General features: G+C 58.4%; 3 protein-coding genes and 1 long non-coding RNA gene across 6 annotated transcripts; 2 read left to right on the top strand and 2 right to left on the bottom strand.

The window, feature by feature from the left end:
* Window positions 1–4,233: 4,233 nt before the first annotated feature.
* On the bottom strand, window positions 4,234–11,506 carry DDX51 (DEAD-box helicase 51). Its single transcript, XM_025988242.2, has 14 exons — window positions 11,056–11,506; window positions 9,872–10,022; window positions 9,429–9,574; window positions 9,267–9,338; window positions 9,070–9,176; window positions 8,842–8,950; window positions 8,611–8,756; window positions 8,215–8,407; window positions 8,016–8,131; window positions 7,813–7,929; window positions 7,560–7,661; window positions 7,394–7,457; window positions 7,165–7,299; window positions 4,234–6,964 (listed from the first exon to the last, which is right to left on the bottom strand). The coding sequence occupies exons 1-14, from the start codon at window positions 11,464–11,466 to the stop codon at window positions 6,938–6,940; spliced, it is 1,896 nt and encodes a 631-aa protein (XP_025844027.2). The 5' UTR covers window positions 11,467–11,506; the 3' UTR covers window positions 4,234–6,937.
* Window positions 11,507–11,789: 283 nt separating this feature from the next.
* On the top strand, window positions 11,790–18,639 carry NOC4L (nucleolar complex associated 4 homolog). 3 transcript variants are annotated; one of them, XM_072722557.1, is made up of 15 exons: window positions 11,790–12,007; window positions 12,120–12,240; window positions 12,849–12,955; window positions 13,252–13,359; window positions 13,494–13,643; window positions 13,722–13,821; window positions 13,905–13,939; window positions 14,291–14,341; window positions 14,454–14,565; window positions 14,668–14,728; window positions 14,922–15,032; window positions 15,121–15,281; window positions 15,366–15,448; window positions 15,556–15,669; window positions 15,749–18,639. In XM_072722557.1, exons 1-15 carry the CDS (start codon window positions 11,891–11,893, stop codon window positions 15,866–15,868), a joined length of 1,551 nt encoding a protein of 516 aa, XP_072578658.1. In that variant the 5' UTR covers window positions 11,790–11,890; the 3' UTR covers window positions 15,869–18,639. The 3 variants fall into 3 exon arrangements, with proteins under 3 accessions (XP_072578658.1, XP_072578657.1, XP_025844028.2); XM_072722556.1 differs by having other exon boundaries at window positions 11,810–11,866; XM_025988243.2 differs by lacking the exons at window positions 11,790–12,007; window positions 12,120–12,240 and adding an exon at window positions 12,476–12,562.
* Window positions 18,640–34,759: 16,120 nt separating this feature from the next.
* On the bottom strand, window positions 34,760–110,927 carry GALNT9 (polypeptide N-acetylgalactosaminyltransferase 9). Its single transcript, XM_025988237.2, has 11 exons — window positions 110,485–110,927; window positions 84,105–84,285; window positions 70,128–70,294; window positions 68,303–68,477; window positions 64,295–64,492; window positions 57,955–58,072; window positions 43,234–43,419; window positions 40,724–40,861; window positions 39,747–39,842; window positions 37,649–37,816; window positions 34,760–35,707 (listed from the first exon to the last, which is right to left on the bottom strand). Exons 1-11 carry the CDS (start codon window positions 110,720–110,722, stop codon window positions 35,561–35,563), a joined length of 1,812 nt encoding a protein of 603 aa, XP_025844022.1. The 5' UTR covers window positions 110,723–110,927; the 3' UTR covers window positions 34,760–35,560.
* A 65,533-nt stretch (window positions 110,928–176,460) lies between these two features.
* On the top strand, window positions 176,461–179,110 carry LOC140594121 (uncharacterized). Its single transcript, XR_011994614.1, has 3 exons — window positions 176,461–176,519; window positions 176,912–178,615; window positions 178,878–179,110. It is a non-coding gene; the product is annotated as an uncharacterized lncRNA (long non-coding RNA).
* Window positions 179,111–204,490: the final 25,380 nt, after the last annotated feature.

Raw genomic sequence — 204,490 nt, 5'->3', positions numbered from 1 at the left:
TTTTATTTATTCATGAGAGACACACAGAGAGGCAGAGACACAGGCAGAGGGCGGAGCAGGCTCCCTGTGGGGAGCCCGATGCGGGACTCGATCCCAGGACCCTGGGATCATGACCTGAGCCGAAGGCAGATGCTCAACCACTGAGCCCCCCGGGCGTCCCTGCCCTGTTACTTTGTTTAGAACATTCCTGTGTACTTCTGCTTTTCCCTTTATGGGGTCTGGGTTTCCTGCCGTGTCCATCCAGAAAGTTTAGCCCTTTATTCCATCAGAAATTGTGTGTGGTAGGAGGCTAGGTTTTTTTTTCTGGTTGCCACTATCATTTTGTGAATAAAGCACTCTTTTTTCTCATTCAAAGTCAGTTCTATTCGCTATATATCTCTGGACCTATTTTCAGGACTTTATTCTTTTCCTTCTTCCTTTTTTTTGGGGGGGGGGTGTATTTCTCTGCCAGAACAACACTAATTTTTTATTACAAAAGCTCTAGAATAAACACAAATATTTTGCAAGTCAAGAACTCCCTTCTTTGATATTATTCTTTTATTCCATGTATAGACTATGTTACTTTTTTTTTTTTTTTAGGATTTTTATTTACTTATTTGACAGAGCGAGCAGGGCAGAGGCACAAGGACAGCAGATTCCTTGCAGAGCAGGGAGCCCCCTGAGCCCCAACACAGGACTCAACCCCAGGACCCTGAGGTCATGACCTGAGCTGAAGGCCGTGCTTTACTGACTGAGCCACCCATGCACCCGTTTTTCTTTTCAAAAGAGTGATGCCTCTTCTCAGACACGTACTGTTCACACAAGGTTTAAACACGTCTGCCTGTCTCTCAAGCAAATCCAAGGCCGAAGTCGTTGCAGTCCTGGGAATTACAGCTCATACACTGACAGGCGTACAAACGTAGAGCATGCAAATAATGGTAATTTCAGTCCCCTGTCATTTGGGTTTTTTTTTTCTTTTTTGTTGTTGTTGAAGTGTCTGTTGAATGAAAGTGTGCTATCTGGCACTCCTGTTGTGTTCCCAACGTAATGGAATTAGTTTCTGAGGGTCAACAGTCACGCATTTGCTGTTGAGCTTTGGCAGCTAGTTTGTCTAAAGCACCATGTTTTGTTTTGTTTTGTTTTTAAAGATTTTATTTATCCATTAGAGACTCACACACAGAGAGAGGCAGAGACACAGGCAGAGGGAGGAGCAGGCTCCATGCAGGGAGCCCGACGTGGGACTTGATCTGGGGTCTCCAGGATCACGCCCTGGGCCAAAGGCAGACGCTCAACCGTTGAGCCACCCGGGGGTCCCAAGCACCAGGTTTAAATCAAGTTTGTTGATAGGGGATCCCTGGTGGCTCAGCGGTTTAGCCCCTGCCTTTGGCCCAGGGCATGATCCTGGAGACCCCGGGGTGGAGTCCCACGTGGGGCTCCCTGCATGGAGCCTGCCTCTCCCTCTGCCTGTGTCTCTGCCTCTCTCTCTCTCTGTGTGTGTGTGTCTCTCATGAATAATTTAAAAATCTTTTAAAATTTTTTAAAAAATAAATCAAGTTTGTTGATAAATGTTTGACTGAATTTTTATTAGGAATAGCTACTAATTTGGGGGGAGCCCAGGTGGCTCAGCAGTTTAGCGCCACCTTCAGCTCAGGGCATGATCCTGGAGTCCTGGGATCGAGTCCCACATCGGGCTCCCTGCATGGAGCCTGCTTCTCCCTCTGCCTGTGTCCCTGCCTCTCTCTCTCTCTGTGTCTCTCATGAATAAATACAATCTTTAAAAAAAAAAAGAATGGCTACTAATTTTATAAATTATCATTTTGTCATCTTGTGGTTTTTAACTTTAAATTGATGATAAAGTGCGTTTCCTGACATGCAAGTGTCTTAAATTTGGGTCTACCTCGCCTTTGGGGACAGTGTAACAATTCTATCAGTATATGCTGGGCTCTATTTACCAATTTTTTAAAATTAGATTTTATTTATTTTGAGAGGGAGAGAGTGGGGGAGGGGCAGAGGAGAGAGAATCTCAGGCTGACTCCCCACTCAGCGTCAAGCCCGCAAGGGGGCTCGATCCCAAGACCCTGAGATTCTGACCTGAGCCAAAACCAAGTCAGGCCCTCGACCTACTGAACCCCCAGGTGCCCCAGACATTTTATGTGCTGATCACAGTTACAGCGATGGGCAGGGTGTGGAGAGGTGCAGAGGCCTCCCCACTTTGTGGATGGTGGTCGGGACCCCACACAGAGTACAGGCCGCTTGCACCACGTGCGGGGGTGGGGTTGGCTGCCCCCGCCCCTCTTACTGTCCCTGTGGTCTGTGCCCCCTGCTGCTGGAGGGGGCCGTGCAGGGTGGCGGGTGACCGAAGCATCCAAGCCCCGTGTCAGATGGAGCTCTGGCTGGCTCTAGGTGGGTGCGGCACCGGAGACAGAAGCCCTGCGGACGTCCTTAAGTCCACAAATGACAGGGCTTTGGCAGGTCTCTCAGAAAATGATGGATCGAGGAAGTAAAACACAGGATGTGGAATGTGTGAACAACACAGATGACCCTATTTCACCACATTGTACACATAAAACAGTGTGTGTGTCTGTAAAAACCTTCACAGAGTGAGAGGATTCTTTGAAAGTAAACATAGAAAGTGTAAATTGTCCCCAAAGGAACCATCGGCAAAATTAACGTCAGCTCCACATGGACCATTCTCTGTATACAATAAATAAAATGAGAAACCAGTTATTTTACATTTTTAGTTGTTTGGAAACTGAGAAACTTACTTCCAAGAAATTTATGGGTTAAAGACAAGGTCCTGGGAGCAAGAGACTCAATGTCGGGGTCCTGAGTTCGAGCCTCATGAGGGATGTAAAGACGACTTGAAAACAAATGTGAGGAAGAGAAAACCCAGGGGAGATCGTGAATGGTTCTGGACTCGGCACCTGGAGTCGTGTGTCCTTAGGGCCCGTGTCCACGGAGGAAGCAGTGGTGTCAGAGGCAGGACCAGGAAGGCAGGTGTTCCCTTCACAGGAAGAGACGGTTCAGACCCTGACTCATGTCCTAGGAGCTCCTGTCTCACCTACCGTCCTGTCCCACGGGGACGCTGGGCTTTACACTCGCTGATGTCCAGGGTCTAGATGCGCGTGTTGCTCCGGGTCCCACTCTCCTCCTGCCAGGGCTGCCCCAGCCATGCCCACTCTGCCGCTGAATCTGCCAGAGACAGAGTACTTGGGGATTAGCAGGTGTTGATTTCGTCCACACTGAGATCAAACAGATTTGTTCATGGGCTATTTTCTTGGAGAATTGGTGCATGTGAAAACACGCTTTTTCAAACTTTGAGCAAGTGATGTTTATATATATATATAAATATATATATATATAAATATATAAATCTTAAAAAATAAAAATACTCAATATTTTTAAAAGTCCAGGAGCAAAAAATAAAAATAAAAAAAAAATAAAAGTCCAGGAGCATTTTTTAAATTTTTTATTAATTTTTAAAAAGATTTTATTTATTTATTCATGAGAGACACAAAGAGAGAGGCAGAAACATAGGCAGAAGAAGCAGGCTCCATGCAGGGAGCCCAATGCAGGACTTGATCCCAGGACTCCAGGATCACACCCTGAGCCAAAGCCCGACACTCAACCGCTGAGCCACCCAGGCATCCCTATTTTTAATTTTTTTTAAAGATTTTATTTTTTATTTATTCATGATAGAGAGAGAGAGGCAGAGACACAGGCAGAGAGAGAAGCAGGCTCCATGGCAGGAGCCTGATGCGGGACTCGATCCTGGGTCTCCGGGATCTCGCCCTGGGCCAAAGGCAGGCGCTAAACCGCTGAGCCACCCAGGGATCCCCCCTATTTTATTTTTTAAAACAGATAAATTGGAGAGGGAGCCTGAGAGGGGGAGGGGCAGAGGGAGAAGCAGATGTCCCCCTGAGCAGGGGGACTTAAGAGTCTCATGAGCATTGTATTTGCCTGCACCAGTAGTGCTAAGCGCCACTCAGAGGATGTCCTTGGGAGCACCTGTTTCCCGAAGTCATGTGGGGCTAGAACAGTGTTGACTCAACATGAGCAAACCTACAATTTTTTTTTATTTTTTTTAAGTTCTTTGTTTATTTATTCATGAGAGACACAGAGTTAGAGACACAGGCAGAGGGAGAAGCAGGCTCCATGCAGGGAGCCCAACGTCGGACTTGATCCCGGGTCTTCAGGATCACAGCCCGAGCCGAAGGCGGCGCTAAGCCACTGAGCCACCTGGGCTGCCCCAAACCTACAATTTCTTAAAGACAACGGAAGAGCACTCATCAGAGCCCAGGTGAGGACCACTGCCCAGGATGCATCACTTTCGCAGAGAAGAGCTGAGGCAGGGATGTTTAATAGGGGCTGTGTGTGCTTCTGTGGCTTCAGGAGTCACAGTGTGGGGACCAAGGACATTCCAGAATATAACAAACTTGACCTTGTGCTTTTAGCGCAGGCAAGTTTGCAGGCCTCGGAGGGATGGGAGCTTCAGCAGATTTTTACTCCACTTTGACGTGTTTCTTGGGGGTTATTCATTCATGATTTAGATGTACAGCGAGTGCTCGGGACAGAAATGGAGCCCCTGCTCTGAAGGGTGGGAAGCCCTTCTGACCTGGGAGCACAGGCACGGGGCCCAGCAGCCTGTGGTAGAAACATGGAAGGTTTCCTTCCTCATGAGCAGTGCCCACCCATGCAAACCCTGTGCTCAAAGGCTCCTGGGACAGGGAAGCCTGGGCTGGCCAGTGCCACACGGACCAGGAGACGGCCATCAGTGGCTGCCCCGGACAACCCAGGCCCTGCCCAACATACTCAGGGAGTGGCAGACTGCAGTGCACTTGCTCACACCAGGGGCTCTCCAGGCCCTCTCTGGGCTTCCTGGTGGAAGTGGCCATGAGAACCAGGACTCCTGCCAGACTTGTAGTTTGTGGCTCTCTCCCCAAGGTCTTGAGGGGACCTTATGCTACCTACGGTCACTGGGTCACTCACACTGTGCACTGATCTCCCCAAAGTCTGCTAGTATCTGTTCACCTTCCCCCATCACTAAATAGTTGGCCACAGCTGAAAGAGGAGAAGACAGGGCTTTCTTCCTGTTTTGCTCGCTGGCACTGCGGTCCCCTGGGTCAGTGTCCACATGTCCAAGAAACCCGCATGTGCCAAACTTAAGCTGTCATAGGTGTCCTTTATGTACTTCCCGTGGGGACATTTGATGGCAAGACATGGTCTCACAAGGACCAAAGGACATCCCACATAGACACTGGATGGGTGTTTTCTGGTGTGGGAGGGGTATGTGGAGACGCCCCTCTTGGGAGAATGCTGGTGCGGGCCTGCAGGGAGGAGTGGTAGTGATGGGGGCAGTGTGGTGAAGCCCACAGTGAAGTGACGGAGAACACTCATGCCTGTAGGCCTGTGCTGTGCCATGACTGATGGAGGAACTCACGGTTGTTCTTACACCACAGTGAGGTAAAAAAAAAGTCCACGAATTTTCATTATATCATTGGAAATATAACAGGTCCCAGACTGACAGCAAACATCATCGTCCTCAGATGACACAACCACTTGTTTTATAGAAATCCAAACGTAACACTGACAAGCAGGTGACTGAGAAACTTGGACGTATCACAATGGCATCCTTCCACCGTCGGGCCTCGGAGGAAGACATGGTAACACTTGAGAACACCTGCTGGGTCAGTGATGTGGTCCTTTGGTCCTCAACTTGGAAAGTACGAATGTGTCTGTTCGTGTCCATTACCCGTAAACACTAAGATTGCACTTGAGGACTGCCCGCTTGAGGAGGTAAAGCGACTCTGTCATCTGATGAGCAGGTTATTTAAAACAATGAAACATACCCGAAGAACGCAAACATTGTGGTCCAAAGGGGCACCTGCTCCCCAATGTTCACAGCAGCAGTGTCGGCAATAACCAAACTGTGGACGGAGCCCAGATGTCCATCGAGAGATAATGGATGAAGAAGATGTGGTGTGTAGATACGATGGATATGCCTCAGCCATCAGAAAAATGAAATCTTGCCATTTGGCAACGATGTACATGGAATTAGGGAGTATTACGCTGAGTGAAGTAAGTCAGAAGTCAGAAGACAGTGATAGTATGGGCTCCCCTTATATGGGGAATTTACGAATCAAAACAGAGGATCGGGATCCCTGGGTGGCGCAGCGGTTTGGCGCCTGCCTTTGGCCCAGGGCGCGATCCCGGAGACCCGGGATCGAATCCCACGTCAGGCTCCCGGTGCATGGAGCCTGCTTCTCCCTCTGCCTGTGTCTCTGCCTCTCTCTCTCTGTGACTATCATAAATAAATAAAAAAATAAAATAAATAAAAAAAATAGAACAAAACAGAGGATCATAGAGGAAGGAAGCAAAAAATAAAAGAAGATGAAATCAGAGAGGGAGACAAACTGTAAGAGACTCTTCACTCTAGGAAACGAACTGAGGGTCACTAGAGGGGAGGGGGACGGGGGATAAGGTGACTCGGTGATGGGCATGAAGGAAGGCACCTGATGGAATGAGCACTGGGTGTACGTAAGACAGATAAATCACTGAACTTTACCTCTGAAACTAATAATATGCTATTATGTTAATTAACTGAAAAAAAAAAAACCTGCATAGAATTTTAAAGAACTTCCTGAAACCTTAATATATAGAACAAAGGAAAAAAGAGTGTATTAATGACATTTGATATACGAGTCACGTTGAACAGGATTGTTATTTCCCACACTAAGAGATATAGGTACGATTGTGTTTCTGCCTCTGGCCAGCTGTGCCAAGCACGGCCCCACATCCCCAGCTCCCTCTGAAATCAGAGGAATCTGTCTTTTGCTCACATATCCAGCAGCCACCATTCAGTATTGTCTCAGAAAGGATGTGGCTAAGCCCTGGAAGAGGCACAGGATGGGAAGAGCCTGCTCTGCAGTGGGCTCAGCCTGCAGTCCTCCGAGCCTGTCTAGGCCACCTTCTGCCTTCGCTCTTCCTGCGGAGGGGAGAAGCAGAGGCTTGAGTGGTGCCACCTGCGCACCCCCACCCCCACTCCCCGCAAGCAGCAGCACCCGGCACTCGCTCAGAAAGTGCGGTTCTGACCCCAACACCCCTCCCAGGGCCATGTACTCCCTTCCCACACGTCAGGTCTCTTCCGACACGAGACGTGTGTCATAGGACCCCTTGGCCCCTCACCTTGACAGCTTGCTCCAGCTGAGACAGGGCCTCCTCGTACCGAGGGACGAGCGGCTGCAGGAGCTCACTAGGGATGTCGTGCCGTGCCATCTTGGGCACGCCGGCTTCAGCCAGCATCCGGAGGAATCTCCTCTCCTGCAGGGAAATGGGTAGAAAGGGATCCCGTTTTCCCCGAGCAGAGCTGCCAGCAGGGGACCCCTGACCCCTACAGAGACTCAAGCAGACTGACCTGCACTTTGAGGAGCAGAGTGAAGGCCTGTCCGGTTCTTCCAGCACGGGCAGTTCTTCCCACCCTGAAACCAAGCACAACGACCAGGTTGGGGGCCTCCAGGGGTCCTCTGGGACAGTGGTTTCCTTCCAGGAAATCTCCCTCCACAACCCCGGGGCAGACTCACCGGTGCACGTAGGTCCGCAGATACTGGGGGGCGTCATAATTGATTACCAGCTGCACACCCTGCACGTCAATACCTCGAGCCATGGCATCTGTGCTGATGAGGCTGGAGAACAGCAGGGGCTATGGGCCCTGCTTGAGACCAGGAGCACCCCACCCCCACCAGCCAGGAGACTGGTTTCCCACAGAGGGAAACTACCTCCCCTTCAGAGGGCCCTGAGGTGAGATTCCACTGCCCTCTTTTTCCAGGTACTCACAGCTGAATCTTGCCCTGCTCAAACTGCTTCAAAACCACCTTCCTCTGGCCAGGCCTGCAGCGGGAGGAAAACTCAGCCACAGCCACACCTCCGAAAGCCTGGACTAGCAGGAAGAGCCTGGGTGGGAAAAGCCGCAAGGAGCTAAGTGGGTAGGGCCTGGAACCTGCATCCCTCTGCTCCCCCTGCGCCTCCTAAGGCCTCACCTGTGAGAGTTCTCGCGGGAGTTGGTAAAACAAAGGACTCTTGAGAAATTCCTCTCCAAAATCAGGTGCAGGATGGCCAGGGGCTTAGTGCGGAGGCTGCAGGGCACGTAGTGGTGCTGTGGGGATAGCACAGGGTTGGCCAGGCCCCACGTGCCTAAGCACACACACCCCCCATCCCCCCGCCGTGCACCCTACTCACAGACAGCCCTGTAGGAAAGGTGTACTTCCCGCCTGAGTCCCCGTCCCCGTCAGTGTCTCTGGGGCCCCTGCCTGCTAGCCCTGTGGAGAAGAGCCGGGGCTGGTAGAGGCCTAGCTGCTGCAGCTTCTCAGGATTCTGTGTCAGGGTAGCGGAGAAGAGCAGCTTCTGGAGCGGCATCTGAGGACAAGAGATACTGACAGGGGAGCGAGGGGTGGGACAGCAGTCTTGGCCTGGCCAGCAGACCTGCAGAGCCCTAGTTGTTCTCCTTGAGCCTTGCCGCCCCAGAACAAACCCGATCAGACTGGTGAAAGGGGTCTTAGAGACAGACGGCCGTGAGAAGGGGGCCTCGGTGGAAAAGGCTATGCCAAGTGCAGAGCAGAGCTCAGCATTAGGTACCTGGCAGCAGTGGTGGCCTTGAGTTGTCTCCTCTGGAGCAGAGCAAAGGGGTCATTGGCAACATCACTCGGGAAGGCTGCCTCCACCACCCGGGGCAGCCAGGACTGGTGCATGCTGTCTATCATCCGGTCGGCCTCGTCGATGATCTAAAGGAAGCAAGAGATCTAGTGTCTGGTGGTCAGAGTCAACACTGGTTCCAAACCCCAGTCTTCTTCCAGGTGTGCAACGTACCAGGAAGCGGAGATGCTGGAGGCTGAATCCTGGGGTCTGGTCAATGTGGTCCACCAGGCGGCCAGGGGTGGCCACCACCACGTCAGCCAAGCAGCGGAAGCCGTCTACTCTGAGGAGCAGAGTGGCTCAACACTGAGCCCATGCCGACCCCCCAACCACAAAGAGGCCGGGAGAGGGGTTCGTGCCACTCCCTGTTCCCTGAGGAGTCCCCAACGTAGCAGGACCTACGTCTTCTGGACGAGACTCTCCTGCTCCTTGACCAGTGACTTCTGCCCAGTGATCAGGGCGACACGCAGAGGAGTGGCATCTGTGTAGATGTTAAACACTTTGCTCACCTGGAGAAGGAATGGCCATCAGCAGCCTGGTAGGAAGCACCACAGTGTCGAAATCCCTAATTCTGACTTCTAGGCACGGGCTGCACATACCTGCTGGGCCAGCTCCTTGGTGGGCAGCACAACCAAGGCTCGGACCTGGCAAACAGCTCGACATAGCAAGGCCTGGGGGAGGAGGCGACAGCCACTTGTGTAAGCAGAGCCGGCTCCCTGCCTGCTGAGCCTGCCTGCAGAGTGGGGGGTCCTTACACTCACCTGTACCACAGGGATGACAAAGGCCAAGGTCTTCCCACTGCCCGTCGGGGCAGAAACACAAAGGTCACTGGGCCGGTAGCCGCCTCTGGCCACCAGGAACCCGTTGGCGATGCTTTCCAGGAGAGCGGGAATCACTGCTGCCTGGACTGGACAAAGAAGGATGAGACACAAGTCACGTTTGTGCATTAACACCCAACATCAGGGCAACTACCAAAGCCCAAAGTAGCCTTGCCCTTCACCTATGACTTCTAGACTGGGCTGTTCTTGCTCAAGGACAGCACCTGGGCCTCGAAGAGCACCAGGCCCAGATGGCCAAACGCCTAGATCACACTTGATGCTGGATGTGCCTAGGGAGCCATGTTGACAGCTGCTATCCTGTGGCTTGTGTGATTCTGGGTGGGGATGCTCTTGAGGGCATGTGTCCAGACCCCTCCCACACACACCTGGAAAGTAGGACGAGATGCCGTGTGCTTGCAGTTTCTTCTGCATGTCAGGGTGGACTTCCGGGATGTCCTCAATAGGCACCAAGTCTTCTGTGACGCTCTTTCCAACAGAGCTTGGCTCAGCCAACCACAATGGCAGGAAAGGTTGGGCCTACCATGAAGAGAAAGAAGGCGAGTGAATACTCCAGACTCCCCGGGACTAGGGGGGCAAGACCCACAGACACCAAAGACTCAGGGACTCAAACTGAAGAGACCACAGCAAAGCAGGCTGAGTAGCCTGACTAGTTCCCCAGCTTCTCCTCCATCTCTCACGCCCACCTTCCACACCACCTCCGAAGGAATTAAGAAACACAATCAGGAAGCGTCAGTCCTCTCACAGCTAGGATGACATCCAACCCAGAGGCACACCTGGCAAAGCCCTCTGTGACCTGGCACCTGCCCCCAACCTCATTTCCTATCACTGACCATGCTCTAGCCACAGAGATCTGTTTTTTGTTTGCTTGTTTTTAAGATTTCATTTATTTGTTCGTGAGAGACACACAGAGAGAGAGAGGCAGAGACCCAGGCAGAGGGAGAAGCAGGCTCCATGCAGGGAGCCCGATGCAGGACTCGATCCCGGGACTCCAGGATCAGGCCCTGGGCGGAAGGCAGGTGCTAAACCGCTGAGCCACCCGGGATCCCCAGATGTTTGTCCCTATACATTCCGCTGTCCCAGGGCCTTTGCCCTGATCCTTGCTTCTGCCCGATCCTCACCTCCCCCGTCCATCCTTCTCAGGCTGGTCCTCGTCTCCTGACCCTGGTCCAACACAGGCCCCGACCCGAGCGTCCCAGTGCGCCCGGGCCAGCCTACCGTTTCCTCTCCCGGAGTCCCCATCATCCCAGAGCCCTTGAGCTCAGTATCTAGTTGCTGGAAAGCCCCACTCAAGGGAGAAAAAGAGTAAGCTAAACCCCCGCCAAAATCGGTTCCCTTTACTAAACGGATACACACCAAGTAAGAGCTCCTTGTGCCCCATCAGGCACAACCAGCCCAGCCGGACTGTAACAGCAGAGCCGCCTGCGACACTCCCCGGGGTCTGCGCAGGACGCGAGCCACCGGCCGGGGGCGAGGCGCAGAGACGGCCGCTCCTCCCCGCTCCTCCCGGCTCCTCCCGGCTCCTCCCCGCCCGCACCCGCCGGCCGCTCACCTTGGCCGCCCCGCTCCTCCCGAGGGCCCCGGGCAGCAGGCCGCGGGCTGGGGGCGCCGAACCCTCCGCGGGAGAACTTCCACCCGGGTCCACCGGCGCGTCTTCGCCGCTCCCGGCCCCACCTGCGCCCCCGTCCTCGCCGTCCAGTCTCCGCCGCTTCCCCCGCGGCTCGGGCGGGCTCCCCGCCGCCCCGCAGCCCTCGCGCCTCCGCGGTCTGCGCGGCCGCCGCCGCCGCCGCCCCGCCGCCTCCGCGGCCCGCTCGGCCTCCTGCTGCCGGGGCTGCTGCTGCCGCTGCCGCTCCCGGGCGCGACACTGCAGCCGCTCCAGCAGCGCGCGCGCCCGGCCGTCCGCCCCCGCCTCCGCCCCGGCCGCCTCGGGGCCTGCGTACCGCGCGACGTGGAAGAGCGCCATGCCCGCAGCCGCACGCCTCGGGGCCCGACGCGCCCTGATGACTGCAGCGGCGCGGAGCGGTGACGTCGGCGGCGGGCAGGCGGTCCGGGCGCGGGACGGTGACGTCAGGGGGCGGGCGGCGGCGGGCAGGAGGTCCGGGCGCGGGACGGTGACGTCAGGGGCCGGGCGGCGGCGGCGGGCAGGAGGTGCGGGCGCGGGACGGTGACGTCAGGGGGCCGGGCGGCGGCGGCGGGCAGGAGGTGCGGGCGCGGGACGGTGACGTCAGGGGCCGGGCGGCGGCGGCGGGCAGGAGGTCCGGGCGCGGGACGGTGACGTCAGGGGGCCGGGCGGCGGCGGCGGGCAGGAGGTGCGGGCGCGGGACGGTGACGTCAGGGGGCCGGGCGGCGGCGGCGGGCAGGAGGTCCACGTGGGGCGGCGGGGCGGCATGGAGCGGGGCCCCGGCCCGGATGGCGCGCGCCGGGCGCTCGGCTGCCTGCTGGAGGCGGTGCTGGCGAGCCGCGGCGAGGCCAACGCGGTGTTCGACATCCTGGCGGTGCTGCAGGTGGGAGCGCGGGCGGCGGAGGGGGTCGGGGTCGGGGTCGGGGTCGGGGCGGGGCCTCGAGGGGCCGCGGGGTCTCGGGAGGCGGGTCCCCCAAGCCCGCCTGTCCCCTCAGTCCGAGGACAGCGCGGAGGTCCTGGAGGCGGTGCGCGCGTGCGGCCGTCTGTTCGCGGCGCTGCTGGAGCGGGGGGAGCTGTTCGTGGGCCGCCTGCCGTCGGAGGACTCGGTGCTGGCGGGTGAGCTCCCGGGCCGGGCCGCCCCCTCCCCCCCCCGGCCGCCCCCTCCCCCCCCCCGCTGCCCCCATCCTTCCCCCCCGGGCCGCCCCTCCCCCCCCGCTGCCCCCTCCCCCCCGGCCGCCCCCTCCCCCCCGCTGCCCCCCTCCCCCCCCCGGCTGCCCCCATCCTTCCCCTCGCCACCCCCGGCTGCACCCTCGGGGGGGATCGTCTCCAGGAAGGCGGAGGGCGGTTGCCAGCGCGGAGTGAGACCCCCCAGGCGGTTCCGGCTGGCGCGGGGTCAGCGGGCGGAGGGGCGGGCAGAGGCTCCCGGCACCGGTTCCGGGTAAGGCCCCCGGTGTGCCCTGCGTGTGTCTGGAAGCCTGGTGGGACGTGCCGGTGTCTGACCCGTATGGACACAGCGGCCAGGGCCTCGGGAGCGGGGGTGGGGGCGTCTCCTGTGTCCCCACTGCAGATGGCTTAGGTCTTGGAGTAAAGAAAGGGGCGGGGGGCCCTGTCCTCAGAACATGAGGTTCTTTTCTCCCAGCCCGGGTCTGGGCCATGGTGACCCTTCGCACCCGTCTCCTCGTGGGGTTGGGTGTGGGCTGACTGCTCTGCTCCGCTCCCTGCAGGGTCCCAAGGGGCCACCCGCAAGTACAAGGTGTGGATGAGGCACCGGTACCACAGCTGCTGCAACAGCTTGCGGGAGCTCCTGGCCCACTCCTCCCTTGAGGTCAAGGTGAGTGCTGCTGTCTGGAGCACCCTCCACACCCGCAGCCGCCCGTGGTCCACACACAGGGAGGCGAGGCCACCACTGCCCCCTTCTGCGTTCCTGGCCGTGTCGTTGCGTGCCCCCCCCCCCCCCCCCCCCGGCCGTCTTCCCTGTCTGGTTGGTGTTTTGGTGGCTGGTTTTGTTGTGCGTTTGGTACCTGTGGGACTGCCGTGTCACGGGCACTTGGTTCACATTGTGAGGGGGCCTCTAGCGGGGAGCCTGTGGCCTGGCACCTTAGCCACTTTGCCACCCGCCGTCCCCAGGAGCTAGCTCTCAGCACGCTCATGAGGTTTGTGCAGTTGGAAGGAGGTCACCCCCTGGAGAAACCCAAGTGGGATGGCTGCTACTTGTTTCCCCACCAGCTCTTCAAGGTAGGGGCAAAGTGGGGGTGGGGTGCTGGGAAGGGCCCTGGCGCAGCTGGCTGATGGGCGCCCTGTGTGCCCCACCCTCCCCTGCTGAGGGGGTGTGGCTGCCCCCTGATGCCCACCCCCTGCTCGGCGCTCAGGCTGTAGTGGAAGGCCTGCTGTCCCTGGAGGACGACTGTTCGCTGCTCCTCTCCCAGTTCCGGGAGTACTTGGAACATGACGACATCCGCTACCACACCATGCAGGCGGCCACGGATATTGTGGTCCGTGTCGCCAACAGGTACCCGGAGGTGAGCTGGCTGAGTCCCATGGCTGGGGGATGGGGTGGGGGTGGGGGTACATCTGTGCTCAGGCCAGGTATTCTGCAGGTGCCGCTCACTTTTTGGAACAATGCCTTCACGCTGCTGTCTGCCGTGAGCCTCCCCCGCCAGGAGGGCCGCACCTCTAGCTTCTATGTGAAGCACGCAAGTGAGCATCCTGGGTGGGTGGGCAGGGGTCCCCGTGGGGCTGCTTCCTTTCCCACGTGCCTGCTGACCCCCTCTTCCCCGCAGAGCTGTCACAGACATGGAAGGTCGTTCATCTGAAGGTGAGGTGCTCCGTGGCGGGGGTGGCTTCCCTGGCTCAGGCAGCCACAGGGGTCCCTCACAGGGATGGGGGCAGGGGGTGGGGGGAGAGGCACATGGGTACCTGGGTCCCAGGCCCTCAGTGGGCCTCCTCGCTGTGGGCGGTCGCACACATGCTGCTGTCTGCCCCCCTATGGCTGTGATCTAGGCTGGGTGTTTGCCCTCATTTTGTCGGAGTTTTCTGATTCAGGGTTTCCAGCTCTGGCACAGCAGGGGGAAGGTGGTGTGTGTGGTGTCTCCTCCTGGGGTGGGGTGTGCCACCCCACCTCGAGTCTCCTGTGCCACCCTGACACCCCCACTGCCACCTACCACAGGAGCACAGAAAGGCCTTCCAGCTGATGTGGCTTGGCTTCCTCAAGCACGAGGTAGGGATGGGGCAGGGTGGGTGGGGAGCAGGCGCCCCAGGTCAGGGTCCCTCTGGCTCACGTGGTCCTTGGAGTGTGGCAGGTGCACCCACACATGCTGCCTCCCCGCCAGCTGCCCCTTGGCCTGTACAAGAAGGTGCTGGTGATTATGCATGACTCCATCCTGCCCCACCTGGCCCAGCCCAGCCTCATGATCGACTTCCTGACCCGCGCCTATGACATGGGTGAGTGCCTGCCTGGCAGGGCGTCTTCGGGAACCCGCAGAGCAGGCCCGTGGGGTGGCGGTGTGGGGTGGGCTGGGGCTTCACCACCATGCATGTTTGCAGGGGGAGCCATCAGCCTCTTGGCTTTGAACGGACTTTTTATCCTGATTCATCAGCACAACCTGTGAGTGTTCACCTGGGAGGTGTCTGCCCCAGGCTGGGGAGCCGGCTGAGCTGCCCTAGGGAGGCGGGGGGGGGGGTGGGTGGGGGGGGGCAGGGGGCAGAGGCCACTGGGAGCCACGATCTGTCTCTTCATCATCTGCTTCCACCCCCGTGCCTGCTGCCACTCACTTACACCACAACCCCCCGGCTCCCAGCGAGTACCCTGATTTCTACCGGAAGCTCTATGGTTTGTTGGACCCATCCATCTTTCACGTCAAGTACCGGGCCCGGTTCTTCCACTTGGCAGATCTCTTCCTGTCATCTTCGTGAGTGCCAGAGGCGGGGCTGAGATGCAGAGCGGGGGGCAGGGGTACTGGGTGAGGAGGTCTCACTCAGACCCACCATCCCTCCCAGCCATCTGCCTGCATACTTGGTGGCTGCCTTTGCCAAGCGCTTGTCCCGCCTGGCCTTGACTGCTCCCCCTGAGGCCCTGCTCATGGTCCTGCCCTTCATCTGCAATTTGCTGCGCCGGCACCCTGCCTGCCGTGTCCTCGTGCACCACCCTCTGGGCCACGGTGAGTGTGGGCAGGGCCTGGGGGGCCCCCAACAGCCAGTACACTGGGGCAGGTCACAGAGTGGGGCCTGGGTCTCATTCCTAGAGCTGGACAGTGACCCCTATGACCCTGAAGAAGGCAACCCAGCTGAGAGCCGAGCTCTGGAGAGCTCCTTGTGGGAGCTGCAGGTGAGCACGCTGTGTGCATCACCCCACCTCCCAGCCTATCCGGGAGTCGGTGCTTTTGTCTGGGGCCGCTGCCCAGGAAGAGAGTGGTGATGTGCGCGATTCTGCAGGCCCTCCAGCAGCATTACCACCCCGAGGTGTCCCAGGCTGCCAGTGTCATCAACCAGGCATTGTCTGTGTCTGAGGTCAGCATCGCACCGTTGCTGGAGCTCACGGCGTTTGAGGTGAGGGGCGAGGAGGCTGAGGCTTGGGTGGCTGGGGTGCGGGGACTGCAGCGTGGGAGCATCCGTCCATCCCTTGCAGATCTTCGAGCGGAACCTGAAGAAGAAATGCCAAGAGTCAGTGCCGCTGCAGTTCATCCCTGCGCAGGGTTTGTTGGGACTTCAGGATGATCTCTGCGCCCAGCACTTCACACTCAGCTGACCTTGCGCCATCCCCTCCACCCCCATAGTGGTTTATAGGAGAGAGATTGGGGTAGGCTGTGGGTGGCTAGGCGCTGACCCTGTCTCCCAGCTCCTCTGGTGGCTGTGTCCACCTGGAGCCCCACGCCTGCTGTGCATGTGGCCTGTGCTGGAGGGTGGTGTCCGGGGCCTCTTGCCTGAAGCCAGGTGGGTGCTGGGGAGGTGCTGCAGAAGTGACCCCTGCCCTGGGGGGGGTGGGCTACAGGTGCCCAGGTGGTGGCTTCTGCCAGCTCCGAAGGCTTCCCTGGGTGCCCCAAGCTCCCCCAGGCCCCTTGTCCAGGGAGCGTCTGGGCCACGCTCCCACGTCTCCACTGCATTTGGACTTGTGACCTAGGAGCGACAGTAAGCGTCTTCTGTCCCGGTCGGCCTGGAGGAGCACAGGGAGCGCATGCACCCATTCCCAGCCAGGGCCTGAGGAGGACACCTTTGTTCCCTAGCCCCCAGGACCCCTGGGTGTTCACCCTCCTGAATAGAGCGGGCACCGGCAGCCACGGGCCTGGCACTCACTTGGTTCCCGTGTGTTTATGCCTTTGAGGCCCCGTTTCTGCCAGACCAGCCCGGTCGTTGAGTCTACCTTTTCTCCTAAAAATTTGCTTGTCTGGGGACGGAGGAGCCGCCCGAGTGACGGCAGCTCACCTGGGATGGGGGGGCCTGGCAGACACACGGGCAGGGATGGAGAGCCTGGGAGGGAGAGACCCTGGTTGCCCTGCAGCCTCCTGTCTGAGGTCCAGGCACACTTCCACCCCTGGAGGAGCGCCCTGGTGTCACAGCAGCAGTTGTTTGCCAGTTTGGTCTCTGGGAACTGCTCTGGTGGCTCAGGACCCTGGTGTGCCTGGTGGGTCCTTTGTCCAGGTGGTGAAGTAGCACCTCCTCTACATAGGGTGCTGTGATTTAGGGACACTAGCGCCCCTACCTCTTGGCCGAACTGCCCTGATTCTGTCAAGCCAGTTCATGCCCCAGGGCTTTTACACTGCCGTCTCCATAGCTCTCTCCCCCTTGCCCTTGGTCTTCAGACTCTAGCCTGAGTGAGGCCTTGGGGAGGCCTCTGCTGATCATCCTGTAACTGTTACGGTGCGTGCCACGGGGCACATGATCTTTGTGGCTCTGCAGCACCGCAGAAGTCTGAGGATTATCCCTGCTGCCATCCTTCACAAGGACCAAAGAGGGCTCGTTACTGACCTGCTGCTTGCCTTGCCCCCCCGGGCCCAGGACTTGCCTGGCATAGAGGAGGGGCTCAGCTGCTGTTGGGCACCTGGGTGGCTCAGTGGTTTGAGTGTCTGCCTTTGGCTCAGGTCGTGATCCCGGGGTCCTGGGATGGAGTCCCACATCGGGGTCCCCTCTTAGCACGGCAAAACCAGCCCTCTCTTTGGGCCAGTCCATCCTTATGGGACCTTCCCGAGACCACCACATGACAACAGTGTGGGGTACACACTCAGGAACCCTCAACAGTCTGGAGCACACCACTGAGTCAGTCCAGTCTCTAGATCAAGCCATGCCTGAAGCCAGTACCCAGTCTTTTCTTAGTTGCTGAGCAGAAGTGTCCCTTTATCGTTTAAATCAGTGTGAGGACACCTACCTTAACGTATTCCTAGAGCCCAAAGGTCTGCGTTTTCCGAGCGCGTGTGGTCTAAACGTGTAAATTCTGTTACCCTTCCCACTGAGGGTGGGGTTTATATCCGTCCCTTCCCTTGAAACTGGGATGGCTTTGGGACTATCTCAACTAGGAGGCTATGGCAGAAATGATGCTCCATGATTTTCAAAAACTTACTTTAAAGTTTATCTATTTCTTATGTATTTTTGTGGAGCTAAAATTTGCATAAATAACATGAAATCGGCCCTTTTAAAGCCTACAGGTCAGAGGCGGTGAGCTCATCCAGTGTGTGCAACCACCACCTCTGTGGATTTCCAAAAGATCCTGTTGCAGCCAGCAACACTGACCCCGCATTCCCCTCCCTGCCCCGGTTCCCCACATCTGCTCTTCATCTCAGGGTTTACCTGTCCCGTGCGCTGGGTCGTCTACGAGGAACTGCCGCGTTTTGTCCTGTGTCTGGCGTCTTCACTGCCATCACGTCCTCACAGTTCACCCACGGGGTGCTGGGCACCAGGGCTGCATCCCACTGGGCGTGTAGGCCACAGCTGTGTGTCCACTCCTGCGTCCTCGGCAGACACCTACCTGGGTTGTCTCCACCTTCGGTGCCTCTGACGGGTGCTGGGAACACCTGGGGTGGACTTGAGGTCCAGCTGCAGGAAAAGGATGCAGGACTGGGCAGGGGGCAGGAGGCCTGACCCCCTGAGCCTGAAGCTTGGACCCCTCTACTTTCAGGAAGTCCTCCTCCTGCGGGTGGGAGGAGTCAGCTGGGGACCTGGGTTACTGACCAGAGCAGAGAAGGCCAACCAGCCTCCTGGGGCCAGGGTTGGTGGGGGACAATGCTCAGACCCCTGGCTGTGCCCTCCCAGGTCCCCCTCCTGGGAGGCTCACCTGAATGGTGTCCCAGCCCCCCGGGGCTCACTCCCTAACCCCCATCCCTCCAGCCAAGACAGGAAGATGCTCTGTCCCCACGGGGGATCATGCTTGGGGCCCCAGGAGGCTTGTAACTTGTCAGATGGAAGATGTCACCTGGCCTTTCTGCTTGACATGTCTGCTCAACCTCTGGGTTCTCCCCAGCCGGGAGGCTGGGTTCACACTGAGTTAGCCACTCGCCAGAACAAATAAAGTCTATGCTTCCTCATAAAGCACCGCTGGCGATCACTGGTGGGGGGGGCTCCTCGCTCATCCTGGACGGCTGGCCAGACCCAGCACGCCGGGTAAGGGGCATCGGGAGAAACCCGGAGATTCTTCCAGAAAGGTGGTGTTGCACAAGAGGCAGTGGCTCAGGAGCCGCACTGTGTGCGTGGCGGTGGGGGTGCGGGTGGGGGTATCAGAGACCTCACTCACAGCCATGGGGCTGGGGCTTAGGGAGGTTTCAGGGGGTTGTGGGTGGAGGCTTCCAGCAGCAGGTGGGAAGGGGAGTGAATGCCCTTGGCCTGCACTCAGGGCTGCCTCCCTGTGTTCATTCATTCAACAGACACGCATATGCCCAGGTGTGCGCGCTGGCATCCTGGGGAGTGGGGTACGCAGGAGGCTCACCTGAATGACGTCCCAGCTCCCTGGGGCTCACTCTCTAGCAGAGGGAGACACCTAGGCAGTGGAATAACCGAAACAGTGCCTGGTGTTCTAGAGGCAGTTGGTGCCCTGGAGAAAGACGACGGAGGGAGGGGAGATGGGGCTGCCAGCAGGGCTGCTACATCAGAGGGGAGGGTGAGGAGAGAGCCCTGGGCTGTGGGTGAAGGGGAGAGGGCTCCAGGCACAGGACCACCAGTGCAAAGGGCCTGGGGCAGGGTGTGTCTTGGGCACTGGAGCCCATCTCAGTGGCTGCTGTGCCAGGAGTGGAGTGAGGAGGAGTGGCTGAGAGGTGGGGGCAGACCCCCAGTGGTCCCTCTTGCTGGTGATCTAGAACTTGAACTTTTTTCCCCAGTGAAGTGAGCGCTCTGAGCAGGTTGGGACTGGAGGCACGGCTGTGTGTGGAGCGGGCTGAGGGCACCACGCGAGCACAAGGCAGGTTCCATCCATGCTGGTGGCACAGCAAGCTCAGGGACTGGGCCTGGTCTGGGTCTGTCTGATGATGCAGGACCCAGATCCCCGTGCGTCTTCCTGCTCTCAGCCAGGGAGAAAGGTTTCATGTCCGTGGCTTAGTATGTCTAGGAGAGAGGTGGCCTCGGGGTCACCTGTGGGGAGGCGGCAAGGGCTGTCCTCCTGGGACCTTCTCTCCGTCGCCGGGTCTGTGGGTCCCTCCTGGAGCCCCAGGGATGAGGGCCTCCCAGTTGGGCTCCTACAGGCAGGGAGTGGCTCATCTGTGAGAGATGCACTGACCCAACTCATTTTCCTGGGTCCGAGGATGTGGACTCCTGCATTTGGGGTTACCCAGGACTGGGGAGTTCGTCAGCCACGGGTTTTCCTTCTGTTGGAGGCCAGAGTCCGCCCTGCCCCACCCATCTGTCCCTGTAGGTGCCCTGGGCGGCTGCCCTTCTGCCCAGGTCCTTCTGACCCCCATCTCCCGATACGTCTGTGCCACAGGGGGCCCTGACCTTCACGCTGCCCCTGGGCTGTGCTGCCAGATGTCCATTAGCGTCAGCACTGTCCGCGCTCCCTGGCCTCTGTCCCCAGCGTGTGCTCCAGAGCGTCCATCTGCCGGCAAACCAGCTCCCACTCCTCCCTGTGCACCTGCTCCTGCCCAGGCAGCCCTGGAAGGGGATGCGCCCAGCTCCCTTTCTGCAGGGGCCTCAGGCTGGAACCACGCCTCAGCCCTGCCCACATGCCCCCTACTCACCCACGAGTCTTTAGGGCTGCAGGTGGGGGCAAGGGTCCTGCCTGCCCTGCTCACAGGTCCAGCCATAGGAGGGTTGAAGGCTGTATTTGTGCGGCTCAATCTCAGGGCATGAGAAATAGCAGTGCTCTGCGCTGGGGGACAGATGTGAGGCCAATAGGGGCAGAGGAACGGGGGTCCAAGCGTGAGCTTGGAGATCAGATCCAGCCAGCCCCAAAGCCAGTCTCCACTCTTGTGTGCCCGAGGGCCCTGGGCACACTGGCGACAGATCCAGGCCCTTCCCTACTAGACTCTGACGGTGCCACGAAGAGGCTTCTTGGTCCAGTCAGCTCCACACCCAACTTGGGGGCCCCTATGTTGGGGTCAGTAGGCCTCGCTGGGGCTGGAACTGGTGGCCAGGGCAGCACACAGGCTGAAGGACCCTGGCCCCTGAGCGCAGCAGCAGGCACAGCCCTCGCGGTTGACGAGCTGTGACATGCACAGACCAACGGCTTCTGTCGCAGTCTGGGGGCCGGCCAGAAAGCAGGGGCTGGGGGCCCTCTGGGGCCCACCCATCCTGCAGCAGCGTGCGCCACCACGCAGCTCCGCCACCACATGGCTCCCGCTCCCATCTCTCTGCCCTTCGTGCGTGGTCATGGTCAATGGATTGGGGCCCACCCCCTCCGGTACCGCCTCACTTTAACTCAGCTAATTACACAGAAACGTGAAAAGTCATAGAGACTTTAAAATACTCTGAACGCATCCGTCAGGGAGGGATTTGGTCGCAGACAGCAGGAGCACGACGGCGGCGTGGGCGGGCAGCCGGGGGCTGTCCAGGGGCTCCTCGGCGGCTCTGCGCAGCAAGCAGGAGCTGCCTGCACCGCGGCGGCCCTGGAGGTGAGCCCGAGCCATCACCAAGGAAGGAGGAAGCTCCGCGGCAGTTCGCTGAGGGTCCTTGCTCTCTCGTGGCAGATGGGCAAGCGGCCACCCTGCAGGTTTCTTTACAGAAATCACAGGAGTCCCCTGCTCCTCCTACCTTCAGCTGTGTCCCCACGAGTGCCGTGACAGCAGGTGAGGCAGTCAGAGAGCCGGGGGTGTGGGAGGGCTCCAGAAGCTTGGCAGGCCTGCGGCACCCTAGGAGCTGAGGTTCACTTTTGCAGCTTCAGCCTGCTGGCTGGGAGCCAGGTCCTCGGACCAGCATCAGGCTTGCCTGGAGTTCTTCTGTCTGCTGATTCTTGGGGTGCAGACAAGACCCCTCCCAGGCTCGCTGGCGCTCTGCCCCCTCCAGTCCTGCCCTGCGCTGAGCTGGGGGGCAGGGGTGCTGGCCAGTAGCCCAGGCCTAGGCTGCTTCAGGAACTATATACCTTGGATCACAGGCAGCGGTAGGAAAGGCTCCTTCGGGGTGTGGCCCTCAGCCCAGGACTCTGACCAGCGCATCTGACCAGCGGCAAGGCCTCCCGCCTGGCTGGTCCAGGCTGTGCTGAGCCCCCAGCGCTTCTGCGCCAACTGGGGGGTGGGAGCCACATCAGCTGGGACCTGCCTGGACTTGAAGCAGGGTCCGTGAGTGGATGCACAGGCTCCCAGGAGGATGCCCTGCCCGTCCCCACGTCTCTCCCCAGGAGAGTGTGAAGGTGGCAGTGGGTCCTCCGGGTCTCTGAGGCTTGGATCCTTCCACTAGCTCTGTGCGGGAGGCTGGCGTCCTGGCCGGGTGGGAGGAGGGAGGTGGGCATCCCCCCAACACTCCAAACTCACCCCCTAGACCCCCACCTGGATGGAAAATGTACAGACCGCTTGGTGTTTAATGAGCAGAGAGCCAAAGCCCATTTCCTCAGTAAGCCCTTGCTCTGGAATTGATTTCCGGTTAATTTTGTTTCTTTTGTCTGGGTCAATACTTGGGACAAGTTCTAATCAGATGAGGGATTTGGGACCACAGGCTCCGCAGGCACGTCCCTGCTCAGTAGCCTGGACTCAGAGTCCAATTTCCTGCATTTAAAGATTGACACCTTCTCCCTGCACCATGGAAAGTGCCACTAATTAGAATTGTTGATGGTTACAGGAATTCTTAATGATGCATTAATTGTCCTGGTTCTGGGCCCTCCCTCCATCAGGCCTCAGGCTGCACGGGTCTGGGGGCAGCACAATGAGAAATCTGATTTCCTTTGAAGAGCTAATGAGCTGGTGAGGCAGCAGAACCCATCACCGCACCGCAGACATCCAGGGAGACTCCACCGCAAGCAGGCGCTGGAGGCCACGCACACATCTGCGGGAAGACACCTGCCATTCCACAACACCTGCGACCAAGGGACATACTGAGGGAGGGAGGCCAGTGCCACGGAGGCTACGTGGCTGTGAGGGCTTTTTGCCAGCAGCGCAGGGCGGCCAGGGAGTGAGACTGGGGGTTGAAGGGGGTCTGGAGGGAAACGACCCTGTGCTGGGGACCGGCAGGGCCAGGAGCCCCAGGGGAATAAGCCAGGGTGATAGCGGGGCATCCGCAGAAGCTATGCCCACCAGCGTGTTCCCCAAATTCCTGGGGGGGGGTGCCCTCCCGGGGGCCCGAGCTCTCCTGACAGCTGGTGGCCCCTCTCCCAGAGTCCTCGGCCAGGAGGTCCAGAGCTCACTCCATCAGCTGATTGCGGGTGATGAAAAACACCAACCCAGACTGGCCCCCCCCCCCCGCCCCCCAGAGCTCTTGGCTCTCTTTGTTCACACTCTTCCGAAAGGCAGAACCAAGACCAGAGCTCGTGGGCTCCCTGCTTCTGTGGGTGATCCTGGTCCAACGGCCCCCACAGAGGTCACCTCACGTGGCAGCTGAGCTCCGTGGGCGGGACTGCAGCAAGGACCCAGAGATGGACACAGTATCCTGGGCTATCCCCAAGGCTCGGTGTAAGGATCTCATGGGGACCCTTGAAATCCTGGCCGTGGTCGGAGAGACACATGACGGAGCAGGCCCTGCCCCTGGGGAAGGTGGGCTGCATTCTGGACACTGCCAGGAGGAAGCCGGACAGTCCACCTTTGCTGAGGCTGAAGTGAGGGGTGTGGGGCGGCTGCCCCTCCCCATGTTGCCAGGGGCCAGCTGCCCTGAAGAGACAGGAGAGCCTCCAGGGAAGGGCCGCAGGGGAGAAAGACGAAGGGGACAAGCTCCAAGGGCAGTGAGAAGGGAGGCCTGTAGGGCGAGGTACCTTGAAGGACACGGGCAGCTGTGGCAAGCTTGCCGGAGTGGCCAGGCCACCGCCGGGGGGGCTGCGAGCCCAAGAGGACGTTGGCCTGACCAGGCTCTCTGCAAGTTGGGAAAGCTCTGGCCCCACCTTGAGAAACAGCAGCCGTGCCTGATGGTGGCCCCTGGACGCTGTGTGTGCCAGCAGCTGAATCCTCCTTCGGGTGACTCCTGGGCATTGCCACAGATCCAGCTGTCCCTGCCGAGGACAGGAGTACACACAGGTGTCTGCGGCAGGGAGCCTCAGCAAGCCAAGAGGGGTGTTGCTTGGGGTGCATGGGGCCTCACCCATAGCTTCGGTTCCTGGCATGTACAGGATGTCCACCCGGTGCCCACTCTCCACAATCCAGAAGCCTCCAGGGCCTTCCAGAAAGGCAGCAGGTGGAGTGACAATGGGGCGGCTGGGAGGGTTTGTCCCTCACTCCCACCCCCTGCTCAGAACCAGCTCACCCAGCACCCGTCCAGCCCTGTTTTCTGTTCCCTACCACTAAGCCAACAAGCTTGTTCGAATCCCTTGCAGCTGGAGGTGGGTGTGTGAATCTTACCCATGAGACAAAAACAGGAGTCTCCCGAGGACTTCCGGGGAAGTCGTTGTCCTTCTGATATAGGCCGCTGCTTTCTCCTCCTTCCCCTTCCTTGTTTTTGTTGCCTAGAAAGTGTGCGTGATGGCTGGAGCTGTAGCAGCCACCTTGAGATCACCAGAAAAGGGTAAGAGAGTCTGAGAGGCTTGGTTCTGACCCCCTGGAGGCACCGAGATGTGTCCCCAGGGCGAGGCAGGTGAGGAAAACAGAGTTAAGCACCTATCTCTCAGCTGAATGTGGTCCTTGACTGACCATTGCCCATCCCTGCCCCCCCCCCCCCCCCCCCGGCAAAGCGGGTCTCTGCCTTCCTGGGCAAATACCTTCTATTCTTCCACATGAGACCAGATTTCTGAGCCACAAACAAATGACCAAGAGATAGGGTTTTGTATGAAAAAAAAAAATTATTAGAAAAGGCAGCCTGGTATAGGAACGCGGAGGCCAGAGGACCTGGCCTTGCTCTTCGGCGCTTTCTTCCACCTGGTCCGACGCGCATTCCTCGCTCCCCTGGGGGATACACGTCCAGTCTGTTTCTTCAAACAGGGAGGTGAGGGCCCCTGGGTGATCCGCTCAGTTGAGCATCTGCCTTCAGCTCAGGTGATGGTGTCAGGATCCTGGGATCGAGCCCTGCACTGGGCTCCCTGCTTGGTGGGGAGCCTGCTTTTCCCCCTCCCTCTGGAGCTCCCCCAATTCGCGCTCACTGGCTCTCTCTCACTCTGTCAAACAAATAAAATAAAAAAATCTTAAAAAGAAAGAAAACACCCACGAGGCACGTCCTGCACTTTGCAGGTTGCGCAGCTGCTTCGTATCCCAGATGACACCGCACACACCGGAGGCGTCAGGGGGTGCAGACAGGCTGCTGGCTCTAGTAACGGCAGGGGCGACACTCAAGGCCCCAGGAAGCTTCTCGGGAAGCGGGGCCCGTGCAGTAGCAGCCCAAGCCTGTTGAGACGCGGAGTGTCCTCCCTGCGGCAAGGGCTGCCAACGTGGTCCGCCTGCTCGGCCGTCCCGGGCTTGTGAGCGTACTACCCCGCACACCCCCGCACACCCACACTGCCCGGTGCTGGCCCTCGCAGAGAAGAGTCATCGCGTCTTCCGCCCCCTTTCCTGTGTGACTTTTCCTGGACCATGTGTAGATATTCTTCGCGTGTTGTGCAAAGGTTCTTTGTGGTAGGCTTGGAAATGTCTGTGCCCTCAGCACAAGGATGCGGGTTCTCGGAACGCCAGGTGTGTGCTGCCTCTGTGGATTGTGATCGGATGCGGCCTGCACCCGGAGCCCTGCTGGGGAGGTCCCCTCCCTCCAGCACCGGCCGCCCCGCACCCACGCCTGCAGATGGAGCCCACCCCGCGCTCTGAACTCCGCGTGGGAAATGTGTCGAGCGCCGCTTTGCCTAATGGCTGCTGTGGGGCAGGCATACAGCTTGCTCCGCCTGTAAGTGGGACAGTTCCTGAAGATACGACGCCTCATTTCCTGGGATGGACCCTGAGTTGAATTAGAGGGAGTTCCACGTGTCTGGGAGATGACAGCGGGAGAGCGGCCCCCATGTGAGGCACCAGAACCTGACAACTGGGACTGTGGCCATTCCCTTGTCACCCCTGCTTGGTCTCCTCAGAGGAGCCAAGTGGGGTCATGGGTCTGGGGGCTCCTGTTCCCACTTCCCCCTGGAGGGAAGGGTCCAAGCTGTGACCAAGTAGTCCCACAGGCCTGAGCTTCTGTGGGGAGAGGTGGGCCCTGCTCCAATCTCAGGCGAGCACATCTCAGGGCCCAGGAGGCCCTGCCCCGACCCTTGCTCCGCAGGCCGTCTCGGTGACTCACAGCTGCACCTCTAGGTGCCAGTGGGCCCGATCCAGGCTTCTGGATTGCGGAGAGTGAGCACCCTTTCCTGTGCCTTTAGCAGCAGAGACAGCTGGGCCCCACTCCACACACCCCTGCTTCATAAAATAATCATTTCTTATTATAAGATATTATCTCATTGTAGGATAACTAGAAATGATTACAACTATTATTTTAAATGAATAATATAGCTATTGTATTACGCAAATATTATAACTATAAGTATACTCATTATTGGTTATCACGAGTATAAATAATTTATATTAGTTAAATTAGTAATAAATAATTGCATTGTTGTAATATTAATATATAATACAATGATGATATATTAATTATAATGGCAATTACTATTATTGGAAATGTCAGAATATTTTCTTACCATATATAAAAGAAAAGCAAAACTAAGCATGAACCCCCCCCAAAAAATAAAATAAACATGAAAACCCTGATGCACTGTAGTGTTGAGGTACCAACCTTTTTGCACACGTGTACACATTTTATTGACAAAGCAGAATTATACTTTGTGCATGTTTTTTTTTGTGCATGTTTAAAGTTTTTTTTTTGTGAAGATATGACTTACATATAATCATTTTCAAAGCATTTTCTTTGTTTTCATTTTTCTCATCTGGAGACAATCTGAAGGATGGTTCCCCCCACCCCCCACCCCCCACCCTCCACTGTGCCCTCTGCACAGGGAAGGAGCAGGCACAGCCACCCAGGTGCCTCCCTCCCTGCCCTACCAGGTTGGGCCCTCCACTGCCCCAACCCCCTCCTTCCCACCACCCCTACCCTCTTCCCACTGCCCCCCCATCCCGGCCACCAGGTCAGTCCCCCACCCCTGTGGGCCACAGCTCCTCTCACCACCCTCCTCCCAGCTGACCACCCCTCCCATCCCTGCCCACCAGGCGGCTGCCTCGGTAATGGTGTCAGCAAATTCCTCATGATAAATCTGTTACACCTGCCTATCTACCCACCTACCCACCCATCTCTTTGGTTCTGCTTCTCTGGACACTGGTGGTGTAACGTCTCACAAGTGCCTCAGTTTCCCTATCTGTAGAGTGGGAGTCAATACTAACTCCTCCTCAGAGGGCTGTTGTGAGGGAGAAGACACTAACTGACTGCAGGGCTGGCAGGTCCCTGGCACTGCCAGGGTGCTGTGGTTCTCCCCTCCGGCATCCTGGGGGGTGTTTTAGGGCTTCCCAGCATTCTGGGGGGACCGGCTCCGCTAGCGTGTGGTCTCTGTCCCGGGCGCTGCCTGCAGCCCTTGGTTCTACTGCCCCAGGCAGAGCTGGGGGTTGTCCAGCAGCAGCTTCCCTGCGCCCCCCGGCCTGCACCTGCTGTCTGCGGCCCTGGGGTAGACTGCAGCTGGCGCGTGGTGCGAAGTCCAGTTGCGATCCCTGAACGCAGTCCTGGTCCTTGTGCGGAGCAGTGGCCCCTGCTTTCCTCGGGAGCACCTCTGCGACCTCTGCAGCAGGTTTTCCTGTCCTCTTGGGATACCTCGGATCCTTACTGGTGCCTCTGCCTGTGGCTTCCAGGGATGCATTAGCCTTGTTTCAGGGGTCTACGGAGGGCTCTGTGGTCTGTGTGATGGCCTCGAGCCTTCTTAATGGTCAGCGCTTGGTTCTGCTTTGGTGCATCGTGCATTTTGGTTTCTGCCCTGTGGGGTCCACATCTTGGCTTCCAGTTCTGCCGTCCCGGGTAGGCCTCGTTTTGTTTCTTTACCTCTGATATCTGTGGTTTTCACCTCATTCTTACGTTCTGCCTTCTAATTTCTAAGCTCTTCTTAAAAGTATAAGATAAATAAAATTAAATAGGCTTTAAAACGCTGACTTCTGGAGGTCTCAGGTGAAGCACTTGTGGGGATTTCATTCTGTCCTCAGGGTATTTTATTCTGGAAGGTTTTTCATGTCTGCACGAGTGTGCCGAGGGCTGCTGGGTCATTCCTTTTTGTTTTGTGTGGGTGTGCAGACAGGTGGCTCCTCCCTGAGGACAGGAGTGAGGTGGAGCAGGAGAGAAGGGGGGTTCTCCAAGGTGAGCCCCCTGCCCCGCGGAGGACACGCAGGAGCCAGCCTGCTGCTTTTTTTTTTTCCTTTTTGAGTAAAAGTATCACTGCATTTATTTTTTTTTAATCTTTTTTTTTTTAATTTTTTTATTTATTTATGATAGTCACACACACAGAGAGAGAGAGAGAGAAAGAGGCAGAGACACAGGCAGAGGGAGAAGCAGGCTCCATGCACCGGGAGCCCGACGTGGGATTCGATCCCGGGTCTCCAGGATCGCGCCCTGGGCCAAAGGCAGGTGCCAAACCGCTGCGCCCCCAGGGATCCCTGCATTTATTTTCATATGCGTAATTCTTCTACCGCGTCAGCGTTTCCGTCTCAAAATCGCAAAGCTTGGAGCTGGATCACTTGGCCTTTCCTCTTCCTATCCCCTCCCAGTCCGCAGTGCTTGCCCCTCCTAACGGCAGCGTCCTCTCGGGCCTGCAGTTTCCTTCAGCGCATTCGAGCCTCGGCACACTCCGCGGGTGTAGCCTTCCGGAAAACCGGAAAACCGGCTGTGTCCCCCACCACGGCCACTCTGCTTCCGGTGATGGCGCCTCTCTCCTGGGCATGAAGGGAATCCTTGCCCTGCTTCCCCTGGGTCACTTTGTGAGGCTGATGCTTTCCACACTTCTTACGAAAGTCCTTCGGGTTCTAGGAACACTGACCCCTGTGCAGTGGCGTCGTCTGCACGACGAAGACGGGAACTCGGTGCCCACCCGCCTCCCCACCCCAGATGTGGGCTCTGAGGGTCCGAGCCACAAGGCTCGGGGCCCTCTCGACTGCTGCCTTCCCGGAGAAATGAGCCCGGGTTGCAGGTGATCAACACCCCAGAGCAGCACCAGGCCTGGGGCGCCCTGCCGAGTGCTGCTGCAGGTGGCGGCCTCGCTGCTATCAGCCAGTCCCAAAGAAAGGTTGCGCCGTCGATTTGAATCCGCTCAGATCAGCCACTTAACTTAATTTTAAAACGACTATCAGGTGCTTAAAAGAGCAGAAGGAATAACGAGCCACGCTTCCCATCCCATTGGTCCCCAAGCAGTTGACTGCATCGGCGCTGTCAGCCTAGGGAGCTTCCGCCGGCGAGCGAGGCAGCAAGGCCCGGCTCTGGTTCGTGCCAGGGCGGCTTCTGGGGGCCCGTGGTTGGGGGCCGTGAGCTGCCACCCGGCTGCGCCCTCAGACCCCGAGCTCTGCGCAGCTCCCCCCTGCTTCCCGCAGCCGGGACAGCCTGGGCCTGCTGGGCCGGCAGCCTCTGGGGACGAAGCTCCAGGCCTCCTCAGCGCCGACGCCTCACAGACAGAGACACCTGTCCCCGGACCCCAGCGCGTCGGAGGGTGCGGTCCCAGCAGGCTTCCTCCTGTCGGGGACAGGCTGTCCTCACTGTAGCCACTGCGCTGCCATCCCGTCCCCGCCCCCAACACGCCCGAGCTCCCATCCTCAAGCGGGGCTGGGGCTCCCGGGGACACAGGACGCAGTCCCTGAGGGCCGCAGGTCACCTCTTCGGTCCCTGCTCAACAGCCCACTCCACTCGCTTGGGTTTCTGTGTAGACACTATTGGACCTGCACTGCCATCGACCCCCAGCAGCAAGGGAAGTTCCCCGGGAACAAACGCGTCAAACCGGAGCATTTGCTCCGCTGGCTCACGGCCGCCCTCCTGGGCTTCGGACACACGCTTGGCGCCGTGGTGGCGGCCGCTGTAAGCACTGGACTGACCCACGGAAGCCACAGAAAGGTGAGGACGGGCAGCACGCAGCCTGCGAGGACCCAGGGCCGGGCAGCAGTGGCAGCAGCCGCGCCGTGTGCCCCCCCCAGCCCTACAAAGGAGTCGGGCACCGAGACACCTGCCCCGGTAACAAGGCCGGTTCTCCAGCAGCGCGCTCATGGCCTTGTCATTGGCGGAAACTGCGGGCGGTCCGGATCCACCAGCCAGTGTCCTTGTGGGCAGAGGGAACGGGACACAGCTCCACCAGGAGGCAGGGGTGGAGGGAGGCAGCCACCAAGGGTCCACCAGGTCCCCCCCCAAGCCTAGGAGGGAGCAGGGAGCACGTCCCGGCCACACCTTAACTCTGGGCTTCTGGACCCAGAGCCGTGGGAGGACGGGCCTCCGTGGTTTCGAGGCCCCAGCTTGAGCTGTCAGGCACAGTGTTCAGGGCAAGCTGTCACGGGCACGGCAGGCCAGCGGTTGGGTCCCACGCAGGCAAGTGACACGGCTTCCAGGCTAGTAGCGGGTGCCTGAGAGGTACCCCTCGGGGCCCTTGGCAGCAGGCCGCGGCTGGCCACTGGGCACCGTCACCTCCTCAGCGCCCAGGCTAGCACATGGGGAGACCCAGCACACCCGAGGTTCTGGGCAGGCTGTGTGCCGGGTGCCTGCAGCAAGGCAGCCCAGCGGACAGGACACTTCCCCGTGGCTTCCAGGTGCTGTGGGTGTCAGAGTCCAGCTGGAATATCCATGTTTCTGACGCCCAAATGTGTGGGGGCCTCCCTGAGCTCAGCCGGAGTTCTGCGTCCCACGACCAGCACTGGGCCCTCCCAGTGCCAGGAGCTGGAGCCCAGGGCCAGTGTGACCGGAGGGATGCAACTCGCCACCATGAGGTCAGCCCTGTGCCCGGGGGTTGGCTGCCAAGGCACCAAGAGAGCCGTCCCCGCAGCTGCTGTGTGGCCCTTCATCTGCGAGACCCCCTGGGCTTCCCAGAAGCTGTGGAAACTGCTCCCCTGGGCTGTGAGGAGGGAACTTTCCCCGCGTTTGCCTGGAGCCCTGGAAACAAGATCCGCCCGCACTGCTGCCTACGGTGTCCCAAGGGCCTGAAAGAGCTTTCTCCCGTGTGGGTTCTCTGCTGCCAGCAGTGGTGAGGCCCACAAGCCAATGCCTCCCCCCAACACCCCCAGCCCCTCTGTCCGCCTGGGTGTGCCTGGGGTGAGGGCTCAGCCCTGAATTCCACTAGTGCCCACAGCGCCCTGGAGGCAGGACCCACACGCCCGGGCCACCCCGTGCCTGCAGGGAGTCTGGGGCCCCAGGACCAGGACAGGGCGGGTGCTGGGGGGCGTGTGGTCTGTGGAGGAGGCTGCAGACCTCAGCGCCCCCCCATCTCATTTCCTCTTCCAGGCATCCCCTCCCTCAGGGCCCTGAGGCCACTGCTGTGGTGGGGGAGTGGGGGTGGGGGCTTCTGGGGTTCTCAGAAGACTCTTCATCCCTGTGAACATTGGGTCCCTGGCCAGCCCCACCCAGGAGCCCCCTCCCTGTCCCCCATCTCTGGCTGTCCTGGTTCCCTGCCCCACTCCCTGCTCTACTCTCCCACCACCCACATCCAGCCCTGGTCCCTGCTCCCCCACTGCCCTCCCTGCCCTGCTCCCCCCAACCTGCTTCCTGGCCCACTCCCTGCCCTTCTCTCGGGGACCGCACCCTGGGCCAGGCCCCTGCTTCCCACAGGGTCCACTCACCCAGCCAGTCTCAACCATAACTGAAGATTCATTGGAGCAATAAATATTTTTATTAGACAAAATTAAATTCTGACGCACGTGATCTCTGTCAAGAGCAGAGCAAAGGGAAAACCTCTGTGTGGTCCCTGCTCCTCATTAGAAGCATCTGCTTGTGAACAGCCCTGCCCAGAGCCCCACTGCTCGTTAGGTTTGGTGACCAATGAACCGTTTTAAATAAACAACATGAGTTTTTCTAAATTCACTGCAGAGCCAATTTATAATTGGATTAATGGAAGAAGTGGACTTGCTATTAAGTTTTATTAGATTCTATTTGCTTGTATCTTTGCCATTTGAACATGACTATTGGTTAAAAAGAAAGAAAAAAACCCATATTCAGTGCAGCCAGGGAGAGTGCAGGGGAACAGGTGTGGCGTGGAGCAGGTCTGCCTAGGAACCCCTGACTGGCACCTTCACCAGGGAAGGTGTGAGTGCGCCTGGAGCTGCGTATCTTCCGTCCTCAGAGCCTCTGTGTCCCCACCTATAAAATGGACACAGAAGTTCTCAGCCCCACTCAGGGTTATTTTGAGGATGATGTGGGATTGCAATTTCAAACCTATTTCTCCCTCTTCCTCCTTCTTCCCAGAGTGCTCGCCAGCACTTCCCCAAGCAGGTGGGGATGGGGGATCACTTGGCTGTAGACCTTCTTTGCTCTGACGAGAACCCCCTGTGTTATGTGGCTGGGAAGACACCGCGTCCGGAGCCCCGGGACGATGCAAACAGGGAGGCACTGGCCGGCGTCCAACAGCTGCCATTCCCCCTGACAAGTACGTCCACCTCAGACAACTTCCAGCCACCCACCTTCCGTTCGGGAGCCTGCCCTCACTTCCACGTGATAGATGAACCAAGAGTGTGGGTGATCATAAAATGAGAATAAATAGCAAGTAGTGAGTTTGGAGTATTTGCCTTTGTTTTCAACATAACATATTTAATCGTAGGTTCAGGGTAATTTACTTTTGGCAATAGCTGTATTTCACAATTGGTTCACAAAATTCCTGAAACTGTAAAAATTGACTCCTGCAAGTGGGTATGGCCCAGCTGGCAGACATCACTGGAGGTGACAGAACCTGCCTGATTTCCTCTCGAGCACCGCGATGGTGGGTGCTCCCGTTGCTCCTGTAGCTCCAGCCCCACAAGTGGCCCAGGCTCCTGGTCCCTTCAGCTGCTGGAAGGTGAGTCCCAGGATGCCCCAGTACCCCCCACCTTGAAGCCTCGGCACTTCCATCATGCGATCTGTGGCCTGCCATGGGAGCCCCTGTTTGATGGATCCTTGCTGGCACAGTGGGGTGGCCTCAACCACAGACCAGTGTTTCAAAAGAAGACAGAGAGGAAAAATCACTGTGCTTTGAAGCCGAGGAAGTGAGAACACGAATCGAGTCAGGGTTTCGGGGGCTGGGTTCACTCCAGGACAACCCACGGATGGTGTGAGAGCGTCTTCTGAATCCAGGATGGTGGGGTGGGGGGTCAGGGGAGTGCATGTCACTGTGGGTTAGGATAGACCGGGATCAGCACCAGCGGGAATGCCCACCAGCCTGCCACGGCCACACCTCACCGCGACCACAAAATTGGTCAGGAACGTGTCCACACCTGACGATCTGCCAGGCCACCTCTGTTCTCTCCATTCTCAGTCCAAAGAGCCCAGGGGCATCAGCTGGGCTCTTTGGACTGAGTTCCCCACCCCAGGCCCTGGATTCTCAGGCAGTTCTGGAAAAGCCCAAGCCTGGGTGGAGGGTACGGCTGCTCACGAGGCAGGAAGGTCTGCAGTGAACGAACGTAGGAGAGCTCTGGGACCAAGCCTTGTGGGAAGGTTTGTCTGTCATGGATACAGCAGACAGAGCGCCACTGCCTCGAACCCACTGCTGTGGTGCCCGTAGGCCCGGCTGCCTGTCCTCGGTGACCTGCGTCCCCAGAGCCGGGCGCCAGCCACGACCCAACAGCAGGCTTTCAAACTGTGCCGCCTCCCGTGAGGACGGGAGCTTTGTGGCGACACTTCCATCTTCCGCGAGGCTGTGGGGCACAACCAGCACTTTGATGAGGCTGTCAGTCTGCCGGATGAACTGTGACACTGAGAGTTTTAGGGTTTTAAGCTGTGACACTTTCTATTCTAAACCACTGGCAATCCCCTTAGTGGGCCCATGGCTGCTACATCTCACCCTCACTCAGGACACCCCTGGATTTGAGTGTGCTCAGGTCTTTGGTGAGAGGTGGACTCTGGAGGCCTCACTCACTACCAGCTATTGCCTCCATTATGGTCTTAAAATTGGGGGATGATCTGAAATAGAGGGTTTTTGGGGACTTGGGTCAGAGCTGGTCAAGTTCCCTAGGGAGAGTGGGCGGGGACCTCGGGGTGGGCAGGGCTCCCTGCAGCAGCAGAAAGTAGGGGACTGGGCCCCAGGAAGGAGCAGGGGAGGAGCAGCAGGGAGCAGGGGGAGCCATGGGGCCTGGGATGGGGGACAGTGAGGTGCAGACTCCCGGGGTCTCTGCGGGGCCAGAGAACAGCGGATGCCAGATTAGGTGCCCTTTGACCCCGAGGGTAGGTCAGAGCCTCCACCTTCCCCAGAGATGTCCCATAGGAGAGGGAGAGGAGCTGCTGTCTCAGGGCTCGGATGCCCTGGCCCTACCAGAACAGTGCTCCTCTGCAGGGACAGGCACGGCTGGGGCAGATAGCTGTGATGTTTCCCTGGAGGGGCAGGTGGGGCCCTGTCCTCCCTGGAAGGTGGGCTGCCTGGCCCTGGACAAGGGACAAGGGGAACATGTGGGTCATATATGCCCCCAGCCTGAAGCCCTGCTGTCCAGAAACCCTGCCAACCTGCTCCAGGCTACCCTACAAGAATGGGGGCGACTTGGAAATCACAGATGGCGCCGCTATTTCTGCCCCTGGGAGACCCCAGGAGGGACAGCAGGAGGACATATCGGGAGCCCCCACTGGGAGGGAGGACTGGGTGGTTCGGCTTGCAGAGGCTCGGCCTCTGTCTGGGTGAGCCAGGCCAGCCTGGAGGCCCTGTCATCAGATGGCCCAGGCCTTCCACTCAGAATTATGGTGCAGCTGGTCTCAGGGTGCTGCTGGCATAGGGGTGCAGCCAGTATGGGGGTACTGGTAGTTTCAGGGAGCAGCTGGTGTCAGGTGCACCTGGTGTTGGGTATAGCTGGGCACCAGGTCTGATGGGGGACGGGGACAGGACTATCCAGCTTTGCCCCCAGGTAGATGCACCCCATCTGCCCTGTAACATTCAGTGCAATCATAAAACACCGTCTTGCCCAGGGACAGCATTCTTGAGCCCCTGGGACGGCCCTGTGGGGCCTGTGCTGCTTCTCCACTCTGGCCCTGGAGCAAGAAAGCTGTGCCGGACAATATATGAACAGATGGGTGTGGCTGTGTGCCAATAAAACTTTATTTATAAAAACAGGCACAGGGCTGTGGGTCATCATTTGCTGACCCCTGCCTCAGAGCAATAAGGGGAAGTGCCTGGCCCTGGGTGAGATGCTACAACAGGGGCCCCGATCCCGGACGACCCAGCAGGTGGGACTCCTGTGGATGAGACAAGCCCTGTGCCCTCTGATCCACTCCGTGCCAGATGGAAGCAGCACAATCTCCTAGTCTCAGCGCTCCCGGGGCGCCGTGCGGACCGCTGCAGCTGCAGCTGCTGTGCTTCCCTCTCCCCAGCCTTGGAGAGGGCTCGGCTCTGCTCTCCCGGGTTTTGCCTTAGATGACCAGAAGACGGAAGAGGGCACAGTTCTGCCTGGAGGGGACGGGAGCTTGGCAGCCCTCTGAGATCTCGGGGGTTACTTTGACGAGGGGGAATGTACAGGGGCGTCAGCACATGCAGAGAGTGGGCCGTCCCAGTGGCCTGGACAGGAAATACCGGAGAAAAGGCACGTGATTTGGAGCTGGAGTTGGCTTCAGGGTCTGTGCTCCTGGTGGGGTGGCTGGTCCTGGGCATCTGCCTCCAAGTGCACGGGGAGGTCCCCGCTGTCCCAGAGACATGGCCTGTTGGCAGCTGAGCTGAGGTCCCGGCCAGGGGTGGCGCAGAGCACATCCAGGGCCCTTTGGGTCCCAGTGGCGCGGTAGGAGGGAAGGGGCCTGAGTCCTGGCACCCGGCCCAGCAGGTGGACCCGCTGCCTTCCCCAGGTCCTTAAGGTATACATCAGGGGAGGGGTGCAGGGTGGGGCTGGGGTCAGTGCCGCCCATGCTTGATCCAATTTCTAATGGTCCACTTCTGCCCTGAGCACCTCTGCACCACCAGCCGAAGCCCGAAGTTGGCGTCCTTGGACATCTCCACCTCCAGGCACCTGCCAGTGTCTCGGCTCACGATGGGGCCACTCTGTGGGGAGGGGAACCGGGTTGGTATGGACACCTTGGGGTCCCTGAGAGCATCTCAGGAGTGGGGGTGATGACACACCCCATGCAGGTCACAGCTTGGCCACCGGAGACTCAGGGAACTATCTGTCCCCCATCCCTTGTCCCTGCCTGGTCCTCTGTCCTCGGGCATCTTTACCCTACCAGCCACGTCACCAGCCTGCCTTGCTCCTGGAGTCTAAGGAGGGACTTAGCAAAATGGAGACAGGGCCCCGAGATGGAGGGCTCCCCCACATGCCTCCTGCCTTTATCGTATCTGACTTGCCCATTGGTCACCCCTGCAGCTTCTCTGGTCCTCCAGACATCAAGGACTCTGGCCCAGCCTGAGGACCCCAGGTTTATACTATATCTCCTCCATTTTTTCCAAACAGGTGCTTCTTACCATCCCAACCCCAAACCTGGTGTCCTGGGGACCTCTGACCCTTACTGACTCTGCCTCAAAGCAGGACAGCTCACCCCTGCAGCCTCTCCTGTAACTGGAAGCCCTCAGACCCCAACGTCGAGGGCAGGGCCACCTGACAGTGTTCATTTGTCATGGGTCCACCCCATGGGAGTGATGGCAGAGGGCATGCAGGGCTGAGATTGGGGGACAGAGACAGGGATGTCTCCTGGAAGACACCTGCAGCCCCTGCTGGGGAAGGGGATAGTCAGGGAAGGCTGGGAGTGGTTCCCCAGGGTACAAAGACCATGGTGGCAGGTTTCTCAGGACCCTCACAATGCAGTGCCATGGGTGGAGAGTTCTAGAGGAGCAGATCAGACACTCTGATCCTCGACCCCAGATCCTGGCAATGTGACGTCAGGGTCTAAGCACACATGACGGCTGACATGAGGTCACAGTGGAGCAGGTGGCACCCGTCCCATGACAGTGTCCTCAACAGGGGAGAGATTTGGATACACAGAGGCCAGATGGCAGGTGGAAGAAGGAGGAGGGAGGGGGCCTGGAGAGGCTGGAGTGGCAGGAAGGACCCCCCAGGGCCCATGTGGGAGCACCGCCCTGTAGATGCCTGGTTGGGGTTCCAGCTCCACGAGGGGGAGAGTGTGCCTGTCTGGTGATTCGCTGGCAGCCTCGGAACGCAGCGGGGATGTAGGATGCAACTGGGTTTTAGGGAGAGGGGTAGGGTACTGCTCAGGCATGTAGGGTGCTTGGCAGGGCTGAGGGAGACAGGGGTTCCGGGTGAGGTCACGGGAGGACACATGGGAGTTCCTCACCGCGGAGGGTGAATGGAGGTGAAGGCGACCTCGGGGCTCCTAGAGAAGAGTGTGCGGCATTTGGATGGACGCAGAGCAGGGCGAGCTGAGGGTGGGCAGAGGGCAGGGGGCTATGGACAGGGCCCCGCGGAGGAAGGCCCCCTGGATGGCAGTGGGGGGCAGGAACCTGCTCACAGGAGGCCCAGGGCCACGGGGCTGGGAGAAGCGGGAAGGCCCTTCCCTGGGCGCCGGCGGCCCGCTGGGGATGCTGCGCGGTTCTCACCCAGTGCCATCCTAGCCAGTGGCTGCTCTTGGGCAGGGGCCTGAGCCGGAGTGGCCGATGGGGGCACGGAGGCCACCTGTGACTCACCTGCCCTAGTGTTTGTTCTCGGGGTGGGAACTTCTAACCCAGTGTCATCGTCCCAGCGGCCCCAGGGCCCGGGGGGTGATTCCCGCAGAGCCTGGCCAGCAGCGGCGGCGGGGCGTCTGGGTAGGGGCCCTGCCCTGTCTGTCCCTTCCATCTGACCGCGCCCCGGGGGCCAGAGGACGCAGGGGTGTGAGGGCACTGCAGTGCTTGACCAGCCCAGTGGGCCCCGTCCCGGCTGAGTGACCCTGGGCGAGCAGCCTAACCTCTGAGAGGGGTCAGCCCCTCCTGCCCTCACAGCTCCCACCCCAGGGGCCAGCCCAGGGGCCCTGGGGGGCTCGGCCACCCGCTGACCTGGGTGAAGTCCCACAGCCGCTGCGCAGGCCGGGCCACATCCTCGCACTTCTTCAGGGCAGGCGTGCGGCTCCTGCCCTCATCCACCAGGCACTTGGAGTCCGGCAGGAAAGCAGTGGAGCCCAGCGGCCCCAGCTGCAGCAGGCCCTCTGTGCTGTACCGCACCAGCTGCCGCGGGGGCGGGAACAGGTGTCAGGGAGGGCGGAGGGCGAAGCAGCGCCACCCCCAGCAGCCCACTCCCCGAGACTAGCCCTGGGGCGGCGGGGAGGGCCTGGTGTGCCCGGAGAGCACACCTGGGGGGGCCCTTCAGATAGCCCCGTTCTGGCCCTGCTCCCGCCCTAAGATCCCCCAGCAGGACTGCCTCGCTGCCTCCCAGAACTTTGCTCTGAGGAGGAGACTGTCACACATGCCCTCAGGGCCCCCATCTGCCCTCAAACAACCCTGAGCTGAACATTTCCACGGGGAAGGCGACCCCAAGTTCATGCATGCCTCGATCCTACTTCACATGTGCTCCTGGCAGAAGCCAGTCCTAGAGATCCTTGCCATTCCCAGCTGTGGCCTTGGGCAAGTCATGCCACTTCCTCGGCCTGGGGTCCCTTGTGCAGGAGTTTCTGACAACGCCTGCCCAGCAGGGCTGCTGTGAAAGTCCATGGACGCAGTACAGAAGCAGGCAGCAGCGGCTCCACTAACCAGCAGGTGTCCCTGTACCTCAGCCCTCTCCCTGCAGGCGCGGGTTTGCACACACCTGGATGCACTGCTGCTGTGTTTTCCAGCACGATCCATGGAACATAGGCAGCTCCCACCCTACATGCTCTGTGGCAGTGACTCTGAGCTCTCCTATTAAGGGTGGGGATCTGCGACCTCCTCTGGGTCTTTCTGGGGAGCATGTGAACATCACGGTGTGCTGCTGCCCGACCTCTGAAGTGGGCGCCCCTGGCTGTCCTGGGGTGCTTGCCCTCAGAACTGGGCGGCCTGGGGAGAGGTCCCACGGGAGGGTCTGCGGCCCTCCTGAGCAGACAGCGCAGCTCGCCAGCCGGGTGAGCCCCAGCTTGGAAGCGGGTCCTCGGTCCTGCTGGGCGGCCTGGGCTGGCGTGGCACCAGCACGTGTGTGAGCCACATCAGGAGCAGTCTTTCGGGCTACGTGGTCTGTGGCATCTGTCTCGTGCCCAGGACGTGGAGACAACTCAGTCCCCCGATCACCTCCTGCAGTTCTTTGTTTGGTGCGTACACATCCTCCCCTTGGGCGCCAGCCAGAGAATCGACCCCGGTGTCTGATGAGCCCGGGAGACTGGATGTCCTCTCTGAGGCCACGTCAGACTCCTGGCGGGTGAATCTGTCTTTCGTCTCAATGTGGAAGCAGCTGGGAGAAGCCCAGTGGGGTCCTGGGACGAGGCTGTGTGGGGGGCACAGTGAGGGGAAAACCACACTCTGCTCCAGCGTGACAGGCCCGGCCCTCATGCCTGCCACACTCCACCGCTTCTCCATGACCGGGGCTGGCACAGGTCACTGCAGGTTTCCAGTGCAAGGACATCCGAGTGCTACTCAGACGCAGAGAGCTCGTGGAGGGGAGCCGATGTCATTTGGGGAAATCACTCTGGGGCTCAATTTAAATAAAGCTGACGTCATTCTGGAGCATCACCTTTATCAGCAGATTTACCGGGACCAGAGTCATCAGGCTCCACGCCGGGGCCTGCACTTCAGCATCACCCTGAGCTCTGAACACACACCTGCCCCTACCTCATCTGGTTCTGTGGGCCTGGAGCCTGGACGTCAGTGTAGACATTTCCAAAGCCACCTCCCGCGCCCAGCAATGATTGAAGATCACTGGGGGGAGCTTGTAAGAACGAGCGGGAACCATGATCCCTCCAGGTTCTGTCCACACTATGGCAAACGCTCTCCCACACAATCCACTCTGGTCCACACGAGAGCCCTGAGAGGGACCATCACAGCCCCATTGGATGGATGCAGACCGAGGCAAGCAATTTGCCCAAGTGCTTGGCACCGCAAGCCCTGCTCTGAGTCTACCTGGGGCAGGGGGGATCTCCCGAGGGTCCCCACGCTGCCCCTGAGAGCTTGGACTTAGCCTGCCGCGCCCTACCTGGGAGGACATCCCGTGGCACGGATAGAGGATTGCGCGGTCATCGTCTTCTGCTCCCTGGTCCAGGCAGTAGCCGCTGGCTTTGCTGTTTCTCACCTATGACCAGAAACCGAAGGAGAAACCTCACGGTGAGGGTGGGGGCTCCCGGAGACCAGGGCAAGGCCACCCCGTCCCCACTCAGGGCAGAGGGGCCTGCTGGGTGGCCAGCACCTTGGGAGCGTGAGCTGCAGGAACGGACAGGCCAGTCAGGACTGTCGCCCTGGACACTCCTTCTCCCAGCCTCACAGCGGGCGCTAGCCAGGCCGGAGAGCACATGTTCCTTCCACATGGGGTCCTGGGCTCCCCAGAAACAGCTGGAGCCCCGAGGGGAGGGGGCGCCTTCCCCAGCAGCACCGACCAGGGTGATGGGCCGGGGGGGGGGGAGGGCACATAGCGCCCTTCTCACTGGCTTGGGAGAGACCCGAGGGTGTGGTTGTGCCCGCAGTGGCTGGTGCAGACACGGGCATGTCATGCGGTCAACGAGTCTGAGCCCACATACGTGTCGTTTGCACTTGGACAATGCACTGTGGTTCTGTGAGTGCGTCACTGTGTCCGTGCCAGTGGTTTTGGAGCCCCTGCTCACCTGACAGTTTGTCTTCAGGGCAGGACCCATGACTCTGTGTGCACATGAGCAAAACTGCGTGCAAATGTGTACTTCCGCGTCTGTGTGCACCTGCACATACACGAGGGCAGACTCTGACGTATTCACAGGGGCCCACGTTCATGCGGATGAATAGATGTGCACATTCGCGCGTGGCCGTGTTTGTGCACGTACTTGTGTCACTGTGTGCTTCCGGATGTGGGCACTTGGCTGTGAGCCTGGGCATGTCTTCTGCTCCGCACCCTGTATGTGTGCATGTGGCTGTCTGTGCCCGTGAGCACTCGTGTGCCTATGGGTAAGGGTGTGGCCTGGGGGGCCCTCCCAGTGGAGGCGGTACCTCTCCGTACGTGAGGGTGTCGTTGTAGGTCCTCATCTCCGGGTACACGTTCTCCAGGTACCACTTAAAGCTGCGGCATTTCAGGCGCTGCCGTAGGGCCAGCCGTTCAGACACGTCCCCGAAGTCCACCCCTGGGTTCTGCAAGGTGGGAAGTGAGGCAGGAAGGGAGCTGGCATTGCTGAGTCCCCAGGGCCAGGTCTCTGCCTGTGATGGGGGACCCCTAAGACCTGGGGGCAGCCCCACCCCTTCTCTTCCCCCAGAACCCCTGGAGGTCTGGGCAGCAGCTCCCGATGGGAGGGGCCTGCTTCTCCAACCTGGACAGAGGGCCCCTGGCTGTGGGCTGGCTGGGAGGTCACCTCTGAGCCCTGGGAATACACTGCCTGACTAGAGTGCTGTTTAGCCGGCATCTCTGCAGACAGTCTACACTGCGGGGTGATGTATGGGAGCTTTGGGCCATGGTAGGGTATCAGCTTGGTCACTGCTCCCACAGCCCAATGGGAGGCTGGCCATGTGTGTGTGGACGAGCCCTAGAAAAAACAGGGCTTGCTGACGGCCCTGGTCAGCAACATTCTGTGCACCGCACCCCAGGGCATCGCTGTGAGAGGGCTGTCTGTCCAGCTCCTGGGAGTCTGTACTTCTTACTGCAAGAACCATCACCCTGAGCACAACAGCTTCCCTGAGTTCTGGGTCCTTCTAGCCAAACGCTGAACCGCAGGGTAGCCTTGGGGTCCTGGCTGCGGCAACGGGCACTAAGCTTTTGCGGGTGTGAGCAGGTTTGAGCCGGTGCCCTCCTCTGGCTCCACTCTGGGCTGCAGACAGCTGGCCAAGCCCGTGGCTGGGGCTGCCCTCGGGGTGCCCCTGCTCCCTCATCCATGTGGTGGGCACAGCTGCAGAGATAGCCCAGGGCCTTCACATCAGGATCCGGTGAGTCGTGGGAGTGGAGGCCCCCGAGGCCCCGAGAATTAGATATGGGAGGGCATCTGCTGGCCCTGGCTCGGAGCAGATGGCCCCTCATGCCCGCGGCCTGCAGGCCCCATGGGAACAGCACCTGGGTTCCCTTCTGACAAGTAATGGGGACGTTTCCTGCATCTGTTCCCTCGGTGGGAAATGAGGCTCTCAAGAGGCACTGAGCCCTCCGTCCATCTCTGATAAGCGTGTTTCCGTGGCCTTCCTCCTCTTGCTGGAAACTGCCATGTGGGGAACTGGAGGGGAAGTGGGTCGGCCCGCAGTGGTCCCTCCTCCCTCCCAGGGGTCGTGTGAGCCGGCGGCCCCGCCTAGCACTGGGGCAGCATTACCCAAGGGCCAGGCACGGCCCGCTGCTGGGTGGCGTGCTGGCTCGGGAGGGTGCGGAGAGAAACTCACGTAACAGACACAGTGTGTTTCTGTGACTTGTGTCACGTGTTTGAAGCTCTGTGTGTGGACAGGGACGTGTGTCCGGGGTCACATGTGTGCGCAGGGTCGTGACACAAGATGTGGCTCTTACTGTGGGCTGATGGGTGTGGGGGACCCGGGGCCTCACACGCTCCCATGGCCGGGGAAGCAGCACGAGTGCAGGGGTGCCCAGCAGCCTGGATGTCACCCCACGTAAGGGGTGGCCTCTCTCAGCACCTGCCGTCAATCACTGTCACAGAGGCAGGGGAACAGGTCTCCTAAGCGTCTAAGAAAAGCCAGAATATGGGCTATTTATGGGAAATTAGCTGATTACAAAGTAAAAAATCACAAACAGTGGCCCCTAACTAGACATGTGTCAAAAGCACCTGGACCGGAAGCAGGCGTCCATGGGGGGGGGGGGTGGCCTCCCACACCCTGGATGTGGAGATTTGGCCACAGGGAGGAGGAAGCCCCGGCGCCCACGTCACCGCCGATGGACCTGGAGAACACAGAGCTCAGCGGAAGAGCCAGACACAATGGGGGAGACGCTGTAGGGTGCATTTGTAGGAAGTGCCCAGGATGGGCACATTGGAAGACACGGATCAGGCCGGGGGCCGTGGGCGCGGGCACACGGGGGCTAGCAGCTCCCGGGCAGAGCGATTCTGACTGGGGGGATGTTTTTGGAACGAGGTCACTGCCTAGTCCACGGTTGCAGGGCTCTGGGTGTGCTCAGCGCCCCGAACTGCGTGCTCGTGAGAGGCTGAAGTGCTAGATTGGGTATCACGTGTGTTCAGCCACAGCAAAACAGAAACAGGAGCCACGTAGCTGTGCTGGCTGGCAGGCGGGGAGCTGGAGTGGCCCGCAGCCCCGGAACCGACGTGGGGCCGGTTTGTGGGTGTTTCTAGGTGGGTGGGTGGACCCCTGGGTGGGTGAGCCCCGGGTGCCGGAGATCGGGGAGGAGCCGACGCTCACATGCAGCCGCCAGCAGCTCCCTTTACCATGGAAATCATCCCCCACAAAGCGTGGGGCCCCTCAGCGGGACCGGCATCCGGGGAGCCTCTCCCAGGTGGGCCCCCTTGGGGTGGGTGCGCCTGCACCCCGGCCCGGCTCGCCCACCCCCGCGCCTCCACGCAGCTTACGGTCATGGGGATGTTCCAGGCCATGTACACGTGGGACTTGAAGCTGTCCATCCACACCTCGGCCGCCCGCAGGGCGTTGCGCTTGGCGTAGTAGTCGATGTCATTGTTGTAGGGCTTCTTGGAACGCTCGATGTGAGCCACGCGGGAGCAGGGCAGCACCTCCATGCTGCCGCCGCACTGCCACACCTTTGGGGACACGGGACAGCCACTGGGTCCCCCAGCCCTTCCCGGCGTAGCCCACACCCCTGCTTGCAGGCCCCAGGACGCACCTTCCAGAGGGCGCCACACCGTGGGCTTTCCCCAGGAAGAGCATCGGTGGCCTTGGGCCAAGTGCTCTGGGGCCTGGGCACACGGTGCCTTCCTTCTGGGTTTCCTGCCAGATTTCATCCCCCTGCCCCCCACTGCCCGAGTGCCTGCTCTGGGTGGGGCGTGGGGGGCGCCTGGCCCAGGGCTCACATACCAGCAGCCGCCCCCCAGCCCCGGGAACAGACCCACAAACTAATTTGAAAAGAGGACGCCAACCCGTCCACACACCTGCGATCTAGCACTTACTTCGCAAATGCAGCTCCGAGCACCCCAAACACACACTCCTGGCTAAAGGGAACATCTTATAGTGCTTCCTTGAAAAGAGCATCCCCCGAAGTAGCTGACCATCCCCACAGACCCCACCCACGGGAGAAAAGTGGTTTGCACCACGACGCCCTGATGCGTGCTGGGTCTGTCTCATCTCCATGCAGCCCGACCATCCTGACATCCCTGCTCCTCCCTTGCCCGACTCTGCCCCCCGAAAGCAGAGAGGAGGGCAGATCTCACAGCTGACGACTGACACCACCCCTGGCTGGAGGTCACATCTGGGCAAGTTGGACCTGCTGCGCGTGGGGGAGGCAGTGGGTTCCTTATGATCTGAGCTCTTGGCCACCAGTCTCCTGCTGCCTGGTGCCCTGCCCACCCCGGACCACCCTTCTGCATCCCTCGCACAGGGCCCAGGGGGCAACTCCTTTGAGACGATGGCACAGATCCTGCCCCGGGACCAGGGGTCCCACTGAAGTTTGCTTCTCTGTGCTGAGCGGTGAGCAGCCGACACTCTGCGTGGCTCCTGGGGGAGGGGTCGCCGGGTGCCAGGAGGACGCAGGGCTCCTGTGCAGCGAGCCTGGGGACTTCCGCCACTTCCACTCACAGGCCTCCCACCAAACCCAGCCACCGGCCCAGCTGCTGGAACTGGGAACGCAGGTGGAAACGTGTGAACCAGGAATCTTCCCGAAGGCAAACATGGACGTGCAATAGTGGGAGCCCTGCAGGCCTGCAGAGACATTGCCTTGCTGCTCCTCAGGCCTCCTGCGGCCACCACACCACCACACTGTGTCTCCGGAGGGCCCAGCAGGCCTCTGCTGCCGTCACTGTGCTCCCAGGGCTCCCCACCCTCTCCCTCTGCCCCCCATGCCCCCAGGGCCTGGGCACCTGCTCTTCCCTCTGGGGGAGCACCCCCTGTCTCTGTGCCAGGCCGCCCACAAGCCTCTGCTCAGATGCCACTCGTCCCCACCGTCCCCTCTGAAGCTGCAGCCCCTCAGCCCCTCGGCCTCCTGGCTCCCCTGGTCCGTTCCTCCCGACATGTGAGCTCCAGGACGACTGCCCTCCCCTCCCCTTCGCCCCCACTGCGGCACTCAGAGCAGCCTGTGTGCAGTCCCCGTGCCTGGTAAGCAGTTGTTCGGTGAATGAATGGATTCCCTGTGACGAATGTGTTAGCAGCCACTAGCCCTGCTGCCCCGCGGGACTTTGCACAGGGATGGGCATGTTCTGGATCTGGGTGGCCAGTATGGTAGCCACAGCCACGCACGGCCACTGCACCCTTGAAGTGTGGCTGGCCAGGCGAAGGAGCCAGCATCTTCATTTTATTAGATGTCAATTAATTTGGAATTGATTTATGCAGCCACGTGTGGCTAGCACAGCCCTGAGACAGGATGGCTGGAAAGGCCTTGCGGGATCTGGCTCAGGGGCGTCAAGCTTTAGTCGTGTGGGGACGGCTGGACACAGACCCTCGTGTGGGGCCTTGTGGTGAGTTCAGGGCCCCTTCAGGCCCCCATCCCTTTCTTGGGTAAAACTGTCCTCAGAGGGAAGGCAGGGTCCCATGGCAGGGGCGTCGTGTGGCAGGTGGAAGCCAACTGTCCTGAAGTAGCGCCCCTGCCCCTGAGCTAGGACAGAGTGAGCTGGGCCCGGGGCTTGTGGGCATCACCGCACAGGCAACTTCTGTGCTCCACGGGGGCACAACGGACGAGGGGCTCAACGGGGGCATTGCCACATGGAGGTGATGACGCCATGGCTCCAGACCCTGACTCAAGTCACATCACAGACCCCACGTGCCACCAACCTGTACCCCGTGCTAGAGGTGGCCTGAAGATCATCCTGGCCAATGAGATGAAAGCAGAAGTCTCAGGGTGAGGCTTCGGGGAAAGCTAGGGTTTAAGGACATAAGGTCCAGAAGCATGGCAGTCATCTTGCGGCCGTAAGGCCACACACCCAAGGCTTCAGGTCTATACACTAAGGATGGTGGATAGAAGGGTAGAGCCTGCCAGCCCTGTGCTTTGCTAGAGGCCCAGATCCCCATCTGTCCCAGCCTGCCTTGGGGGTTCTCTGTTGCTACATTCCTAACCGAGGAAGCCAGACTAGGAGGTGGTACTGGGAGGTGCACTGGGGGTGAACTTGACTCTTACTACTGAGGCACCAAGAGGTCACGAGACAGGTCCATGGTCACACAGTGGCTTCATGGGGTGGGGGTGGGGGGTGGGAGCCGGCACTACGCATGACCCCGGAAGCTGCCTCTCCACCCAGAGCCGAGGGGGTGCCACGGAGCAGAGTCACGGGGGCTGAGCGCGACTGTCACACCCACCCCAGGCTCAACCACTAATGACCTCAGTCAGCGTGGTTAACTGGCCCTCAAACAGAAACAGCCAATTCGGAGGGAGGACCAGGTGTCGGGTCTGCAGGCAGCTCTTCAGAGGGAAGGAGCTCAGGGGGCCCCGCAGATCGGAGCCCCTCGGACGTTGGAGCTGGTGTCTAAGCTGGGGTTCCAGCGGGGGTTCCTGAGGGTCCTCTGCCCTTGTGGGCGGGCCCTGCTTCTGCAGAAACCGGAATTTGTGACTGGTCTGCACAGGAGCCAGCAAGTGGCTCATCCACCGCACGGAGGTCAGGCTGTCCTCATCGCCGCTGTGCACTGTGAGCCCACGGGGAGCCCTGCGGGAGCGTGGCCATCACGGCTGCCTGCGCCCGGCGCTCCCATGACACCCGACCAAAGCAAGGTGCCCTGTCTCCCACTAGCTTCTCCATCTCTCCACGCCATCGCCATAACCCAAGTGACACTTTCCTGCAGCGCCGCACTATTTAAAGGCCAGAGTTTCCCGCGTCTGAATGTGAGAGGGCAGATGACCCCAGCTGCCTGGCTTTGCCCTCCTCTGCATAGTGCTGGGAGGAGAACGTGCCCTCCATCATTTTTATGGAGATGCTTTCCGGACTCTGACTTCATTTAATTCGTAGCTCAGCATGACACCCGCCCCTCGTGGCCCTGAGCTTCTCAGCGAGCCCTGTTCGTCCTCACTTGCCCTGAGCTGATCGGTGAAGGGATACCTGAGCCCAAGTGCACACAGTGGGGCCTCTGGAGAGCTCCTGGTGGAGAGGCTGGCACAGGAGCCCACAAACTTTACTCTTCATCAGAATCTTTGGGAGTAGTTTAGAATCCTGCGGTCCAGGCCTCACGCTCATCCGACTACATCATGCACACACACACCCAGGTGCACTTACACACACTTCACCCCTCCCCGGCCCTCCTGTGTCTGTGACAGCCCTGATTGGGGTCGTGGTTCTGTGGAGCAGCTGTCCTGCCCCATGATGCGGACACTCAGGAGGCCACCAGGGCCCCTACACTCTGCAGGCAGCACGAAGCCCAGGCCCCCAGCGCACGGGCCTCCTAGAGTAGAGCTGGCCCTGATGCATCAGCACAGGGCCAGGCCCAAGTTAGGAGGCCAGGGCCTCCAGCAGAGACCCCCGACTCTCAAGGCCTCTGGAGTTGGCTCCACGAAGCATCACTGTGGCCTTAGGGAACAGGGGAAGAGTAGGAGTCCAGATCCTGCTGCCCTTATTCACAGTGGACTCTGCAGACCTCACCACTGCTCTGGGGAGACCTGGTTGGACATGGTGGCCGCAGGTCAGCTTTGCCCTAACTGAACTCCTGAGCATGCTGCAGAAGGGAACCCGCAGGAGGACCAGTCAGGTCAAAGCTGCAGAGGGGCACACAGATGGGGTCCTGGCCCTCCTCCATCAGAATCTGCTTTGTAGCAATGTTTGAGAAGCACCTGGTGGAGAGCAATGGGGAGAGGATGCTGCCAGGCCTGGCTCCCACTTATTCCCAGCCCCGATGGCTTGGGCTTCTATCAGATGCCTGCCCCCAAACCAGGCTGGCCCAGCAGCCCTTGAGTGCAAGTGGGGAGAAGCCAGTGCCTGTGATTCCACTGCCTGCAGAGGGTCAGGGCTGGGCCTGGGTATTAACCACGTCTTCTAATTTTCTATATTTGATGCTGTGACGTCTGGGGCCTCGTTGACCCTGAAGGGACTGTCCCTCCCCGGACTGGGCAATTCCCAGGGGCAGTAAGCAACCCGCTGAGGGGCTCTTTCTGCGTGCAAACCACCCAACCCCAGAAAGCCTCTGGCCTGGCCTCGTCCACCTGCAGCCTTCTGACCCTCCTGCTGCCTCCCCAAGTGCCCTGTGTGGCCTGGTGAGAAATACGCTTTTCTCAGTGGCAGCTGAGTCCTGACCTGCTGAGCAACAACACGGCTGGCAGCTGCCTGGGGACTCAGAATCCCTCAGTGGCTGGCTCCCAGAGCAGGGCGCACGCACAGCCTCACGGCTGTCTCAGAGACGCCTGATCCTGCTAGTATCCTATGTTGGCTGTGGTGGACAGAGCTTCTGGCTTCTGGGCAAAATCAGAGTGTGCTCCTTGAGAGTGAGGAAGTCGACAGCCAGGAGCTTCTAGTGGTGTGAATGAGATGGTCTGTGGCATCCCTGCCCTCTGGTCCAGCCCACAGAAAGCTCACTTGGGAGGAAGTGCTGCACAGAGGTCCTGGGGTTTGCAGACCCGATGCGGCGTGGGCCTGGTGCCTTCCCAGCCATTGTGGCAGAATAGAAGTAATTAGGTTTTGTCCTTGACCAGCCCAGGATCTTCAACTCCTTCTCACAGGATTTGCAGATGACACAGCAGGGGCTTTCAGGGACAAAAATAATTCCTTGCTCTAGGCTGCATCATGATTGGCATCGAAATTAAGGCTGGGTGTAGTGCGTTTCCATGTGGTCAGGTGTGAGTTCAGGGAGGAAGGATTTTCTGAGCATGGCCCTTCAGCTCCTGGTGACGCTGTTTCTTCAGTAGCTGCCCTGGCTGACAGTGTGCCATTAAGTCCTCCTAAGGAGACATCCTTCCCCACATCCTTCCCCCACCTGTCCATCCATCATCCATTCATTCACTCACCCACCCATCCATCTATGCACTCATCCATCCACCCATTCATCCACCCATCCATCCACTCATCCATTCATTTACCACCCTCCCACCCACCCATCCATCTGCCCGTCCACCTTTCTACCCATCCACCCACTTACCATCCTCCTATCCATCCATCCATCCATCCATCCATCCACCTACATTAATCCAAACAACCAGCCCCAACTATCCAGGGGCCGTGCAGAGCTGTACTATTGAGATGAGGCTATGACATGGAGAGGTGAACAAGCTCAGCCTCCTAGCCCAGGCCTCCAGACCAAAGGCCAGAAGCCCAGAGGTCCAGATCAAGGCTGGCAGGGCCCAGGCATCCAGCCACACAGGACATCTAACCTGGTGCAAACCCACCAGGGGCCCAGCCACCATCTTCCTTTTGGTCGTGCAGAATTTCCGCCTTCAACAAACAACCAGGGCTTCATGTTCACTCAGAAACTGTGTGTATGACTTTTGGAGATTTTGCCTCTGAATCTAATTTAAAAGACTTTCAGGAATGCCTGAGTGGATCCGTGGTTGAGCGTCTGCCTTTGGCTCAGGTCATGATCCCTGGGTCTTGGGATTGAGTCCCACATTGGGGTCCCCAGAGGGAGTCTGCTTCTCCCTCTGCCTATGTCTCTCTCTCTCTCTGCATCTCTCATGAATAAATAAAATCTTAAAAAAAATCTCCAATCTGCTCAATGCCCCCTGTCCCCCGCTGCGCCCCCCCCGCCAATGCGGCCACGGGCTGATGTCCCCCTGTTGTCACACAGACCCCTTGTTCTGCAGGAGTGACACTGCACTAGGCGCAGAATTAACTGGGTTTAGCTTTGGGAAGGCAAGTCCATCTCCCAGGGCTCAGCTGGGCTCAATTCATACATTTTTGACAAGAAAACGTCTCTCCCTGGGACAATATGTGTATACACACATTTGCTCTAAAACAGCTACTTCCATGTTCCACTCCCGCTACCAGACCCACAGAAACTTCCAAGCTGGACTTTTATTCCAAGTTCCTGCCACTTGTTTCCCAGCATGTGCTGAACACCCAAGCAAACAAAAAGAAAAAAATGGTTTCCTTCATTTTGAAACTGAGTGGATCTGAAAGTGTGATCCCTGGACCAGCAGCAGCAGCCTTACCTGGGAGCACTTTAGAGATGCATGTGGTTGGCCCCTCCAGACCTGCTGAACAGACACCCGGGTGGGCCCGGGCCCAGCAGTCTGTATCTTAACAAGCCCTCCAGGGGATTCTGATGCTCGTGAGTTTGGAGGCAGCTGTGCTAAGTGCTTCTCTCCCCTTTGTCCACCCTCCAAGCACCCTGGGCACTGGGCATAGTCCTCAATCCCAGTAGCTCTGTCCTTTGGACACTACTGGAGGGTGGGGCTGCGTGTTCTTGCACTTTCTGTCCTCAAGCAGAGGTGAGGCTGTACCTCCTGGGTCATGCCCCCCACATCTCCTGATCCAGGCCCACAGCAGCTGGACAAAGCGACAGAGGGGGTATCTAGTTAATGCCACAGGTGTGGACATCTTCTCCATCTTCCCCGAACACACAGTGGTAGGTACATTATTTAAAAGTTTCAAGTATATTTGGAAAAGAAGAGGAAGCTCCCCACCACGCAGAAGGAGCAGACAGCTGCTGTGGGACTGGGGCTGGAGCTGGAGCTCTGAGGTGCAGGCACCTGACCTCACGGACAGCCAGGGACCGCGTCTGTGGCTGGGCACTGGCTGGGTGCCCCAACCATGAGCAGAAGAGCTGCTCCCTGGGCTGCAGCTAGACAGCGGGACAGGAAGAAGAGATGCAAAGCCCATGGAACACTGGGCCCGGCGGGTCTCGGGGTGAAATCTAAGCTGCTTAGTTCCGAGCTGGGGCCTGGGGGGCCAGCATCCATGGACCAGTAAGCATGAAGATACAATTCCCATGAAAGATGGGATCTCAAACGGATGCACAGAGCACATGAGGAGAACCCAGTTCCAGAAGAATCACCCACCAACCCAAGATGGGATTTAGGAAAGAGGCCAAGGAGCACGTTCGCAGGTCCTGAGGGCTTTCGGAGATGAAGGAAGGAGGGGAAACCACTCATCAAGAAAGAGGAGAGCTTGAATCAAAGCAAGCAGTTCTAAGAACAGCCACATAATGAAGAATACCAGCGGAACATGTTGTAAATATGAAATACTCTCCTTAAGATTAAAAACCAAAGTTGAGGAAGTGGCTTGGGTAGCCGTCTGGACACAGCTGAGGAGAGAACTCACTGGGGTGTGGGGCCGAGGAGATGGCCCAGAACACGCAGCAGATCAGGGCAGAGATGGGAAGTAGGGAGGCCGGGGGGCACCTCCCACTAGGTATGCAGCTGGACGCCCAGGTGGCGGGGCCACTGCCAGGAGCCCTGGTGCTCTCCGTGTTTGTGAAAGGACATCAGCCTCTGTTGACAGCATCTACTGGGACCCGGGGGGAAGGCAGGGCAAAGAATGCGCCAGATGCGAAGGGTCGGGGGCTCAGACGGTCTCCGGGTCTCTCCTGGTGCTGTGTTGGCTGTCAGCCAGCTCAAGTGATGCACCGATGGAGCAGAAGTTGCTGAAATGTTTCCAAGGTTCGGTTGAAAGAGGGGACACAAGACAGCGGCCAAGAAAACTCTACAGCGACGATGTGGAAAGATGCAACTGCCGGCCCCACACGTCCTGCGCGGAGTGAGCCGGACAGGTGCGCGCCCCCGCCAGCGTCAGCGGAGAGGGACGGCGCTCGGCGAGTGCAATACGAGGGAAGATCACAAGCTTCCCTGCATAGAAAGTGCGTTCCAAGGGGACTGAAGCCTTAGTGTGGGGACCGCGGGTGGTGGGAGCTATGGTCACGCAGCTTCCCAGATCCAGACCTGCCCCTCTGAGCATGCAGTGAAGACCTCGGGGAGGGAACACGCGTGCTCACATGTCCGCGGGCGAGGCCACCACGTCTGCAAAATGGCTCTGAAAGGACAAGCATCTGGGCACTGACAGAGAATTAGTGTGACTTTCATGTTGCTCCGGTTTGCTTACCTCAGTGTCTTTCTAATAAGAGGCATTTTTATGAAGGAAAGGAGAATGGTGCCCAGAAATGCCTGCGCGCATACTAATGAGTAGTCACTGAGTGTTTGTCGTGTTTCAGGCCAAGAACTTCCATTTCATCCTTGCCAGCCCTGGAGTTCAGTCCTACCACCCCTCTCCGTGATAGATGGAGAAACTGAGGCTCAGAGGGGCCCAGCTGGCTAACTGGCAGAGCCCAGCTCCAAGCACAGGTCTCAAGCTGGGGGGCTCTGATGACCCTGTGCAAGAAACAGGGCCCCTCCACAAAGATGTTCACGGGAACAGAGGCTCTGCCCCCGGCCTGGAGGCCTGCTTCCTCTGGTTGGAGGCACCTGGGGGCAGGTGAGTAGACCTTGCCCCGTGGGCTGCCGGGGAGCAGGGATGCATCCTTACCTTGTCAGGTATCCTTACCACGTGCATCTAGAACAAGCCTTTCCTGAAAGCAGCAAGAACAGGACCTTACTATGGGCTCCCAGCCCTCTCCTGCACCTGCTGCTCACAGAGGAAGGTTTGGGACCAGCCTGAGGTGCACCGCATACTCCTCCGACATCTAGAAGCCATGTGGGCCGTGGAGCAGCATGGGCACCCCTCCCTAGCACCCTCCCTCGGTGACTGCCGCTCCCCTGCTCTGGGAGGGTGAGGGAAAGCCCCCCATCCTGGGCCCGAGATGCTTGACGCCAACATCCCCCAAGGGCGTCTGAAGGCGCAGTGATGGGCCCCAGCACTAAAAGGGCTTTCCTGTAACTCTGTAAAGCGGCGGGTCTGAAAGTCTCAGAATAGAGAAGCAAACGATTTCCAGCTCGTGTTCCGCAGACGGCTCTCCCAGCCGAGATCCAAGCCGCTTGATTCTGTCTTGGCCTCTATTAACTGAACGGCGGCGATGGATTCATTTGCCCCTAATTGGCTCTCGGACTCTCCTCATTAGGGGATGAGCAGCTGGCATTTCTACAATCACAGAAATGGAACTTGGCCCCAGACCACAGAGTTACTCCTCCCAGTGGGCCTGGCTGCCTGCGCTAAGGACAGAGCAGAGACAGCTATGGCTACAAGGCTTGTCTGCACAGGAAGGCGGGAGAAAGACCGTGGGGCCGCTTGTGGTCTCTGCCACGAGGGCCACACTCCTGCCAGGCATGCTTCTGCCTCAGGGCCTTTGCATGTGCTGTCCCTCAGCTGGGAATGCCTTTCCCTCCCACAGTGCACAGCTTGCTTCCTCTGCTCCTTCACACTGGCTCAGGTATTGGCATTCCTTCCCGGGTTGCCCATCCAGTGACACCTCTCCACCCCTTCCCTGTCTGTGTCTTTCTACTGGTGCTGCAGAGGGCACGCCACACACCATAGGCATTTATTGGAGGTGAGCAGAGACCTGTGTCTGCTGTGTCCCCTGCTGCACCCCCAGCACCTAGGATGTGCCCCACCCTGGGCTCCAGCATCTAGCGGGTCACAGAGTGCCTCTGCCTTCCAGATGATTCCTATACTCCTACAAATGCTTGGAACACTGACTACTCAGGGTCAGCTTCAGCAGCAAACAAGCATCGAGCGAGGCAGGTGTAGCCTTCACAGACGGCAGGGAGGGGGAAGCACCAGCAAGGGGCCACAGGGGCCCGGCCGCGGCTACACCGTGGGAGGAAGAGGCTGTGGGGCTGAGAGCCGAGCTGGAAGGGGCAGCCACAGAGGGGCCAGTGTGGCTTGGCCGTGGAAGAAGAGTTGGAGCCTTCCTGAGTGTGCAGGTGGGCGGGGAATGGGGCACGGGGTGGTGGTGCTGCGGGTCCTGTGGATCACAGGAGCGAGTCCGGGCTTAGTTCTCAGAGTGAGGAGTCTGGGGCTCTCTGGGCTTCCACATGGGACGAGGCCAGGAGGGAGGAGGGCTGCAGAGGAGCCGCCACAGGACCCCTTCACCCTGTCCATCCCCCCAGCTGTCAGCATCTCCGGGGGATAGTGACAGATGTCTGCTCTGGGGACACAAATGGAGCCTGCCTGGTCACCCTGCTGTCGCCCCTCTGTGCCTATCTCTAGCCCACGGCAGGTGGGTTTGTGGGGAGACCCTGCTCTAAACTCAGGAACTGGGCCGGGGCCCTAGGCCAGTGGCAGGTGCAAGTGAGCCGCTGCCCTGACAGCACCACCAGCATCCCCACGGCAGAGGCACCAGGGCCGGTGTGACCATGGCCTCCAGCAGTTGGCCTGCCTGCACCGCGTGCCGGGAGCGGGGGCGTGGGCCGCGTTGCTGGTACCATGTTCGCCCGAGTCCTCTCCTCCCTGTCCCTGCCTGCATCTTCCTCTCTCCCTTCTCATATTTATAGTTTATGTCCTCTTCCTGGAATGTTCCTGTTTCCTGGCAAGCTACCTGAAACCCAGCAGCAACAAGAGTAAAAAGGAACGTGCATAAACATGCAGGGCCACGCGGGTTATGTACGTGAAGCGCACAGGACACACGTGAAGTGATACTGTATGAGCATGTCCATCCCTAGTGTCCATGCTGGCGTCTGTTCAGACATCTGAGCCGTATTTGTAACCATATCCATCCCACGTCTATGCCCAGGTCGCCTCCCTTAGCAAAGTGGCCCCCGACCCCTCCCCCAGCAGCACCAGAGCCCTCGCCCCACAGGCAGGACCTTGCGCAGCAGCCCCGAGCCCAGACCCCACTGTACACCTTGGAGACCAAGGCTGGGGACACCGGGGTCCCCGCCCGTGATCACCACGCAGGGGTGCTGAGCACAGTCGGGCTCCGGGGTCTCCTTTTGCTACATGTCCCTCTTCAAATGCCCCAGAGAATGCCTGTCTATGCTACCCCTGGCCTCCGACGTCCTGCTGGCCACCAGGTGAGACCCGTCCCTGTCCTTCCTCCCTCTCTGATCGCCAACACCGGCACAGGCTGCTGGCTGCTCACAGGGCACACCTCCTCTGCTGGACTGGGGTGTTCCCAGGTGCTGCCACCCCTCCATCACCTTGTGTCCTGGTGTTTCCCAGGCTCTGACCCCACGTCTGGATGCCAGAGAATTAAATAGAATTGCAAACAATTCTGAAATGCTTCAGAGAACTTGAGATGTGGTGTAAGTTTAACATATTGGATAAACTAGAACTTTCTCAGCATTTGGGGGAATTTCTGCTGTGATGCCAGACGCTCAAAGTGCTTCAACAGGGGCATAAACACACTGTATTTGTGTTGTTATAAAACGTTCAAGGGGATTTTAATCAACTCAGGGCAGAAATGGAACTGATCGTTGTTGAATAGTATTTAATCTGTTCAATCCGAGTTAATCAACATTAATCAAAGAAAAGGGAGAGGTGAGCGTTCTTACTGGATGAGATTTATACCCATAACCCCAAGAGTCCCTGGGTTTAACCAAAAAGCCTAAAGCAAATGGGTTTAGAAATGTGTGATTTCGACAAACTGTGTAGAAATTTTTCAGGACCAGCCTAAGCGATCCCTGTGAACAAAGGCTCCAGAGGGAAAAGCAACAACCAACCCAGGACCCCAACCGACCAGAGCACTACTTGGCTTGACTGCTGGGCCTCCAACGCCAGCCAGGACCCCAGCTCTGCCCCTGGGTGCGCTCGGGGTGCTCGGCCGCCTGGGGCTGGCTCCAGCGTGGGCCTCCGGCCAGCAGCATTCATAGCCCCGAGAACGTGCTGGAGAGGCCGGCACCCAGGCTTAGCCCTGAGTGTGACTCCCTGGGGTGGAGCCCAGTGGTCTGTGTTTTAAGAAAACCTCTAGAGGAGGGAGGTGCAGTGGGAGCCTGAGGACTGCGGCCTGGGAAGCCACGTCTGCCTGATCCACCCGCGGGACGTGCGTGGCCCAGACCTCTGATGGCAGAGCCTCTGTGGCAGTGTCGCAGGCCCTCCAGACTCAGTGTCGTGGCCACTTGGGAGTCTTGGCTCAAACCTTGTTTTAAAATCGGGAATCCAATACTCATGTTGGCTTCCTCTTGTTCTAATTCCAGAAACAGCTCCAGGGGGCTGCTTGGGGCCCCCTCCCCTGACGAGTTCCCAAGGGACACCATCCATTTACGGCCGTCGCGCCACCCCGAGGCACTGAGGCCCAGCCCCCTGAGGGCCTCCTGTCTCTGCTGGGCCCAGAGCAAAGTTCACAGAATCAAGGCCATCAAGCTGGGGCTTCAGGGTGTCAAATGCAGTGAACCCCGAGGCTGGATGCCACGGCCTGAGAGAGAGGACCCCATTCCCAAGCCACATGAGCTGCACCATGTCAGGGTTTGGACCTGCTAGTTAGGCCAGAACCGCTGGGGGAGGCATCCACGGGCTCGGGCAGGGAGCTTCAGTCCCTGCACACGCGTGGCCCACGGGACAGTGGGAATGCGGAGGAAACACCAAGTGCTGTGTGGGCAGGGACATCAGGCCGGGTCACAAGGTCACGATCCATGTACCTAAGGGCCCAGCCGACTCCCTGGAAGCAGAGCTGGTTTTTGGAAGTGACCTTGGCACTAAGGGTCACAGGGCCCTGGAAAGGCCACCACCTGGTCCCGCCGCGAACAACAGCCTTCTAATGCGCCGTCCACTACGAATTAAACCCAATTTTCTTTCTTTTCAGACCAAAATGAGGCTCTGAACCAAACTCTTAGAAGTGAAGCCACTTCTGCAGAGAAGAGTCACAGTTTGGGTCCAATCCCAGCAGTGAGGTGGGACTCTGGGGCTCTGGGTGATGCCGGGACTTTCCAGGCCACCTCCTCTCTACTGCAACGGGGACTTGTCCACCTTCCCAGTTGCTCAGGCCAAACTCTAGTGAGGAACTTTGATCACCCCTGAGCCCCCATCCCCGCCCCCAGCAAAGCCTATGGGTACTTCCTCAAGAACACACCCAGTCCACGCAGGAGCTCACCATCTCCTCCCCAGTCCAAGCACGTCACCTCCCAGTATCATCCCAGAAGTCCTGGCCTCTCTGCTTCTGCCCTCACTCCCTCCACCATGGAATCCCGGGAGCCAGAGGGATCCCTGAAACCTGGAAGCCAAGCCTCTGCTCAGAGCCTCCGAGGCCCCCAGCTCCCTCAGAGCAGAAGCTGGACCCTCACCTCCTCCGCCTCCCCCTCCCCACTCAGCAGGCTGCACATGTGTCTGTGCTTCTGGAGCACATCAAGCATGATCCTGCCCCAGAGCCTTTGCACCTGTCATTCCCGCTGCCTGGAGCATCGTCCCCTTCCCTTGATCACCCCCAGCTCCTGCACAGCACCTGGAGGTCTTCCTTTAAAACTGCCCCTTCCTCTGCACTCTGGCCCCCACTGCTTCCTTTCTCCCCTTGGGGTCCTCACTAAGTGACACACTTTCTCTTTCACCTCCTCCCTGGAAGCTGAGCTGCAGGAAGTCAGGATCTGTTCCATCTGTTTGGTTCCCTCCAGAGCTGGAGGCCCGGCGCTCACAGTGCACAGTGAGCAAGGCCTGGCTCCTGTGGGAAACACGGGTTCCAGGGAGGGGCTGAGAGAGTCTCACCCAGTGCTGGTGGGGGGCTTGCTCACTGAGCCTCTAAGACCTCCAAAGCCACCTGCTCAGGTGTGTCGTGCTCTGGTTTTGAGGGCTATCCAGGGTGTGTCCCTAGCCACCTAGGAGCAGTGAAGCACCTCCCCGGGTGGCCACTCGGACGTCCGCTTCAGGCGTCCAGGAGAGAAGGAGCTCAGCCACCCCAGATTTGCTACCAGGATTCTTCCAGAACTTTCCATTAGTTCTCCAAGCAGCGGGTGAGGAAGTTTGAGGCAGGAGGGGCCCCTGGGTGCAGGCGGGGATGGCGGCTGAGGCACAGCCATCACTCCCCAGGCCAGCTTGGGGCCTCCCTTGGGGGTGTCCCTGCCTGTCCAGCCTATGCTCTCCCCAGTGGGGCCCCCGTGACCCGTCCTGTCTGGGGGGGCCTCTGCACGAGCCCGCTGGGAGCAACCTGGGGCCTCAGGTACCCACAAGCCCAACTGCACTGCGACAAACGCAGAACCAGGTGCCCGGTATGCAGGACAGCTGCAGGGGTGTCCCACTGCGGACGCTTGGTTCCCCGTGCACTGGACCAGCTCCAACACCCTCCAGCGCTGGCGGGGCCACAGAGCACCCACGCACCACTGTGCTGTGCGATTTCCCACGCGGACCCCTTGCACAGCCTCACTCCCGCTGGCCCTTACCCAGCAGTGCTCAGGCTGCTGCCTCGCAGCCCCATGCAGCGCCACTTACCCTCATGCCCAGCTCAATGTTCTCACCACCGTACACCTCCATGCCTGGGTCTAGCAGCCCGATGTCCCCGAAGTACTCGCGGTCCACAACGAATGAACAGCCGATCATGGCGGGGGTCCTGGTGGGGGCAGAGACAGCCCTGAGCAGGTCACAGGTACGGTACCCTGAGCCCCTACCTGCTGGGGGTGCCGGTGGCTGGGAGAGCCCAGGACTTGGGACGCCTCAGGACTCAGGGGCCCCTCTCAGGGTCACCTTCATATCCTTCAGAGCCTGTAAAGCACTCAGCACAGGACAGGTCCAAATGCTAATTGAAGAACATCAGACCTCAAAACCAGCACTGAACTCAGGCAAATTAGTGGAGGGGATTTTAAAGAAGTCAGTTTACCTAATGAGTTATTTGGTTGCCCTGAACATCATTTCCCAAGCTTGAGTCTTTTGCCTATCTCCTTCATCATTTTGTCCCATCTGCATGCCAGGACTCAGGGCTGCACTGGGCCATTGCATAGGTTGTGCACTGCTCAACTCTATGCCCCACCCCCCGACATCAGATTCTTTCTGAATGACACACTTTGAAGCTGTAGAGTGAGCAGACTGCAGTCTGTCCTATTATTTCTATAATCATTTACACCGACACATTTAAAAGATGTCAGTGAATCTTGCCTCATCTCCAGAAATTCTGTGAAATCAAGCATCTATGTTCTAGTTACATCTTTTCTACTCTTCACTAAAGATCTATCAGTTACGGGTCCCTGGGAAGTGGTCTCGCGGAGCACCAATAATAAATTGAGGCACAATGAGACAAAGTATTGGAGAGGAAGAGAACAGCCTCACCGTGGATGGTATTGCGCATTCATTCATCCATTCATTCATTCAACAATGAATTTCACATATAGTGAGTGTCTTCCAGGCAGGAAGGCTAGAAAGAGAAAGTATATCTCTAGCAAGAAGTAGGCACAGTCCAGATGCTGTAAGAAAGCAGGACTCTTAGCTTTGATGAAAGATTTTGCCCCAAATCAAAGACAGAGCGGGTCTGCTTGTCGGCTGAGGGACTGGTGTCTCCCAAGCCCTGAGACGAGCCAGCAGAGGCTGCCCAGGCCCCAAGGCCCTGGGGCCGCCCCAGCACCCAGGTGGAGGCAGAAGCCGCTCCCTCTGCTGCTGCGGCTGCTGCTGCTGCTCCTGCGACTCCTGCACAGGCGACAACCCTCTTCACTAACACGACAGCAAAGACTGGTCTCAATCACAGTTTGAGAGAAGCACTTCTGCTCAGTGAGTGGGAAGTCAAAGTAAATGCCCATCAGTTGTCCAAGAATAACAGAGGCATTAAGAAACGATTATCCTTTTATTCGTCCAAAGATTCAATTTGTTCTGTCATTACATTTTGGCCACGAATCTAACAGTAACAAAATTTTAATGCCGCCTTTGACTTTCAATAGCAAGTGTCTGACGGGTTAGGTAATAATTCACCGACGCACAGCAGGCACTTCTCTCATTTTCTTCACAGCAACGAGAAATCTAAGGGTGATCTCTGGTGAATCAAAGTGCCAAATTTCCTGCCAAGTCTATTATAGCTGGTAATGATTTTTTTTTTAATTATTGCTCCAAGTTCCAAAATAAACTTAAAATAAACTCACGAGGTGGTGGAAGGAGAATCAGCTGCCACTGAGCTTATTTGCATGAGAAATTCTGCTGTGATTACACAACACAGCAAGCTGGGGATGCTTTGGCTGAGGGGTTCTCGGGTTCCGGGGAGACATCATCATGGGGCATCCTTATTCCCGGGCTATTGTGTGACATGCATGGTGCACAGCCAGGGCCCCCCACCTAGGCTCCTGCCTAGACACACAGGCACACCTGATGCACACACACACACACACGATACACACTCCCAAGCCATGTAACCCTGGAGCCCCACACAAAGGGAGGGCTGGTAAAATGAGGACCCCAGATGCACCGCTCGGCCTTCAGGAGACTGACAAACACCAAGGTGAGCCAGTGTGCTTCTGGCACCTGGAAAACCACATGCTCATGGCGTGGCCAGGCACACGCTCTGCCTGTGAGCATGGGAAGGCCCCTGGAGAACACGCAGCGCATGGTGCCCTGGGAGCACAAGGAGCCGTGGTGCACATAGTCCATGCTAAATGCAGAGACATAGTGATGGTGAGTCTCTGGAGAAACTGGTATGGACTAGATCAGCCCTCTTGGAAAGGTGTGAAGCAACGACTGGAAGGCCAGAAGTGCGCTGTGTGCTCCAAGGGGTGGTTCAGAGCCGTGAGGAGCAGCACAGCCGTGAGGGCCGGCCCAGCTCTGAGCCCACTAGCTGTGGGGTCCTCCCTGCACTCCGCCTCTCCGCTGGCACCCCAGGGGCCAGACGGTGCCCCCCTCCAGTGGCTGCCATGTGGACAATAGCTGTCAGTGAACACGAACGACAGCAAGTGTCGGGAGCCTGGGAGCTGTGCATTAGTATCCCGCCGACCCCGCCTGGCATTTGTCTCGGGCGTTAAGCCAGCTGCTGCGCGAAGCTGTGTCACAGCACAAAGGAGGTCAGTTTGGAGGCCATCAGTGTGGAGGCTGGAGTGAACCCCCCCATGGCTGCGGGTACCACCCGGCACCGCCGGAAGCACCTCTTAGAAGGCAAGCAAAAAAGTCAGAGAGGAAGGGATCGGTGTTCTTCCACTGTGACCAGGAAGCAATTCTCTGTGTGTGCAAGTGCATCTGTGTCTGTGCACGACGTGTCTGCACACTTATGTGTGTGGGTGTGAATGTGTGCACACATGTCTATGCGTGCCCATGTCGACATGTGGTTTTGTGTGTACAGGTGTGTGCACAGCTGGATGTGTTTGTGTGTGCGGGTATGTGTGCAGGATTGCGTGGGGGGGTATACATGTGTGAATGTGTGTGTACGTGTGGCCGTGTGTACGCAGCTATGAGTGTGCATCTGTGTGCATGTGCATATGTGGGTATGTGTATGTGCCAGTGTGTGTGTAAGTGTGTGCAGGTGTGTGTGTTCTTGTGGGGGGGGGTATATGTGTAGGTGTGAGTGTGCATCTGTGCGGGTGTGTCTTGTGCAGGTGTGTGTACGCAGCTATGTGTGTATCTGCGTGTGTGTGTGTGTGTGTATGTGATCAGGCCCTCAACCCTCACTCCCCCGTGGGAGAGGCCCCTCAGCCCGACCCGAAGGTCTCCCTTCCTGGAGGCTTGTCCTGGGCCCTCGTGCTTACTGGACGACACCCATGCCCACAAGGCCCCCACCACCCCCGGATGCACAGTGGGGCCCTGGGGACAGGAGCTCCAGCCTTGTGCACGGGCTCATGGCCATGGGATGCATGAGGTTCCGGTGCTGTGGCCTGTGCACACGCAGCCCTGCACGCTGCGCCCCGGTGCAGGAGGGGCCGCCAGCTGACATACTTTCTCCCCAGCGTCCAGGCCACATCATCCCTTCCATTCTTCCCTCTTTCTTCAGCTTCCGGGATAACGAACGGCACGGACGTTCCCTAATGTCAGTCTCCAACCGTCAGCCTCTCCCAGCGTGGCTTGCGATGTGGATGTGCAGGCCAGTCCTTCCCAAGGGCAGCAGCTCTTCCCACCAGGGATGTGGGGGTAAGAGCTCTCAGAGCACGTTCCAGGAACACCCGCGTGGACCTGCAGGGACCCAGCTCTGGGTACAGGGAGCAATCTGTCCAGTCAGGGTCACTTGTATGACCACCAAGGGCACCTTCTGCAGGGAGCTGGGCACAGTGTTTCATCTGAAGGGTCTGCTAAGCAGGCTGTGGTGAGAAGGCCTGTCCAGGCAGTGCCCTGGGGGCATCCTTGCAGTAAGGACAGAGACGAGGGGCAACGGGTCAAGGGTGCCCACCGGCTGGGCTCAGCCCTTCTTCCACCCCTGGGACCTGGCCAGAGCTTCCGTGTCCCCGGGTGTGCTCACCTTCTTTGAGTCTACACTCCGGACTGTGACTCCAGCCATTTGAGACCCCGGGGAGTAACCCCAGGGACTTGCTGAGCAAAGCCCCTGTCCCCCGGAGCGGCGAGGGCCCCTGTGACACCGGGTCTCCAAGATTAGTGACAGCTCAAAGTCAGTGTCCAGCACCCCCGAGAGCCGGTCATTTCCTCTAACCACGCCCCTCTGGGCAGTTCCAAGCACTGTGGCACACAGTGGGAGCGCGTCCCTGCCAGCCGCACTGGCCCAGCCCCACAGCCCTTAGTTTCACCTGTGTTGTTCCACGGATGATGGTTCGTCCCTTCTCTCTGGGACCTTGGTCTACCTGTCCACACCTGTAGGTCCTCTGGGGCGTTTCCATCACTGTTCCCAGTGCTGCTGCTGTGGGCATCCTCATGAGTCTGCATGGATGCAGGTGTGTACATCTTCCAGGCTGATGGCAGATGGGACAGCTCGCCACGTTGGATGTGGTTTACCTTGAGGAGAAACCGCCAAAGGTCTTGGGAAGTGGTTTTGCCAGTTCGTTCTGTGCCAGGCTCCTTGGGAGCTCCGACCACCCTGTGTTCTCAGCAGTGCCCGGTGCGGCCCTCCCAGTGGCCCAGGCACCTCCGGCGGTTGCGTTCCCTCCTGGCGGAGGCTGGCATTCCCGTGACACACTAGCCGTATCCGTCTCCTCTGGCCTCCGGTCTGTGTGGAGGCCTCACCTGTGTTTTACTTGCAGTTTTGCGTCAAGGTTTTCAAAAGCTCTCAGGGGGTGCTTGGAACGAGCAAAGTTTGAGACAAGACACGGCCTGGCCAGAAAATCCTGCTTCCCAGGCAGCCCAGGATGTCCAGAGGTCGCCAAAAATTTCAGGTGCTTCCCCTCAGGGTTTCTGACCTCAGTGACTCCTAAAATGGAAATGCTGGGCCTGGGTTCCTCCTAAGCGGGGCCAGCAGGCACATCTTGAATGAAGGAAAATAGCTTCAAGCTGCCACTCCTTGCTTGGACTGAGCCTGGGGACCTGCAGGTCAGCTTCTGGACATGGGTGGCTCTGTGCCCCGCTTCGACTGCCAAGGACCCCAGAGCTCCTACATCTCTCAGGAGCACTGGGGCCGTCTCCAAGGAAGTGGCTGCTGGGACTGCACCGGGCCCCCCGGGGGCTGCTGCGCCGGCTCCTGGGGGTCCTTGGTCTCACTGCTCAGGGCGGCCCTCTCTGCTGGCGGTGTTATTTTCCTCAAAATCAGTGAAGTGAAGGCTCTGGCCGTGCTATTCAGCCCTAGTGTCCACTAGCTTCACTGCTGGATATCCAGGCTGCTCTCTGCCAGCAGGGGTGGGTGCCTGGATGCCCCACCAGACCCTCCTGGGGGGAGAGAGCTTTCAAAGGCACAAGGACACATGGCGTCGGTCACTCCCAAGCACAGGACCTGTTTCAGCAGGACGTCGGCAGGAACATACCAGTTTGGACAGGGAGGGGGGCACTCCCAGCCCCTGAAATCTCAAGCCCCTGTGAGAGGCCCCCAGGATCAGCAGCTTTGCCTTGGGAGACGCCCCTGCGGCTGCGCACCCCTAGGGCCCAGTTACGAAGCCCAGGTTCCTAGGGCTCAGCGGACAAGGACGGGGCTGCTGAGCGTAGACTGGAGTCGATGATGGACATGGATCAGGTGGCGGAGGATCCGGGGGTGCTGGAGACCCACACCGGTTTAGACGTGGCCCCTTCTCAGCTCCACCTTGTGAGAGCTGGGCCTTCCCATCTCCCAAAATGTGTGGGATTTGTGTATTTTTTAAAAGATTTTATTTATTCATGGGAGACATAGGCAGAGGGAGATGCCGGCTCCGCGCAGGAAGCCCGATGGGGGACTTGATCCGTGGACTCCAGGATCACACCTGAGCTGAAGGCAGACACTCAACCACTGAGCCACCCAGGAGTCCTGGGTTTGTGTATTTTTAACTTGAAAAATATCTCTGTTTTCATGTTTAGGGGCCATTTTAAATAAATACCCGCATTTGAGGACAGCTCTGAGGTCTCTGTCTGCAGCCCTGTTGGCCTCACGGTCCCGCCACACATGCCTGTGGCTCCTGTGGGGCAGCTGCCCCGTCTGGGCTCTGGGTCCCTGTCCTGCTATCTCCCTCCTGCTCTTCTCTCTCTCTCTCTGGTCTCCCATCCTCTGTCCACAGCTGCTTCTCTATCACTGGCTCTTCCTTTCTGCTCCTTGGCCTGCATCTCCCCCTCCCGTCCCCCTTCACCTGTTCTCCAGTCAGGTCACACGCGTAGGCCAGACCCGCAATCCCATGCATCCCCCGCGGCCAGCGCAGTCCCTGCACCTGCCAAGCCGCCTTCCCTCACTGCCTGGCGCCTGCCCCTGCCCCCCAGCCCGCCGCACCTCATATCCCCTGCCCCCACCGCCTCCTGCCCAGGGCTGGCTCACCTGATGGGCGCTGCCTCGTCTCCACGGTCCAGCCAGTCCTGGGGCGGAATGATGTACATGCACCACAGGCCCCAGTTGTAGCCGTGGGCCGCGCTGGCGTACTGCTGCACTTCGAACGTGTCGTACTTGATGTTGTCGATGGCCGGCAGGACGATGCGCCGGCGGTCCTCCCGGATCCGCATGAGCGCGGGCTCAGCCCTGCAGAGGGCACGGGGCCTGTGAGGAGGGGCCTGGGTGCGGGACCTCCAGCCTGTGCCCCACGGAGGGGCCTGCCCCCCACAGGCAGGGTGACACCGGGGGGCCCTGCCTGCTGGCTGCAGTGCAAGGGTGTGGGCCCTGAAGCCCTGGGCCTGCAGGGCCGCAGACTGCCCTCCTCTTCCTGGGGCACCCCCTGCGGACCTGCTGAGCCTGCCACTGGCCTGCTTCACAGCTCGGCCACTCCCTCCTCCAAGTCCCACTCCCTACCCCTCCCGCCCTGCTCCCGTGGAAGGTACAGTCACTCACAAGCACTAATTTGAGGACCCGTTATGCGCCACACCCTGGTCTTACCAACTGGAACTTAAAAAAAAAAAAAAAAATCCATGCCTCACAGAGCTTATGGCCTGTTGGAAGGATAAGACCCACATAACAGTATGCAGTGGCCCTGACAGGGAGGGGAGCAGACGTTAACATATGAGGGAAAGGATGTTAGAAGGTATCAGGTGCCCTGTAGGAAAGAGAGCAAGGTAAGGGTGAGTTGGGGTTGCAGTTTTATTTTTTTTTTTATTTTTTTATAAAGAGAATCCTTATCTGTTTTAGAGATATACATTCAAAGATTTACAGATGAAATGAGAGGATGTCTGAGATTTTTTTTTTAATTTTTTTTTTTATTTATTTATAATAGTCACAGAGAGAGAGAGAGAGGCAGAGACACAGGCAGAGGGAGAAGCAGGCTCCATGCACCGGGAGCCTGACGTGGGATTCGATCCCGGGTCTCCAGGATCACGCCCTGGGCCAAAGGCAGGCGCCAAACCGCTGCGCCACCCAGGGATCCCAAGGGGTTGCAGTTTTAAATAGGGTGTTGATGGAGATTGCCCTGGGCAATGACCAGAGGAGGTGGGGCTGCTGGTGTCAGGGGGTGGGCGAGCATGTGGTCAGTGCTGCAGCCCTGGATGTGTGGCGAGAGTGGAGAAATGGGGGAGCGTATACGTGCTGAAGCCAGGGAGCAGGGGACCCAAGGACCGGCTCTTGGGCAACCTCTCTGGGCAGCAGCCTGAGTTGCAGAGTCTCTGTGGGGCGCAGGGGGGTCCCCAGGGAAGCAGGTGCAGCTTCGCCCTGGAGGTGTCCTGTCTCTGCAAGGACCTGCTACCCCCAGAAGCCGACCTGTGAGCTGGACTTCTGAGGTCATGGGCCACCCACTGCCCGGATGACCCGGGGCTAGAGCTGCAGTGATGACGGGCGGGGGTGAGGATGTCAGGTGTGGGATCAGGCAGGGCAGCCTGTGGGGGCGGGTCCTCTGGTCCCACCTGGCAACACCTGCCACGCGGCCTGTCCCTCTTCCCATCCTGCCGAGCCTCAGCCTGGTGTTTACCTGCCTTCCAGCTTCTCAAGGAGGATTAATTAATTACTGTCAGCGCAGTCCCTGTGGTGAGGAGCCCTCTCCCAACGCCTCATCTGCTAACGAGCCAGGATCCTTGTGGAGGTGGCTCTGGGAAGGGACAGCTATTTGCAGACAGATAACTGGGTTTTCAGTTGTTAAATTGAAGTTACACTGGTTTGAAATTGCATTTGAAGTGACAGACTCGTGGCTCTCCCAGACGGCTCCACATGCCCCAGGGAGCTTACGATCCGCAGAGGGAGGCAAGCTACCAAGTGTGGCTGTGCAGTGGGCAACCCACACAACACCATGGAGAGACCCTGGCAGGGACAGGTGGGGACCTCTAAGGAAGGATAGAAAGTGACCCACATAGTGGGACGAGGACGGCTGCCTCTCGAGGGCAGCAGAGCGGAGAGAAATGGGGGCTGGGACAGGAAGTCAAGCAGGAGAAACTCGCTGCCCTGTCAAACACACAGGGGGACGGCACCAACCCTTGTGACACATGTGTGGTCCTGGGGTGGCTGAGAGGCTCCCAGAGAAGGGAAGGGAAGGCTCCACCTGCCTAGGAGATGCCGAGGCTCTGCTGCAGCGGGCGGAGGACACCAGAGCCTCCCGGAGCAGCAGGGGACCCGGGAACCACGCACGGCGGGGTCCAGCCCACCAGCCCTCGGTCGGCATGACCACCGCCAACCCTCCTTCCCCATGGGCAGTATCCCAGGGAATGTCTCATGCTGGGCATCGCAGGGTCGAAAAAATATGCATTGGGAGACGTGATACAAACACCGTGAGTTTTAGTTTCTATTGAAATGGGGCAAGCCTGCCCCCGGAGCCCACTCTTCCCTGAGGCTCGGCGACGGTGCCATGGCCACCCCTGTTCACGGGAGACCCGCCCGCTGCACGTTTAACTCCGAGTCCTGGTCCGAGTCCAGGGGCAGAGCATCCTGGACTACGTGGGTGGCCCTAAATCCCATGAAAAGGACCTTCCTAAGGTCCTAAGGAGAGTGAGACACATGGTAGCGGACAGGGGGCTGTGTGAGGACAGAGCGCTGTGGCCACAGCCCAGGGCTGCCATGGGATCCACAGGCTGCAGGCAACAAGGAAGGACCCTCCCCAGGTGCCTCCAGGAGCTGTGGCTTGGCACACACTTGTGTCCCCTTCATGGACTTCGGGCCCCAGAACAGAGAGCGTAGCATCTGTTGCTCAGAGCTGTCTGGGTTGTGGCCATCGGTTCAGCAATCCGGGGACGCTGGTGTGCAGTTTCACCCCCCCCGCCCGCAGGCCACTCTCCATGTGTAGGCTCATTTGTCCAGAGCGTCCCCTCACCAGCCAGGCCACCTCAAACCAGGCTGTCCCCTGTGGCCCCGGTTTGCAATCCCGGGAAGTATGGGTGTGACCCCAAGGACCTGGAGCCAGGTGCCCTCAGGGGCTTCCCGGACGCCACACACATGCAGTCCTGGCAACAATCCCCCATCCCGGGCTCACTTCCAACATCCCATCTGAATACCAGGAGACAGCACGCCTCGCCCTCCCCTGCCTGCACCACGTGGGCAAGCCGGACGTGCTGCCGGGCCTCGTTCTCTAACCTAGCACGTTCCCGCAGGATTGTCGCCCCTGCCCTTCCCCTGGCCACGATATTTTTCTCTCTCATTTGCACGGGGCCTTGTGCACACAGGCTAGGGCACCCCCACACATGCAGCCATAGGAAGAGTTAAGGGTACAGCCAGCACCTTCCGGGAAGCCCTGAAGCACATCCTGCTATTCAGTCAAGATGTCCTTGGACTCCTGCTGTGAGGACATCAGTGCACCACCTGCTTAGGGACAGCGGGGCCTGGACCACCCCTGGTCCAACACCTCCTGGGGACCCAGCCCCCCTGTTGATGGTGGACAACTTGCCAGACAATTGACACCATTTTTACAGAAGGCACCCAGCCCTCCTGCTGGGGTGTGGGGTGCCTCTAGGTCATCCCACACACCTGCTCCTGAGTCACCTGCATACTTCCCGGCCCTGTTCCCCTGAAGGCGTCTCATTAGAGACCCACTTAGCCCCTGCACAGTGGACGAGAGGGCTCCACAAGACAGGAAATTGTTTCCAACAGGCGCCCAGTGGCTTGGGCTGCGAGCAGCTGACCAGGACCTGGGGGCGACACGGGCACACAAGTGCAGCAAAACTGTGTGTTCCCTGATCTGAGTCCACAAGGCCACACTTATTCTGTGCTATGACCTGTGGAACCGCTGGCCCATCTGATTCCCTTTGGGAGCAGGATGGGGGCACAGACCAGTCCTCACATGAAATGCCCCGAGGTCGGCGCCTTGCTAGCGGCCTTGGCCTGGTGAGCTAGGTGCCGGGAAGCCCCAGGCTCGTCTGCTGGCTGATGCAGGGAGTCCCCAGAGCCAGCCCCCCACCAGCTCTGCCCCTGGTGCCCCACTCTCACCAGCCCGTGCCGAACTCCACGTGGGCATCGAAGAATCCGACCACCGGGGCTGTGGCCACCTTCCAGCCCTGCAGCCGCGCCCGGATCAAGCCTTCCCGCCTGTTGTTGCGGACGATCTTCACCAGGCCTGGGTACCTCCTGTTAACATACTGGTCCAGGCTGGCCTTGAGCTCCACTGCAGGGGACACAGACATGCGTCAGCACAGCCATGCCCTGGGAGGGCCCCAAGGTTGCCCCAAGTTGGTGCGAGCAGGCTGGAGCACCACGTGCCCTGGGCCTGTTGAGGACGACCTGCCGTGGCCAGATGTGCTTCCAGGGGCCCGGGAGACCACGGAGCGACAAGATCTCACCCCATGAGGCTGGGTCTCCAGTGTTGGGGCAACAAACTAACCCCTACCCCACAGGACTGCGTGGACAGAGGCATGAGTCACAGACACGAGAACTCGGGACTGAGTTACTCCCGGTAAAGAGGAATGACGTCCACGGCGGATGAATGGGCACACACACGTGGTCCGTCCACACTGTGGGATACTCAGCCATGACCCCTGCTACACACACATGAACCCTGAGGACACACACCCTCTGAACCCACTTCTCTTGAGGCCCCATTAGGTGCCACATTCGCAGAGATGGAGGGTGGGATGGGGCTGTGGATGGGGCTCAGTGCTTCGTGGGGACAGACCTGCAGTTTGGGAAGATGGATAGTCCCAGAGACAGAGGGTGGGGACAGCTGCACACCAGCGTAAGTGTGCATCATGCCCCTGAGTCACACACTTATGTTTTAAATGGTCGATTTTAGGAGAATTTCAGGTCAGTAAATTATTACAAACTCGATGAAGGCACAGGTACAAACCCAGGACCTGCTTGAGGAGGCGCCCACAGGCCAAATGTGCACCCAAACGGGCAGCCACAGCAGATCAAGGCCGAGGGGGAAGAAGGTGGTTGTCTCTCCAGGCAGCTGGGCAGGGACTCCCCTCACCCTGCACTCAGACCCAGTGGCCGCCGCCCCTGGAAACCACCTTTCCCTGGGACCCAGGAAGGGCAGCCGGCCCTTCCCAAGAACTGCCTCCTGCCCTCATCCTGCCTTTCTAGGGAAGGTGGCCACCCAGTCCTCACTCCTTTCAGGGGTTCGGTTCAGGGCTCCACAGTATACACATCCACACCTGCCCTGGGTTGGACATGGCACCTCCTGAGGGCTTTGGACAATGCCCCAGATTCCCCTCCTCCGGGGTGCAGAGGAGACGCCACAGGGACCTCAGTCTGGGGGCCGTCCCTGGCAAGTTCAGGCTCTTGGCTCTGCTCGTGCCAGGCAGGCATGGGACGTGTGCCAGGGGGCCCAATGGGGCCCAGCTCCTCTCCAGCAGACCCTCTCCTCTGTCACTAGCAAGGAGTGAATGGTGTGAGCAGCATGTAGGGGAGCTCAGCCTGCCGGGGCTTTTCTGGATGACATCTATAAGGGATGAACATAGCCCCAAAATGCAAATCTACCCAGTACCACAGAACAGGACCTTATTTGGAACTACAGCCTCTATGGATATAGCCGGTTAAGGATCCTAAGATGAAATCCTGCTGGATTTAGGGTGGCCCTAATCCAACAACAGGTGTGCCATACAGGGGGGAGGCAACATGAAGACAAGGCAGAAATGGGAATGATGCACTACCGGCCAAGGCCCAAGGGTACCAGCCGTCCCCAGAGCCAGGAGAGGTGGGGAGGACTCTGGCTGGAGCCCACTGGAAGTGCGGCCAGCCCGACCCACCTCCAGGTCTCTGGCTCCCAGCTGCAGCACAGCTGTGCTCTCGAGGTGCCACACTGGCCCCTACTCACCACTGTCACTGTTGTCGTCCACCAGGATGACCTCCTTGAGCAGCCACGAGGGTGTGCGGTTGACCACACTGTGCACAGAGCGCAGGATGACGGACAGGGCCTCATTGACAAAGATGAACACCACAGAGATCTGGGGCAGGTCGGTGGCATGGGTCATCTGTCTGCACCTGTGGGAGACACAGTTGGCAGTCAGCAGGCAGCATGGGCGTCAGGCATGAGACATGCCGCTCAGCCGGCTCTGCTCTTATAAACAGAAGAGCAACAGCAGGGCCAAGGAGGATGCCCAGACTCCAAGATTCCGTCCGTCCGAAGCCGTGGGCTTGCATGCTCTGGGTCTCAGCCTACCGAGTCCGTGCTGGTTCAGGGAATGGCTGTCCAATCAGGTTGTAGCCTAGTGTGGCAACATCTATGGTGAACTGTGCACCCTGGGTGTTGCCCGAAACTGAAACCTGGGTGGCAGGTGATGGGCTACGGGGGGGCAGTGTGACAGTCAGCTGAGGGCTGCTGCCATGGATGTGAAGTCTGCAGGGACCGACTCATTGGGGCTGAAGGGACCAGCGTTGGCCAAATCTAAGGACTGAGGAGTACAAGAAGGGAATGTGCAGGTTTCCTGGGAGTCTTGTTGTGGGGGCTGCGTGAGGGGGCCAGGCGAGGGGGCCAGGTGAGGGGGCCCAGGCAAGGAAGGTCTGGTTCCTAGATGTAATTAAATGTTGCACTTTTGCTAACTAGCCTGTAGAAGGTACCGGGCTGTGGGCTGCTGATATAATAAAAATGGAGGGAATGAATTCACCAGGGGGCAAAGGGAATGAACAGGAACTTAGCAAATGTCAAAAATAAGGTGATGGAAAAGAGAGAAAACAGGAGTAATGGAAAAACAGAAATATACGTGGAAGGAGCCCAGTCAAGTACATTTGCTGCCACAATAAATATAAACACACCAAATCTCTCCTTAAGATGGCAGAGACCACTCACTCGGCCACACAGTCATTTTCACACGCTCTGCACACACTCTCGCCCACATTTTCACTCACACACTCACGTCCATGCCTCATGCTCTCACATGTTCACACTTACAACCCTGCTCTGAAGGACCATCTTCCCTCCTATGAAGTGAATGCAGTTGGGGTTTTGAACCTGAGCCATTGGTAGCTCCCCCCCAACTGCCCCAGGGCCAGGTGCTGCCCTAGAGCAGGTGGGAGATCACCAGTGAGCCTTCTTAGCTCACAGCTGGAGGGACACAGTTGTTCATCAACACCATGTGGATGTGGCCACAGGTGCACAGCCAGGGTGACTTCATCACTCAGAAAAATGCCATCTGACAAGAAGGCTACACTCCATTTTTCCTTGGAGGAGTAAGGTTGAAATGTGCCATTTTTATGAACTCTCACAATGTACAGAACAGAAAAAACAGTTGAGGACATAAACACATCTTGAGGACGACAGCAGGTGGTGGAAGCATCGGGAATGGAAGGATTGCGTAGGCTGATGGGCTGAACTCCCTGCACCTGCTCCCACCTGTTCACTGTCCTCCCTTGTGGTCTCCCTCTTATCTGCAATTTGGAGTCTCCCTGGAATGCAAGTGCCTGAGAGCAGGCTCCTTCACTACCATAGCCCAAGGGCACAGAGCTGGGCCTGCACACATAAGCTGCCTAGCACACATCTGTTAACAAAGGATGGACACTCACAGGCCCTAACACATGGGACATCCCCACTGTCTCAGCTTGCCTCATCCCAGGCATAGGGGATGCTGGGGCTGCTTTCTCTGCCTCCCCAAGGGACCTCTGAGGTAGCCACTGGGCCACCTGTGGCTGTCCTAAGGACTGGCTCTGTCTCCTGAGGTGGAGGAGGTATGTGCTGGGGGCGGGAAGCCCGAGGCCCACAGGGCAGAGGAGTGTCTGCCCCCATTGTGGTGCACAGACAAGAAGCAGTGGACACGGGCAGGGTGATTTCACAGAGGAAGGGGTGGAGACAGTGGGGCCATGGGTGGGGACCCTGGGGCCATCTTTAGACCAGGCAGCCAAGGAGGAGCCGTGACCAACCCGGCAGTGAGTCCAGTCCTGCCTTGTTCAGCTCAGCTGAGTAACAAACATCACAGAGAGCTCGGCCGAGACCACAGACATGTGCTCCTCCCAGTCTGGGGGCAGGGAGGCCAGATCCAGGTGCAGGGGGCCGGCTCCTCCCGGGGCCTCCCCTAGGTATGCAGACACTCTCTTCCCACTTTCCCACTGTGTCCTCAGTGCTGGTGCCTTGTGTGTGTCTGCACCCTGCTCTACTCTCCCGAGGGATTTGGTCATATGGGACAGATCTGGGTGACCCCACTTTGCCTGTCACCTCCAAGTCACATCCTGAGGTGTTGGGGGTTTGGGCTCCTACGTATGAACTAAGGGGACACAGTTCAGCCTGGAACAGACCCAAAGGATAGGGAGGAGCCAGCCACGTGGAGAACCAGGGGACAAGGAGCCTGCAGATGGGGTGCACTGGGCATAATGAGAAGCAGACTGTACTGGTGTGACAGGCTGTGCTGGCGTGACAGGATGTGGAGGGCACCATGACCCTGCCTCGGTGGACGCCCAGCACCCTCTCCAGTCTCCGCAATGTAGACATGCGTTGCCTGCTGCCTCCCCTGCAGCTCTGGCCATGAGTCTCAGGGATTCATTACGGTATGGCCCTGAATGAGGCAGCAGCTGGACACTAGAGCCCCGCTCCTCGGGCTTCTTGGCCTTTCCTAGCTGGCAGTTGGGGCAGAGGACCCTACTGGGCCCTGCGAGGTGCCTGATCTCAAGACTTTCCACGTGATGTAGAGGTTCCTGCCAGGCCACCTGTTCTCCACCCTAGGTGTCCATGGCAGCCACTCACCTTGGAGACCTGCCACCTTTATTGGATGGAAAATGCTTTCTGCAAGCTCACGCCCCTGCTGGTCCCTGACAGACACAGCTCCCGGGCTGCCAGGTACTCCGGGGAGAGCACAGGGCTCCCAGGCAAGCTGGGGGGCAGAACCTTCCAGACAAACTGCCCACTGTCCACCCTGCAGGTCCATCAGACAATGTGAGCAATGAGGGGGACTGGCAGGCTTGCCTCTGTGAGCAGCGCAGGGGTGCTGTGACTTCCGGCCATTGGGCAGGACCCAGGGCCTCTTCTCTCCCTGCCCCTTCCTGGGCTGAGAAATGTTCCAGGACAGGTAGGGGAAGCACCCTCGTGTCTCCTCGGTGCTGATTGTGGGGTGCTCTGATTGGCTTACCCTTGGATCACGTCATTTCCTGAGTCCAGGAGTCAGGAAGGGTTTCAGCAGGAGCACAGCCGAGGTGGGGAAGGTGCTCAGAGGGAGGATGGGGAGGTGGACACGATGGTGCTCCCCGACACCCTGGCCCACACTGCGTGGTTCCTAAGGAGAAAGGCGGAGGGAAGATCTGCACGAGGTCTCTGCAGACACCATCCCCTCCCCAGGCCGACTCGCTGTGGTCCTGACTAAGGCTCTAGGCTCTTCAGGCAGCTATCCCTCAGGCAGACACCAGAACACCAGGTCCAGGGTCTTCTTTGGGCTGGGAGTCCATCCTGTTGGTCTCTGATGGAGGCAACCAAGAACGAGGTGCGCTGGGGGGTCATGGTCAATGTGTGAGGAGCAGGTGCACAGGGCCAGAGTCAGATGGGGTCTCTGCCCAAACGTGGGAGGGGGGAACCAACGAGAGAGCAGGAGCAGTCCCAGAGGCCGGGGCCGATGCTGTGACTGACCTGTGCCCCAGGGGCTCTGGAATGAAGCCATCTGTATGGAACACGCAGGACAGGCAGGACCCAGGTGGGAGTCCACGGGAAGCCCATGTCGATGCCACCACTCCCTGGGCCCGGAAGATGCGCCCCTAAGTTTCCAACCAACAAAGCAGGCAGGTCTCTCCAGGTGAGCTCTCCACAGCCTGGACACACATGTTGCTGGGTCAGGTCAGTGCCCTGAATCACTTAAGCCCCATCTATTTAATGAGCGTAGTTCTGAGTCCCGGGTTACATGGAGGACCCTCTGTGCCGTGGCACTCACAGGATGACCTCTCCCTCTTCCCATCTCTGCCTTAGAAACCACCATCTGGAAGAGATTCTTCCCACGAAGCAGTATTGCTTCTTGAGATTCTTCTCACTCAGTTCTTCCAACAAGAGTGAGTCCCATTCGGGGACTAGAAAATTGACAGGTCACATCTGTGAAAGGATCTGGTGCCATCCAGACAGTCTTGGTAAAAATGGTGCATCTCGTGTGCTCACGATGATTGTAAAACACAGGATAGATTCGTGTAGAGCTTGACAAGTACTGACACTTGTGACTTTGGACGTGATGGAAACTAAGCTCCAGCTCCAGTGCCTGGGCTGCCCCCATCCTGAGCCCAGTAATACCCATGTGTATCTGGGCACAGCCTGTAGGGACAGCCTGGTAGAGGGACACAGCAGGGGGAACCGCCTGGGGAGCGCAGGAGTGATGCACACAAAGCAGATGCCGATTTCTGCGTGAAATTTTGGAGATGTGGTTTGGGGCAGCTGGAGGCTGGGGTGTTAGCAGCCAGGCCCTGCCGCCTCATCGCTGTGCCAAGCATGGGGTCATCATCCACAAGCCTATCTGAGCCAGCAGCTCTGGTTCCATCACAGGAGGCAGGGAAGGAGGGAAAGGTCATGCCCTCCCCACCAGGCACAGGTTCCCCCTGTCCACATATGTCCCACTGGCCAGATCGTGACCTCTTGGCCACAGCCACGACCCCCTGTGAGGGATGCAGGAAATGCAGCCTTCATATGGGCTTGGGCTCACCTGAATTTGGGGTTCTATTAAGGAGGAAGAAAGGGAGAAAAGATGGGAGGGCAAGCCTAGGGACTGATGGGGTGGCACCACTGCCCAGGACCCTGTCACCCATGGGAACGGTGGGCTCCATGCTTAAGGTTTCCTGAGGAGATAAGCCTCCCGCACAGCACGGGAAGACCAGGCTGGCTCGGGGCCTCCTTCACATCTTCATACGGGCATGTTCTTGCTTTAGCAGGGCCAGGCGTGCCATGCTCCCCAAGGGAGCCCCGCTCATGGTAAAGAATCGGGGACATCAATGCCACTGACAAGACCCTGTCTGCCCTCACCTGCCCCCCCAGTGCTTCCAGGGTGGCGTGCAGCTATGTCCGCCCATTGCAGCACCCCCTCAAGGCGTGGAAGCTGGACCCTTGTCACAGAGGGAGACACTGGCCCCACAAGGACCACAGGCAGGATGCTGTGGGCCTGATCACCGTCCAGGGTCTTGCGTGGGCAGCGGCAAGGGGGCGTGCAGACAGTCCTGGGCTTAGGCACCCCCGTCCACAGCCACACGGTTCCACGGGCCAATCCTGCAGGCCCCATAGGGCCGAGTGCAGCTGCCCACCTGCTGCGAGACATTTAAATTCGTGCTTCTGAGAGGACGGGGCCTTTTCCAGGCACACGTCCCAGTCAGGGTGATGCCGCCCGGCTCCCTACCCTGGGAACACGGGCAGCTCACAAGCCGGTGTTGGAACCAGCACAGCGGGTGTGCATAGCTCATCTGGCCTAACACACATCTGCATTAAAATGACTTCTCTCCTCAGAACACGCTCCCCTCCCCCACTAGAGCACATGTGTTAATAACGGCCAGGCCAGGCGGAGAGGGTCGTTGTCAGGTGAGGCTGGACACTAACAGAGAGAGAAAAACCTGGCCCCGCTGGAGAGCAGGAACGTCACCACCAACTGGGCCTCTTGGCCCGCTTGTGTCGCCTCCTTCCCCCCTCCTCCGCGGACAGGCCAGGCCCCGAGAGTGGGGTTGGCAGGGCCGCACGTCACCCGAGGCAGGCGGCCCTCACACCCAGCTCTTCCACCGGAGCGCTGAGCTCCCCGTGCCGCTGAGCTGTGGCTGCTTCCAGGACTGCTCGGCCCCTGCCGCGGCTGGGGGACCACGCCCCACCCGGCCCTCTGGCTCCCCACACCCCTGGCCCATCTCTTGTTCCAGCTTAAGCCAGTTTGATGGATGTTCTGCCTCTTGGGGTTGGAGGGGTCCTGATCCGGAGTGGGCGCTGGACGGAGCATGGTGCAGGGGCGCGCTCTCCTGAGCTCAGGGTGCAGCGGGAGGACCCCATCTGGCCAGGCGCTGAGCTGCTCCCTCAGCAGACGGGTCACAGAGGAGCCAGAAGGCTCAGGGAGTCTCTGCCCTCAGGAGCTTGGGGCCTCTTGGCACAGGGTTTCGTCCTAACCCTGCCCTCCGCCAGGATGCTGAGGATCCCAGCTCGGGGCCTCAGCTCCATGGGGCAGGGAGAGGAACACCCGCCAACCCATCAGCTGAATCCTCAGCCAGCCCCAGGGTGTCCCCACAACCCTGAGAGGCCAGAGACCGAGCAAATCAAATACCACAAGTGCCTGAGAGGAGCAGATGAGCATCCTTGCCTCTCACAGCTTACAGGTGGCAGAAGGGCAGATGGCCCAGGACACACGCGGAGGTTTCTGCGGGGCTTTCTGGGAAAGCGTCCTCTGTTCTTGAGGTGAGAGGAGATGCAGGACCATATTTGTTCTAGCCCTTCAGGACGGTGTGAGGATGTGAGGAAGCTTCAGCAGCCACGTTGTGACCATGAGGATAGACATGGCGGAGCAGAGACCTGGGGAGAGCTGGGCTCCCTGTCGCCGTCAGCTGCTGCCAGTTGAAGGACTCTGGACGCTGAGGGCGGACTTCTGGTTCTGTGAGGTCGGGAATCCCATCCTCGCACAGCCACTCACAGCTGGGTGGTTGGGTTTTTCATTTGACGTGCTGTCCCTCTGTTTAGGGGGACCCCACTCATCTCTGGAGTGTCATCAGCCCATGTACCCCAAACACTGTCACACGTGGCCTGAAATAGGTGCCCTGGCCACCAGGCTTCCTGAAGAGGTCACAGCAGGTCACACCCCTGTGCTCCTCTGCCCGGACCCCCCCACCACACCACCTCCCAGCCTCGGAGCATGGCGAGGTGCGGCCAGGTGTGTCTGAGCAGTCATGAAGAGCAGGAAGCCTTGGTGTTTGTGTGCTGGGCCTTTGTTTTTGGAGCCCTGAGGTACCAGAGAGGCAACCCGACTGCCACATGTAGGTCCCCCCAGGTGGACAGCCGGCGGTTGGCATCCACGCGCAACAACCCACAGAGGGTGCCAGCCATGCCCCTGCCCCCGCCACTAAGCCTCCAGCTGAGTCCACAAGGTCCTGCTCAGAGAGGCCACCCCTGGCACCGCATCCGAGTTCCTGCCTCCATCCGATAACAACTGGTGTCACTGTAGCTGGCAGTGCGGGAATTTGCTAAGCAGACAGGCACCGGGCGCACAGTGGGTGCTTCCTGCAGATGCACTGGGTGCCTGCATGTGTCCCGTCAGACGGCTGCGCTTTGTGCGACGGGGGCTCTGGCTTAGACTTCACGTCCCCTCCCAGCGCCAGAGAAGCGGGAAATCCTCAACCACAGGGATGCCTCTAAGAGGATTTATAAACCCGCAGAGGAGCAGGGGTGGTTTGAGGCTCTGGAAAGCCTATTCCAAGGTCTTGGTTAGGACGTGTGGCAGGCACGTCACGACTGGCCTCACAGGAAATGGGGCCAGGGCAGACACTAATGAAAATTTATGGGGATGCCCTCTGTGCATCAGGGGCAGGATGCAGGGGAGGAAGTGGCAGCACAACCCTCAGGGGAGCGGCGAGTTTCACCTCCTGACCACGGGACGCACATCCATCTCCTGCCAGCGCCCGGGGCCAGGGAGGCTGCCCTTCGGAAGCCACGATCGATGTCTCTGGAAACAGCTGCCTGTGGGTTCTTGGAAGTGTGTCACCCAGGGAGCGTGTCTGCTCCGTGTGACTGCTGTCTGGGGGCGGCACCTGCCTGCTATGTGTCACACACTCCCACACTCATGGGAACACAGACACGGGTACACAGACTGGGGACACAAAGGAAACACGGAACTAGACTCCCCAAGCTGAGGCCAGCCATCCGTCCAGGCAACTGGCGGCAAAATCTCCCAGAAACACGTGTATGTCCACACATGTGCACGCACACGTGCCCAGCACACACATAAGCCACACACCACACACGTGCACACACATACACGTGCATGCACCCACAACAAACACACATGCACATCACACAACACAGGTGCATGTGTGCACACACAATACACACGTGCACACACTAATGCCTGCATGCACATTCACTTGCACGTGCACGGGTGCACAGCTCAGACACACGAACACACAACTACACGCACACACACAACACAGACGTCGTAGTTTCATTAATGTGCCCACACAGCGTAACATGTGCACACACACAGCATCTCACATAGAGACCCAGGAATACAGAGACAGACGGATGGCCCAGGAAGGACACGAATGGCTCATATTTATTCGAGGTGACGGCCTGAAGATCGAAGGGAGCACACATACCCCGGATTCACTGTTGCACAGACCTGCATGGGTGAAGCAGCTGCAGCTGACTTGCACTCCTGCTCCAGCCATCCCTGCCTGTCTTCACAGAGACAAGGCCACAGGCCGAGACGCAGCCCCTGTCCCTAGCCATGTATGCAGTCCACCCTCAGACCTCAGAGCAAAGGCTTGCAGAGCCGCACACAAACACCTGCATGTCAGGAACAGGGCACTGGGGTGTGCGGAGGTCCCCCTACACCCCACCTCATTCAGACCACATGAGACAGTCACAGGGGTTGCAGGGTCACTGCTCCACACGCTGACAAGCCCAGCCGCCACCTGGCAGGCTAGAGGAGTGAGCAGGCTGCAGGAGTGGCCAAGGCCTCCAGGAATCCCTGGACCATCAAGAGTGTCACTACTCTGGTGGCCTGTGACCTCCAGCCCCTCCAGTCTCTCTCTCAGATATCACTGACCCACCGGGGTCCTAACCTGCCAGGGTCCAGCTCAGTGTGGAGGTCTTCTGTTGGCTGTCTCCCTGCAGCCCTGTGGGGCCTCTGAGGGTGGACACTGGCAGGCAAAGGGGCATTGAGGCCCCAGGAGGTTTTACAGCCAGCCCTTGCCCCTGACAGGCTCCAGAGCCCCCATCCCAACAAACCCCCAGCTGCAAGGGGGCCGAGGGGCAGGCAGCCTCCGCTCTCCCCATTTGGCTGCAGCAAGGTCAAGCTACCCCTACCCAGGCTCACGGGGGTCCCCTGCCCTCCTCACAGGTGCCTCCTTTCTGGGCTCAGCCTGAGGGCTCCAGGGCAGGCAAAGGGAAGGGTGTCACCTGCTAGAACTGACCACCCAGGCAGGATATCGCTTGGACTGTGGTTCTGTGATCCCTGGTGAGTAAAGAAACCAGGAGTCTTTCCCTGCAAATAAGCCCCATATCACACTGCGCGCTTTCACGATGCCACCCTGGTTCTCCCATCTCCTTGTCTGAGACACTTGCCTCTTCCGACAGACCCTACACACGGCAGCCATCAGAGGAGCCAGGCCCAGCGTGGGGTGATGGACTCCAGCTCCTCTCGCATACCATCCACTCAGTCTGAGCTATTGGAGCCGATGGCCAAGATGTTCATGGCACAGACGGTTAATATGCACGAAGGCTCTGCAAACACGTAGCAGAGAAGACATCACTGCACACCATGGAGGCCCGGCCACCCGTTTTTATGATCCTGTTTAGCTTCGATTTGCCAGTCTCCCTCTTATCATCCCATGGGCCAGGCTTAATAATCAAGATGTTATACGCTTTGTGGCATAATCAAAGCTGCTGCTTAATTAGAAAAGCTTCCTACCTCCAGACAAAGGGAGATCAATAATGTATCTAATGGGAGGAAGCAAGCGGGGACCTTGGTTTGGAGCAGACTGAATGGTCGGTTGGGGCAGGCGCACCTGCGCACACATGCAAACACGGACGCGTACGCACAGGTCCACATGCACACCTGAGCTTCTAGGGGCCGCCCCTGTCAGAACCCAACACAAGGCCACTTCTCATTGGATGGGGCGGCTCCACGGCCGTTTAGAGAATCAATCTAAAAGCTTAAGATGGGCTTAGACTGAACGTACATTTACGTACTCAGTTAGTCACCCGTTGATATTTGCTCAGGGCCTACTAAGCGCCAGTGCGGCTGTGAATGTGTGGCCGCAGGGAAGGCTCCACAAACACCACTAGCATCACAAACACAAGTCAACATTCCATAGTAGCCCACCCCGGCCTTCCTCCTGCGGGCTCCACAGCCACGTGACTACCTCCAGCGAGGTCCCTATCATGGCAGCTGTGACCTGATTTCCCATCACGGCTCCTGGAAGGCCTCAGTGGGTGGTTCTGGGCCTGGGACTGTGTGTGGGCCGTCGTCACCGGGGCTCCAGCAGCTGGCCCCTGGCCGGCATGTCTCTCTCCACATGCTCTCAGGCCTGTCCGTGGGGTGCTCTGACCCGGCACTTGTGGGCTTCCTCCCACCATCCCACCATGGCAGCTTCAGAACAGGCCAATTGCTTACACGACAGCTAATGGGCCACTGCCAGCTCTGGGCCGGGCAGGGTGGATGCCCTGGGAGCTCCTTTGCTTCACTTCTCCCCTCCTCTACTGGACGACCAGCCACAAAAGCCCATGCAGCCCCGAGGGGAGGGACGGAGAGTCTACCCCTTGAGGCAGATCCGGGCCTGGTCTGCAGGCTGCACTGGGCACACACCCATCTCAAGTATGCCCCAGGGCAACGGCCAGGCACCCGCCTGCAGATCGGCACTAGGGCATGGGTCTCCCTAGGACTCGGGGTGCATGTTCAAAGTCAAGTTGACACGAGGGCTGTCACCACATGGCTAAGCCCCAGGATGCCATGCGCCGGGGGCAGCAAGTCCAGAGAGGCCCAGGGGCCTGCAGGACAGCTATGGCTCGGAAGGGCTTCTTGCTGGTTCTCGTCTGTTATCCGAAGGCATGTGGGGTGCGGGGTCTGGGTGCGGCATAGCCTTCAGGCCTCCCAGTTTCTTCGGGGAAAGAAATGGATATAAATAACCATGTCAGAGGACGGAACCCATGTTCTCCGTCTGGGGAGGCAAAAGCTCCCCAAAGCTGTGCCTCTTCTAGTCGATGTCTGTAGGTCAGATTTCTCTCAATCAAGACCTGTTGTCAACGTCTGCCTTGATGTCTCCTGTAGCCTGAGGCTGACGGGAACTGATGGCTCCTGTCAGGGTTTACTCTGGCCCAGGAGCCTTCCTCAGGAGGGAGCCTCTGCCCTGCCAGGGAGGGGGGGTGGGTCGCAGTCCTCAGAGGGAGAGCCAGAGGAGGCCGGGCCCCAGGCGAACCCCAGCACTTGGAGATGCCGGAGGGGGTGCTCCGAGGACTCAGTGTGCAGTGAGGACCGGACCGAGTTGGGAGAGCCCTTCAGGAAGAAGGAGACACAACCCAAACTGCTTAAGCAGATTTAAAAATATGCACCTGCGTGCGTGTGTGTGTGTGTGTGTGTGCGTGTGTGTACACACCGACTGATGACGGAACCTGGAGGACTTTCCATTCATCTACTTTACTGCATATATAGCAGCTGGATCCAGGTGCTCCTACTAGGGCACTGGAACCGGATTCCTCTCCCCCCCCCCACCCCGGCTCTGCCACACCCTGCACTGGATTTGTCCTTGGGTTCCACAGCTGGGCTGTGGGAACTCCAAGCTTTCCCCTCATACAGGTAACATGGTGTAGCTCCCCAGGTTCCCATCACCGCAGTTTTACTTTGGCTTAACAGCCTGATCCCCGCCCCCGGACCTTGCGTACCTCTAAGACGCACTGATTGGACAGGCCCAGACCAAGTGACAGCCCTGAGCCAGTGGCTGTGGCGGGTGGACATGATGCCCTAATTGCCTTAATCCTGAGTCATGTGACCTGCCCTGCTCAGGACTGGGAAGCTTCCACGGGTTCCCATGGGGGAAGGGGGGCTGGCACCCAAAGAAAGAGAACCAGATTCCAGGAGGGAGACAACAGGCTCTACCACGCATTTTCATGTCTGTTCTACAAACGCGCGCTCTGCCGCTGGAAGTGCATACGCAGCAGGACGGCCGGGAGAGCCCTGCCCTCAGCCCAGGGCTGGCATGGTTGGCCAGTGAGAGGACCAGTGCCCTTAGCCCATGGGCTGGAGGTCATCACCTCCCCTATAACCACTGCTGTCAGATGAGGATGGAGATGCCAACAGGGACAGGCTTCCAGTGCATCGCTGGTGGCTGGAAGTCCCCCTGGGCTCACAGTGACACAGTGTGGGAGGTGGGCACCTCTGTGCACAGGAAGGGGTTAACAAAGCACGTCTGGCTGGTCCAGGGGCAGCTGGAAATTCCCACCTACTCTCCCTCTTGCCCCCTCAACCCTGCCTTATGCTGTCTCCTCCATGGTGTTATTCTGTCCTTTAACAAACCACACTGGGAGTAACACAGTGTGCCCAGCGCTGTGAGTCCCTTCAGTGGGTTACTAAGCCTGGAGGAGGTCTAGGGGGTCTCTGCAAGGCACCACGGGGCCCAGAAGCCCAGAGCCAAGAAAGGCACACAGATCCAGCAGCCGAGTGGACCTCATTTAGGTCCATCTCCAAAGGCCAGGTACACCGGGGAGCGCTCGGAAACTGCCACGCACACTCATGCACGTGCACACACATGCACATGCGTTCACACTCGCCCATGCTCACACACACGCACACACACACACACACGCACCCTTAGCGCACAAACTGGGCACATCCCAAACCTGAGCCTCTCAAGCCTGCATCCGTGACTTTGTCATATCCACACATCACCTGCATTATTCACTTAGCGTGTTTCTTCAAATTGGCCTGTATCATACCTAACCGTATTTCTCACTCAAAAAAAAAAAGAATCTTTATTCCATACGACAAAAGGAAAGCCAGCATCATTTGTGCTGAATTGATGGTACCCACGAAAATAAAGCAGAGTTCTCACATGTGGCATGTGCTGAGGCCACAAGAGTGTGCGCTCCAGGTCTGCATGCAGAGAGGGGGATTGCTCTGGAAGGAATAGGAGACCAGTGTCCTCTCACCTGCAGCTCCGTGGTACCCAGAAGACAGGCCACACCCACTGTCTGTTCCCAAAGCACCAGGTGAAGGGAACCCCCAAGGCAGCCGGCGGGCTCACCCAGGAGACCACCCAGGGCACCCCACCCCTCAGCACAGGGAGTCAGCAGTGAGTCCTACTGCCCGGCCTGGAGGGGCATCCTTGGAGGAGCTGTGCCATCACCTGCACTTGTGCCGCACCCCCGTGCCTGCACCCATGGTGCACCTGCTCAGGCTGTCTTCTCCCCCGCTGCACTCCCACACTGCTCGGGCTCCCAGGACCAGTCCCCACAGTCTCTAAAACAACTCTACTCTCCACATAGCCTTGTCCTTGTGGTTTGCTCTAGGACTGCCCTCCCCCGTGCCCTCACCCCGCTTCCAGCCAGTACTGCCCTCCACCACTGAAAGCACCTGTGGTGGCAGGATGCAGGGTCCTTGCTGCCTGCTGCTTGTGCAGATGGAGCCACTGGGAGGAGTGCAGCCAGATCCTGGCCCAGCAAACTTGCCTTTCCTTTCCAGGGCCCAGGTGCCAGCAGGAGGGACTTTATTCGAGTAATCATGTCCGCTTAACATGGCATTTTGTTCAGATTTCATCCCCACCGAGGTACCTAATGAGCTTCCAAACAGGATGCAGTACTCACAGAGCAGGACTCGGTCCTAAGAGGCCACAGGGCAAGGCCACAGCCAGCGGTAGATTGGGGATGGGAGGCGCGGGGGTTTGTTTCCAGGCAGACAGCTTTAGATGGGGGCGTGGGGGCGTGGGAGGAGGCAAGCCCCAGGGTCCCAGCGTGCTTCCCTGGGCTCCTCACGTTGAGTGGCGGCTAGGCACAGCCCAGTCTCCTGGAGCGGCTCTTGCCGGCGTGGACAGGATTCCCGTGACCCACCACAAGCATGGACACCAGAGGGCAGGGTGGTCTCAGGTGTGGCAGACACCTGTCTGTGTACCTGCCAATGCTCCAGGAGCCCACAGCACATGGGCCGTGGTGGTGCCTTCGGGGCCGGCGCATACTCACTTTTTTGGCCTGTAGTCCGGGATGGTCCTGTCCAGGGAGATGCGACCGCTGAGCTGTGCATTGTACCCGTATTCCTCGTACTTGCTCTCTGTCTCCAGGCTGTCCTCGCGCAGGGTGGCCGCCATGCCGCCCTGGCCCAGGCCCCCTGGTCCCTCCACCAGGCCGATGGGCTTGGCGAGGCCTGGAGGGGAAACGGGAAAGGAGGACGGTCAGGCAGGCCTACCCAGCCTGCCCCCGCCTCTGTGGGCAGCCACTTTCTTTCAGGCCCAACTCTGGGAATTCAAGGAAAGTCTATTAATTAAAATTTGTTTTCAGTAAGTTAATCTTAAAAATGCAACATAGTTGCCCACGTGCTCACCGACCCTTGATGTTGTGGGAATTTCTGATGTCATGGCACACACAGTGGACATAGTGGTGCTGCAGGGTCCTGCGCCCAAGGGCAGAGAGGGACGTAGGTCACCTGGAGACCAGGCAGGAGAGGTGGCCTCTGGGGGGCGGGCAATGGGGCCACCAGGGATGTGGGCACATGGGCTGCCAGGGAGGGCCGGGCCTGGGGCTTTTTCTTCTGGAACATTCTTCCAAGTAGTCATTTGTGACAGAGAAGAATGCAGCTCGGACAGAGGGAGTGGGCACCTGGGCAGGGTCACCGTGGGGACGGTACCCTGACTCTCTCAGGTGGAGACAGGTGACCCTGGGGCATGTTGGCTCTGGGCGGGGCACCCCAGGGCACTGTAGGTCAAGCCACAGAAAGGCGGGATGGGGCCCAGGAGGGGACCCGGAGGGCTGCCCGTAGTAGTGGGTGAGCAAGCCTCAGCCTAAGTGCCTGCCATCAGAGTCACAGCACAGGGCATGCAGGCAGGGCTCTTCTCTGTGCCACCCGCCCCTTCGGAATAAAAGCAGGAGGCCATGCACTGAGGGGTGCAAACCATGACCCTGCAGCAGCTGCCACCCTCCCGCCCACATGTCCCCCCCCCCCCCAGGACATCATCCCCAGAAGCCCCCTGGGCCCTCCAGCCTCGCAGAGCTGTGTCTTGCCCCAGGTTCTGCAGGCACCTTCCCACTGCCTGCACTGCTGCCCGGCTTACAGCCCTGCGGGAGGGGAGCCCCGGGTGCCTGGACCTCAGAGCTTTCTGGAAGGTTCCATCTTGAACCGGCAGACCTATGTTGGTGTTTATGTCAGATCAGAGGATACGCATTGTATGTAAAATTGAAAAGCTACATGATACATAAATCACTTCTGCTTCTTATTTTAATATAGCAAAAATACATCTAATCATGTTATTTTTAAATGTCTGTGCTATGCTGCATTTTCCACTTTGAAAAACCTGTAAATAGCTGTCTTTCAAAGGCAGATGTGTCCCCAAACCTGAGGGGACAGCAAGGTTGCTAATGATGGCCGGGGGGGGGGCCCCCCAGGGGGCTCTGCTGCCCAGGGTGGGGGGGGGGTGTGCCCAGAGGGGGTTGGGGCCCTGGGGGTGGAGGACCCAGGGGGCAGGGGGTTGTCCTGGGACCAGACAGGTGGGTTCTGGAGGGGGTGGGGCCTGAGAGTGGGGGAGGCGGGGGGCTGAGGGCCTGGTGGGGGGACCCCGCAGGGGGGTGGGTCAGGAAGGGGGGAGACTCCTGGGCAGCAGGAGAGGGAGGGTCCCAGGCTGTGTGGGGTCAGGCCCTGAGACCCACTGGCTGCTCCACATCAATTTTTCGCTTGTCAAAGTGAGACACACTCATGTCAGAAATTCCAAACCCTGCAGAAACCTCTGACAAGGAAGCGTTGGCGTGTCCTGTGCAAGCCCCGCTCTGCCAGGGCATCCCCCTCTGGTTGGAGCCAGTTCGCAGTGTCCCTGCACCCACTGTCATTTCGGGGTCTGCCTCTGGCTCTGTGATGAGGGCGCTCCCCTGGCGAGTCCCGGGGGCCTGAGGCTTCCCTGGCCGCCCGCCCCGCCCGCTCCCTCCGCTCTTCCCAGTGTGCGTCTATTCCCAGGTTACCTTTGTGACCTCAGAGGGACACTGGCTCTATTTCTGGAAGTGTCACTTTAAACAGCCTCCGTGCACTCCCTAGCGGATTAAAGGAAAAGTCGGGATTCTACCGGGACTTTTGTTCGAAGGCACGCGTGCCATTTAGAGCTCTATTTTGTCATACAGCCGTGGGAACGTACACGCATCGGCTAGAGGTCTGCTGCACAATGTTGCGCCTAGTTAGCAACACTTAAAATTCCGTCACGAAGGGAGGTGGCACGGTGTTCTTACAACAAAAAATTCAAAAATAACATATTGAACTGCCCCCCAAAGGACAGAAATAGCTATGTCACTGCCTCTACATTGTCAAAGTCACTTAGAACAGCCCATTTTGCCCTACAGTCGCAACCCAGCTTCCCACAGCTGGTCTGGGGGTTGGCTCGAAAATGAGCAGCAAGTCCACCTTCACCAACCCCTGCACCTGGACATGTCGCTGGCTGTGGGGTGACCACTGGGGAGCCACGGAAGCCCCGCGGCCCAGCCTGACCGCACTCACACCCCTCCATGGAATGTCAAGGCAGCCTCACCTGCTCTTCCAGACACTATTAACTTCCCAAAATTACATGCACTTTGGTTGGCTCTAGGCTTGGATCTTTTTTTTTTAAACCATTTTTTTAAATTTTTTATTCATTTATGATAGTCACAGAGAGAGAGAGACAGGCAGAGACACAGGCAGAGGGAGAAGCAGGCTCCATGCACCGGGGGGAGCCCGACATGGGATTCGATCCCGGGTCTCCAGGATCGCGCCCTGGGCCAAAGGCAGGCGCCAAACCGCTGCACCACCCAGGGATCCCTCTAGGCTTGGATCTTGACCTGCTGTACCCTCCGGGGTAAAGAGGTAAGGATGATACGTAACAATATTCCTGGAGCTCAGCCTTTAGACACAGGACCACAGCCAGCAGTCCCCATTTCCCCGGGCCCCGGATAAGAGCCGTTTGCTTGGAGGAGCCAGCCCATTCCAAGGGGAAGGATGGCAGGAAGCCTGTGACACAGGACAGTGCACGACGCCAGCATTCCCCCAAATCCGTGAAATTTGCCCAAGGGTATTTCCTCGTTTTGGGTGCTTTTACAGCAAGTGAAAGACAGATGTCCTCGCCAGGAGGGAGCCCCCTAAATACGGCTGTGGAGACCCAAGTGTTCCCAGGGCTCCACTGGCGTTGGTGGACCCTGGGAGCCGGAGGCTGAGGACTGGGCTGACACCTGGTCCCGATGGAGCCTTGCAGCTGGTCCTGAGTGCCTGGGGGCCAGGCCTTAACCCCAGACTGCGGGTTTCTGGGAGATGGAGTCACAGGGCCCCTCATCAGCTCTTAGAGACGTTCCATAGATTCTCCTTGGTGGTAATCGTGCTATAAAGGCCCTGAGTGTAGGATCAGGGAACACATGGGGTTGGGTTCCCGTGAGGCCCCAGTCCCACATTTTCACCAACTGCCCAGTATGTAACCTGGTTAACACCGCCTCGCTGAACACATTCTGCTGACTTGTTAGCCCACAGCATGTAGCTGAGGAGCCACGGAAACTCTCGTGGCACCAGCGGTTCTCCCCATGCCCCAACCCTGAGTCCTTCCACTGCAGGCCCGGGGCGGTCAACACAGCGAAATCACCCACAAAAGCACAACCACGTGAAAAAGAGGTGTGGACAGACCTGGAACGGAACACTTGCTCACGGTGGGAATGCTGAGGCCCGGCCGCACCTCGTCCACCCCAGGCCAGTCTCCGACTTCCTGCTGCACCGCCTGCACCCTTCAACCACCCCAAAGACCAGCAAGTGCTGATTTGGGTACAAAGAAACCCAGTAAGCAGGCAGATGGGCCAATGCAGAATCCCTGACCTGAATGAAGGATAGCAACCGTGGAACGTGGGCAGCGTCTGGGCTCAGCAGCTGCACCCTGGGACCCCACACCTGGGCCTTGGAGACAGGGCTCCATAGAGGAACAGCATCCCACAGATGGCAGTTCTCAAATTCGGGCCAGCATCCTGAGGCCTGGTTGGAACAGGCTTTAGGGGCCCACATGGAACATCAGGTTCACAGGTACTGGGTAGATGGAATGCTGGCGTCCCCAGGAAGTTTCCAGGGGTGCTGATGCTGCCTGGGGGACCCCACCTTGGCATGGAGCAGGGACTCTGGGCTTTCTGTGGGCGCCAGCCCTGTGCTGCCCGTCCCCGCAGGGCCTTTGTTTGGAACCCACCTCTGGTCCCAGGTAAGGTTCTGGGCTGGCCACTTCTGGGCCTTGCCCTGTGCCCTCTGACCCTGCCCACTTGGTGTTCCCTGACCTCTGAGCGGCTGCAGCGGCCCTGAGAGGCTGGCCCTGGCGGGAACGGCAGGGGGAGTGGTCAGAGCCATCAGCTCTATTACAGCTCCACCAATTAAAAACCCATGGACCTGATTTAGTTTTTACGGGGTCGTGCACATTAGTGGGGTCATTTCGGGGGCTTCTAGGACTCATCGTCCCTCTTCCCACTGTTGGTTCATGTTCTCTCACATAGAGTTCCTTCTAAAGAGGCAGGATTGCTTGATCCCTGGGTAATGAGGGCAAATGGAACCAGAAGAAACTTAGAAAGATTGAAGGTGGTCTGGCCGTTCCTGGGCGTCCAAGGCCTGAGCTCCATGGAACCCATGCCAAGGCCCCTGGGGTCGACGCCGACACCCACAGAACTGGCTTCTTGCCCTCATATGTCCTGAAGTCCTGGCTTCTCCAGCGGGGCCTGGTGCCAGGGTGCAGGTGTGGGTTGGTGTCTCTGTTCCTGCTGCTGCCCTCAGGGGCTCATCCCATCAGTCAGGCCACCAAACAGGAGATAGGCCGGCTCTGTGGCCTTGTGCATGGAACCGTGGTTAGCTCTGCTCTTGGCCCTGGGGACCTGTGGGGGGTGGCCTTATTTGGAAATGGGGTCTCTGCAGAGGTAACTTCGTAAAGACATCCTGAATTGGGGTGAGTCCTAACCCCATGATTGGGGTCCTTTTAGGAAGAAACAGATGCACACAAGAGAAGATGGCCATGTGACAGCCCAGAGACTTGGCCACAGGCCTGGGAACAGGCAGGGATGGAGGCACCGGAAGCTGGATGAGGCCAGAAGCAGCCCCCCACACCGCCCCTTGCCTCGGCCTCTAGAGGGAAGAGGTCGTGCCGCACTGGGTGTCAGGCCTCCAGACTGTGAAAGAACGAACGTCTGTGGTTTGGGCATTGAAGCATGAGCTTTGTCAGGGCAGCCCTGAGACGCCAGGAGGCAGGCCCACTGCCACACGCCACTCAGACCCGCAGCCAGCAGATTCCGACCACTGGACACACAGATGGGAGATGCCCCTCGGAGAAGGCGCTCACCCCCCTGCAGGCTGCACAGGTGGGTGCGCATCACAAAGGTCCCCGCCTCCAGAGTGTGAGGGAGAGGCGGCTTCTCCTGTTTGAAACTTTGCACTTCCTCCTCCACGAGAATCAGAGCGCCAGGCTCTTGCTTCCACCCTTGAATGAGAAATGATTTTGAGAACAATGGGAAGTTTGCGTGCATTGGCTCTACCTTTGAAATGTCCGGAAGACTTCTCCGGTGATTAAACAGAAGCCACACCTCCTGCTTGCTACCCCGGGACTTCCGGGGACCACAGGCTGGTTGTGGCAGCTGACGTCATTACAGGTCATTACACCGGCACTGGCCGGTGGCCGGTGGGGCCTGCTCTGCTCCTCGTTTCAGAGGGACCCCTGAGGCTCACAGAGGGTGAGGCTGTATGGCCTCCTACGGACACATCCAAAGAATTTTAGAGGGAACCAGTAAAGGTCACCAATATTACATCTTGAGGGGCACCTGGGTGGCTCAGTCAGTTGAGCGGCTGCCTTTGGCTCAGGTCATGATCCCGGGGTCCTGGGATCGAGTCCCTCATCAGGCTCCCTGCTCGGCGGGGAGTCTGCTTCTCCCTCAGCCCCTCCCCCTGCTCGTGCATTTATGCACTTGTGCTCTCTCCCTGTGTCAAATAAATAAAAATTTTTTTCAGAAAATTTACACTTTGGGGGATCCCTGGGTGGCTCAGCGGTTTGGCGCCGCCTTCAGCCCAGGGCATGATCCTGGAGATCCGGGATCAAGTCCCACGTCGGGCTCCCTACATGGAGCCTGCTTCTCCCTCTGCCTGTGTCTCTGCCTCTCTCTCTGTTGTCTCTCATGAATAAATAAATAAAATCTTTAAAAAAAGAAAAAAAAAAGAAAATTTACACTCTGACATCAAGGACATTAATTACAACTGCTTATTACTATTAGTACCATTTTACGCTGCACTACAGCAAAGGTAGGAAGGGGATGGACAGGGGCTGGGCAAGGTGTTTTACTGGAAGCACCTGGCTTATGAGCACTAGGCTCCGTGTTCGTCATGCACCTCAGTAGCAGGTCCAAGTGCTCTTGGGGTGTGGAGGCCGAGAAGATTAGGCCGCTCCACTTTAAGTCCAGCGTTAGCACACGTCCAGCCATCCCAGGCCCCTGGGAATAAGAGCTGAACTTTACCTTACTTCAGTTACAGGAAGAAAACAGCTTCCAGCTCAAGGCCTAGAAAGCCCCTATTAGCATGAGAACAGAGCCCGGGCCAGTGGCAGGAAGGCCCATATCAGAATGAGAACAGAACTTGAGGAATTGCTCCAGCCCTTCTGGAGGTCCCCGAGACCAGCCCTTAAAACTAAGCCGAAACCCACCTCGGGTCCAAGTCCCTGCTCCGCTGTGTCGGGTGCGCTTGGACCCAAGCCCGAGCTTGTAAATCAACCCTTGTGTGTTTGCATCGGTGTCCGCTCCTTGGTGGTTTCTCGGATTCGCGATCTTGGGCACAACAGGGGAAGCCCTGGGACAATGCTTCAGGTGAGCACAGGAGGCTCTTTTGGACACTTGCTCATGGACTGATGCACCTCGTGGGCACTGCCCCTCCGGCAGGTAGAGGGGCTCCCCGTTCATGGGGCCGCCTCTCCCCACCCCTTGGACTCCTCAGTCAGGCTGGAGACGGGGGCGGTGCTGCAAATACAGCCAGCGTGGCACAGGAGAGGCCAGCTGGCCGTGGAGAATGAGTTTGGCCACATCACGGCACCCAGACTGGCTGGGGGCATCTGGAGAACCCCTGTTTACATCCCAGAGGGGAGCCTCATGTCTCTCAAAAACTGAGATTCCAGCAAGCATTCTGGAACCTTCTTCAGCGGAACAGGCATCCCATGAACCTGTCTGCATCCTCCAGTGCCACAGCCCCCAGGTCTGCATCACCCTGGACGTGGTGTTGCCCTGGGAGGGGGTCAGGAGGGTGTGCCCACCCACACTTGGTCCTCCAGCTGGAGAAGTCTGTGTTTTGCTTTTAGTTTCCACTTGAAATTATTGTTCGAAATATCTCCCATGTTATTATACATAAGACTGAATTATAATTAATAATTATCTTTAAAGCACCATGTAATATCTTACGGAATAGATATATAAATATTTCCTCAGCAGATCTTGTGTGTGTTTATTCTTATTTGCTGGCTCCTTTGGCTCTGGCTCTCCCAGGGGCCAGCCCCTCCCGCACTCAGTGAGCTTGTCACCGGGCAGCACGGTGTCCCCACATGGGGTTCCAGCGGATATTTCATCCCGCCAGATACAGTGGTGGTCAGCAGTGGGCATGTGCCCATGTGGGTTAAATCACCAGCAGAGAGCACCCTCCTCTGGTACCGGGAGCTCCCAGAACAAGGGGCTTGAGGGCCAGCTTGGTGGCCTTCTCTGCCTCTCCCCCCTGCTTAGCTGTGCTCCATCCTGGTGCAGGCGGACTGAGCCTGGCTGGCTCAAGTAGTGCAGCCCCCGGAGGAGGCTGGGCACATGGTGGCACTGCCAGGAGTCCAGAGGGCCCCAGGTCTGGGTAGAGGCAGTGGGCCCCCAGCTACAGAAAGCCAGGGGTCAAGGTCAGGGCACCTACGGCTTCTAGAACATTCTCTGGTCTGGAGCTCTTGCTTAGTGAGGTGGGTTTGGTTTCAGAGGCAGGGACCTGACTTCTGGAGGAGAAGCAGCTTTCCTCTGAACACACGCCTGCGGGTGTTGGAGAGGAGCGTATCCTTCTGCAAAAAGCTTCCTGAAGCCCACAGCCATTCGTTTCTACGGATAAATCATTTGAAGCTCCTTTCAATAACCCAAGGGAACACACTTTCTAATTATGAGAGATAATTTGGATGCCACCGCAGTGAGGAGGTGACTGAGTCTGAGACCCTGAGAGCTCCTGCTCACCCGTGGGAATCATGGGGGGCCCAGCGGTAGAGGCGGCCTGCCAGGGAGGACTCGGGTGTTGGTGCCATTGCCCAGACACCGTCTCTTGATTTATGGACGACAGAGGCACCTCTGTTGTGGGGCTAGAGGCGGGGGCTGTCACACTCCAGACCTAACCCCCCTAAGATACCAGATCTTGTAGACCTCTAGACTTGTCTTCTAGAAGAGACGGCAGCGAGACAGATTCACCTCTGAGTATCGGCAACTCATTTCATGCTTTCAAAAGAAAAATAGCATTAAGTTAACAGAGGGTCTGCATCTCAGCATGGGTGTGATGGGCTCCAGAGGCCACACGGTGCTTCCCAAAGATGCCCCCGTAAACCGGGCTTTGCCGATGGGATCACTGTCAGGACCCTGAGATGCAGATAGTGTCCTGGGTCGTCCAAGAGCGACTTCTACGCACTGTCAGATGCCCTTAAAGCAGAGAGGCTGTGGGGGGCTTGACGCACATGGTAGAGGGGACCATGAGTTCTGAAGGCAGAGCCCAGACGCAGAGGGACGCCTGCATTCCCTGGGGGCGGGAAGGGGCAGGAAGGGGCAGGAAGGAGCCTCCAGAGAGCCTCCAGAGAGCCCAGTCCTGCCCATGCCTTGCTGTTAGCCCAGGGACCTCCAGAACTGTGAGAGGATAAATCTGGGTTGTTTTAAGCCCATCCACATGCGATGACTTGTCCTGGCAGCCTTAGCACAGGGAGGGGACCCAGGCAGAGTGCACACAGGCAGTGCCGTATCCCCCGGGGATGCCAAGGCCTGGTGCTGCCTTTTGGAGCTGTGTGTGTGATCGCTGCACCACACTGCCTGGCCCTGAGGCTCCTCACAGCTCCCCTACCGGCTTCTCCAAACCCGGGTGCCAGCAGGCCCCCGTGCAACCCGCGGCAGAGGAACTCTGGGCAGGCACACAACGGCCACATTTGAGGCTGACAGGGTAGGTCTGCAGCGTCCCTGGACCCGCCGAGGGGTGGCCTGCGACCACGGTTTCTACAAACCACCTGGACATCTCAGGGAAGAGCAGCCAGCATGGAGGGACCGGGGGACTTGGGGCTTAGAGCATGTTTCAGGGCACCCCTCCGAGAGCTCCCAGCTCCTTTGGAAGGATCCAGCCGCCCGACTGCATGCGTGTGCTTCAGCACAGGGCCTGCCTCCTACGCAGGCCTGGGGGGTTGGATGCCTGCCCTAAGCTGATTTTGCATGGTCCCCTGGAGGTTGAGAGGTTGTGCCCCTGGTTTAGATGGATGGGGAGGGTGGGGGTTTGAATAGTAGCCCCAAAAGCTGGAACCTACGAGCATGGCCTTATGGGAAATAGGGTCTTTGCAGGAAGGACTTTGAGATGAGAACATCTGGGATTAGAGGGGGTCCTAAATCCAATGACAAGTGTCCCGGACCACCTGAGGGGCTCAGCGGGTGAGTGTCAGCCTTCGGCTCAGGTCATGATGCCAGAGTCCTGGGGTGGAGTCCCACATCACTTCTCCCTCTGCCTCTGCCCTCCTCCCCCTGCTCGTGCTCTCTCTCATTCTCTCTCTCAAATAAATAATAAAATCTTTTAAAAAGTGACAAGTGTCCTGGTAATTTAGAGGGGCTCAGAGAGACCCACAGAGAGGAGAAGCCACATGATGACAGAGACAGAGATGCAGGCAGGTGTGCACGAGCCAACGAATGCCAAGGACTGCCAGGAGCCACTAGAAGCTGGAGAGACGCCTGGAACAGATACGGCCCCAGAGCCTCCAGGAGGAATCAACCTGCCAACGCTGGTCTCGGGCTTCTGGCCTCCAGACAGAGGATAGATTCCTGTTGCCTAAGGCCATCCGGTTTGTGGTCACTTGTTATAGCAGCCGCAGGACACTCCTCCAAGGGGAGGGGATAAAGAGGAAGGGGGAAGAGGAGGGTGTGGGAAGGGGAAAGGTGGGAAGGGGAGGGGAAGAGGGGTGGTTCCAGGGAGAGGGACTGGGCAGACACTCTGGTCACTGGGCCAGCCTCTATTCTCTCCATCTGTTTTATTACTAGAACCACAGTCTGTTTGGGGTAGAAATGAGTTCGGTTAACGTGCTCTCCTCCCTGGGCTGACCTTGCAGCCAGGGGTGGCATGTGACCAAAATCTGCTCAGTAAGATTTAAGTGGAATTTCTGGGAAGTGTCTAAAAGGCACAGACTCAGCTGGTATATGTGGGTTTTTTGCCTTTTTCCTGCGGTTCTTCCCGCTTTCTCCTGCCTGAAACGAGGACTCAATGCCCAGGGCTGGAGCATCCACTGTGTGACTATGAGGCTGAAGGCCACCCAGTAGGCAGGGAGGGGCTAGAACCAAATGGGGTTGGGCCCTTGAGGATGGCCTTGGGCCCTGTGGGTCCTGCTTCCCTGCAGTCAGGCAGTGGGCATCAGGGCTGCTTGGGACCCTGAATCTTCTCTTCCAGAGACGCTGGGCAGTGGGCAATGCCGCAGAGGAGCCAGCTGCCTCCCCGCAGCCCCTCCCCGCAAGGAGGCCTGGGCTGGTCATCCCGAGGCCCCTTCCAGCCCCCCTCCCCAGAAGATTCACTTCACACCTGCCAATCCACACCTTCCAGACAGGGTACCTGGCACATGTGGTGGGTGCCTGCAAGAGTTTTCAGCTCGAGGGGAAGTGTGGCTTTCAAGCTCTCAGCTTCTTTGAGTCACAGATTCCATCTGTCACAGTGACTTCAGCCAACGTTCCAGGAGGAGTCAGCCCCAATGCAGCGGCTGCTGGGTCACAGGCTAATCTGAGAGGAAGACGCAGAGCGAGGGCCTCCAGAGGAGGAGGCAGGGAGGCTGGCCCCACCAGCAAGGCTGGGCCCAAATGCCCTCCGCATCCGGGTCCTCCAGCTGACAGACCAGCCACCCTGGAATCCACCAAGAATCTTAGATTTGAAACAACACCACCAATTGCTAAAAAAGCAATAAATATCTAAGAAGATGGGAAGAAATTACAAGGACAGACGTGAAGAAAAATGGGAATCAGTGAGATGAGCTTTTGCAGAGCAGGGAAGGGATGTTGTCTTGAATATCATGAACTTCACGTTTTGGGTGGGGGAAGAAGTCAGAGGGACAGATGGCCCCCTCTGGGGGAGCATGCAGCCTTGGGCAGAGTGAGAGGGGGCAGCTCACAGCCCAGGAGCCTGGAAGGTAGGTGCAGAAATCCTGTCCGCTGAGGCACCAACAAGGCCGAGTACTGTGTTCCCTGATGGCAACCACAGGTGCCACACATGCCAGGGCCCTGGCACAGGCGCGGAGAGGACAGGCTACCCCCTTCCCTCCTGCTTCCCTCATGGTCAGTCCCACTCTGAGTCACCCAGGAGGTGGGACTCTGAGGTTTGCACAGGACAGACCGCCTGTCACCTGCCAGCCAGGGCTCCCACCTTGCCCCCCTGCACCCTCAACCTTGGAAGCCCCCTTCCCCAGGGAGGGCAGGGTGCAAAAAGCAGCGAGCAGAGCATCAACCAGCTCCCAGCCCCTCTCTTTCTTCGCCCTATAAAAATGTAGGCCAATCTAACACACCTGCTATTAATTTTGATGATTACCAGGTGGAAGTAAAAGCGGCAGGCCCCGCTTAGCTCTGTGGGAGATGGTCCCTCCGTGCCCCTGCCTCAGGTCCTGCGTCCCCACTCTCCCCACATGCAGTGGCAAACTCCACTTCAGACAGGTCTGTTAAGGATCTCTGGGGGCCCGGACTAGTGTCATGTTGTCAGTCGCCAAAGACAACCGCCCTTCTGGAACTGTGAAGTTATGAATATTTTGCAGGACATGGCAATACCTGTAAGATATATTCTCACTGCGACCAGTCAAGTGTTTGATAAATCTTCATACATAATGTGAATATTTATGGGGACAAAGCATGCAAAATAAGGAGTGACTGGAAATATCTGGCAAAATGGATTTCCTGGCTCTCGCTCTCACCTTGTAAGCGTGTGAGGGTGTGGAGTGTCCTGTGGCCTGCTCCATCCTGACCTCCCCAGACCTGAGCTCAGGGGGCAGCAACACATCCTTCATGGTTCCAAGGCAAACACTTGGGTCCCTTCTGCTTGGGTGCCAGAGCCAAGCTGCCACAACTCAAACCCCACTTTCACCCATGTACTGACTGTGGGCAAAATACTCAAGCTTCGTGTGCCTCAGTTTCCCCATCTGAGTTAAGGTGACAGTGCTCCCTTAGGGGACCCACACTCCCCCCCAGGGGCTCCCCTCTATTCCCCAGGGTCCCCTCCAGCCACAGGGCCTTCACTGGTTGGCAACATCCTGGGCCAGGGGGGACAGTCCAGGGCCTGTCTGGGGGTGGGGGCAGAGTAAAGAATACCCGATCCAAGCTGGCCCTCACTGAGTGCCAGGCAGGTCCCTACCTCCTGGGTCCTTCTGACCCCAAAGGCCCCAGGTCAGGGATAGAGAGGCCGGGGTTGGGGGCCTGCCCTTCCAATGCCTGGCAGGACTCTCAGGAGAGAGGAGATGGGGAAGGTCGAGAATCTGGTCACACGATTCCTGCAAGGCTAGAACACCTAACACCTATGCTGTCTTTTCTCCTCATCTGTGTTCTACAGCCCTGGGAGGGAGAACACGCCCCACACCCCTGTTCTCAGGGGGCAGCTAGGGCTTCTTGCACCTGGTAGCAGTGCCTATGGCTCCATGTCTCTGCCCCCAGCAGGGACTCCTTTCTGTTAGGGCCTCACTGGACACGAGGCTATCAGACCTACACTTGGCTGCACATAGGTGCATTTAGACCCAACTTGCCCTCCTGCCCTTCTGTCCTCCTTTAGCCATTCAGGATATTTGCTTCCCTTTCTCAATGTTTGGCTTTTCTCACTATGCAGGATCTCCTCCCATAGCCATCCATCCAACCACCCACCCATCCATCCATCATCCATCCCCTCACTCATCCATCCATCCATCCACCCACCCACCCACCCACTCATCCAAGCATCTAGCCACCCAACCACTCATCCATCTATTCATCCACCCACTCACTCATCCACCCACTCACTCATCCATCCATTCATCCATTCATCCATCCATCCATCCCTCCATTTAGCTACCTGTATATTCATCCATCCATCCATCCATCTACCCACCTATCTACTCATCCATCCACCCACCCACCCACTCATCTAAGCATCTAACCACCCAACCATCATCCCTCCATCAACCACTCACCCATCTACCTTCCCACTCATCTACTCATCCATCCATCATCTATCCACCCATCCACCCATCCATCTACCCATCCATCCACCCACACACTCATCCATCCACTCAAACATCCTTCCACCTATCCAGTGAACAAATATTTATTAAGAATGTGTTATGTGCCAGGCATCATGCTACCCATCTGTTCAAATACTGCCCAATTTCAACTATTTTTCTTCCTTTGCTCATATTTCTGAGGACCAGCTATGTGTCAGGCACTTGGCTAAACACTTTGTATGCATTATCTTTTTTTTTTTAAGATTTTATTTATTTATTTGAGAGACAGGGAGCATGAGCAGAGGTGAGGGGCAAGGGGGAGGGAGAAGCAGACTCCTGCTGAACAGGGAACCTGACTTGGGGCTCAATTGCAGGACCCTGAGATCATGACCTGAGTAGAAGGCAGACACTTACCCAACTGAGCCACCCAGGTGCCCCATTCGTATGCATCATTTTATGTAATCTCCTCAAAATTCAGAAGGATAGGGGATCCCTGGGTGGCGCAGCGGTTTGGTGCCTGCCTTTGGCCCAGGGCGCAATCCTGGAGACCCAGGATCGAATCCCACGTCGGGCTCCCGGTGCATGGAGCCTGCTTCTCCCTCCGCCTGTGTCTCTGCCTCTCTCTCTCTCTCTGTGACTATCATAAATAAATAAAAAATTTAAAAAAAAAAGAAATTATAAAAAAAAATTCAGAAGGATAATCGTTCTTCCTATTTCACTGACATGGAAACCAAGGCTCAGAGAGAGGAAGTGACTTGCTCAAGGCCACCCAGTTGGAGGTTGGACCCAGATCCATGTAACTCCTTATGTAGCTCAAACGCCTCCCCTTCCATGAAGTCCCCCTGGCCATCCCCATCAACATGGTCCCCCCTCTTGTGCTCCTCTGAATTTCTGCATCGCTAGTACTTGGCTGTAGACTCTTGGTGGAGGAAGGCACCATGCTCTGAGCACCCTATTATGCTCCACAACAGACAGCTTTCTGTGAAAGAAGTGTGAATGGATTAAGCCACTCCCTGATGCCCTTCCCCGACTTCCTGAGGAAGCCTGGGCACCTTGCATTTCTCAGCAGGGTGGGCTGCGTCAGGAAAGGAACTATGGGCTTGGTCAGGTGGGGTCGGCTGGGAAGATAGATGCACTGGGGTGAATAGGCTGAGCCATGTCAGCCACTCATCCTACTGAGTGGAGACCACAGGCTGGGCAGTGCTCCAAGGCCTTTGCATGTTCCCCTTGCTCAATTCTGGCAGCAACACCATGAGACAAATGTGACCGGAACCCACCTCACAGGCGAAGAAGCTCCAAGCAAGAAGAAACCTGACCTCGCCGTAAGGGGTGGGGTGGCGCCCACCGTCCACTGGCAGCCCACGTTCTAACCACAGCACTCTCCTCCTGCCAATTAAGATAAGCTCGTTTGCTTCCCTGTCCACTGCTAAGTGCTCAAGCACCCAGAATATTAACAGGCATTTTCCACAATCTGCTCGAAATGCTGTGAAAATAGTCCCTGCATACGGCAGCCTGTTTCTCAGAAACAAAATCAAAGCTTGCTGGTTTCAGACAGGGGCTACACACAGAGCTGATCTGACCAAACTATTCTGCTAAAAATAAAAATAGTCCCTTTTCTTGCTGGAAGAGGCAGGAGCTATCATACCTGCCGCTGATCTAAGCTAATGTTCTCACCGGTCTCCAGGGAGGTGCACAGGGCAGGGACCCCAGAGCCAGACATGCCTGGATTCCAATCCCACCTCTGGCAATGCCTGACCTGCCTTGGCCCAGTGATGGGAGGACCATCGCCTTCCCAGGTTGCCATAGGGGTGTCGTGGCAGGGCCCCGGGCACTCAAGTGGCACCTCCATCCAGTGCTGTCACCACCAGGTGTGCGGGAAAACACCTAGGACAGCTGTGCCCCCGACAGCCCAGGGTGGGCCATGAGCAAGCCCGTTCCTGGGGTCTCACTCGGAGACATGGCAGTTGGGAGGAGGCCAGCGTGGGGAGGGAGCAGCCTTCCTCCTGAGAAGGTTCCCTAGGAGATGCACCCCAAGAGCCTGCTGTATGTTTCCCCAGCCTCCCACCTGTCCCCCCCAGCAAACACCAGGATGGAACCACCTGGGGGGTTGAGGAGGGAGCCAAGCTATGGGGCTGGGGCCAAGGTGGATCCAACTGCACCCCGCTCCCTGCAGACCTTCTCCCAGGCCTGCTCCCACCCCAAGCCCCCCGCACCTGGCCCCTACAAAGTGAACACTGACCACCTACGTCCATCACGCAGAAGGGGGCTGTCCTCCAGGTGCCTGGGGTCCCCCTCGCCTGACACGCACTTTCCCAGGCCCCCTGTCGGAGCCAAAGCCAGAACACAACCTAACACATGCTTCCTTCTTAAACCTCCATCTCAGGCTATAGCCGGGCTTTAGAAGGGGGGTGCTGTGAGCCTCCATTCTCAGCTGGTGGCCTCGCTTCCGGCCTTTCTCAGAAAATGGAAGAATCGGGAAACAACCTCAGAGTTCCCACCCATCTGCTGCCACAAACCCGGCCTCTCACGCACTCCTCCCCCCACGCACCCGCGCCCTGGTGCCCCCTCCAGGCGGAAGTACCCTCCCTGCTCTGTCTGCTGCACCGACCTGTACCTGCCCATTCTCGGTGAGGGGATGACCCTGGGGACATTGGATGCTGTGGTTGTCACAAGCAGGGAAAGTGGGTGCCACTGGCATCGGGCGGGTGCAGGCCAGGGGTGCCGCCTGCCACCCAGCCCCACGTGTCCTGGGTCACCGCAGAGCAGCTCGCTGGGTCTGATTTCTCTCTGCCCACCCCGTCCACTAAACTGACTTTATTGGGTCACCAGCGCCCTGCCAGCTGGTGGCAGGACAGTGTGAGGACTGACCTCGCAGAGGGAGACAGAATGTGTGCACACGAAGGAAAGGCCATCTGCAAGCTGGAGGAGTGTTCCCACCAAAACCCCGAGCTGCCAGCACCTTGGCCCTGGGCTTCCGGCCTCCCGAACCCTGAGACAACAAGCATCTGTTGTGTAAGTCGCCTGGTCTGTGGCAGACGCTAAGGGCAGCCTGAGTGGACTCCCACGGCTCCCAGCTTTGTCTCCAGCACAATCCCCACAGCCGGCTCCCTCGCCCTCCCGCCCATGCACTGGGCACGTGCTGCCCCAGGACTTCGGCACCTGCCGGGCTGGGAGCAATTCCCGCCACCCCTGAGCGACCTACCCTCACTTCGGTCTCCACTGACACGTCATTCTCTCCCTGAGGCCTTCTCCGGGCATCCAGCAAAGACGCCGGTGCCTCCCCGACACTGTCCTTCTCTACCTTACTTTGCTCCTAGCGTTTGTCAGTATTCAAGTGTCCATATAGTTTGCCTGCTGTGGTCAGCAGGATAACGGGCTCCCAAGACGTCCGTGTTCCAGGTCCAGAGCCCGAGGATGTGTCCAGGTACACGGTGAGGAGGGTAAGGCTGTGGATCAGCTGACTGGGAGCTGGGGCCGGCAGGCGCATCACAGGGACCTTCACATGGAAGACGGAGGCCAAGGGGGCGGGACGGGGTGCGGAGGCCGGGGCTGCTGGGCTGCGGATGGAGGGTGGGCCTGGCCCGGGAAGCAGAGGCCTCCACGCAGGGAATCCTGCCCCTGGTGCCTCCACCGAGCGGCCCTGAGGACGCCCAACTGCAGCACCGAGAGAACAGCGGACTCTGACCTCCTGGGCCCACGGAACTCCGGGTGCTGTGCTGTGCGGCTCAGTTAAGTGCTAACTTAAGGAAGAGGAGATTAAATGAGCTTCTCTTTCAGCCTCCCACGCCTCCTCAGCGGACGCAGGATCCTCAAGGGTGGGTTCCACGCATGGCTTTGCTGCTGTGTCCATGGGGCCTCTGGCTCTGCCTGAACATGCAGGTGCTCAGTGTTTGCTGAGGGGTTGAACACGGATGGTGGTCAGCGGGGGCTTCAGCCCCAGACGCAGTGAAGGGCCTCAGCTAGACTCGGGCCATAGGCAGAGCCACCCTGCGGGTCACTGACCCCCACAGGCTGCACGCTGCGGACGTGTGGCACCCAACATGCTGACCACCGAGTGCTGAGGGGCCTGCTACGTATCAGCAGCACTCCCAAGCGTTCAGAGTGGGCCGGGTCGACACCATCCTCCTGTGCATCATTCTGGGGGCCGACACCAGGTGGGGGACCTCAGACCAACGTCCACTGCAGCCCCTGACGCCCTTGCTCAGTAGTGGAGAACCTGGCCTACCTCCGTCCACGGCGTGGAAGAGGCCCTAATGGCCTGAAAGAAGGTGTCTATAGGCGACTCCAAATGCACCCCGCCACCCAGCCCACCATCCTAGAGAACCAACGTTTCTGCACATGCCCTGTCTTTTTGTGAGCTCAGGAGGTGCTGCACCAGGTGGAAAGTGTTACAAACATCTAAGATGCGCTGCAGTTTCAGTGAGCTCGCCTTGAGATTTCTTCCCTCTTGCTCTCTTAATACACCTGGCAGCTCACAAATGTGGCCCCGGCCCCTCCACGCCTCCCAGGCAACTGGTCCAGGCAAGACAGCCCACCCACAGCTAGGACCCCACAGCCAGGGCTTCACCCCGGCACTCATCCCCCATGCTCCACATCTCCCACGTCCCCCACCTCCCACCACGCCCCCTACCGTATCCCCTGTACCCCCTCGCCCCTGCCCAGCTGGGCCCTCCAGCCCAGCCCCGCTTCTAACCAGGGCCCCACGGGGGCTGCTCCACAAGGACCTGCTGCAGGCCTGACACCTCGTCGCACTGTTTCCCTCATGCGCTGCCAGGCCCTGGGATGGGCATTTTAAGGAACAATCGTTCTTGGCTTATTTACTAAAGAATGAAAAGCCAACCACTGAGGCTCCTGAGCCCTCTGGGAAGGCCCACGTGGCAGGTGCACATCAGACCTGACCTGACCGGGTGGCCAGGCAGGTGAGCCTAGGAGGTGGGGCTCCTGAGGGCCCACTGGCCCCTCCACCCCAGTCTTTCAGGTCCAACCCCAATACAAGGACCTTGGGCTCCTGGGGATACACAATTGACATGGAATTGGTGCAAGAAAACATGTTCAAGTCCATACTACGCAGGAGCTCTTGCAAGGACAACCAGGTTTGGCTGACCCCTGGGCGCCACCTAGATCTCTCGGGCAGGTCCCAGATGGGCGCTGTCACCATCTCCCAGGAGGTGACCTAGCCCACACTTGGCCGGGGCAGTCGTGGTGATGGCTTGCCTGCTGCTGATCAGGGGTGGGGCCCTCTGCCTGCTTCGTCACTGCATCCCTGAAGCTCCGGCCCGAGCAAGCATGAGGTCCACAGAGGCAGGTGCATCTCTGAGGGGCGTCCCGGCAGGACATCACTCACATCTGCCAGCCGGCACGCCCACATCTACAGGTGGTGCCTGCAGGTGATACGCTTTCTATGGAGAGGGAGAGAGGACACTGAACCCGCCCAGTGGACCAGCGAGGCTACCAGGAGAAGACATTTATCAACTCCGAGCCCCGTCTACTTCCTTGATTCCTTCTGGGAACTCATCTCCCCCCATTCTCAGTGTCCTGTGGTTTAGACGCGATCGACCCAGGTTCCAGGGGTGAAATAAAGCTGATGCTCCTAACGGGGGAGACAGACAGGGCCAGGCTGCTGGTTCAAGCCTCACCTAATGCCCAACAGCCTGTAGCCCAAGGGCCAATGAGCGCAGTGTTATGTCTCTCAGGACTGAGTCTTCTGTCACTTGAAAATCAAAGGTCTCAACTGAAGCCAGAATCAATAAGCCTCCCTTTAGGCTGGAGGAGACAGAGGCTCCCATGGTGCTGCCCCCAAGTCCACACAGCTGACCAATGCTGGGGCCCCAAGGGCGAGCCTAGGCTCTCCCACTGCAGTTACACTGATGGCTGCTTTACGACTTGCGCATCATCAGACCGAGAGCCTCCCGCCGTCCCTTACAGCCAAGATGCGCGGCCCAGAGGAGGCCACTGTCCCAGCCCCCACAGTCAGCTGCTCAGGGCCCCAGGTCTGGTCTTCCCTCCACCCCCGTGTGGGATCCGTGTCCCTGCAGACCTCTCAATCACCTCACTCAACAGTGTCCTTCATGTCGATGCACATTTTAAATTAAATACATTTGCTTCTTAAATAGGTGATTTATCACCACACGAAGTAGGAAGCCTGTGTCATTCATCCAAAACATCAGTCAGCGGAGAAGAGAAGTCACAGGTGGCTACAGAGCCCCGCTGGATGAGCTGCTTATACAAGTCCTGAGCCAAGAGGGGCCATGGTGGTGCCTGCCCTGCGGCCAGCAGGTCCTATACCCAGACAGCGTGGGCTTAACCACCGTGCCAAGGGCAGGGGTGACCCTTTTGCTCAGGCTGGTTCCTCTTGCCTTGCAAGACCCCCGGAGTCTGGAGCCCCCACCAACCCCACTTCTCAGTGAGGATGCCAAGCCTGGAGCTGGTGAGCCTGGAGAGGGAGAGACTGGACCCAGCCAGCTGGCCGCCATGGCCTCAGGGGAAAACAGGGTCTCCACAGGAGCGGTCTTGCTCTCGGGGACATGAGGCCACATCTGGCCATTTCCTGAGCGCAGCAGGTGTGCCAACCAGCACCCAAGGGTGGAAGTGGGGCCGCTGCTCAGCATCTACCGACTTCCAAAAGTGCACAGGCGGGAATGGTCCACACAGATGTCAACAGCATTGGGGGGAGAAGCCCTGATGGGGGCCACACATGGAGCCACAGGCATGGGGGCTAACAGACCTGCACTGTCCAGCCCCTGTGGTCCCTGGGGAGACCTTGGTCTTCTTTTGGCAGAGTTGCCCCCCACGCAGGTCTCGTCTGAATTGCAAGGACCCAAGTGAAACCATGGATGTGCCAACCAGCTGGACAGAATGACATGATTTCTAGAACTTCAGGCAAAGCCTGAGGGGCCGTCTCTCCATGTCCCCAGCTCCTGGTGTGGCCTGATCCTCTGCCCATGGATGTACCCCCAATCCCCACCTCCACCACTACGTGGACTCTGTCTTCTGCATCCATGCCTCCCCTCCTCGTCCTACAACTCCCCTCCTCGTCCTACAACTCCCTACAACTCCCTGCATGACCTCACCCGAATGGAGCATGTCTTTGAAGACCCTGTCTCCACATACGGGGCCATCCTGAGAGCCTGAGTAGACATGAATTTGGGGCATGATTCCCCCCAGTGCACCGTCTCGAGCACCGCACCTTCCCCCTCCCCATCCCTCTGCTTTCTCATGGCACCCAACCATAGTTGCCAGCCTCCCTCCTAGGATGTGAGCCCCACAGCAGGGGGGGGGGCACCTGCATCACAACTGCTTATGGATCCAGACTTGGCCTCAGGAGGAGAGCAGGTGCTTACTAAACACGTGGATAGGTGGATAAATGAGACATTACCTTCCTTCAAAGAGGAGAAGGTAAGGCCAGGGCAGGAGGGGCAGAGGGGCAGGGGCGCCCTCCCGCCTCTATTCCAGATCATACCACCCTCCTCCACACGTGTCCTGTGGTCCCCAGCATGCATGTCACACGTCATGGGATGATCCAGCAGGGGTTGGTCCACAGTGTCCTGTGGGTGTGAGAGCCACCCTGCTGGCCTGCGCCACCACCTCCCAGCAGATGGGCATGAGGACGGGAGTCTGCTTTGCTGCAGTCACACATGTGATGTGGGGCCACAGGGAGATCATGCAGCTCTTAAATACCTTTCAGACAACCTGGGAAACAAATTTCTCCTTCCTGTGAATGGCAACCAGACATGCCGACGACAGCGGGTCACCGTGCCAAGCAGTGGAGAGACCATCTCAACTTTGGCCATCCTCACCCCTGCGGACCCTTGTCACCTCTGTCTGTCAGCACCTGGCTGCCTCCCCTCCGAGGGTATCTGGACTCTGTGGAAGCAGAACGCTGGCCCTACGATGTGGATCCCAGATGTGGATCCCATCCTGGACATCCTGTGGATCCCACATGTGGATCCCATCTCCATGGGACACCGGATATGGAAACATGCAGAGTCTTGTTTCTGTCGAGTTTCCAGCCAAGGAAGGATACACTGTCCTTTCAGAAACTAGGGGCTTTGAAACATGCGGATTGCGGAGCTGAATTGTAGATGCAATCACTTAGCCCACTTAGCCCGCCCCTTCAGGTGGGACCGCCGCCTGCATGAATTATCCTCAGAAGTGCGGCTGCAGATCTGCAGACATCTCCTCTCTGAGCCAGGCCCCGTGAGGTCCACTTCCCACCCCAGAGCCAGAGGCATTTACCCTGGGCTGGAGCGTCCTTGTGCCTCCTCCCAAACACAGGGCTAGGTCGGCCGGAGAGCGGCCCTGCGTCCAGGAGGGGCCCCCTGACTGGATGGGGCCGGCAGATGGAGAAGCACAGGCAAGAGGGTGGGGACGGCAACACCCAATGCTCTCCACGTTGTCGTGGTCGGGGTGCGCGAGGCTGCCGCCAGCACTTTCACGCGCCGCCGGAGAGTGGGGAAGACAGTTGCGGCCCGCGGCCCTGGCCTGCATCGCAGGAGGCCCCGCTCCAGTGGGACATTCATTTCTCACTCTCAGTGGTGAATCAACAGCCGCAGAGCAGGAGTCATGCGGGCACAGGGCGAAAGGCCGGTGGAGGACGCACGGCTGCCCTTGGGAAGCCAGACCTGCCAGGCCTCGGCGACGTGGACAGCCCACACCTTCTCTGCAGCTGCGGCCAGTTGAGATGGGCAATGCGGGATGGCGTGGCTCATAGCGCGGATTCTGGAGGATGTGGACCGGGGAATTCCGCCTGGACAGGCCCCGACCCGCCGAGGAACAGGAGAGTTTTCCGCTGGAACACGTTCCCTGGCAAGTGCATTTCCACCACAGACCTGCTTCTGTGTACAGAAAAGCCCAGAACCTCTCTGGGGACAGCAGCACCTTCTCCGCATGCCGGCTCCCAGGGACGGGCACGTTGGGCAGGCACACTGTGGGGGCGAGGGGCATGTGGCAGAGACAGCCAGACCCTGGCGGCCCCCGGATTCTTTGGGCTCTCTTCTCCGACCCAGGCATCCTCTTCTGCAGGCTCTCACCAGCTGACTCACTCATCCTTTTAAGATGCAAACAGTATGCACCAGACAGGATTTTTGGCGAAAGAAGGACATGGTGTTGGACTACATCGACTCCCACCATGAGACATATCCCCTTTTAAAGTCTCTGGACTTCCCAATCCGCTCAAGGAGAGTGGGTTTCCTGCTACTCAATCCCGACGTGTGTCTATCACTCTGGAGTCTCCCTTTTCATTCACGGAGAGCGGGGCGGGGGGGGGGGGGGGGGGGGGGTTGGTGGTGGTGGTGGCGCTTGGGCTCAGAGCCCTGGAGCGACAGCACCACCCAGCAGAACTTAAACCTAACATCTTGTCTTCATCCCCCTGGTCACCTCCTGCTTGTGGGTGTGGTGCTGATTTGCAGCTGTCTTTTTAAATACATTCATTTTAAGCAAAAGTAATGAATTGTTTAGGGAAAGATCCACTCATTCAGCAAATATTTATGGAGCGCTAACGTCATGCATGGTACGGCCTCAGACTCTGGTGTTAGAGCCATGAACGAAACGGAAAAATAATGGGGCGGGCATCGTGCACAAATACGGTAAAAGTGGCACCAGTCGTACGTGGGTTTGTGAAGCTCCGGAGGGAGCAGAGTCGAAATCCTCTCTCTCCCAGATGAGGGCACGTGGCCTGCTGGGCCGGCAGGGGCTGCTCGAAACCCGGGATGCTGCGGGACCCCCTGGACCCTCTGCCACTTTAGCTGAGCCACTGGACGACCGCAGAAATGCAGGCCATTTCCAAGGTAAGTGCTGTCTTTAACGTAGACCGTCACTCACTTGCTCATCAGCCTCCTCACGCCGTGCTGTCCCGTGGGTTCTGGGCTTTGCTGTCTGCACAGCAGACCACGCTTTGACGTCCGACTGCACAGGTTTGTGCAGGGGTGGGTCGAGTTAATGCGGGTACACTCTGAAATTCAGAAAGTACCTCCCTCTGCCGCAGCCAGCCAACCACAACCAAAACCTCACCATACCTGGCCCAGTGCCGTTCGGAACCGTGCTCCCTAATGGTCAGAGGGACGTGTCCAGAGGCCCGGAAGGAGCAGGGCAACCAGGTGGCAGCCAGCTTCTCCTCTGCAGTGGGGGAGGCTGGGCCCTGACCGGGCCTGAGGCCCAAAAGCAGGGACTGCCTGTACCCATGTAGTGCCCGTGACCAACGGGGACAGAGCCTTGCAGCAGCTTGGTTCATTCTGAGAAAGAAGTGAACCTGGAAGCCACGGAGCAGGGGAGAGTCCTTGCTGCCCATCCGGTCCCGGTCCCCAGCACTGGCTGTGTCCCTGAGGGCAGAGGGCTTTCAGACCAGGCGGCCGAGTGGGGACGCTGCCCTCCCTGTGCTTCTCGTCAAGCCAGAGGCTCTCAAACACGTGTCCAGGAGACCCAGCTGCGCACACACAACCACAGATGCTGTACTTTATGTGCCACTGAACATATTCAGAAGGATGATTTCTGGCTGTCAACATTTTTTTATTGTTTTGAGCACTGAATTTAGAAGCAAACTCATGTACATGCAGGATGTGACTATATCGCACTTCCTTAAATATTTTCTCCCTCGTCCTGTGAATTTGGATCTACACGCACCGTTCACTAGATCTTTGCCGAAGCCGATCAGACATTCCAAACAAAGGGCACTGGCTGAAGGAGGGGAGCGGGAAACACGTCCTATTCCTGGGCCCCGCTCTGCTGGACACCCTTTCCTCCCCCCAACTCCTATGAGCAAGGAGAGTCGTTTCCAGGAAGAACCCAAGGCCGAGGAAATGTAAATGATACTTCATGTGGGTGTCTTCCCTCCCTTCTGTGTTCGGGGGAGACTCCCAGGGATCATTTCTAAGCTGGACAGCCAGTCTTGGGGAGTGCTCCTGCCCTGTGCACCCTGCCACATGGGGAGCCTGTACCCACTGTTTTCAAATGGCTTCTTGTGAACAAATGTCAACTCACTCCTGTGCTGTCCCTCTTTAGGGACCAACCCCAGACAAGGGGGAGATCAGCTCTCATCACTTCCAGGAACAAATACTGAGTGACTCCGGGGTGGGGCACCATGCTGGGTACACAGCCTAGAAATGGACAGCAAGACCCTCATCAGAGCGGAGTGGGGAGGAGGAGGGAGGGAGGGAGACAGACAGAGACAGACACACAGGGAGAGACACAGACAGAGAGACAGAGACAGAGAGATACACAGAGACAGAGACAGAGAGACTAGAGAGGGACAAGGCAGAGAGGGAGGCAGAGAGATAGACAGGGATGCACGTGTGGGTAAGGGAGGAGAGAGGGGAACGGTTGGGTGGGCAAGGGGCTGACATTGGCTTTCCTGGAACATTCCATTATGTCCTATTAGGGTCAGGGACATCTGCCAGAACTCCTGGCCTCCCCTTCCACCAAGAATCCTGGTTCCCTCTCACCTTGAAGGGTGAGATGAGGAGCGGCCCTCAGCGCTGAGCTGGCCGTCATGATGTTACACAACCGGATGTGCTGCCAATGATTTTATATAATCCTCCGGTTCTCCCCATAAACCAGGCCATAACACCTTGACAAATACACTTCAATAAAACTATGTGCTATTACCGGGGCACACAGCTTCTAGGAGATGAATCACACCACCACACCAGCCAAGTGGCCGTTGGACTAAACTTTTCTCCCCTCGTGGCCTTGGCTGAATAGGAGAGGTCAGAAAAGCCACAGAGCTCACTCATGAAAGCCACCCCAGGAGGAGAACTGGGAGTTCTGGGCGCTGGGGAGACAGCAGGTGAGGCTGGGACGGTGCCCTCATCCAGGGTGTCCCTAAGCCTCTGCTGCTCAAGCTGCCGCTACCCCCCAGAAGGAGCCCCAAGAAGACCCCCTTACGCAGAGATGGAGCGTGCAGTCCAACTCCCAGATGCCTCCACCCAGAGCCAGTTACCCACGCTTCCTGAGGAAGTTTGCTGGGGCTGCCAATGCAGAAACCAGAATAGCACAGAACAGAAGGAAAAACCTACTAATGAGGTAAACACACAAACTTTTCTCCCTCCTTGTACCTCAGCACAGGGAGAACCCAGGGTGCAGCGGGCACTTCCTTCCATCTGCTGCATCCCAGTGGAAAAATACCCGTTCCTCCCAGCAGCCACCACTGGCCCCAACCCTCAGCAACACTGATGCCGACCCTTACAGGGAGCCTACACCTCCAGGGAAGAAGCCGGGAGCCCCCCACCAGAAACTGGGCTTGCTTCCCAGGGCTGTGGGCTCCCAAGGACCACAGCCCAGGGTCCATCTGTGGGGTTACACCTGCCAAGCTCCTCGCGGACACCCAACTCAATCTGCCCAGGAGTCACCAGCTCCTGGCTTCACACTCATCCCACAGCAATACTTTCTGGAGGGAGCCCTGAGTATCCCTAGGACAGGAGGCTGGGTAGGCTGAGAGGTCACAGGGAGGCCCCTTTCCCTACCGGCATTAAAGGGCACAGCATAGGCCACCTCTGAAGGGCAGCACTGCCCTCCCCCCAGTTTCCACGTCCTCCGGGAGAGACAGGACTCCACGCCAAGACCTGCACCCCCAGAGACCCCCTCACGCTCTGGCCTGGGCACTGCCAGCTCTTAAAGCAAGTCCTACAACCTCTTGAGAAGTTCTTTCAAGTTCTCCCAGGGAATAAGTTGGAGACATTTCCCGAGTGGTGATGGGGGGAGGGGTCCAAGTGTCCACTGGGGAGTGGATGAATGAGCGGTCCTCCAGCCCAGCACTCTGCTAGGGAACCCTTCTCTTTCCTACCTGCCTCCTGTCTCCTGCCCAGTCTCCACCTGGAGTGACGGGCAGCTCAACCCCAGCCCCTGTTGGCCGCCGGGCCCTGGGGTCAGCAAGGGTTCCGGGGGCTGGAGCGCAGGGCGCTGTGCCCGGCACCTGGGACAGTCCTCCCCCAGCCCTCCGCCCCGGGGGAGCGCCCCTGGCTCACCGTTCAGCTGGTTGTAGACCACCTCCTCCAGGTGGTCCAGGCGCTGCAGGATGGCTTCGCGGTCCAGCGGCGCGCCCACCCCGGTGTGCCGGGGGCGCATCCGGCCGGCGCTGCGCACGGTCTGCACCAGCCCCTCGGAGCGGTCCTGCAGGCGGCAGTACACGGAGAAGAGGATGATGCCCACGAACACCAGGATGTTGACCGTCAGCAAAGTTTTGATCCTCCGGGCCACCGCCATGAACGCGGCTGGAAGCTGGGGGCCGCCTCACCCGCGGGGCATCCCCGTGGGCCCAGCGGCCACAGGAGCCTCCGCCCGGCCCGCCGCTGCGGGGACCATGAGCCAGCGCCGCCGCCCGGGGAGGGCGCAGGCGGGGCGGGGCGGGGCGGGGGCGCGGGGGCCGAGGGCTGCGGGGGGCGGGGGCTGCGGGGGGCTGGGGCTGCGGGGGGCGGGGCGGGGGTCCGAGGGCTGGAGGGGGCTGGGGCTGCGGGGGGCTGGGGCTGCGGGGCGGGGCCGGGGTCCGAGGGCTGCGGGGGGCTGGGGCGCGGGGGGCTGGGGCTGCGGGCGGGGCTGGGGCTGCGGGGGTCCGAGGGCTGCGGGGGTCCGAGGGCTGCGGGGGTCCGAGGGCTGCGGGGGCCTGGGGCTGCGGGGGGCGGGGGCTGCGGGGGCCTGGGGCTGCAGGGGGCTGGGGCTGCGCGGGGGGGGCTGGGGCTGCGGGCGGGGGTCCGAGGGCTGCGGGGGGCTGGGGCTGCAGGGGGGGGCGGGGGCTGCAGGGGGCTGGGGCTGCGGGGGGCTGGGGCTGCAGGGGGGGGCGGGGGCTGCGGGGGCGGGGGCTGCGGGCCCAGGCGCCGCCCCGCCCGGTGCGCCCGGGAGCTGTCCTTCAGCACCGGCCCTGCGCGCCCGCCGCCGCCCGGGGGGGGTCCCGGCGCAGGGGCTGCCCGGGCATCCTCCGCAGAGGGCGCGGCGGGTCCCGGGGGCGGCGGCGCGGGCGCTCGGCTGCCGGGAGGCTCCTGCCGGCCCAGCGGCCACGGCGCCGGTGCGGAGTGACGCGGCCGCCCGGCTCCTCCGCTGCGCCCGGGGCCTCCGCGCCCGCCCCTCCCCCGCGGGGCGCAGGGTCTGGGCGAGCTCCCGGGGCCGCAGCGGGGCGCGGGGCGGGGCGGGGCGGGGCGGGAGGGGGCGGCGGGCGCGCGCGGATGCGCTTCCCCAGGACGCTGCCTCGGCCTGGATTGAAGCCCAAGCTGGACCCGGGGGTGGGGCCTTGGGGCGGGCCTGGCCGGGCCGTGCGGTTGGCACGATGGGGCCCGAGGAGGGGCGGGGGTGAGGCGCCTGCGGGAGGGCGGGCAGCAGGGTCGGGGCCATCTCGGCGGCCGCCCCATTGACTCAGGCCAAACGGAACGAGCCCCGGGCCTTCCTCCCCCCCCCACTCCCACCTCCCGCACCCCCCCCCCCCCCACCTTCCCCGGTGGAGCTGAGTTCACGGACCGGCGGACCCATCCCGGGATTCAGCGGGACCGGGGTCTCCATCAGGCTGAAACGCGCAACCAACTGGACAGAAAGGCTCAGACCCCTGGGCCTCGGGTTCTCCAGATCCGGTGCTGGACCTCAGGGGAGAGCAAACCTGGTGATGCACCCCCGCCCCCTTCCGCGGCCCCACGGGGGCCTTTACAGACAGGCCGCTGGGTCTGGGTCCAGAGAGGGCACCTGCCCCAGCCCCCGACAGCGGGGTGAGCACCCGGGCTAGGGCGTCCTGGTACTTGAAACCGTATCTGACACTTAGCTGGTGCTTGGTAAATGTTTGTTGAATGAATAAGTGATAGAACATTTATTGAGCTACCTTTGTGCTGGGTCCCCAACACAGAGATGAATATGACAAGGATGTTGGGCTTCAGGGAGTTCTGGCTACGTGTGTGTGCATGTGTGTGTGCCTGTGTGTCTGTGCATCCCCGTGTGTGTATCCATGTGTGTCTGTGTCTTTGCTTGTGGGTACCTGTGGGTACCTGTGTGTGTCTGTGTGTACTTATTTGTGTGAGTCTGTGTCTGTGTGTGTGTGTCTCATACCTGTGTGTCAGGGCACATTAGGGTCTTCTGGCTCTTGGTCCAGCACTCTCTTCTCTAACGCACATTTCGTGACCTCCAGCAGGCCAGACTACCCAGCTTGGACATTTTGTGCCTCCTGGTGGATTCTGGGGAGAGCTAAAACACCCATTTCTCGTCCTCATCAAAACTTTCTCTTCTTTCTTGGGACATTTGTCTCAAGAAAGTCAGAGGACCCCACCAGGAAGGAGACAGCCACTGGGCCTTATGACCTGTTTGCCATGTAAATCACTTGTTTTGAGAGGAGCCTGGGAATTCTGGTTTTTTTTTTTAATTTTTTATTTATTTATGATAGTCACAGAGAGAGAGAGAGAGAGAGAGAGAGAGAGAGAGAGGCAGAGACACAGGCGGAAGGAGAAGCAGGCTCCATGCACCGGGAGCCCGACGTGGGACTCGATCCCAGGTCTCCAGGATCGCGCCCTGGGCCAAAGGCAGGCGCCAAACCGCTGCGCCACCCAGGGATCCCGGGAATTCTGTTTTTAATCATCAGGAGAGTCTTACAATGCAGCAGGTTTGATGAACACTGGTCTGTTTTTGATAAACAGCCAATCCCATGTCCCTTCTTAGGAAATACTGCATTTTTCTGTTTACAAAATGCCAAGTTGTAGGATGCTTCCCAATTTTTTTTTTAATTTTTTTTTTTTATTTACTTATGATAGTCACAGAGAGAGAGAGAGAGGCAGAGACACAGGTGGAGGGAGAAGCAGGCTCCATGCACCAGGAGCCTGATATGGGATTCGATCCTGGGTCTCCAGGATCGCGCCCTGGGCCAAAGGCAGGCGCCAAACCGCTGCGCCACCCAGGGATCCCGATGCTTCCCAATTTTACAAGGATAGCTTTTAGAATAAAAATACAAAGAGCTAACACACACAGTGGTAAGATTTAGCCAGATACCAGTGTGGGTCCTCTATGGCTGTTAACAGAGTGAGACTGGCAGTAGCCACATTTGCCATGAAAGCTGGTATCATCTAATTTTATAAAAGTGGAAACTGAGTCACCAAGAGGGCCAGTGCCATGCCCAAGTTCATACTGATGGCAAAGCATGGATCTGAGATTCAAGCTCAGACAATTTGGTTCCAGAATCAGATTTAATAACTACTGTCACTCAAGAAAAAATCAAGCACTTTTCATTATATGTTTATTGAAATTGATGTTAAAGTGGTTTTGCAGGAGAAAACATTATTTTGTTCATGTAAGTACATTGTACTGCATCCTGGAGTTTAGCAGGAAACAATACATCCAAATATGCATCAATGTTTGGCTAAATATTTCATTCAAGATATAAGCACTTTGAAAATGTAGGGTACTCTGCAGGGAGGGAATACATCTGATAGTTCAGCAAATTGGTATTTGTTTGATTTTCAACTACACTGATATTCACTGTGAGGCATGCCACAATACTTGTGGGCAGGAGGCAGGGCTCAGGGATGGAGAAGCAACCCCACTGTGGGCATCGGTGCTTGGGAACACACAGAGCACATACACACCCCTTCTACCACCACAAAGCCCCAGCCCCCGGGGGGGCCCTCTGATAGATAGCCGGCTCTTTGGAAGCCCTGAGCAGGTGTGAGGTCCTGAGGGCTGTTTTGTTGGTGTAGGACCAGCCTGGTGTTGCAAGTATCACGTGGGAAGGCATCCTGGGGGAGTCAAGTGGTTAAAATCTTGAGGGGGAGGCACTGTGTTGGCACAGATGATGGGGCAGTGCACTGTAAAGAGATGCCAGTTAGGGGAAATGCCAGGCTCTTTCATGTTAAAGTCATGCTCTGCTGGGAGTCTGGCCTTGAGACGACACTCTGAGTTGGACCACGAGTCGGGCCCCAAACTGGACCAAAAGCTGAAATTTGGCAGAACCTACAGTGATTCCCTCCTATAGCATGGAAAGAAAAGCATTTCTTCTTCACAATTCATCCTGTGCATGCGGCAGGCCATGTCTACCATGTAGCACATCAGTTAGGATAGGCCAGATTATGCTGCAGGAACAAGCAGCCTGCAAGTCCCAAACACTTAAACAATGTAAGGCCACAGATCCCTGACCAGTCACTCTGGGACCAGCCTTCAGAGAGCAGTGGGAATGTCCCCATGGCGATGCCAGAGGGTGGGGGGAGCCATGAAGTACCCAATTTATTATTATTTTTTAAGATTTTATTTATTTATTCATAGAGACACAGAGAGAGAATGAGAGGCAGAGACACAGGCAGAGGGAGAAGCAGGCTCCATGCAGGGAGCCCGACGTGGGACCCGATCCAGGGTCTCCAGGATCACGCCCTGGGCTGCAGGTGGCGCTAAACTGCTGCGCCACCGGGGCTGCCCGAAGTACCCAATTTAGACGTGATACCTGCTGTTTCCACTTAGAACTTATTGGCCAGAAAATGTCACAGGAACTGCCCCCAGCAAGAACAGCAGAGATAGGAAATGAAATTCTACCACGTGCTTTGGTGAAAAGCACTCATGATGCCGCAGTATCCCTCCAGGTGATCAGGATCTTACTGCTAATTCACCCCAACTCCTAGATACCAGGCTACCCGGGGTAGCAGGCCACTGCCACCACGAAGTCAGATGGTAAGGTAACCACTGCGTAGCACAGAATCCTAAAGCAGCCACTGTGGTGAATCTCATTTCAGACTCCGTCATTGTTGAGGCTGCGTCTCATGGCCTCTGCTCCACTTTCCTGAGCCAGGAGTGAAAGTCGAGCTCCTACCTGGCAACAATTTCTCCTCCTGGAGGTTCCCAGCTAGAGGCTGTGCTGGCCAAGTTCTTGCTCAGCAATGGAACTTCAAAAACCCACTGGCAGCACAGATTTGTGCTGAAGACAAAATGGGGTACTAATGATTCCCAGAACCCTGACTCTGATCCTGTCCCCCGACTCTGACTTAGGCCACCCGTCTGACCTTCCTTGGTTCCACAGAGTCAGCGGAGCTGTCTGTGGAGTCTATTCATTAACCACAGACCCCCCTCACTGATGCCCCCATGTGACAGCTGGTAGGCCCACAGCCCATTGCCTCTGTCGATGGGCACATCAGTCCTCAGGCAGGTGATGCAGGGTCACTGTGTGCCAAAGATCAGGGAGGGGCAAGCAGAGTCCAAGTCTGCAGGCCAAGCCATTACCTGCCTTCTCCAGTGGGTCAAGAGAAAGAGAGGTGGTGCCAGGATGAGAATATGCTTGTGGGAGGGGGCAGGGAGTGAGTGTGCATGCATGTGTGCGTGTGTGAGAGGATGTGTGTGTGCACCTATGTATGGATATGTTCATGTGTGTGAGATGGTCCGCCTGTGTGTGAGGAGGGTGTGCATGTGCACACACGTGTATGAGAGGGCTGTGCATGTGTACTCGTATGTGTGTGCATGTGTGCATGGGGGGGCATGCGCCTCAGAGACATAAGTGATAAGCCAGGCACACGATGGGTAGGCTGCGTGGCCAGGGTTGAGTGCAGGCGGTAACCGGTAACGCCCCAGATCCAAGTTCCTGCATCCAGGTTCTGCTGGTTGGAAGCAAACATGGACCTGATGGCCTCCCCAGAATGGGATCTCCATTGTGGGGGACCAGGATGACCCCACCTCAGCCGGTGGGTGTGCGTCCAGGTGCCCTGACCGCTGGGACGCAGTTGGGAAGGCAGGGGCCGCAGCCAGTGTCCGAGGCCCAGGGAGGCCCAGGAAGGAAGGCCTTTATGCAGGGTTCCCTGCTATTGGTGGCCCAGGGAGTGACATGACCTCGGCTCGGGCATTGTCAAAGAGCACCAGCATCCCTGAGGGAGAAGCAGTGCGTCAGGGACACAGGATCACCGTCAGCGGCAGAGATCTCTGACTTCTTCTGTCTCTGCTAGAGGGAGAATTAGCTCAAAGCTCATAGAGAATATTTCGGCTGGAAAGGCCACGACTGGACGCTCTTCCTTCTGTCCGAGGAAAAAATAGTCATTAAAATGGTTTTCATTTCCACTGACGCTCAGGCCTGCCCTCCCTCATCTGCGTCCCTTGAAAGGTTTCTAATGACCCAGCGTGCCTTGAAAGTGCAGCCCTCATGCTGCCGGGGACCATCGTCCCTGTGCGGGCACCACTCAGTCTTTGGGAGGTGCTGTCCAAGCCGGTCGAGACCCCTTGCCTTTGAGGCGGTGAAACCAGCAGGCAGGGCAGCCCGGCTCCTGTCTGAGCACCAGCAGTTGGGCCACCAGCGCCTGGGGCCCCAGGACAGAACAGGCCCAGGTGAGTGAGCGGACGGTGGCCCTGCACCACCGACCACCCAGCCTGCAAGTCCTCCAGCAGACGGGTGGCCCCTAAGCGCCAGGAAGTTTCCTTCTCCCATGGCGAGCCCCAAAGCTCTGGCCCAACATCAGGGACGTGGCCACAGCCAAGGGGGCAGCCACAGAACAACTGCACAGTAAGATGCAGGTTTTTCAGCTTTACTGGGCATGATCAACAAATAAAAATTGTAGATACTTATGATGCACGTGACTGTTTGACACGTCGTGAACCCATCTCACGCCCGTACCTCACAGCAGTTACCATTTCGTGTGTGACCCTCCCAGCAGACTCCAAGTTCACATTGCAGGACTGGCCACTGTTGCAACCCCCATGCCAACCCGCCTCAGAGCAGGAAGCCTGTGCCCCCAGGCCCTGGCCATCACCCGTCTTTCTGCGCCTGGCTGATTCCGCTGAGCGTAGCGTCCGCCCAGTGTACCTGTGCTGTGGCAGACGGCAGCATTTCCTTCTTTGTTAGTGTTGAATAATATTCTGCTGTGTACACCTATACCCGAGACACGTCTTCTGTAATACGGTTTTGTATTTTTAACTATATACGAGCACACAAAAACTCATGTGAAAGGACACGTGTCTGGTTGCTCAACAGGGACCACATGGGAGTGGGGCTGGGGGCAACTGCTGTCTGTTTGGGGGAACCACCCCTTCGCTTGGCCTCACTCCAGGTTCCAGGCTCCGGCTGGCTGGTCCCGGGTAGGCCCTTCAGGTCTGCATTACCCTGGTGGCTGTGAGTAGCTTATAGACAACCCTGACCAAGCTACAGGGTCTGGTCAGAGCTGACCCAGAGGGACGAGACAGAGGGACTTCGGAGCTGAGCTGTGACTGCGGAGCTGCTGCTGTGAGATGTTACTAAATCAACAGTGTAGATTAAAAACATGTCTTGAAACAGAAACACACATTAAATGAAATTACGTATCCATTAAATTGATGAAAATTGATGTGCCCAGACGCTAATAGGAATCTAATCCTGTTTTCCCCTAGGAGCAATGACTTAGTATCCACTGTATAAGTATTTGCAGTGACTTTATAAAGCGTGGCTACTGGGAGTAAAGATCCTACTTACCCCTCTACCCCCCCCCCCACACACACACACAACAGAGGCAGATTGTGAGGACATCATTCAGCCCCTGGATCCAGCTATGCCTGAAGCTCTGGACCCATCACACACTCCCTACCACATAAATCAATATGTGTCCCCTTTGGGTTAAGCTCGTGTGCTGGGCCTCTGCCACTTGCTAACAGCATCTTCCATAATAGCACAAAATCCAACTGGCTGTTGTACCAGGAAGTGGCTCCTTTGTTCTAAGACGTGGTCTCCTCTGGAATCACAGAAGGACTTTCACTTCCCAAGGACTTTTTTCAAGCTGGCAGTGGACCAGCTTAGTGTGGGGAAGGCTGGGGATCTGAGAGCGGCAGGCGGAGGGCTCCAGAAGCAGGCCACCCCCACCTACAATGGATGCTTGTCTCCAACTCCGGTTTCTCATTGAACTCCCCGAAGATAAGCCACAAAGCAAAGCTGTCAGGCAGAAAGATTTAGGACAGTCATTGATATCCACAGTGTGCTTGCAGACGAGCACCCCCACCACTGCCTTTTCATTTTATTTAGTAGGAAGGAGCAAGCTGTTTGCAAACCTCATTTACATATTCCTCGTAAATCAGACGTAGTGGGGCCCTTCTGGACGGTGGGCGGCTCCAGGCAGGTGCCGTGCTCCAGGCCCTGCTCTCCTGCTGGAGCCCTCAATCACAGAAACCGGGGTGGGGAGACCTTGTCCGAGTGCGGGTGGGGGTGGACTCAGCTCTGTGGTGTGTCCCAGCACCGCCGTGGGCCCCATGAGCTGTGCACAGAGGGTACGTGCCGGAGCAAAGGCAGGTGCAGCTCTGGGCTCCCCTGGGGCTAGGACCCCACCTGCTCATCCCTGCCTGACACAGAAAGCGTTGGATGTGAGTGTCTGGAAGAAAACCCCGGGGGGTGCCTTCACCTTGGCTGCCAGGGTGTCTCTGATCCGAGGGACCACTGCCCAGTTCTTACACAAGTCGCTCCTCACTGCGTATGTCCCAGCTCAGATGTCGTGACCCCCAAGGGCACACACACCCCACCTGAGTCCCCCCACCCCCTGCCATGACGGCCCTCATCACCGAAGGTCCTCATCACCGACGAGCAGGCGCCTGGGGCTCCTGTGTTTTGGCTTCAGTGCCCTGCCTCCAGTTCAGAAATGCTTCCGACAGCTGGGAAGGCACCCACACTTGGGGAAAGTGGAAAAAATACTTGTCTCCTATTTCTGGGGCTCGGAGGTGAGGGGAGCTGTGCACTGGTCCACGGGGAAGCCAGTGGGCGGCGATGCACACCACAGGATGCACACCCACAGGCCGTGCGGCAGAGACCAGACCCCAACAAGGTCCCGTAGCAGCTGGGCACTGAGTTCTGAAGGTGGAGGCTTACCTCTCGGGAGTTGCTCATTCCCAGCCAGAGTCCTGGGATGTCCGCGCACACAAACCCAGAAAGGAGGGCTTGGCGCTGGCTGGGTGTGCCCTGAAAGACAAGGTGAGCCCCAGTTGGCTTTAACAAGACCTCACTTGGGCAGCCCGGGTGGCTCAGCAGTTTAGCACTGCCTTTGGCCCATGGCGTGGTCCAGGAGACCTGGGATCGAGTCCACACTGGGCTCCCTGCCTGCTTCTCTCTCTGTGCCTCTCTTTCTCTGTGCATGTGTCTCTCATGAATAAATAAATAAAAATCTTTAAAAAAAAAGAAGAAGAAGACCTCACTTATGGGCTGAGTTAGCGAAGAAGTCGACAGAGAGGGCAGCTGCCATGCTCCAAGCTAGGGGGACACCTGGCCTCCTCCACTGTCCCAACTTCTCGAATTCATTTTTAGGGAAAACCAATGCTCTTTTGTGCTGCAAAGAAGGCATTTCTGCACCTCTTCCGTCCCCCACCCAACAGGATTTGTTTTGGCCAAAGTGATGCTGCCAAGACCTCACCTGCTCCCTGCACCCTGTACACCACACCCCTGCAACACACTCATGCCTGCTCATAGGGCGCCGGGATGCTTTGGGTGAGTCTCTGGACCTGACAACGTGGGTCCTGTGTCCCAGGCTCCACTGAAGGGGACTGGGGCCACAGCGTGCCTCTGACAGAGCCGGGCCCCTCCAGGCCAACTGCATAGTTCCCTACCTGTAAATAAAGACGATAACCATCTGTCTTCCCACCTGCCCTGAGCCACTCTGGGTCGCCAGGCTCGTCTGCAGCAAGGGTGTCCTGAGGAGGTGCGGAGACAGAAGGACAGGTCAGTGGGCCCTTGGCTGCTTGCACTCACCAGGAGCCTCCCTGATCACGACCCCCATGACAGTGGTGAGGCTCTCAGGCGTAGGGGCACTCCCTACACGCCATTTTAAACAAACCATCTAGAATAACCCGTAACAACCTCATTCTCAAAAATAAATCTGTACTGGCATCAAGGCTTCTGGGGCCAGGAGCATGGGCTATTCAAATCCTGTGAGCTCTGGCCTGGGCCTTTGCCAACCCTCATGACTACATAATTTAATCTAATTGATCAATTAAATCCAGATAATTTTTAAACAAGCTGCAATAACAGTCATATAATTTCAGCACTACATATAATTTTCTTAACAACTTTACCAAAGGAAATTGCTCACTGGGATTTGCTGTGCCCCTTGTGGAAACTGCCGTGGCCCACGGCCCATGGGGCTGTGGGAACCGCCAATCTTCAGTGCCCGCTGACTGGGCAGAGTTCACGACACCCCCCCCCCGGGGGAGGCAGCTCCTGGTAGGTCTGATTCAGTGGCTCCCCTGAAGAGAGGAGGGTCCAGTGTTCGGATGGTTCGTCTTGCGGTTCTTCCCCCCTGCTTTGCGGAAGGACATATCCGCCGTCTGTGGCCCTGGCTCTGCTGAACCGCAGAGGCCGCGGGAAACATTTCTATTGCTCGCTGGTGGCTGGCGGGTTCTTCTGGACTTGGCAGAGCTCCCAGCGCATCTGCGGTCAGCTGTGGTCAGTTGTCGGCTTTTCCCCTCGGCAGGCGCCGTGTTCTGATGGTGCTCACAGACGGCGAAGGGAACCAGTGTGCCAGGCCAAGGGCCTGAGTGCAGAGGCCAGAGTGCAGGGGCCAGCCACCTGCCCAGAGTTCTCTGGTTGCAAGCAGCAGGCTCTGATCCAGGGGAACGTGGGCAGGGATGGTGTTTATGGGGAAGACATGAGCCAGGTAGAATGGGCATAAGGAACCAAGCGTGGACAAGAGCCAGAAGCATCTTCAGTGTGAGCTGGGGAGGCAGCTGGGATGGAGGGCCAGTGGCTCAGGGTGTCCCCCACAGCTGAAGGAGCATCACCTTTTTCAGGCTCCAAGTTCTCTGCACATGAGCCAGATCCTGAGAATAAAGAGGCTGGTTGGCTTCTCTTTGGAGGGCAGTAAAATCTGACCTGTCCCTCCAAGACCTCACACACCGGGAAGCAATAACCCCAGCGGAGAAGGGGGTATAACAGTGTGTGTCAGCTATACTTCCCGAAGAGAGAGACAGAGACAGAAGGACAGACAGAGAGGCAGAGGGGGCAGGTGCAGTCCCCAGAAGCAGGAGGAGTGGGTGTCACTCCACAAATGACAAAGCCCTGTGTGGAGCTGTGAGCGCTAGCTGCCCAGACCCCTCACCATCTGTGTCTCGTGTGCAAGTCTCTAGCTGAGCACACCATTGGGGTGACTCCAGCATGTGCAGGAGGTGGCCATGTGCATGGAGGAGAGCGAAGCCCCGTGGCCCCAGCTGTGCCTGGAGGTGCCTGCCTGGGAGGGCCCCAGAGCCCCATCCTGGGGGACAGCTGGAGCCCCCGCTGCAGGTATCTGCCGCACTACCCTAGCAAGCACTGGGCACCAGGCCGTCTGGCACACAGACAGGAGTGCCCTCCCTATCCTGGAGGCTGGAATTCTCAGGTCCAGGTGTCCTGGACTGGCTTCTCCAGAGGCTGGGAGGAGAATCCGTCCCTGCCTCCCCTCAAGCTGCTGCTGGCTGGCAACCCTCAGTGTTTGTTGGCTTGTAGATGCAGAGGAGATGCCACCCCAATTCCTGTCCTATCTTTTTTTTAAGATTGATTGATTGATTGATTGATTGATTGATTTATGATAGACAGAGAGAGAGAGAGAGAGGCAGAGACACAGGAGGAGAGAGAAGCAGGCTCCATGTAGGGAGCCCGACGTGGGACTCGATCCCGGGACTCCAGGATCGCGCCCTGGGCCAAAGGCAGGCTCTAAACCGCTGAGCCACCCAGAGATCCCCTCCCGTCCTATCTTTATGCAGCCTTCTCCCATATATGTCTGTGATCAAATTTCCCATTTTTCTAAGAATGCAGTCATCTGAATTTGGGCCCACTCCCATTCTCACTCCACTAGTTACACCAGCAAGGACTCTGAGAGATCACAGTCTGAGGTAGTAGGGGATTTGGACATGAACATATGAATTTGGAGGACATGACGTGACCTGTAAACACCAACTAAGAGCTCATGACGTTGAGCAGGTTGCATAAGCTCTCCTGAGTCCCTTTCTCATCTGAATGGCATGTGCCGTTCCCGCTAAGGCTATTAGGGGTTTTCAGGAATATATGCCTGTAAGGGGAGTGATAGGGCCTGGCCCCGTGAAGGAGCTCAGTACCTCCTGGCCATCACTGTCATCAGTGGGATCAAGGGCAAGTCTTGCAGCTACCTGCTTGCTGCTGGCACCGCCAGATGAAGCCCAGCACCTCCCATCACCTGGCAGCCAAGGCTGAGGGAAGTGACATCGCCGCTGGCCAGGCCCGCAGGGGAAGAGCACCTTTCTGGGGCTCTGTCTCCCCATTATCCTCTCAAGGGCCTGGGGGTTCTCCCTCGTGGTGAGGTTCCCAAGATCTCCCCTTAAACACAGCCACAACGTCTTCCATTAATTCTCCGTAAGTATAAATGTTCCACTTGCTGCAACTACAGGCTTCTGGAGAGCTGGGATTTCTCAGATAAGCTCCATCTTAATTCAAATATCAAACACTTTGCACAGCAGGCCGCTGTGTTCCCCACCCAGCCAGGGAGAGCTGGGGTGCCCTGCGACCCTGGGGCCCGGGAAGCCCAGGGCTTGGAGATGGAGGGAGGTAGAGGATCTGGAGGCTGGAGCTCTGGCACAGATTCTGACCCAGGATGGGACCGGAGCAGTGGAGGCTGGGTCTTGCTCCCAGGCCTCTCGGATTTTGTTCTGTCCATCCTGCCCTGCAGTTTCACTTCAAAGAAGCTCTCAAGTATTTCTAGTAGATCTGTTTTCTTTAGCCCACCAAAACTTTCTTCAAAATTTGAGTTATTTGCCAACTTTGCAAATCTGACTATTTCTTAGGTAGGCTCCACACCCAGCACAGAGCTCCACTTGGGGCTCAAACTCACGATCCTGAGATCAAGACCTGAGCTGAGATCAAGAGCTGGATGCTCAACCCACTGAGCCACCCAGGTGTCCCTGACTAGTTCACATTTAAAGGATTTGTGATGTCTCTAGAGGTATGGAGAAATATGACCAAAGACTGCTCCTGTTTCCTCATGGAAGTGGAGGGTCCTGGGCAAACACTGCTCCTTTTGGAAGGACATTTGTGACCTAGTCTGCCATAGTTCCTGTTTGGCCCATCTCAGGCATTTATTTTACCTCCCTGGCCTCCACACTTTTAAGTTTAAATTTTTTTTTAATTTTTATTTATTTATGATAGTCACAGAGAGAGAGAGAGAGGCAGAGACACAGGCGGAGGGAGAAGCAGGCCCCATGCACCGGGAGCCTGATGTGGGATTCGATCCGGGGTCTCCAGGATTGCGCCCTGGGCCAAAGGCAGGCGCCAAACCGCTGCACCACCCAGGGATCCCACCACACTTTTAAGTTTAAATCACTTTTTTAGATCCCTGACTCTTCTTCAAGTATTCCGTGCCACAAACAAAGTGCAGCCACCATCATCACCATCACCACCATCATCACCATCACCACCATCACCATCACCATCATCACCATCATCACCACCATCACCATCACCATTACCATCATCACCATCACCACCATCACCATCACCATCACCACCATCACTGTCAACTCCATCACCACCATCACCACCATCACCACCATCACCATCACCATCATCACCATCATCACCACCATCATCATCACCACCACCACCATCATCACCATCACCACCATCACTGTCAACTCCATCACCACCATCACCACCATCACCACCATCACCATCACCATCATCACCATCATCACCACCATCATCATCACCACCACCATCATCATCAACATCATCATCACCACCACCACCATCATCACCATCACCACCATCACCATCATCATCACCACCATCACCATCACCACCACCATCACCATCACCACCACCATCACCAGCACCACCATCATCACCATCACCACCATCACCATCACCACCATCGCCATCATCACCATCACCACCATCACCACCATCACCATCATCAACATTATTACCATCACCACCATCACCCTCATCAACATCACCACCATCGCCATCATCACTATCCCCACCATCATCACCATCACCACCATCACCATCACCACCACCATCACCAGCACCACCATCACCACCATCACCCTCACCACCATCACCACCATCATCATCATCACCATAACTACCATCACTATCACCACCATCATCACCACCACACCGTCACCACCATCATCATCTCCATCATTGCACATACACATATGCACATGCACACACAGAGATTCTCTCTCTCTTTCTTCAGATTAATTTCTTTAACTCTGACCCCATGGGAACTCACTCACTGCATCCAAGTATTGTTGGCCTATACAAGTACAAGTGAGTCCAAGTGGCTCCGAGATGGTGAAAGTGACAGTGAATAGAGGTGCGGTGGAACCCTGGGTCACCTTGCGCAGACTTGTGGTGGTGAAACGAGTTCATGCAGTGCAACCCTGGCTCACATCTAGCTGTGGAAGGATGCTCATGTCATTTGTTTGTATGACAGCTGTATGCTGCTTGGCTGGGCCAGCATCCATTTCTCCTCCTCACACAACCGTTCTCCAAGATAGCTTTGAGGAGCCACCTATTCTAAATCGATTGATAGGAGTAGCCCCCAGTCCAACACTCAGAATGGTCCATGACTCATCTGGCCATATTCCATGCCTCTGGTCCAGGGACTGGTTTGGAGTTGGACACATGGCCTGAGTCAGGATAACAGAACCCAATTTTTGTTTTTTTGTGTGGGAGACTGGCAAGTGGTGCTTGCTCTTTTGCCATGAGATTTACACACCTGGTGGCATATAATTGAGGAGCTGATGGGAATCTTCTTTCCTGGGAACTGGGACCCGGCTGAGAATGAAGAGCTCAACAGAGGGAAGGCAGAGTGAGGGACCTGGGAAGCATGTGAACCCCTGAACCCAGTTGTGCCTGAATCTAACTTCGTGACCAACAAATCTGCTCTTTTTGCCATTTTCAGTGGGGTTTCTGTCACTTATCATTGAAATAGTCTTGGCATATTCATATTTATTTCCTTTCCTGGAAGATGCTTCTGAAAATGTCCCAGCCCTGCCTGGCTTCTGCAGGACTCAGAGGTCACTATACCTTCTCAACTTCAATTTCCTTCTCCAAGAAATGTTAGGTAAGCGCACCTACTCAGTGAGGTAGCACCCGTTGTCAATGGAGCTGCTTCCTCAGAACCAACAGGAGGTGGACGCTCAGGGTATGGTTCTGCCCTGCCACCACCCCTCTGGCTCTATGCCAGCTCCTCTGGGGGCAGTTCCGGGACACTGTGATGAATATGTTCTCCCTAGCCTGCTGCCCATCTTGCCGGCCAAGCATAGCCATGCCCTCTGGGGACAGATTGCAAAGGGCACCGGTTCCTTGAGAGTTAAGGCCAGGTGAGTATGGTGGTTCCCCAGACCTCCTGGCACTAAAGGCAGGTCCCAGGGATGCGCCCATGGGCCCATCCCGGCCTCCCTGCCCCAGGGATTCATGCAAAGACCCAAGGCTCCTGCACCACAGCCACGGGTGAGCGAGTCCTCCAGACTTGCAGACTCCTGAGAGCACAGGTGTGGCGAGACATCTGTGCCCCCATCCCACCTCCTGGCCCTCTGCCAGGGAGCTCTCCCCAGCTCTTGTGACCAAGATACCCTCTTCAGGTGGCTTTGGTCTCCCATGCATTGCTTTTCCTGTTGCTTCAGAAGTGCTTGTCCAGGTCCATCACTCAGTAGCGTGATCTTGGGCACGTGTCAGATTCCCTCATCTGCAAAATGGACATGAAAATCTGAAGGTGAAAATATGAGAGAGAATTTGGGCCTGCTTCCCACAGCCTACACAAACTGGCTGTGACAAGCACTCTCACACACACATGTGGAAACAGGGACGTCCACTCAGATCTCCTTCCATGTCTAGATCACCCCAGTGGATGAACAAGGCAGAGACTGCAGTGATTTCATAGGTAAAATTGACTCCCAAAGACTAGCCAACCTCCAGACACTGCAAATAATTAGGAACCAGAGGAAGAGGAACCCAAATGCTCTATCTCTCTCTGTGCACTGCTCCTCTCAACACAGAGGGGGGGTCTGAACCCCCCAAACCCCTCGCTGCCTGCCATGCTGGAGCCCCAAGCTAAGAACCGAGGACTCCCATCCTCCCCTGATCCCACAAGGACCCCTGCACAGTGGCTCCCTCTTCTTCCTCCCTTGTCTGTGCTTCTCCCCAAGGCTCCAGCATTCTGCTCTCTTCTCCCAGCATGAAAGATGCTGCAGGGGATCAGGGGCATTGATTGAACAGCACCACGTGTTCCTTCCCAAACCGTCTGTCAAGTGGGTGAATGTAAATCTCTCTTCCTGCCAGTATTCCCATGTGTCGCATCCCCCTTTACCCCCTGCCCCACAGCAGAGGGCAGAGAGGAGGTGAGGAAGAAGAGAAAAAAACAAATCAATGTGAGAAGAACGTGAGTCTAAAGTAGGTTTGAAAAAAAAAAAAAAAGTAGGTTTGGGGCTTCAGAGCCCTGTGTTACCCTGACTGTTACCCCTCCTACCCCTGGAGGAGGCAGGATTGCTGCAAACAGCAGTAAATCTGGCTTCCCTGGAGAGAGTCAGTCTTCCTCTGGGTCTGTGGCCCTGCTTGACAAGCAGGGATTAGGTGGCCATCATGCCTGGGCATCAGGAAGCAGCCCAGGCTCTGAAATTTCTTTTTGCTAAGCTCTCCCCTCTGCAGGCAGCCACCAACGTCCCGGGTGGTGCACAGGGGCTGCTCCACCACCGCACTTAGAAATATTTGACCTGTTAGCTCAGCAGTGGGATGGCTTCCCTTTGCCATGCCTCGAATGTCTCTTCAACAGGGTGACCAGAGGTTCTCAGAACCCGCCACTTGCTTTGATCAACCCAATAAGCCTCCCAGGTGTGGAATGCTGCGTGATAAGGGGTAAAGTGAGGAGCTTGGAGCCCGGGTAGTTCACATCTAGGGTGGAGAAGGGGTTGTAGTCCAGCTCTGAGCATCAGCCCAGCACCCAGGTAGAAGCAAACCCACAAGTTCAGGGCAGCTGCAGAGCTAGGCAGAGCGGGCCTTCCCGCTTCCACCTGGACACACGCCTGGACTACATTTCCCAGACTCCCCAGCTGACAGGTATAGCCATATGACCGAGTTCTGACCAATGGCGTGGGAGCAGGAAGGGTGGGCTTCCCTTCCAGGCCCAGACCAGATGCCTTCTCAGTTCCCGCTCTGTCTGCAGCCTCCACTAACTGGAGAGGACCTCAGGGCTTAGAGAAGGGACAGGCTGCAGGACTCAGAGGGACCTGAGTTGAGCCTGCACCTGCCAACCAGCCCCTGGTGACCTACCTCAAATAGTGGCATGAGATTTTAATGCTGAAAGTAAACATTTTCTGTATTAAGCCTCTGAGATTTCATAGTTGTGTCTATCCCCACAGCAGTCATATCCTGCATTTGCTGATATAATGCCCTAAGTCAATATTTGGTGGTTGGTCAGGACTTTATCTGTGGCAAATAACAGAAAATCCAACATAAGGAGGCTTGAGCAGAATAAATGGAATTTATCGGCTCCTGTAACTAGGAAATGAGGGGCAGGCAGGATCCAGGCACAGCTTGATCAGGGATCCAGGGCAGCCCAGGGAGCAAGTGTCGTCTTAGTGCAGCCCTCTAGGCAGACTGTGAGTCAACCAAGCTCCCTCTGGGGGGCTGAGGAGGTACCTGGCCACGCCCGGAGGTGGGGGAGGGACTGTCACCAGAGCTCTCCTTGTCTCTGGAGGGGTTGCATGTGCAGAGGGACATGAGCTCCAGTGTCAGAGCTGAGGCACACTGACCATTCAGGTCAGAGTCACAGAGTCACAGATTGGAGGAGGTGCAGAGCAGCAGCAGAAGGGCACTGTCACTGGAGAATCAGGGGGCACCGTTGCTGGTTCCGGGGATCAGGGGACACAGGTGCAGCAGGAGAGACCATGCAAGAACAGGATGTGGGGTTCTTACCTTCCTCCTTGGGGGCCCTACTTTTCTGGGGAACACTGGTGGCCTCCACTTCCACAATCGTCCACACCAGCTGACCCAGCGTGGCCTGCGTCTGCTTTGAGATTTTTGTTTTGTATGGGGAATGGGGGTGGGGGCAAGGCTCTTCAGCTACGGGCCCTGGGAGCTTGTGCCGCAGGAGGGTCCCTCGCAGGAGGCAGAGCCACATGCTGGAACACCAGGCTCTAGGGGGGAGGCCCCCACTCAGCCTCATCCCTGTGTCCCTGAGCCCCTCCTGTCAGAACTGTGCAGAGGCCACCAGCACCTCCCTCCTCTACCTGCGGGTTCGTGGATCACTTGTGACCAAAGGAACATGAAGAACACAGACTGGTCCCACAGACACCGTTTCCTTCTCTGCAGTGATAAAACTTCAGATTCACCTCGTTAAGTTACTTTGTGACCATAAGTAATACATCCATATGCTGGGGAACAGACCCCCGAGGGTGGTTTGGGGCCAGGCCCATCCTAAAGGAGTCCCTGAGGTTTGGCGTTCGAGCTCCTGCTAAGGGCCCCTCCCTTCTTCCCCTGTACACCCTGAACCCACCCCCAGTTAGAAACAGCATGGGTGGCACTCCCCCAGGTAGACAGCTGACACCGTCAGTCTCCCATAAATGTGCTCTGCCTTGTGTAACAGAGAAACGTAGCTTTCACACTGAGGCTAGTTTCAGGGGTCTCTAATGTCCCATTACGATGTGAAAATAGAGTCACTCGTGTGGTCTGGTCTCCCACATCTAAGGGCAGGTGGAGCCCCCTGCCCTACCTTCTGAGCTCCCAGCGCTATCTCTGCCCAAGGCTCAGGGCCCCAGGTGGGCCCTGTAGCTGCACCGTCTTCAAGCAGGGGTGAGGGGCCCTGGCCTGAACACCTGCCTGCACCCCTACTTCACACTCACAAACCAGCAGAAATGCTGGTGCATGAGTCTCTGGCCTGTGTCAGCGTCTCAGGAAAACGTTTGGAGCAGAGGCAGGAGAGGAGCAGAAACCTCCCAGCCACCCTGGAGGGTGACTCACAGCTTCTGTTTGGCAGGGTACGTTCCAGCTTCCGAGGGAGCCGCTTCCACCGGCGCAGCCCCGCCATCTGGAACGTTCCAACTCTGCTCCATCGGTGTTTACTTTCTGAAACTTTGCATTCCTGGGGCCTGAGATTAAGAGCAACTGTGTGTGGAAAATATGTGCTTCCTTTCACATGCTGCCGTGACACATGACAGCTTGCCTTCAGGCTCTTAAAAAACACAAATCAAAAAAAGAAGGACAGAAGAGCTTTTGCCAAGGGCTTTCCTCATGGAGAAGAGATCCTGGTGATTGGGGAAAACAGAAGTTGTGAAAGGCGGAGACCACTGCTGCAGGTGAGCCCCAAAGTGCCTGGTTGGTGTAGAGGAAGGTGACAGGTAAGCGCCGTGTAAAGGCGATCCCCCCCAAAATGAGGCAATCCTTCATGTTTGTGTGCCATCAGCCCCAGGCCTGCAAGAAGCCACACAAATCCGCCCAGGCTGCACTGAGTCATGAGTGGGGAGAGTGGGGTCTCAGCGCCACGCTGACCCTCTGGCCCCACTTTTGGGGGTAGGTGGTGGTAACCCAACTAGAAACCGCTTCTTAGAAGCCACGTGTATAAACTCACGAAATCTGACTTTGGGGAATGGCGGGTGAGCCTCAGGATGGAAACTAGAGCTGTGGGTCCTGCCAAGCCCCTCTCTCCAGCTCACACCTTGACCTCCTCTCTCCCTGGCTTCCTCATGCCAAGTCACCAGACCTGCACTCCAGAAGGTTTGGCCTCCATGGCTCTGCCTCCTCCAAACTACCCCCTGGGTCCCCCTGGCCACAGAACCCAAAGGCTCACGGCTGCCAGGTGAGTTCTACATTCTCCACCCTGCCTTGGAGCAGGTGTGGCCATGGGATACATCCTGGCCAATCAGCTGTGACAAGGGTGATGCCCAGATGGCCCAGTCAGATGTCCTGCTTTCCCGGGGCCACAGGTGGCCTGAGGAGTGGCCCATCCGGACACATAAGCCAGAGAATGGCCACCTTCACCTCCATCACCCCTAGGTCTGCGTCTTTTACCAAAGTTCATAGAAACATAACCTTGTGACTACTTGATGAGGGCCTTCCCTTCATGCTGGGCTGGAAGGCTCCTGGAAACTCACAGGCACACCCCACCCACCTCCGTATCTCTAGACATAGGTGCTTGTTGAATGAATGAGGGAGGGGGACACAGACAGCCCACTCTGACCCTGGTGGCACAGGCCGGCTCTCTGTGGTTCCCGCTTAGGGGAGTGGTCCCAGAGCAAGACATTCACCCAAATCAGAGCCATCATCAGGGTTGAGCCAAGCTTCTGACACTGTACCGGATTCACAGAGATTAATTCAACCCAAATTACCCGTATGGGGGGGCCTGGAAGTGCAGCTTCAAGGAAGGCTGCATCAGACAGGACGTCTGCATCACCTTGGACAAACTGGTTTAATTGTTTCCCTCATCTGTGAGCTCTTATTATCCTGGTCATTGATCTTCTCTTTTAATGAAGCCCATAATTAGGCGCCCAGGATCCTTGCCTGGCCTTTAGGGATACACACTCAGGCCGGGCTCAGCCAGGAAGCCCCAGCAGCCAGGTGGAGAGTCTCCTGGCAGCTCCTCGCCGCTCTGGTCCTGGGCTGGCAGACGGATGATGGCAAGGCAGCCCCCAAGGCTTCCTCGGGTCCATGGTCATCAGGAGGCCCCAGGAAGGAGCAGAACTGGTCGGCAGAGATGTCAGGGCAGGTGGAGGCTGGCAGCAGCTTCCAGACGCAGTCCAGACGAGGTAGTCTCTCAGCTCAGAACTCATCTCCGCCTTGTTTCGGGCTTCTCCTCCCTTGTGGGTTTGGCCTGGTCCCTGTGTAGACATTTGTTCCTCTTGCCTGATGGGAACCCAGTGAGTGTCCCTTCTGCCGTGACAGCAGCCAGCTTTCCTCTGGAGCATGGGCCCAGCTCTCACTGCCCCCTTGTTTGCTCCCAGAGTGGGGCCGATGACCATTCCACATCCCAGCCCAGTGACGTCCAGGCAGGGGACGTGACCCAGCCAGGCAGGGGCGGCTGACCCTCGGGCCTCTGCAGTCACTATGGACAGAGAGGCTTTCGGGGGCCTCCTGGTGGAGAGAGCCTGCCTGAGGAGGGAGGCAACCCAGAGAGGACAGGGCTGGAGCTGGAGATAAGACTCTGGACAACATGGCCTAAGCGCCTGGATAAAGCTGAGCCTGAAGCTCTGGCTGTCTGAATCTGCCCCGCCCCTCAAAGCCACAGGATGGAGAGGTCCACTCAAGGGGGCAGCCTCAGTTCCAGAAGCTGAACAGGCAGAGAGAGGGCTTCGCTGCTGCCACAGGGCGATGCTACAGGCACAGGCCCTCACGGTCCTGTGGAGCTTGCAGGCTACGGTCCAAATCCACGGGGAGCTCTCACAGGGGCCCTTCACCGACACACGTGCCCGATGGCCCCAAACTGTGGTGCTGGCGTGGAAGCAGACTGAGAAGCTCCTCTCCAGCCTCCCAGAGCCCTGTCCCCACGGACCCCAGCTCTACCCACACCCCCAACCCGAGTCCCCGTGGGACCTGGTGCCATGTACTCTGGGCAACATCAGCCCTCCACGCCTGCACAACAAACCACTTAACGGCTTAGAACAGCAACAGCCATTTATTTTGTTCACAAATCTGCATTCAGGCAACTGGCAGGAAGGGGTCATTGCTGCTCCAAGGCATCAGCTGGGGCAGCTTGAATGGGGGCAGGCACCGATACACAGCCCGGCCAGTTGGCACCGGCTCCCTCGGGGCCTCACTCTGCCACTATGTGGCCTCCTCGTGGGAGATGGAATTGGGTACTGGAGCCAAGGGCCTTGGAGAGAAGCACTACCTACATGACTTAGCCCCAACGTCACACAACATCATTCCAGTGTCATCAGGAATCCATGCAAACTCCAAGGAAGACCACGTGACTTCCATCCACCAGCAGGAGGCTGTCACGGTCACATCTCAGAAGAACAGGGAACGTGGCAGTGTGATGGGCTGCACTGTGCCCCCCCCAAAAACATAAGATGAGGTCCTACCCCCAGGACCTCATATGTGAACTTTTTGAAGATGATCAAGTTAAATGAGGTCATCAGGGTGGACCCTAATCCAACATGACCTTATGCAAAAAGATTAGGACACTGGGACCCACGGAGGGGTGACCATGTGAGGGCACGGAGGAGACATGCCATCTCGGCGTCAAGGAGAGCAGCCTCAGGAGAAACCAAGCTGCCCACAGCTGCTCTTGGACTTCCAGCGTCCAGGACTGGAGCACTATACATGCCCATGGGACCTTGTCATGGCAGCTGCAGGAACCAACACCAGGAAATTTGATCACCACCATATCCGGAAAACACTTGCTGCCACAAGGTGTCCAATAACCTCGGATCTCAGACCAGAAGAAGGGCGGCAGAAGCAGGAGAAACCAGTAAATGCAAAATATCTGGTTCTGCCCTGGAGGTTGGGGTCTGGGGACAGGGCCGAGGCAGGGTGCCTGCCCTCTGGCTGGTGGGGACGCCACCAGCTGTGCCCTGACCCTGCTTGCGGAGCAGGATGCCTCTCCCTCCGTGTTGTCTTCACTTCTTCTCTATGCAAACTGCTGTTTCCATGTCTGAAAAATGGGCCCGGAGGTGACTTCTCCCAGAACAGCTCTTACCCGTCTGCACCCAGGCCTCTGTCCGAGAGGTCTTAGGTTCTACACACCTGCGGCCAAGTCCTCCTGACGAGGCACCTTGAGCAAACACCGCCTGAAGGCCACCCTGTCCTACTGCCCCTGGGCCTGAGGAGCCTGTGAGTTTACTCCTTCCACAACCAGAGGCCTGGAGCAATTCCTTCTGTGCACCATGGCCTGCCCCAAGGTGGCCCATTCCGTCCACTCGCACAGAGAAGAGCTGGAAGTTTCTCTTTGTGCAAGTGGGACTGTCCCCTCATCCTGCTGGACAATGTGTGGGTGAAGGCAGCTACAGTAGCTGGGAGGAGCACCCCAGGGCAGCTCCAGCAGGGCCAAGTCCAGATCTGGGACGTCCCCTGAGAGTGCCTGTGGGATGCGGCTGGGAAGCGTGGCCCACCCCTCTGTGAGCCTGTGCAGCAACGTGAGATGCTTTTGCAAATTGCAAGGCAAATACATTATTACGCCCCTTCTCGCATGATGGGTAATTACACCTGGACTAGGCATAATGGTTACAGAAAAAGCCCTGTTGATGCAACTGTCAGGTACGAGTCTTCCTCAGCAAGCCCTGCCCTGCCCCAGGGGATGGATAGGCAGGTTGGAGCCACGGAAGGAACAACACTAGTGCACCCGAAACACTCCTTTCCTGGCCTCTGCAGGAGACACAACGGGCCGGACCCCAATCTGTCGCTCTATTGGAAAGTTGCCTTCCTGACCGGTGCCTAGGGACGGGCACCTGCGGGCAGCTCCGTGGGGGCAGGGCCCCCAACAGCCGGTAGTGCCACTTGGCCTCACCCACCGTGAGCCCCCGCCGGTCCGTCCTCCAGACAGCACGTGGCGGCTGCCCTCCCGTCAGTGGCCTGCCCCCAGGCTGGCTCTGCTCCCAGGGAGCATCCCGGGAGTAACGTGGTTTGTACTTCCACGTCCCGGTTTCCTCCTGTGTACAAGGGGCTCGGTCACACCCCCTCCCGCGTGGGGCTTTATGAGGGTCAAATCAGCAGGTGGTGAGCACTGGGACGGGACGTGTGGAGTGGCGGAGCTCTTCTGTGTGAGGCTGAAATGCTGGAGACACTCCTCTGTCCAAATCCTCAGGGGTAGCGCAGGTCAGAGCCTCGCGGGTAGTGAAGTTGTGCTAATACTGGTCTTCCTGCTGTAACGGGGGTGCCCCACTTACGGAAGGTGTCAATGGTAGGAGGAACTGGGGGGCAGGTGGGGACTCTGCCTTCCGTTCTGTCTTCTGTAATCCTCCCACGATGGTCTCTCCATGTTACATCTCATGGCCCCTCCCCACCAAGCCCCTTTCTTTCTTTTTTTTTTTTTAAGATTTTATTTGTTTATTCATGAGAGACACAGAGAGAGGCAGAGACACAGGCAGAGGGAGAAGCAGGCTCCATGGCGGGAGCCCGATGCCAGACTTGATCCTGGATCCTGGGATCACGTCCTGAGCCAAAGGCGGACGCTCAACTGCTGAGCTACCCAGGCGTCCCTGGCCCCTTTCAGTGAATGGCTTGGTCCCATGCTCTGCCCCATCCTGGTTTCTCCCCAGTGAGTGTGGGCCAGTGAACAAAAGGGGATTTCGGGGAAAGCATTTTTTTCTGACTTAAGTGTTGCCTCTTCTTCCTGTTTTGAATGTGGACATAATGCTTGGGGGTACAGCAGCCATTTTGTACCCATGAGGCCAAAAAGACATACACCAAGGATGATGGAGCAGGAAGTGAGTCTGAGGTCTCCCTGACACCCCCAGCAGTTGTTTGAACCTTATACTGTCGATTTGTCCTCCTTTGCTTACCTTGCTGTAGTCAGGTTTTCCTTAGATGTAGTTGAACATAATCCCGAATGATGTGGGCTGCCTTTGGGACTAACCCCTCAGGCCTACACACCACGGTACACAGGTTGATGACCTTGTGCCACACCTTAGTGTCCCAGCCCAGATGAGCAGCCAGGTCAAGGCCAGGGAAGCCCCATGACTTCGCTTTCAACCAACTAATGGGTAAGTAATCAAGACTCAACTGAAGAAAAAGGCAGATGTTCTAAAGCGAGAGTTCCCCAGTTTGCTGGGGCATGAGGGAGTAGGAGCATGTCCTCAGGACGGTCAGTCCCTATGGAAAGGGAGGGAGCTACTTATCCCAGCTTCGCCTGGAAAGTCCCCCACTCAGCTCGGAGATGCTTGGCCACCACCTCTGGGTCATCCAAGAAGTCCCAAGGCAGAGCAGGTAAGTGGGCCTGTGTCAGAGAGAAATGCAGACGCTGGTGGCCCAGGCACATCCTTGTCCGGGGAAGCAGAGAGGAGAGAGAGCCTTTGTGGGCACCAAGTCTGTGTGGATGTGCGAGCAGATGGCCATGCAGCCCCACTTCTTAATTTGCTTAATTTAAACAAAAAGGAACTTTTTCATTTTCTGGGAACATTTGTGCATCTCAGCGCCCCTGCTGGGCCCAGAAGCCCGGTAACATCACAGGCACAGCCTCCTCTTTCTTTCTCAGAAATTTCTTCTTTCAGAGCAGCTCATGGGAGAGTCTGACCTTGAGGCTTTGAGGCCAGTTCCCCAGAAATGACTTGGAGACGCGTCTTTGAAAGCGGCTGGGAAGGTGCCTCCTGCAGGCAGGGAGGAGGGGCCTGCCCAGGTCATTAGTGAGTGGCAGCTAAATGCCTCTGACCGTGCGGAGAGGCAGCAGTCCACCCCCCAGGGCGCTTGGTGTGGGGGTAAGCACCAGCCTCCACGGGCCAGCAGGGCACAGGGCAGGGGGCAGGGAGCCAGGATTCTGCCTCCAGTTCCACCATTAGCTCACTGGGAGCCCCAGGGCAGCACTAGAGGGCAGCGGTCAGGGCTTGTTCAGTCCCTGGGAGTGGCAGACATTCCAAGGGAAATTTTTGAAAGGCACATACTGGCAAAGTTAGAGAAAACAGTTGGGGTAGCATGAACTTCAGGTACACCTTGATCCAGGTGCTCCACCAATGTCATTGAGACCAAGTCTCTCCTGGCTCTTTTTCCAGGCCAGCTCTTCCCTCCTGACAGGATGTCACCAGCAGGGTGTCCAAGCACTTAGCACACAGGGAGCCTCTCTCCTGTCACCTGGTCAGAGCTCCCGTTCCAGGGGTTCCAGCTGGCTGGCTGGGCTCGGGTCACATGGCCTTCCCCAGCCAATCAGATGGCTACAATCAGTGACATGCTCACCTATGGATCCCCTCAGTTGGGGGACTGAAGAGGGACAGAAATTGGGGCACTGTTTCCTGGAGGGGCACTGCAGGGCTTTGGTCTCATCACTCTGGCCCCTTGCGACTTGATTCGCCAGGGAGCCCCCCAGTCCTGAAGAGTCCAGCCCAAGGAGCTCTGAGCACTGTGGACCCAGAGGGCCTCAGGCCACCATCTGTGCTTCCCGGAGTGCGCTGGCACAGCAGGAGGGCCAGGTGCAGAGTGCACCTGCACAGCAGCAGGTGCAGGTGTGGGGCCAGCAGGAGGGCCAGAAACAGGTGTGGGGCAGAGTGGGAGGGCCAGGTGTGGGTGTGGGGTGCAGCAGCAGGTGCAGAGTGTGCCTGCACAGCAGCAGGTGCCCAGCCAGCAGGTGGGCCAGGTCGGGGGTGCAGCCCCTGGGGGATGGCAGCTCCTGCAGCCAAACCCCCAAACCCAAGAAAATCATAAACGCCCTGTGGAGACAGAAAAAAGGAAAACACGTCCAGGGATCCAGGTTCCACCAGTTGTATCTGGTCCAATTTCATTTCCAGACAAACAAAATAAGAGCTGGCCCAGCCCTTTCCAATTCCAGCCCAAACACAAGCTGGCTGAGCAGAGCCTGGCCATCCTCCGGTGGGAGGGGCCGGAGCATCTGCAGCCCCAGACCCAATCCCCAGGAGCAGTCCCGGCTGAAGAAGAATTTGCAAGTGATCGAGGGGCCTCCAGGCAAGCACCAGCACTGCCCTCCCCCCTGTGGGCAGCAAAGCCTTGCCTGTTAGCAAGGGCGTTCCCACCTTCTATGAGCCTTTCCTGGAAAAGGAGGAGGGAGATCCCCCAAGCCACCTGACCAGGCCAGTCTACCTCGATGATAATGTGGACAAAGTGATCAAAACCACACAGCTTTCTAGAGGATAAGCCTAACTCTGGATGAAATGCTCTCCAGAAACCCAACTGAAAAGCAGCTAAAATAACAAGGGATTAGTGCTCCCGTCTATAGCTATGAAAGCAAGCTGGCTGCAGTGGACTGACGGTGGCTCGAGAGCGTTTCTTCAGGGACCCTGCGGCTCCTCCCTAGGTGTCCCCATCAGAAAGCCTCAGGGAGCCACTCCTTTCCTTCTGTCCCTTCTGAAGAGTGCAGACGTCTCCCAGCAGCCCCTGGCAGCCTCTGCCTGAGCCCATCAGGCGGGCAGGGTGTCCCCGTCATCAGGACAGCCTGACTGCATGGCAGGATCAGCTGTGCCAGACCAAGAACCACCCGGGGCTGGGGCAGGCCTGCCTCCCTGAGCCCATCTCTGCTCCCTGAAGTCTGAACAAAATTGGGGTTTGGATAGCCCCGGATAAGGCTGCCTGGCAACCAGCAGTGTTAGCCACCTTTCCACCAACTGCCATCCTCTGGGCTGGGCATCGCCAGGTGCAAGGGCAAGAGGGGAAGGCCCAGGGCAAGTCCAGGTGGCACAGTGGCTGCTCCTGAGAATGGCGCCTGGGCGCCCACGGCCGAAGCCTGTGTAGCTTGGCACTGTCACTAGTCCCTCTGTCTGTCCCAAACAGCAGACTGTGCACACGCAGATATGTCCAGGTGCAGTGAGAGAAGTTTCATTCAGTAAATACCTTCTGCCTGGTGCTCAGGCATGCGCACGCACACGCCAAACATGCACACTCATACCCATATGCACGTATATATGTGCGTACACACATGCACACGTACACCACACAGCACAAAAGTGCACACCCATACGCACACGCACGCGTGCACACAGGCATGGCACACATATATGCATGTGTGCGGCACACAGTACACATGCCACCCAATATTTAGATCCAGCCTCACAAAAGAAGAAGCTAATTTATGCTTCCAATTATAAATATAATTACATTTCTGAATCCATTAGCATGACTATTCTCAAACACATGACTCGCTGTGTGGCAAACAGAGATTCACGATTGCAGATGAGCCAGCACAGAGAATTTTAATTTTTATTTTACTTGGAATTCAACATCAAATAATGACAGTGCCACTTGGATGGAACACATTTCCACGTTCAATTAAAAGAGAAGCAATCATTGCTGGTAAGACCCTGAGGCCGTGGGCCTAAAGGGTGCAAGGAGGAGGTCCTCAGGGAGAAATCTGCGAGAGCGGAAAGTGATGGTTGTCAGAAAGGGTGCGCGGGCCAGGGTCCCCAGGGGTCTGACCGGTGGCAGGCCCACGTTTGACCAGTGGTCAGGACATGTTTCTGGGCTCGGCAGCAGCAAACCAGGGGGGTTTGGGAGGGGAGCTGGGTGGTGGAGCCTGGCCTTTCAACGCCCCACACTGACCACGGGAACAAAGAGGGCTTTGAAGACGTCTCTAGAGCACTATCCCCGGTAGGAAGGCAGGACCACGGTCCGTGGCTCACAGAGTAGTGGCCCCTGGCTGCGAGGGCCCAGCCTCTGTGGGGTGGCGGGGAGAAGGAGGCTGGCTTGCACGCCTGTGTGCTTCTCCCCTGCTACCCACTCAGAGTGGGCCCTTGGTGCCCACTGTACCCTCTCACTGGGCAGCCTGATGCCCCTGTGGCTTTGTGGGGACGCAGGAGCAGGAGGGCGGCCGGCCAACGTGAGTCACAACGAAACCCCCTCCGTGAGCGCAGATGAAGCAGTGCAGGGCTGTGGGGTTTCAGCAATGCCCCCACAAAGCGGCCAGCCACATCCTGGAAAAGACACCAGGACACACGCCTGTCCGGGGGGCTGGGACAGATGGCGCACATGGGCATCCCTCTGCTGCCCCACAGACACAGCCTCCAGGACTCTGGCCTCCTCTGGCTCTCTCTCTCTGTGGTTAATTTTGTGTGTCAACCTGAGAAGGCCGTGGTTCCCAGTGTGGCATCAAAACCAGCGTAAATGTTGCTGCAAAGGTACTTTTTAGATGTGATTAACACTTTTTTAAATTGTGGTAAAATATTCATAATGTAAAATTTACCATCTCAACCATTTTTAAGTGTGCAGTTCAGGGGCATTAAGCACATCCACACCGTTGTCAGCCACCACCACCGTCCACCTCCGGGACTCTCACGTCTTCCCAGACGGATGCTCTGTCCCCACTGAACCCTGATCCTGCCCGGGCCCTGTCACCCACCATCTACCCCGTGTCTGTGAGTCTGCCCGTGGCTCTGGGGCCTCCAGGTCAGTAGAATCATGTGGTGTCTGCTGATGACCAGCTCCCTCCCTCAGCATCATGTCCTCGGGGCTCATCTGGGTCGTGGCAGGTGTCAGAAGTTCCTTCCTGGGACGCCTGGGTGGCTCAGCGGTTGATTGCCTCCGGCTCAGGGCGTGGTCCCATAGTCCCGGGATTGAGTCCCACATGGGACTCCCTGCATGGAGCCTGCTTCTCTTCCCACTGCCTATGTCCCTCTGCTTCTCCCTGTGTCTCTCATGAATAGATAGATAAAATATTTAAAAAAAAAAAAAAAAAAAAAAGAAGTTCCTTGCTTCTGAGGCTGAACAATAGTCTGTTGTGGGACACCCGGGTGGCTCAGCAGTTGAGCATCTGCCTGCCTTTGGCACAGGGCGTGATCCTGGAGTCCCGGGATCGAGTCCCACATCGGGCTCCCCGCATGGAGCCTGCCTCTCCCTCTGCCTGTGTCTCTGCCTCTCTCTGTGTGTCTCTCATGAATATAAAAATAAAATCTTAAAAAAAAAACAAACCATCGTCTGTTGTGTGGAGGCACCACATTGTGTTCACCCTTCATCTGTCCATGGGTGCTGGGTGGCCTCCACGTTTTGGTAACTGTGAATGATGCTGCTGTGAACGTGGGTGTGCAAATACCTCTTCAGGTCCCAGCTTTCAGCTCTTCCGGGGTTTGTCCGAAGGGAATTGCTGGGTCCTGTGGTAATTCAGTTGTTAATCTTTTGAAGAACTGCCATAGCTGCCACCCTGTTTAACGCGGCCGCTAACGGTGGGCAAGGGCTTATTTCTGACGTTTTGGCCAACATTTCCTGATTTAGAGAGCGGCTGTCTCGGGGCAGAGCTGGGGACTCCTGTGGGTGATATTTGCTCCCCCCGGTAACAAATGATGCTGAGCGTCTTCTCACGTCCTGGCTGCTCGTGCATCACCTCGGACGAAGGTTTGTGTCAAGTCCAGAAGTCTGCTGTTGCCTGTGTATTTGGTGTCAGAGCAAAATCATATTTGCCAAATCCAATGTCATGAAGCTTTTCCCCTGTTTCATTCTCAGGGTTTTATAGTTTTAAGTCTTATTTTTTAAGTCTGTGATCCTAGGGATCCCTGGGTGGCTCGGCGGTTTAGCACCTGCCTTTGGCCCAGGGCGTGATCCCAGGGTCCCGGGATGGAGTCCCACATTGGGCTCCCTGCAAGGAGCCTGCTTCTCCCTCTGCCTGTGCCTGTGCCTCTCTCTCTCTCTCTCTCTCTCTCTCATGAATGAATAAATAAAATCTTTTAAAAAATAAGTTTGTGATCTATTTTAGGTTAATTTTTGTATATAATGTGAAACAAAGGCCCAACCTATACTTCTTACGTGTTGGATCCCCAGCTGCCTGGGACCCTTGTCAGGAATGTTCTGACCACAGTGGAAGCTTTTATTTCTGGGCTCTCTCTTCTATTCCATTGGCTTATGTGTTTGTCTATAGGCCAAACTGTTTAGGTTACTGTAGCTTTGTAGTAAGCCCAGAAATCAGGAAGTATGGGGCCTCCAGCTTTGTTCTTCTTGTTCAAGAGGTTTTTTTGGCTATGCAGGATCCATTGAGGTTCTGTAGGAATTATAGGACAGAGTTTTCTATGTCTGGGGGGGAAGAGTGATTAACATTTAAGTCAGTAGACTTTGAGTAAAGCAGATTACCCTCCAGGGTGTGGGTGGGCCTCACCCGATCAGTTGAAGGCTGAAAGAGGAAAAAGACTGAGGTCCCCATGGGGAGGGACTTGTTCCTGCAGACTCAAGATGCAGCATCACCTCCCCCCTGGGTCTCCTTCCTGCCTCTGTCCCCACAGATTTGGGACTGGCACCACCTCTGCACCTGCACACACATGTCCTCTGGCCGTTTCTCTGGAGGACGCTGATGGATGCACCCATGAATGGAACCATGGGTGAGGCTGTGCAGTTTGTGCTGGGAGCACTAGGGGGCTGTCGGAGGGTTTGGTGTGGGAGGCTGATGTCCCCAGGGCTTGCTCTGGCTGCTCCCTGGAGGAGAAGGGAGGGGAGAGAGAGTGTGGGGAGAGGAGGGAAAGGAAAGGGTAGGAAAGGGAGGGAGGAAGGCAGGAGGACGAGAAGGAAGGATGGGCGGCAGCCGAGCCTGCCACTTGCTTGGCAGGAGAAAATGTGCCAGCCCAGCGAGGAAATCTGAGGGTCGGTGAGGGAGTCGGGCAGCTGGACATCGGCAAGGCCTTCACAGCAGGCACCTCGCTTTGGGGCTGAAGAGCAGCACCTTGGGTGGGACAGGCAAGGCCCCCGCCCCTCCGTCAGTCTTCCATCTCACGCCTGGTGTCCTGGGTCATCGGAGCTCCTTCCTGAGCTCAACCCACCCCTCCGCCAGCCCTGCCCTGGGGACTGACCCGGGGGCCACCACTGTGTGGTGGCCTCCCCCAGATCCTGCATCCTGTGGGGCTGCCTCCAAGGGCTACCCTCCATGTGCAGGGTAAGGGATCTCTGTGTCCCCTGACAGCCCCAGAGGCACTGTCCTGGGAGTGGGTCCTGCCCAGCCAACTGCCACCCCCGCCATGCAGAGCCAGAGCCCCCACTAAGCTTGCCCTGAATTCCCAACCCAAAACTGTGGGAGAGAGAAATCGCCCAGTGCCCTGAAGGCTGCTGGTGGGGTGCCCTGTACCCCGGGGCTTTTCCTTCCCTTTGTGTGCCTCTGAGGAGCCAGAGGGGTCCCCTGTCTCATAGTTCAGGCCAGGAGTAGGACACTTGCTGCTTTTATCTGTGGATTGTCATGGGCTGACCTGTGTCCCCTCCGAGCTCACTGGTTGCAGTCCCAGCCCTAGCCCCTCTGAAGGTGACTGTATTTGGGAACAGGGTCCTTGCAGACATAGTTAGTTCCCATGAGGACATGCTGGGGAAGGTGGGCTCTGATCTGACTGTGCCCTCATTGAAAGGAATGTCAGGACGGAGACATAGGGACATGGCTATGTGACTATGAGGGGTGCCGTGATGGCCACCACCAGCAGGCACGGGTTGGGGCAGGAAGGACTGCCCCAGAGCACAGCCCTGGGGACCCTTGACTTCAGACTTGTAGGCTCCAGAGCCTCGGGGGAGTAGTGGCTGCAGGCAAATCCCCCTGCCCCTTGCAGGGCTGCATCAGGGCAGCCCCAGGACACCAGCAGGTGGGACAGTTACATGGCAGAAGATGCTCGTCACGGTGGTATTGCTAATGTGGTGGATGGTATCCCCGGGTGTTTGTTGGCCATCCACGCGAGGTCCTATGCTGGCAGGCACGGGCATGGCGCCCCCTGGGGCAAAGGTGTGCACGGAAGCTTCTGGAGCCCTGCAGCAGTGGAGCCCACTCCCGTCCCTGTGGGGGTGCTGCCCCGGTGGCCAGCCCAGGACCTGCTGCTCAGCCTGTGTCCAGGAGGAAAAGGCGAGCCCACGGCCTGAGACCCGAGACCCCAGCCCCAGCTGGTTGTACCTGCTGTCATTGGCAGCCATTGACCTGGGGGCAGCTCCCTGTGAGGACACCTGGCCTCCTGCCCTAGCAACTCACACACAGAAACCCTCCAGGACGGTGAAGTATGCAACAGTAAGAGACTGGTAGCCGGGGGGGTTGGGTGTCCCAACAAGGGATCACTCACTGGTCATTAAAATCAGGCGGTAAGAAAGATCATAATCAGCACACGCTGCATTTTTAGGAGAATGTCGTAAACCACCGGGGGAGTATACACCCAATTTTGTAAACTCAAGGAGCCCAGTGGCTCAGAAAGCCGAACAGATGTGACTTCCACTGGGCTATAGCCTGTAGGCAGCACTACACTTGCCTGTCTCACAGCGATTCTCCCATCAATGTAATTTCCTAACATGATCAGGAAAAATTATGCTCAACTTTTATGCACATCAAAACACAAAGAATAACGGCAGTGTCATAAGTGGCACAGCTTTACACACGCCTTCACTGAGCCCCTGCCCCTGCCCCTGTCCCCTGCCCCTCCCCCTATCCCCTGCACCCTGCCCCCTGCCCCCGGCACCCTGTCCCCTGCCCCCTGCTCCCAGCCCCTGCATCCTGCCCCCTGCTCCCAGCCCCTGCACCCTGTCCCTGTCCCCATCCCCTATCCTTGCACCCTGCCCCTGTGCCCTGACGAAACAGCCCCTCATATGCCCGCTCCCAGTCCATCCTGGCAAAGGCTGCAGTTGGGACAGATGAAGCTCATCTTTCTTCCTAGGCAATTTATTTAAGAGCCTCCTAAAATCTACCAACTTCCAGGCTGCAAGTCATGAAAAATCAAACGAGGTTTCCCACCGATAAAAGTCAAGATCATCCCTCAGCCTGGGAGAGGATAGAACTGAGTGGCAATGCCCCTCCTGCGAGGAGCTGAGAGATGGAGGGACTGGAACCCACCCATCCTCCCCAAGGGGCAGGAAGCCAGTGGGTGAGCCCAGCACTTTGTCCAGAACCCTTGGAAGATACGTCCAGAGACACATCCTGCAGGCCGGCGTGGTAGCCCCTGAGCACCTGAGTTCCCTCGGCAGAGCCCAGCCTCACCGTTCCCCATGCAACCGGGTACCCCGAGTCCATCCGCGTGGTGGGGGGAGTCTCCACAGCTCTCTGCAGAGTGCCCGGGCAAAGCACACAGACCACACGACACCTGCCGGATGCCTCCTGCCCCTGATCCTCACCCGGTACCCACAGTGGCCTCCCTGCTCCAGCCCCTTTTCATACTCCCTGGGGCAGTCAGCCAGTTTTTGCCAACCACGCTTTGTAACAAGTTACCCCCAAACTCAGTGGCTGTCAACAAGTGTCCCTCAAAAAAAATTTAAAAAAATAAAATAAAGGGCAGCCCCGGTGGCGCAGCGGCTTAGCGCCGCCTGCAGCCCGGGGTGTGATCCTGGAGACCCTGGATCAAGTCCCGCATCGGGCTCCCTGCATGGAGCCTGCTTCTCCCTCTGCCTGTGTCCCTGCCTCTCTCTGTCTCTCTCTCTGCATCTCTATGAATAAATAAATAAAATCTTTAAAAAAATAAAATAAAATAAAATAAAATAAAATAAAATAAAATAAAATAAATAACTATGGTATGTTAAGGGCTTTAATGGAAAAACAGACAACATGCAAGATGGGTAATGTAAGCAGAGATGAAAACTCTAAAAAATAATTCAAAGGAAATGCTAGGAATAAACAGCACTATAAAACAAATTAAAAACAAACAAAGAAACAAAAAACAAGTGTCCCTCAGCTCACAGGCTGGCAACAGCGCCCGACCTTGACCGGCAGGGTACACCAGCAGAGCTTGGGCCCGTGCCTCCCTCTGGTCAGAGCAACTAATCAGGCATCTGTCATTGGCTTCATCCTCCGCAGTGGGGTCTGGTGATAGCCCTGCCCCTTCTTTCCCCGTCCCTGGGCAGTCAGGCCATGCTCTGTGTGTCTTCAGCAGCCCCTTCCCTGGCCCCTCTCCCCCTAGCTCTGCTTGTGAATTTGTGCACAAACAGGAGTCCTGGGCCCATCTGAGAGCAGCTGCTGGATTTCCAGGACACTGTAGGCTCCCCGTGTGCCCAGGGGTGGGCACTGAGCAACGTGTATAAGTTATATCTGCTCTGAGAGACAAATTGACAGTAATTATTCACTATAATAGCTCTGGAGCAGCACCCTCCAAATGATTATTGCCATTTTGATACTAAAATAAATGATTTTACAGAGAAAGGCTGGTGAGTTAGCAAAGTCCTAAACATGCTCATAAGTATTTCATCTTGAGAGGAACAAACCCTGGGGGCCCTTGTATTTCTTCCTCCTGCTGACTGAGGCCTCAGGGCAAGGCTGCGGGGTGGAAACACAGGAGGGTGGGTGCGGTGGGAAGGAAGGAGGCTCCAGGCACCCCCGGGAACCCCTGCAGTAGACGCAGAGCCTGGCAATCCTGGAGAAACAGGGCAGCCTGCTAGCCTGGCTGTAGGGTATCTGACTCGGGGTGCTCCGAGCACAGCTCCCAGGCCAGCAGCATGGACAACACCCACGCCATGACCTTGTAGACATGCAGCGGCGCTGGCCTGTCCCTGGGCCTGCTCCGCAGGAGTCCGCGGTTCAGCCCATCCCCAGGGAGTTTACACGTGCAGCAGGGAACCCTGAGAGTGTCCCTGGTGTCCTCCTCCTTCTGGCTACCAGACAGGCCCCAGCCCCAGCCAGCAAGCGAATCTCCGGAGGGAGGAAGAAGGAAAAGGCAGAGGGAAGAGTGGCAGCGATGCGTGGAAAGAAGCCTCCCCCTTCACCCCGCAGCCCAGAACCATGTCATGCGGCCACACCTAGTCACCAGGGCCGCTGTGAATAACGGCCGTTGCTTCCAGCTGGGCTCGTCGCTGCTCCGGACAGAACCCAGTTGTGTAGGGAGTGGGGCAAAGCAGAACTGCTCAGTGGGTGAGAAGCAGCATCTGAAATATGCCCCACGGGGTGTCCCCAGCACAGCTGCCTACAGAAGAGTGAGTCGCAGGGCGACACAGAGGGTGGGGCGCAAGTCTGTCCTAGGGGGGCAGGTTGGAGACAGCACGTCTGTCCTGGGGGCAGGGGGGCAGCACGTCTGTCCTACAAACCAGGGGCAGGAGTAAAGAAGCCCTCATGTTACAGCAGAGACAAGCAGTGTCTGGACAGACACCCGGTCCGTCATGGCCAGGTCACCCCAATACATGCCCAGGGGGACAGTAGAGACAGGCAGAGGATGCGGGGGGGCGAATTCTAAGACCGAAGAAGTTCTAGCAACCTTCTCACGGCGCAACAGTGATAACGTGATTCAACGACAAAAAGCACGTACACAAGGTGCTAAAACAGCAGCCACCGAGAAGGCAGACCTGGGGACACAGGCCGGCCCGAAAACTGCCCGGCGGAGCAGCGCGGGCCGCCGATGGGGTCTGCGGGACTTCGGAGCCCGCCTGCACGGGCGGCCCGGCCCGGCGCGGGCAACAGGAGGGTCCCGGAGAACATCAGGAAACAACCAAGCGGAGCAGCACGACGCGGCGTGAGGGCCGGAGCCGCGCTGGCTCCCGCGGGATGTCCGAGGACGGAGGCTGCGGCGTGCGGCCCCGCAGGAAGGACACGGACCCATGGGCCCTTCCTGAGAGCGGACACTCGGCCAGGAACGGCTCCGGAACCGGACTGAAGCCGTGGCAGGGCCGTCTGCGTCCAAGCCCTCGGGAGCGGACCCCAGACCCGGACAGCAGCGCGTCAGGCGGGACCGCACAGAACCAGGGACGCAGCCGACCAGGGGCCGGAGGCCGGGGTGGAGGAGCCACACAGCCCCGGGCCGGAGGGCCGCTTCCCCGCGCCCACCGCCGGGGAGCTCTCCCCACCCCGGGCCACCCCTGGGGGCGTCGCAGTGCGGGTGCCGGGGACTGACATTCACTCCGTCTGCAGCCCTGGGACCCCGAAGTCCGGTCCCCGGCGCCACCCCCTCCTGAGGCCCCTCTCCAGAGCAGTGCGTGGGAACAGGCAGACACCAAACACATTTTATATCGTGTCCCAACCGATGTGCGCGTTTTACAGCCACATCTAAAACGAAGTCAGGCATCCTAAGGCCTGTTGCTGTTCTTCATAAACTTCGTAACATCACATTCAGAGAGATCTTGCAGGAAAGGGCGGCCGAGACATCGGAGGTGCAGAAACGTCTCCACCCCTTTCTCCTCTGACATCAGGTGAATGAGGCAGAACATCTGCTGAACAGCTCCTGCGGCAGGGCCACACGCTGCTTCTGGGCACTAACCTGCACACCCACCTGCCTGCCTACCTGTGCACCCGCCTGCCTACCTGTGCACCCACCTGCCTGTGACACACCTGCCTACCTGTGCACCCACCTGCCTGTGACACACCTGCCTACCTGTGCACCTGCCTGCCTACCTGTGCACCCACCTGCCTGTGACACACCTGCCTACCTGTGCACCCGCCTGCCTACCTGTGCACCCACCTGCCTACCAGTGCACCTGCCTGCCTACCTGTGCACCCACCTGCCTGTGACGCACCTGCCTACCTGTGCACCCACCTGCCTACCTGTGCACCCGCCTGCCTACCTGTGCACCCACCTGCCTGTGACACACCTGCCTACCTGTGCACCTGCCTGCCTACCTGTGACACACTTGCACACTCACCTGCCTACCTGCATGGCCTCACCAAGTATGAATAGCAGATCGGACATGCTGGGGAAGCTGCCTGCAGTGGGTTCCTGCATTTCTTTGGGCCTTTCTGATTACATTCTTTGTGATGAGAATGTTTTCTTTTACAGACACAACAGAGTACTTTTCTCCAAAGGAAAACAGGAGGTGCTGGAAGTGATTACGCCAGGATTTCGCAGTTGTTAATGACAGGCTCTAAATGGTATAAATATGCTCTCCGTGTTTGGCATCCCTAACACCACCTGTCTGCCTCTGGACGGACTCACTCAATCCGGAATTGCCCTTCATATTAGGACATCAGAAGCTGCTGCCCTTCGGGGCCAGTGGCTCAAGAGAATCACTTCCTCCCAGCAGAGAAGACTTGCACAGCCTTAGCTGGGTGGGGTCATGCCCCCCCAGCAGGGAGGATCCCCACTATACCCTAGCAGGGAGGACCCTCGCCCCCGCCACCCCATGAGAGAAGACGGTGGTGCCCAGGCAGGCCAGCGGGACAGTTAAAAACAAATTCTCAGCAGGAGGCCTTCCTAAAATTGTGAGAGGAAGAGACGTGGGCACGTGCCTCTAAGTGTCCTTCCAGGAGCCGGAAGATGTGGCTGGAAAGGGCAGCCAGGAGCGCCCCCACCCCACCCCCAGGGTCCCCAGGCAGCAGCCCCCAGCTCGAGTTCGTTGGTTTGCATGAAACGTCGGTTTCAGGTTTGCACCTATTCACGGGGCCCCAGCTCTGCAGCCTCGGCACCATGGTTGGGCTTCCAGGGGCACCTGCCTGTGCCCCCAGGAGCCAGCTGCCACCCAAGCTAATTGCTTCAAAACGGGTGTACGAGGACAATTGGCAACCTGGGCAACGGCTCTCTGTCTACGAGTTGAGATTTGATTACTTTTTTATCACTAAATTAAATTCCTTCTCTTGCTTGTCTCCTTACATTGAATCTCTTTAAATCTTAATAGACTACAGCTTCTCCCCACAGCTCAGGCCACTGATAAGGCACGTGGGGCTCCAGGAGCCCAGGGCCAGGAGACAGGGAGTGGGGGCAGGTGAGGGAGGAAGGAGGAGATGCACTAGCTCTGGGAGGCTGAGGGGCGGTGAGGCTCCTCACACCTGGATGAATCTCACATCTCAGAGCACAAGCTAGGACCCCCCAGAAATGGCCAGTGGCCCCTAGCAGTGTTCTTGCCCGCCTGCCCCTGGCTTCCCATACATCTGGACTTGCCTGCACTCTCCTGCCCTCACCTGCCCTCACCTAGCCCTGTCTGCCCTCATCTGGTGTCTCAGGCCATGCGTTCAGGCAGAACTTCGCTCCCCTCCCCTTCACTCAGGTGCCACCTTGCAGCAGGGTGCTCCGGGGTCATGTGGTGTACCTTCAGGTGTAGCAGAGTGTGGGGCAACATGGGGGTCACAGCAGGCATCAGAGATCATGTGCAAACCCATCTAAAGATTTGAAGTGTAAAAAAAAAAAAAAAAGATTTGAAGTGTTTACTCTGACAAGCAGCAGAGGTCAGGGCTTGATCTCAGTAGTTGTCAGATGAATCTTCTTGAAAACCAAGTTCAGGACTTGGACGCAGTGTCTGGGCGATCATGCTCACCCTGGCTCAACATGCACGTAGGTGCCTGTAAAACTGTGCATCGTGTTCCTGCACCAGGACTTGGAGCATCTGTGAGTGCATTGGCTTCAAAGCTGTAGCAGCTCAGGGAAGCTGGGTCACGGGGGTTGAAACGCTCCACAGGGGAGGAGGCCTCACATCTCAGCCTCTCCCAGCTCGGGCTGCAGGCACACTGAGACGTTGACTTCCCGCGGGGTTGGGGCGTTGAGTAGAATCTGCCTGAACACACTGGCATCAGAGTGGAGGTGACCCATGTCATCCACTCACGACACACGGGCTGCGTTGGCCACAGGGCCCCGCCCAACTCTGAGGCAGGAGGACCCCAGAGGTGGGATCCAGACTGGACTCAGAGAAGCTGTGAGGAAAACACTGGCCAAAAGTCAGAGGGCATCATTTGGTCCACAGGTTCACACATTGATCCCTAACTCCCAAGGTGATGGGGACAAGGTCATGAGGGTGGAGCCCCTTGAGGGGTTCCTGCCCTAATAAAAGGGACCTGAAGAGCTCCCCCACCTGCAGAGGACACCAAAACAACACTGTCTATGAGCCAAGAGGCAGACCTCACCAGACACCAATCTGCTGGTTCCAAGCTCTGGCCTCCAGGACCAGGATAACCTGTTGTTATCCCAGTGGTGGGGCTTGCTGAGCGGACTTGTACAGATTTCCACCTGAAAGTCTGCAGTGACAGGTGGGGACCATCAGGACAGGGCTCACCACCCAGCAGGAGCAGATTAAAAGAATCCGTGTCTCAGAATCCACAGGCAGGACCAAGGAGGATGGGGCCCTGAGGCATCCTGTGCAGGACACTGCAGATATGCTAGCATGTCTGCATGGCTACATGTCCACTGATCCCCCCGGGGGCCCAGGGTCTGTGACCAGAGCCTCTTGGGGGGCGGGACCTTGGCAGGGAACAACAAAGGGCCTGACAGCCACAAGCACAAGGTAGGGGGGTTGGATCATTGGTGGCGTCAGTGATGGGTCACAGAAATGCTGTCCTCTTGAGTGTATCTGCAAAGAAAGATAGGGCTCGGTGTATTCGACATCAAGTAAGTGAATAAATAAAGCACAGAAATATTTCATCAAGAGCTCTCAGGACCTGCCGGAAAGGCCTACACACCCCCGGGTACAACCACATTTGTTCGTGGGCCCCTTCCAGGTTAAACCACGTCCTTAAGGCAAGATGGTATCTTACTCATCTGCAGCTCTACATGATGGTTCTCTAACCAGGCTTCCTGGAGGAAGCATTCTCGGATGGCTCCAGGCATCCTGGGCTTATGGCCACGTCCCTCCTGTCTCTGCCTCTGTCTTCACACGGCTTCTTCCCCGCACGTCTGTGTTTCTCGTAAGAACACCAGCTGTTAGATTCGGGGCCTGGATAACCCAGGATGGCCTCATCTCCAGATCCTGGGTTATAATCTGATCATATCTGCAAAGATATGATGTCCAAATAAGGCACGTCCACAGGTACTCAGGGCTACGGCCCAGACATATCTTTTTTGGGGGGACACAATTCAACTCCCTACACTGACCCTCAGTTGGGCATGGCCTTCCTTGAGCTGTGTCGAAGATGCAGGGGGCCACAGGGCTGCCTATGTCTCAGGGAGGGGAGCACAAAGACCTGGAGTAGATGGAGGAGATTCCTGCCCTGGCCCCACCCATGGGGACAATTTTGCCTGGTTGTCCAGGAAGACCAGTGAGGGTAGCAGTCCCCGCCCCCACCCTATGTCTCCAGGCTTTAATTAGAGGTGTTTGGGGAGGTGCCCTAATGCATGCAGGCACTCTACTCTGCAGGGTTACCTGCATGGCTTGTAGCCTCAGCATGCATCTTCTGGGAAAGTAGGGAAGTGTGGTTACCATCCGCTCAGCAGGATGCTAATGGTCCTCCAGGCAGAAACACCCACGGCAGCGGCCACCCGAAACCATCACCAGGTTCAAAAGACAGGAACGCTATATGCCTGCGAGGGTGCAAACCTCCACGGTACTCCACTTCCAGCCACACTGGGGTCCCTGGGACAGAGATGACCAGTACCACCGACAACCAGAAAACAGGACAAAGTACGCAGGATGGCTGTGTTCAGACCTTGGGCTGCAGGCATGAAACAGGCTCCCTGGAGACCTCACGCCAGGCACAGCTGTCTCCCTGAGCTGAGAAGCCCAAGAGCTGAGGTCGGGAGGCAGAATTTGCAAGGTGTCAGAGAGGAGTGTGTGGAGAAAGCGCTTTGGAAACCTTCCCAGGGTCTCCCTGGGTCTGGCTGAGGACAAGGATGTGAGTAGATAAGGGGACCCACAGGGCAAAGCCAGGGAGTTACAGCCGGCAAATCACCCCTTGGCCACAGAGCACCACCGTGTCCAGCATCTGACCACAAATTAGCAGACATGTAGAGAAGCAGGAGCAATGGATAGAAACTCATGCCCGGGCCCGTGACTGCTGCAGGTGCCGGTGGCCCCAGGGGTGAGGCTGTTTGCGTGGGGTCTGAGCAGATGCAGTGGGCTCCAGAGAGCGGCACAGCGGCGCTGACAGCGCAGACGCCCGGAGAGGCGGCGTACGGTCTCCCAGCCATTCCGAACCAGCACCAGGGTAATTTTCCTGCCGCAGCAGTGGCTCTGGCCTTGGGACCCTGATCACCGAGAATCCAGCTAAACTGTTGGAAAGCGATCAGGCCGCCTCTCAAAAATAAATGAAGGTAGGGACACCTGGGTGGTTCAGCGGTTTGGCGCCTGCCTTCGGCCCAGGGCATGATCCTGGAGTCCCAGGATCGAGTCCCACATCAGGCTCCCTGCGTGGAGCCTGCTTCTCCCTCTGCCTGTGTCTCTGCCTCTCTCATGAATAAAAAATAAAATCTAAATAAATAAATAAATAAATAAATAAATAAATAAATAAATACCAACTTCTGACCTCAGATTTCCAAGCTTTCCCCTCCCTAGGGCCCCACACCTGCTAGCATGCTTACACACTTGATGTCAGAGCAGGACAGATAGCCTGGGCGGCAGGCGCGAGGCATCTTGGCACAGCAGGCTGTACTGTGTGTCTCCGAGGACCCATCCCCACAGTAGGAAGCAGGCGAGACAAAGACAAGCTATAAGCTGTTTTGTCCTCCGCAGGTGAGCTGCTGAGACACCAGAATCCCGCCTGATTGCTCAGGTTTGAGGCAGTAACATGTGCTCATCACAGGTGGAGCCCTGCGTGGACGCTCCCGTCAGGGGCATGTCCGTTTCCTGTACCACAGCCTGGACGGGGTTTATTCTTCCCAACCTGGAAGCCTGAGGCCCCAAGTCCAGGTGCCACAGGGCTGCTTCCTTCTGAGGCTACAAGAGGGACTGTGCGGCCCCTTGCAGCTCCTGGTGCAGCAGCTCCTGCCGCCCTATGTCCCCAGCGCTGCTGGGCTCACCTACGTGTCCCTCCCCTCTCTCATGCACCCTCCTCTTGGAGCATCTCTCCAGCCTCCCAGCCCCTTCTTCTAAAACACCAGCCATTGGGCCAGGGGCCGTCCCAATCCACTATGACCTCATCTTAAGTAATCACACCTGCTGAGATCTGTGTCCACGTGAGGTCACCTTCCCAGAGGATTAGGACCTGAACGCAGTTTTTGGTGGATTTAATCCTACCCAGTTGTCATGGCCTTAATGTCTGTGGCTCCCCCGAAACTCCTATGTTGAACCCTAACCACCTGTGATGTCAGGAGCTGGGGCTTCTGGGGATTGGTGCCCCCTGTTATGGGGGATGCTGTGGATACAGCATGTGGACACAGCAAGGAGGCCAGCTCCATCCTGGGGGAGGGCTCTCACCAACCCCCACTGTGCTGCCACCTGACCTGGGTTCCTGGCTTCAAGTTGTGAGAAAGAGGGGTGCCGTTTACCAGCCAGTCTGGGCCATTCTGCAGCAGTATCCGGAATACGCTCAGACCCAGCACAGGCAGCTTTTTTGGGTCCAGGGCGCTGGGAGCCCAGCTGTGCCGCCCCATGTGCATGTCACTGGGTGACTGTTCGGACACAGGCCCTTCAGAGGTGATTAAGGCGATGAGGTCATGGAGTGGACCATCACCCACTCTGATTGCTATCTTTGAATTTTTTTTCTCTCCTTCTCCCCCCCCCCCTTTTTTTTTTTAAGATTTTATTTATTTATTCATGAGAGACCCAGAGAGAGAGGCAGAGACACAGGCAGAGGGAGAAGCAGGCCCCATGCAGGGAGCCCGATGTGGGACTCAATCCCGGGACTCTGGGATCGTGACCTCAGCCAAAGGCAGATGCTCAACCACTGAGCCACCCAGGCGTCCCCTCCCTGGTGTTTTTGCTCAGTGAGCATAGTTTGGTCTCTCCTTCTAACAAAGTTGGTCAGGAACAAAGCAACTCTTGCAGAAGACCACAGAAGCCTCTAGCCGCAGACATCCTTGAGAGCTGGGGGCACACCCAGGCCCATGGGGTCAGCCCCTCGTGGGGACCGGAGAAGACCCCAGGGCTGGGTGCCCACAGCCGGTCAGGGCCCCACGCGGCCTCATGGGCAGAGATGCAGGGCATACAGCCCCCATCCAGAAGATGGGACAGCGGCTTGACAATTCACCACTCACGGCGTGAAGAGCTGAAATCTGCTGGCAGTGCAAGTCTAGGTGTAGGAGGGGGGCAAAGCTTCTAGGTGTTGATGTTTGCACCGGGACTAGGAAGCTGGACAGGGCGGAGGGGAGGGAGGATGGAAGTTTCCAGAAGGCATGTGCCAGTCCGTGTGTGGTGGGAGGGAGCTGGGCAGAGGGTGGCAGAGCCTGGAGATTCCCTGCATTTAGAGTCAGGGAGGCAAGGACAAGCTCGTGAAGGACACAGCTCAGAAGTGGAGCCACAAAACTGAGTGCTAGCACACGGGAAGGAACCCGTCCCTAGTGGCCCAGAAGACAGCAACAGGCAGTCATGTGGGCAGCAGAATGGGGACACGGCCACACTAGAATAGTGGGGGATTGGCAGGGATTGGCAGGCCCCTCCAAAGTGTGCACCACGAGGTGTCAGAGAAGTGGCCATCAACCACCCCAGGGAGGCCGAGGGAGGCCAGCTACAAATGGGACAGCCAAGAGACAGCTGTGTCCTCGGGACCCTGACCAAGCAGGAGGAAGGAAGGAAACGTAGCAGGGAGCCCCTGATGAGGCGATGGAGGGGGCTGCCCCAGTCCCTAAGCAGTGCTGCTGATGAGAGGGAACGTGCCATTTCCTATGGTGGTCCCTGCCGTCCTTTTTGCAAAGAGAACCCCCACTTTGTCCAGGATAGAATGAGAACACTGCCTGATCATAGTCAGAGGCCATGAGAGGAACCTCAGGAGGGCATCTGCCAGGGGACAAGACATGGAAGATGGACACAGCCTCCACCTGACCCTGACAGTGAGGTCAGTGCACAGCTAACCCATGGCTCAGTGATGTCAAGTGAAGAGCCAGCCCCTGGCGCAGTGAGGTCAGGTATGGAGCTAGCCTGGGATGGGGAGATGGGGAGATGGGGAGATGGGGTGCGGGGCTAACCCAGCACGTGGTGAACTCAGGTGCGGGGCTAACCCAGCACGTGGTGAGCTCAGGTGCGGGGCTAACCCAGCACGTGGTGAGCTCAGGTGCGGCGCTAACCCAGCACGTGGTGAGCTCAGGTGCGGGGCTAACCCAGCACGTGGTGAGCTCAGGTGCGGCGCTAACCCAGCACGTGGTGAGCTCAGGTGCGGGGCTAACCCAGCACGTGGTGAGCTCAGGTGCGGGGCTAACCCAGCACGTGGTGAGCTCAGGTGCGGGGCTAACCCAGCACGTGGTGAGCTCAGGTGCGGGGCTAACCCAGCACGTGGTGAGCTCAGGTGCGGGGCTAACCCAGCACGTGGTGAGCTCAGGTGCGGGGCTAACCCAGCACGTGGTGAGCTCAGGTGCGGGGCTAACACTCTTGCACGGTGAGCTCCCAAGCCCACAGACCCAGGAACATCCTCCCATGTACAAGGGCAGCCTGCACACAAAACTAGGCCACTAGTAATACACTTTTTCTCCAGAAGCCACTTGGATTTATCATGCATGTTGTATTGATTGTAAGAAATACTTCTCCCTCTTGCGGATTTGCTGGGGTACTTGGGCTGAGGAATTTGTGACATTTATGACATTCATTAAATTCTCTCTTTTCACTTTGATGGTCTCCTGGGACTTGGCTCTACTCAGACAGCTTTCTCGGGCTTTCTCTTCAGGAAACCCAGGCCCCATCCCATAACCCCAACCTTGCCCCAAACATGGCACCTGTGCACACTCGTGCACCCCCCTCCCAGGCAGCACCAATCACAGCCAGTCTGCGAACAGGTGCAATTGGAAGTTTAGGACCGTGCCGCCGTGGGCCTGCATTTCCTCACAGGACAGAGGGGCCAGTGTGATGCAGCTGACTTGGTGAATTCACCAAGCGAGGAGCTATTCCCACAGGATGCCGGCTACAGCTGGAGAGGACAGACCAGGCGTCACAGCCACCCAGACCAGCCGCCAGCTCTGACCACCACCTTCATCCCATACAAACCTCATCCCCTAACACGGGCACCTCATCCACCCCACAGCTGTGTCTGTGCTCATGAGTGAGGCGGGGCCCAGGGCCAGCGGAGAAATCAGTCTGGCTTGCTCTCATGGCACTCCCCCGTGGAGCTGAACTGCCACCCCAAACATCTCAGACACATCTGTAATGATCGAGGGGGCTGTGCTGCCTCTCCAAGGCACCATCTCCAGATGAACACTTTCCCTCCTGCTAAGCTGAATGCTTCTGGGGACCGGCCCCCAGCAAGTCCTGCATGTCCCCAGGACTCCAGCCTGCGCTCACCTGGAGCATCAGGAGGCGTGAGGCACAACCATCTGCAGGGAGGCACTTACCTCAGGCTGCTTGCCACCCAACAGCTGGTGCATCTCGGCCACTGCTGGCAGGTCCTCAGGGGCCGGCCCAGACAGGGGGTCCGAGCACCTGGCCTGTGCTGACAAAGCCTCTAGAGGGGTTTAGATTTGTCCAGCTGTCATCCCTCCCAGAGCAGGCCAGGCCATCTGTCCAAGTGAGGACCCAGTGATGGTTAATCCGCCAGGCCCAGCAGGATGCTGGCCTGGCTCCCAGGACACAGCAGGGACGGTGCCTCTATCCAAGGGCCTTGCTGTTGCAAACAGCTCCCAGGGCTTCTCGTCCACATGTTCAAACAGCCTGATGGTAAAGTGGGTCTGAATCCTTAGCATGTGTGACCATGAACAAGTGCAGGTGGGAAACTGAGGCAGAGTGAGGCCCTTGGTGGCCCACACAGGAACCATCTTCCTGAGGCCAGCTCAAGAACTGGACCCAATGGCAAGGGAGCAAGATGTTGGTGGTGATCTCCTCTGCCCTGGCATGGGGGCCAGGGACGCCACGCCCCACTGGTGCCTTTCCCCGCTGGGGCTCATTCTTCCCCTTTCTTGGGCCATGCGGTCCCAACCCCAGGTTATCTCTGGGCCATGTGACTAGGGGGCTGGCATGCACCCCCGCAGGAAGCCAACTCTGCGGGCCTGGGCCCCAGCAGCTCATGCCCTGGGCCAGCCCAGGGGGATTTTCAGGAAATGCTGGACAGAGCGGTGCACCTGCAGCGGAGACTGGACAGCTCCTGTGAATGCCACGGCAGCCAGGCCGACTGGGGCTGGCCTCACACGTAGTTCACGTCGTGACTCTCTAACTTTTTGATGGAGCAGAAGTGACCCATGTGCAGAAGGAACCAAACCTGGAATTTTGGATTTGGATCTGGTCCCAGGCTCGCTGTCCTTGTCCCGTCCCCTCCCAGATGCCAGGCCTGGCCACAGGGTCAGCAGGTTAATAGCTGACGCCCGAAAGCCGTTCTGCCTCCGGCCCCGTGTGCGAGGAGTAACGGGAGCCAGTGGACTTGGTGATGAACCAGGCCGGGTCAGGTGCCTGCCCAGCTGCAGGCTAATGTCGGGGCACTGTTGAGGCATGTCTACGGTTGACCGGGCTGGGAGGGCCGTAGGTCAGGGGTGTCGCTTCCAACTCACGGCAGGTTTATTGGGATGGGACCCCAGCGTGAGTCAAGGGGGGCCGCACGTCAGAAAGTTCTGGGGCACGGCTGGCAGACTGGCGATCAGTAGGCAGCGGGTGTGGAGAGCCGGCGGCCCCTCTGGCACCACGGCCCCGGGACAGCTCCCGGCCCGGGCGAGCCATCGCCCTGCAAGCCGCACGGCCCGGGCGCCCACAGAGGCTCGCCATCCTCCAGGCCGCAATACCCTCGGCCCACAGACGTGCGGGGACTTTGTCGCGGTCCGACGAGGGTCGAGGAAGGAGCAGAGGCAGGGCAGGATGGACGCGGGGCGGTCCACCAGCTGTGGCATCAGGCCGCCCAGCCCCCTCCTGCGGGTCCCGCAGCCTCCCCCAAACCAGGGGGAGCAGGCAGGGGGCCGCTGAAGGCCGCTGGCTTCTCCCGGAGGAGGCCAGTTCCCCTTGTTGAGGCAAAAATAACTGAGAACAACAGCCTAAAAAGCAGAGGGGTCCCAGGCCCCTGCTCAGCCCTGCCCCCCGATCCTGGACAATGTCGCACACAGACGGACACCTGGAAGCCTCTGAGAACAAATGCAGACGCAGGGGGACCACGTGACAGACGGAGGGACCCTCAGAGCACAGCCAAAGGACCCCCCCCGCGGCTCGCAGCGCCGGTTCCGCCTCCGGGGACTCCTCCTCCTCAACCCGCTCCCCGTCTTTATTCCCCAGATTTAGACTTTCATTATTTCAGAGTGAAACGTTATCCAAATCAGGCCCCTTTTTAATGAAAGAGAAAATAAAGTGGCATCGATTTCCACGTTAAGGACGTGACTTTAGGGTGAAGGAAACACCAGCTGGCTCCCCACGGGGTCAATGTCCCCCGGCTGCACGAGGCGCCCTCTGGCCCGTTCCACAATCCAGCAGGAGTGCAGGTGTCACCAGAGCCACGGCGTCCGCGTCCCCCCCGAGGGCAAGGGGCAGTGTTGCCAACACCTGCTGGCTCAGTGGTCCCGCGTGGGGGTTGGTCTGTCAGGGTCACCCCCACCTGAGCTGGGCTGCCGGTGACGCAACCCCGAGTCAGCGCAGAGGTCAAGGACCAGGGCCGCTGCATGGTGTCCTCTCCTAAGAGTGACCCAGGGGTCCTGGCTGCCAGGGTGGTGTCAGAGGTGGCAGACTCCCGAGGCCTTGCTGCCGCACCTACTGAGGCTGCAGGACGAGGACATGGCCCCACCTGGAGCCCCTGGGCTGGGTTGCATTGTCACCTGGCTGCACCAAGCTGCGAGATGGCTGGAGGCCTGTCCTCACCCTGGAGGCCACGTGCCCCACTGAAGCCGGGGGGGGGGGGGGACAGATACTGGGGACTTGGCACCACAGCCATGTCGGAAAACAGCGCCATCAGAGTTCACGGCACAGAAACCAAGCTCAGACCAAATCCTGGTCCGTCCGGCGGCTCGTCGACTTTGGGTGGAAGGCTCATAAACAGACATAAACAGACATCAAATCCTCACAGTCCAAGGCCAGGGGCCAACAGGGTCACAGTGGGGAAGGTCCCCTGTTGGGCTCCTGGCCGGGACCTCTCGCGAGGACAGAAGCCGCCGAGCACCAAGCAACCTCCAGGCCTCAAACATTCAGGCCACCTCAGGCCAGACTCGAGGAGGAGAGCTCTGCGTGCAAGTGGGGCTGCACATGGAGCACGAAAGTACCTGCAAACCCAGAAAGAGAACCCACAGGAGCGCAAGGCGTGTTCAGATCGCGGCAGGTCGGGTCCAGCCTCCAAGGCGTCAGATGCCACTTGGGCAACAATCCGTTCTGCATCCTCTCTCAGCCTTAGCTCCACCACTGAGAGAGCCCCCCTGCTCCCCAGGACAAGTTCTAGGTAAGTCAGCTAATTGCTATTGACTGAGTAGGAAACGTGAAATTCGGACCACAGAACATTTTGTCTTCCTGACACAGCTCTGGGTGCTGCGGGCCAGGCTCTATGGGGGCTGAATGCCAAGCCCAGGTGAGTCCAGGTGGCCACGGGGTTACTTGTGTCTGGCTCTGCACCCTGCCTGCCCAATGCCCCTCCCTTTTGCACCAGCAACCTGTGTCCAAGCCAGTCCAACCTGGGGTCTCAAGAAGGCCCTCGATCCAGGCCACACCAAGCACAATCACGGTGTTGATCTGGGGACGGATGGGACGGTTGCTGGGGCCCCTCGGAGATGCCATGGAGCTCTCAGGGAGGGTATGGGAAGAAACAGCTCCTTCCGCAGAGCTGTAACCTGATGGGACGCACCTCTGGGGGCCTGGCAGCCAACTGCATCCCCATTTCAAAGTTTGCCGGAGAATGGAATTAGCCTAGGAAAAGAGCAGCAGATCCTGACGTCATCAGAGTGCTGGGAAGCAGCCGTGGGGAAGCCGTGGACTTCAGGGACCGTGCAAATAAAGTGAGCTTTTGTTGCCTCTCTTTCAGGCTAATCTGAGTTATATTTCCATCCCTTGTGGATTATAGAAGAACCGTGACCTCAGGGCTTCAGATCTGTAGGACGAGAGTGGAAACCTTGCCGGCGCTGGGAGCACAGGCCAGCGGCCTGAGCGCCACTGCAGACTGTGAGGTGTGCCGGCACAGACGGCCCCCCCGGCGGAGCCTGCCCCCTCCTGCCTCAGGGGAGAGGGCGGCAGCCCCACATCAGCAGCATCCAGGAGGTGCAGAGGGATGACCTGGAGCCATCGGAACTGCAGCAAACCTGCCAACAACCTCAGCCCCGAACTGCAGCACCAGACCTCAGTGGCTCATCCCGCGGGGCTGTCCTCACTGCTGCTACAGGCTATGCGATGAATGGACCCAGGCAGTGTGGCCAGCAGCCGAAGGGAGGGCAAGCAGGACGGTGCCACAAGCCCTGTGCTGCTGCTCCTGGGCTCCACTTCCGGCTGGCCCTCCCACCTCCGGGAGCTGGCCGGCCGCCGCCCTACTCTCAGTTCCCATGTCTGCCTGCCTCCCATCCAGGAGAGCACATGACAACATGAGAGGTGCCACCCCCACTTCTGGGCCGCGGGGAGAGCTAGACAAGCCTCCCCCCACAAGCGCCTCACCCTGGGCCCTGCCCACCTGCCCCCACTCACATGGATTCCACCATCCAGGATGCCGACACATGCACGACTGGCATCCTCAAGGTTTGCATGAACACCTGCCACACCCACTGTCTCTCGCCTGGACTAGCCCACCAGCTCCTCGTCCCCAGACCGCAGAACTCAGGATAAGTGTCAAGGGGGAGGGGGTCGCGTGGTGATAGGGAGTTCCTGGAGGAAGGGTGGCGGGTCCCCTTGACGTGAGCAAGAGCAGTGGAGAGGAGGTGAGGCAGCTCTTCAAGAGGCATGGGGCGCATCGGGTTCTCTCCCACCCCCAGATTCCAGAATTAGGTCATGACTCCTCCAAACAAACACGCATGCACGCACACACGTACCTGTGCACACATGCACACACGTGTGCATACATGTATATGCACCGTGCACCCGCATATACACACGTGACCGTGTGCACACACAAATGTGCACGTACACACACACAGCACAGCAAATCAAATGATTTTTTCTCAGGGGAAAAAATCTTATTAAGACAATCTGCCACCTACATGAGGGAAGAGGATGGCGATTTTGAGAGAGCAGCTTCGATTACAAACAAAATGAAAGTGCCACCCACGGCCCTCTGCCCCCGGCCAGTACGGGGCACCCAGCTCTGTGGGAAGCTGGTGTGGATGAGGCTCTCAGCTCTGCTGGGAAGACCACCCGGCCAGGACCTGGGCTTTGTCAGCCTGAGGTCTGCGGTCATCTAGTGGGAGGGGACGTCGGGGTCATTGGGCCCAAAAGATAAGCTGGCACAAGTGCCAGGACCCCAGAATCTCCAACCCTGAGGCCACAGCCCCTGGCCTGGGTGCTGAATGCCAGTCCCTCTGCCTTCAGGGGGCTTTCAGTGGGAGCGTGGCTGCAGGAAGGCTGCCTATGGTGACTAGCACCAGGAGGGAGTAGCCAGGGCAGTCATCACCCACTGGGCCTCGGTTCCTCATCCAGACAAGGAAGAGTTTGGTTGGAAAAGTGCTGAGGCCAACACCGGGCACACCCCAATGGGGTCTTGGTAGTGTCTGACCCACGACACAGGGGCAGTACCCTGATGGAGGGAGGGGAGGGTCTGTGTGTCGTTTGATTACTTGACACAGATGCGGACAGTGCAGGCTCCTCTGAGGCCATCAACAGCCCTGCTGGCAGAGCCCGCTCCACTCTGTGTCCAGGTGAGGGCCCTGCCACATGGAATGCTGGTCATTGGGCCCAAACAGGGGACCGAGGGCTTGAAACCAGACTGTCTGACCCAGGTCTGGAAGAAGGGCAGGGAGATCAGAAGAGAGAGAGGCAGACAGGGAGAGACAGATGGAGAGACAGGGGAGAGACAAGCAGAGACAGAGAAAGAGCAACAGGGAGACAGAGCATGGCAGGCAGGGCTGACCCCAAGAGCACAGGTGTCCTCCTCTTGCCCTCCGGGTGCCCTTCATAGCTGCGGACCCCTGTTAGGCCTGCGGGGGCTGACTCAGCCCACCTGACCTCCAGGCACCTGCAGGGCTGCAGGTGGTCCGGGCTGCGGGGCACGGCTGCCATCTGGTGGGCGCACGCGGTCCTGTAGGACTGGGGGCTCCAGCCCGCGCCCTGGATACCGTCCCCACCTGCGGATAGTTTCAGCCCTCACCTCCCACCCACAGCCCATGGCCAAAACATCAAGTGGCAGCAGTAACCACTGCTCCCCAGGCCAGGGGCCACTCCTCCACACAGGTGTATGCCCGGGGCCCAGCACACCCCCGCACCTAGGCCCAGGCTCGCGCTTGGCCCTCGGCTCGACAGCTTTGAGCAGCATCGGTCAGGTGTTTCCAGACTGCCCTCAGCCCATCTGGGTTGCTCTGCTGCTTTCTCATGGGTCTCTAGGGCTGTGGGGTTGGGGATGATCGCACGCAGGTGAAGCAGATTCCCATCAGGGCACCTTGAGGCACCTGCTCCCAAAGTGACCTTGACTCCAGGGCTAAGGCGCCTCCTCCGCCCAGCACACCCAAGGGGAGGGGACTTCACGGGGGCTGCAGTGAGAACGTGGCTCTTCCCCAGCAGGAGCACCACCTGGAGAAGTCGCAGCTTGGGCTGAACATGGCTCCGCCACATCCGTTGAAGACCTGAATAGAAGCAGAAACAGAGCAGGTAGGGAGAGCAGGGAGGGTGCTGGTGCCTGGAGAGGACCTGAGGGGGAACCTGTCTGGGGCTAGGGGCTGGGAACCAAAGAGGAAGCCGTGCAACCCCAACCTGGGGCCACCGCTCCGGCCGGCCCTGCCCCGCCTAGCTGAACCCATGGGACACCCCCCTCTCCTGGCAGGGCTGAGGGCCTCATCGCTGCATCTTCAGTCCAGGGCACACATCCCTGGGTAAAAAGCACCGCCGAGCCCCCGTGGGTCCGGGTCAGGACTCAGTCTCCCAGCTGGGCAGGCTTCCATGATTTCTCCCCGGGGACAGGTAAATCCTGAAGCCTGTGCCGGCTGCCTTCTAGCACCTGCAGCCCACCCTTCCCTGGCCCCATCCCCCAACAAATAGAGGTTTCTGTGAAAGCCCCAAGCCATCGGGCCTGGTAGGGCCGTGTGCTCCACCCCGGCTGAGAGTCCTCCTAGACTGAAGATCCTCCCAGGCTGAGGGTCCACTGAGAATGAGGGACTCCCGGCCTGTAAAAGCACTAGGAGCAAGGTCCCCTCTGCCCACTAGGTGCCATGCTTGGCCACACTGTGTGCTGGCGCCCTGGGAGAGGGAACCTAGGATGGGAACCTGTGGAGACGGACCCTCAGGACTTGGCTATGGCTGGCCTGGGGCAGAGGATGGTGACAGCCTCTCCCTCCGTGGGCATGCGCCCTGCACCATCACGAGCTCTTACTGAGGGCAGACCCTCTTCTTAACCAGGCCCATACCCCTGTGGGTTGCCCTCCCTGCCCCTAGTGAAGACGGTGGTACAGACTGGAGCCCAGGGAATCCCCTCCCTACACACCTCTGGCACGGGGAGTGTCTCCCCATTCATCTCCAGGACACGTCTGCCCAGGGCTTGGGGTGCTCAGGGACCCCAGATCAGTCCTGGGCTGCGTTCCTGACCAGCCTATTGGGCCCCCAGAAGTCCCCGCAGAGGCCTTGAGAGGGTGGACAGCAATGTCTGCCAGCCCATACCTGACGTCCACCCGGCAAAAATGCAGTGACCTGAGGAGGGACCGGATCCTCCAGACCCTGGTGTCCTGGGGACATTGGGAGCTGGAGGCCCTGATTCCCCGTGTTAACATGCTCAGAAACCTTGGTGCCTGCCCCGGGAGCCCTGCTCCAGGAAGCAGGCTGTGGGCCCCCTGAGCACTGAGGACACTTTAAGCCCCGCCACTCTGCGCCTGCCAGCCCAGCTGCTGAGGCCGGGGACTGCGTCCACACTCCATCTGCCTGAGCACCCACAGACCTGTCCCAGGAGCCCCTGGAGTAAAAAGGACAGAGGCGTGTCTCTAGGGCTGTGGGATTGGGGATGATCGTACACAGGTGAAGCTGCTCTAGAGCAGCCCCGTGGGACGGAGGATGCTGGGGCAGGACATGAAAGCATCTGGGCGCTGCAGCTGACAGCGCCCCAGTAACCAGCCTGCAAAGCACCCGCAGGGCACCCAGACCATCTCTGGAGCCAGAGCCGCCTTTGGGGGCTTCGAGCGCAGATGCTGCGTCCCAACTCTGCGCCCACGGGCCATGTGACCACGGGGCTGGTCAGCAGCTCCGGCCAGCAGCCTCCTGGGGGCAGGGAGCAGCGGTACCTCCAGTCCGGCCCCCGCGGGGCACAGGAGTCCACACCCTCGCAGCCTAGCAGCTACAGAGTGTCTGGGAGGGCAGGGGAGGGGAGAAGCTTCTGGAAGCGCCTGCTGTGCCCCAGCATCACCCACAGAGCATCCCGAAGCCCATGAGGGGGTACATGTTCCATGTGGACCCGGTTCGGGCTGCAGTCAGTCCACTGCCTTTGTGGCCGGTAAGAATCTGGAAAGGGTGGTCCTCTCCGTGCGGGGGCCCAGGCATTGGCAGGGAAGCCAGCTATGCCTCATTATTTCCTCTGTGGGGCTGCTTTAAAGAAGTTTTTAACCAAATCTATGTACTTCTTCAAATGAAGATGGAGGTGGCCTGAGCCCTGTGAGGAGGGCGAGTGGCACCCACGCTGTGCTCACACCATGGCCTGATCCTTGTGGCACACTGATGTGGGGTGCACTTGAGATGCCCCCAACAGGTGTCAGACCAGCAAGAATATAGGGTGACCCCGGGCAGCTGGGATGACCTTCCATCGAAGGTGTTTCCTTTCCAGTGGCGCTTCCCATCGTTGGCCCAAGGCACAACCACCTGGGTGTTGGGCCTGGCCACACTTTCAGGTCGTCTCAATCCACACCTGCCCCTGCCATCCTGTCCCTCCGCCTGAAACCTACGGCAGAGAGACCATGTCTCACTTCCCAGCACCGAGAACAGTGCCCGGCACATGGGAGGTGCCCAGTAAGTGCTTGGGGCAAAAACTCACTGGCTCCTGTTTCTGACCTTGAACCCGCAGAGCGTTGCCGCCTTGGGTGACCCCCGTGGCCTGCTCCCACCCCCTCCCAGCCCAGTGCCTGTGCTCAGAGAGCCCCCTCAGGGTGCAGGGTGGGCAGATGACCTCGAGGAGGGGCGGACCCCCAACGGCCAGGAGCTCACAGCCTGCAGAACCCTGGACCACCGGCTCAAACCACGTCAGATGACACAGGAGGATCTAGTCCCGCCACCAGAAGGCACATCAGAGCTGGGCAGCTGGCGAAGCTGCATGCCCACACCCTGGGGCGTTTGCATGGTGGGCATCACGACTGATGTACCGATGCTGCCGCCTTACTTACCTGTGGGCATGGCCGCAGCTGCATCCAGGCCAGCGCTGGAGAAGGGACATGGGGAAGGGACATGGGAGGCAGGAAAGGAGCAGCAGTTTGGCGCCACCTTCAGCCCAGGGCCTGATCCTGGAGTCCTGGGATCGAGTCCCACGTCGGGCTCCCTGCATGGAGCCTGCTTCTCCCTCTGCCTGTGTCTCTGCCTCTCTCTCTCTCTCTCTCTCTGAATAAATAAATAAAATCTTTTTTTTAAAAAAAAAGGAAAGGGGCAGAGGCAGGCCTCCCACTGGCCTCCCCTCCCTCCCCACTCTCCCGATCCCCCTGTCCCTGTCCCTCCTCCCCAGAGGGCCGTAGTGGAGGGCCATGATGTGATCTGACTCAGTATTTCTCAGGTAGACCTGACAGGATGCTGAGAGGTTAGAGGGGAACAGAGACAAGGATGACCCCACCCACACCTTGAAGAGCCATTTCCTGAGATGAGGAAGAGGTCGGGGGGACAGGGGTTCTGAAGGATGTGCAGGAGCTCAGTCTGGGGTGTGCTATGAGAGAGCACTGAACCATGTTTGCAAGGGGAATGGTGACTCCCACATAAAGTAATAAGGCAGAACCTGCCCCACGATCCCCTCAGTGGGGAGGGGCCGGCACAGGTGGTGGAAGAGCCTCACCTGCCCACCTGGAACCCAGGACCTGACTCAGCTAAACTTGTTTAGAATAATGAGCCCTTGACCTGCGTTCCTGAAACAATGAGAGAGGGACACGTTCCCTGGGCACCTGCCTGGTGGGTTCAGTCATGCAGCCTGGGACTCTTGACGTTGGGTCATGAGCGTGAGCCGCATGTTGGGTGTAGATATTCATTCAGCTTGTTGCAACACCCCTGGAAGAGGGAGCACAACCAGGTCCCCACAGGAAGCCTGCCCTCAGCCTAAGCCTGAACAGGTGTCCTAGAAGAGGTGGAAGGAGAGAAGGCACCAACCGGAGCAATCCTGGAGTTCTGCCTGTAGGAGGCAAGACTGCAGCTGGCCTTCCCAGAGGAAGGGGGGGGGTAAGAGAAGACCCCTCCCAGCGAGGACACCCTGGGGTGACGGCCAAGTGGGAGCCTGAGATGGGAAGGCATGGGCCAGGCCGTGGGCACGGCTGGGAAAGGTGAGGGTCCAGGACAAAGGCTCAGGTACACCCTCCAGGGGCAGCAAGTCAGGAGCACCTAGCCCAGGAGGTCAGGGCACAGAGACAGGAAGCAGTCCCCCTTTCTGCTCGCTGACTCCACAGACTGGAAGAGATGAGCCTGGGACTCCTGAGCCAGGAGGGGTGAAGGGCTATGGAGGTTCCTGACCCTCCCTGCAGCCCCAGGGCCCCCCCTGCCCCCACTGCCCGCTGGCCCCATGGAGCACATTCATACCAGGTGTCACCCCCATGTGCCCTCTGCCTGGGTTCCGGTCCCTTCCCAACCCTGCAGCTCCCATGCCAGCCCTACGGCCCTGGGAGGAGATCCGGCGTCCCTGGCCAGCCCAGGGATCGCATCCCTGACAGTACCCCCCAAGAGGCCCAGAGGAGCTGCTGTTCCCTTTCAGCACTTGTCCACCTTGAATTCGCGTGGGTCCACTTGAGGCCCCCAGCGCTGGCTGACCTTGATGAGAAGGAAACAAAATCTGGTTGACCTGGTCCTGGGTCCCTGTCAGTCATGAGCATGGAGCCCACGGGCAGCCGGCGCCCGGGCCACCCCCATCCTGAGATGGTAGGGAGGTGGGTAGATACAGAAAGAGTCGGGGGGGGGGGGGGGAGAGGCCCAGAGAGTGGGAGGGGCAGGAGCCATCCTCTGCTGCCTCCCAGCCCCTCCTGCATGCCCTCCCATGAAGACCAAAGAGGAAAGCGGGTCCCCAGGGAGCCCTCCTGGGCACCACAGCCCGCGGGAGCGCTTCACAGAGTGGCCATAACAGCCTGTGGGTGGGCTCCCCGCGGCCAAGACACAGGGGGCCGCCCTGCCTCACGCCCCCAGCAGCCCCAGCTGCTCGAAGCACCGAGAGTTCAGGGATCACTTTGGGGCACAACTGTCCCCGCCTTACAGAGGAGCCACGGAGGCAGGACAGCAGCCCTGGGCTCACACGGTCAAGTCCCTCCACCAGGGCTGCGCACTCTTGCCCCAGGAGCCGTATGGAGGTACCCTCGGGCCACTGGCTGGCCACAGAGTCACAAGGAAGCCAAGGCTCCTGAAACCTTGGGCCCACGTCCCCCACAGCACGGGGGGGGGCAGCACAGGTGGGCATGTGCCACCCACCAAGGCGTGGCTGACGGCAGCCCTCACTGTCCCCGCCCTGGAAGGGGATGAGGCAATGCTGACCGTGAGGCTGAACCCTACAGAAGGTCTGTGAACTGCAGAGCAAACCAGAGGCCTGGGGAAATGCTCCTGGGGTGCCCTGGGCCCTGACCCCAGCCTCACCGCCCCACTTCCTGGCTCCTTCCCTTGCACAGAAGCATTGCGGGTGCATGTCGGTGGCGCCGCCTTCTGCCAGGCCCAGCCCAAGATCGCTGCACGTCGGAACTGGGAAGACAGTGTCCTGGAGAAGCCGCTGGCAACACGGGACTTCTGATGAGAGGTCTGTGTGTCTCGTCACTGCACACTTCGTGCCACCCACGTTTCACACCAGCAGCAGGAGTGATGGAACACGTGGGCCGGGCATGGCTCGCCCGCAGTCGTCAGCCACCTGGTGTCTAGGTCGAGGGGCCGAGGGCCGGGGCTCCGCTCCTGTGAGGGGAGGGCAGACATAGGAAACCTCTGTCCTTCATCTGTTGGAGGAGGCAGGGACTACTATGGGTCATTTCGTTGCCATGGCAGCAGCCATGGTCTGAAGTCGTGGCCATCGTGTCGGGAAGCGATAGGGACAGCAAATCAGTGGGTCTTGACAGGGCTGCACTCAGCGGCCGCCAGGAAGGCTCCGGGGGGGTTAACGCAGCCCCGCTGGCAGCTCGCCCCAGATGGAGCGCTAAGGGGGCAGCAGGACGTGCGGGCCTTCGCCCATCCACCCCACCGTCCATCTGTCCAGTAACAAGCCTCCTGTAGGGGACGCGGCTGCTGGCCTGGTGGCCTGGCCCCCCAGGATGCTGCCCAGTCACAACAGCGTGCATCTCGGGTGGGGCTGTCCTTGCCAAGACCCCAAGCTCCCAGAACCTCACAAGCCGTGAGAGATCATGAAAACCACACGCCCTATAGAATCACTGACAACCCCAGAGCCCATGAGGTCCCCTGTCCTGTTTTGAGGTCACGTTATTACCATCCTGTACTAGGACAATTGTCTTTTCGAGTGAGAACAGTGACAGCAAGCGTGTGCCCCTTGCGCCATGCCCTGTGCCGGCCCTAAGTGCAGCAGGTGGGTCCTCCGCGGGGGCGGGCGGGGGGAGGCAGTGCCGTCACTCTCTATTGCTCGAAGAGGGAACAGGCCACCTGGCTTCTGACTGACTGTGTGGACCCTGGCCCGCGGTCATACCTGCCTGGGCCCCATGCTCCCCCGTGGTATCCAGCCTCAGTGGCCTCTGAAAAGAGGAGCCTCCGCTCAGCTTTCGTGGCAACACCCAGGAGCCGGGAGAGAGCAGGCCTGCCGGCTCACGTCACGGTCCGCTTGCCCCCCGACAGCCTGGAGGATTCTCTGCTCTCTGCTTGCAGAACAACAAATTAGGGCCCCAAAGAAAGGAAGGGGGGGCTGCCCCACCAGTTGTGCTGTCTCTAGCGCAGGAGCCACCAGCTTTCTGCAGGGCCCTGGGGTTGGCAGCCCTCCGGCGGGGCAGAGGGGCTGTGCCCTGGGTCCCAGGCAGACGACTGCCCGCAGGCCCCTGCCAGAGTAGACTCACCAGGACAAGCATGTGTGCTCCGGCCTGGCTCCTCTGCAGCCACGACGGCTCCGTGACAAATGTCCCCAACAGATCTGGGGAGAGCCAGGCCCCACCATGGGCAGCTTCCACATCCCTTCACAAACCCTTGGGCAGTTTCCGGAAGTTCCTAGTGAGACCACAGGATGCTCCTGTGAATGGGCCTCTGGGAGCCCAACAACTTTTCGTCAAATATCAGATACTACTTTCTCTCTGTGTCTTGTCTTCACAGTTACTCAACGTCTTTCTTCCTCCCTGACTACCCCTACTAAAGACACATTTCTGAATTGGATTACTTGAGCCCTTCTCTCCCTGGCAAGATTGAGTGATCGCTCCCTGTGGTCCCTCCCCATGACCCCTCCACATGGTCTCTCCCCGCGGTCCCTCCCTGTGGTCTCTCCATACGGCCCCTCCCCGTGGCCTCTACCCGTGGCCCCTCCACGTGGTGCCCCCCGTGCCCCCCCACGTAACCTCTCCATAGTCTGGGCGGCTGAATGTCTCCCATGCCAAGTCAAGGCCCCAAGAGGGTGCACATGGATGGCCCCAGGCCTTCTGAACTGGTCAAGCAGGGGCTGCTGACATAACAGCGTGTGTCACAAAAGCTGACATGTGAGGACCCAGGACTCCAGATGTACCTCGACCACCCCTACCGCCCCTCCCATGTGTTTTCCAAACGTGCCTGGGATGTGGCTGTAACACGACCAGGGGCCCAGAGCGGCTGGGTTCTCTCTGGGCTTCAGTCCACCCAGACACTGGCACTCACCCCGGGTTCCTCTCCTGTAAACAGACGTGAGGGGGCACCTGGGTGGCTCAGTTGATTAAGTGTCTGCTTTTGGCTCAGGTCGTGGTCCGGAGTCCTGGAATCCAGCCCCGCATTGGGCTCCCTGCTCAGCGGGGAGCCTGCTTTTCCCTCTGCCTCTGTCCCTACTCCCACCTGTGCTCTCTCTCTGTCAAGTAAATAAATAAAATCTGTAAAAATTTAAATTAAAGGGTAGCCCAGGTGGCTCACCAGTTTGACACTGCCTTTGGCCCAGGAAATGATCCTGGAGACCCGGGATCGAGTCCCACATCAGGCTCCCTGCATGGAGCCTGCTTCTCCCTCTGCCTGTGTCTCTGCCTCTCTCTCTCTCTCTCTCTCTCTCTCTCTCTGTGTGTGTGTCTCATGAATAAATAAATAAAATCTTTAAAAAATTTTTAATAAAAATTTTAATTGAATAAATAAAAAATAAACAGACATGAGGGAGGGAATCTGATGGGCCCGGGGGTTGAGCGCAACCACATCTCCTAAGCAACCCTACGTCATCCTCATCATCCCTGGTTAGACCATCTCCAGAGCTCGGGTCGGGCAGTCGGGGTGTGGCAGATGGGCGGCCGTGCGTTCCCGGAGCCGCTGCATCCAGGGCCAGCTCAGAAAGGTGAGCACGCAGAGCTGCCCGGGCCCCATGAGCAGTCCTGGCGTCTACACATGCAATGCCAGTAGGAATGACCCAGGCACCCAGCCTCACTGGCTCCCGTGCATTGGTGCACACACGCACACCTCCCCATATGGGCGCCCAGAGGAACAGGTGTCAAAGCGCTTGAGTCACGCAGACATTGAAGCAGAAGAGGGGAATCCATGCCCCACAGGGGACCCTGGCATCAGTCCCACCTGCTTGCTGCCCAGGGCCCCTCCTGTCAGACCCACCCAGAGTCACAGGCCCAACTCTGATCGGTGTGGCATGGACCACGGGCTCATGGTGAGCCACCCATGGTGCCTGAGGGGTGAGGGCTGCCACTGGCCCCCCGGCAAGGCAGGGGGTGTTTCCACTCAGTGCACGACTGGCCCAGAGGCAGAGGCGGTTCTAAATGGGGTACCTGGAGCTGTTAGCAGGAGACGGGACAGATGGCTGGGTACATACCATGGCCGCCCACTGTCCGTGGAGCGAGGCAGGATGGCACAGGGCCCCCAGGATTAACCAGAGTCCAAATTGTCTCTGGGTGAGCGCTGCCCGGCTCTGATGCTCGCTGTGTGACTGTGCTCAGTTGCTTACCATCTCTGTACCTGCTTCCCATGCATAAAATGGGGGTTTATTACCCATACATAGGCACATCTCAGGGACTTGTGGCACCTGAGCATGTGTGTCACCCTCAGAATGTGATCTCTATGTCATCACCACTGCAGCAGAAGGGCAGACCAAGGACACAAACCCACATGGAAAACCCACAGGGCTCAGGGACTCCCCAGAGAAGACCCTAGAGAGACACGCACAACCCTGGCTGGGGCCCAGGGGAAAGGGCAGACAGGCACCCTTAGGGGTCATGAAAGCACAATCCATGGCCACATGGGAGAGGTGGCAGCGGCCTGGGGCTGGCAGCACCCTGGAGCAACGTGCTGGTCCCAGCTCCGGTCCCGCCTAATTAGATCTTGCTGTAAGGAGATCAAGGCTGTTACTCTGTATGTGCGCATCTTCCTCTGCAGGATTGCAACCGACTGCAGAGGGAGAGATACAGGGACAGAGGGAACACCCAGCCCTGACACAGGCCCCAAGTGACCCTGTAACCTGAGAAAACTGAGCGCGGAGGGGATTGGATTTATGCTGTTGAATGTAACTGCCTCCCGGTATCTATACCCAAAGCCGTTACATCGGTAATTCTTAGAGATGTGTGGACACTGCGTGTGAACACACCAGTGGGCCTTCCCGGGGGAGGCTTCTTGTGTGGCAAGAGCTTAGCGGACGCACCATTATTATCAACGACGTTACCGACACCTCGCATCGTGGCTGTGATCTAACCAGAGCCTCTGAAGTACAAGCAGGCCCAAGCTCCTGGCAGCTTCTCTGAGTGTGGGGTCCCTCAGCCCCTGACGGTGACAGCAGAGGCTCTCGGGCCGTGGGCCTGGGAGGGTGGGGAGGGCAGGATCCACGGCGGTGCGTTCACCTGCCGGGATGCAGGACACTCCCTCATGGCAGAGTCCAGGGGACGCTGGCCGCCCGAACCCACGCTGGCTGCTGTGCCTGGGGCCATGCCTCCCACTGCCCAGCCCGGCACCTCCGGAGGGCAATCCCCTGTGACCCTCACTGTCTCCAGTGGACCCAGGAGTAGGGCACTGAGCCTCCCTGAGAAGCCTCCAGCCTCGGACCAGAGAGGCAGACTCCCCTGGTCTTGGGGAAGCGACCAGTGGGGGCAGACCCTGCTGTGTCACAAATGGCCCCCGTCCATGATGGCATATGCCACCGTTCACCTCTTGCTCCTTCTGTGTGTCCAGGCTGGGCCAGTGGAGGCTTTGACTCTGTGTTCACCGGGGACTGGGAGCCCGAGCTGACATCCCTTTCTGCCACCACCAAAGCGAGAAGCACTGTGAACTGACCTTTAAAGGCTCAAGTGTCACCGGCCAAAGCGGGTCACGCGGCGAGGCCTAACTTCCAGAAGCAGGGACACGTGTCTGGCAGAGGACGCCAAATTATTTGTGAACAGCTCTAAAGACTTTTGAGGTCTGCCTTCTAGACCAGTTAATTCTGCTCACTGTCCTCCTGGCTCCACCGCAAGATGACCCCGTGTTTCAGCCACACTCAGCCAGGGCCTCTGGGTGATGCCCGCTCAGCGGTGGGGGGTCCTTCCAGACCTACAGGGGTACCTCTCACCGGAAGACCCATCCACCTGCTCCGTGTTGCCAGAGCATGGTGCCGGCATCGCTATTGTCCCAGAGCGCACGTGAGCCAGTCTCTTGGCACCGGGCTCGGTGTCTGGGGACCGCCCACCCAGTCGGATCTGATTGACCTTGGGGGGCTGGAGATCTGCTAACGGTCCGGCATTGGGGGGACGATATTTAGAGTCTCCCTCTCTTCCTGCTGCTCCATGAGCACCCTCCGCCGCTGCTGCTGCCTTGTCTGGACCCACCCCGTCTCTCACTGCGCGCGTGGAGCTTCCTCTCCGTCTGCCACGCGGGCGCGCGGGGCTTCGGGCTCAAGCCACAGCAGCGCCCAGAGGTCGGTGCCCCTTCCTGCAGTGGTCAGGGCGAGCCATCCCCAGACTTCGGTGACGTGGAATGACGGGGCTGCTTCTCACGGACGTGCACGTGCGGCAGGGCCTGGCAGATGCTCCACCAGCACACCCCACGGGGCTGCAGGGCAGGAAAGGCCAGAGGCCCCCGCCTCCCAGGCGCTGAGTTTCCCGGTGCTCACGGACCCTGGAGCGGGGGCTTGGGAGGCAGGGGCCAGAGCAGGTTGCTTTATCGGTATAAGAACAGATTCAGGCATTAACTGGGGGAGGTAAGAAACGTTTCTCATGATTTTTTTTTTTTTTTTTTTATGATAGTCAGAGAGAGAGAGAGAGAGAGAGGCAGAGACACAGGCAGAGGGAGAAGCAGGCTCCATCCACCAGGAGCCCGATGTGGGATTCGATCCCAGGTCTCCAGGATCGCGCCCTGGGCCGAAGGCAGGCGCCAAACCGCTGCACCACCCAGGGATCCCTCTCACGATTTTTTAAAGGAGAAAATGGAGGTGATGTTGGGAGTCGGATCGTGGTCGCAGAGTGCTCCCTACTGCACAACGAGGCAATGGGAGGAAGATGAAGGAGCCACTGGGAGGTGGCCCACAGGGAGCTATTGTGGTCCCTCCAGCGGCCAGAGGGCTGCCCAGCCAGCCGGACCGCTCCAGCCCTCTCCTTCCTCCCTGGTCCTCACCCGAGTGTCACAGACAGAGAACCTGTGGGGCAGGGAGGCCCAAGGATTACATTTCCTCCGATACGCTCGGAATCTCAAATCCTCACCCCATCCCGTGACTTAGCTGAGTAAATGTGCGTGGAAGGCCAGACATTTCTTCACGCTGGGCTGCCTGGACTCACCTGGTATCCCCACACCTGTGCATCCACCAGACACCCATGGAGGGTGTGCTGACGTGGATCCAGGCACTAGGGCTGCCGCGGTCGGGAGATAGGCGCATGGAGTCCTTGTTGTCCCAGGGCACACATTTCAGCGCAGGGGAGGGGCGGCAGAGGACAGTGCAGGCCTTGACAGATGCCGTGAGGCCCAATACGCAGGGAGGGGAAGGTGAGGTGTGGGACCCACCCACTCACAGCTCAGGGAAAAGCATCCCAGGCAGAGGGAACAGCCAGCGCCAAGGCCCTAAGACAGAAGCGCGTGGAGCATCAAAGACAGTACAGTGTGCCTGTGGCTGGAAGAGGAGCGCGGGCGGCAGGCAAGGCCGAGGGGGCCGCAGGAAGGCCTCTGCTTTGCTCAGGGTATGATGAGGCCATGGAGCTGCTGGAGACCAGGGCACCAGGATCCAGCGGTTAGTTATCGCTGTGTAACAAACAGCTCCAGTCCCGGTAGCTGATGTCGGCGAGCCCATAGCCTGTCTGAAGGCTCCAAGCTGGCGCACAGGCCTCACAGCAGGATTCAGCTCTCTGCAGCCGGGCACTGTCCTCGGTCCCTGTCTGGGGGCCTCTCCCAAGGCGGCTCTTGAGATGGCAGCTGCTGGCTTCATTGGCAGATGGAGCAGAGCAGGAAGGAGAGGCTGACAGAAGCCTGACCTTATAGCCTAACGCACAAGTGACGCCCATCACATGTGCCCTTTGTGGCCCTGAGAGGCGAGTCTCCCTTCCCCCTGGGGGACCAGCACAGCCCAGGCACAGGTGGCAGCCGCAGGGGCTTGGTGGGTGTCTTAAGAGGAACCTGGACTTGCACGCTGTTTGAAGGCACTGAAATAGGATCTGTGGGCCAAGAGGCCAAGGGAGGGGTGTCCGGTTTCAGCCGGGTGATGAGGCTGTGCTGATCTGAGATTGGCCGACCATCCCACATGTGTGGGGCCCCTCCCAGCAGAAGGGGGCTACGCGGGAAACCCCAAGGCCCAGAGCCCCCAGGGCAGACACCTGCCCACCTGAAACCTTCTAGTCTCTGTGGGAAGGGGGTTGCCATAGATGCCCCGGAGGAGGCAATGCCTGGGTCCCTAAACCCACCAACCTCCTGCTTAATCTGCTTTGAGACCGTGGGCGCTGGCAGGGCCAGTAATCAGTTTTCAAGGTTAGGACAATCCCCAGTCCAGCAGTTGCCCAGGGCAACAGTAGGGGCTGGGTTCCCTGCAGTGGCTCACCCAAAGCCCCGGAGGGGCCAGCCTGCTCTTCCTGCCACCCTGTGGCCGACCACCCAAGGATTCCATCAGTTTTGGCTTCCTGGTAATCCTTCCACGCAAAGTCATCCACAGACTGAGTATTGAGAGAAGACACAGCACCTGGCTCAGAAGACGAGAGACTCAGTCACAGCAGCATCCTCTCTGATTTCCAGAGACCTGAAAGAACAGAAGCAACCCCCCACTGGGTGCCCCCCACCCCCACCAAGAGGAAAGCTTTCTGCTCTCCGTGCCCTTGTGCTCACCGCCCCCCACCCCCAATGCTGCGATGCTGCAGGCCCACTCCATCCGCTCGGACCTCTAGTCACTCCACAGCATGCGTCAGGGCACTTGCCACTCCCCGAGACTAACTTGTAATGGGCCTCCCTCCCCGGAATGAAGGCCCCAGCTGGCTCCTGACCTCCTGTATGCGTCACATCCCCGACTCCTGGGGGAGGGAGCAAACAGGTGTGGATGAGGTCACATGGGGTCAGGACAGGAGGAGGCTGAGTGTAGCAGGAAAGTCTCGGTGGGTACAGTCGCCAAACCGCATCAGGCAGGGCAGAGCAGCCAGGACATGGCTCGTCCCACTCAGCCCGTCAGCGCCGGACCCAGCCCCGCTCCCCGTCCTATAGGCAGAGCTGGTAACCCCTACACCCTGGAAGGAGGGCCAGCCTATCTAGCCCCCACTAGGGAGGGGATGGTGAACAGACAGGCGGGAAGTCCTTGGGAGCTGGGACATGGGCCTTCCTCAGTGGGGCTTCTTTGTTGGGGGGGGAGGGTCCAAGTGTTTCCAGGCTGTGTGTTCCAGAAGCGCCTGAATTCTCCCCAACGGCTTCTGGATGCCAGTGCCCCATGCAGGATGAAGTGGAGGGTGAAGGAAGCAGCTGTGCTACAGCCCATGCTTGTCTGTTCCGCACCCTGGGCCTGGAGGAGCCACAGAAGCTGGAAGCCTGCAGGTGCTCTGGAGCTGGTTCCCAGAAGCTCCCGGAGCTTGAGCAGTGGCCACCAGGTGGCAGTGAGGGGATATCCCGCCTGGCCCGGGGCCTGAACCCTGGCAGGGCCGGGCTGCTTCTGGGCAAGATGCCAAGGGTTGCAGAAGGTGGCCTGTGCCCTGTGGGCAGTCGGTTAGCAGCCCTCCCACACCAGACTTCGGCAGCAGGAGTCAGGGAGGATGTGCTGCGCTACGTGTATTCCTGGGCCTGGCATCCAGCTCACCTGCATACCTGAGCACGCTAGGGGCAACGGCTGGTCTCCACCTGGCTTTCTCTGCTGCCCAGATGCTTGTCCCTGGAACCACCACCATGTTGTGAGGAGGCCCAGGCCAGTGGGAGGCAAGAGTCCTGCCAAGGCTGCAGCTGACAGCCAGCGGGCCCTGAGATAAGCTGGAGCCCAACATGCGAGCCATCCTCACCCCCGTGCCCTGCCCAAATTCAAGAACCAGGTCAATGCTGCTGTGGTTGGGTGCTACCAAGTGCGTGGTGCTTGCTGAGCAACCACAGTAACTGACACAGTAACTCCTCCCCGGGGCCTGGACAAGCCCCTTCCCGGCCCTGCCTGGTTTCTGCTTGCATGCCCGTCCCACGGGAAGATTGTGGTGCTGGAAAGATCAAGTAAGTGTCCCTGCGCATCGTGCTGGGTTGCATGGGGTCCCCAAACACGCATGTCCCCTAGAATCTTAGGATGTGGGAACCTAGGAAAAGTGTGTTGCAGATCTCATCAGTTCGGACAAGTCATCCGAATGGCTGTGGGGAGGGAATCTTACAGAAACTCGGCCAGCGTGTGACACAGGAGGCAGAGGCAGGAGGGACACTGCAGCCACCGTGGCCACCAGGAGCCAAGCCAGGAGGGACAGGGAGGGTTCTCCCAGAGCCTCCAGGGGGAGCGAGGTCCTGCCTACCCCTTGATTTGGGCTCTGGCCCCAGAACAGGAGCCAGGATGCCCACACTAGCTTGAGAGGCCACTATTCCTGTGCCCACGAGAACTCTACTGCTCTGGATTCCAGGTGGGATGAACATATCAACTGTGAAGTGACAGTAAAACCCTGTCAGCTGCACGGTCCACCAGCTCCTAACATAAAGGACCCAGGAAGCCCCTCCTCCCCGGAGATGCACGTGACTATTCTCACATTGGGTTCACAGAGCACCTGGGCCCAGCGACCTGCAGGGAGGATGCAGACCCTGGACCAGCCTGCGGGGCACACGCCACTGCTGGCTGCTTTCCCAGACGCCCCACATGGAGCCTATGTCCCAGCTGGGGTGCTGGACCTCAGAGTGGGCAGCTGGCAGCCCCGGGGCCTCTGCTTCCTGCAGCTCACAGAGGGTGCTCAGCTGCCACCTGCATCCCCAGAGCAGAAGCTCATAGGCCACCCACCTGGGAGACATCGCCAAATGGAGCCCAGGGGGCTGCCACAGCCATTTTCGGGGACTTTTCTGGCCCTGTGAGGCCTCTGGGCCTCACTTCCTCCCTGCTGTTGGGAGTTGTTCCAAAGACATTGAATTGAGGCCCCGCCTCTCGACCTGCCCCTCTGCTCCCCCAGCAGAACAGAATGCAGTTGTTCAAGGTTTGCCCAGACAAAGCCCAGCAGACGCCAGGGCTATGCCCCCATGTGCACGCAGGCCAGGCACTGAGGTGCTCTGCGCACACGCAGACCTGGGGCGGGTCCTCCAAGGTCCAAGGTCGGGGCACGTCCTGTCCGCCAGCTCCCAGAGTGCCAGGCTGGCCACCGCTTCTCAGCAGGCTGGGGTGGGGAAGTGGCCAGCAGGCGCCGCCCCAGGAGGCCGGCCACAGGGCCTGCCCGAACTCATGCGTCCCCTCCGACGGTCTCCCTGGTCTCCCTGGCTGCCCGCCCGCCTCCAGAGGCATCTGTTTCTCCACAGAAGCTCCAGATGGAGGAGGAGCAAGTATGGAAAGGAAAGGAACCGAAACACTCCAGGGGAATGGAGCCTGTGCGTGAAAACCTCTTCCAAAGCACCCTGGAGTGCGGAACCCTGCAGGTCCTGCAGTCCAGCACCCGCCCCAGCCCCAGGTGGTGACAGCAGGCCTATTCACCACCCAACACGCCCCCTTACGTGCGTCCCTTTGGATTATTTTGCCATCCTGTGCTGCCACTGCAGGAACAGGTTTACCACTGTGAACAACAGCGATTCACCGCATTTTGTGTGTTGCGTTGCCCCGCTGTGGTCTCAGCGTGAAAAGCGGCTGCCGGGAGCAGGGGCAGCCCCCAGTGCTGTCATTAACTGCATGACCATCGGTCCTCAGCATGGCAGTCAGGAGACCCCAGGCCTGGGGTGGGTGGGCCCTCCTGAGGGCCAGCTCTCGGTGAGTGAGTCAACATCAGGCGCAGGATCACAGGGCACCTCTCTGCCCTCTTTCCAAGTCATGACCCCAACTCCCCCAAAGGCAGGTGGGCCCCCATCCTGTGGTCAGGGTATTTAGGGATCACTTTTGAGGGTACTGTCCCAGATTTATTCCAGGTTCCCCCCGAAAGCTGCAGGCTGTGTAGGAATCCTCGGATAGGTCCTTCCCAGGGCGATCTGGCACGCGGGACCCACCCTACTGCCCAGTCCACTCTCTGTCTCAGGTCCCTGTGCTGTTTGGGAAATGCGTTAGGGCTGCACCTCCCCGACTCCCTGTCCATGGGCTCCTGCACTGGCCGCCAGTCTTGTGGGCGTCCCCGCCTGGATCCCCAGCCCACCCAGGCCGCGAGGTAGGCATGCTCACTGCTCACTGCCTCAGGACAGGCAAGGCTTCCCACTCCCGCCTGTCTGGGTGTAAATCTTCTGTTTATAAGATTTCTTTATTTGAATTCTTTCCTGTGGGTAGCCTGGGGGAGACGGAGCCCATGGCCACGGCCTCCACAGACAGCCACGAACCCAGACTCTCAGGGACAGAGAGTCCTTTCCCTCTGGAGATCTCACAGATGTCCCCTCTACTCTGCACCACCACTAACACCCCTGCCTTGTCAACAGCAACCCAGATGCCAACCCAGAAGCGCCGTCATCACCATGGCAACACCCCTTCTCACATCTGTGGGCTGCGTAATCCTCGGGGCCCAGCACACAGGGAAACGGTGCCATTATGGACACAAAATGGGGAGTCTCTTTCCTCCTCTGTCCCATCTGCTTGTCTGCTATTTTCCACGTGTATGGTATGTATGCAATGGTAAGCAATGCCATTCTCACTAAATAAAAAGTTAAACTTATTAGCATGAATTTTGCCATCCATGTTTTTGTTACGCAATGCCAGCCTGCAGTCACACACGGGGGTGTGCAACACACATCCAGCATCACCAAGACCACACGGTTGGTGTTCCCAGAGGGCACCCCAGCTGCCAGAGAGAAAACCCCAACCTGTCCAGGGAAGGCCACAGAGCCGCTGGGCCATGCAGGACGCTAGAGGAGGCAGCAGGGCTGGTCAGGGTGGGAGGCAAGGGTGGAGGAGTTGGGTGGCGGGAGGCTTTGCCGGCTTGGTGGTTTGCAGAAGAAGGAGCCCTTCAGGCGGGTTGCTTACTGCCCCTGGGAGCTGGCTAGTCCGGGGAGGGGCAGTCCCTCCAGGGTCAGGTCAGCAAGGCCCCGAGGCCCCAGGTGTCCATAATACAGAGAAAAGAAGATGCAACTGGCTCAAGGGAAAGCCCCAGGCACGAGGATTTCTGGGGATGTGTGGACCCTCCTGCGGAGGCCAGTCCTGGGACCCCATAATCACCAGGTCCCGCCCCTCGATGGTCTGACAGAATGGGAGGCAGGATGCGGGGGCAGGGTGGGGAGGGGGTCTGATGAGGCATCCCCCCTCCCACAAGCACACACCACCATCCACAACAAGTGAGTGACCCCTAAGAAATTAAAATCTCCACCTTGGGACACGTGTGGTTCCCAATTCAGGCACCAAGGCACAGCTTCCTGCAGACTCCCACCAGCCCTGCGGCAGCCAGGGCATGCCCCACCCGAGACACTGCAGGGGAGCCCCCTACCCTGATGCCGACACTGACCCTGACCCCTTTGCCTTCTCCCAGGCCCCCATGGCGGAGGCCAGCCAGTGTCGGGGATCCCAGGCAGGGGAGATGGTCAAGAACCTGTCCCAGGAAGGGCCATGCCCCCAGCATACCCTCCTTCGTCCCATTGGACTTCATCACAGAATAAACGCCAAGACAAAATCATTAAAGTTGGGATCCCTGGGTGGCTCAGCAGCTTGGCGCCTGCCTTCGGCCCAGGGCATGATCCTGGAGTCCCGGGATCAAGTCCCACCACGTGGGGCTCCCTGCGTGGAGCCTGCTTCTCCCTCTGCCTGTGTCTCTGCCTCTCTCTCTCTCTGTTTCTCTCATGAATAAATAACAAAATAAAACCTTAAAAAAAATCATTAAAGTTATTAAGACTTCAACCAGGGAGCATTCTAGTACAGCGAGGTCTCTTCAACTGGGGCTGTGTGCACTGCGGCTGGGAGGGGGTTTTGGAGAGACAGTTTGGATCAAGAATCCCAGGAGGGCTGCGCATCCCCCGCTGTCCTGCCCCCACCGAGAATCAGCAGTGCAAAGACCCTGTGGTTGCAGGGAATGAGCAAGGGGGAGGCTGTGCCCTTAGGACTTGGCAGGAGGCAACAGGTGTGCCTGGAAAGTTCCTCAGTTTGTAGCAGGGCAGCCAGGGGGAATGGGGTCTTGGGAAGGGTCTTGGAAAGAGCAACTGTGCAGGAGAGGGGGCTGCTGGCCGGGCGCTGGGGTGTAAGCAGGAAGCAGCCCTCCTAGGAGCAGCCAGCAGGCCTCAGTGGAGGTGGGGATGGGGTGGGGTGGGGTCACGAGTGGCCGGGTGTGTGGAGGGGGAGGCCAAGGCTGCGTGCACCTTGCAGGCCTGGGACAGCCCTCTTCCCGGTGGCTTCTTCTTCACTTCTCTCAGTGAAAAAGGAGGCAAGTTCTCCGGAGAATGAGGGTGGGGCAGGGGCGTGGGCCCGTGGGGCAGAGAAGTCCTGGGGGGGGGCCTTCCAGGGGCCGCGGCCCGCAGCGCAGCCAGGACTCACGGGAGCTCCGAGGCCAGCCGGGAGCCCAGGGACCGGTCCGCACTGATGTGCGGAACAAAGGCAAGAAGAGGAAACGTGGGATTTCCTCACTGCTCGTGCCCCTTGATGAGCCCTTAGAGGCGGCGGAGAGACCATCCTCTGGGACTCGGCCGCCGCCCGGCCGCCGTGGATGCTCGGCTGAGGGCAAGCGGCAACCTTGGCTTGACCTCACCCAACCCCCAGAATCAGTGGGTCTCCCTTAAAGTACCAAAATTCCCTCGGAGACTTCCTCTATCTCCGCCCCAGGATACACCCAGCACGGGCCACCCCCCAGGGTCCTGGAAACCTCCCTCCGAAGTACCTGGGGGTGGGGGCGGGCCCACTGGCAAACCCCTCCCAACTTGGGAGACCGCAACCGGTCACCCTCCAGACCCCAGAGTGGCTCCTCCTGCCCAGAGTCCTGTCCCGGGGCTTTCTGAGCCCAAGATGTCTGAGGAATTCTTTCCTGGCCACCTGCTCTGAACCCCAACATCTTCCTACGTCAGGGACCTCACTCTTCTTTTCTCTGCGGTGACACCACTGAAAGATACAAAGAGCAGAACAAGTGCCGGGACTAACCAGAGTCTCGGCTTTTCCGCAGGGCAGTTGGGGGCATCAAGAACAGGAGCAGGAGCGCCCAGAGTCTGAGCCAAGACACAGGCCTGACGGGGCGCGCAGCCGGGGGACCGGAGACAAGGGTTGTTCACGGCGGTGGGACCAGGATCCAGGTGGGGACTGGAAGCAGGTGTTGAGGGATCCTGCAGGAGCCCGGGGGATTACCTGGTAGACCCCAAACTGGCCCTGGCCGGCCCAACAGGGTGCCTCATGCACAGGGGTGAGGAGTGGGAACTGCACCTCTGTGAAGCGCATAGGACAAGGGTGGGCCCAGACAGAGGGAAGGCTGCTTCCGGCCCGTTCTGGCCATACCTCACTACAGTAACCATGTTGTTGGGGACACAGGTGCCGCCCTGCTCCTGCCTAGCCCCCAGGGAGACCGCCATGGTGCCAGCTGCCCCTGAGGTCCTGGAAGAGTCCAAGGAGCAGAGGAGAGGTGGGTGCTGCACACACTGGCAGTGGGGAAATGATGGGGAGTAGAGGTGTCCCCTGGACACTCCTCAGGCCATCCCGGGGTCAGATGGGGAGTAGGGCAGACCCCATGCCTGCAGGTCGGTGACCCCGATGCCTCCATCCACCAGATCCTGGGGGCCTCCCTGCTCAGTCTGTTGTTTGGGCACCCCGGTGGCCACGTGAGCCCCAGTGGGATGGGTGGTGAGGGATGAACCACAGGGGCCTGTTCTGTGTCTGGTAGGATCATGGGTCAGGATCTGAGGCTGTAGGCAGCTGCTCATGTGGAAGAAGCCAGCCCAGGCCGGAATCAAAGCCACTGAGCTCTCTCTGTCCCCAGGAGGCCCTGGGTCCTACCGCCTCCTCACCGGCTCTGCACACAGGGGGCACAGCAAGAGACGGCTGCATCCTGTCAGTGAGGCCCTGCTCCCTGCACCCCTGCACAGCCTGCCAATGCCCAGCAGGCAGTGCCACCTGATGACTAGCTGAGGACAAGGCACAGGCCCAGGGCGTCACACTAAGTCCCTGAAGTAGACAGAGGGACATTCCTCTAGGGACTCAACCGTCTCGTTGTTCATACTTTGCTAAGGGCAGAAGGCATTCCCAGCCCGACCCCCAGGCCCCTGTAAGCCTACTTCAACATATAGAAATTCCTTTAGAAATTTCCTTTATCTCCTAACCCCCAAGATACGTGTTGATGACGATCCCCTAAGCATATAGCCCATCGATACACATCTGAAGGGTCTCAGGACTCAGGTCTTAAGCGACCTTTTCCCGACGACAGGCAGCCCCCTCAACGTCCTGGAAACCGCTTCCAAAAGTCCTCAGGGAGCGCGCTCTCCTCAAACCCCTCCCAACTCCCAGGATAAGATCAGCTCCTCACAGGCCCAGGGCAGCAGCCCTTCCGCCCACAGGTCCTGCCCCCGGGCTTTAATAAAACCAGCATCTTGCACCAAAGACGTCTCAAGAATACTTTCTTGGCGTGGGCTCAGGACCTTACCTATATTCCAAAACTTCATCACGGCTCCCTCTCCCTTCCCCACAAGGGCAGGCCACAGCTACCGGCCCCCAGACACCCCTTCCCCCTGGCTCCCCAGCCCTCCCCGTGCCAGTCTCCCTCTGAACCCCTCCGCAGCTCCTGACTGCTGTGGGATTCTAGCTGCAGCTCCCACGGACCGTAGTCCTCGATGGCCTACCCTGAGTGTCGAGGTCGCCGCAGCCCTGTCGCACAGCAGAAGTACCCGGAAGAACCCAGACCTGGTTTCCCTGTACCCGGCCCCACCCGCCACTGTGGCCACAGCCTACGGCCGCAGGAACGGCCCCAGAGGTGGGAGCCCCATCTGCACCGGCCGTGCTCCAGCAGTGGCCTGGCCTCCTCCACACGCTGCTGGCCCCAGAGGGCAGGGGTGGCCAAGAAGCCAGACGGGCTTGTCGGGGAGCAGCGGCGTCTGGCACGGGAGGCCATGGGACTCCCTCGCTGCCAGCTGCTGAGCGCGCATCCATCAAACCCGGGGCAAGACCTCCAAAATCAAAACATAACCTGCTTCTCCTCAGTGCGGAGCAGAGCAACCAGAGCCCTCCAGGAGGGGTAACCTACTGCCAGGAAGGATTTCCAAGGCCACCAGAACGAGGAACCCCTGGGCTGATGTGAGGGGCCCAGCCCCCCAGCCCCACTGCACAGAAACCATCTGGCAGGGAGAATCACAGGCCACCCCGTGGGAGGCCCCGGGAGCTGGGCCAGGCCTCACTGTCTCCAGGAACCCCACCGTCACGGCCAGTGGTAAGGACAGCTGCCAGAGCCCAGGGAGCTCCTGCAGCAACGACGCTCCAGGCCTGGACGGGCCAGCTGTGTGGTCCTCCCGCCACCCAACGGAGGGGCCAGATAGACAGAGCCCGTCCCCATCATGCCCTGCTGCGAACCAGCCCCTCCATAGGCCAGCGAGGAGGAGCGTGAGCCTGGCTTGGTGGCCAGGGGCCAGTGGGGCATCCTGGACTTGCCTGCTGGTGTGCTGGCCACAGGCACCCTCCCAGGAGCCTCTGGGGCCTGTGCCCACCCGTCCTACACCCTACACCCACTCTGGTCCCTTCTCCTGTCTGAATAAAGAGCATTTCCCAGCGCTGTTCTCTGGTGGCTTCTCCACAGGTTTCACTGCTTTTCTGTCTACAGCAGGCAGCCTGAAAATTCTCTCACATGGGAGAGGCTGGACAAGCCACGAGCCAGACATCTGTAGAGGCGGGGAGTGGGAGGGACCCTCGGTGAGGGGGCACTGGGGGCTGCACACCTGCCCCTCCCTGCCGAATGACCCTCTAACATCAGTGGGCTGGGCAAGGCAGGGAGTAGGGGGACTTGGGGTCCTGCCGGTGTGGGCTTGTCCACAGGCACTCCGACGGGCCCCCAGAGGCAGGCTCAGTGTCCAGGCAGGACCACCTATGCAGCCTGAGTCACAGAGGGCAGATGGATGCCTGCAGAGGGCAGGCCCAGGGGTCACAGGACAGGCTATCTGCAGCTGCTGGGCCTCACAGGGTCCCACGTCAGCCTCCACAGTGTGGGCTGTGGTCTCCTGCCCATCCCTCCGGCCCTCCCTGGGACCCTAGGGCCATGGAGATGGCTTCCCAGGCTGCACACCCCCAGCTCCTGAGGATCTGGGGAGCAGGCATGGAGCACAGAGGGAGGGACTGAGGCCCAGCCTTGGGGTCCTCAGCTCTGCCTCCAAAGGTCCCCCTACGAGGGTCTGCACAGCTGCTGGACGCTGTGTTAGGCCAGGCGTGCACCAGGGTCTGTCAGGGTAACTGGAAGTATGCAGTATGACAGGCCGGCCCCTCGGCCGCAGGACCCCATTCCAAACGAGGCCATGTTCTGAGGTTCCTGTGGACATGAATCGTGGGGGGACGTTATTCCATGCAGGATGCCATCTCCCAGAATGGAAGCCAGGGTCCTCAGGAGCGGCCTTGGAGGCCTGCCCCCAGATCACGGCCCCCCAGACCCCCTATCCCCTGCCCAGGACTGCCCTTGCCCCAAGCTCCTTGACCCTGGCACCCTGGCCCCCGGCCCCTGGCCACCCCTCCTGCTTGTTCCACAGCCCCTCTATTCCAACACCGCCCCCCTCCCACGACACCTTCCCTGGTCAGCCCTGGAGCACTGCAGGCTGGCTGTCTTGGCTCTCCCCAGGACCTGTAATGAGGCACCAGCCACCATATGACACACAGTGTGGCTCCCCAAGGCCCCGAGGCCCCATCTTACTCACCTTGTCCTCTGGCTGATGGCCGTCTGCTGTGCTGGCTCCTGGCACAGCTCCTGGCGCAGCAGGGCCAACTGCGTACACACACAGCAGCTTGGGGGGCCCTGTGCAGACGGGTGGGGGCTCTGAGGGAGCAGGCCCAGCAGCCAGGCTCCTGATTGCACCCAGAAGCAGGAGGACAGCTGACTTAACTGGATTCCAGAATCCCTGTGATGAGCCCTGGAATGTATACCTGTTTCTGGATGCCTTGGGCCCTGTTCCTCATCAAAGGAAAGGATTTGCTGAAGCCAGGGAGACCTGGGGTCAGTGACCCACAGGCCCTGGACAGCTGGGCATGCAGGTGCCCTGGTGTCCTTCCCCTGCCCCCTCCCCCCGGCATGCAGGCAGGTCTCCATCCTTGGCCTGCATGGATGGGAAGGGTTCGGGGAACACCTGACCCTCAGTGAGGGAAGGCCCTCCAAATCCATTCCTGAGAACTTCGGCTTTTGTTCTGGGACACAGTGTGCCACGCGAATGCGATCCCAAGGGCTGCCTGCTTCTCTGACACCCTCTCACTTTGCCAGGCCCGCAGACCCACACAGGACCCAGGACCCCCTTGAAATCGCTGCTTCTTCCCCCACTGCCCCTGAAGGCATTTGCTCCTTTCTGTGGTATGGGGATGAGGGGTCTGAGGCAGAGGTGGGTCTGGGAAGTCCAGCTTCACAGGGTGGTGGGAGGGGGCTGAGGCCACCCAGTACTCCTCTCCCCAAATCTGAGCATCTGTGCAGCCAGTGGAGCGCTGGCTGCCTACAGACAAGGTGGAGGCAGAGTGGCCAGCGTCCCAGGAGGGTCCCAGGGCAAGCCAGAGGCACTGGCTCCCTCGTGAGAGCAGAGGCTGGTGGTGGGAGGCAGGGGTCTGGGCAAGACTGCCTGGGAGGGTGCAGGGTCTCCAGGGTCTGCTGGGAGGAGTGCCACAGACTGGTAGGGGGTCCCCTCCTTCTCTCTGCTCCAAGGGCCAGGGCAGAGGGGCATGCAGGGGGCATTAGGAATAGCTTGAGAGCTCATCACCCTCAGCATGGCACCAGCACACAGGTGGACAGACCCAGGCAGGGAGAGCCATTTATTTGGAATAAATACAGGTGTTGAGGTGCTTTATAAAGAAAACCCTGGGTCTCTGTGTGAGCGCGTGGATGTGAGTACGCGCAGGCATGCAGGTGCACACCCACCAGACTGGGGCAGCAACCTTCCTGACGGTCAGAACAACAATCAAGCAAAGGCCCTGCTGGGCTGTGGGCCGCAAATACAGCCAGGTCCTGCTGCCCCCTGCACTCAGGCCCTTCCCAGTGCAACCTGGCCATCTTCCCAGCAAGGGGGGGCTACTTGCCATACTCCAAATCAGAGCCAGCCTTGTGTCCAGCCTGGACCATTAGATGTGGGAAGGGATGCCACATGAACTCCAGGCCCAGACCTCGGAGTCCTCAGCAGCCCTCTTGCCCTGGAGGAGCCCCAAGGACCGCTGCCCCACGAGCCATCAGATTAGCCAGCTGGAGAGCAAGAGGCAACAGGAGGGGCCCCTTTACAACCAGGCTGTGAGCAGGCACGTGGCTGGAGGTTTCTAACTTCCTCCTGGTTCCTGCAGAGATGCCAGAGGCAGGCAAGGTGGCTCTCTGAGGGCAAGGCGGGCCCTAGACCCCTGTCCCTACCCCGTCTGGCTGCTCAGCACACGCATACTCATCTAAGGTCTTGTCAGGGGCTGAATTGCCCCCAGAACAATGTGCCCCAGCATAACCTCCAGCACCTATGTGTGTCACCTTATTTGGGGAAAAGTCTTTGCTGATGTAATCAAGTTAAAGTGAGGCCTTACTGCCACACTAATCCCGGAACCTATGAATGTATTAGGTTACATGGCAGGGGGATTAAGGCTGCATATGGAATTAAAGCCGCTAATCAGTTGACCTTAAAACAGGATTATCCTGGATGATCGGGTGTCTCCACAAGAGTCCTTTCCTGGGGGAGGCAGAGGAGCCCAGAGACATGGAGAAAGACACCTAGTGTGAAAACTAAAGTGTCTCCAGATGTTGCCAATGTCCCTTGGGGAAAAAAATCACCCCCTAGAGAGCTCCCTGCCCTGGTCTGACCTGGTGGCAGGTGCCTGCCTGGGGCTCTGCTGCAGAGGCAGGGGCGGCAACAGAGGGGTACACCGTGAGGCACCCCACCTCCCTGACACCCTGAGGGTCCATGGCTGCAGGAAGCCCTCCTCCCCTCCCTCTGAGGGCCCTGGAGGGCAGACACAACGCCCACAAAGCCCCAGGGCACACCAGGCAGCAAGGAAACTTCCTCCCTGTGGAACCTCCTAGTGGTTCTTAGACCCAAAGAGGGGCTCTGGGCACTGATGGCACCTCTGCACCCCTTTCAGGGCCTGGATCCCAAGACCCCCAGACAAAGTTGCAGGCAGGGGCTCGTTCCAGCCTCCAAGGAGAGTTGTCTGGTGTCTGAATGTGTTCCCTTGAGCACATGCGCTCCTAACACGCCCACAGGATTTCAGGTCCTACCACAGCGGGGAAGGCTGATCCCCATGACGAGCAGAGCTGCCTCCCTCGAGCACCGACCACGCGCTTACATTGTGCTCAGCGCTTCGAGTGGCGCATCAGTTTTCTGATACCACTTGACAAAACCCCAAAACTTGGTGGCTTAACCACTGCACTCACCTCCTTGGCTTAGGAACCTGCCATTCGGGTGCGTCTCTGCTGCAGATGCGGTCTCCAGGGTAGCCCCGTGAGCCGGAGGGCCCATTTCCAGGATGCGTGGCTGGGGCTGAGGGCCCTGTTCCTTCCCCACCTCCCCGTGGCCTCGCCCCACATGGGCTGTAGGGTAGTTGTCCCCAGCGGCCCTATGTCACGCTGGCCAGGTTCCAGGGAAAGGGCAGAGCCCTCAGGGACAGCGGAGAGTGCTCCACAGCATCCATGAAAACACTCCCTGCCGCACAGGGGCTGTCTTGCCAGAACCCTCATGCTCCTCTGAGGTGGGCTGTGCTCCCGCTGAGGGAACAGGGCCTCATCCGAGGCCACATGCAGCATGGAGCCAGAATTGGCACACAGGCCACCTGTCCCCAGGCCGGCACTTGGAGGAGGGCCATCTTCCGGCAGCGGACTGGGACCCGCGACCCAGTGGCCACACCTCCCTCAGCATCCAGCCTCCCCCCAGAATGTGTTGAAAGTCTGCCGAACACCTCGCTGACATTCACAGATGTCAGTGGCCTTGTTGGGTCACACAGCTATGGTGGGCAGAAAGACACCAGGTCCTACTCTCTGAGACTTGTGAATATGTCACATTAAAAGGGAAAAGGGACTCTGAAGCAATTGCTAAATTAAGGTTCTTCAATGAGAGACTGTTCTGGATTACGGGAGCCATGTCGCCACGGGGGTCCTTACAAGAGGGAGTAGGGATCAGTCCGGGAAGGGCACAAGCCAGAGGTTGGGGCAGAGAGCAGAGCAGAGGTGAGGGCAGCATCCCCGGAACCAGAAAATGGGCGGGGATTCGACTGTCCCCGGGGCCTCCAGACAGAACCAGCCCGGCCCACACATGGACATCAGACCAGAGAGCTGGGAGACGCAAGGCGTGCAGCTTTGAGCCGTGAAGATCTTCCTTCTGACTAGTTAGGAAGCAGGGGACCTGCCTGCAGGACTACTTCCTTCCTGGACATCCTTGAGCATCACTTGGGAGCAGAGAATGGCCCCAAAGCCTCTGTGTCTTGGTGGTCCTCGGCTCTAGGCCCTGTGCCCTTGGGAAACGGGAACCTGCTTGGGTCTCCCTAGCCTTGACTCCCAGCCAGGAGTCCTGCCAGCACTGCTGGGGCGGGGGACATGTGGACACCCCCAGGCCTGAGGTTTGCTCATGGCTTCATGGATGCATCGGCCAGTCTGTTCCTGGGGATGGGGGCCTGGCTTGCACCCCTGGTCTGAGGGGAATGGCAGGGATGGGAAGGAATCATGGAGATGAAGTCAGAGCCAGCGCTCAAAGCCTGCCGTCCTCAGGGCCCAGAGCCCCACCCAGTGAACCCTGGGGACCCCAGTAAAGAGACTGTCCTCTTCTGCAGCGGGAGGACCAGGATCCTCCCTTTTTCTGTCCCAGAGCCTCCTGCATCTGCCCCCACTCCCACCCACGACTAATCTTCAGGATGTCAGGGACTCACCTTTGTAGGTCACACCTCAAATTTAAATCTTAATCTGTACTTAATTATCATCATTATCCGTGTTTGTGAGCTCAGAAATGAGGTGGAAGCAGTGCAGAGGGACAAGACCAGTGTTGGGGTCACCCCCAGCACCCCATCCCTCAGCCCACCCCTCGCAGTTCCTAAGACCCACCTCTGCATTCTCAGAGATGACCAGCAACCCCACTACACTCACTTGTGCCAGCACCTCCCCCTGAAAGCAGCTCTCTCCCCTATTTGGTGGTCCCCAAGACAGGTGTCCATTAGGGATGTGGACTTTAGCTGGAAAAGGGGTCTTTGTGATGTAATTATTCTTGACCCTCGATGAGGGTAGCCCCAAATCCAGGGACATACGTCCTTACAAGAGACACAGAGGGGAGGGCACAGGATGGCAAGGCAGAGATGGCCACGGGCCTAGGACACCAGTGGCCACCAGGGCAGCGACGGCCTGCAGCCCCAGATCTCAGACTTCTGGCCCCAGAACAGGGAGGATGAACTCCTGGGATCTTCAGCCCCTGTTTGTGTAGACCTGTTTGGCCACCCACCCCAGCTGCCTGCCAGCCCCAGCTGCCCAGAGAGAGGGGGAGCTGGGGGGGGCGGCGCAGGGAGAGCCAGCACTGGCAGAGTCTGGGTGGCGGGTACGCAGATCTGCACAGGACATTCCTGCAGCTTCTCTCTGTGTGTGAAAGTTTTAGTTAAAAACTGCTGGGAGGGACGCCCGGATGGCTTAGCGGTTGAGCATCTATCTGCCTTCAGTTCAGGGTATGATCCTGGAGTCCAGGGATTGAGTCCTGCGTTGGGCTCCCTGCATGGAGCCTGCTTCTCCCTCTGCCTGTGTCTGTGCCTCTGTCTCTGTGTCTCATGAATAAATAAATAAAATCTTTTTTTTTTTTTTTAATTTATGATAGTCATACAGAGAGAGAGAGAGAGAGAGAGAGAGGCAGAGACACAGGCAGAGGGAGAAGCAGGCTCCATGCACCGGGAGCCCGACGTGGGATTTGATCCCGGGTCTCCAGGATCGCGCCCTGGGCCAAAGGCAGGCGCCAAACCGCTGCGCCACCCAGGGATCCCAATAAATAAAATCTTAAAAAACAAAAACAAAAACGGGAAAAACCTGAAAAGTCAAAGAAATGAAAATCTCTCTCGCCTCCACCCTTACTGAAATCTGAATGAATGTATAAAGTCTGCAGCCTAAGGGGCAGCTCAACTCTTGTCTGGAAGAGTCCAGTCCACCAGGCTGCCCCCGTGGCCTGTGCCTCACTCCTCAGGGACCCCTGCAACTGTCCACCCTCAGCTGGGCCTTCCTCTCCTGCTCCCAGACCTAGGAGCTCCTGGTGGCCTGCCCCTGCCCTGCCTGACCCCCCAGTGGGTCACCCACAGATGCTCTAGCATCCCTGGCTTTTGGACACCTTCCCAGTGTGTGCGGTGGACGATCTTGGAAACAGGTCAGGGCCGCTTCCTTCTGCCGGGAAGCTGCCCCCGTGAAAGCCCACATGGGCCAGGGCCCCTTTGGACTTGGCCTCTGCTAGTTGCCGGTGTCCAGGACGGGTTCTGACACAGCACGCCCGCCATCCAACCTGCTGCTGAGGGGACGAACGAGTGAGTGGTGATTCTGGCCACAGCCCCGGCAGTCACCCTTGGCCCGGTGAAGCTGTGGTGCCCAGGGCCCCCTCACGGCCTTCCAGATGAGTCCCCATCGCAAATATCACTTTCCATGTCACAGCTGGTGCTCTCCAGGCAGAAGGGATATGACCCAGCACCAGCTGGAGGCTGGCCTCCTGCCCACCACCCCTCGGAGTCCATGGGCCTCTGCCAAATGCTGCTCTGGCTTCTCTTTCCGCGCAGGACAGCCTGGAAGGGGGCACACAAGCCTGGGAACCTCAGCACCACGCTTCCAGCTGAGTGATCTTGACCTTTGACCCTCCACATCCACAGGGAGCATCAGCAGGGAGCTGCACGCTGACCCTGCCGGGGTGGTCCCTAGTGCAGGAGGGAGGCAGTGGGATGGAGCCCTCATAGGTGCCAGCAAATAGTCAACACGTCCCTGAAGGCTTATTGTTATTCTGCTAACCACCTGGTGTTAGACATTTCCTCCTGAGCAAATTCCACCTGGAGACCTAAGATCTTCCCATTCACACCTAGGCCACACCCACAGACACCCTCCAGGCCTCCTGTGGCCCTAGGGAAGTAGAGGGCGGTGGGGGGAGGGGGGAAGCCCAGGTCAGAGATGTGGGTGAGGGCCACAGAAGCCCAGGACCGGGAGCCAGAAGCTGGCCGAGGCGGGAAGGACCCTCCCCTGGCCCCTCCAGAGGGAGCCAGGCCCTGCGGACACCTGGACCTCAGACTTGTGGCCTCCAGAACTGAGAGAGAACACATTTCTGTGGTTTGAAGCCGCCCGGGTTTTGTGGTGCTTTGTTATGGCAGCCCCAGGAAACAAATGCAGCTCCCCAAACCACCGCCCCATCCCCCCGGCCGCGTCCCCGACTTGAGAAACAACCGCTCCTTCCCGGTTGCTGAGGCCAGTGGGAAACCCTCAAGGCCTTTCCATGTCCCTCTGTCCCCACACCCACCCCATGGGGGTACCGTCTGGCTTCCCCTGTAGGTGAGTGCCATAGTGGGCAAGGGCAGCCCCCCAGGGAGTGCATCCAATACGGGGAGGAGGAGAAGGGCCCGCCAGGCCCACCCTGGCCCCCTGCTGGTTCACTTGGTCAGGGAGGCTGAGCAGTCCCAGGCCCGCACCCGCCCGTGGGCACCTGGGAAAGCCCACCATGTGATACAGTCCAAGTTCTAAGGCCCGAGAACCCGGGAGCAGGTGTACCTCCCAGTTTCTGAGAGACCAGGAGGGATGGGGCATCCCAACTCAGCTGTGAGCTGACCTTCCCCCCCCCCCCCCCCCACAGCTCAGTCCTCAGGGGTTGCAGGGGAGGTGCCTGCAGCGGGCCCTCCCCTTCCCGCTCCCTCCCTACCGCATTGTCTCCCTGTGGCACCTGCCCCACGTATAGCAGATTAACAGAGGCTGCACCTGGGCCCAGAACACAGGGATACAGCGAGTGCCCAAGCCAAGCCTGCAGAATGAGTGCAAATGCAGCACAGCCTCGGGTCACCATCTCTGTCCCCCGTGCCCAGCCTGGCCTTGAGCATGGTGGCAGTACCCAACGGCCACTGCCAGCAGCTGTAGCAGCCCATCTCTGCCTCCTGGAAGGATGCCTGGCCCCTGCCATGGTGGCTCCTCCATCTGCTCCTCCCTGAGACCAAGAGAGATGCCAGGAAAACAGGTCAGCTTCGTGGAGGGTGGGGTAAATGGTCACCTCTCCCACACTGAGGGCTGGCCTCTGCCCAGCTCCCCGGAGGGACGCAGGCCCCCAGTGCCCTGTCCACTAGGAGTGCCGGCCGCCCGGACCGGCCTTTCGGAGCCCACACACAGGTCACGGTGGAGCTTTGGGCCTCACGGCATTTGCTCCGGCCTGGGACGGGCTGGGCACCAGCAGCCACCGGGCCCCACAGTCCTACAGAGACGACACTGAGGTGGGAGCCCCCTGGTTGGCAGTGCCCGGTGCTTGCTGTCCCATGTCAGGGCTAGAGCCGACTCTGTCCACAGCCCCACGGGGAGGGCCCCAGAGATGGGGCTTTGGGGACCTCCTGGGCCTGCCCTGTGCCCTTCCCTGTATTTAACTCTGGTGTGAGGGCAGCTCCCGTGGCTCAGCGGTTTAGCGCCGCCTGCAGCTCAGGGCATGATCCTGGAGTCCCGGGATCGAGTCCCACGTCAGGCTCCCTGCATGGAGCCTGCTTCTCCCTCTGCCTGTGTCTCTGCCTCTCTCTCTCTCTCTCTCTCTGCATCTTTATGAATAAATAAATAAAATCTTAAAAAAAAAAAGTAAAAAAAGAAAAAGTAAACTCTGGTGTGAGAAAACAGCTCTCAGGGAGCTCAAGAGTCCTCCTAGGGGTCTGTCCAACTGGAGAGGGTCTCGGGGACCCCAGACCAGCCGAAGGTGTCAGAAGCAGGGGTCCTGTGTGCACTGGGCTCCCCCACTTCACAGCTGGTGTTTCTCACAGAACAACCAATGCCAACTGCCCCCCAGACTCACTTAGCATCTCCACCCTGTCTCTGCATCCTAGTGGGGAACGTGGCACCCAGCCCAGAGCACAGGCTTAATCAATACGGTTTGGAATCGGTGAATGGCCCAGTGGGATGTGAGGGCAGGGAAGCAGGCTGGGGTGCCTTCCAGATTCCCAGAATGCCATCAGGAACCAGTGACAGATTGCAGGGCTGGGGGTGGGCTGAACCCCCTCCACCTATGCCCAACCCCCCTCCCTGCCCCTTGGAAAAGCGTTCATCACGGGCTTGAGCCAAATGTTGTGTCTTGTTAACATCTGTATGGACAGCAGGTCCCCCACGGGAGGCTTTATCATGATTGGGACGAGCTGAGGGCCACCACGGCCCACAGGTCTGCCCTGACTCAGGCCCCAGGTCACACAGGACGCTAGACTGTGCACACATCCCTCCTGCATTTGGCCCAGCGGCTCCTGTGTCACATCCTCCCTGCATACTACCCCACACGTTTTCCACACTCCTCCCTGACTCAGTCCCTTCCCTCACTGCCCGATGCCGTGCCCTGTACTTTAGAACTCTGCCTGCCACAGTCCAGCCTGGTTCCACACGGTGCCCACCACCCAGGATCCACCCTGCACACATGTGGTCCTGCTGCCGCCTACCTGCTCCTCTGCATCTTGGCCCGTAGCCTGTTGGGAGGCCCCTGGATCCATTTAACTGTGGCTTCTGCCCCTGAGCCCCCACAGCTCCACAAGCCCCTCCAAGGGCTGGCTGACTGGGATGGACGCCCCAGTGTCCCCAGCCCGTCCCGCTCTGGCCACAGCGGCGCCCACAGAGTGCCCAGAAGAAGCCACAACCAGCCCATGCAGCCAGAGTAAGCATGAGGCTGTACGTCCACCCCGAGGGCTTCCCAAAACCATTCTTGCTTGAACAACAAATTCACCCTCTGCCAGAGGGCCACTGCCCAACTCTCCCTGGTGGGCAGAGAATCTGTCTGAGGTGGTTATGGGGACAGTAATGGAAACACCTTGGGGGCCAGACTCTGCCAGCACAGAGAATAGCCTCCCAGGACAAACCCCAAAGCCCCGGCTGGCTCAGGCCCCGGGCTGCGGGTTCCAGCCATCCTCAGGATGAAGGTCACCCATCTGTACTTCTGGAACTTCTGTTTGGATGTCAGAGGCTGCAGCCTCACCATCCCACTCTGGTGCTGGAGGTGACCAGTCCGGGGCTCCCTGCCCAGAGGGCAGCACCAGCAGGAGAGAGGGTAGGGTGTCTCCCTGGCACCTCTGTGCCCTGACCCTGCGCTGTCCTGAGCCTACTCCCTCCCTCTGTCCCTCCATCCCTCCCTTCTTCTGCATCTCTGTCCCAGTCTCTGTCCCTCCCCACAGCCTACAGCCCCTGTGGGAATGGCTCTCTCCTGTGTTGGGCCCAGAGCCTCCTCACCCCGTGCTTCCCTGCACCCCAAAATACCTGCATCCCTTTCCAGGGCATCAACAATATTTCTTGGAAAAGAATTTTTGTGGTCACCCTAGAATTTGCAATATGCATTTACAGGGAATCCGGTCCACTCCCAGTCACCCCATAGGGCTCCCTTCGCAGTGCCACACCTTCCACAAACGTCACCAGGCCTTCCCCAACCCCCCTGTGACACTGCTGTTGCTGGAGCATCCACAGCTCCAATCACCCAGGATGGGGCTGCTAAGCACTGCCCTGAAGAGCCTGAGGTCTGTTAGATCAACGAAGAAGGAAGGACTCTGTTCTGTGGCTCATTCCTCCACAGCGCACCTGCCTTCTTAGACCGGAGCATCTAACTTCGATCATCCCCACTTTCCAAAGGACATCTCCTGGCGCTTCCCTGAGGCCAGCCTCAGGCCCGCATCTTTCTCACCATCCTCGAACTGCCCCATGAGGAGGCCCCACGGATTCCATTTCATTAACCTATGACTGTCCCCAAACCCAGGACGTGGGCATGATTCTTTGTGTCCTACAGATGAGGAAACTAAAACCCAGATTACCTGTGTTCCAGGTCATCCACCCAGAAAATGTCAGGTCTGACCCTAAAACCATGAGGTTTTAAGGGCCCAGGAGAACCTGGGGTATCGGTGACCATCCTGGCCCCACCTGATGCCCACCCTTAGTAGGATGCGGAGTGTGGCCTCCCCATCCACCTGCCCAGAGGCTCATAAGCAGCTGCTGAGCTGAGCAGTCAGCTGGTCTAGCTGTTGCCATGGAAAAGCTCAGAGCACATGGGCTGCCACTTCCCCAGGACCTCTGGGCCAGGCTGCTGGCCCAGCCCCCAGAGCATGCACATGGCAGGTACCTGCTCACAGCCAGGAGCTTCCCCTGGGAGGGGCAGACAGTACTGCCACACCCTGCATTTCTCGGGGCCATGGTATACCTTTGTCAGGCACAGGGACCCTTTCTGCCACTGCCCACCCTTTCTTGCTAATGGCACCTCAGCCTGCTGTGAAGAGCATCCTTCGCAGTCCCAGGAGCCTTACTGTCTCCTTGGCCAAACCCAGGTCTGGCTGGTCAGTGTGTGCCATTCCCGCCCCCCATGTCCATAACCTGGACAGGTACGGGATGGTGGCCTTTGTCAAACCAGTGATGCTCCGGGGTCTGCGCGAACAATCAGGAAGGTGAGCAGCAAAGCACAGAACCAGGGAGGCTCAGACATGTCGGCCTGGGTTGGCCTCTAGATTCAGCCATACCTGAAGGCAGCCTGCCTGGCACCCCCATGCACCTGTGCTAACTAACGTAGTTCTATTTTATTCATGCCTGACTGGCTTGGGTTTTCCATTGAGAGTCCTCTCCAGTGTCCTTTGGCTCCTGAAAGATCCCTGCAAATGGACTGTGCCCTGGATCCACCCCAACCCATCCTATGTGACTTTGTACAAGTCATCCCCCCGGGGGCCTTGGTCTCTCTGTGCCATTGGCAACTGATGCCCGAAACATCCCTACTCTGAGTATCCTCCACTTCTGGGCCATCAGGACCCCAAAGGCCTTTCCTTATGACATTAGCATTTCTCCATCTTTAGAACAGCGTCAGGAGACAGGAAAACCAAGGAGAACTGCACACGTGTCTCTGTAACAGAAGCCAGAGCCTTCCGCATCCCCGGGGCTGCGTGCAGAGCCAGCCAAGGAGTCCTGTGAGATCCAGCCTCTGCTCCATCATGCGTCCAGCTATCTGCCCTGGGATGTACCCCTTGCCTCATCCTGACCCAACAGTGCTCAGGCAGGAGACTGTGCATCGGTTGGCCTGGATAGGAACCCTCCCACACCTCCGTGCTTCCTGCCCTGATGCTGGCATTGAAAGTGGGGCCCAGGAGACTGGGAAGGGGGTGCCCCACATCCAATTCTGCTTTCCTGGAGGAAAATTCTACAATTTACCCCCAACTGTCTTGTGTGAGCCAAATCCTGTCTCCACACCACACAAGCAAAAGTGATACCCTAGAGAAGGTGAGCCTGGAGCCAACACATGAATCCTTCAGCAAAGGCTTGTCCTAGCTCTGATGTTTCCAGTGTGCCCTTCTGACTCTCCTCATGCAGTGAAGCTCTCTTGCCTGACATGGGGGCTGGAGACCCCTGTGACCAGAGAAGTCTTCCTTGTACCCTCACACTTCATCACCTCCAACTCCACTTTCATCCTTAGGATGATGGTGACGAAAAAAAAAAAAAAGGATGATGGTGATGGTGGCGATGGTGATGGTGGCGATGGTAACGGTGACGGAGTTGACAGTGACGGTGATGATAGTTGATCAAGCTTGGGCAAGCAGCCCAAGTCAGTCCAATCAGAGTGAACCCTGGGATTTTAGTGGGACCGTCCTGCTGGAGTCCTTACTCCGGGAGAGTGTGCTGCTGGAGCTTCAGTTCAGGGCCATGTTGCTACTCCAGGTGTGAGCCTAGCTAAGAATAGGGCCACACAGAGGACAGCAGGACTGATGAAGGAGGCAGGGTCCTGGGCTCCCTTTCACAGGCGATGACAGACCCTTGAGGCACCCGGACCCTTAAGTGACTATGTGGAGCAGGCCCCCACCCCACCCCCAGTGCGTGGGCAAGAACTAAACCAGTAGCGAGGAGCTGGCGGTCAGAGCGGGTCACCACCACGTAACCTGGTCCGTCACAGCTGGGTTGTAGGCAGGCAGGAGCACGTGGAGCCCCGGCTGCGCACTGACACCTACTCCTGAGCTGGCACTCGACCCACCCCCTCCCTGGATGCCCTCCTGCCCTCATGCACATGCAGGCGGGCGTTTGGGAAAGAAGAGCTGACACACACAGATGCCATCGGCTTCCCCCACCCCACCCCCGCCCCGGGCTTTCCATGACCTTAGGTACGTTCCGAAGCCCCGCAGAGCTCAGAAAGTGTTCGCCCAGCGAACGGAGAGAGCGCGGACAGCACAGTGCCACACAGCTGCCGGTGCCGGAGTCCCCGGGGCCACCGCCTGCCTGGAGCAGTCCGTTGGTGGCATCAGCCCTGACCGAGTGCGGCCAGGAGTCTGGGGAGGAGTATCCAGCTTCAAGGCACAGGAATGAGAAAATCCAGGGCCCACCTGGCTCTGCGGCCTGCATGGGCTTCCAACGGGTGGTGGGGTCATCTCACGCAGCTCTCCTTCAGGAAGATGTGCTTGCGGCAGAAGACCCAACACAAACTGGCGTAAGCAAAAGGGGGATGTAGTGAGTTATGTGTCTGTGCAGTGCATGGGACGTTCTGCCTTCAGGTATAGCAGGATCTAGAAGTTCAAAATGTCGACCAGAACGCCCCCAAAACCTGAGGGAAACAGTGACTTTCCCTTCCAAGGGTGACGACCCATCCCTGGACCAATCTCTGGGGACAGGGAAATGTGATTTTTCAATTGGCAAAACTTGGCCGATGAGACTTGACACTTCCCTAATTTCACAGAATGAGCAAAGGAGAAAGTGACCCCAGAGAAAATCAGGATCCTGTTACCAAAGTTGGCGCGATGGCACAGGGCTCACCGTCCCCCAAACAGCCACACGTGCCCTGCTCCCCTGCTTACACAGCTCCAGGCTGTTCCTCAAGAGGCAGAAAGCCCTTGACCACAGGGAAGATGGGTCCCCTTCCCTGGGCCTTATGATAAATCCCATCTGGCTTAAGGCAGTCATAGCAAATTCCTCCCCCCTGCCCTTTGTTGGATTTTCATTTTCCCAGCGACCTTTACAACAATTAATAGCTATGAAACTCTGTTCTGATCAGCGAGAACTCCTTGGACTGGCACTCAGTCGGCTTTCCTTCTCTGCATGGGCCTTTGGAGTAAGGACATGATGATTGGAGCTGCAGCAGCCATGTTGTACCTATAAAGTACCAAGTAAGAAGAGCAGAAGCCAATGAATGCTACAAGCCATGCTCTGCTTCTGGACTGTGGCATGGGTAACATGTAACATTTTCCCCTAGGGGACAACTGCAAATTGCTATTAAGAATTGGTAAGACCTCCACCTGCAACCAAGAGTCTTGTAAAGACTCAATGAGTTTGCAGGGGAAAGTATTTGGAACCATATGTGGTAATACCAAGTTCCCAACAACTGAGAGCTGTCGGTCTCATCACCATCATCACCGTCATCACTGTCACACCACTGCACCATGCTTCCTCGGTAGGAAGCTGCTCTCCAGCTACTGTCCACATTGTGTCCCCTGCACAGTCACTCAGCTGTGGCCTCCACCGCCTCTGTGCTACAGAAACCGACAAGTAAAAGGAATTGGTAACTCAGAGTGTAATGATTAGCTAAGTACTCACCTCTGCTGGCCAACCGCAGGCCCTGGGGGAGCCAAGTCTGCGCCTCTGGAGATCTCCACCCCCTCACTGTGCACCACAGATGTTCTGAAAGTCACCAACGATGTGTTCCTTCCTGTTGCCTGGCCTGGTGGAGTGGAAACATTTCAGTCCCCCTGTGGCAGGCCCCTCACGATCCCCAACTGAAGGCACCGGCCGCCTCGGAGCAGCATGGCTGCGGCCCCTCCTGCATCAGCCCCATCTGCACCTGTCAGGTAGTCCATAAAAGTGCTGAGTAACAAGCACTCAGGATCCTAGCATCTCTGACAATGCATATTTATGGTTCACGTGTCTGAAGGCTGCCTGTGCCTATTCATTTCAGCTGGACTCACTCTAGGGTGGGTATTCCTAGGCACCATGGCCGTGGTATCTGGGACCAGCAGGGCCAGCCTGGTCATGCCTTCCTCAAGGCTACGGCAGAGGTGCAGGACAGCAGGCAGAAACACACCACATCTCTCAAGTCTGGGCTCAGAACGGGCACACGGCTTCTTCCATCTGTCCCACGGACGGAGGTGAGGCATGGCCAGGTCCATAGGGTGGTGCCGGGCAGGGTGTGGGCCCGATGGCACTTCCTGTGGCCACAGACCACATGGCTTAAAACAACAGATTCTATCAGGTCCTGGAGGCCCGAAGTCCTTGATCAAAGTGTCAGCCAGGCTGAGCACCCTGGAGGCTCTGCGAGACCGTGTCCTTCCCCTTGATCTTGAACTCACCTCTGCAGGTAAAGCCCGTCTCGGGAGTCCAGCTCTACCTCAGGCCCAGGAAATACCTCTGAGTTTCCAAGACGAAGTAAGAGAGTCTGGGTTTGGGTTTCCAGCAACATCAAGGGAAGAGCCCTGTGAGTCCAGGCACTTTGTTGGGGCCTCTCTTTGCTCCCACAGACCTCCCCTGCTGTCAGCACAGCTCGGAACAGGTTTGGTGTAGGGGGCATGTGGGCGGCACCCTCCAGCTCTGACAATGCCCTGCAGATACCACTTTCTCACTGGAGCCTCCCCCTCTTCCCCCAGGCCAGCTAGGAGGCTGGGAGACCTGCGGCCCTCCACATTGCTTCCAGCCCCCACTGCATGCTGGCATCAAGTCAGGCCCAGCTGCTCTTCTGGAGCTGACAGATGTGCTCACCCATTAGAGCGAGCACCAAGATGCAGGAGAGGGCATCCCCGTGGGAGAGACTGCAGGTCTCAGGGGGCACCGTCTGGGCCCCACAGCCCGGCCTTCCACGTCACAGCGACAGCACGTGTGGTGAGGGCACATCTCTGGGAAGGCTGGCAGCAGCTGTGAAGATAAACAGCCCTCTCACCACCTCCACACACATGATACAACTTTCCTGCAGAACCAAGAAGCAGAGGGACACGACCAGAGCCCTTGGGGGGCAGGGGACCGTGGATCCCAACTTGGTGCACAACCCTGGCAAACCCAGGTGCCTTGAAGCTCATCTGGAGTAAACTGGTCCTGCTTTCACTTCTGCTTGCCAGAGCATGCACCAGTTTCTCATGTGGGACCCGGCTCAGCGTGAAGCCAGCAGCCAGCCACTGGGAAGAAATGACATTGGCGTCAGGGCTGATCAGGACAGTGGGTGTGGACAGTGGGTGGTGGGACAGGCTCAGAAACTGACCACAGAGCAGGTCCCGTGGAGCAGGAACTAGGGGAAGAGGCACATTTGGGATGGGCACACCCCAAATATCAATCTCTTGGATACTGTCCTAAGGACAGATTGTGACTCCAGGGACGGTCTGTGGCATGTGGGAATATCCCCACATGTTCACTTCCACAGAACCATGCCTATTCTCTGCCATGTGGTTAGCAGGGCCAGCCCTCCACAACCCCGGGGGCAGGCATCGGCTTCCTGTCTCATGTAGGGCAGCCCTGGCCACCTGACTTGCTGCACACGAGATGTGAACAGACAAGATGCAAGGCTTACAGTATAGGTTTTTGGGCACCTCTGTGGTTCGGCCTGGCCCTCTGAGTTTTGTCAGGAGAATGCCCCAGGTAGTTCACATCCTGCCACCTGGGTTCCAGAGAGACACCTGCACCTGACCCAGAGTCTGAAGCAGAGCCCCTCAGGTCAATCCATAGCCCTGGGAGCAAGGAAAAGAACACTTAGTGTTGTAAGTCACAGGAATTCTGTGGGCTGCTCGTTATGCAGCATTATCACAGCGGAGCTAACATACCAGCCTGTTCCTTGGCTAGGGGAGGGAGGAGCATCTCAATGAGCTCAGCCCCCAAACAAGACCACGGAAGCAGTCTAAGAATCTCAAGTTCTTTTTTTTTTTTTTTTTAATTTTTATTTATTTATGATAGTCACGCAGAGAGAGAGAGAGGCAGAGACACAGGCAGAGGGAGAAGCAGGCTCCATGCCCCGGGAGCCCGATGTGGGATTCGATCCCGGGTCTCCAGGATCGTGCCCTGGGCCAAAGGCAGGTGCTAAACCGCTGTGCCGCCCAGGGATCCCGAATCTCAAGTTCTTTGACGTGCTCTAACCTGAAGGAGGTGGAATGAATACTGGGAAGGTGGAAACCACGAGCGTCTACTACCATGGCGGAACTAACATTTAGTTTATAGACGTGGCACTAGGGGCTGGCCTGTTAGCCAGAACTGGTTTTCTGGCTGTCACCCTGCAAGCAAAAAGCATATCTGAACCCCAAAGGAATAGCTGGCTCTGCTGATTTATAGGGCCCGAATTGGATCTGTGAGAGCAAATTGAATTTTGAATACAATTTCATGTCAATTAACTTTGCTCAGAGCCTTACAGAAGAGCAATGACTCTCCAAAGCAAAACCAAATGGTGAGGATTGATGGGGCTGACAGGCCATCCTGGAAGCAACTGTTTACCAGCAAAGCCTCTCAGAGCTCTGCTGGAGGGGGCACGCATGTGCGGTGACCAGGTGAGGGCTGGGCTGCTGGCCCACTTCAACGGTAGGCTGGGGGGGGGGGCAGAAGCTTCTCTCTGGCAGTGTTTCCGTCTATGGGCAGGGACCCCCCTCTGCCCTGGGAAGGATGGTCCTCAGGGATGGGACGCAGCGGCAGGAGAGAGCAGGGCTGCCAGTAGGCCAAAGGGCCAAGCCCCGGGGGCCTGGAGAGTAGCTAGGGAGGTGCCCAGAACTAGGGCAAGAAGAGGGAGGCTATTGTAGTCATCAAGAGGCAGGCCCTGAGGGTGGGGGCTGCGTCGGGGAGGTGCGGCACCCATTCTCAGGGACTCCGGTGGCTACAGAGGTGGCACTCTTCTGCAAGCCTTACTACATGCCAGGTGTTGTCACAGCAGGGAAACCTGTGGTTCCCAGAGTGTGGTCCCCAGACCTGTAGCCAGTTCGTTGGACATGCAAATTCTCAAGCCCCACCTGGGACCAGACAAATTGAAAACTCTGGGACAGGTGCAGAGATGCATGCCGAGTCCCACATGACTGTCCCACATGCTGACAGTTCCAGAGCTGGCAGACTGGCTGAACACGCAGACACTGCCTGCAGGGAACACAGCCATCACTTCCAGCCCTGTTTTGGAGCAGGGATCCGGGGGCAGAGAAGCAAGATCACTCCCCTAGTATGCTGGGAGGAAGTGGAGGATGGATAGTCTGGTTCTACGGCTGCCCTGCCCAGCGCAGCATTGTTCTAGGAGGGTGGGGAAGGGGTGACAGGAAAGGGCCTGCAGGATGCCCCAGGCTCTGTGTAGGGTGAGTCTCTGCACCCTACAGAGCAGGTCTGGGGCCTGGAAGCAGCCCTCAGAGCAGGCCATGGACCCAATAGCCTACATCCATGTGAAATCCTGAAATATTATCCTAGGACACCCTCTGATGCCCATGTTTTCTGGCCTTCTGTCCTCACAGGAGAATTAGGGTAGCAGGAACACAGAGGGACTGTGCCAGGTGCATTCCTGTCTCCCTGCCGAGGTTCTTACAACTTGCAGGGGATGATGCTGGAGGAGTAGAGAGAGTTTTCCTAACAGAACCTGGAATGGGGGATGCCTGGGTAGCTCAGTGGTTGAGTGTCTGCCTTTGGCTCAGGTCATGATCCCAGATTCCGGGATCGAGTCCCACATCAGGCTCCCTGCATGGAGCCTGCTTCTCCCTCTGCCTGTGTCTCTGCCTCTCTCTCTGTGTCTCTCATGAAAAAATAAATAAAATCTTTAAAAAAACAAAACAAGGGGATCCCTGGGTGGCGCAGCGGTTTGGCGCCTGCCTTTGGCCCAGGGCGCGATCCTGGAGACCCAGGATCGAATCCCATATCAGGCTCCCTGCATGGAGCCTGCTTCTCCCTCTGCCTGTGTCTCTGCCTCTCTCTCTCTGTGTGTGTGTGTGTGACTATCATAAGTAAATAAAAATTAAAACAAAACAAAACCTGGAATGGAAGAGGTGGAGGGGAACACTGCCCCCCACCCTGGGGAGGCTAGGAGAGGGCTAGGGAGGGCGCAGAGACCAGAGAGCCTCACTGAAGGGAGGGGCCGGGACCTAAGAGCCCCAACCCTTTGTCCAGAAGTTTGTAGAGTTGCCTTCCCAACTGCTACCAGGGACAGCCTGGTGAACAGGGCACCCAAGCCAGGCACCTCTCTTCCCGCCCCCCCCCATGGGGGTCTTTGGCCCTGGCAGGGTGACACAGACTCGAAGCTCAAGTCTCTATATGGGGGGACCCTCCAGCACGTCTTCCTGCCCTAGTGCCTTTGCCTGGGCCATGCTCTCTGCAGGGAGGCGTGGTTCCCCAGTTCTGGGCCAGCCAGCTCCTTCTCATCCTGCAGGTCTGAGCTCAGACCCTCATTCAGGGGCATCCTGGGACTACCCCAAACGCCTCCCTATTCAGTTTGCTTCATGGCACCATTAGACATGGTTACTTGGCCATGTGATCGTGCTCTCCTCCACTTCCAAAAGGGGAGCACCACAGGACAGCACCACAAACCTGGACGCAGACGGCCCCTCCTGACTCCAGACAATCTCCCGTTGGTGAATGAGGAAGTTCACCCTTAGATCTAGCTTTCAACTCTCCAGCTGCCCCTTCTCGTTCAGCTTTTCTGGAGCGTTGCTGGGGGCTAAGCCCTGGAGCCCAAGCGGCTGTCTCCAAGCAAACCGGGCAGCCCTGGGCCTCTGTGAAGGTGTGTTCCGGGGTCTGGGGCGGCTGGACAGCTGAGAGCCCCGCCGGAGACCCCCCTGCAGAGGGGGAGCCGGGGCACGTGGACTCAGCCTGGACCGGGGTGCGGGTAGAGCGGACGGCGCCTACCTTGCACCCCGCCTGCACACGCTCACT

The sequence above is a fragment of the Vulpes vulpes genome, chromosome 10 (genome assembly GCF_048418805.1).
Source record: "Vulpes vulpes isolate BD-2025 chromosome 10, VulVul3, whole genome shotgun sequence".
Lineage (NCBI taxonomy): Eukaryota > Metazoa > Chordata > Mammalia > Carnivora > Canidae > Vulpes > Vulpes vulpes.
The sequence above is the reverse complement of the archived record's forward strand: the minus strand, read 5'-3'. Positions and strand labels throughout refer to the sequence as shown.

What these genes read in the sequence shown, in the direction of transcription:
- DDX51 (XM_025988242.2), bottom strand. Translation starts at nt 11,466, where the DNA reads ATGGCGCTCTTCCACGTCGCGCGGTACGCAGGCCCCGAGGCGGCCGGG. An exon ending in CATCTCGTCCTACTTTCCAG is followed by an intron (nt 9,575 to 9,871) that starts GTGTGTGTGGGA and finishes TTCTTTGTCCAG; the next exon opens with TCCAGGCAGCAGTGATTCCC. An exon ending in GAGAGTCTCGTCCAGAAGAC is followed by an intron (nt 8,951 to 9,069) that starts GTAGGTCCTGCT and finishes TCTGCTCCTCAG; the next exon opens with AGTAGACGGCTTCCGCTGCT.
- NOC4L (XM_072722557.1), top strand. Translation starts at nt 11,891, where the DNA reads ATGGAGCGGGGCCCCGGCCCGGATGGCGCGCGCCGGGCGCTCGGCTGC. An exon ending in CTTCTATGTGAAGCACGCAA is followed by an intron (nt 13,822 to 13,904) that starts GTGAGCATCCTG and finishes TCTTCCCCGCAG; the next exon opens with AGCTGTCACAGACATGGAAG. An exon ending in GATCTCTTCCTGTCATCTTC is followed by an intron (nt 15,033 to 15,120) that starts GTGAGTGCCAGA and finishes CATCCCTCCCAG; the next exon opens with CCATCTGCCTGCATACTTGG.
- GALNT9 (XM_025988237.2), bottom strand. Translation starts at nt 110,722, where the DNA reads ATGGCGGTGGCCCGGAGGATCAAAACTTTGCTGACGGTCAACATCCTG. An exon ending in CCTGGAACATCCCCATGACC is followed by an intron (nt 40,862 to 43,233) that starts GTAAGCTGCGTG and finishes CCCACCTTGCAG; the next exon opens with AACCCAGGGGTGGACTTCGG. An exon ending in GCCACGGGATGTCCTCCCAG is followed by an intron (nt 37,817 to 39,746) that starts GTAGGGCGCGGC and finishes CCCCCGCGGCAG; the next exon opens with CTGGTGCGGTACAGCACAGA.